The sequence below is a fragment of the Bufo bufo genome, chromosome 2 (assembly GCF_905171765.1).
Source record: "Bufo bufo chromosome 2, aBufBuf1.1, whole genome shotgun sequence".
Classification (NCBI taxonomy): domain Eukaryota; kingdom Metazoa; phylum Chordata; class Amphibia; order Anura; family Bufonidae; genus Bufo; species Bufo bufo.
Window position 1 is genome coordinate 675,261,484 of NC_053390.1, and position 288,358 is coordinate 675,549,841.

Sequence of the window (288,358 nt, forward strand, 5' to 3'; positions counted from 1 at the left end):
CATACCAAAAATAATTGTGCTCTAGGCCAGTGTTTCCCAACCAGTGTGCCTCCAGCTGTTGCAAAACTACAACTCCCAGCATGCTGGGAGTTGTAGTTTTGCAACAGCTGGAGGCACACTGGTTGGGAAACACTGCTCTAGGCAATAGTCAATACAATCAAGGATGAATAATTTTTGGTTATCCTCCAATGCGTTTTCCCATTCATAAAATGTTGCACCACTTCCAAACCTATTGTCTTAGGAATTATAGTATATAAAGATGTTACATCTACTGTTATTAGGTACATGTCATCCAAAAACCTGCGATGTTCATTCAGTACTTTCAAAACTTGTTCTGTGTCTTTCAGATAAGAAGGTTTGGTAGTCATGTATTTTTGAAGGAATATATCTACGTATTCGGAGACCCTACTTGTGATGGATTCCTCTCCCAGTTTTTTATTTTTTTTAATCTTCATGTATTTTCGGTAGAAAATAAATGACAGGTGTATTGGGATGTGCATTATTTAAATAATCAAATTGTTTCTTATCTAGGACCTCCTGTTTTAACCATCTAAGAGCTTTTTGAATAATTTTAGGAACCGCACACAAAACGCTTTGTTTAAAAGTGTACAGGTCTAAGTGTGTTGGTTTCTAGATACATACTAAGATGGACATATTTGATTTTAGGGAAAATATGCACCTTAATGTGGAAGAGGTTTTTAAAATAAGAACAGATGTTCAACAAGCTAATGATATAGATGGCATTTTTGAGGAGTTGGAACACCTGATGGCTAAAGAGATTAGGACGATCTGGGATGTGATTTCACTAGAGAAGTTTCTGGTGGGGGAGAAAATACCAGAAGGCTTAAGGTGGCGACTCCCTTTTAATTCTAATGATGAAGAGGATTTAAGTGACTGGGAAAAATTTGTAAACTCGTGGATTGAATGCAATGAGATTTATTATTGATAAAAGGAAATGCAAACTCAGGGTCTCCGAATACGTAGATATATTCCTTCAAAAATACGTGACCACCATACTTTTTTCTCTGAAAGACACGGGACAAGTTTTGAAAGTACTGAATGAACATTGCATGTGGATCACATGTACCTAGTAACAGTAGATGTAACATCTTTATATACTATAATTCCTAAGACAATAGGTTTGGAAGCGGTGCGACATTTTATGAATAAAGATAACGCATTGGAGGATAACCAGAGACGATTCATCCTTGATTGTATTGACTATTGCCTAGAGCACAATTATTTTTGGTATGGGGAAAGTTTTTATGCTCAGATGACGGGAACATCGATGGGCGCGAAATTTGCACCGAGTTTCAAGAATATTTTTATGGCGTACTGGGAGGATTTGTATATCCATCCCTTACTGAATAAAGAGAGGGAAGAAGGCAATTTAGTCATATGGAAGAGATAAAAATCGATGACTGCCTGTTTATTTGGAGGGGAGGGGAGACTTCTCTAAAAGAATATCACATATATTAATGATAATTCCTGGAACATTAAGTTTACTGAAAATATCAGCAAAAGGTCAGTGAATTTTCTGGATCTGGAAATTATGGCAATAGATGGTGTGATACACACCAAAATCTTTTTTAAGCCCACTGATCGAAAAGGCTATATAGATGTGAAACGTTGCCATTATAACCCCTGGATTAAAAACATACCAAAGGGGCAATTCCAGAGAATAAGGAAAAACTGTTCCTAAATAAAGGACTATGACGAACAGAGTGTCCTGGATAAGTTTAGAGAGAAGGATTATATGAAGAGGAAGAGTTAAAAGTAAAAGGGAACATATCCTGTGAAAGTGTGGGAGTCATTTATGTTTTGGAGTGCCCGTGCAAACTTCAATATGTGGGCAGAACACTGAGAAAATTAGGTAGGGTTCTGTATAGGGACCTATTAAAGAGAATATTGAATTAGGTTGTTAATTATGTCAAAGAACCTGGCCCCTGATACTGCGATCCTGGGCAGGTATGCCTTTCTGAGTGGTATTTATTTTCTCCCATAGTATATCTGAAGGTAGGATTTAGTAGAGCATATACGGCCATAATTATGGGTTTCCTCCTTCTTTTCAAATGTTCGCAATTTCGGGAGGAATGAGATACATACCGCGACGTATTCCTCCTATCCTCAGTATAATGGCCATCACAGTGAACATCTGACCGTATATACATGTCTATTCTGCACAAGGTAAGGACAAGTCCTGTGGGATCCCTGCCTGGTTTATTTTAATGAACGTGAGCATGTCCACATTGGCTGTGGACAGGCGGCTGCGCTTGTATGTGATAACGCCCCCATGCCGTGCTAAGCACACGTTCAGACAATACTCTGGCTGCAGGGCAGGCCAGCACCTCCAAGGCGTAAAGGGCAAGCTCAGGCCATGTGCCCAATTTGGAGACCCAGAAGTTGAATGGGGCAGACCCATCAGTCAGTACGTGTAGGCATGTGCACACATACTGCTCCACCATGTTGCTGAAATGCTGCCTCCTGCTAAGACGTTCCATACCAGCTGGTGGTGCTGGTTGTTGTGGCGTGCTGACAAAACTTTTCCATATTTCGGCCATGCTAACCCTGCCTTCTGAGGTGCTGGCGGTGCCCCAGCTGTGTTGGCGACCTCTTTCCCCTACTCAGCCTTTGCCTTGTGCTTCCACTGAGCCCCTGCTGTCAGGTGGGAATGCCATCAGCAGCGTGTCCGCCAGCGTGCGCTTGTAGTCGAGCATCTTCCGATCAGTAACAGACGTTTTTACAAAATTTAGTTCCCTGTCATCAATACAGAGCAGGGGTTTTTCACCGGCAAAAATGGGTTAATGTCAACCATCAATGTAACAGACGAATTTTAGAAATTTAGGTCCCTGTCACCTATGCAGAGCAGGGGTTTATTCATGGCAAAACTGGGTTCATGTCACCCACCAATGGAACAGACTATTTTACCAAATTTAGGTCCCTGTCACCTATGCAGAGCAGGGGTTTGTATACAGCAAAAATGGTAAAATGGCACCCGAAAATGTAACAGACGATTTTTAGAAATTTAGGTCCCTGTCACCTATGCAGAGCAGGGGTTTATTCATGGCAAAAATGGTAAAATGTCATCCAAGATTGTAACAGCCTCCGCTCGGTCACGTTCTTCGGCATACCGAGCCGATATGTATTTCTCTGCAGCCAGTAGCTGGCCAAAACTTCTGTTCCTTCTTAGTTTTTCGCACTAGCTTGTTGGAAGCGCCCCACTCTTGGGCCTCTTGTTCCAGCGGCTCTTTACTCTGTTCTGCTGCCGCATCAGCCGAAGGGGTACCACCCTTCTCCTTTAGACACTTTGTGGGATTTCCACCCAGGAACTCTTCAAGCCCATTGTCGATGTTGACTACAGACTTCCGTGTCTTTCTGGAGTCTTTCCTCTTCTCCGGGACACCAGGCAGTAGACCCTTCAATTCACTCATCTTTTCCAGGGTCTCTTCTTTTGACCCTTCTGCAGCCTTCTTCAATGTCTTTATGATGACAACTAGTCCCTTCTCTATCGTATCTAGGGACCGTGTGGAGAGAGAGAAATCATCTTCATGATTGCAGCTATACTGACAGGTCATGCAATAAAATGAAATAAAATGGAGTCACTAGGTTTCAACGGTACTTGCGCTGCTGGTCTCCTGAAATGAAGTGGGTTCTTCCCAAATGCAAAGTGTTAATATAGTGGGACCACGCTGCTCCTTGTTCACACAAGGCGTTTTTACAGGAATGCAGGTAATCACTTTCTCTGGCTCAAGACAGACACCCTTCAGTTGGATAGTGGTGTGCTTCAACCCAGATTGAAGCTCAGCAAATCTATGCTGGATCGTTAAAGGCTTTTAGAAGTAAAAAGGTTATTCAGCATATCAATATGATAGTATTCTTTCCTCACAGCCCGACCCGGGTTTCACATAAAGCTTCGTCAGGGGTGAGAATCTGATTCTCTAGTGAGGTACTCTCACTATTGTGTGATTTATGACATCTTGCAGAAAAGCTTTTAACGATCCAGCATAGATTTGCTGAGCTTCAATCTGGGTTGAAGCACACCACTATCCAACTGAAGGGTGTCTGTCTTGAGCCAGAGAAAGTGATTACCTGCATTCCTGGAACGCCTTGTGTGAACAAGGAGCAGCGCAGTCCCACTATACTGACAGGTCAGGTCATCTACCGCTGCCTGAATATGGGTCTCAGACACTAGGCTGGCATCTCCCCACTCAACTCTAGTCACGTCAGGTACAACTATCATCTGGTTGCTACCCGTAACTATGTCAATTTGGCAAGAACTTGACATGGCAGCCTCTCTCTCTGAGTTGCTATTGGCCACGGCACATGCGTCACTTATATTACTTGTGTCATCATTATCAGTTCTGACCTCTAGGGGCACCGATGCGCTAGTCCCCACATTGGACACTTCCCCAGCAACCAAAAAACCCAGTGGGTACTGCATATCCACCTCTGGTATGTGTGGTACACCCTCTGGGCTCACAACATTAGCCAGCATTTTTGTATCACATATATTTTTACCAGCAGGGGGCACTTCTCTCCTGATCACATCCTGAAAGGGAAAAGGCATGTCATCATCATATACTTCACATGACCTCACATTTTAATTAATTTTTTACTTCAACTACATCACTGTTTTCATTATGCATTTTGGCAAACATGGTACCATCACTTTGCACCTTATCAGCTCCACTGTTTCTAATGTTCACTTCATTTAATGGGCTAGGTACCAGTTCTGCGGGAGTTACGTGACCGACTGCAGAAGTGTTTCTACCCCACAAATCACGGAACAACCTTCTCTCATGTACGGGCGAATTTACGGCAGCAAGTCCATCAGTCCCAGCTGTCACTATAGCCTCACACTCAGTGAGAACTACCTGACAGTCCTCATTAACTGCATGTCTGTCCAGCATATTTATCACTTTATTTATCTCAGGTTTCCATATTGTGCTACCTCTTACCTGGGCCATCATAGGGTCTCTAATTTTCTCCACCCCATGCCTAGCCTTGGTCACGGGCATTTTGTGCAACACAACAACCTTCTCCCCCGCAAAGTCCTGCAAGGGAACAACCACAACAGGCTTACCCGCCTGTTCAGACCCTGCGTTTTCTCCAATGTCACACACTTCCGAGACAGTTCCTCGCCTTTATGATTTATCACGCACCGTCCCAGCAGGTATCCCCTGCCGCCAGCTCACTGTCACTGGGTCTGTCACATAATTAATAACAGGAGCGATCTTACCCAGCGATGTCACGGGTTCAGCAGTCCCAGAATGCAAGGATACTCCAGGATCCTCCATTACAGAATCACCTGCAACCTCCTGACTGCAGTGGTTGCTACGAGAAACGCTGTGACTCCATCCTCCTTCCAGATGTGGAGTCACACTCTCGGGAGACCTGTCCTTGGGATCTCGAGCCACAGAATATGAGCCACTTGCTCCGCTCCATAACTACTGGGCAGCCGCACGTTGTTGTGGTTGGTTGCCCTTAGCAACAGCCTTGCAGATCCTCAGCACATCCTCTCTAGGACTCTGTCTCCACTGGTAGGGAACATTCGACCTCCTGAGAGCTGAACCGCTCTCCCCTTCTTTATCTTCCCGACGGTTGCCCTTGACAACGGCATATCTTTGCTTTTCCCCCGATAGTCCCGGCACACCACCAACCTCTGAACTTTGTACAGGGTCCATACAGTGTTGAGAACCCATTTCTCAAGGCCAGCTTCAACTGTGCCTCCAAAGCCTCTCGCTCTGCATCAAATTTCGCCAATTCATTTTTAGTGTAGCCAATTGCTATGGCCATTTCTTTTGCCTGCTGTATGCGCCAGCGCCACCGGACGTACTCTTCGCTGAGACCCATGGTAGCAGGAAAAACTTTCAGCCACAAGTCCACTTTTGCTGGGCTACTGTCCCTTTAATTCACTGCAGTTTTACTTGCACCACAGCAAAATAGTCCACACTCTTAGGAGCACCTGCTCCACTGGACAAAAAAAAAAAGCTTACGGCCCTTTAACTCCACACACGGCAAAAAAAACAGCTTTTAGCAGCACCTGCAGTCTCAGCATTGCCCCTAGCAACCGACCGTTGCCCTTTTCTCATGGACAACTTGCCCGCATCCGACACCAATTGTAAGGGATCGTCTCTTTTCAGGGGGTCACACTCACAGATATCTTCACAGACACGATTATAATGTCCAAACTCTTGCTTTATTTCAGACACTTTAGCAAAGCACAGGTTAAGAAGTCGCAGCTTCAACTTATCACGTGTGACATCCACACAAAATAAACGCTTGCCCGGCTAGGCTCTAACTAAACACATAAGCGTGTCCTGACTTACCTAGAGAGCCCTGTTCACACATGGAACACAAATGCAGCTTTCCTCAGCCATTCAGTCCAGCAACCTCCAGGCTGTGACACTTCAATACCTTTTGGGGGATTGTGGCCAGTAGTCCTCCCGACTCTGGCCTCGTGATCCTTTCTTCACAGGCGTCACCGCATCTCCCAAAGTTCAGGCTATCGCCTCGCCTCGTGGCCCCTCAGCCCACCCGGCTGAGACCACTCACACAGAGCCTCACCAGGACTCTGCTTCACAAGACACTCCAGAGTGAGACACACCGAAGATCCAGTAGCAGGATTAAATAGGATCCCTGCACATGAGCATGCCTCAATCCTGGACTGGAACCTGGGGAAACAACACCTCAATGTTCACATTGCCACAGTACCCAATCCCCAATGAAAGTAAAAAGTGTGATGCCCCTGATGAAGCAGGTAACGAAACCCGGGTTGGGCAGAAATACTACTTTTATGTGCGATGCTAAAAGAACAGATTCTGTAAGTACAATAAAGCACTGAGAATCCTTTTACTTGCTTGTCTGCACTATGTTTGTTTCCATTTGAAGGGATAACAACTGTTTCTGCTACCAGTTGGCACAGAGATCGAGGGGCTGAAGGAAATGGCCTCTGGAAAAGGAATTGTGTGTGAACTAACCTCTACATAAAGCACCTTTAGCATGGACCCAAAGCTTATTTCTATGTGTTATTTAATATAGGGTGAACGGACCTACTCCCTGTTTCTGGGACTGCAGTTTTTGATTAATTTTAGGAACCACACACAAAACGCTTTGTTTAGAAGTTTTTCAGGAGATGTAGAGGAGGTAATGTCGCTGTCACCAGCGGCGAAAAAATTTGACTGAATGTCACAGATATTTAGGATGCGCAAATGTTATACAGGAGATGTAGCAGAGATTGTGTCACTGTCAGCGGCGGCCAAACAATTGCACGCAATTTAGCGCAGGTTGCGCTAATAATATATATTGCAGCCAGATAAAACAATAGTCCTTAAAGGGACTTTTGGGTCTCTAACACCTTTCAGCACTAAACAATTTCTGTCCCTACACTATCTGTTCCTTCTGCTGCAGCTCTCCCTGACTAAGACTGAGCCGAACCACGTGTCATGACTCGTTTCGGCCGGCCAATCACTGTAATGCCAGTTACCAACATGGCTACTGCATTAAAGTGAGGACCACTGGGCCAGTACTTCCCCACACGTTTATTGGCTGCGTAGTAGCCAACAAACGTGAGGGTAGGAGTCTCGAGCATCGCGCTGTGAAAATGGTGTTTGGCCGAGCATGCTCGTCCAACACTACTCCTTACCTTTCCTCTGTACTGCTATTACTGTGTTCAGTGTACAGTGATCCCTCAAGTTACAATAGCCTCAGGATACAATATTTTCAACATACAATGGTCTTTCCTGGCACATCGTAAGTTGAAACTAGCTTCAACATACAATGTCTCAGATCCAACCAATCAAGGCCACTTCTCTGGTAAAATAGCTGTAGTAGATGCTAATTAGCAGCTATTCCTGACTGTTATTGTCACGGTAGGTAAGATAAGGGAAGGAAACAGAATACGACAAGGCAAACAAATCAACTGACTAGGCCCCAAATGCTAGGGAACAAAGGGGTCACCTCCTAGCAATCCCTAAAACACTTTTCTTAAGCTGCTATGCCCATGTGCACATCTCAATAGTAGATGCCCACGTACCTAAGACTATAACACACTGAGCAAAACCCTCAGCTGTAGGGAAGAGGGAAAGAGACACCCAGCTCCTTCAACAACCGAAGGAGCTAGCGTCATCCTAGAGGCCTAGTAAAACAGACACAGAAGGGAAAAGGACTTATCTAGATATGTGTTGGAGCAGACCATCCACCAAACCTCCAGAGCTCACACAAGGCAGAACTATAACCCGCAAAGGCTATAGGGAAAGGGAGGAATAAATAGCCTCACCAATTACCTAAAGAACAACACCTGGGAGGAGGTGGGATTCAGTTCAAACCCACAACAAAACAAACTGTCAGATCGAGTCATGTGCAGCAACTCTGACAGATCTCCACAAAATACCCACAGAGCAGGGCGTGACAGTACCCCCCCCCCCCCTCTACGGGTGACCTCCGGACACCCAAGTCCAACTTTATCCGGGTGTGCCCTGTGAAAGGCATTGACAAGGCGGCTAGCATTAACATCAGTAGCCGGAAACCACATTCTTTCCTCGGGACCATATCCCCTCCAATGCACCAGGTACTGAGGGGAACCCCGAAGAACACATGATTTGAGAATTCTAGAGATCTGAAACTCCAGATTACCATCAACCAAAACAGGAGGAGGATGCAAAGGAGATGGTTCCGCAGGTTCCACATATTTCTTCAACAAGGACCTGTGAAACACATTATGGATCTTCCAGGCCTGCAGAAGTTCCAGACGAAACGCCACCGGACTGACAATGGCCGAGATTTTGTAAGGGCCAATAAATCTTGGACCCAATTTCCAAGAGGGCACCTTCAGCTTAATGTTTTTAGTGGACAACCACACCAAATTAGTGTTGATCACGAATATTAGAATTTCGAATTTTTATCGCGAATATAGGTACTTTGAAAATTCGCGAATATTTCGAATATAGTGATATATATTCATAATTTTTAATATTAGAATTTTTTTTTAATCAGTACACATGATCCCTCCCTGCTTCTAGCTTCTGGGCCAATGAGAAGGCTGCAGTATATTTGACTTTAGGAGTAGTGTTGTTTGCGAATTTTTGTAATGCGAATTTTTCAACTTACAACTATTAGACAAAGAAGATTATAGCACTATATTAGCTAAATTGCTCTATATTCATTTTTTTTCGAATATTCGAAAAAAAATACGAATATAGAGCAATTTAGCTAATATAGTGCTATAATCTTCTTTGTCTAATAGTTGTATTTTTTTTCTCATCTGAAGTTCAGATTGGAAAAAAATTACAACTATAAAAAAAAAGATTATAACACTATATTAGCTACCGTAAATTGCTCTATATTAGTTTTTTTTCGAATATTCGCTATATTGCTATATATTCTTGTTTTCGAATATTACGAATATTCGAAAAAACAAAGTTATAGCAAAATAGCGAATATTCGAAAAAACAAAACAAATATAGAGCAATTTAGCTAATATAGTGCTATAATCTTCTTTGTCTAATAGTTGTAATTTTTTTTCTCATCTGAAGTCCAGATTGGAAAAAAATTACAACAATAAAAAAAATGATTATAGCACTATATTAGCTAAATTGCTCTATATTCGTTTTTTTTCCGAATATTCGCTATATTGCTATATATTCTTGCTTTAGAATATTACAAATATTCGAAAAAACAAAGTTATAGCAATATAGCGAATATTCGAAAAAAAAAACGAATATAGAGCAATTTAGCTAATATAGTGCTATAATCTTCTTTGTCTAATAGTTGAAAAATTCACAATAAAAATTTGCATTACGAAAATTCGCATATTACACGATCATTACCTTGCTGATTTTTTGAGTAAAAAAATCGTAGAATATAACGAATATCGCGAATTCGAATATGACCCCTGCCGCTCATCACTACAATAAATCACCAACACACAGGTCCCGACCAGTTATACGTCTCTTGTCAGCCATCTGTTTATATCTTTCACCCATTTTTTTTTTCAAATTAACTTGAATCTTCCGCCAGATAGATGACAAAGAGGAAGAGAATCTCTTCCAGAAGATTCGGTCCCAGAAAAAGTACCAAACTGAGGGTGAAAACCATATGCGCCAAAAAATGGTGACTTATCAGTTGTTTCCTGCCTATGGTTATTCAAGGCAAACTCAGCTAAAGACAAGAACGAGGACCACTCATCCTGATTCTCAGCGACAAGACACCTCAAATAGGTCTCCAGGTTTTGGTTAGTGCGTTTGACCATTCGACTGAGGATGAAAAGCCGAAGAGAAAGACAACTGAATACCCAGACAAGAACAAAACGCCCTCCAAAACCTGGAAACATATTACATCCCCCTATCAGACACCACATCAGAGGGAATGTCATGTAATTTCACAATGTTATCAATAAAAACCTGAGCAAGAGTTTTTGCATTGGGCAAACCTGATAATGGTACAAAGTGAGCCATCTTGCTGAAGTGGTTCACTACCACGAAAATCACAGTTTTCCCAGAGGAACTCGGCAAATCAGAAATAAAGTCCATGGACAAATGCGTCCAAGGACGAGATGGGATGGACAAAGGAAGAAGAGATCCTGATGGTCGAGTGTGAGCCACTTTTGCGCGTGCACAGGTCTCACAAGCTGCTACATAACCCTCAACACTTTTACGCAACCCTGGCCTCCAGAATCTCTGGGAAATAAGATCTACAGTGGATCTACTTCCAGGATTTCCTGCAAGGACAGTATCATGATGTTCCTTGAACACCTTGTATCGCAGTTCAGAAACATAGAAACATAGAAACATAGAATGTGTCGGCAGATAAGAACCATTTGGCCCATCTAGTCTGCCCAATATACTGAATACTATGGATAGCCCCCGGCCCTTATCTTATATGAAGGATGGCCTTATGCCTATCCCATGCATGCTTAAACCCCTTCACTGTATTTGCAGCTACCACTTCTGCAGGAAGGCTATTCCATGCATCCACTACTCTCTCAGTAAAGTAATACTTCCTTATATTACTTTTAAACCTTTGCCCCTCTAATTTAAAACTGTGTCCTCTTGTGGTAGTTTTTCTTCTTTTAAATATGCTCTCCTCCTTTACCGAGTTGATTCCCTTTATGTATTTAAAAGTTTCTATCATATCCCCTCTGTCTCTTCTTTCTTCCAAGCTATACATATTAAGGTCCTTTAACCTTTCCTGGTAAGTTTTATCCTGCAATCCATGTACTAGTTTAGTAGCTCTTCTCTGAACTCTATCTAGAGTATCTATATCCTTCTGGAGATATGGCCTCCAGTACTGCGCACAATACTCCAAGTGAGGTCTCCCCAGTGTTCTGTACAGCGGCATAAGCACTTCACTCTTTCTACTGCTTATACCTCTCCCTATACATCCAAGCATTCTGCTGGCATTTCGTGCTGCTCTATTACATTGTCTTCCCACCTTTAAGTCTTCTGAAATAATTACTCCTAAATCCCTTTCCTCAGATACTGAGGTCAGGACTGTGTCAAATATTCTATATTCTGCCCTTGGGTTTTTACGCCCCAGGTGCATTATCTTGCACTTATCCACATTAAATTTCAGTTTCCAGAGTTCTGACCATTCTTCTAGTTTTCCTAAATCCTTTTCCATTTGGCGTTTCCCTCCAGGAACATCAACCCTGTTACATATCTTTGTGTCATCAGCAAAAAGACAAACCTTACCATCGAGGCCTTTTGCAATATCACTTATGAAGATATTAAACAAAATCGGTCCCAGTACAGATCCCTGTGGAACCCCACTGGTAACATGACCTTGTTTTGAATGTTCTCCATTGACTACAACCCTCTGTTGTCTGTCACTCAGCCACTGCCTAATCCACTCAACAATATGGGAGTCCATGCTCAATGACTGCAGTTTATTGATAAGTCTTCTATGTGGGACAGTGTCAAAAGCCTTACTAAAATCTAGATATGCGATGTCTACTGCACCTCCACCGTCTATTATTTTATTCACCCAGTCAAAAAAATCTATAGGATTTGTTTGACATGATCTCCCTGAAGTAAACCCATGTTGTTTTTCATCTTGCAATCCATGGGATTTTAGATGTTCCACAATCCTATCCTTTAATAGGGTTTCCATTAATTTGCCTACTATTGATGTCAGACTCACTGGTCTATAGTTGCTCGATTCCTCCCTACTACCTTTCTTGTGAATGGGCACAAACAACTTGCCTGGAGGACAAGAATCAGGTGCCTCCTCTTGAGCCCCCAACACTTCCGTCTCCAGCTCGGGGTAAAGAGCAGAAACCACCACCCCATCAGCCAAAATCGGAGAGGGGTCCTCGGAATCTCCCCCAGGAAAGCTACGTGACAACGCATCCGCTTTGATGTTTTTAATCCCAGGGCGATAGGTGATCACAAAATTGAACCTGGTAAAAAAAATTACCATCTAGCCTGCCTAGGATTTCAACGCTTTGCAGATTGCAGGTAAGCCAGATTCTTATGGTCAGTAAATACTGTAATCGGATGGGTAGCCCCTTCTAGCCAATGACGCCACTCTTCAAAGGCCAATTTGATGGCCAACAACTCTCTTTTCCCAACATTATAATTTCTTTCGGCGGCTGAGAGATTCTTGGAGAAAAAAGCACACGGGCACCATTTGCTAGGAGAGGGACCCTGCGACAAGACTGCTCCGACTCCCACTTCTGACGCGTCAACCTCCACAATGAAGGGTTGAGACACATCAGGTTGCATCAGAATGGGAGCAGAAGCAAAACAAATAAGAGAAAAAGCCTGTAATGCCTCATCCGACCAGACAGAGAAGTCAGCTCCCTTTCTAGTCATATCTGTCAAAGGTTTGACAAAGGTGGAATAATTCAGGATGAATTTTCTGTAATAATTAGTAAATCCTAAAAACCGCATCAGGGCTTTCTGATTCTCCGGCGGGTCCCATTCCAGTACCGCACGGACCTTTTCGGGATCCATGCGAAAACGGGAGGCAGAAAGCAAGTACCCCAGAAATGGCAGCTCCTGAACTGCAAACACACATTTTTCCAACTTAGCATACAATTTATTGATCAATAACACTTGTCTAAAATGATCCTAATGAGTCTTCATATCGGGTGAGTAAATTAGTATGTCATCGAGGTAAATAACAATGAACCTCCCCACCAAATGATGAAAAATGTCATTGATAAAGCGCTGAAAGACTGCTGGAGCATTAGTTAAACCAAAGGGCATGACTAGGTTCTCGAAGTGACCCTCGGGGGTATTGAAGGGCGTTTTCCATTCATCTCCTTCCCTGATTCTGATCAGATTATAAGCTCCTCTTTAATCCAACTTAGAAAACACCTTGGCACCAATAATCTGATCAAATAGATCCGGAATCAAGGGAATGGGATAAGTATCACAGACAGTAATGAGATTTAGTTCCCGGAAATCTAGGCAAGGTCTAAGGGATCCGTCCTTCTTCTTTATGAAAAGGAAGCCAGCGGCATTCGGAGACTTATATGGTCTAATATGTCCCTTTGCCAAACTCTCGGCAATATACTCCCGCATAGCTACTCTTTCGGGTTGAGAAAGATTATATAACCAAGATTTTGGCAATTTTGCTCCGGGGATAAGATTGACCGGACAATCATATTCTCGTGAGGGGGCAACTCCTGAGCTCCACCCTTCAAGAATACGTTCAAAAAATCGGAAAAACTGAGGCGACACCTTAGTGGACACCCCCAATAAAGAGGCACTAAGACAGTTGTTCATACAAAATTCACTCCAATTACTGATTTGTCTTGTTTGCCAGTCAATGGTAGGGTTATGTTTTATCAACCATGGTAAACCCAGAACCAGTGGAGCAGGCAAACCTTTCATAACAAAGCAAGAAATGAACTCAGCATGAGAATCACCCACCCTCAAATGAATATCCTGAACAATATGAGTTAGACATCTTTGCGAGAGGGGGGCGGAATCTATAGCAAAAACTGGTATCTCTTTGCTTAATGCGCTAGTTTTAAAACCATGACACTGAAGAAATTGAAAATCAATAAGATTAACCCCTGCGCCACTGTCAACAAATACCTTTAACTCAAAATTTCCAGTCTAGCGCCACCATGGCAGGCAGGAGGAATCGGGTACTGCAGGTAGGATACGAATATGCCTGCTTTGACTCCCCATTCACACTACCAAGAGTAAGGGAGTTTTTTTTCTTTGAAAGAATCCCCTATTTGTTTTTCATTACCACTTCGAGGTTTAATAAAAGGGCACACATTAACAAAATTACCTTCTTGACCACAGAAGTAACAGTCTAGTCAGCTTCCTAAAATTCCTATCACCAGAGCAAGAAGTAACCTGACCCAATTGCATAGGCTCCTCTCCAGCCCCTAATTCAAGTGTCATAGTACCACGAGGGACAGGAGGGACTGATTCTCCACCAGACAGCACCCCCTGCTGAGGGGAACCTTGCACCTTTTCCTAAGACATGGCCGGCTCCAAAGAATCAGGTTTTTCATGAAATGCAAGGGTGTCTTTTAATCTCTCAGATAGCCCCTGACAGAACTGAATATGTAGTGCAGGATCATTCCACTCCGAGTCAGTCGTCCATCTTCTAAATTCAGCACAATACGACTCAGCAATACGTTCTCTCTGGCACAAGCTGCGCAATTTAGATTCAGCCATAGAGACTCGGTCTGGGTCGTCATAAATCAGGCCCAGGGCTCCGAAAAATTCATCCACCGACCGGAGGGACTGTGAACCGGTCGGCAGAGAAAAATCCCAAGACTGAGCGTCACCTTTAGGCCTCATGCACACGACCGTTGTGTGCATCCGTGGCCGTTGTGCCATTTTCCGTTTTTTTTTCGCAGACCCATTGACTTTCAATGGGTCAGTGGAAAAAATGGAAAATGCACCGTTTTGCAGCCGCATCTGTGATCCGTGTTTCCTGTCTGTCAAAAAAATATGACCTGTCCTATTTTTTTGACGGACAACGGTTCACTGACCCTTTCAAGTCAATGGGTCCGTGAAAGAACATGGATGCAGACAAGATTGGCATCCGCGTCCGTGATCCGTGGCCGTAGGTTACTTTCATACAGACGGATCCGAAGATCCGTCTGCATAAAAGCTTTTTCAGAGATGAGTTTTCACTTTGTGAAACTCATATCCAACAGTATATTCTAACACAGAGGCGTTCCCATAGTGATGGGGACGCTTCTAGTTAGAATATACTACGAACTGTGTACATGACTGCCCCCTGCTGCCTGGCAGCACCCGATCTCTTACAGGGGGCTGTGATCTGCACAATTAACCCCTCAGGTGCTGCACCTGAGGGGTTAATTGTGCATATCATAGCCCCCTATAAGAGATCAGGGGCTGCCAGGCAGCAGGGGGCAGACCCCCCTCCCTCCCCAGTTTGAATATCATTGGTGGCCAGTGTGCGGCCTCCCCCGGCCCCCCCTCCCTCTATTGTAATATCATTGGTGGCCAGTGTGTGGCCCCCCCCTCCCTCTATTGTAATATCATTGGTGGCCAGTGTGCGCCCCCCCCCCCGGCCCCCTCTCTATTGTATTAATATCATTGGTGGCCAGTATGCGGCCTCCCCTCTCCCCCCCCTTGATCATTGGTGGCAGCGGAGAGTTCCGTTCGGAGTCCCAGTTTAATCGCTGGGGCTCCGATCGGTAACCATGGCAACCAGGATGCTACTGCAGGCCTGGTTTCCATGGTTACTTAGCAATATTACAATATTAGAAGCATCATACTTACCTGCTGCGCTGTCTGTGACTGGCCGGGAGCTCCTCCTACTGGTAAGTGACAGATCATTAAGCAATGCGCCGCACAGACCTGTCACTTACCAGTAGGAGGAGCTCCCAGCCGGTCACAGACAGCGCAGCAGGTAAGTATGATGCTTCTAATATTGTAATATTGCTAAGTAACCATGGCAACCAGGCCTGCAGTAGCGTCCTGGTTGCCATGATTACCGATCGGAGCCCCAGCGATTAAACTGGGACTCCGATCGGAACTCTCTGCTGCCACCAATGATCGGGCAGGAAGGGGGAGAGGGGAGGCCGCACACTGGCTACCAATAATATTACAATAGAGGGAGGGGGGGCCGGGGGAGGCCGCACACTGGCCAACAATGATATTACAATAAAGGGAGGGAGGTGGGCCGACGGAGGCCGCACACTGGCCACCAATGATATTACAATAGAGGGAGGGAGGGGGGCCGGGGGAGGCCGCACACTGGCCACCAATGATATTACAATAGAGGGAGGGAGGGGGGAGGCCGCACACTGGCCACCAATGATATTACAATAGAGGGAGGGAGGGGGGGCCGGGGGAGGCCGCACACTGGCCACCAATGATATTACAATAGAGGGAGGGAGGGGGGGGCCGGGGGAGGCCACACACTGGCCACCAATGATATTACAATAGAGGGAGGGAGGGGGGGCCGGGGGAGGCCGCACACTGGCCACCAATGATATTACAATAGAGGGAGGGAGGGGGGTCCAGGGGAGGCCACACACTGGCCACCAATGATATTACAATAGAGGGAGGGAAGAAGGGGGGCCGGGGGGGCCACACACTGGCCACCAATGATATTCAAATTGGGGAGGGAGGGGGGTCTGCCCCCTGCTGCCTGGCAGCCCCTGATCTCTTACAGGGGGCTATGATACGCACGATAAACCCCTTCAGGTGCGGCACCTGAAGGGTTAATTGTGCTGATCACAGCCCCCTGTAAAAGATCGGGTGCTGCCAGGCAGCAGGGGGCAGTCATGTACACAGTTCATAGTATATTCTAACTAGAAGCGTCCCCATCACTATGGGAACGCCTCTGTGTTAGAATATACTGTCGGATCTGAGTTTCACGATGTAACTCAAATCCGATGGTATATTCTAACATAGAGGCGTTCCCATGGTGATGGGGACGCTTCAAGTTAAAATATACCATCGGATTGGAGAAAACTCCGATCCTATGGTATATTAACTCCTGACTTTACATTGAAAGTCAATGGGGGACGGATCCGTTTGCAATTGCACCATATTGTGTCAACGTCAAACGGATCCGTCCACATTGACTTGCATTGTAAGTCAGGACGGATCCGTTTGGCTCCGCACGGCCAGGCGGACACCAAAACGACATTTTTTTCATATCCGTGGATCCTCCAAAAATCAAGGAAGACCCGCGGACGAAAAAAACGGTCACGGATCACGGAAAAACGGGACCCGTTTTTGCGGAACGCAAAAAAAAAAAACGTTGTGTGCATGAGGCCTAAAGCAGATAAATAATAATCACTACTCTTTGGTTTTCATTTCCAGATGAAAATACAATTCATAGGACTCCCTGAACCGAACAAAGTTATCACCTCCCCCGGAAAACCTATCAGGGAGAGTGACCTTAGGTTCCAGGCAGACCTTGTTTCCCCCGGCGGCGACAGACACCGTGCAACTGAATTGCGGAGGTCAGCTAACTCCAAAGACAATCCCGGCAAGCGATCAACCAAAGCATCAATAGTTTCCATTTTGCAAACAGCAAGGGAAAAAAATGACGGTAAGGCGGGTTATAATGTCACGGTAGGTAAGATAAGGGAAGGACAACTCCTACAAGGACTTCACTAATAGCCCCCAATAATTATGAAAAGTACTCGCATATAGAATGTAGCAAAAGTCTTTATTGACAATAAAAAATATATTAGACAAGGTGAAAACGGAAGGAAAGAGGTGGCCGGAGAGACCCCCTCACCCCAAGACCCCTGGTAGTAGAGACCACACTGGAGCAACTCAGGTTATCAGCCCAATAGAGTAATGGTATAAGTACCCACAAACAGTATATGTACATGTAGCCAATATAATACACAATTAAAACATGATGGAACAATTGTTATATATAGAGTCCGATCACCAAGATCCACGCAAATGCGTGATGGCAGGTTCGCACACCAAAGCATGTATGCATGAACTACAAGACACAACATATGGCTGAAAATGACAGAAATCAATTACCCATGATGGACTGTACAACCGAGGCTCTCAGTGTGCAATTATCCCAACGCGCATTTCGCCAACCCACTGGCTTTGTCTGCCAACCGAAGGAGCTAGCGTCACCCTAGAGGCCTAGTAAAACAGACACAGAAGGAAAAAGGGAAAAGGACTTATCTAGAGATGTGTTGGAGCAGACAATCCACCAAACTTCCAGAGCTCACACAAGGAAGAACTATAACCCGCAAAGGCTATAGGGAGAGGGAGGAATAAATTGCTTCACCAATAACCTAAAGAACAAAACCTGGGAGGAGGTGGGATTCAGTTCAAGCCCACAACAAAGCAAACTGTCAGATTAAGTCACGTGCAGCCACTCTGACAGATCTCCTCAGAACACCCACAAGGCAGGGGGTGACAGTTATATGTAAGGACTTTTTTAATCTGTCTTAGTTATCTGATTATTTTTCTCAAATTTTCTCTTATTTTGGATGACATTTTGGGGCTTTGGAACCAATTAATCAACTTACAATGGTTTCAACATACAATGGTCATCCTGGAACCAATTAATATTGTAACTTGAGGGACCACTGTATAAATGTGTCCTTCCTTACCTTTCCTCTATGCTCTCATTACTGTGTTCAGTGTATAGATGTGTCCTTCCTTACCTATTCTCTGTGCTGTCATTACTGTCATTATTGTGAACATCCTTACGTTTTCTCTTGGCTCCAAGTATCCTGTGATGTGTGGCATGATATGACCAGCTTTAAAAAAAAAACAAAAACATGATTTTGCAAATTTCTCCCACGAAATGTCAGTGCTGTACTTGTCTATGTGCAGCCACCCATTAGTTGTGATGTGCATTTAAAGGGAACCTGTCACCTCCAAAACACATTTTAAACCGACATCATTACCTTACAGTAGCCCCCAGTGTGTTCCTAATCATGTTTTTCATTCCTCCATTGGTTGTTGTATACTTTATAAAAACGCTGTTTTAATCTGTTTTCGCTAGCCTCCTTGCTTCAAGTCAAGCTAAGCCCGGCCCTTACCCGTCCTTCCTTCACTGTGATTGACATCCTGCTGTGAGGCTGGTATCGTGCAAGTCTTGAGCATAAGTGGTGCGCTCCTTGTCACTGCTCGATCCCGTCTCTGGCTCCCGCACTCAGCCAGCCGCTTTCCTCTCTCTGTGCATGCTAATCTACCTTGCTAACCCAGTGGTCCAGGGTTGGGGATTCTTCAGAACGCCAATATAGTGGGATCAGCAAGCCGTCTGCTGTTATTAGGAGAGAGAAAAGCATTCCTATGAGATTCAGCTTCCCTGGAAGACCAAGGCTTAAGAGCGCCATATCAGGTGAGCGAGGGTAGGACGTGTGACATATCTTGTTGCTTTATGCAAAGATAGTTTTCTCACCAGTCCAGTATTTTACTACAGGTCCACCATATGTGGAAAAAGGATCCCTTATGGGAGTGACATCTCCAACACAGATCGGGTACATTTTATCTGGGGTCTTATACCACCAGGAAAGCACCTTGGACCCGTTCTCTTGTACACGTACACATCTGGATAATTGTGAGGAGCAATCAGTAATTTTCATACTTTAGTGGGCGAAAATTGCCTGCCCAGGTCCTGTTTCCACAGACCCCTCACTGCCGGCTTCACATCAGGGAAAGGAACTTTCATGGTTTTGTACAGAAGGGAAATCGGCTTAAATGGGTAAGATTCACCAGCTATTAATTGCTCAAACCACGATAAGGCATGAGTAGCTGGTATTAGAGATGAGATTTCTCAAAAATTCGATTCGGCCGGTTCACGGAATTTCCTAAAAGTTTTGGTCCGATCCGAAAAAAAAAAAAAACGCCTATTCCCTGGCTGCAGAGAGCCATTATAGAACACTGTGCCTTGCAGTAACACGCATACAGAGTCTGCTGTGGTAGTGAAAAAATGAGTCAGTATGACATGCTAATGACAGCGTTGCTCTTAGAATCACTTCACACTTCACTCACTTGGGCAGTTATGGGGCCAAAACTGACCAAATAAAACAAGTGTGAACACAGCCTTACAGGTAAATGTTAGCTCCAGGTATAAAGAACCGTGCAGAGGCCCAAGATCTAACTATAGCGTGAAACAGCAAACTCTTACACCAATTCACTAATTCCACATAGATTTCTACAGAACCTGTTCTATTAAACACTTATACAAGTAGAGCCCCCTTAACAGAGTGGAGTGGGTGTCAGCAGTAAGTTTGTGTTGATGTCACTGATTATTTTGCCATTCCTCTAATCCGTCAGAACAATAACCCCCATGCTCTGTGGAGCATCCGCCTTCACTCGGTCAGCATTTGGTCAGTAATCCATCAGTATTGCTAAAGCCAAAAAAAACAGACGTTGATCCAAAACAGAGTTGACACGTGAATGGAATATTTGCACGTCTTCTGTGTTTTGTACCCACTCCTGCTTTTGGCTACCAAATCATATGCCAATTCTGATGCAAAATAGGGACCATGTCATCCAGGCCTTACAGCTGTAACATAGACAGGATCAAATAAATGGGTCAAATAAATGATGATGTCAGCCACGACGAAAGGCAAAATAGTGGCCCAGTGATGAAGTGGGGAGGGTGGGAATAGCATGAGAAGTCCACAGAGTAGCCCTATGACATAGCATCAGGAAGAGGCCACAGAGTTGCACAATGAATGACAGTGTGGAGGTGGCAGACGCATCAGGAGGCCACAGAGTGGCACAATGACAGAGTGAGGAGGTGGCGGCAGCAGCATCATCAGGAGGAGGCTACAGGGTGGCACAATGACAGAGTGTGGAGGTGGCGGCAGCAGCATCAGGAGACCTGAGTGGTGAGGTAGCAGCAGCATCAGGAGACCACAGAGTGACCCGTTGACAGAGTGTGGAGGTGGGTGGCAATACCAGTACCAGCTGAAGATGGTGGATGAAAGAAGGAGCACTTGGCATCAGATGTGTGGCATCAGGTGGGTGGCAGCATCAGATTAGTAGCCAGAAGAAACCGGTCTCTTTTGTCAAAGTGTTGGTGTGGCACCATGGAGGATTTAGTCAGATGCATCCAGCATTGGTGGGTGGCAGGGGCCACCCTTAGGACGGCAATACAATTGAATCTAATGCCCTGAAAAAGATGAAGGACCTGTGATGACATCGCATGTCATGTGACCACTTCTATATGCAGTAGCTGAAAAGGACCTGCAATGATGTCACCATCATGTGACCAGTGCATGATAGGATGGTTCAGCAGTGAACAGAAGTCCTGGGAAGATTCTGAGGTAAGGTCTGCTACATGAGCAGAGGTAAGTAAAGGGGTAGATTACTCAGTGTGAGAGACAGATCAATGTTGGGAGTTGTAGTTATTTCATTGGGACTGTATGTTAGGGCTGAAGGGAGGGAAGTTATTTACATGGGACTGAAAGTTGAGGGGGTGATGTTATTTACATGGGAATGCATGTTGGAGGTGGTTGGGGCAGGGTGATGTTATTTACATGGGACTATATGTTAAAGGTGGCTGTGGGAGGGAGTGATATTATTTACATGGGACTGAATGTTGAGGAGTAATGTTATTTACATGGGATTGCATGTTTGAGGTGACTGGGGAGGGGGTGATTTTATTTACATGGACTGTATGTTAAATGTGTCCAATGGGGGAGCAATGTTATTTACATGGGACTGAATATTGAGGGGGTGATATTTACATGGGACTGTATGTTGAAGGTGGCTGCGGAGGGGGTGATGTTCTTTACATGGGACTGTATATTGGAGGGGGCAGGAGAGATGGTGTGATGTTATTTACATGTGACTATCTTTTAGGGGGCTATAGATAGAGAGGGATGTTATTTACATGGGCTGTATATTGAAGGGGACTGGAGAGATGGTGTGATGGTATTTACATGGGACTCTATGGCGGAGGGAGGGAAATAATGTTATTTACATGGGACTGTATGGTGGAGGGCCTGAGGAATTATAATTCCTGAGGACACTAAACGGAGGAATATAACTACAGGGGGCACTGCAGGGGCCATAATAAATACTGGGAGCACTTCAGGGCGAACATTATAACAGTAGATGGCAATATAAATACTGGGGGCACTGTAGTACCATTATAACAGTAGGGGCGATATAAATACTGGGGCACTTCAGGGTGAGCATTGTAACAGTAGGGGGCATTATAAATACTGGGGACCCTGTGGGGGCATTTTAAATCCAGGGGACATTTAGGCGTTCTTATTTCTACTGGGGCCTCTATAGGAGGGACTTATAAATCCACATTATTTCTACTAACAGCATTATGGGGGGCCTTATTACTACTGAGGGGTCTGTAGAGATCTTTATTACTACTGGGGAAACAGTAGGGGCCTTATTACCACTGAGGGATCTGTAGAGAGCTTAATTACCACTGGGAGAACAATAGGGAGCCTTATTTCTACTGGGGGCTCTGTAAGGGCATTATTAATACTAGAGGGCTCTTCTACTAATGGAGGCACTCTTGGTAAGCATTATCACTGTTGGGGGCACTGTATGGGGCATTATTTCTAATGAGAGCATTCTAGAAGGGAATTACTATTGGTAGGACTATGAGGAGCACTATTATTGTATTGTAGGAATATCTGTATGGCACTTATTTTCCTTCAGGATAGTATTTGGGGGTATTGGGGGGCACAGCAAGCAGCAGGATAACACTGTTGGGACTCCAGGTTGGGGGATAATGATGAAAAAGTGAGGAAGCTAAGGTGTCTGTGTTTCACACTCTGCAGAGAAGAGAAGTTGTCTGGACTGACACCTGGGAGGCCCTGGATGTGAGCGGTACGTGCAGCTGTATAGATGTATAGAAAGTACAGTAAAATGTCTTCAGTGCTAGTGTTTGGAAGGAAGTGAGGGAGCGATTGGTTGACTTAGAGAATTGGGCGATATACATTGGGGCTTGGGCCCCGGATTTTTGAGACCAGCAACGCCCCTGGTGGGTAGAAATTCTGGCTAATCCACACCTGATTTATCTTGACAAATGTCACTCTCTCGACATTTTGGGTGGACAGGCGAGTTCTTCTTGCGGTAACTATGGCCCCCGTCACACTAAACACTTGCTCTGATGCCACACTACTGGCCGGGCAGGACAGCTTTTCCAGGGCAAATTCTGCCAGTTGCGGCCACAATTCCAGTTTGGCTGCCTAGTAGTCCAGCAAATCTTCAATTTTGGGTGGCAGGGTGCTGTCCAAGAACGCCATGACCTGCTCATCAGCGATTCTAGGCTCAAGTTGCTGCTGGTAGAGCTGGAACTGCTTCTACCCCCTCACCCTGCCACAGCATTCATGGCAGAGGAACGTGTACACAGAGGGCCCCCCCCGGTCAGACTTGCGTGAGGATGGACGATGGCGCAGATAGGCAGAGGGCAACTGACTACATAGGATGTCTCTATAGTAGTTCAGTTTGTCCTCTCTTTCAATGAGTGCAAAAAAGGCCCCCATTTTGGACCGGTAGCAAGGGTCCAACAAGGTGGAGAGCCAGAAGTCATTCCTCTGCCGTATGGTGACAATTTGACTGTCTGTAATGGGGTTCCGAAGGTGCACTCGGTCCCCCATTGCCCGCAGACCTGTTGCTTAGCTTTGGGAATGTGGATCTGTGTTTGACCTCATTCCCAGGGCGGCTTTACTGCTGGGTGGCTCCCTGCTCCTAAGTCTGCCTTGAGCGCCGAGCTGATCACTCGGTGCTCAACTGGTTGGTCTGTCGGTCATGTGACGCTGGCCACGTCACATGACCCTCACTCCCCACTATAAATACAGGCAGCCTGCTACTCACAGGTTGCCTGTTAATTTCTAGGCTCCTGGCTATTTGTTGGACTACTGATTACTCACCTGATTCCATTCCCTGACGATCCTTTGCCTGCTCCTCCTGTACTGCGCATTCGTCCTGGTATTGTGAACTCGGCTCCCACCTGACTACTCTCTTAGGACTCCTCTGGTACTTCTCTGCTCTCCTGGTATTTGACCCCAGCTTCTCCTGACCATTCTTTGCTTAACCCTTTGTACTGCGTAGCTCTCTTGGTTCTGACCTGGTCCGTTCATGTTCCATATTTTGTCTTGTCTGTCTTCCCTGCACATATCCTAAGTTAGGGACTGTCGTCCAGTTGTCCCCTGTCATCAGGACTCATGAGGCAAGTAGGTAGGGCCAGGGGTGAGGGTGGAGCGCAGTGGTCACTACCCTTCCCCCTGTGTGTGTGTGGACGTGACCGTTACACTGTCACTACGCAAGCAAGTGAGCATGCATCGGGCCATTTGTGCAAGTGACTCGGAGTCCCTGCCTCCATCTCCACTGCATACTGACACGGTGTGTCTGGGTCCTCTGCCTCGTCTTCCTCATCGCCCTGTAGCTCCTCTGGCTGCTACTGCTCCTCTGTCTTCTGTCATCTGTGTAAAAACAACCAATTTTGCTACACATTGCTTGTGCTCCAATGTCCTCCTCCTCTTCCTCCAGTTCAGCCCCCACAGGGCTTAGGTGGCCATGAGATCTAGGCGTCACGTCTTCAGTCCTCTGACCAGACAGATTTATCTGTTCCAGGACATGAAGCAGTGGAAGGACGTTGTTCCTCCCATAGTCCTGGCGACTGACAAATTACGTAGCCTCCTCAAAGGACCTGAGCAAACGGCAGGCGTCACGCATGAGCTGCCACTGGCTGACATAGAAGTTATACAGAGGAGTACTCCTGTCCGTTTGGAACATCAAGAAATCATTTATGGCCTTTCTCTGTTCATACAGATGGTCCAACATATGGAGGGTGGAATTCTAACGAGTAGAAACGTTGCATATCAGCCTATGTTGGGGAATGCCGTTCCACCGCTGCAGCTCAAGAAGGGTGTGCTTTGCGGTGTACGAGTGGCTGAAGTGCATGCAAAGTTTCCTAGTCATTTTTAGGATGTCTTGCAGATGGGTGGAAGACTTCAGGAACCGCTCGACAACCAGATTGAACACAAGTGCCATGCAGGGCACATGGCTTAGCCCTCCTTGACGCAGCGCTGATACCATGTTCTTCCCTTTGTCGGTCACCATGGTTACGATTTTCAGTTGTCGCAGAGTAAGCCAAGATTCGATTTATTCACGAAGGAAACAGAGTAATTCCTCCCCTGTGTGACTCAGTTCGCCCAGGGAAACGAGGTGCAGAATAGCGTGACACCGCCATGCCCTGCACATGTGGTATGCTGGAGGGGCACTGTGAATTGCCCTTGCAGTGGAGGCTGATGACACAGTGGAGGATGAGGAGGCAGAGGCAGACATTGTGGCAGGACCAACGGCGTGAGAACGTGGAGGCAGAAGCGGCGTCACCTGGCCAAGTTGCTGGTTTGGCTGTGCAGGAACCACATTCATCCAGTGGGCCGTAAAGGACATGTATTGTCCCTGACCGTAGTTACAGCTCCACACGTCAGCACTGCCGTTCACTTTGGCAGACACCGACAGGCTCAAGGACTGGCCCACCTTCTGTTCTACATACGTGTGCAGGGCTGGTACTGCCTTTTTGGCAAAGAAATGACAGCTTGGGAGTCTCTACCTTGTCTTGGCACAAGCCATCAGTTCTCTGAAAGGTGCAGAGTCCACCACTTGGAAAGGGAGGGACTGCAGCACCCGCAACTTGGACAGAAGCACATTCAGATTCTGCACCGTTAGATTAGTGCACGCATACTGTTGTCTCTTGGCATTTGCTTCGGTGATCAATTGCTGACGGAATGACTGACGAGGAGTAGGAGATGGAGCAGGAGCGTCAGGACCTGCAGATAATGGGAAGGACAGACAGCTCCCTTCGGCATAGGTGGTGGAGCCTTGACTGCCTGAAATCGGGTGCGTGCTACTGGGTGATGCAGCGGTTGCTGCGGCAGGCTGGACCACCACATCGGAGCCACAGTTCTCCCAGGCCACTTTATGGTGGCGCTGCTTATGTTGATTCAGGGCGGTGGTGCCAACATTGGCACTAGAGATGAGCGAATTCTCTGAAAATTCGATTTGCCGGTTTGCAGAAATTCTTTGGAAAAATTTGCTTTGATCCGAATAAAATACGTTAAAAAATGTCTATGTCCTGGCTGCAGAGAGCCTTTCTAGTGGTGTAGAGCACTGTGCCTTGCAGTAACATGCATAGGGAGTCTGATTTGGTAGTGAAATAATACTGTCCGTATGACATGCAGATGACAGGCGTCGCACTTAGAATCAATGCATACTTCACTTATTTGGGCAGTCATGGGGCCAAAACTGACTAAATAACTGAAGTATCAACTCAGCCTTACAGATCGATGTTAGCGTCAAGAAGAAGCGCAGTCCTTTTACACCCTCGTCAGCTGGTTCCACATGGATGTTTATAGAACCTGTTCTATTAAACTCTTATATAAGTAGAGCCTCTCTGACAGAGTGGAGAGCGTGTCAGCATTAAGTTTGTGTTGACGTCACTGATTATTTTGCCTTTTCTCTCTTCCGTCAGAACAATAACCCCAAAAAAACGGATCATGCCTGTGGAGCATATGCCTTTACTCGGTCAGCATTTGCTCAATAATCCATCAGTATTGCTAATGCCAAAAAAACAAGAGTGGATCCAAAACAGAGATGACATGTGAATAGAATATTTGTACGTCTTCTGTGTTTTGTACCCACTCCTGCTTTTGGCTACCAAATCATAAGCCAATTCTGATGGGACCATACAGGCCTTATAGCTGTTGCACAGACAGAATCCGTTGTGCGTCTCATTTTTCCTTTCTTCTGACAGCTCAGAAGAAAGGTCAAATAAATCATTATGTCAGCCAGGCCAAAAGGCAAAATAGTGGCCCAGTCATGAAGTGGGGAGGGTGGTAATAGCATGAGAAGTCAACAGAGTGGACCTATAACATATTGATGAGGTGGAAGCAGCATCAGGAGACCACAAACTGGCCCAATGACAGAGTGTGGAGGTGGCGACAGCAGCAGCATCAGGAGGATACCCCAGAGTGGCAAGGTGACATAGTGTGGAGATGGAAACAGCAGTATCAGGAGACCACAGAGTGGCAAGGTGACATAGTGTGGAGATAACAGTAGCAGCAGCATCAGGAGACCACAAAGTGACAAGGTGACATAGTGTGGAGATGGCAGCAGCAGGATACCACAGAGTGGCAAGGTAATATAGTGTGGAGATGGCAGCAGCAGCATCAGGAGACCACAGAGAGGCAAGGTGACAGTGTGGAGATGGCAGCAGCAGGAGGATATCACAGAGTGGCAAGGTGACATAGTGTGAATATGGCAGTAGCAGCAGGAGTATACCTCAGAGTTGCAAGGTGACATAGTGTGGAGATGGCAGCAGCAGCAGGAGGATGCCACAGAGTGGCAAGGTGACATAGTGTGGAGATGGCAGCAGCAGCATCAAGAGACCACAGAGTGGCAAGGTGACATAGAGTGGATATGGCAGCAGAGGCATCAGGAGACCACAGAGTGGCAAGGTGACATAGTTTGGAGATGGCAGCAGCAGCATCATTAAACCGCAGAGTGGCAAGGTGACATAGTGTAGAGATGGCAGAAGCATCAGGAGACCACAAAGTGGCAAGGTGACATAGTGTGGATATGGCAGCAGCAGCAAGAGGATACCACACAGTGGCATGATGGCATAGTGTGGAGATGACAGCAGCATCAGGAGACCTAGAGTGGCAAGGTGACATGATGTGGAGATGGCAGCAGCAGGAGGATACCACAGAGTGGCAAGATGACATAATGTGGATATGGCAGCAGCAGCAGGAGGATGCCACAGAGTAGCAGGAGGATGCCGCATAGTGTGGATATGGCAGCAGCAGGAGGAGGATGCCACAGAGTGACAAGGTTACATAGTGGGGAGATGGCAGCAGCATGAGGAGACAACAGAGTGGCAAGGTGACATAGTGTGGATATGGCAGCAGCAGTAGCATCAGGAGACCACAGAGTGACAAGGTGACATAATGTAGATATGGCAGCCGCAATAGCAGCAGCAGGATACCACAGAGTGGCAAGGTGACATAATGTGGAAATGGCAGCAGCAGAAGCAGGAGGATACCACAGAGTGGCAAGGTGACATAATGTGGATATGGCAGCAGCAGGAGGATACCACAGAGTGGCAAAGTGGCATAGTGTGGAGATTGCAGCAGCAGGATACCACAGAGTGGCAAGGTGACATAATGTGGAGATGGCAGAAGGAGGATACCACAGAGTGGCAAGGTGATATAACGTGAATATGGCAGCAGCAGCAGGATACCACCGAGTGGCAAGGTGACATAGTGTGGAGATGGCAGCAGCAGCATCAGGAGACCACAGAGTGGCAAGGTGACATAGTGTGGATATGGAAGCAGCAGCATCATGAGACCACAGAGTGGCAAGATGACATAGTTTGGAGATGGCAGCAGCAGCATCATCAGACCACAGAGTGGCAAGGTGACATAATGTGGATATGGCAGCCGCAGTAGCAGCAGGAGGACACCACAGAGTGGCAAGGTGACATAATGTAGATATGGCAGCAGGAGGATACCATAGAGTGGAAAGGTGCCATAATGTTGAGATGGCAGCAGCAGGTGGATACCACACAGTGGCACTGTGTCATAGTGCCCATATGGCAGCAGGAGGATACCTCAGAGTGGCAAGGTGGCATAGTGTGGAGATGGCTGTAGCAGCAGCAGCATCAGGAGACCACAGAATTGCAAGGTGGCATAATGTTGAGATGGCAGCAGCAGGTGGGTACCACAGAGTGGCAAGGTGACATAGTGTGGAGATGGCAGTAGCAGCAACAGCATCAGAAGACCACAGAGTGGCAAGGTGACATAGTGTGGAGATGGCAGCAACAGCTGCATCAGGAGACCACAAAGTGACCTGGTGACAGAGTGGGGCGGTGGGTGGCAATACCAGTACCAGCTGATGAAGGTGGCTGAAAAAAGGAGCACTTGGCATCAGATGTGTGGCATCAGGCGGATGGCAGCATCAGAGTAGTAGCTGAGGCAGATAGTCAGAAGAAACCAGACTCTTTTATCAAAGCGTTAGTGTGGCACCATGGATGATCTAGTCTGATGCACCAGGAATTGGTGGTTGGAAATTCTGGCTGATTCACGCCTGATTCATCTTTACAAAGGTCAGTCTCTCCACATTTTGGGTGGACAGGCGAGTTCTCCTTGGGGTAACTATGGCCCCCGCCGCACTAAACACCCGCTCTGATGCCACACTACTGGCCGGGCAGGACAGCTTTTCCAGGGCAAACTCTGCTAGTTGCGGCCACAAATGCAGTTTGGCTACCCAGTAGTTCAGCGGATCTTCAATGTGGGGTGGAAGGGTGCTGTCCAAGTATGACACCACCTGCTGGTTCAGGTCCTGCTCCAGGTCTACCTGCTGCTGCTGCTGCTGCTGCTGCTGGTGAGTAGTTTCCTGCCTATGCATGTGAAGAAAGCTACTCATCAGCGACTGTAGACTCAGGCTGCTGCTCCTGACATCCCACCCCTCCCCAGCAGCCATGGCAGTGTAACGTGAGCGCATAGAGCCCCCCACCCTTCCAGTCAGACCTGCGAGAGGATGGACGATGGTGCAGATAGGCAGCGGCCAACTGACTACATGTGATGTCTCTGTAGTAGTTCACTTTGTCCTCCCTCTCGGTGGGTGTAAAAAAAGCCCCCATTCTGGACCGGTAGCAAGAGTCCAGCAAGGTGGAAAGCCAGAAGTCATCCCTCTGCCGAATGGTGACAATTTGGCTGTCACTACGCAAGTAAGTGAGCATGCATCAGGCCATTTATGCAAGTGACTTGAAGGGACTCCCTGCCTCCATCTCCACTGCATACTGCCAAGGTGTGTTTACGGGTCCTCTGTCTCGTCTTCCTCATCGCCCTGTATCTCCTCTGGCTGCTACTGCTCCTCCTGTCCTGTCAGCTGAGTAGAAAAAACACCCATTTGGCTACACATTGCCTGTGCTCCAATGTCCTCCTCCCCCTCCTCCTCCTCTTCCAGTTCAGCCCCCACAGGGCACATGTGGCCGTGAGATCTAGGCTCCACATCCCCTTGTCCCCTGACCAGCCATTGTTACCAGAATTTGTTCCAGGACAAGAAGCATGGAATGACGTCATTCAACCCGTAGTCCTGGCTACTGACAAATAACGTGGTATCCTCAAAGGGCCTGAGCAAACTACAGGTGTCACGCATGAGCTGCCACTGGCTGACATCTAAGTTACACAGGGGAGTACTTCTATCCGCTTGCATCATTAAGAAATCATTGATGGCCTTTCTCTGTTCGTATAGTCGGTCCAACATATGGAGGGTGGAATTCCAATGAGTTGAAACATCGCATATCAGCCTATGTTGTGGGGATGCCGTTCTGCCTCTGCAGCTCAAAGAGGGTGTGCTTTGTGGTGTACGAGTAGCTGAAGTTTCCTGGCCATTTTTAGGATGTCTTGCAGATAGGTGGAAGACTTCAGGAACAACTTGACAACCAGACTGAACACGTGTACCATGCAAGGCGCATGGCTCAGCCTTCCTTGATGCAGCACCAACACTATGTTCTTCCCATTGTCGGTCACCACGGTTCTGATTTTCATTTGTCGTGGAGAAAGCCTGGATTTAATTTCTTGATGAATCACTTTGTTTGCCCAGGGAAACAAGGTGCAGAACAGAGTGACACCGCCGTGCCCTGCACATGTGGTATGCTGGAGGAGCACTGTGACTTGTCCCTGCAGTGGAGGCTGAGGACATGGTGAAGGATGAGGAGGCAGAGGCGGACAATGTCGCAGGACCAACAGCGTGACAATGTAGAGGCGGAAGCAGCGTCACCTGACCAAGTTGCTGGTGTGGCTGTGCAGGAACCACATTCACCCAGTGGGCCGTAAAGGACATCTATTGTCCCTGACCGTAGCTACAGCTCCACACGTCAGCGCTGCTGTTCACTTTGGCAGACACCGACAGGGTCAAGGACTGACCCACCTTCTACATGTTTGCAGGGCTGGTACTGCCTTTTTGGCAAAGAAATGACGGCTTGGGACTCTCCACCTCGGCTCGGCACAAGCCATCAGTTCTCTGAAAGGTGCAGAGTCCACCACTTGGAAAGGGAGTGACTGAAGCACCAGCAACTTGGACAGGAGCACGTTCAGCTGTTGTCTCTTGGCAATCCGAGGAGTAGGAGCAGAAGCATCTGGACCAGCAGAAGATGGGAATGACAAACAGCTCTGTTCAGCTGAGGTGGTGGAGCCTTGACTGGCTGAAACCGGGTGCATGCCACTGGGTGATGCAGCGGTAACTGCGGCAGGCTGGACCACCACATCGGAGCCACGGTTCTCGCCTTCTGCCCACATGTTGACCTCCTCCGGTGGCTCACTGGCTAACTGACCTCCTCCAACACTACTCACTGGCTAACTGCTACCTCCGCTGCTTCCGTGAACCCGTGCACTACTCCTTTCCGGGCAGTTAGGCTGCTGCAAAGTGGGTGGTCTACCCCGTGCCCGTTTGGCTCCTGACCTCCCACTGCTGCCACCCTGCTGATTCCTGGCCACGCTAGCGACTTGCTGGCTCAGCCGTTGCCTGATGGGCAAGCTGCCACTGTCTTCTTCTGATGATGACGAAGCCCCTTCTTCACCCGGCTCCCAAGTGCGATCTTCTTCATCATCATCAAGTAGTGTCCTAACGTCACTGATGTCCTCCTCAACGGTCTCTGGGTGAGGAGCCTGACCGCTTGCAACACAAGCTCCTGCGCCACTCTCCTCATCACTACTTGCCCGCCTAGCGGAGGAGGCGATGGATGTCTCCTCCAGATCTTTGCTGGGCAGTAGCTGCTGACTGTCCTCTAGTAGCTCTTCCTCACTGAAAAGTGGAGCTGAACCCACAGCATATAGTACTTCTCACGGTGAGGGAACAGAAAAGGACAGAGGCAGGTTGAGGGCAGGTGAGGGCACAAGGCCTACTCCCGGGCCATGCCAACTAAGGGTTGTGTCTGATGAACCCACCGACTCTTGGCTGGGGGTGTCTGATGTCACTTGGGACGAAGTGGGTGACCGAGTCAACCATTCAAAAACCGCTAGGTTTCTGCTCAAGACACAACCGCTAGATGACACTGGGAGCTCAGGCCTCTCGCTGCGACTCCTTCTGCCATGCCCCCTTACTCTGCTGCAGCCTGTGCCTGCACCAGAAACATTTATGTCTCTGCCACTCCTCTGTGCAGGGACTGGCACTTCTTTGTCTGACATACTGTTAGAATAAATAAAAAGGAAATTAAAACACCCCAAAAAAGTCTGTAATTTTCTCACTTTACCACACAATGGCTAATAAGCCCTTTATTTTCCACTATTACACGCCAAAGAAGGCTTTAGAAGCTATAACTTCACCGCTGAACGGCAAATAGGCCCTTACTTTTTTCCACTTATACATGCCACAAAAGTCTTTAGAACATATAACTGCACCACTGAATGGCAAATAATATACACTCACCTAAAGGATTATTAGGAACACCATACTAATACGGTGTTGGACCCCCTTTTGCCTTCAGAACTGCCTTAATTCTACATGGCATTGATTCAACAAGGTGCTGATAGCATTCTTTAGAAATGTTGGCCCATATTGATAGGATAGCATCTTGCAGTTGATGGAGATTTGAGGGATGCAAATCCAGGGCACGAAGCTCCCGTTCCACCACGTCCCAAAGATGCTCTATTGGGTTGAGATCTGGTGACTGTGGGGGCCATTTTAGTACAGTGAACTCATTGTCATGTTCAAGAAACCAATTTGAAATGATTCGAGCTTTGTGACATGGTGCATTATCCTGCTGGAAGTAGCCATCAGAGGATGGATACATGTTCTCATTCTGTTTACGCCAAATTCGGACTCTACCATTTGAATGTCTCAACAGAAATCGAGACTCATCAGACCAGGCAACATTTTTCCAGTCTTCAACAGTACAATTTGGTGAGCTCGTGCAAATTGTAGCCTCTTTTTCCTATTTGTAGTGGAGATGAGTGGTACCCGGTGGGGTCTTCTGCTGTTGTAGCCCATCCGCCTCAAGGTTGTGCGTGTTGTGGCTTCACAAATGCTTTGCTGCATACCTCGCTTGTAACGAGTGGTTATTTTAGTCAACGTTGCTCTTCTATCAGCTTGAATCAGTAGGCCCATTCTCCTCTGACCTCTAGCATCCACAAGGCATTTTTGCCCACAGGACTGCCGCATACTGGATGTTTTTCCCTTTTCACACCATTCTTTGTAAACCCTAGAAATGGTTGTGCGTGAAAATCCCAGTAACTGAGCAGATTGTGAAATACTCAGACCGGCCCGTCTGGCACCAACAACCATGCCACTCTCAAAATTGCTTAAATCACCTTTCTTTCCCATTCTGACATTCAGTTTGGAGCTCAGCAGATTGTCTTGACCAGGACCACACCTCTAAATGCATTGAAGCAACTGCCATGTGATTGGTTGACTAGATAATTGCATTAATGAGAAATAGAACAGGTGTTCCTAATAATTCTTTAGGTGAGTGTATATATTTGTTGCCATTAATACACGCCATAAAGAGCTTTAGAGCATATAATTGCACTGCTGAACGGCAAATATATATTTTTTGGCCACCAATACATGCTAAAAAGGGCTTTAGAACATATAAATGCAATGATAAACGGCAAATTAATATATTTTTTTACCACTAATACATGCCAAAAAGGGCTTTAGAACATATAACTTCACCACTGAACGGCAAATATATTTTTTTGCCGCTAATACACGCCAAAAAGGGTTGTAATTTTCTCACTTCACCACACAACGGAAAATACTTTTTTTGTGCCACTAATACACGCAAAAAAGTTCTTTAGAACATATAACTGCATCGCTGAATGGCAAATATATATTTTTTTGCCATTAGTACACACCAAAAAGGGCTGTAATTTTCTAATTTCACAACACTACGGAAATTTTTTTTTTGGGCCACTAATACACGCCAAAAAGGGCTTTAGAACATATAACTTCACCACTGAACGGCAAATAATATATATTTTTTGACACTGATACATGCCAAAAAGGGCTGTCATTTTCTTACTTCACCACACAACGGCTAATATGCCTTTTTTTCCCACTAATACAAGCCAAAAAATTATTTAGAACATATAGCACCGCACAGGGGGAAATAAGACGTAGAAATATTTCCTTGTAATAAACCCTGTTAATGGCTGTATCAAACAGCACTTGCACCCCAATAACAAGAACGGTTTGCTGGAATTACAGAGCTGTATAATGGCAATTTTGATCCCCAGTCAGTGCAGCAAGGTGTAATAGTATTGTTCCTATTACCCAGGCTGTAAACTCCCATACTGAACCATGTTCTGCTTCAATGCTGTGGAATTATTCCTCCCTATCCTTTCCCAGCAAAATAAAAGTTTAAATTTAAATGTAAAGTCTTTTTCACCACTGTCCCTAGCGCCTGCTGACGCCTCTCCCTGCACTAAGTACACTGGAAAATGGCTGAATCCAAGATGGCTGATGCTATTTATAGGGCTGTGACATCACAATGCTGGCTGGCTGCTGATTGGCTGCATGCATGGCATTGTGGGTGATCCCTCGTTCCCAGAGTTCCTTGCTCCATGTCCTAACATGTGCAGCGGCCATTTTAAATTTGGATTTGGTGCGAATCTAATTTTTCCTGAAATTCGGATCTAATTCCAATTCGTCAACTTCAATTCGCTCATCTTTAGCTGGTATGCATTTAGCTAGCAGTAACAGTGACAATACCGAAGCTTCAGGCAGGGTGAGCCTGCAGGAGAGGAACTGGTCCGTCAGCATACATCCTTTGTCATCGAAGAAGTCCAAAATAGATGTCTCCAAATTCCTTAGGGGCTATAACAATAATATCTCTGATTTGGAGCAGGGGTGAAGGGTGTGGAAGAGCCTTATGTGTAGCAGAGAACCTCTCCAATACCTTTAATGTCTGATGCATAATCGGATTGTGTAAAGCTGGAAAGGCCAGGAGCAGTCTGTCGGCCAGTAACAAGGCTCGAAGAGGTGTTGGAGACACAGCGTTTTCCATCTTAAGCCAAGACTTATGAGACAGTGACCTCAGCCAATCTATCGCTGTACAGAGGTGAATAGCTTTCATATATAGCTCAGGGTCAGGGAGACCAATTCCTCCAAAGAGCTTTGGTTTGGAGAGGGTGTGGAAAGCGATACAGCTCTTTTTCCCTTGCCAAATAAATCTGCGAATGCATCCATTCAAGGAGAGGAAGTATGACCTTGGGACAGGAATAGGAAGTGCCTACATAAGGTAAGTAACTCTGGGCATTACTAAGGACATGACCATATTCTTTCTACCAAAACAGGATAGATACGGTAAGTCCAGTGTCTCCAACTTAGAGATAATAGATTGAAGCAAAGGTTTGAAGTTGAGCGCAAATAAATCGTGTAGGCGAGGTGAAAGCTTAACGCCCAGGTAAATCAGTTGTTGGGTGGACTAGTTGAAAGGGGAATCTAATTGAAGTGCAGAAACAGCAGAAGATGAGAGGCCGAGATGAAGAATCTGGGATTTATGTGGGTTCACTTTAAAGTTAGATATGTAACCAAATGATTGCAGTAAATCAGTGACCAAAGGCATCACCTGTATGGGATTGGTCATCAGGATCAGGTCATCCGCAAAGGAGGCTAGCTTATGCTTCTGTCCTCTAACATGGATGCCTTAAATAGCTGATTCCTGTCTCATTGTTTGCATAAGAGTTTCCATCACCAAAACGAAGATCAAGGAGGATAGGGGACACACACCCCTGTCTTGTACCGTTTGAGTCTGTCATGGTTTTGCTGTCATGTTGCGATATTGGGGAACATTTGAAGTCAGTTTTGCTTCAGTCTGCATTTGCTTACTTTTTGCCACATTTAGCAAATGTCACAGGTTGTTTGATAAATTTGTCTTCTCCTTAAGGCTACATGCACACAACCATGGTGTGTTTTGCTGTCCGCAAATCGCGGATCCGCAAAACACGGATGTCGTCCGTGCGCGTTCCGCAATTTGCGGAACGGCACGGACAGCCTTTAATATAAATGCCTATTCTTGTCCACAAAGCACAGACAAGAATAGGACATGTTATATTTTTTGGGGGGGCCACGGAACGGAGCAACAGATGCAGACAGCACACAGAGTGCTGTACGCATCTTTTGTGGCCCTATTGAAGTAAATGGGTCCGCATACGATCCGCCAAAACTGCGGCTTGGATGCAGACCAAAACAACGGCCGTGTGCATGAGGCCTAAACCTAACACATTTTGCTAGAAAAGCTAGTCCAGTTCCTACTCCATCCTCCTACTGGAGTGAGACTTTGACTCTTTAAGAATGTATCAATGATAAATCTGGAGTGAAGCTCATTAACATAGCTAACCACGCTCACTTTCCTCCAACATTATAAAAATGGAGTGAGTGGTGTAAAAATGCAAAAGTCGCAAAATTTTTGCGCAAGCTTGTGCAAAATGTTGCAAAAGCCGTATTTTGCAATCTTTTGAAGACAGAATTTTGGAGTTAAGACTTGAAAAATCAGGGCCGTTGTATTGAATTTCTTTCATGATAAATTGTAGTCATCCTTGGGACCTTTTCTGCCGACACTCCCAGTATGGCTTGCCCTTGTATATTGTAAGCTCTTGCGGGCAGGGTCCTCTTCCCCTCTTGACCACTCTGCCAATAGTTTGTTTACTGTATTTGTATTTTTTATATTAAATATGTGTAACCCCCTCTTGATGTACAATCCAATGGAATTAATGGTGTTTTTAAATAAAATTATAATAATAATAGAAAATCATTCTTACCTGATCCTCGCAGCTGGTTTCCAGCTCCATTGCTCCCCCTGGGCACTGCAGGTCTCAGGTCACCCCGGGGTCACATGTGACTGGCTGCACTGGTGATGCATCACACATGAATGATGTCACTGTGTCAGGGATTTGTGACTTTAAAGTGTTATTTGCACAAACATTTTGAGAATTTTAGCATTTTTACACCACTCCAGTGATTGTTTAAACAGTGGGCTGGAATGTGAGTGTGGTTAGCTCTGTTAGTTTCACTCCAGATTTATTACTATGACTTTTATTTTTTTAAAAAGCTAAACAAAAAAAAAAGCTGCAAACTGTCAACATTAGGGGGTGGTGTAGAAAATTATAATTATTGATTTAATGCACTTTTATAGCGCTGACATATTCTGCAGCACTTTACAGACATTGTCAATGGTCCTATCGAACCTAGGACCCCAGCACTCAAGGCACCAGTGCTAACCACTGAGCCACCGTGCTGCCCACAAAAACTGGAGTAGCTCCAGTAACCAGGGTACCACGAGAGCAGAGCAGGTCAGACAAGTGCTGGTAGTGGGAGACTTAATTATTAGGGGTATAGATAGGGAAATCTGTCACAAAGACTGGGATCGTTGAACAGTGTGTTGTCTTCCTGGCGCTTGAGTTCAACACATCGCAGATTACTGGTTGGGGCTGGCAAATATCTAGCGTTGATGTTCCATGTTCCTCAATGAGGAAGGTGCAACTGTTTTGGGGGAGAAGATAGCTAGAAGGTTGGAGGAGTGTTTAAACTTGGGACTGGGGGAGAAGGTAATTACATTATAGGAGGGGAAGATATTGCAGATAGAGACCGGGGGTGAGGTAATAAAACTGGGGGAGGAGAGGAAGGAGGGACTAGAACAGTTCATAAGGAAAGGTGTAGGGTACAAAATATACAAATCTCTTAATTGCATGTATACTAATGCCAGAATCCTGACTAATAAAACTGGTGAACTGGAATTAGTGATGACTGAGGAGGACTATGACATAGTGAGAATAACTGAGACATGGCTGGATGATAGCTATGACTGGGCGGTTAACGTACAGGGTTACAGTCTGTTTCGAAAGGATCGTCAAAACCGGAGAGGGGAAGGGGTTTGGCTTTGTGTAAAGTCCTGTCTAAAGCCTACAGTCCAGAAAGATATGTGAGGAAAATGAACATGTGGAGTCACTGTGGGTACAAATACATAGAGGCAAAAATAATAATAAAATATGGATAGGAGCTTGTAATAAGCCACCTAACATACCAGAGTCTACAAAAAATCTACTACTAATGTCTCTTTCACACTACCGTATGGCTATTTCAGTGTTTTGCGGTCCGTTTTTCACGGATCCGTTGTTCCGTTTTTCCGTATGGCATATACAATATACAGTAATTACATAGAAAAAATTGGGCTGGGCATAACATTTTCAATAGATGGTTCCGCAAAAACGGAACGGATACGGAAGACATACGGATGCATTTCCGTATGTGTTTCATTTTTTTTGCAGACCCATTGACTTGAATGGAGCCACGGAACGTGATTTGTGGGCAATAATAGGACATGTTCTATCTTTCAATGGAACGGAAAAACGGAAATACAGAAACAGAATGCTTGTTCCGAGTACATTCCGATTTTTTTGCGGAACCATTGAAATGAATGGTTCCATATACGGACCATATGCTGAACGAAAAAAACGGCCGGCAAAACGGAAAAAAAAAACAACGGTAGTGGGAAAGAGGCCTAAGGGAGATTGATGCGGCAGCAAATCATAATGAGGTCGTTTTTATGGGGGATCAGCTACCCAGATATAGACGGGGAAACTGAAAGCTGTAGATCTCATCAAAGAAACAGATTCTTGGCATTAACCTCTCCCAACTAGTTCAGGACCCGACTAGAGGTACCAGGATACTGTACTTAGTACTAACCAATAGACCTGACAGAACAACAGATGTGCAGGTTGGGGGACACTTTCCAAATAGTGTCAAATTATCATTCAAAAATAACAAACTTCAAAAAAGCTAAATCTGACTAGCTAAGGGTACTTTCACACTTGCGTTGTGAGGATCCGGCAGGCAGTTCCGGCAACAGAACTGCCTGCCGAATCTGGAAATCCGTATGCAAACGGACATCATTTGTAGATGGATCTGGATGCGGATCCATCTGACAACTGCATTGAAATACCGGATCCGTCTCTCCGGTGTCATCCGTAAAAACTGATCCGGTATTTATTATTTTCACATTTTTGACGGATCCGTCAATGCGGCAATTATTAAAATTTTGGAAATGAATGCCGAATCCGGCATTCCGGCAAGTGTTCCGGAGTTTTGGCCGGAGAAAATACTGCAGCATGCTGCAGTATTTTCTACGGCCAAATACCGTAAGAGGGACTGAACTGATGCATCCGGATGCATCCTGAACGGAATGCTTTCCATTCAGAATGCATTAGGACAAAACTGAGAGTAAAACTCACCCTTAATGTTCTTTAATTATATAAATTATATAAATGCAAAAAAAGTATAAATCTGAAGGTGTCGGCCTTTTACAGAGTGATGGGGGGAGGGGGAGTTGCAGAGAGCAATTCTAAAATAATTAAGTAATGTAATAGCCAGACCCTTATTTCTGATATTTAAAGTATAACTGTCGTATTATTATTATTTTTTTGGAGTATTGGATTGTGGTGATTAATATTTTCTTGGTGGCCCTATTTCAACTTTTCACTTTTAATTACCCCTTAATTCCACAGTTTTGTTTCCTGTACTGCCTACTTTTACCTTTGCTTAAAATCAGGTTGCTATGCAGGGTCCTATGTGTTGAAGGACGGAGGACGCAGAAGCACGCAGCATGCAAGGTCAGATTAGAGACAGCCAGGGACTGTAAGTTAATGATGAAAGCCAGGTCCTCCCCAGCAGCTGATAACAGTGCCTGGGCTGTGTGCACTTCTCCCTGACCCTGCGCTTGGCAGACGCTCCCTCACTCAGCAGAGCTGGAGTATGCAGAGTTGAATCAGCGCAGACCAGGGAAGGGAGATCTGCCATCTGCTCAGTGTATAAATGAAAGCAACATGTGGTAAGAGGACCCCTTTGTGCTGCAGGAGATTAACCCTTTAGGGGGAGGGCTCTGGTTACTGACACTTTTGGTGGGCTATTGTTACTGGCTAGTGAGGGCAGACGGGATTAGCCTCAGGGTGAGGGCAGTGACGGCCATCTTAACTGAATAGTGAAATTGCAGTTTTATGCAGACTGGTTGCTAAGGGCTGAATCTTATTAAATATGGGGTAAGTCAGTCTAATAGTAACTGATTCTGGAATATCATGTTATTAGTAACTACATATATGAAAATTGAAATTAGGGTCTAAGTGTGACAGTTATCCTTTAAGGACAGGGAGTGTTCCACAGGATTGGCGCTTAGCAAGTGTGGTGCCAGTATTAAAAAAGGGGTCAAAAACAGAGCCGATAAACTATAGGCCGGTAAGTTTAACATCTGTTGTGGGTAAACTGTTTGAAGGTTTTCCAAGCGGTTTTCCAATTCACTACAAGAGTTCAAAAGGGGCCTGGATGTATTTCTGGAGTGTAATAATATTACAGGCTATAGCTACTAGAGAGGGGTTGCAGGGAGTTATTCTTGATTGGAGTCGAGAAGGAGTTTTTTTCTCCTAAAATGAGGAAAATTGGCTTCTACCTCACAGGTTTTTTTATTTTTTTGCCTTCCTCTGGATCAACTTGGAGGATACTAGGCTGAACTGGATGGACAGATGTCTTTTTTCAGCCTTACAAACTACGGGAATCAAACTATGGGCACCGCAATCTGCAACTTTTTCCCGCCCACGAAGGGACTAAAAAAGTGGTCATGTTGAGGGCAGGGAAGGGGATGGGCTGGCAGGCCCATCTCATTTACCATTTTCTACGCTTGTTTTAGGAGTAGAAAATGGTCTAAATGTAAGACAGCTAGGAAGCTGTCTTGAATTTAGAAGCGGCAGTGGATTCACTGAAGTTATGTAGAGGCCGGCGTCTCTACACAACTGTGGCGGATCTATCGCCAGTGCAGGGCTTTATTAAGACCTGCATCTAAAACGCTAGTCTTAACAAAAGTGTTAGGTTTAAAGATACACCAAATTTATCACATAAATCTGGTACAAAGGACGCCAATGCAGACTTAGATATGCTGCTCATAATATATCCCACTTGATAAGTATAGGCAAGATTATTATTATTATTATTATTTATTATATTACATTGTGTTTCATGACAGATGGAGCTGTTTGTAGTTCCATGGCAGGTGTATTAAATTTTTTTTTTTTTTTGCTTAGCAGCGACTTTTTTTTGTATAGAGCACTTCCAAACCACAATCCCTGTTACAGCTCAGTGAGCCCCCCCAATTGATTTTATCAGATGGATTAAATTGATGGCTACATAGTGTTATATCATAAGTAAATAGTAGGTACGGTATATAAGTAAAAACGGGAGCAAATAGGAAGCAGCCTGAAGTTTGGATTCACATACTTCTATTAAACTTTACACCTTTTAGGGATGAACAGTAAAAGGATTAGGTGGCATGTGAAATAACCAACAACTAGTCAGCATGGTCACTCACAGCAAAAAGCACCATATTGTTCTAGCCTAAGACAGACTGTTGAAAGCAGGCGTGTGATTGCCTTGCCTGTATTACTCCAAATGTCTCCTGCTTTCAATGTTAATAACACATATTCAACAAGGTTTAAGTCTAAGCAGCCCCTTATCTCTCCTTGTATCATTCCTCATTCTCAATTATTCTGCTTGCATGAAGAACAGCAGTAATCCTTTGATTCAAGATAATGGAAAATAATATTTGTCACACGTATAACCCTGTTCTGTATTAGTTATCAGAAGTAGATGAAAGCACATTCTAAGTTACAGTCTGTTAGATTAGAAATTAGGATCTACCTTTCCTTACAAAGATATTCATAAACATGAATTTCTCTGTATCTCTCTCTCTTTGATTGTTATCCATAAAAGCAGAATATTATACATACACTGATCATTGGGTTCTGCTGGATAGGGAGGGAGGCCATGCATATACTACATGCTCTACAAGCAAATTTGGGGATATTATGTGTGAAACAAAACTATTTTAATATAGAATGTTTTGTGGCACCCCAAAACAAATTTGTTTCACATTTCTAGTTTCTTCACCCATACCAGATTACACAGAAGATCTTTAGGCGTCCATGCTAAGATCATGTAGGTCTCATTGAAGTGTTGACTATATTTCACCACGTATATAATATCTCTAGAAGTTTGGCAGTTGCTGAAATATTTCTAAACTATGGTAGTCATCCTATTTTCTGGCAAATATAACTAGGAGGAGTTCAGTGCACAGATATGATTTATAGCTTTCATTGATATCAATGGTAACTGTATAAATTCCTATACACTGAGCTCCTAGTAGTGGCTGCAAGCTACCAGTTCATTATACGGTATACTGTGTGAAGGGAAGCAGGAGATTTAGCAGTGTATTTATACCAGTTGTCTGGTGTAAATACAGTCCTGATCAAAAGTGTAAGACCACTTGAAAAATGGCAAAAAAATCATATTTTTCATTGTTGGATCTTAACAAGGTTCCAAGTAGAGCTTCAACATGCAACAAGAAGAAATGAGAGTGAGACAAAACATTTTTTGAGCATTCAATTAATTGAAAATAACGATTAAACTGAAACAGGCTGTTTTTCAGCAGATCAAAATTTTAGGACCACATGCCTTTAAAAGGCCAAATCTGTGCAAAGATGTGGATTCATTGTCATTTTCTGTCAGGTAGTCACACGTTGTGATGGCAAAGGCAAAAAAGAGCAGGGTCTCTCACAGCGCGCCATCGCTGCTGAGGTGGGACGCAGTAAGACAGTCATTTGGAATTTCTTAAATGATCCTGAGGGTTATGGAACAAAAAAGTCAAGTGGAAGATCCAAAAAAATTTCACCAGCACAGAGCCGGATGATCCAATTGGCTGTCCGTCAAGACACTGGACGATCCTCGACCCAAATTAAGGCCCTTACTGGTGCTGACTGCAGCCCCATAACCGTCAGACGGCATCTGAGACTGAAGGGCTTCAAAAACAAAAAACGTCTTCAAAGACCTCGTCTCCTTGAACGCCACAGAACTGCTCGTTTGGACTTTACAAGAGAGCACCAAACATGGGACATTCAAAGGTGGAAGAAAGTTTTATTCTCTGATGAGAAAATATGTAACCTTGATGGTCCTGATGGTTTCCAACGTTTACTGGCATGACAAGCAGATCCCACCTGAGATGTTTTCTACGCGCCACAGTGGAGGGGGCGCCATAATGGTCTGGGGTGCTTTTTCCTTCAGTGGAACAATGGAGCTTTAGGAAGTGCAGGGGCGTCAAACGGCCGCTGGCTATGTCCAGATGTTGCAGTGAGCATTCCTCATGACTGAGGGCCCTCGTCTGTGTGGTAACGACTGGGATTTTCAACAGGACAACGCTTAACGCTACAGTACACAATGCCCGCAGGACAAGGGACTTCTTCCAGGAGAATAACATCACTCTTTTGGCCCATCCTGCGTGCTCCCCTGATCTAAATCCAATTGAGAACCTTTGGGGATGGATGGCAAGGGAAGTTTACAAAAATGGACAACAGTTCCAGACAGTAGATGGCCTTCGTGCGGCCGTCTTCACCACTTGGAGAAATGTTCCCACTCACCTCATGGAAACGCTTGTATCAAGCATGCCGAAACGAATTTTAGAAGTGATCAACAATAACGGCGGAGCTACTCATTACTGAGTTCATGTTTGGAAGTTGGATTTCTGTTTTGGGGGGGTTTAGTTTTTTTTGGAGGTGTGGTCCTAAACTTTTGATCAGCTGAAAAACTGTTTTGTTTTCATTAAATTGAATGCTCAAAAAATGTTTTGTCTCACTCCCATTTCTTCTTGTTGCATGTTGAAGCTCTACTTGGAACCTTGTTAATATCCAGCCATGCTTTTTTTAAACTTTTGATCAGGACTGTACTTTTTTCGGTTATGAAGGATGTGTTCCAGATTTTTTGACATAGAAAGCAAAGGGCTGACCGAAAAAAAGGTGAAAAAAATAAATGCTGGAGCCGTTTTGCTGAATGACACCGGAAAGACGGATCTGGCATTTCAGTGCATTTTTCTGACTGATCAGTATCCTAATCAGTCTTACAAATGCCATCAGTTGGCATAAGTTTTGCCGGATCGACGGAACTGCTTGCCGGATCACTCTGAAGCAAGCCTTACTTTGTTCCATAAGTAGAGGGAATAGTTTGTTGGCTGAGCACACCATCACATCCAGCACCTTATCAGGTAATTCTATGCATGCACCATATCATCGACTCCTCTCTACCTAATGGCACATCCTTTGTGAAAGTCACATAAACCAGCATAGGCTTCAGTGATGCACATTACCTAACTCTCAGAGAAGGGAGGCAGTATACAGACAGGGTGCCACTAGACGCTTTGAGAATGCTGGAGATGTGGCTGTATGAGGGTTGATAATGTGTTGGAAGAGGTACAATGTAATGAACATCAGTGGAAGCACCGTCTACTGCACCTTCGAGCTGAGAACCTTCCCTGTATACAGCTTGTTATGCCGGCAGAATCCTGTGATTTCTTTAGGCTACATGCACACGACAGTTCCGTTTTTTGCGGCTCACTGTACAAATGCCTATTCTTGTCCGCAAAACGGACAAGAATAGGACATGCTATATTTTTTTTTCGGGGCCACGGAACGGAGCAAAGGATGCAGACAGCACACGGAGTGCTGTCCGCATCTTCTGCGGCCCCATTGAAGTGAATGGGTCCGCACCCAAGCCGCAAAAACTGCGGCTCGGATGAAGACCCGAAAAACGGTCGTGTGCAGGAGGCCTTATGTTGTAAGACCTTGTCTCCATCATGAGCTACAAAAAAATTAAATACTGACTCCATCCTTTATAGAGTCCATGGTGAATGGTTATTGGTTGATCATTACTGCTTATTAACCTTTGTCTGTCTGGTTGTACCTTGGGGTCTTATACCCATTTTTGCTTGTGATGCCAGAGGGGTCCAGGAAATAAAACATATCCAGTATCATAAATCGTAAAATAGAGTAAATCAGTCATGTAATGCTGGTAGATAACCTCCAGATATGCTGCTAGCAAGTCACAAGTTATCAATATGAAAGTAGATATATGAAGAAAATGCATGCAAAAAGCAGCTGCTAGAATCAATAGATAATACAATGATATAACATAGATAGTACACATCAAGCACAAATGTCCCAAAGGCAATAGATGTTGTAAGAACAAACACTATCAATCAAGATAAAAATCTCCTATTTAGGGAACTGTAGAAAATCTGATGAGTAGAGAAAACATCCTGGGTCCATTTATCAAAGTCTTTGATATCCCCTATGCTGCCAGAGGATGCACTTAATTTCTAAGGAGGTGGCGCAGGCCTCATCATTAATTAAAGGGGTTAAAAGTAAACTGGCATAAATGATAGTGAATGTGCCGGGGGGCGATGGCCTCATCCACATTACTCCCCTACCCCACTCCACCATTCCTCCTTTTCAGAGACTGGTGAGGGTGGAATGGGCATGTACTGTAGGACTTTTTACCCAGTTTCTAGCATTGGGGTCATAAATGAATGTACAGTATCCATTAGTCAAAACAGAGCTTGATACCCTCACAAACACCAACAACACAACAATGGCACATGCACTGTGGTCAGGATGTTATAGTGTAGTATACAGGCAGGGATAAGGTAGGGCAAGCAGATATCCTCTAGTCTTCCATTTCCTTCTCTGGTCTCTCTTCGGGCTGAGGAACTGGCTTACTTATTTGGAGTAAAGCATTTAGCATTTGTTTTGTCGTCTCTCGTCATTTGAATAAAAGTTATATTTTTGAGTTTCTATATTTCATTAATATTGCTCTTTTTGACTTGCTCAATCTGACACTTGTTCTCACCTATTGATGCAGTTTTGAAATCCATGTGGCATCTAAGCATTTAAAAACGGTGCCAATGTGCAGTGTAACCAATAAAAACACACTGTGGCCCAGTTTTAATCAGCTGGACGTCCACTTTGTGTGACTGAACTCTAATCATTTCTTATATGTCCAGCAGATCATTTTATAGTAAGGGCACTGAATGGATATTTTGGATGGAATGCCTGGAACTATGAAGGAGTCATAAAAGTTAGAGGGCCTATTACCTTTAAAGATCTACTAGGCCAGAAAGTAAAATGTCTAAAACATCCTGTCTGTGTGTTGTGTGTGTTTGTATGTGCATACTACCTATGTATGCAGTGTGTGTGTGTTTATGTATATACTGTTCATGTTTATGCCTGTTCAATCATTCATCAGTTTTCTTATTCTGCCTCTTGAGGAGCTGTCATTCCTAAAGGGGTTGTCAACTTATTTCAAAAGCAACTCAAAAGCCTTTAATGTTCTAAAATAATAAAGATAGCATACTCACCACTTAATCCCCTTCTGTCTGTGGGTACAGGCTGCAGCAGTGACGTAGTCATATCCAAAAAGTGACGGCTAGAGCCAATTACTGTCCTCATCAGTCTTATGCTACTTACTGCTGAGGACAGTGATTGGCTGCAGAAGTCACAAGCCAAATATGGCTATCACTCAATGCTGCAGTTTTGTAAACATAGGGGTGAGAAGGGCAGCGAGCCCCCGAGAAGCTGGTGCAGAGGATGGAAGTGGTAGTGGCCCTGATGCAGTGTTGTATCAAAGTGTACTCCCTCAAGTCATTGCTCCTGGGGGATTATTGCAGTGGAAATGTAGTTTGAAGAAATGGACCACAAGTAAATGTATAAAAGTGCAGCATATAACTTTTGGTACATTCAATAGTAGTAGATTCCAAGTGCAATGTCAGGCATCAGTAAACAATATGGAGGCTGGTTGGATGACTGCAGTTTAGTTTGGATTTACTTGGTTGGATTTACTTTAGGATACTTGTTGGTTGTTCTCTTTGGAGAATCCTTCTTAGCAGCACAGCAGTGTGCTTCCTCTACCTTCTATCTCTGGACAGGAACTCCCCCTCCTGGCAGGAAGCAGGACCAGCACACTCCCACCAAAAGGGGAGGAACAGGGTAGTTAGCACTGTTCCTTACCAACCATTGCCATCCACTGCTTATGGAAATAATGGTTAAATAACAAAAATACCTAACAATATACAGTATATCATAACCATTTACAATTGTAGCACCCCAGTTCTATTGAAAGTGGGGGATTAAGTGGTAAGTACAATCATATATATATATATATATATATATATATATATATACAGTACAGACCAAAAGTTTGGACACACCTTCTCATTCAAAGAGTTTTCTTTATTTCCATGACTATGAAGGCATCAAAACTATGAAGTAACACATGTGGAATTATATACATAACAAACAAGTGGGAAACAACTTAAAATATGTCATATTCTAGGTTCTTCAAAGTAGCCACCTTTTGCTTTGATTACTGCTTTGCACACTCTTGGCATTCTCTTGATGAGCTTCAAGAGGTAGTCCCCTGAAATGGTCTTCCAACAGTCTTGAAGGAGTTCCCAGAGATGCTTAGCACTTGTTGGACCTTTTGCCTTCACTCTGCGGTCCAGCTCACCCCAAACCATCTCGATTGGGTTCAGGTCCGGTGACTGTGGAGGCCAGGTCATCTGGCGCAGCATCCCATCACTCTCCTTCATGATCAAATAGCCCTTACTTTCAAAGTGTTCCCGATTTTTTGGCTGACTGACTGACCTTAATTTCTTAAAGTAATGATGGCCACTCGTTTTTCTTTACTTAGCTGCTTTTTTCTTGCCATAATACAAATTCTAACAGTCTATTCAGTAGGACTATCAGCTGTGTATCCACCTGACTTCTCCTCAACGCAACTGATGGTCCCAACCCCATTTATAAGGCAAGAAATCCCACTTATTAAACCTGACAGGGCACACCTATGAAGTGAAAACCATTTCAGGGGACTACCTCTTGAAGCTCATCAAGAGAATGCCAAGAGTGTGCAAAGCCGTAATCAAAGCAAAAGGTGGCTACTTTGAAGAACCTAGAATATGACATATTTTCAGTTGTTTCACACTTGTTTGTTATGTATATAATTCCACATGTGTTAATTCATAGTTTTTATGCCTTCAGTGTGAATCTACAATTTTCATAGTCATGAAAATAAAGAAAACTCTTTGAATGAGAAGGTGTGTCCAAACTTTTGGTCTGTACTGATATATATATATATATATATATAGACGTAGAAAAAGGGCAGCACTCCAATAGATAAAATATCAAAAAACTTTATTTACCCATAAGGCTGTAGCGACGTTTCGGCTCTAACACAGGAGCCTTCCTCAAGCTTGAGGAAGGCTCCTGTGTTAGAGCCGAAACGTCGCTACAGCCTTATGGGTAAATAAAGTTTTTTGATATTTTATCTATTGGAGTGCTGCCCTTTTTCTACGTCTGCATCATTGGATTGGCTTGTATCCACATTGGGCTTTTTTGCACCCTTCATTCCCTTTTTTTCTGTGACGGTGCTGCCATCTTTTTTCTTTTTTTATATATATATATATATATATATATATATATCTCTTATATATATAAAAATGAGTTTCTGTCTGTCTGTCTGTCTGTCTATCTGTCTGTCTGTCTGTCTGTCTAGACGTTCTTTATGCGCGACCAAACGACTGAACCGATCTTCACCAAATTTGGCACACAGGTACATCAGGTGTCCGGGAAGGTTTTAGAACGGGTCTCAGCTCTCTAGGACGTACCGTTCCTGAGATATTCCCAAAAAATGAGCCCCCCTCCAAATACAAGCCTGCAATTCTTTCTCTTCAAATTGCAACTGCCATAAACACAGTTTTACTCCAGGTTTCTATAACAACCCAGCCATATTTCTTTACTGCTTAAAGGGGCGGTCACTGTGAAAGTCACAATTAAATGGGTGGTCACAGTGAAAGTCACAGTTAAAGAGGCGGTCACAGTGAAAGTCAGAGTTAAAGGGGCGGTCACAGTGAAAGTCACAGTTAAAGGGGCGGTCACTTTGAAAGTCACAGTTAAAGGGGCGGTCACTGTGAAAGTCACAGTTAATGGGGCAGTCACTGTGAAAGTCACAGTTAATGGGGCAGTCACTGTGAAAGTCACATTTAAAGGGGCGGTCACAGTGAAAGTCATGGTTAAAGGGACGGTGACAGTGAAATCACAGTTAAAGGGGCGGTCACTGTGAAAGTCACAGTTAAAGGGGCGGCCACTGTGAAAGTTACTGTTAAAGGGGCAGTCACTGTTAAAGGGGTAGTCACTGTGAAAGTCACAGTTAAAGGGGCGGTCACAGTGAAACTCACAGTTAAAGGGGCAGTCACAGTGAAAGTCACAGATAAAGGGGCGGGCACTGTAGAGGTCACTGTTATGGGGGAAACTGTTGATATTTTTTTATGACACACGGAAACATAAAATGAAATAGATGAAATATACCCGTGCGAAGCCGGGTCCTTCTGCTAGTCTCTTATATATATAAAAATGAGTTTCTGTCTGTCTGTCTGTCTAGACGTTCTTTATGCGCGACCAAACGACTGGCCCAATCTTCACCAAATTTGGCACACAGGTACATCAGGTGTCCGGGAAGGTTTTAGACTGGGTCTCAGCTCTCTAGGACATACAATTACTGAGATATTCCCCAAAAATTACACCCCCCCCCCAAATACAAGCCTGCAATTCTTTCTCTTCAAAGCCCAACTGCCATAAACCCAGTTTTAGGCTACTTTCACACTTGCGTTCAGAGAGGATCCGTCTGATGTCTGCACAGACGGATCCTCTCCTATAATGCAGACGTTTGTATCCATTCAGAACGGATCCGTCTGCATTATAGTTTAGAAAAAATTCTAAGTGTGAAAGTAGTTCAGACGGATCCGTCCAGACTTTACATTGAAAGTCAATGGGGACGGATCAGTTTGAAAATTGCACCATATTGTGTCATTTTCAAACGGATCCGTCCCCATTGACTTACATTGTAAGTCTGGACGGATCCGTTTGCCTCCACACGGCCAGACGGGTGTCCGCTTGCTGAGCGGAGCGGAGGCTGAACGCTGCCAGACTGATGCATTCTGAGCGGATCCGCATCCACTCAGAATGCATTGGGGCAGTACAGATACGTTCGGGGCCGCTTGTGAGCCCCTTCAAACGGAGCTCACAAGCGGAGCCCCGAACGCTAGTGTGAAAGTAGCCTTACTCCAGGTTTCCATAACAACCCAGCCATAGTTCTTTACTGCTTAAAGAAGCGGTCACAGTGAAAGTCACAGTTAAAGGGGCGGTCACAGTGAAAGTCACAGTTAAAGTGGCGGTCACAATGAAAGTCACAATTAAAGGGGTGGTCACAGTTAAAGGGGCGGTCACAGTGAAAGTCACAGTTAACCACCTCAGACCCCCTAGCTTAAACACCCTTAATGACCAGGCCACTTTTTACACTTCTGCACTACACTACTTTAACCGTTTATTGCTCGGTCATGCAACTTACCACCCAAATGAATTTTACCTCCTTTTCTTCTCACTAATAGAGCTTTCATTTGGTGGTATTTCATTGCTGCTGACATTTTTACTTTTTTTGTTATTAATCGAAATTTACCGATTTTTTTGCAAAAAAATGACATTTTTTACATTTGTAAATTATTTTTCTTTAAAAACGACATCCAAATATAAATTTTTCTCTAAATTCATTGTTCTACATGTCTTTGATAAAAAAAAAATGTTTGGGTAAAAGTTAGAGCGTTTACAAACTATGGTACAAAAATGTGAATATCTGCTTTTTGAAGCAGCTCTGACTTTCTGAGCACCTGTCATGTTTCCTAAGGTTCTACAATGCCCAGACAGTAGAAAACCCCCACAAATGACCCCATTTCGGAAAGTAGACACCCTAAGGTATTCGCTGATGGGCATAGTGAATTCATAGAACTTTTTATTTTTTGTCACAAGTTAGCGGAATATGATGATTTTATTTATTTATTTATTTTCCTTACAAAGTCTCATATTCCACTAACTTGTGACAAAAAATAAAAACTTCCATGAACTCACTATGCCCATTTCGAAATACCTTGGGGTGTCTTCTTTCCAAAATGGGGTCACTTGTGGGGTAGTTATACTGCCCTGCCATTCTAGGGGCCCTAATGTGTGGTAAGTAGTTTGAAATCAAAATGTGTAAAAATTGACCTGTGAAATCCTAAAGGTGTCTTTGGAATTTGGGCCCCTTTGCCCACCTAGGCTGCAAAAAAGTGTTACACATCTGGTATCGCCGTACTCAGGAGAAGTTGGGCAATGTGTTTTGGGGTGTCATTTTACATATACCCATGCTGGGAGAGAAAAATATCTCGGCCAAAGACAACTTTTCCCATTTTTTTATACAAAGTTGGCATTTGACCGAGATATTTCTCTCACCGAGCATGGGTATATGTAAAATGACACCCCAAAACACATTGCCCAACTTCTCCTGAGTACGGCGATACCAGATGTGTGACACTTTTTTGCAGCCTAGATGCGCAAAGGGGCCCACATTCCTTTTAGGAGGGCATTTTTAGACATTTGGATCCCAGACGTCTTCTCACGCTTTAGGGCCCCTAAAATGCCAGGGCAGTATAAATACCCCACATGTGACCCCATTTTAGAAAGAAGACACCCCAAGGTATTCAATGAGGGGCATGGCGAGTTCATCAAATTTTTTTTTTTTTGGCACAAGTTAGTGGAAATTGATTTATTTTATTTTTTTCTCACAAAGTCTCCCTTTCCGCTAACTTGGGACAAAAATTTCAATCTTTCATGGACTCAATATGCCCCTCACGGAATACCTTGGGGTGTCTTATTTATACAGCCCTGGCATTTTAGGGGCCCTAAAGCGTGAGAAGAAGTCTGCAATATAAATATCTAAAAAAAATTTACGCATTTGGATTCCGTGAGGGATATGGTGAGTTCATGTGAGATTTTATTTTTTGACACAAGTTAGTAGAATATGAGAAAAAATAAAAATAAAAAATTTCCGCTAACTTGGGCCAAAAAAATGTCTGAATGGAGCCTTACAGGGGGGTGATCAATGACAGGGGGGTGATCAGGGAGTGTATATGGGGTTGTCACCCCCCTGTCATTGATCACCCCCCTGTAAGGCTCCATTCAGACGTCCGTATGTGTTTTGCGGATCCGATCCATGTATCCGTGGATCTGTAAAAAACATACGGACGTATGAATGGAGCCTTACAGGGGGGTGATCAATGACAGAGGGGTGATCAATGACAGGGGGGGGATCAGGGAGTCTATATGGGGTGATCACCCCCCTGTAAGGCTCCATTCAGACGTCTGTATGTGTTTTGCGGATCCGATCCATGTATCCGTGGATCCGTAAAAAACATACGGACGTCTGAATGGAGCCTTACAGGGGGGTGATCAATGACAGGGGGGTGATCAGGGAGTCTATATGGGGTGATCACCCCCCTGTCATTGATCACCCCCTGTAAGGCTCCATTCAGACGTCCGTATGTGTTTTGCGGATCCGATCCATGTATCCGTGGATCCGTAAAAAACATACGGACGTCTGAATGGAGCCTTACAAGGGGGTGATCAATGACAGGGGGGTGATCAGGGAGTCTATATGTGGTGATCAGGAGTTAATAAGGGGTTAATAAGTGACAGGGGGGATGTAGTGTAGTGGTGTTTGGTGCTACTTATTACTGAGCTGCCTGTGTCCTCTGGTGGTCGATGCAAGCAAAAGGGACCACCAGAGGACCAGGTAGCAGGTAAATTAGACGCTGTTATCAAAACAGCGTCTAATATACCTGTTAGGGGTTAAAAAAAATCGCATCTACAGCCTGCCAGTGAACGATCGCCGCTGGCAGGCTGGAGATCCACTCGCTTACCTTCCAATTTTGTGAACACGCGCGCCTGTGTGCGCGCGTTCACGTGAAATCTCGCGTCTCGCGAGATGACGCATAGATGTGTGACTCTGCCTGGAGCTGCCGCCTCCGGAACGCGATCCTGCGTTAGGCAGTCCGGAGGCGGTTAAAGGGGCGGTCACTGTGAAAGTCACAGTTAAAGGGACGTTTACAGTGAAAGTCACAGTAAAATGGGCGGTCACCGTGAAAGTCACGGTTAAAGGGGCGGTCACCGTGAAAGTCACAGTTAAAGGGGCCTTCACAATGAAAGTCACAGTTAAAGGGGCGGTCACAATGAAAGTCACAGTTAAAGGGGCGGTCACAGTTAAAGGGGCGGTCATAGTGAAAGTCACAGTTAAAGGGGCGGTCACAGTGAAAGTCACAGTTAAAGGGGCGGTCACAGTGAAAGTCACAGTTAAAGGGGCGGTCACAATGAAAGTCACAGTTAAAGGGGCGGTCACAGTGAAAGTCACAGTTAAAGGGGCGGTCACAGTGAAAGTCACAGTTAAAAGGGCGGTCACCGTGAAAGTCACAGTTAAAGTGGCGGTCACCGTGAAAGTCACAGTTAAAAAGGCGGTCACAGTGAAAGTCACAGTTAAAGGGGAGGTCACAATTAAAGGGGCGGTCACAGTGAAAGTCACAGATAAAGTGGCGGGCACTGTAGAGGTCACTGTTATGGGGGAATCTGTTGATATTTTTTTACGACACACGGAAACATAAAATGAAATAGATGAAATATACCCGTGCGAAGTCGGGTCCTTCTGCTAGTCTCTTATATATATATAAAAATGAGTTTCTGTCTGTCTGTCTAGACGTTCTTTATGCGCGACCAAACAATGGACCGATCTTCACCAAATTTGGCACACAGGTACATCAGGTGTCCGGGAAGGTTTTAGTCTGGGTCTCAGCTCTCTAGGACATACCATTACTGAGATATTCCCCAAATATTACCCCCCCCCCCCCCCCAAATACAAGCCTGCAATTCTTTCTCTTCAAATTCCAACTGCCATAAACACAGTTTTAGGCTACTTTCACACTTGCGTTCAGAGAGGATCCGTCTGGTGTCTGCACAGACGGATCCTCTCCTATAATGCAGACGTTTGTATCCATTCAGAACGGATCCGTCTGCATTATAGTTTAGAAAAAATTCTAAGTGTGAAAGTAGTTCAGACGGATCCGTCCAGACTTTACATTGAAAGTCAATGGGCACGGATCCGTTTGAAAATTTATCCATATTGTGTCATCTTCAAACGGATCCGTCCCCATTGACTTACATTGTAAGTCTGGACGGATCCGTTTGCCTCCGCACGGCCAGGCGGACACCCGAACGCTGCAAGCAGCGTTCGGGTGTCCGCTTGCTTAGCGGAGCAGAGGCTGAACGCTGCCAGACTGATGCATTCTGAGCGGATCCGCATCCACTCAGAATGCATTAGGGCAGTACAGATGCGTTCGGGGCCGCTTGTGAGCCCCTTCAAACGGAGCTCACAAGCGGAGCACTGAACGCTAGTGTGAAAGTAGCCTTACTCCAGGTTTCCATAACAACCCAGCCATAGTTCTTCACTGCTTAAAGGGGCGGTCACAGTGAAAGTCACAGTTAAAGGGGCGGTCACAATGAAAGTCACATTTAAAGGGGCGGTCACAGTTAAAGAGGTGGTCACAGTAAAAGTCACAGTTAAAAAGGCGGTCACAATAAAAGTCACAGTTAAAGGGGCGGTCACAGTGAAAGTCACAGTTAACCACCTCAGCCCCCCTAGCTTAAACACCCTTAATGACCAGGCCACTTTTTACACTTCTGCACTACACTAGTTTCACCGTTTATTGCTCGGTCATGCGACTTACCACCCAAAATGTTATTAATCGAAATTTACCGATTTTTTTGCAAAAAAATTACATTTTTCACTTTCAGTTGTAAATTTTTTTTTAAAAAACGACATCCATATATAAATTTTTAGCAAAATTTATTGTTCTACATGTCTTTGATAAAAAAAAAAATGTTTGGGTAAAAAAAAAAATGGTTTGGGTAAAAGTTATAGCGTTTACAAACTATGGTACAAAAATGTAAATTTCTGCTTTTTGAAGCAGCTCTGACTTTCTGAGCACCTGTCATCTTTCCTGAGGTTCTACAATGCCCAGACAGTAGAAAAACCCCACAAATGACTCCATTTCGGAAATTAGACACCCTAAGGTATTCGCTGATGGGCATAGTGAGTTCATAGAACTTTTTTATTTTTTGTCACAAGTTAGCGGAAAATGATGATTTTTTTTTTTTCCTTACAAAGTCTCATATTCCACTAACTTGTGGCAAAAAATAAAAACTTCCATGAACTCACTATGCCCATCACGAAATACCTTGGGGTGTCTTCTTTTCAAAATGGGGTCACTTGTCGGGTAGTTATACTGCCCTGGCATTCTAGGGGCCCTAATGTGTGGTAAGTAGTTTGAAATCAAAATGTGTAAAAAATGACCTGTGAAATCCTAAAGGTGCTCTTTGGAATGTGGGCCCCTTTGCCCACCTAGGCTGCAAAAAAGTGTCACACATCTGGTATTGCCGTACTCAGGAGAAGTTGGCCAATGTGTTTTGGGGTGTCATTTTACATATACCCATGCTAGATGTGATAAATATCTCGGCAAAGACAACTTTTCCCATTTTTTTATACAAAGTTGGCATTTGACCGAGATATTTCTCTCACCGAGCACGGGTATATGTAAAATGACACCACAAAACACATTGCCCAACTTCTCCTGAGTACGGCGATACCAGATGTGTGACACTTTTTTGCAGCCTAGGTGGGCAAAGGGGCCCACATTCCTTTTAGGAGGGCATTTTTAGACCTTTGGATCCCAGACTTCTTCTCACGCTTTAGGGCCCCTAAAATGCCAGGGCAGTATAAATACCCCACATGTGACCCCATTTTGGAAAGAAGACACCCCATGGTATTCAATGAGGGGCATGGCGAGTTCATAGAATTTTTATTTTTTTTGGCACAAGTTAGTGGAAATTGATTTATTATTTTTTTTTCTCACAAAGTCTCCCTTTCCGCTAACTTGGGACAAAAATTTCAATCTTTCATGGACTCAATATGCCCCTCACGGAATACCTTGGGGTGTCTTCTTTCCGAAATGGGGTCACATGTGGGGTATTTATACTGCCCTGGCATTTTAGGGGCCCTAAATCGTGAGAAGAAGTCTGGAATATAAATGTCTAAAAAATTTTACGCATTTGGATTCCGTGAGGGGTATGGTGAGTTCATGTGAGATTTTATTTTTTGACACAAATTAGTGAAATATGAGACTTTGTAAGAAAAAAAAAAAAATAAAATTCCGCTAACTTGGGCCAAAGAAATGTCTGAATGGAGCCTTACAAGGGGGTGATCAATGACTGTCACGGAACCATGAACCAGACGTACAACAAGGGATAAGTGAAAATAAGAAGGCTTTATTGAAAATAAAGCTGTAAAGCAAAAGTCCAAACGGATGGCGAAACCGAAGCAGAGTCTTTGCGAAGCCAGAGGTCAGGAACCAGAAGGGTAGTCAGACGAAGCCAGGATCATGAACCAGCAGGGTAGTCAGACGAAGCCAGGATCAGGAACCAGCAGGGTAGTCGGACGAAACCAGGATCAGGAACCAGCAGGGTAGTCGGACGAAACCAGGATCAGGAACCAGAAGCAGCAGCAGTCTAGAAGCATGTGAACACAGGAGGACCAAGCAAGGAACTGAAGCCACAGACCTCCTATATATATGAGCTAGGCATCCAGCTCCTCCCAGTGGGAAGGAGGAGCCGCAGGGTGGGAGGCTACAAGAAACCCAGAAACCAAGATGGCCGCCAGCACATGTCAAACAAAGGAGAACAGCAAGAAGGTAAGACCATGACAGTACCTCCCCCTCAAGGGCCCCTCCTCCGCGGAGTAAAGAACGGTCTCTGAGGGAAGCGTGCGTGGAAGGCTCGGAGCAAGGCAGGAGCATGGACATCTGCGGAGGGAACCCAGGAACGCTCCTCTGGACCATAACCACGCCAATGGACCAAAAACTGCACCCGACCGCGGACCAGGCGTGAGTCCAGGATATTGCTCACCTCATACTCCTCACGATTACCCACTTGGACCGGACGAGGCCGAGGAACCGAGGAAGTGAAACGATTACACACCAGTGGCTTCAACAGGGAGACATGAAACACGTTGGAGATCCGCATGCCAGGAGGAAGCGCAAGGGCATAGGCTACCGGGTTTACCCTGCGAAGCACTCGGAAGGGACCAACAAAGCGAGGCGCCAGCTTGGGAGTGGGCACTCGAAGGTTGAGGTTGCGGGTGGACAACCATACACGGTCTCCGACCTGGTAGGAAGGAGCAGGCGCTCGTCTGCGATCAGCCTGGAGTCTCTGGCGCTGCGCAGAGACCTCAAGGGACTTCTGGATCAGTACCCAAGAAGCACGTAGGACGGAAAGGTGATCCTCCACAGCCGGAATATCCTGGGGAGAGAATACCTCCGGTAACACGGCAGGTTGGAACCCATAATTGGCCATGAAGGGAGACGTCCCAGAGGAAGAGTTCACCGCCGTGTTCCTGGCAAACTCAGCCCAAGGCAGGAGGTCAACCCAATTGTCTTGGTGATCGGAGACATAGCAACGAAGGAATTGCTCCAAGGCCTGATTGGATCGTTCTGCGGCCCCATTGGACTGAGGGTGGTAGGCCGAGGAGAAGGAGAGATGAATCCCCAACTGGGAGCAAAAGGCGCGCCAGAACCTGGACACAAACTGACTCCCCCGATCCGACACAATCTCCTTGGGCAAACCGTGCAACCGGAAGACCTCCCTGGCAAAAATCGTGGCCAACTCTTGTGCAGAGGGTAACTTCTTGAGAGGAACACAGTGGCACATTTTGGAAAACCGATCCACAATCATGAGAATGACCGTATGGCCTCGGGATGCAGGGAGGTCCACAATGAAATCCATCCCCAGGTGTGACCATGGGCGCTCCCCGGTGGCTATGGGTTGCAGAAGGCCCAACGGAAGGTGCCGCGGGGACTTACTCTGGGCACAAACGGAGCATGCCGCTACATATGCGGCGATGTCGGAACGTAGGGAAGGCCACCAGAACAGACGTGAAACAGCCCAGGACAGCTGATTCTTTCCAGGATGCCCCGCGGTCTTGGAGTTATGGTAGGTTCGCAACAACCGAGTGCGCAACTCCTCAGGCACAAAACATCTGCCGTTGGGTCTCCCAGAGGGAGCACCAGATTGAGCCGCCAAAATCTGCTCACCCAGGGGAGAGGTCAGGCTGGTGCGAATGGCGGCCAAGATCTGATTCGGAGGTATGACCGAAGTCGGAATCGACTCCTCCCTGGACAGCTCGGAGTACTGCCGTGATAAGGCATCCGCCCTGATGTTCTTGGAACCGGGTAGGTAGGAGACCACATAATTAAAACGTGACAAGAACAGAGCCCATCTGGCCTGACGTGGTGTCAATCTCTTGGCCTCAGAAAGGTAGGTCAGATTCTTGTGGTCCGTCAGGATGAGGACCGGAACCACCGAACCCTCGAGCAAGTGCCTCCATTCTTTAAGGGCCTGCACGATGGCCAATAACTCCCTGTCACCAATCTGATAGTTGCACTCCGCGGAAGACAGTTTCCGGGAGTAAAACCCACAAGGAAGCAGAGGACCCTCTGGTGTTCTACGCTGAGACAGAAGGGCGCCTACTGAAGGGCGCCTACTCCCGTCTCAGACGCGTCCACCTCGAGGACAAAGGGCAACCCAGGGTTGGGATGCAACAGAATCGGAGCCGACACAAAGGCAGACTTTAGAGCCTCAAAAGCTCGGATGGCCTCGAGCGGCCAGACCTGGGAATTACTGCCCTTCCTGGTCAGATCCGTGAGAGGCTTGGCTAGCATGGAAAAGTCCCTGATGAACTTCCGATAATAATTGGCGAAGCCCAAAAAGCGCTGCAGGGAACGAAGACCACTGGGCTGGGGCCACTGTAAGACAGCCGAAACCTTCTCAGGATCCATGGAGAACCCCTCAGCGGAAATTATGTAACCTAAGAAGGTTACCTGGGATCGGTGAAATTCGCATTTCTCAAGCTTACCGAACAGCTTGTTCTCTCGTAACCGTTGCAACACTCGTCTGACATCCAGAATGTGGGCCTCCATGGATTCAGAATATACCAAGATGTCATCCAAATAGACCACCACACACTGCTGCAACAGGTCACGGAAAACATCGTTGATGAATTCCTGAAAGACTGCGGGTGCATTGCACAACCCAAAGGGCATAACCAAGGATTCGTAATGACCGGTCCTGGTGTTAAACGCGGTCTTCCACTCATCGCCCGCCTTGATCCTTACCAGGTTATATGCCGCCCTCAGGTCGAATTTGGTAAAGACCGTGGCCCCTTTAAGGCGATCGAACAGCTCGGAAATCAAGGGTATCGGGTAAGCGTTCTTGATCGTGATGCGATTGAGACCCCTGTAATCGATGCAAGGCCTCAACTCACCGCCCTTCTTTTTCACAAAGAAAAATCCAGCCCCTGCCGGGGACGAGGATTTGCGAATGTGTCCGCGTGAAAGCGCCTCCCTCACGTACTCCTCCATGGCCTCATTCTCCGCTACCGACAGTGGATAGACTTTGCCACGAGGAGGAACGGCACCAGATTGTAACTCTATGGCACAATCGTATGGGCGGTGCGGAGGTAGGGCAACCGCGCGCACCTTATCGAATACATCCCGGTACTCCTCGTATTCAGGAGGCAACAGAGAGTCCGAGGAAGTACACAGCAACTTGACAGACCCATGGATGCAACTAGCCCCACACTGCGGTGACCACGAGAGGATCTCGGCCGATCTCCAATCGAAAGTCGGATTATGCTTCCGGAGCCAGGGGTACCCCAAGACCACCGAGTAGTGTGGGGACGAAATAACCTGGAGGCAGACCGACTCTCTGTGAACGGCACCAATGGCTATCCCCACTGGAAGGGTCTCATGAGTCACGTGTGGCGGCAGAAGGGGTCTGCCGTCTATCGCCTCAAGAGCCAGTGGGGAACCTCGAGCCTGCAGAGGAATGGAATTGGCGGCAGCGAACACATTATCAATGAACAAACCACCAGCACCAGAGTCCACCAACGCCTGGGTCGTCACCGAACCCCCGACCCAGGAGAGGACAACAGTGATCAGTGGTTTGTCAACACGGGAAACCGGGGACGAGGAGACTCCACACAAGATCTGCCCCCGACAGGATCTCAGGTGCGAGCGTTTCCCGGACGGTTCGGACATGCCAACCGAAAATGCCCACCGAGACCACAGTACATGCATCGGCCCTCGCGTCTCCGGAGTACCCTCTCCCCCTCGGACAGGCGAGCAAACCCCAGCTGCATGGGTTCACCCCCAGACAAGTCATCCCCAGGAGGCGTGGGAGGAGAGGGAGGCACGGGTGGGACAGCAAACGTAGGCGCCAATCTGTTAGAAAACCTCCGCAGGCTCTCCTTAAAGGAAGGTCTCTCCCTGAGTCTGGTGTCAATCAAAATCAGGAAAGAAATAAGAGACTCGAGCTCCACTGGTAGGTCCTTAGCTGCAACCTCATCCTTCAAGGCATCCGAGAGACCATGAGAGAAAGCAGCGACCAGAGCCTCATTATTCCAGCCCACCTCTGCTGCCAGGGTACGAAACTCAATGGCGTATTCAGCTACGGATCGTGAACCCTGTCTGATGGACATAAGGAGCTTCGCAGCAGAGGCAGCACGAGCCGGCACATCGAATACCTTCCGAAGAGAAGCAACAAAACCGGAAAACTCGGCAACCACCGGATTGTTGTTCTCCCATAAAGGGCTGGCCCAGGCCAAGGCCTTGTCCGAGAGCAGCGAGATCAAGAAGCCCACCTTTGATCTCTCAGTAGGAAAGGCATGTGGCAGCAACTCGAAATAAATGCCCACCTGGTTAAGGAAACCTCGGCACTGAGTTGGCTCTCCCCCAAAGCGCTGTGGAAGAGGGGCAGAACCGGTCATACCCCGAAACACCGCAGGTGCAACAACAGGTGTCGGGGTAGACTCTGGCGCAACAACCGGAGCGGCAGTAGGAGCGGGCCCAGGAGCGACAACCGACCCATCGGCAACGGGAGCGAAATGAGCCGTGCGTTCAAGCAGGGTTTGCAACGCCACAGCGAACCGACCCAACAGGTGATCCTGCTGATCAAGTCTGGCAACCAGCGTGGGTAGCGAGGATGGCCCTGTACCGTCAGAATTCATGGCTTGTTCCTAATGTCACGGAACCATGAACCAGACGTACAACAAGGGATAAGTGAAAATAAGAAGGCTTTATTGAAAATAAAGCTGTAAAGCAAAAGTCCAAACGGATGGCGAAACCGAAGCAGAGTCTTTGCGAAGCCAGAGGTCAGGAACCAGAAGGGTAGTCAGACGAAGCCAGGATCAGGAACCAGCAGGGTAGTCGGACGAAACCAGGATCAGGAACCAGCAGGGTAGTCGGACGAAACCAGGATCAGGAACCAGAAGCAGCAGCAGTCTAGAAGCATGTGAACACAGGAGGACCAAGCAAGGAACTGAAGCCACAGACCTCCTATATATATGAGCTAGGCATCCAGCTCCTCCCAGTGGGAAGGAGGAGCCGCAGGGTGGGAGGCTACAAGAAACCCAGAAACCAAGATGGCCGCCAGCACATGTCAAACGAAGGAGAACAGCAAGAAGGTAAGACCATGGCAATGACAGGGTGGTGATCAGGGAGTGTATATGGGGTTATCACCCCCCTGTCATTGATCACCCCCCTGTAAGGCTCCATTCAGACGTCCGTATGTGTTTTGCGGATGCGCGGTGTCCGTGTTTTGCGGATCCACGGATCCGCAAAACACATACGGACGTCTGAATGGAGCCTTACAGGGGGGTGATCAATGACAGGGGGGTGATCAGGGAGTCTATATGGGGTGATCACCCCCCTGTCATTGATCACCCCCCTGTAAGGCTCCATTCAGACGTCCGTATGTGTTTTGCAGATCCGATCCATGTATCCGTGGATCTGTAAAAAACATACGGACGTCTGAATGGAGCCTTACAGGGGGGTGATCAATGACAGAGGGGTGATCAATGACAGGGGGGTGATCAGGGAGTCTATATGGGGTGATCACCCCCCTGTCATTGATCACCCCCCTGTAAGGCTCCATTCAGACGTCCGTATGTGTTTTGCGGATCCGATCCATGTATCCGTGGATCCGTAAAAAACATACGGACGTCTGAATGGAGCCTTACAGGGGGTGATCAATGACAGGGGGGTGATCAATGACAGGGGCGTGATCAGGGAGTCTATATAGGGTGATCACCCCCTTGTCATTGATCACCCCCTGTAAGGCTCCATTCAGACGTCCGTATGTGTTTTGCGGATCCGATCCATGTATCCGTGGATCCGTAAAAAACATACGGACGTCTGAATGGAGCCTTACAGGGGGGTGATCAATGACAGGGGGGTGATCAGGGAGTCTATATGGGGTGATCACCCCCCTGTCATTGATCACCCCCCTGTAAGGCTCCATTCAGACATCCGTATGTGTTTTGCGGATCCGATCCATGTATCCGTGGATCCGTAAAAAACATACGGACGTCTGAATGGAGCCTTACAGGGGGTGATCAATGACAGGGCGGGGATCAGGGAGTCTATATGGGGTGATCACCCCCCTGTAAGGCTCCATTCAGACGTCTGTATGTGTTTTGCAGATCCGATCCATGTATCCGTGGATCTGTAAAAAACATACGGACGTCTGAATGGAGCCTTACAGGGGGGTGATCAATGACAGAGGGGTGATCAATGACAGGGGGGTGATCAGGGAGTCTATATGGGGTGATCACCCCCCTGTCATTGATCACCCCCCTGTAAGGCTCCATTCAGACGTCCGTATGTGTTTTGCGGATCCGATCCATGTATCCGTGGATCCGTAAAAAACATACGGACGTCTGAATGGAGCCTTACAGGGGGTGATCAATGACAGGGGGGTGATCAATGACAGGGGCGTGATCAGGGAGTCTATATAGGGTGATCACCCCCTTGTCATTGATCACCCCCTGTAAGGCTCCATTCAGACGTCCGTATGTGTTTTGCGGATCCGATCCATGTATCCGTGGATCCGTAAAAAACATACGGACGTCTGAATGGAGCCTTACAGGGGGGTGATCAATGACAGGGGGGTGATCAGGGAGTCTATATGGGGTGATCACCCCCCTGTCATTGATCACCCCCCTGTAAGGCTCCATTCAGACATCCGTATGTGTTTTGCGGATCCGATCCATGTATCCGTGGATCCGTAAAAAACATACGGACGTCTGAATGGAGCCTTACAGGGGGTGATCAATGACAGGGCGGGGATCAGGGAGTCTATATGGGGTGATCACCCCCCTGTAAGGCTCCATTCAGACGTCTGTATGTGTTTTGCGGATCCGATCCATGTATCCGTGGATCCGTAAAAAACATACGGACGTCTGAATGGAGCCTTACAAGGGGGTGATCAATGACAGGGGGGTGATCAGGGAGTCTATATGGGGTGATCAGGGGTTAATAAGGGGTTAATAAGTGACAGGGGGGATGTAGTGTAGTGGTGTTTGGTGCTACTTATTACTGAGCTGCCTGTGTCCTCTGGTGGTCGATGCAAGCAAAAGGGTCCACCAGAGGACCAGGTAGCAGGTAAATTAGACGCTGTTATCAAAACAGCGTCTAATATACCTGTTAGGGGTTAAAAAAAATCGCATCTACAGCCTGCCAGTGAACGATCGCCGCTGGCAGGCTGGAGATCCACTCGCTTACCTTCCAATTTTGTGAACACGCGCGCCTGTGTGCGCGCGTTCACGTGAAATCTCGCGTCTCGCGAGATGACGCATAGATGTGTGACTCTGCCTGGAGCTGCCGCCTCCGGAACGCGATCCTGCGTTAGGCAGTCCGGAGGCGGTTAAAGGGGCGGTCACTGTGAAAGTCACAGTTAAAGGGACGTTTACAGTGAAAGTCACAGTAAAATGGGCGGTCACCGTGAAAGTCACGGTTAAAGGGGCGGTCACCGTGAAAGTCACAGTTAAAAGGGGCGGTCACAATGAAAGTCACAGTTAAAAGGGCGGTCACAATGAAAGTCACAGTTAAAGGGGCGGTCACATTTAAAGGGGCGGTCATAGTGAAAGTCACAGTTAAAGGGGCGGTCACAGTGAAAGTCACAGTTAAAGGGGCGGTCACAGTGAAAGTCACAGTTAAAGGGGCGGTCACAATGAAAGTCACAGTTAAAGGGGCGGTCACAGTGAAAGTCACAGTTAAAGGGGCGGTCACAGTGAAAGTCACAGTTAAAGGGGTGGTCACAGTGAAAGTCACAGTTAAAGGGGCGGTCACAGTGAAAGTCACAGTTAAAGGGGTGGTCACAGTGAAAGTCACAGTTAAAGGGGCGGTCACAGTGAAAGTCACAGTTAAAGGGGCGGTCACAGTAAAAGTCACAGTCAAAGGGGCGATCACAGTGAAAGTCACAGTTAAAGGGGCGGTCACTGTGAAAGTCACAGTTAATGGGGCGGTCACAGTTAATGGGTCCGTCACAGTGAAAGTCACAGTTAAAGGGGCGGTCACAGTGAAAGTCACAGTTAAAGTCACAGTTAAAGAGGCGGTCACAGTTAATGGGTCCATCACAGTGAAAGTCACAGTTAAAGGTGCGGTCACAGTGAAAGTCACAGCAAAGGGGCGGTCACAGTGAAAGTCACAGTTAAAGGGGCGGTCACAGTGAAAGTCACAGTTAAAGGGGCGGTCACTGTGAAAGTCACATTTAAAGGGGCGGTCACATTGAAAGTCACAGTAAAAGGGGCGGTGAAAGTGAAAGTTAAAGGGGCGGTCACAGTTAAAGGGGCGGTCACAGTGAGTCACAGTTAAAGGGGTGGTCACAGTGAAAGTCACAGTTAAAGGGGTGGTCACAGTGAAAGTCACAGTTAAAGGGGCGGTCACAGTGAAAGTCACAGTTAAAAGGGCGGTCACTCTGAAAGTCACAGTTAAAGGGGCGGTCCCAGTGAAAGCCACAGTTAAATGGACGGTCACAGTGAAATTCGCAGTTAAAGGGGCGGTCACAGTGAAAGTCACAGTTAAAGAGGCAGTCACTGTGAAAGTCACAGTTAAAGGGGCGGTCACTGTGAAAGTCACTGTTAAAGGGGCGGTCACTGACAGTCACTGTAAAACATGCGGTCACTGTGAAAGTCACTGTTAAAGCGGCGGTCACTGTTAAAGGGGCGGTCTCTGTAAAAGTCACAGTTAAAGGGGCGGTCACAGTGAAAGTCACAGTTAAAGAGGCGGTCACAGTTAATGAGGCGGTCACAGTGAAAGTCACTGTTAAAGGGGCGGTCACAGTGAAAGTCACAGTTAAAAGGGCAGTCACAGTGAAAGTCAACGTTAAAGGGGCAGACACTGTAGAGGTCACTGTTATGGGGGAAACTGTTGATAATTTTTTACGACACACGGAAACATAAAATGAAATAGATGAAATATACCCGTGCGAAGCCGGGTCCTTCTGCTAGTATATATATTTAACACAATTTGGGATTTTGGAGATCCTTGATGAAATGAGCTATTGAACTCTTCAATTACTAGTTCTGCTAAAACATTATGGGCGAGGGCCACTTGCAGAGCTGACCATCTAAAAAAATTTGCGGGCAAGGGACTGCTGCCGAGCTGACCATCTAAATAATTTTGTGGGCGATGGCCTGCTTCCGAGCTGACCATCCTAAAAAAAATTGTGCTCTAAATCATTAGGAGTGAGGGCAGTCTAATAAGCATGTTGATATGATGGAGGAGGAAGATGAGAAAAGGGAGATTGAACCATATACCCTTTTTAGTGGTGGAAGGGGTGCATGGGGATACAATGTATTCAAAACACCATAAAAGACACATTTAGAGTTCCTTTATGTTCAGCCGCTTTCCTCTGGTGGAGTAGAGACGTCAGGGGCAATTCAGGCCTTGTTCATTTTTATAAGAGTCAACCGGTCAGCATTTTCAGTTGACAGGCGGATGCACTTATCAGTTATTATGCCCCCAGCAGCACTAAATACACGCTCTGACAAAACGCTGCCGGTGGGGCAGGCCAGCGCCTCCAAGGTGTAGAGTGGCAGTTCGTGCCATGTGTCCAGCTTGGACACTTAATAGTTGTAAGGTACACAGGGATCACTGATGATGCTGACACGGTCTGCTACGTACTCCTTCACCATCTACCAAAATTTTTCCCTCCTTGTGACACGAGGCCATGCATCAGTTTGAGGGTGCTGGCGGGGTGTCATAAAACTGTCCCAGGCCTTGGAGAGTGTTGCCCTGCCACTGTTGGAACTGCTGTGTGTTCCCCTAGTCTCCCCTCCTTGGTTAGCCAAGGAACTACGTACTCTGCAGACATTTTTATTATTTATTTATTTTACGCACTTATATATTCCGCAGCACTTTACAGACATTATCATCCAACTGTCCCCAATGGGGCTCACAATCTAAGGTCCTTATAAGTATGTCTTTGGAGTGTGGGAGGAAATAGGAGTACCTGGAGGAAACCCACGCAAACACAGGGGGAACATACAAACTCCATGCAGATGTTGTCCTTGGTCGGTTTCGAACCTAGGACCCCAGCGCTGCAAGGCACAACTGCTAACCACTGAGCCACCCTGCTGACCTTTTAGTATTGCACCATTTTGCTTGTCCTCTCCAGGACAGGAATGAGAGATGAGAAGTTCTCTTTGTAGCGGGGGTCGAGAAGAGTTAACAACCAGTAATCGGTGTTGGCTAAAATGCTTACAACGTGAGGATCATGGGAAAGGCAGCCTAACATAAAGTCAGCCATGTGTGCCAGAGTCCCAACAGACAAGACTTCGCTGTTCTCATCAGGAGAATGACTCTCAATCTCCTCATCCTCTTCCTCCTCTTTGATCCATTCACGCTAAACAGAGGCAACAGTCTCCTGCTCCTCCTCCTCATCATCATCCAATTTGTGCTGAGAAGATGAACTGAGGGTGGTCTGGCTTTCACCCTGTGTACTGCCTTCCCCCATTTCCACCTCTTCCACATGCAAAGCGTCCACCTTAATTGTGAGCAGCGAGCGTTTGAGTAGACACAGAAGTGGTCACCATCTGTGTTGATTCCTCAAACTTGTGTAAAACCTCATCAAGGTCAGACATCAATGCCCACTTGTCGCTTGTGGAGAGCGGAAGCTGACTGGAAAGGTGATGACCATGTTGCAGCTGGTATTCCACTACTGCCCTCTGCTGCTTACAAAGCCTGGCCAACATGTGGAACGTCGAGTTCCAGCGCGTGCTCACGTCGCACATCAGTCGGTGAGCTGGCAATTGCAAGCGCTGCTGCAGCGTTGCCAGACCGGCAGAAGCTGTCTATGATTTGCGGAAATGGGCACACATGCGGCGCACCTTCACCAGTAGCTCAGGCAAATTGGGGTAGGTTTTGAGAAACCGCTGAACCACTAGTTTGAACATGTGGGCTAGGCATGGGATGTGTCTGAGCTTCCCGAGCTCCAAAGCCGCCACCAAGTTACGGCCATTATCAGACACAACCATGCCTGGTTGTAGGTTGAGTGGCAAGAGCCACAGCTCGGTCTGGTCCCTTATCCCCTGCCACAGCTCTGCGACGGTGTGCTGTTTGTCACCTAAGCAGATCAGTTTAGGCACGGCCTATTGCCGCTCCCCCACTGCAGTGCTACACTGCATCCAGCTACCGACTGATGTCTGACTGGTGCTGCAAGATGATAATTCAGAGGTGGAAGTGGAGAAGGAGGTGGAGGAGGAGAAGGGGGAGTTGCAGCCACTAATGTAGGTGGTGGCGGAAACCCTGATGGAAGTAGGGCCCGCAATCCTTGAATTACACTGAATGTCACTGATATTTCGGAAGCGCTAAAGTTATACTAGAGATGTAGTGCAGGTAATGTCGCTGCCACCAGCAGCAAAAAAATTAGACTGAATGTCACTGATATTTCGGATATGCAAACGTTATACAGGAGATGTAGCGCAGGTAATGTATCTGTCCGCAGCGGACACCGTCTACAGAAAAAGTACACTGGATGTCACAGATATTTTTAGGCTGCACACACGTTAGACAGGAGATGTAGCGCAGATAATGTCGCTGTCTGCAGCGGGCAAACAATTGCAAGCTATTCAGGTTGCGCTAAAAATATATATTGCTGCCAGATTGTCACTACCAGAGCTTTGAGACGTTCTCACAGCTCTGTTTCTCCACCCCTGTGATGATGTCACTACTAGAGCTTGGAGGAGTTCTCACTGCTCTGTTTCTCCGCCCCTGTGATGAGCTCTTTACTTTCTGTTTCCTTCCTCCCAGCTGTTCCTCCTGCGTTTGATTTCCCTGCCTTTAAATCACCCCTCCTCCTTTTGTAGGCTGTGGATTATATTTCTCATTTGAGTTGTAGCTCTTGCTTGAGTATCTTCCCTTGTATGCTATCCTTTCACTGGACCTGTGTTCTGCTGCAGCAAGTACTCCGGATATTGCCAGCCTGTCTTTGGATCCGTCTTCACTGCGGCTGCAGCTCCTTCAGCTAAGTGTGCAGACATTGTAGTGTATCTGTGTGTTTTCTGACTGGATCCGAGGCGACCACGGTTCCCTCCATATACTGAGCAGGGCACCGGTGGCCGTGCCCCTTCCACTATTGTAGGGGTTACAGTGGTCATCAGTCTTAAGTACGCGGGCATGCCTCGTTCCACCATTTGGATCCGGGCATGGGCTTAGCAGCATAGGGAGAGCTTTGAGGGTCTGACAGGGGTCACCCTTTATCCTCCCTAGTTTGGGTTCGGTCAGTAGCTCTATTTTCTGTGCATGCTCTTGTTGCTCACATACAGCCGTGACATTATAATCCACCAAAACCGTCTTTTTTGACATGGATCCGCTTTCTGGCCTGGTTGACCACCTGCAGGGTCTTTCTTTGGAGATAGCGGATCTCCGTCAATCTATGACTCAGCTTCAAGCATTGGGCTCTGCTCCGGCCCATGGAGTCTGTTGCGAGCCAAAGGTCTCTCTTCCGGAAACGTTCTCCGGGGGCAGTGAGAGTTTTGTTCGCTTCAGAGAGGCATGCAAACTCCATTTTTGCTTGTGTCCCCATTCCTCTGGTAATCAGGAGCAGAGGGTGAGGATTGTCATCTCCCTGCTCAGGGGTAATGCTCAGACTTGGGCTTTTTCGCTGCCATCAGGGGATCCCTCCCTTCGATCCGTGGAAGGATATTTTGTGGCCCTGGGGCAGATATATGATGACCCGGATCGTGATGCTCTGGCCGAATCTAACTTACGTTTTTTATGCCAGAGCAAACTGTCTGCGGAGCTTTATTGTTCTGAATTTCGGAGATGGGCAGCTGATTCAGGTTGGAATGATGCTGCACTCCGGAGTCAGTTCTGTCATGGTCTCTCAGAGAGATTGAAAGATGCGTTTGCTTTCCATGAGAGACCAACGTCCTTAGAATCTGCCATGTCATTGGCGGTACGCCTTGACAGGCGTCTAAGAGAAAGAAACGAGACCTCTCTGTCCAGCCATTGTCAGTCTAGGGGCAGTGGTGCGGACTCATTCAGTGTGCAGGGGCCTCATCCTGTCTCAGTCCCCTCTGAGGAGGAGCCCATGCAGCTAGGTCGACTTGCCCCTGATAAAAGAGGATTTAGTCCTCAGAGTATGGTGTGTTTTTGTTGTGGGGGCATAGGTCATTTGGCAAATGTTTGTCCGTCTAGGAGATTCTTGAACTGTACTAAGAGCGATAATAAGAGAAAAACCTCAAAAGGTAAATCATCAAACTCTGCTTCATCTGCTACTTTGGGCAAAGTTGATGTAGGAATTGATGCTTTTCCTCTGACCTGCAGTTCCCGTTTTCTCCTGTCTGCCAGGGTGGCGCTAGAGAGCAAAGTCATTTCTTGTGAGATTTTTGTTGATAGTGGAGCGGCCGTCAATCTTATTGACACTCAATTTGTAGCCATGCATGGTTTTCAGGTTTGCACATTAGAAAAGGATATACCTGTTTTTGCTATTGACTCTGCTCCACTCTCACAGAGATCTCTGAAGGGCATTGTTCACAATATCCGGTTAGCTGTAGGTGACACTCATGTGGAGGATATATCTTGTTTTGTCCTTAACGGATTGCCTTCTCCTCTAGTTTTGGGGTTACCCTGGCTCACTAGACATAACCCCACTATTGATTGGCAAGGAAGGCAAATAAATGAGTGGAGTGACTTTTGTAGAGAGAATTGTCTCACAGCGACTTTTGCAGAGGTGTCTACTAAAACTGTGACATCATTTCTCTCTGATTTCTCGGACGTGTTTTCCGAGAGCGGTGTTCAGGAGCTACCTCCTCACCGGGAGTTTGACTGTCCCATTAACCTCATTCCCGGCGCCAAGCTGCCAAAAGCTCGCCTCTACAATCTCTCACAACCGGAAAGAATCGCAATGCAAACCTATATCTCCGAGAGTCTCGATAAGGGGCATATTCGTCCCTCAAAATCACCTGTTGCCACTGGTTTTTTTTTTTGTTAAAAAAAAAAGATGGCTCTCTGAGACCTTGCCTAGATTTTAGGGAGCTGAACCGTATCACGATTCGCGATCCCTATCCCCTTCCTCTGATCCCGGATCTCTTCAACCAAATTGTTGGGGCCAAGGTGGTTGGAAAACAGCCTTTAATACCCCTAACGGGCATTTCGAGAATCTCGTTATGCCTTTCGGCCTGATGAATGCTCCGGCCGTCTTTCAGCATTTTGTTAACAGTATTTTCTACCATTTAATGGGGAAATTTGTATTGGTGTATCTTGATGATATTTAGATTTTTTCCCCTGATGTTCAGACCCATCAGGATCATCTTTTTCAGGTTCTGCAGATTCTGCGGGAAAATAAATTGTACGCCAAGCTGGAGAAATGTCTTTTTATGGTATCGGAGATTCAATTTCTGGGTTTTCTCCTCTCTGCTTCTGGTTTTCGCATGGATCCGGAGAAGGTCCGTGCTGTACTTGAGTGGGAGCTTCCTGAGAATCAGAAGGCATTGATGCGCTTTCTGGGTTTTGCAAACTATTACAGAAAGTTCATTTTGAATTATTCCTCTGTTGTCAAACCCCTCATTGACATGAGAAAAAAGGGGGCGGATTTTTCCTCTTGGTCGGAGGAGGCGCTTGCCACTTTTTCTAAGATTAAAGAGAGTTTTGCATCTGCTCCCGTCTTGGTGCATCCCGATGTTTCCTTACCTTTTATTGTTGAGGTGGATGCTTCCGAGGTGGGTGTGGGTGCGGTTTTGTCCCAGGGCCCTTCTCCTGCCAAATGGCGACCCTGTGCCTTTTTCTCTAAAAAACTCTCCCCGGCAGAGAAAAACTATGATGCGGGAGATAGGGAGTTGTTGGCTTTCAAAGAATGGCGCCATTGGTTGGAGGGGGCCAGGCACCCTATCACCGTTTTTACCGACCATAAGATACTGGCATACTTGGAGTCGGCCAGGCGTATGAATCCGAGACAGGCCAGATGGTCTCTGTTCTTCTCCAGATTCAATTTTGTCGTTACATTCCGCCCTGGGATCAAAAATGTGAAGGCTGATGCTCTCTCTCGCTGTTTTCCGGGAGGAGGAAACTCCGAGGACCCGGGTCCCATTTTGGCGGAGGGGGTAGTTGTTTCTGCTCTATATTCTGATTTGGAGGCCGAGGTCCAGTCTGCCCAGACTGAGGCACCTGCCCGTTGTCCTTCTGGGAAGTTGTTTGTGCCTCCTGAGCTACGTCACAAACTCTTCAAGGAGCATCATGATACTGTTCTTGCTGGTCACCCCGGGAGTAGAGCCACGGTAGATCTCATTGCTCGGAGATTTTGGTGGCCGGCTCTTCGTAAGTCGGTGGAGGGTTTTGTGGCTGCTTTTGAGACGTGCGCTCGCGCTAAGGTCCCTCGTTCACGGCCTTCAGGTTCCCTTCCCCCGTTACCCATACCTTCCCGTCCTTGGACACACCTGTCCATGGACTTTATCACGGATCTTCCTCGTTCCTCAGGGAAGTCGGTGATTCTGGTGGTGGTGGACCGTTTTAGCAAGATGGCTCATTTCGTACCTTTCCCTGGTTTACCCAATGCTAAAACGTTGGCGCAAGCTTTTGTCGACCATATTGTTAAATTGCATGGCATTCCCTCTGATATTGTTTCCGATAGAGGCACACAGTTTGTGTCCAGATTCTGGAAGGCTTTCTGTTCTCGCCTGGGGGTTCGGCTGTCCTTCTCTTCTGCTTTTCACCCGCAGTCGAATGGTCAGACTGAGCGCCTCAATCAGAATCTGGAGACATATTTGCACTGTTTTGTGGCAGAGAACCAGGAGGATTGGTGCTCATTTCTCCCTCTTGCTGAGTTTGCTCTGAACAACCGTCGTCAGGAATCTTCTGATAAGTCACCATTCTTTGGTGCATATGGGTTCCATCCGCAGTTTGGGACATTCTCGGGAGGGGCTCTTTCTGGTTTACCTGAGGAGGAGAGATTTTCCTTGTCTTTGTCTACCATTTGGCAAAAGATTCAGAGTAATCTTAGAAAGATGAGTGAGAAGTATAAGCGTGTGGCTGATAAGAGACGTGTGCCTGGTCCGGACCTGAATGTGGGTGATCTGGTGTAGTTGTCTACAAGAAATATTAAACTGAAGGTTCCCTCCTGGAAATTGGGTCCCAAGTTTATTGGGCCTTATAAAATCTTGTCAGTCATCAATCCTGTTGCCTTCCGTCTTGATCTTCCACGGGTTTGGAAGATACATAATGTATTTCACAGATCTCTCTTAAAACCATATGTCCAGCCCACGGTACCCTCCTCTTTGCCTCCTCCTCCGATTTTGGTTGATGGCAATCTGGAGTTTGAGGTTTCCAGAATTGTGGACTCTCGCATTGTCCGCGGTTCTCTTCAGTACCTCGTTCATTGGAAGGGTTATGGTCCTGAGGAGAGGATGTGGGTTTCGGTGTCGGACATTAAAGCCACTCGCCTCATCAGGGCATTTCATAGGGCTCATCCTGAGAAGGTGGGTCCTGGGTGTCCGGAGTCCACCCGTAGAGGGGGGGGGGTACTGTCACTACCAGAGCTTTGAGACGTTCTCACAGCTCTGTTTCTCCACCCCTGTGATGATGTCACTACTAGAGCTTGGAGGAGTTCTCACTGCTCTGTTTCTCCGCCCCTGTGATGAGCTCTTTACTTTCTGTTTCCTTCCTCCCAGCTGTTCCTCCTGCGTTTGATTTCCCTGCCTTTAAATCACCCCTCCTCCTTTTGTAGGCTGTGGATTATATTTCTCATTTGAGTTGTAGCTCTTGCTTGAGTATCTTCCCTTGTATGCTATCCTTTCACTGGACCTGTGTTCTGCTGCAGCAAGTACTCCGGATATTGCCAGCCTGTCTTTGGATCCGTCTTCACTGCGGCTGCAGCTCCTTCAGCTAAGTGTGCAGACATTGTAGTGTATCTGTGTGTTTTCTGACTGGATCCGAGGCGACCACGGTTCCCTCCATATACTGAGCAGGGCACCGGTGGCCGTGCCCCTTCCACTATTGTAGGGGTTACAGTGGTCATCAGTCTTAGGTACGCGGGCATGCCTCGTTCCACCATTTGGATCCGGGCATGGGCTTAGCAGCATAGGGAGAGCTTTGAGGGTCTGACAAGGGTCACCCTTTATCCTCCCTAGTTTGGGTTCGGTCAGTAGCTCTATTTTATGTGCATGCTCTTGTTGCTCACATACAGCCGTGACACAGATACAACTATAGTCCTTGAAAGGACTTTTCGGTCTCTAACAAGTTTTAGCAATTTAGTGCAGGTTGCACAAAAAATATATATTGCTGCCACACACAACAATAGTCCTTAAAAGGACTTTTGGGTCTATAACAAGTATAAAAACTAAAATATTGTTATTTCACTCCCTACACTATCTCTCTCTTCTGCTCTCCAGCATTCCCTAAGACTGAGCTGAACACGTGTCATCAGGTGCTATATACGCTAGCCAATCACTGTAATGCCAGTAGCCAACATGGCTACGGATTACAGTGAATGGCAGTACTTACCTGCACGTTTATTGGCTGCGTAGCAGCCAACAATCGTGCGGGAAGGAGACTCGAGCATCGCGCTCGAGCACACAGGGTATTTGGCTGAACACCGCTATGTGCCGAGCATCGCGATGCTCAAGTAAAATTAGTGTTCGGCCGAGCATGCTCGCCCAACACTAGTAGCCACATTATACTGTATAAAGAACGCTCATTAGAAGAGGAAAGTGAGAGTTAATGGACTATGAGTGATACATATGATATGGTTACTGAATGTTCTTGTTGGCTGAGAATCTAATATATTTCACATTTACTCTAATGTATATTTTCATGACTAAATACAAGTCATTAAGGCTTCCATTTTATGGCATGTTTCTTGCTGACAGCGGTTTCTGAATTCTTACTTTAATTATGTTTAGAAAGCATATGGTTAGAACAGCTTCCTCATTACTACAGGCAAATTTGTGTGGGTGTTATGGCATAATCACTTTAAAAGTTAGTCAAATAAATATCTACCTGCGTGAGCTGCCGCGTGCACAATGATTGACTCGCTGGTGATGCCTCCAGTAAAAGTGTTAAATTACATTCTGAAACCTAGCAAATCAAAGCAATTAGATGAAAAGCAGAGATAATGGGAAACCACACGAGCTCTCGTTTTCACCGAAAACAGCATGTCCTCATGAAAGGAAAACAATATTTACACTTTACACAAGTCACAACATACAGTACAAAGTAGGCATATGGGCAGATTAAAAGAGACCTTCTAAATAAACCCATAGATTTAGTTTCAATATTTTCCCAAGGCCAATGCAACATTTCCATAAAATTTTTCTGCCTGCCAAATTGAGGAGGTTCTCCAAAAGAAAATGAAAATACTTAATTATTAATTTATTTTAAACATATTACCAAATACCATTCATTAGTTATAATTGCTCTTTTAGTCAGGGAGCAATCATTACGAGAAATGAAATGATCTCTGTCCTATTAGTAGACACAAAAGCTGTCCTAATCAAAATAGGAAGCCATGTGTTATCCATATCTGGTTATATTTACTGATTTGTTTTTCTTCTTTCCTTATGTTAAAAACCATTCTGAACAAAATATTTTAAAATGTTATTCAGATTTAAAGGGAACCTGTTATCAACTTTATGCTGACCTCACTGGTGGCAGCATAAAATAGTGACAGAAATGCTGAAAAGTAAGTGGTTGCCGATAACCAGCATCTTAATCATTGGAGCACAGGCCTTGAAAAGAGTTAAATCTACCTAAGATTCAATGCAGGATGGAAGTGCCTAAGGCTCAAGAAAATAGCGCACAATAGGGTAGTACGTCCTAATTCTTAGATAGGACAGAATGAATTACTTAGTGATTAGAGGCTCACCTTTTCAAGTTGTGCTAAGATAGGCACAACTCTACTGTAGTCGTATCAGATGAAGAAATAGTTGCCTTCGGGTGTGCGGCCGCAGGATGTGGTTCCAGTGTAGAAGGATGTCCAGTCCCACTTCACTGGCCGTAGCATAAATAATAGAATAAATTCTGCTATTTGGCACTCTAAAACCCGGTCAAGGCAAAATTGAGTTTCAAACTTCTTTTTATTCCAATAAAATAGGCTTGCAATAAAAACAACCCGTTTCGGGGAATTAAGATCCCCTTTCTCAGGTAAAAAAAAATCATACAAATTTTTTAACCTGAGGAAGGGGATCTTAATTCCCCGAAACGCGTTGTTTTTATTGCAAGCCTATTTTATTGGAATAAAAAGAAGTTTGAAACTCAATTTTGCCATGACCGGGTTTTGGAGCGCCAAATAGCAAAATTTCTTCTATTATTTAAATCTACCTAAGAGTCATGGGTTTTTATAATCTCCTGCACTCTCACCCATCTGCTGATGATTGGCAGTTCTCTTCTAGACAGAAAGGGAGAAAACTCTGTAGAAGCCTGTCAATCATCAGCAGGTGGGCATGGAGAGTAGTGATGGAAAAACATCGGCCGGGACATTTTGCAAATGCGAACATGAGTTCGCAATCAAATGTTTGCAAACGGCGCGTTCGCGGCAGGCCCCACTCACTTTAATGGCAGGCGAACCTGAAAAACCTTCAGGTCATATTTTCAGCCACCAAATACTTACTAGAAGAGCACATATAGTCCCACAACATGGACAGTGATATACCAGAGGGGGATCAATGGCAAAAATTCCCACATAAAATATGTATTTTAATCAGGGGCCATTTTTATGCGTCTTAAAGGGAAACTCTCAAAAATGTGCCCTGCTGGAGCCTAGAAAATGTTTATTTTAGGCCACGGGAGTACGGGACCCAAAAATTTGGCATTTACCTGACAGAAAAGAACAAGTGATTATGTGGCTGGAGGTATATTAGACGGTCAGTGGATAAAAATTTTACTGTAGGCCAGTACAGGCCCCAAAACTTAGGCATTCACCTGACTGAAAATAAAAAGTGATTATGTGGCTGGAGGTACATTAGGCATTCACTGAATAACAATTTTACTGTAGGCCAGTGGAGTATAGGCCCCAAAAATTAGGCATTCACCTGACAGAAAAGATCATGTAGCTGGAGGTATATTAGATGGCCACTGGATAACAATTTTACTGTAGGCCCCAAAAATTAGGCATTCACCTGACAGAAAAGAACAAATGATTATGTGGCTGGAGGTATATTAGGCGGTCACTGGATAACAATTTTACTGTAGGCCAGTGGAGTATAGGCCCCAAAAATTAGGCATTCACCTGACAGAGAAGAACTTGTGATTATGTGGCTGGAGGTACATTAGGCGGTCACTGGAAAACAATTTTACTGTAGGCTAGTACAGGCCCTAAAGATTAGGCATTCACCTGACAGAAAAGAACAAGTGATTATGTGGCTGGAGGTACATTAGGCGGTGACTGGATAACAATTGTACTGTAGACCACTGGAGTAGAGGCCCAAACAATTAGGCATTCACCTGACAGAAAAGGACTTTTATGCCGCTGTATACAGTCAGGTCCATAAATATTGGGACATCAACACAATTCTAACATTTGTGGCTCTATACACCACCACAATGGATTTGAAATTAAACGAACAAGATGTGCTTTAACTGCAGTCTGTCAGCTTTAATTTGAGGGTATTTATATCCAAATCAGGTGAACGGTGTAGGAATTACAACAGTTTGCTCATACCAGAGTGATGGGAAGCGAAGAGTATGGAGAAGGAAAGGAACTGCTCATGATCCTAAGCATACCACCTCATCAGTGAAGCCTGGTGGTGGTAGTGTCTTGGCGTGGGCATGTATGGCTGCCAATGGAACGTGTTCTCTTGTATTTATTGATGATGTGACTGCTGACAAAAGCAGCAGGATGAATTCTGAAGTGTTTCGGGCAATATTATCTGCTTATATTCAGCCAAATGCTTCAGAACTCATTGGACAGCGCTTCACAGTGCAGATGGACAATGACCCAAAGCATACTGCAAAAGCAACCAAAGAGTTTTTTAAGGGAAAGAAGTGGAATGTTATGCAATGGCCAAGTCAATCACCTGACCTGAATCCGATTGAGCATGCATTTCACTTGCTGAAGACAAAACTGAAGGGAAAATGCCCCAAGAACAAGCAGAAACTAAAGACAGTTGAAGTAGAGGCCTGACAGATCATCACCAGGGATGAAACCCAGCGTCTGGTGATGTCTATGCGTTCCAGACTTCAGGCTGTAATTGACTGCAAAGGATTTGCAACCAAGTATTAAAAAGTGAAAGTTTGATTTATGATTATTATTCTGTCCCATTACTTTTGGTCCCTTAACAAGTGGGAGGCACATATGCAAACTGTTGTAATTCCTACACTGTTCACCTTATTAGGATGTAAATACCCTCAAATTAAAGCTGACAGTCTTCAGTTAAATCACATCAATTCTTTTTATTTCAAATCCAGTGTGGTGGTGTATAGAGCCAAAAATGTTAGAATTGTGTTGATGTCCCAATATTTATGGACCTGACTGTATACATAAGACAAGGACATTCTTTGTTCTGGTTGGTGGTGTATATGTGTGGGCTGGCATGAGGAAATTCAATTACACGTGGTTGTCATAGGTGTTGAATTCCTCAGAGATCTATGCCTCATTCATTTTTATAAATGTGAGCTAGTCCACACTGTCTTGACATAGGCGAGAGCGCTTATTGGTCCCGATCCCCCCTGCTGCGCTGAACGTCCTTTTCAGACAGGACACTCGACGAGGGGCAAGCCAAGAGTTCCATGGCAAATTTTGCCAGCTCTGTGCACAGGTGAAGCCGGGACACCTAGTAGTCCAGGGGTTCCTTGCTTCTCAGAGCGTTCACATCGGCCATTAACTCAATGTAGTCTGACACCTGTCGGTCTAGGCGTTCACTGAGGCTGTATCCGGAGGGTGGCTGTTGATGGGTTGGCTGCAAGAATGATCTCATATCCGAAGTGACCAACACATCTTCAAACCACCCTCTTCTTGCAGCAGCAGAATGCAGCATCTCTTGCAGCAAGGCCTGGAAATGCTGCATTCTGACAGCCCTCTGTGAGGCTGGTAACATGTCCACCATTTTGTGTTTGTACCGGGGTCTAAGTACGATTCCACCTAGTACTGGTCATTGCCCTTTATGCTTTTTATACGGGGGTCGCTCTTCAAACACTGGAGCATGAAGGCCCCCATTTGCACTAAATTGCTCATCGCCCAGGAGAATGTTGTCCTCGGTCTCCTCCCCCCAGCCACGGACAACACCAAGGATCCCCAAAAAGTTTAAAGTCCTCCTTAAAGCCTGCTCTTCTTGCTCCTCCTCCCCCCAGCCACCATACTCATGTGACTCCTCTTCAGATTCCTGCTGATTTGTCTCAAATGGAGTAGCCCCCCCCTGGGAATTCATTCAGCATTGCGACTTCCTCATCTTCCAGCTCCTGCTCCTCGATGGCTTGATCAATGACACGACGCAATGCACGCTCCAGGAAGAAGGTGTAAGGTATGATGTCACGGATGGTGCCCTGGCTGCGACTGACCAGTTTGGTGATCTCATCAAATAGCCGCAGAAGTCTGCATGCTTCGTGCATGAGCAGCCACTGGCGAGGTGAAAAGAAACCAAGCTCTCCAGAACCTGTCCTGCTGCAGAGTTCATACAGGTAGTCGTTAACGGCACGTTTCTGCTGGAGCAGCCTATCAAACATAAATAAGGTGGAGTTCCAGCGTGTTGGGCTGTCACAAATCAGACGTCTGACGGGCAGGTGGTGTCGCCGCTGAACATCAGCAAGGCGAGCCATAGCCATGTAAGATCTTCAAAAATGGGCAGAGATTTTCCTAGCCTGCCGCAAGACATCCTGGACCCCGGGGTATTTGGCAACAAATCGCTGCACGACTAAGTTCAGGACGAGTGCCATGCACGGCACGTGTGTCATTTTGACCCTGTTTCAGCTCGCTCAGCAGATTGGCACCATTATCGCACACCACTGTCAAATTGAGTGGGATTAGCCACTAATCAGCCTGTGACCGCAGAGCTGAAAGGAGTGCAGGACCGGTGTGGCTCTTGGCTTCCAGGCACAACAGCCGCAGCACAGCAAGGCAACGTCTAACCTGGCACATCGAATAGGTTCTGGGGAGCTTGGGGGGGTTCAGCGGAAGAGCCAGTAGCAGTGGAAAAGGATGAGTCAGCCGAGGAGGAGACGGATAATGGAGTAGGAGGAGAAGAAGAGGAAGTCGTGCATGCAATCCGTGGCAGTAACACCAAATCCACACGGGTGCCACGGGTTACATGCTTGACGGCTGTCAGAAGGTTCACCCAGTGTGCAGTAAAAGTTATGTACCTTCCCTGCCCGTGTTTGCTAGACCACGTGTCTGTGGTCAGATGTATCTTTGCACCGACACTGTGTGCCAGAGATATACTCACTTGCCGCTGAACGTGGCCATTTAGCTCTGGGATGCCCTTCTGGGAGAAATATTTCCTTCCAGGGACTTTCCATTGCGGTGTGCTAATGGCCACAAATTTTTGAAAGGCCTCAGAGTCCACCAGTTTATATGGCAGTATTTGGCAAGCTAGCAGTTCCAACAAGCCAGCGGTCAGCCGTTGGGCAAGAGGGTTATCCAGCGTCATCAACCTACTAGGCTCGAACATTTGGGCCATGGAAGCCTGCCTTCTTCCAGATGAACGCGACAAAGGCATGGTGGAAGGTGGAGGACAAATGAGAGGAGAGGGAGAAGAGGCAGGACGTGGAGCACCATGGACGTGGAGTGTGGCTTTGTGGGTTCTGACGGTGTTGCTCCCACTGGGCTCGGTGATGGGAGGCCAGGTGCCTTCTTAAGGCAGTCGTCCCTAGGTGAGTGTTAGGCTTACCGCGACTTATTCGTTGACACCACATGCTGCAGATGGCAACACTATTGTCAGCAGCTGACACGATAAAAAAAGCCCACACTGCAGAGCCATGTGCCGGCGTCCTGGGAGCACAAGATGTGACCGTGCATGGTGGATAGCTCGCTTCAGATACATTTGCAGTCTGCTTTTTGCCTCCTGTGCACTGCGAGTTCTGCCTGCTTCTCCTCCTCCTCCCTATCTGCTGCTCCATCTCTCCCTCTGAACTCCCCTTCTCTTCCTCTCTTGTGGGCACGCACGTGACGTCCATCGACACGACATCATCGTCACCTTCACCAACACTGACATTAGATATATCGAGTAGGCAGCAACAGTGGGGACCACCCTCCTTTAGTTGATCTGGGTACTGTCGTCAGACCGCTGGATGGCGGCCGTTGATACCTCCTCTTCCTCATCCGATGCCAAGAATAGCTGTGCATCGGTAAGGTCTGGGAATAATTGGGAAAATAATTCCTCTGACTTGAGTGGAGGGGCTATTGTGGTGGTGGTGATGGTGGTGTCTTTGAGGGTTAACACAGCAGAGAGTGGGGAGAGTGCAGATACAAAGGATGAGGATGGTGCAGAAGCGGAAGTCTGAGTGAGCAACTCAACCAACTTTGGTGCGTCTTTTGACTTAATCGCATACCCCTTCTCCAACTTCCCACTTAGGCTACGGCCTGGTGCACCTGCCCGACCCCTACCACCCCTGCGGAATGGCCTGCCTCTTCCTCTGCCTGTCATTTTCAAAATGACCCTGTGCCAAAGTCCCTAGAGAAGAGCAGTATTTGTGGAAGCAGGTATATCGCATTTCTCAATCAGTTTTTGGTGGAAGCTGGTATATCAAACCCCTTAATCAATATTTTATGGAAGCAGGTGTATCGCAGGACTGAATCAATATTTGGTGGAAGCAGGTATATCAAACCCCTTAATCAGTAGTTTGTGGAAGCAGGTGTATCGCAGGCCTCAATCAATATTTTGTTGAAGCAGGTATATCAGTCCATTAATCTGTATTTTGTGGTAACAAGTATATCAATCCCCTTAATCAGTGGAAGCAGGTGCATCGTAGGCCTCAATCAGTATTTGGTGGAAGAAGGTATATCAAACCCCTTAATCAGTATTTTGTGGAAGTAGTTATACAGAACCCTTTAATCAATATTTGGTGGAAGCAGGTATATCGAACACCTCAATCAGTATTTTGTGGAAGCAGGTATATCAAAACCCTTCATCAGTATTTTTTGGAATCAGGTATATCGCAGGCCTCATTAAATATTTGGTGGAAGCAGGTATATCACACCTCTTAATCAGTATTTTGTGGAAGCAGGTGTATTGCAGGCCTCAATCAATATTTTGTGGAAGCAGGTATATCAATCACCTTAATCAGTATTTTGTGGAAGCAGGTACATAGAACCCTTAATCAATATTTGGTGGAAGTAGGTATATCGCAACCCTCAATCTGTATTTTGTTGAAGTAGGTATATCGCACCCCTCATTCAGTATTTTGCGGAAGCATTTATATCGCACCCCTCAATCAGTATTTTTTGGAAGCAGGTATTTCAAACCCCTTAATCAGTATTTTGTGGAAACAGGTATATCTCACCCCTCAATCAGAATTTTGTGGAATCAGGTATATAGAACCCCTTAATCAATATTTTGTGGAAGCAGGTATATCGCACCCCTCAATCAGTATTTTGTGGAAACAGGTATATAGAACCCCTTAATCAATATTTGGTGGAAGCAGGTATATTGCACCCCTCAATCAGTATTTTGTGGAAGCAGGCATATAAAAACCCCATAATCAGTATTTTGTGGAAGCAGGTATATCGCCTGTCCTGTCCCACCTGATGGATGTGTCATTGGTCAAAGTTCGGCACAATGCAAAATAATTTGGCGCCGGCGGATATCGCCATATGTTTGCCTGTTCGGCGAACCGCGAACAAGCAAAGTTCGCCATGAAACGACCGCCAGGAGAACCGCAAGGCCATCTCTATTTCCTAAGCCTACTAATGATTGTGGTTTAATAGAAAGAATGTAGTATATTAAGTTTATTCTCTTTTTATATTGTGGACAGACTATCACGTGACTCCTGAAAATGAACAGTAATTTTGAAACAAAAACACATGAATATTTAATAAAGGAATACTGCCATCTAGTGGCAAAGTCCATGAGTACATGTAGCAAATGTCTAGTACCCATCCAACAGTATTCTCCTGCCACACATCCTTATAGCTTAGTTAAAAAACATACTGGAGGAAGACTGATTACAAAGTGATCAAACAGTTGCCTTTGAGAGCAGTTTGGTCACAAGAAGCACTTTGATTGCAGCAGTGGCGTTGCAAGGGGGGGTGCGGCGGGCACGGGCAGTGACACCATTCTGGATGACACCAGTTACCAGTCAGATGGGGTGAGTGACGTCACCCGCCAGACCCAACACCACTAGCACCCCTCCTGGTAAGCGATCTGACTGCTAGCACACACCACCATTGGTGATCTGTCTGCTAGCACACCCAACCCCCCGTCGGCGATCTGTCTGTTTATCCCCCCCCACGTCAGCGGTCTGTTTACTATCCAAACCCCCCCGTCCCCGTCCCCACATTACCGCTTGGGTCGGTCGGCAGGCTCAGTGAAGGATGTAAAGGGACATCAGCGGCGGCAGGGCGGAGCTTGATGGACTTCCCCTACGTGACTCATCTGCACTTGTCAGAACACGATAACCACACAAAGAAGCGGTCACATGAAGAAATTGAACAGCATTTGGTGTCTCGGTCAGCCAGCCAGTGAAAGTGGGGTGCACCTGAGCTAGATGAGCTGCTGCCAGCAGGAGGGAAAGTGGGTGCTGGGGCTCTAAGCTTTGGGGGGTCTGCTGAGCTAACAGATGCCCCCCTATGGCAGGAGCACCCCCATCATCCACCAACAACACCCCCCCAGAATAGGTCCCAGTACAGATCCCTGAGGTCCCAACTGGTAAAGACCTTGCTCTGAATATACCCCATTGACTACAACCCTCTGTTGTCTGTCACTCACTCAGCCACTGCCTAATCCACTCAACAATATGGGAGTCCAAGCTCAAAGACTGCAGTTTATTGATAAGCCTTCTATGTGGACAGTGTCAGAAGCCTTACTAAAATATAGATAAGCAATGTCTACTGCACCTCTGCCATCTATTATTTTAGTCACCCAATCAAAAGAAAAAAATATATACAATGACCTTTCCAGTTTTAACACAACAAAATTTGCATGCTGATGCCACAAAGTTAACCCCTTAAGGACACAGCCTTTTTACACCTTAGGACCAGGCCATTTTTTGAAAATCTGACCAGAGTCCCTTTAAGTGCTGATAACTTTAAAACGCTTTGACTTATCCAGGCCGTTCTGAGATTGTTTTTTCGTCACATATTGTACTTCATGACACTGGTAAAATGGAGTCAAAAAAATAATTTTTTTTGCACCAAAAAATACCTAATTTAACAAAAAATTTGGAAAAATTTGCAAATTTAAAAGTTTCAGTTTCTCTACTTCTGTAATACATAGTAATACCCCCAAAAATTGTGATGACTTTACATTCCCCATATGTCTACTTCATGTTTGAATTGTTTTGGGAATGATATTTTATTTTTTGGGGATGTTATAAGGCTTAGAAGTTTAGAAGCAAATCTTGAAATTTTTCAGAAATTTACAAAAACTCAATTTTTAGGGACCAGTTCAGGTCTCAAGTCACTTTGCGAGGCTTACATTATAGAAACCACCCAAAAATGACCCCATCTAAGAAACTACACCCCTCAAGGTATTCAAAACTGATTTTGCATACGTTGTTAACCCTTTAGGTGTTGCACAAGAGTGTTTGGCAAATGGGGAGGAAATTTGAGAATTTCATTTTTTTGTCTAATTTTTCATTTTAACCCATTTTTTCCACTAACAAACCAAGGGTTAACAGCCAAACAAGACTGTATCTTTATTGCCCTGACTCTGCCGTTTACAGAAACACCCAATATGTGGCCATAAACTACTGTACGGCCACACAGCGGGGCGTAGAGGGAAAGGTGCGCCGTATGGTTTTTGGAAGGCTGATTTTTATGGACCGGTTTATTTACACCATGTCCCATTTGAAGCCCCCTGATGCACCCCTAGAGGAGAAACTCCCTAAAAGTGACCCCATCTAAGAAACTACACCCCTCAAGGTATTCAAAACTGATTTTACATACGTCGTTAACCCTTTAGGTGTTGCACAAGAGTTATTGGCAAATGGCGATGAAATTTGAGAATTTCATTTTTTTGCCTAATTTTCCATTTTAACCCATTTTTTCCACTAACAAAGCAAGGGTTAACAGCCAAACAAGACTGTATCTTTATTGCCCTGACTCTGATGTTTACAGAAACACCCAATATGTGGCCGTAAACTACTGTATGGGCACACAGCGGGGCGTAGAGTGAAAGGTGCGCCGTTTGGTTTTTGGAGGGCTGATTTTGCTGGACTGTTTTTTTGGCACCATGTCCCATTTGAAGCCCCCCTGATGCACCCCTAGATTATAAACTCCATAAAAGTGACCCCATCTAAGAAACTACACCCCTCAAGGTATTCAAAACTGATTTTACAAACTTTGTTAACCCTTTAGGTGTTGCACAAGATTTAATGGAAAATAGAGATACAATTTCAAAATTTCACATTTTTGGCAGATTTTCCATTTTAATATTTTTTTTCCAGTTACAAAGCAAGGGTTAACAGCCAAACAAAACTCATTATTTATGGCCCTAATTCTGTAGTTTACAGAAACACCCCATATGTGGTCGTAAACCGCTGTACGGGCACACGGCAGGGCGCAGAAGGAAAGGAACACCATATGGTTTTTGGAAGGCAGGTTTTGCTGGACTGTTTTTTTTTACACCATGTCCCATTTGAAGCCCCCCTGATGCACCCCTAGAGTAGAAACTCCAAAAAAGTGACCCCATTTTAGAAACTACGGGATAGGGTGGCAGTTTTGTTGGTACTAGTTTAGGGTACATATGATTTTTGGTTGCTCTATATTACACTTTTTGTGCGGCAAGGTAACAAGAAATAGCTTTTTTGGCACCGTTTTTTTTTTCTGTTATTTACAACATTCATCTGACAGGTTAGATCATGTGGTAATTTTATAGAGCAGGTTGTCACGGACGCGGCGATACCTAATATGTATACAATTTTTTTTATTTATGTAAGTTTTACACAATGATTTCATTTTTAAAACCAAAAAAATGTTTTAGTGTCTCCATAGTCTAAGAGCCATAGTTTTTTCAGTTTTTGGGCGATTATCTTAAGTAGGGTCTCATTTTTTGCGGGATGAGATGACGGTTTGATTGGCATCTATTTTGGGGTGCATATGACTTTTTGATTGCTTGCTATTACACTTTTTGTGACGTAAGATGACAAAAAATGGCTTTTTTTACACCGTTTTTATTTTTATTTTTTTACGGTGGTCATCTGAGGGGTTAGATCATGTGATATTTTTATAGAGCCGGGCGATACGGACGCGGCGATACCTAATATGTATACTTTTTTTTATTTATGTAAGTTTTACACAATGATTTCATTTTTGAAACAAAAAAAATGATGTTTTAGTGTCTCCATAGTCTAAGAGCCATAGTTTTTTCAGTTTTTGGGCGATTATCTTGGGTAGGGTATGATTTTTGCGGGATGAGATGACGGTTTGATTGTTACAATTTTGGCGTACATGCGACTTTTTTGATCACTTTTATTACCTTTTTTGGGAAGTAAGGTGGGCAAAATTTCAATTTCATCATAGTTTTTTATTTTTTATTTTTATGGTGTTCACCGTTCGGGTAAAGTAACATGACCGTTTTATAGATCAGGTCGTTACGGACGCGGCGATACCAAACATGTGTAGGGAATTTTATTTTTTTCATTTTTTATCAGTGATAAATGTGTTTTTTGATTTTTACTTTTTTTTCACTTTTATTCACTTTTTTTGGACCCAGACCCACTTGGTTCTTGAAGATCCAGTGGGTCTGATGTCTGTATAATACAGTACAGAACAATATATATTGTACTGCACTGTATTTTACTTACACTGAACAGATCTATGCCTTTCAGCACAGATCTGTTCAGCACCATGGACAGCAGGACGCCTGAGAGGCGTCCTGTTGCCATGGGAACCTTCCCCGTCTGCTCAGAACTTCGCAGACGGGGAAGGGTAAGGAGGGGATCTCTCGGGGGGCTGTCTGGGGGCTCTCTCCCTCTCCATCGGGGGGCTGCAAAGGCACAGCAGCCCCCCGATGGGAGAGGGAGGGAGCTCCCTACGCTGTTAACCTTTTCCATACAGCGGTCCGTACGGACTGCTGTATGGAAAGGGTTAAACGGCTGACATCGCATCGCAGATGTCAGCCGTTTATACCAGGGTGCCAGCAATGTGCTGGCACCCTGGTATACCCACTGAACACCAATGAATTTTCAAGGGGAGGCGGGCGGGGGATCGCGATCCCGCCTGCCGCACCGCCCGCCTCCCGCACCGCCCACACCGCCCGCAACCCTCCCCCTGCACCTCCCGCCACCATAAAAATCATTCGGGGGTGCAGGGGGGGGGTGAATAAAACTTTTTTTAGGCATATAAAGTTTCTGATCCCCGCGGTCAGGGACCGCGGGGACCAGAAACTGCAGAAATCGCAGCAAACCGCAGGTCTGAATTGACCTGCGGTTTGCCGCGATCGCCGACATGGGGGGGTCACGGGACCCCCCCGCGCATTTAGCCTAGGTGCCTGCTCAATGATTTGAGCAGGCACCGGGTTCCGATCACTGCCGGCCGGGCAGCAGTGATCGGAACAACACATGACGTACCGGTATGTCATGTGTCCTTAAGTACCAGGACATCATGACGTACCGGTACGTCATGTGTCCTTAAGAGGTTAAACCAAGGGACGGTATTATATGGTTTATTCATATTATATGGTTTATCCATACCAGATGATGGCCAAGGTTCATCAAAAAACACTGCGCAAATTGATCAAGTTGATTGTTCTGATGCTTTTGCTAGAAAGCTTTCTGCAGAGGAGCAAGAAGTGGAAATAGCAGAATCTGAAGAAGAGCAAGGAGGGGAAATATCATAGTCCTGATACTATGAAAGACATGAGTGCAGTTAAGGAGAAATATTTGCAAATTTTATCTGATGTGTCCTTCAGGGAGATACCGGTTCGAGATCATTTTCAGGTAGAAATTGTGAAAAGAGGAAGTGCTTCTTTCCAGAACCAAGATGGCCCTTTTAGTGTCACAAAAAGGCCCGATGCAAAAGCTGCAGCAAAGGGAGAAGTGCGTCAACTTTCAAAAGTGTGGTTTTACAAGGTCATGCCAAACGGAGAGAAAATTCTGAGGACATAGATGGTTTACCCACCTGTCAAGGGGAATTTATATTGCTTTTGTTGCCGACTCTTTGCCATCTGTACTACAGATACAACACCCAAATTTGTAACTGGATTTCAAAAGTGGTGGAAACTGAGCCCAAAAGTATATAATCATGAGACATCCGAAGAGCACTTATACTGTCTGGAAAAGTGGAAAACTTTGGCAGCAGAACTGAGGCTGCATGAAACCATTGATGCCCAAACTATTTCTAGGATGGAGACTGAGAAGAAAAAGTGGAGGGACATTTTGCACAGATTGTTGGATATCACATTGTTCCTTGCCAAGCAGAATCTGGTATTTCGTGGCCACAAGGAAGATGAGTCTTCTTTGAATAAAGAGAACTTTCTTGAGATGGTTGAGATGCTTTCCAAGTATGATCCAGTACTGAAGGAACACCTAATTAGGTTAAAGCGGCACACCTGTAAAGTTAAAATGTCTGTCTCCTATCTTTCTCCACAAACTCAGAATGAGTTTATAAGTGTCCTGGCAAATCATGTGAAGGAGAAGATTGTAATGGACATAAAGTCTGCAAAGTACTTTGGCATCATGTTTGACAGCACACCTGATGTATCGCATACTGATCAGATGTCTGAAGTCATCAGATATGTACACATCACCAACAGGAAAGTTGAGGTAAAATAAGTTTTTTTTAGGATTTTTCCCTTTAAAGGGGAAAAAAGCTGCTGACCTCAGTTCTGACATTCTTAAAAAACTAGAAAGTGATGGACTAGACATAATGATGTGCTGCTCTCAAGGCTATTATAATGATGCTACTATGGCTAGAATCCATGGAGGTGTACAATCCATTCTGAAGTAAAAAAAAAACAGGAAGGCTATTTTTAATGGATATGTGGACCATTCCCTTAACTTGTGTGGTCAGCACTCTTTTGCTGAAAATGCATCTTGCGTGAACTTTTTTGGAACTCTGCAGACAATGTTTTCTTTTTTTGCTGCTTCTACCCATCGATCGGATGTGTTAGTAAAAAGACTATCCACAACACGCTGGAGTGCTCATTATGCTGCAGTTAAGCCAGTAAAAGAAAAATGTTATATGTTTGTGTCGGCACTTGAAGCTCTTTGTGAACCTTGTGAAAATATGGACACAAGAGGATCAGCACAATGTCTTCTACCTGCTGTCTGTGACTTTACTTTTCTATGCTACCTGCACTTCTGGTACTGAGGGAAGTTGACTAAGGGCTTAAGTCTCGATAAAGTGGTGACAAAGCTTGAGACACTAAGGGCCAGATTTATCATTAGCTCAGGTCAGAATAATGGAGTGAAAAAGTCCCAAAAAAGTCCCAAACGCTAAAACTGCGCACAAATTTGCGACTTTTTTCTGCTCTGCACTATGCTCGCCAGTTTTCTGAAAGTGGGCGTGTTTTCTTATGTAAATGAATCTCTAGACAGATTTACTATTGGGACTATTTAAAAAAGTCGCAAAAAAGTCCCAATTTCACTCCAGTGAGGACCATGCTTATCTTATGAGACTTTTTAATAGAACATGCGACTTTTTCATAAAAACGTGCAACTTTTTCGTAAAGATGTGCGACTTTTATAAAGCTGCTTACTGACAAATAAACTGCTACCGTCAAACCACATTTATTACAGTCTTAAAGGGCCGATCATAAATCTGACTTGGCTAAAACTGACTTTAGCCATATGTGAAAGTGGAGTGAGCTGTCAGAGTAATGATAAATCTGGCCCTAAGACTTTTTCTGTGTGAGGACGCAGTCACCTTGTCGAAAATGTAATTCAGTAGGCACTTTTAAAAGCTGATGAATATGGAATTGCAGTAAAGAGAAGAGACAGGCTCAAGAAGAGGATGACAGGGGAACTGGCAAGCGATGCTGGAAGCACAAGTCTCCAAGAAGAAAATAGGAGGTCCATGCTTGAGTGCATTGATCGCTTTCATTTGGAACTCCAGACCAGATTAAGAGCCATCATGGAAGTAGCAGGCATGTTTGAGGCTGTTCAAGAAAGAGTCTCATATCTGCCACTGAAGGAGAATTAAAGATGTCCATTACAAAACTGACCAATTATCTACGATGAGGTATCCGAGAGTGAGCTGTTACTGGAGTTACCAAGGTTGATAAGACACCTAACAGCAGCAAAGTTGGACCTAGAAGAAGTCACAGATTGGGCAGCTTTACACGTTTTGACCTTCATAGCTGAATAGGATTTTATTGAATCTCTCCCACACCTTTAACTATGTCTGAAATTATTTCTCACAATATGCGTATCTGTGGATCAGTGCGAGAGGAGCTTTCAAAGCTTAAACTTATCAAAAATTATCTGCGATCTACAATGGGCTTTCCGATCTTGCACTGTTGTCAGTTGAAAGCAAATTAGTGCAAACCATTGATTGTGATGAAGTAATTAACAGTTTTGCAGCTTTGAATGCCAGGAAAGCAAAGTTCTGAATTGATTGAGATGTTCTTTAAGTGCACTTGTATTTGTTCCTATTCCATTTTGTGTTATTTCATTATTTATTTATTATTCGTTCCTGTTGAATTTTGTGTTATTTAATTATTTATAATTTTTTCCTGTTCAATTTAGTGTTGTAAAAATGTTATTTGTTCAGTAAAGGTTGAATTTAAAATGAACGTTATTTTTTTAAAAGCATTAACTTTGATTTCTTTCAACATATTTTTTGTTATACTGCTAAAAAATTATTGCTTCGGGGAGGGGGGATGACACCATTTTCTAACGCACCGGGTAACACCAGCCCTAGCAACGCCACTGGGAATAGAGTATTGTTCATTTAACATTTCTCTAGCAGTGGAGGAAGTACAGTACACAGGGCTATTATTTTTCCATCACTTGTAATCAAAAAATCAGAACACAGATAATACACAGAATTTGAATGCACACGTCATTAAAACCTTCATGACCAAGATAATTTTAGAAGCAACATATTTCGATTTTTCCTCATTGCCTTACAAAAGCCATAACTTTTTTAATTTTGTCTCTGACATAGACATATGATGGGTTGTTTTTTACTGTTTTGTATTGTTTTACTTTCTAACTATACAATGTAATTCTCCATGCAATGATATAAGAAACTGTGCCAAACAGTATCTGTGGGGTGAAATAGAAAATTCGCAGTACTGCAGTTTGGGCTTTGTCTTTACAGTGTTCACTGCTCAGTAATAATGACTTGACAACCTTATTCTGAAAGTCAGTATAATTATGGTGATACCAAAATTATATCGTTTTTATTATGTTCTGCTACTTTTAAATTGCTTTTTTTTGTCACATTTTGACAACCATAACTGTATAATATTTTTATCAACTGAGCTATGTAAGGGCTCATTTTTTGTGTGGTGTGTATTTTTTTTTTAATCATTTTGGGCTAGATGTAACTTTTTGATAATTTTTTCATTCAATTCTTTGGGGGAGGTAAGGTGACTAAGATCATGGTAATTGTGGCACCGATAATTATTTTCATGACCATGCATGATAATTAACATGATATTTCAACTGGACATTTTTGGACATGGCAAACCAATTATTAATTATTATTAAATGTTTGCAGACTTTTTTAAATATTATTTTTAGTTCTCTTGCTTGATCGCTTGTACCATAAACAGCAATACTTCTACTGCAGTGTTTGGTCATTTTTCCAGCATTCTATTATATCCTGCCAGATGCAAGGTATAATAGGAATCTTAACATGGACTAGAGCCTGAAAACTATTGGTTTAACACAAGGAACTATTGATGTCAGTTTCTGTCAATAGACAGAAAAGAAAAATGTAATAATCCAGGACCTATGGTTGAACTGAACTGCAGCAGTGGTGACATCTTACAGTTCAAACCAATTGACTTTGCCCTTCAATTTCATTTCATGGGCATATTCACAATGCAGAAATGTTTATGCTTCTATTTCACCACCCCTTGTTTTCAATGGGAATTCGCAGCATGGTTCGCATAGGATGGATTTTTCCTCCCACAGAAAAAAATAATTTACAGGTCATTTCTTAATGCAGAATCCACACAAATTACATGCAGAAAAGCAAATTCCAAATCCAAATTTCGAAGCAGATTGTCAGCACCAACATTAATTTAAATTAAAGCAAGAATAAATAGTGTATACCACTGCCTTGTGAGAACACTTAAAACTAAATAATAAATACTTTATTATTTCTTTGTACTATAAATGGAGGACCAAAATACCCAAACCCAAGGTGGGTCTAAAGGCAGAAAAAGTGAGAATATGCAACACATGCCATCCAGCTAAAACAATATTGTGGAAGTGTACGATGATGCGTCTCACCACGTTGGTGTTCCAGTTCCCAACCAACAAAGCAGAAAAAGGTTGCCCAAGCACCTGTCTCACCCAATCATGAAGGTGGGTACACCCTTATGGTAACACTCAAAAACTTGACTGATGTCCACTACAGATGAGTGAATTTCTCAGCCTTTATAGTGGAATAGAACACTGTGCCTTGCAGAAACATGCAAATGGAGTCTGCTGTGGCAGTGAAACAATACTGTGAGTCAGTATGACATGCAGATGACAGGCATTGCTCTTAGAATCACTGCACACTTCACTTATTTGGGCAGTTATGAGCCAAAACTGACCAAATAACTCAAGTGTGAACTCAGCCTTACAGGTCAATGTTAGCGCTAGGTATAAAGAACTGTGCAGAGGCCCAAGATCCTACTATAGCGTTAAAGAGTGCACTCCTGTTACACCGTCGTCAGCTGATTCAAGAACGGCTAATAGGACGTTTATTTCCTTTCAATACACCCCATAAATGGCTGTTGTACAATGTAACTGCACCGCAGAATGGCAATTAAGACATTTTCTTTTTCCAATTAATACACCCACCCAAAAAAAAATATAACAATCACAATTCACCGCAGAACGGCTAATAACACGTACGTTTATTTCCTTTCAATACACCCTGTAAATGGCTGTAGTACAATGTAAACTTCTCAGAAGAACGGCAATTATGACATATATTTGTTCCTTTTTTTTTCTATTAATACACCCCCCCCAAAAAAAAAAACAACTATCAAAATTCACTGCAGAACAGCTACTAGGACGGAGGTATATTTCCTATTAAAACACCCTATAAAAAACTGTAGTACAATGTAACTTCAACCCAGAACAGCAATTAAGACGTATTATTTTTACTATTAACCTCTTCAGAACCCTGTCATTTTTTTTACCTTAAGGACTGGGCCATTTTTTGCAAATCTGACATGTGTCACTTTATGTGGTGATAACTTTAAAACGCTTTTACTTATCCAAGCCATTCTGAGATTTTCTCATCTGTTTTCGCATCACATATTGTACTTCATGACAGTGGTATATTTGAGTCAAAATATTTTATTTTTATTTATAAAAAAATGACAAATTTACCAAAAATTTTGAAAAATTCACATTTTTAAACATTTCAATTTCTCTGCTTTTAAAACAGATAGTGATACCTCCTAAATAGTTATTACTTATTTCCCATATGTCTACTTCATGTTTGGATCATTTTATTTTATTTACGGTGTTTACTTGAGGGGTTAGGTCATGTGATATTTTTATACAGCAGGTTCTTACGGACGCGGCGATACCTAATATGCATAATTTTGTATTTAAGTTTTACACAATAATAGCATTTTTGAAACAAAAAAAATCATGCTTTAGTGTTTCCATAATCTGAGAGTCATAGTTTTTATTTTATTTTTTTATGCGATTGTCTTAGGTACGGTCTCATTTTTTGCGGGATGAGATGATGGTTTGATTGGTATGATTTTTGGGTGCGTATGACATTATCGCTTGGTACTATACTTTTTGTGATGTAAGGTGACAATAAAAAAAATTTACTTTATTTTGGGAAAAGGGCGCTTTTTTGTTACTTGAAACTTTTTTTTTTGTAAAACTTCATTTTTTAACTTCTTTTTTCACTTATTTTTGTCCCACTCTGGGACTTCAACTTTTGGGGGTCTGATTCCCTGTACAATCCATTACAATACTTCTGTATTGTAATGCATTGTCTGTAAGCGTATTACACAGTGTAATACACTTATTGCTACCTGCCTGTGAGATTCAGGGGGCTGGATCTCACAGGCTCACACAGAAGGCAGCCACGATGCCTAAGGAAGGCATCGGGCTGCCTTCCCTGCCATCGGTTCCCCGTCAGAGCAGCGTGGGGACCCAATGGCTACCCCACACCCAGCAGTATCCCACATGTGCCACGATCAGCGCTGACCACGGCAGTGCGAGGGTTAATTCGGGGTCTGGCTATCAGTGCAGCTGATAGGGCAGGCACAGCTCCTGCACTCGCCCGATCTGCATGACCTACATGTACGTCACTGGTCCTGAAGTCACGGCCAGATATGATGTACATGTCATTATGGGGTTAATAAACCCTCCAAAAAATATATAGCAATAGCTGTATTACACAAAACTTGCACCCCAATAACGAGCAAGGTTTGCTGTAATTACTGATGTATCATATAGTGCAAACAAACTAAAAGCAGCAGTGTAATAGCAATTTGGATCCCCAATTAGTGCAGCAAGGTGTAATAGTAATCACTCCTATTTTCAGGCTGTACACTCTCCTATTGCACCCTGTTCTCCTTTTATAGTATGGATGATGCCTCCCTATCCTTTCCCTACAACTTGAATAGTCTTTCTCTGAACTTCGATTTTTCAGCACAATAAACTCCTAGCACTGTCCCTAGCTCCTGCTGACATATCTCCCTGCACTAAGCACACTGGAAAATGGCTGAATCCAAGATAGCTGAGGCTATTTATAGGGCTGTGACATCACAGGGCTGGCTGGCTGCTGATTGGCTGCATGCATGGCATTGTGGGTGACCCCTTGTTCCCAGAGTTCTTTGCTCCATGTCCTAACATGTGCAGCAGCCATTTTAGGAAAAAAATTTATTCTTTACCACAAAGCGCGAGGAAATTCGGCTTTGGTGCGAATCAAATTTTTTCCTGAAATTCGGATCGAATTCCACTTTATCAACTTCGAAGGTGGGACGGGTGCTCGGGCAATCCTGTTTTGTTGAAGGTAACTGGAACACCAACGTGGTGAGACACATCACCGTACACCTCCACAGTATTGTTTTAGCTGGAAGGCATATGTTGCATATTCTCACCTTTTCTGCCTTTATACCCATCTTGGGTATGGGTACTTTGCTCCTCCATTTGTTACATAATTCCATTAAAATGCAAACCACTCATATCATATATTCACAGATCTTATCCAAAGAATGAATAGTGCAGAATAACCTTCTTTAAATATATAAGGAAAACAGATAACAATGGGTTATTATGTTGGAACAAAAGAACGAGATGAAAAATCCTTCTGGATAACTGCAGCCCACATTATTGGACTCCTTTGTCCATCAGTGAAACTATTTTTATTTAAAATAATGTACAGTAGATGTAGATGAGTTTTCTGGCAAAACTCTTGTTATTTCATTTAAAAGGGTATTTTGATCTCATAAAGAGAAGTCTAGGATATGCCATCACTGCATGATCATTGGGAGTCTAAACTGGGATGCTTCCACCAATCCTGGGTCCAGTTCTGAATTTTCTGCTGCACAGCAGCACTCCAGGCCACCCATCTGTAGAGTAAATTGCAGAGGGATGTGATGTAGATAAACTTGATGCAAAGGATCAGCGCTGTGATCCCTTCATTCTCAGGATTGATCATGGTCCTAGAGGTCAGACTCTCAACGATCATAAAGAGATGGCATATGTTACCACTTCACCAAATGGGAATAACCCTCATGCACATGACCGTTGTGTGCATCCGCGGGTCCGTTTTCCATTTTTTTTCGCGGCTCCATTGACTTTCAATGGGTCCGTGGAAAAATCGGAAAATGCACCGTTTGGCAGCCGCATCCGTGAGCCGTGTTTCCTGGCCGTGAAAAAAATACCTGTCCTATTTTTTCACGGTCAACGGTTCGCGGACCCATTCAAGTCAATGGGTCCGTGAAAAATCACGGATGCACACAAGATTGTCATCCGCGTCCGTGATCCGTGTCCGTGATCCGTGTCCGTTTTTTCCTATCATTTCAATGGCAAACTTGACTTAGATTTTTTTTTCATTTTTCATGTCCATGGATCCTCCAAAAATCAAGGAAGGCCCACAGACGAAAAAAACGGTCACGGATCACGGACCTATGGACCCTGTTTTTGCGGACCTTAAAAAAAAACGGTCGTGTGCATGAGGCCTTAACCACATGCCGATTTAGTGACAAATAAAGTTACCGTATGTCACTGTTGTTTACTAGTCACTAGTCTGCATAAATCCTGTTGGAACACTTAGGATCTACATTCATTTCAAAATGAAAAAATGTCTTATTGCCACATATCATATTAACACAAATGTATAGATAGTGATAGTGTGTGTGTGTGTGTGTGGTCTATGTCTTACATGTGACAGTTTAAAAGTGTGGACAGACATATACATTGATTTAAAAAAAATACTAACAAGTGCCTCCCAACCATCTCATTCAGGGTTGACAAATTAGAGGCATCCGTTTTTTTCACAGACACATGCAAAAAAAAAAGAAAAAAAGTCTGGTAATTTAGGGATTGTTGGCAACCATGGTCTTATTTTTCACGGGATTGTGGCAATTTAATATTTTTGAAGGGCATATGCATGTGGCTTAAAATGTCACTAGAATAAGAAATCAAATGTTGGGACATATGAAAAAGAGGTATAGAACCTTAAGGGGGTTGTCCATGATTTTAATATTAATGCCTATCCTCAGGACTGGACTGCAAAAAGAAAAAACCCTCCTAACATTAATGGCAGAGTGGTGGGATATAAAATACTTGAACAAATAGTCATTTTTGGTCCAGCAATCTGGACTGAGTGCAGAATAAGGGATTGGGATCAGTGTGTTAGCAAAAACCTGCATTCCAGTATGAATACGTGACATGATAATGCTCTTCAGTAGGACATGTTAGTAAGGCTGATTATTCAGCCTGCATTTGTGGGAGGGGCGGAGGCTCTTCATATACGAGCCACAGCCTCACTCTCAGGCGCACAGCTGCCGCTGGGTGTCATTAGCAAACTAGCTTCTCTGGTGGTAGGAGTCTTTCTTTGCAGCATGGAGCCAGAATAGAGCTTGTTATTTTGCTCTCTGCTACCGTAACATGCAAGCGCCATACTACGTAAGTAGGTTGGGCCGGGGCCGTCTCTCCTGGCTGGTTGGATCCGACTTTGCTAGCGAACGGGAGGCTTCGCCTCAGAATCTGCTACCTCAGGTTTGCTTGTTGGGGCTAAATACTTCTATTTCTTTTCAACTTTGTTTGTTGGTAATAGGAGTTAGTTCCTATAAATCTTACAAGTTTCACTTCGCTTTGTTTGTCTCGTATGAAAAGTTACTTCAGCCGGTTTGCTGTAAAGGAAGAGTTACCCGGGCTGCACGTGATGTCATGTTTGGAGATCGGACGCAGCGTTTATTGTTTAGGCCTCTTGCTGTAGTTGTTCCTTGCCACGTGTCTCCCCTCCCCCCCCCCCCCCCCCCCCCCACCACCATCCTTAGACTTCACGTATTTCACTGCTCTATGTACTTAAAAACCCTGCCGCACTTTCATGCTCTGCTGTTATCCTGAGCGGCATTTACACTTTTGGCTTTTATTTCATGTCTTTATGCTGCATCTTTACTGTCCAGCACTTTCCTACTCTTGGTTTGTATTCACTCAGATTGGTCTCACATTCAAGCTGCGATCACTTGTTGGCTGTTACATCTCATTCCGTCCCCAGCCGACAGCCGGATCCGTATTGCACACCTGTTATTACATGTTGTGTACTCGGCTCACAGCTGCTGCTGTTACTCCATTTTTATTCTCAGGATGCACCACCCTGGTGTTCACACCTTGCTCCACTCACAACCAGAGCTGCGTTCATGCATTGACTGATATACCATGTTTGCTATGCTCACTGTGAGAGCTGTGTTTACACATCCGCTGTCACAACATGTTCATACTAGGCTTTTTTCAGAGCTGCATTCACTTTCACTGTTACATCATGTTTATGCTCTACTCACATTTAGAGCTTCTGTTCTACCAATTTCATTCTCGGCCACACCCAGAGGTGCATTCACACTACGCTGTCAAATCATTTTTTAATTTTTTTTTTTTTGCACTCCACCCTCGACCAGAGTTGCATTCATCCGTCTATCGATATATCAGGTTTACTCTACTCGCACCCAGAGCTGCGTTCACACGTCCTATGCTACTACAGGTTCTTTCCATGTCTGCTGTCACATCAAGTTAATATTCCGTTCACATCCAAAGCTGCGTCTGCATGTCTGCTTTTACATCTTGTCCTATACTCCATTCCCATACTCAGAGCTGCGCCCATACCATGTTTTTTAGGTACCACTCACATCCAAAGCCCCATTTTTTGTTACATCATGTGTTGTACTCTGTTTCCATTCAAAGCTGCATTCTCCTGTTCATTGCTACATCATGGTTTTACTCAATAATCTCACCGGGGCAGTCTGCACCCACCGCTCTGGTACCTCTCTCCTGACAAACATAACTGCGTTCTTTTCAGGCTTACGTTCCTTTCCTCGGTGGTCTGTTACATTCCATAGGCCTACTTTTCTGTTCACCTCAGGGAGAATTTTTATTTATTTATTTTTATTTCTTTTGGTCTTCTTTAATCCTGGTTCATATTCACTCAGACTGGTCTCCTTTTAAAAAAAACAAAAACTTGCTTTCACTACTGCAGTCCGAGTCGTCCGCCGCTTGTACACCGCCTGTGCCTGCCGTCATCTGTACTGATATGTAGTGGTAGCAGGGCCGTTCTGTATGTGTATGTTCATTTATTCATATGCTATGTTTTTTCCTGTTTCCCACTGGATCGCCCAGGCTCGTACCTGCCTCTGTCTCCTGGATCGCCCAGGCTCGTACCTGCCTCTGTCTCCTGGATCGCCCAGGCTCGTACCTGCCTCTGTCTCCTGGATCGCCCAGGCTCGTACCTGCCTCTGTCTCCTGGATCGCCCAGGCTCGTACCTGCCTCTGTCTCCTGGATCGCCCAGGCTCGTACCTGCCTCTGTCTCCTGGATCGCCCAGGCTCGTACCTGCCTCTGTCTCCTGGATCGCCCAGGCTCGTACCTGCCTCTGTCTCCTGGATCGCCCAGGCTCGTACCTGCCTCTGTCTCCTGGATCGCCCAGGCTCGTACCTGCCTCTGTCTCCTGGATCGCCCAGGCTCGTACCTGCCTCTGTCTCCTGGATCGCCCAGGCTGTCATCTCCTCAGTTATTCCTCCTTCTGACCCGACTAGATTTTGTTCTCCTGGGAACGGGTGATGCCAAAACCAGGAAGCAGATCCCGCGGGGTCCCCTCTCCCAGCCTTCAATTCCTGGGTGATGGATTAGAGTCCCTCCTTTCTCACGCCAGGAACCTGGTACAACATTCCCTCTCCTCAAACACGGCCAGGAATTATCAAGCCGGCTATAAAATATACGAAGAATTCTCTGCCCCATGGCTTTGGGGGCCCGATGACTGCTTCGGCCCCATGGCTTTGGGGGCCCGATGACTGTTTTCAGTCCTGCTGGGCTGATTGCCTGGTTGGTTGTCCATCTGGGCTGATTTGGCCCGTATGTATCACATACATACCTGCTTCCCTAATTTCCTAATAATCCATGTTGATCGCTCACTTTATGTTTTGACCGCAAACTGGTCCGGTTATCCCTACAACATCATTGTCATGTCTTGCGCAGATATTTCGTCTTGGTTTAATTGTTCGTGCTTTCGTTCAGGTCCTGCCAGAGTAGGAACAAGTAGGGTAATTCCCTCTAGCATTTCAGTCTCTGATCGTAGTCGATCATATCTTTCCAACCAGGTCCCCACGCAAAGTCTTTGCCTTTTTTCCACGACCAGAAATTCATTTTCGCTGGTAGCTTCATTGCAATTGCATTCCCTCACTCATGGGAGGGCATAGACAGAATCTTGTATATTATGGCTTCGTAGCTTCTTACCGCACTAACCTCAGACTCCCTACAACCATGTTGAATCGGGTTTTGGACAAAGTTCAGCATTTCCTCATGGTAGAAGATTCAGATAGTAGGTCGGTCTTCTCGTCTCAAGCGTTAAAACAATTCTCAGGGGCACACTAGAACAACGCGCGGACTACGGCTAGCAGATGGCTGTTGTCTGGGGAACTATTTAAGGATTATCTTCCTATCCACATAGTTCTTTTTGGCCCTCATTCCTGCATAGTCTAGGCAGTTAGCTTTAGGTCCCACGATCTCCTGAGGCTAGGACATTGCCAGCACTCCGTAGAACTTTACAAGGTTCATTTGGTTTTCATGATCCATTTCACAACGTATTCCCGGTCCTCCATTCCGCTTTGGGGCAGAATCTGCAATATTGAGCATCATGTCTCTGGCCTTGTCATCCACAAGATGGGTTGTAGGTCTCCTTCTGGCCTTGCCTCATACACCCCAAATTTTTCGCTCTAGATCCCTGACACGTTGCAGTTGGCTTGGAGATTAGTTTGCACATGCCATTCGAGTTCCTTTTCTACCCTACTTGGCTTGGTTTTTGCCCACTTATAGGCCTACCCACGATCATGGCTTAGGGCACACAACAAGCCATTTAGTCAGGTTAGCTAGGACACGCCTAGCTGGGTTAGGTTGCTCCCGTTGTTTCTCTCCCCAGGGTTCTTTGGTTATCTCTTGGCCGTAGCCATGACCACAAGTTAGTAAGGCTGATTATTCAGCCTGCATTTGTGGGAGGGGCGGAGGCTCTTCATATACGAGCCACAGCCTCACTCTCAGGCGTGGGTTCTCAGGTGCCCCACCCTCCCTCCCTTATCTTCTCATTTCCACAGGGTATGCCCACTTATAGGCCTACCCACGATCATGGCTTAGGGCACACAACAAGCCATTTAGTCAGGTTAGCTAGGACACGCCTAGCTGGGTTAGGTTGCTCCCGTTGTTTCTCTCCCCAGGGTTCTTCGGTTATCTCTTGGCCGTAGCCATGACCACAAATGATACTCGCAATTCTCCCAGAAGCTGTGCTCTTCCTAGCTGAGGGTGGAAGAGTGCAGCTACTAGGAGAATCTATGTTCTCTTCCTCATACAGCCCTCCACTGCCACCAATGTGTGCTGGGACCCACATTAATTCTAGAGCACATTTAGCAAATTTGCATTCATTTTGGAATGCATAATTTTGCTAACACACTGACACCAATGACTTATTCTACATTATTACTAGGTCCACATGACTGGACCTCCAATAACTATTTGTTCCAGTTTGTTTTAGTCACACAGGTATGAGAATACAAGGTTAGACATGATGTGTCCAGCTCAGAGGGGTGTCACAAGAGCAATGCTCGGGTCCCCTGGTGCTCAAACCAGCTAATTTACATATTATGCAATACGTGCAACAGATTGCAAAACCGCAAATATCTCGACTATGATTTTACCTCCTGATATAACAAAGATACCTTTTTATCTGCATGATAAACCATACCAGGCAGTATGCCTGGTTTAATAGGGTTGATCATGCTGATAGATGCTCCCTATTTACAGTCTATCACTAGCTACCTAGCTCCTAGCACATGTGTAGCAATATTCATAGGCCAGCCCCTATGAATATTGGGTATTCCCAAAATTTTGAAAAATTGAATAAAAGTAAAAACTGCAATATCAGTATCAAATAAACGTCATTGCTCTAGGTATATTCTATCAATATATTTGCAGCATGATGGGCTGCGGGGGGAGCGCATTGTCTGTAGGAGAATGGGAGTGGTGATGGTGGCAATGAGAGTGGTTGTAGTTCTCATGGTGGCTAATCCCTCTCCCTTCAGCTCTCTCTAAACCGCTCGTGCAGTGATGGGAGGGCACACCCTTTCTTCTCTCTGGGCACATCCTGGACTTTTTGACCTGCTTGGTGATGGCTTAGGACCCTTGATGTTAGGTAGATGGGTGCAAAGCAAGAGAGCAGACAGAAGGGGCTATTGAATGGATGGTGGAGTCTGACCAACCCCCTTTGGTTGTAATAATTTCTCTTTTTTTACAGAGAAGATGATGGGAGTTGTAGTATAGACAGCAGCAATACATACTGTTCTGAGTTATGTTACAGAGTAGGCTTCTCCCTAACAATAATAGTAGTAATCCTCGCTTAGTCTCTCTATAGATACACTTTGCAGTCTTCCCAACTAACCACAGGAGTGCAATTATGTTCATTAACGTTTTCTGCAATGCTCAGTGTGCGGATTGGAGAACTTAGATCCTGATACCCAGTACATCTTAGAAGTGTGGTAGGTACCAGAGGCAATTAACCCTTTCTGCATGAAGTAAAGTCATTTGCCATAAACATATCGGTTACCTTACTGCCTTTCCAGCAAGGCCTGGAAAGTGGTTCTCAACCATCTATAAATGTCTATTCTCTTCCTCAGGGGTATTCTCTTACTCCAGTTGTTTTTTTGGAAGCTTTTAAGTCTCACGAATGAATGTTCCATTCACTATGCCTAGTTCTCAAGAGCTCATACATCTTTCCTCTAGGCCTGCTCAGCAAAGATGCTCTTACCGGGGGGGTTGCCCATCACTCCAGCAACCGCACTAAGACTGCCAGTTTTTACTATTTGCTGCCCATAGAAAACTATTTGGGATTTACAGTGTACAAGGAAAATTGCTTCAACCATGTTAAACGCTTTAGCAGTGATCCACTATGGTATTAACACTCTAACAGTGATCCGCTGGGTCACTGGACATTCTCAATACAACTCTTACTTTTAAGCTGCACTATTCCTGTGATTTAACTTCTTTCATCTGTGATTTTCTATTAATACATCAAAGATGAAAGTTACTGAAAACATCTAATTTTCCAACCGAGAGAAGGGAATTTGCATAAATTATGTAAATGAAAATACCTTAGTTGGAGCTTTAATTGTGACACCAATATTTTCGAACTACCAGAGCTACTGAGATGATAGTGATCAATTATTTTGTGAGTGCTCACACTGGATATTTAATCAGTAAAGGTATAACTCATGTATAGTCTGCCAGATTTGTATGGTTTCCTTCCACAGTTTGCTGGTGGGTAAATTAGCCACAGAGCGTATGGCTGAATTTAGATTGTGAAGTCCATTATGTAATAATGTTGTCACTGCCTCGGTGTGTGCCGTGTCATTTTCGCTGCGCATGCTGGTTGCCGGTGGCAACTTGTTTTTATGCATGTGTGTGCGCTTTCCCTTTTAGGATGTTTCCTTTCGCTGATTTGGTGTGCACGGGGTTAAGGTGTGCTTGGTAGGTGTGGTGGGTGTGACCTCAAGCCTCCTATATGTTGGTGTGGTGGAGCCTGAGTGTCAGCTTGGTGTGGAGCTCTGCTCCTGGGCTGAATGATACTGTCTGTGTGAGCTATCCTTATTTATTATGTCACGGCGGGGAGTGGGGAAAACCCCCCACCGTGCAAAGGCAGAGACTGCAATGCCAGATAGGAAAGAACAGGGAGCAGGTCACCACCTAGCACAACCCTGAACTCACCTTAGACTCCTACCGCATGAGCTGCCTCAGAAGGTAAGGGGGCTCATGCTCACCAACCTTTGACCCTACTATCCCTACAAAGCCCTAGGCCTAATGACAGGGCAGAGACCACCCATTCATCCAACACCACGGATGAATGGTGTCTCAAACGGCCCAGTGGCAAGCAGGATAGAAGGCCATGGGCTAAACAGTACGGCAGGTAAGTTACACAGTAACATAACTATGCAATCCTCACTTACCTGCCGTAGCCATGATGGAAGGTGGCTCCAAGCTGGAAAAGCCCTCAGGCGAGTCTTCGCTTAAACCCCTCCGGGAAAGCCCGCCCCTTTCGGAGCCTCATACAACAATCAAACCTCCAAGCAAACCTGCACAATAACTACATACACCAGGTGGGGGGAGGAATGACAGAAATACACTGGAGGGGACAACAGACAAAGCAAGAAATACAAAATAACAAATAAGGATAGCTCACACGGACAGTATCAGGCTACTTTCACACTAGCGTTCGGGGCTCCGCTTGTGAGTTCCGTTTGAAAGGGCTCACAAGCGGCCCCGAACGGATCCGTCCAGCCCTAATGCATTCTGAATGGATGCGGATCCGCTCAGAATGCATCAGTCTGGCTCCGTTTGTCCTCCGCTCCGCTCAGCAGGCGGACACCTGAACGCAGCTTGCAGCGTTCAGGTGTCCGCCTGGCCGTGCGGAGGCAAACGGATCCGTCCAGACTTACAATGTAAGTCAATGGGGACGGATCCGTTTGAAGTTGACACAGTATGGCTCAATTTTCAAACGGATGCGTCTCCCATTGACTTTCAATGTAAAGTCAAAACGGATCCGTTTGCATTATCATGAACAAAAAAAAAAAATTACATTTTTTTTTTTTTTTTGTTCATGGTAATGCAAACGGATCCGTTCTGAACGGATCTAAGCGTTTGCATTATAGGTGTGGATCCGTCTGGGCACATACCAGACGGATCCGACCTAAACGCAGGTGTGAAAGTAGCCTCATTCAGCCCAGGAGCAGAGCCCCACACCAAGCTGACAGACAACCAAACTGACACTCAGGCTCCACCACACCAACATATAGGAGACCTGAGGTCACACCCACCACACCTACCAAGCACACCTTAACCCCGTGCACACCAAAGCAGGGAAAGGAAACATCCTAAAAGGGAAAGCGCACACACATGCATAAAAACAAGTTGCCACCGGCAACCAGCATGCGTGGCAAAAATGTCGCGGCACACACCGAGGCCATGACAGATATTGTGCATCTTTGTACAGTGTTATATAAGCAACAGGAAATATATCATAAAGAAAACACCTTTGCAAACAATTGGTTTTAATAGGTCAAAAAAACAGTATATAGATGATAGAAATGAGAGCTAAAAGTGTTGTCTGGGTCAAGGGCACTGGGGACTAGGTGAGTGTGGATCTTTCGCTGGATCAGGCAGGCAGCCGGGCTTTACTGGGTTGAGGATATTCTGGAAAGCCCTTTTCAGGAATTGTCTCAGTTTAGGCTTTGGAGGCATATCACCATGATATGATATTGTGGCAGGCGCAGCACTATGAAGTGCCTTTTGCGCTGTGGCATTAGAAGAATATTCTCTGACTTTTAGTCTAACTAGACTGTCTATTTCTCTGTAATTCCTCTAGCACCATTCTATGGAAACAGAAGGTTTAAAGAGCACACCAAATGCTTGAAATAACTTATTTATTAACTTCAACTTTTCTTCATATAACACTGCCACCTCCGCAGTAGATAGTCCATGTACATAACACGTGTTGAAAAGGTATCACAAAATGGCGGTATGCATAAGATGGTGGTTCAACTGTTCAATCTTGTCATTCAACATACAAAATGGTGGATATATTTCTCTCTTGAGTATCCGTACTGTTACTTTAAATTATTTAAGCACTTTATGATCTCTCTGAAAGGTATATCTGAGGTCTAACTAATAGTTCACTTGCTGAATTTGGTCACAATTTGCAATATGCAGTTAGCAGTAACTATTTGCAGATTGGTTGAGTATGATCTGGTATGGTTGTATGCAATTTGGATTGCAATATGGAATTTAAATTTGGATTGTGAACTTTGTAGTTTGCAATTGGTGGAACTGTAAGTAAACACACATATAGCTGGTTCAGTATACAGTTCTAATAACTATATTAACAGTAGGAACATTATATAACTGTTTTCAAATACCAATTTTGGCCTCTCCATAAAACACAGCCCTTAGTGCAGCAGTGCAGCGTGTGTCTGTTCAGCTTCTCTCTCTGGGGAATAATCATTTCTAGCAGCTCCTGCTAGGGAATTTCCCACACAGGCTGTGTGTGAGGCTGGCTGTGATTGGCCAAGACTCCTGCTGTGTGTGAGGCTGGCTGTGATTGGTCTAGATTCCTGTGCATCAACAACAGTTTAACTCTATGCTTTCTGTTGTTTCTGCTGTGTCATTGAGCTTACCTCACATCCATATAATGAATCTTAAAGGCATATTATAGGCAATTTGCAAGACACCCCCAATAAAGAAGTGGTTCTGCAGGTGGTGATCACAGACCACTTCTCAGTTCCTATGCTTCCTGGCTGATGTTTTGGTCACTTTTGAATGCTGGTAGTGCTTTCACTCTAGTGGTAGCATGAGACGGAGTCTACAACCCACACAAGTGGCTCAGGTAGTGCAGCTTATCCAGGATGGCACATCAATGCGAGCTGTGGCAAGAAGGTTTGCTGTGTCTGTCAGTGTAGTGTCCAGAGCATGGAGGCGCTACCAGGAGACAGGCCAGTACATCAGGAGACGTGGAGGAGGCCGTAGGAGGGCAACAACCCAGCAGCAGGACCGCTACCTCCACCTTTGTGCAAGGAGGAGCACTGCCAGATGACCTCCAGCAGGCCACAAATGTGCATGTGTCTGCTCAAACAGTCAGAAACAGACTCTATGAGGGCCCGACATCCACAGGTGGGGGTTGAGCTTACAGCCCAACACCGTGCAGGACGTTTGGCATTTGCCAGAGAACACCAAGATTGGCAAATTCGCCACTGGCACCCTGTGCTCTTCACAGATGAAAGCAGGTTCACACTGAGCACATGTGACAGACGTGACAGAGTCTGGAGAACGTTCTGCTGCCTGCAACATCCTCCAGCATGACCGGTTTGGTATTGGGTCAGTAATAGTGTGGGGTGGCATTTCTTTGGAGGGCCACACAGTCCTCCATGTGCTCGCCAGAGGTAGCCTGACTGCCATTAGGTACCGAGATGAGATCCTCGGACCCCTTGTGAGACCATATGCTGGTGCGGTTGGCCCTGGGTTCCTCCTAATGCAAGACAATGCTAGTGTTGGGATTCGCCAATTTCGGCGAGGCCTGTCAGAATTAATAAAGGACGAACTCGCCAGAGTTGAGGCCCCGGACGATCTGGATGACTTCATTCAGTTATGCATCCGGATAGATCAAAGACTATCCGAGAGGAAGAAAGAAAGACTCTGGTCCTCGGACCACAGACCCACTTACTCCTTCTCTTCCACCGCCCAGCGCGACCCCCAGTCAGTAACTGAACCTATGCAGGTCAACGCTCTACGTAGGTCCCTATCCACAGCTGAGAAGGAGAGAAGGCTGGCCGAAAACCTCTGCCTCTACTGTGGGGAGCCGGGTCATTTTGCCATCAAATGTCCTCATAAGATCCGAAAGACTATTGCCGTCACGGAGCTAAAGAAGCAACCACAGACTCCAACCCCGCCAGCAGCCCCTGAAAATAACAACACGGCGGCTCATGGATCCCACTTCATCGTCCCTATCCTTATCGACATTGAGGGGCGACAACTCCCCTGTTCAGCGATGTTAGACTCCGGGGCGGGAGGCAACTTCATGGACCTAACCTTCGCCCGCGAAAAGAACATTCCACTGACAATAAAGGCAGCCCCCGTTGACCTGGAAACTGTCGACGGATCCCCACTCTCCTCGGGGCCGGCCACTCACGAGACCACCGAACTACAACTCCTCATAGAACCAGATCACCGTGAAAAGATCCACTTCTCTCTGATCGCCTCCCCGAAGTTCCCAGTGATCTTGGGCATCCCATGGTTGGCCACCCACAACCCCTCGGTGGACTGGGAAACCCGCTGCATACGATTCCCATCCGAGTTCTGCACGCTAAATTGCTCCCACAAACCCGTCCTTCCACCCGAAGACACTACCATCTCAAAACTATCCGTCAAGGATCTGCTACCCCCTCAATACCGCGAGTTCCAGGATGTCTGCGACAAGAAAAACGCAGACAAGCTGCCACCACACCGACCCTACGACTGCCCTATAGAACTGTTGCCCGGGGCCGAAATACCCTTTGGCAGTATCTACTCCCTCTCAGAGCCTGAACTCAAGGCTCTGAAAGAGTACCTGGATGAGGACCTGAGGAAGGGGTTCATCCGGCCCTCCACCTCCCCCGCGGGAGCCCCCTTTTTCTTCGTAGAGAAAAAAGACTCCTCCCTGCGTCCCTGCATAGACTACAGAAAGCTTAATGACATAACCGTAAAAAACCGGTACCCGCTCCCACTGATTTCCGAACTCCTTGAGAGACTCCGGGAAGCGAAGATCTTCACCAAACTCTACCTTCGAGGGGCCTACAACCTCGTCCGAATCCGCCCTGGGGATGAATGGAAGACCGCCTTCCGGACACGTTATGGTCATTTCGAGTACCTGGTCATGCCTTTCGGACTCTGCAATGCTCCTGCCACCTTCCAGCACTTCATTAACGACGTCCTCAGGGACATGCTGGATCTGTTTGTAGTCGTTTACCTGGACGACATCTTGATCTTCTCTGAAGACCTCGAGCAGCACCGCGAACACGTCCGCAGGGTACTGCAGAGACTCAGACAGAACTCTCTCTATATCAAGCTAGAGAAATGCGAGTTTGAGCGAACCACCACTCAGTTCCTCGGATACATCATCTCCCCAGAGGGCCTAAGTATGGACCCGGGGAAGGTCCAAGCTGTGATGAATTGGCCCATTCCGAAAAACGAGAAGGAGATACAAAGATTCATTTGCTTTGCCAACTTCTATCGGAAGTTTATCCGGAACTTCTCCAAGGTCATAGCACCAATCACCCAACTCACCAAGAAGGCAGTCCCCTTCTCCTGGACACCCGAGGCCCAGGAGGCCTTCACCAAGTTGAAACTCCTCTTCACTTCTGCCCCAATCCTAATCCACCCGAACCCCGAGCTCCCATTTACAGTCGAAGTGGATGCATCAGACTCTGCGGTGGGGGCAGTTTTGTCACAACGGACAGGGGAGAGGATGCTATTACACCCGTGCGCATATTTCTCCTGCCAGATGTCCCCCTCCAGGAAGAACTATGACATCGGGAACAAAGAACTACTGGCGATCAAGGATGCCTTCTCCGAGTGGAGACACCTGCTGGAGGGAGCCACCAACCCCATAATCGTACTAACTGACCACAAGAACCTCGAGTTCATCCGCAGCGCTAAGAGACTCTCAGCCAGACAGGCCAGATGGAGCCTATTCTTTTCCCGCTTCAACTATCTCATCACCTATCGCCCTGGATCAAAAAATGGCAAGGCTGACGCCCTCTCCAGAATGTTTTCCGAGCCCTCACAGAGTAACAAGGGCCAAAATAACATCTTACCCGAGAGAAGGGTCGTAGGGGCCACCTACTCTAAAGAACTCCTGGGCACAATCAAAGAAGGATACGAAAATGACCCCTTCCTCGCCCACCCCACAGGGAATGTCAGCCTTACGTTTAAGAACGGTCATTGGTTTCATCAGGACCTACAACTATATGTACCAGAAATCGCACGGCTCGAAGTGCTCAAACTCAACCATGACTCCAAGCTGGCCGGCCATTTTGGCACAAGAAAGACCCAGTAGCTTCTCTCCCGCTCCTTCTGGTGGCCAACATACAAGGAGGACATCAAGAGGTACATCTCCTCGTGCGCGGTCTGTGCCCGCAATAAGACTCCTCGTTCCTCCCCCGTGGGTCTGTTACAACCCCTCCCTATTCCCTCCCGCCCCTGGGGCTCGATCTCCATGGACTTTGTGGTAGACCTTCCTCCTTCAAAAGGGATGAACACTATCCTGGTCGTGGTCGACCGTCTCACCAAGATGGCCCATTTCATCCCCTACAAAGGCATACCCACCGCCAAACAGACGGCCGATCTAATTCTCAGAGAGGTCTTCAGGCTGCATGGGATCCCGGACGACGTGGTCTCCGACCGAGGCGTACAATTTGCCTCAAAGTTCTGGAAGAACTTCTGCCTGGCGCTCGGGGTTAAAGTGAACCTATCCTCAGCTTTCCACCCTCAGTCAAACGGGCAGACTGAGAGAACTAATCAGACCCTAGAGCAGTACCTACGCTGTTTTAGCTCCCACCTGCAGGATGACTGGCTTGACCATCTCCCCACGGCTGAGTTCGCCTACAACAATGCTGAGCATAGCTCAACCAAGCACAGCCCCTTCTTTGCTAACACAGGCTCGCACCCGGTGTTCATTCCCCACCTGCCCGTCGCCTCCACCCTCCCAGCAGTGGCCGAACGCCTAACAACCCTACAGGAGGCACAAAAGAACATTATAGACAACCTCCAGCTCGCCCAGAGGCATTTTAAACAGGGAGCAGACAGACGTCGCAAACCCACCCCGGGCTTCCATGTGGGAGACAAGGTGTGGCTGTCCACCAGGAACCTCAGATTGAAGGTCCCCTCCAAAAAGTTGGCCCAAAGATACATGGGTCCGTTTCGGATCACAGCACAAATCAACGAGGTCACGTTCCGGCTCGACCTTCCGGACTCCATTAGGGTGCACCCTGTCTTCCATTGCTCACTCCAAGCCATACGTGGAGAACACCTTCACAGGCCGCCACTCGCCCCCTCCACCACCCGTGAGGGTACAGGGTGAAGAAGAATACGTTGTCGCAAAGATCCTCGACTCCAGGATCCACCGGGGAAGACTACAATACCTAATTGGGTGGGAGGGTTACCCTCCCGAGGATAACTCCTGGGAGCCAGAAGAAAATGTCCACGCCCCCAGACTGGTAAAAGAGTTCCACCAACGGCACCCTGGTAAGCCTGCCCCTGCGGTGCCCAGAGGTCACCTTGGAAGGGGGGGAGTACTGTCGGGATTCGAACCCGTGACCAGCCACATCCCAGGCGGTAGCCCTGCTTACTAGGCTACCGTCCTCTCTGGACATTACTCCCTGAAACCTATTATGTAACCTCAGTCTTGCCAAGCCTTGCTCATCACCCTTGATTCCCCACACCTGGTACTTCCCTATATAAGTCCAGCCCCTTGCACTCTAGCTTGCTGATTATTGAGCTCCTGAGCCTTGATCAAGCTTCTCCTCATCTGCTGCTCCTGCTATTACTAAAAGTCCACTGCTGACCAGGAATTGCCTACCGACTACTCTTCTGCTTGTCCCTACCTACTGAACTGCTACCACCGTTGCCATCCGGATTGTCTGACCACGCTTACTGCCGCCTGCCCTGACCCACCGCCTGCCTACTGACTACGCCTCTGCCAGACTTCCTGCACCTACTACCTGCCTGCGGTCCTTGCCACTGGGCTCCACTCCTACCTCCAGCCAGCGGTCCTCTGACTCAGGTGAGCCTGTAGGATTGTTACAGCTAGACCTCATGTGGCTGGAGTGTGTCAGCAGTTCCTGCAAGACGAAGGCATTGATGCTATGGACTGGCCCGCCTGTTCCCCAGACTTGAATCCAATTGAGCACGTCTGGGACATCATGTCTCGCTCTATCCACCAACATCACGTTGCACTACAGACTGTCCAGGAGTTGGCAGATGCTTTAGTCCAGGTCTGGGAAGAGATCCCTCAGGAGACCGTCCGCCACCTCATCAGGAGCATGCACAGGCGTTGTAGGGAGGTCATACAGGCAAGTGGAGGCCACACACTACTGAGCCTCATTTTGACTTGTTTTAAGGACATTACATCAAAGTTGGATCAGCCTGTAGTGTGTTTTTCCACTTTAATTTTGAGTGTGACTCCAAATCCAGACCTCCATGGGTTGAAAAATTTGTTTTCCATTTTTAATTTTTGTGTGATTTTGTTGACAGCACATTCAACTATGTAAAGAACAAAGTATTTCAGAAGAATATTTAATTAATTCAGATCTAGGATGTGTTATTTTTGTGTTCCCTTTATTTTTTTGAGCAGTGCATTTAACAGTTATATGACATACAAACATGAAGTCACTGTAAATAACTCTGCTTTTGTCTTTAATACACAAACATAGGAACTGTATTAAGGTTATTGGCAGGTCTAGCTGTATAAACATATAAGCTGTATCAGCAACCTAGGACAGGTCTTAGCTGGCCAGCTACAGATATCAATGTCTGATGGGGCTAATCCTCATGTTTTCCAAACAAAATAATTAGCATGCTACTTATATCTGTGACTAGAGATGGCCTTGCGGTTCGCCCGGCGGTCGTTTCGAGGCGAACTTTGCGTGTTCGATTCGCCAAACATGCGAACATTTGGAGATATTCGCGTCCGCCATATTCTTTTACGTTGTGAAGAACTTTGACCCATGACACATCCATCAGGTGGTACAGGACAGCCAATTGAGACGTTTCAGCACATGGACATACCCCCTACCTTATAAATAAACCTGATCTGGCCGCCATTTTACATTCAGTGTTTTGCCAGTGTAGGGAGAGGTTGCTGTGTGAAGCAGGGACAGGCTGTTAGGGACACCAAACGCTAGCTAATAGGTCCACAAAAGTCTTTTTAAGGACTGGTATAGGTGTGCTATCGATAGGTGTGATACACAGAGGGGTGCAATATACTTATAATATACTTTTATGAGTCAAAAACACATAGATCTATATAGTGATCACCTGGAAGTCAGGGGCCTAGGGGCTTACTAGGGAAATTTCTATATAGGGTAAGGTTCTGGACGGGGTTGCTCTTATCAGGACGGGTGTTCTGTGGTTAGACTATAAAGGCCAGAATAGCACCCCCCTGTAGGGCAATATCAGGGACAGTTCTTTGCCCACCCTGTCCTTCAATACCACATCATCATCTAGCCCAGGGATAGATGTTTTTTGCTTTCCCTCCGGGATTCATGGATGTGCACTGGATCCCCTCGGATTGTGGTAGGACATATGGTTTCTGATTTGGTGCCGCCGAGCACTTGTTATTGACTACCACTTCTATGCTTTTTGCTTAACTTTAATAATTTAATTTATTTTCATTTTGAGGGATATCTTTTCCATTCACACGTCCGCAAAATCGGTCCGCATCCGTCCCGCAATTTTGCGGAACAGGTGCAGACCCATTCATTTTCAATGGGGCTGGAATGTGCTGTCCGCATCCGCATTTGCGGATCCACACTTGTCCGCAATTGCAGACAAGATTAGGCATTTTCTATTATAGTGCCGGCGATGTGCGGTCTGCAAATTGCGGAATGCACATTGCCGCTGTCCGTGTTTTGCGGATCCGCAAAACACTTTCAGATGTGTGAATGGACCCTCATAGTAACATTATTAAAAGTTACGTTTTATCTTTATGTATATTCTAATGGATTGCCTTCTTGTACAATGTTATAATATACTTTCTATGTTAGAAAGTATACTATAGTGTATTTGTATTGTGCGGCAGTTGTGTGCGCTTCTGCTGCAATACTGCAGGTATATAGAGGGACAAGCGTTATTGGAACAAATAATTTCTACTGGTGTGATATACCAGTCGTCCCCCCAAAAAAACTGATTGAAGTGGGGTGTTATATACCAATATACTTTCTTTATAGTGCATTTGGGTACTGTATAGTGCATTTGCGCATGCGCATACGCGAAAATTATATTGCCGATATTTCGCATTGAAAAAAATAATGAATGGAGATCGCAAATTCGAATAATACATCTGGTATGTCACTGTCCATGTTGTGGGGACTATTTGTGCACTTCTAGTAATAATTTCTTGGCTGCAAATATGAACTGAAGGTTTGTCAGGTTCGCCTGCCATTAAAATGAATGGGACCCGCCGCGAACTTGTGGTTCGCGACCATTTGATCGCGTTCACGCACCGTCCTGGCAGATGTTCGTCCATCACTATCTGTGACAGAATAAAATACTAGAACATTTCCTATGTGAAACCGTATTCACGTGAATGGGAAATGAATTGCACATATTTACATAATATCGTACTTCACAGTGCTGAAGTAGGCAGAGACTGAAGTTTACATAGGGCACCTGCTCTGTGCTCTTTCTCACACAGGCCGTCCCGCAGTGTCATTTGGGGGATGGATTATATATCAGCGGCCATTTTACCTCTTCCACTGACTGTCCCCTATACAAAATGAGCCATTATAAATAATTAAAGGCATTTTATTTATAATGACATGTTTTTCAGTATTTTCTTTTTTTACTTTCCTGCAGAACCCCTTTAATACGGTTGAAAAAAAAAAAAAAAGATAAGTCCGTCCATCAAGTAGGGCCGAGGGATTGGTGGGGATGTGAATTTAGAAAATGGGGAGTGAATCCCAGATTTCTACACATTTTCATAAAACATTAAAGCGAACCTTTCACCTCATTTTCACCTTATAAACTAGCAACAGTACCTTATAGATTATCTTGAGTGTGTTCTTATACATGTTAGTGCCGCTTTCCTGGGCTCTTTATACTTCAAAAAATCGTCTTATAAACTTCACATTCTGTGCTCCAACAGTCATGCAACCAGTCAAGGGGGTAGCCCTTCCATCTCCTCTGGCCGTACCGCCCCTGCCCTAACCCCTCCTCTATGCTCCTTAACTGACAGCCGGCTCAGTCGCCGGGACGGCGCTTCTGAAACCTGCGCATGCGCCGTCCTCCTGATTCGCCGCGCGATCCCGTGTTTCTTGCTGACAAAAGCGCGATCATGTAAGAGAATCGCGCATGCGCATTACGCAATGCCGGCCTGTCTGCTTTCCCTCCCTAATGTGCGCGCGCTCCACTATCTTCATGCTCAAAGTGCCCCACGTGATCACTGTAGACTTGCCGCACATTAGGGAGGGAGAGCAGACAGGAGAGCAGACAGGCCGGCATTGCGTAATGCGCATGCGCAATTCTCTTACATGATCGCGCTTTTGTCAGCAAGAAACACGGGATCGCGCGGCGAATCAGGAGGAAGGCGCATGCGCAGGTTTCAGAAGCGCCGTCCCGGCGACTGAGCCGGCTGTCAGTTAAGGAGCATAGAGGAGGGGTTAGGGCAGGGGCGGTACGGCCAGAGAAGATGGAAGGGCTACCCCCTTGACTGGTTGCATGACTGTTGGAGCACAGAATGTGAAGTTTATAAGACGATTTTTTGAAGTATAAAGAGCCCAGAAAAGCGGCACTAACATGGATAACAACACACTCAAGATAATCTATAAGGTACTGTTGCTAGTTTATAAGGTGAAAATGAGGTGAAAGGTTCGCTTTAATGTTATTTACTTTTAAGAATTCATCTTAGTCTTTTTTAAAACTAACCACTCTTCCTGTTGTGACAATGTGCTGAGTATTCCACAGATTCACAGTTCTTACAGTGAAGAAGCCTTCACACCCCTGGAGGCTAAACTTTTTCTTCTCCAGATGGAGGCAGTGCCCCTTTGACTTTTAAGGGGATTTTACATGAAACACCTTTTCACCATCTTTTTTGTATGGCCCATTTATATATTTGCATAGGTTAATCTTGTCCCCCTTAGAGATGTCTCTTCTGAAGACTAAATAAATGTAATTATTTTACTCTTTCCTCATAACTAAGACCCTCCATGCCCTTTATCAGTTTAGTTGCTCTTCTTTGTGCTTTTTCCAGATCCAGGGCATCTTTTCTATGGACTGGTGCCCAGAACTAAACTGCATATTCCAGATGAGGCAGCATCAAAGTAGTAGTTTTACATCCCTGTCCCGCAAGTCCCTGCCTTGTTTAATGCATTATACGATGCATCTAGATTATTATTACACAGGTGCACAACTTTACATTTATCCACATTGATCCTCATTTGCCAAGTTGATGCCCAATCACTCAGTGTTCAAGTAAGCTTGTAGTTTATCTTCCGTAGACTTCAAAATACTATATGGCTTATTGTCATCTGCAAAAATAGAAACAGTGCTACCGGTATTAATAACCATTCTCGGCATCATTAATAAATAAATTATATAATAAGGTGCTTAGCACTGAACCTTGGGGTGGGGAACACCACTTATAACCAGAGGCCACTTAGAAAAGAAATCATTGAGCACACTTCTCTGGACACAGTCCTTCATCCCTTTTTCAATCTAATTACAAAGTATACTTTCTAAGCCTATAGACCTTATCTTACCTATGAGGGACATTATCAAATGTCTTTGCAAAATCCTAGAACACTATATCCACAGCTTCCCCACTGGTCAGGCTTATACTCACCTCCTCATACAAACAAATCAGGTTAGTTACATACCTCCCAACCGTCCCAGATCCGGCGAGACAGTCTCGGATTGCAGTGGCGGTCCTGCTGTCCCGGTACGGGGGAGGTATATCTTGCTTTCTGGCAGCTGTCCCTGCATCCATAGGAAGCAGAGACAGTTGCCATAATGAAGCACACCTCTGGTCTATGCAAGGAGCGGGTTCGGCCAGCAGTTAGCCTGGGCTCTGACTCCTTCACAGACTAGAGCAGTCGATGTCCTGCTGCTGCTCGGAGCAAGTTAAGTATGTGGTGTTTATTTTTTTTACATTCTGTGAGGGGCACAATGTGGCCATATAACTGGAAGAAACAATGTGGGCATATTAGTAGGGGGCACAATGTTGGCATATTACTGGGGGCACAATGTGAGCATATTACTATGGGCGCAGCTGGGCATATTACTGTGGGTGCAGCTGTGCATATTACTGGGGGCACAGTGGGGCATATTACTGGTGGCACAATGTGGGCATATTACTGGGGACACAGCTGGGCATTTATTTATTCACTGACCTTTTAGAAAGGTAAATGATTTAATGTGTAGTAAATGTAATCTTCTCATCAGTGACTGTATTTGTGAGCTATCCCCAACTCTCTGATCGCCAACTGACACAGAACAGGAAGTCAGTTACTTCTCTATTCATTACTATGAGACTGACATTGAGGCTCCCATAGGAATACATAGAGAAACTGACTTCCTGTCCTCACATAAGATGCTGTGTCATTTGGAAAGTCTGATTGCTGGTCACATGACACAGCTGAGAAGCAGAAGGGAGGGGATAGCTCACAAATAGACACTGGTAAGTAGATTACCTTCACTACAGATTACATGTACCTTTCTGGCAGGTCGAAGAATATTTTTTTTTTGCAGGAGTTCTTCTTTAAGCCCTTTGTAAATTTCAAAGGCTACGGCTGACCACTCAGATTTTAATTTTTTGCCTGCGTTTTTGTCATTTATTGCCCTTTGTACAGTAGCTGTAAGGCATGGGGGGTTATTTTTAGCCATTTTTACTTGTTATCTACAAGAATACATTTTGCATTGCAATTACCCAATGTGAAGTTGGCCTTTTTAAAAGTCAGTGTTTTTCCCTCCCAGCCACAGTTTGCTTTTTATAGTTCAGGGGGAATATAATTATATTGTGATCACTATTACCAAGTGTCTGAACAGTAACATTTCCAACAAGCCCTGCATCGTTAGAAATTACCAATTACCAAATCCAGCAGAGCATTAGTGTTGAGCGCGAATATTCGAATAACGAATGTTTATCTCGAATATCGCAACTTCGAGATTTCGCGAATATTTTGAATATAGTTCTATATATTCGCGAAATCGAATATTCGTTTTTTGTTTTGTTTTTTTCATCTGAAAATATATGAATCCTCCCTGCTGCTTGCTTGTGGGTCAATGAGCCATTGTCCCACAAGCAACTTAATTGAAGCTGTAAGGAATCACGTTTTCAGATGGACCAAATATGCCGAATATTCGAAATAAAGAATATATTGCTGTATATTAGATTTTAGAATATTCATCCTATTCTAATCTAAACCAATAATCTCGGTTATAATATTCGAGTTCAAGAATATTACAACAGAAAAATCGTAATGGTTAATACGTGTGCCTGACCGCATGACAAAATCGTTATTTAATCAACTTCAGCATACACCTCCCCGACAAGCGTCCCCGTCACCATGGGAACACCGGTGGGTTAGAAAATACCATCGGATCTGAGTTTTCCCTGAGATCGTAAAAACTCAGATCCGATGGTATATTCTAACCCACAGGCGTTCCCATGGTTACGGGGACGCTTGTCGGGGAGCAGTATGCCAAAGTGGAATATTATTGCTCTAACTTTGTCTTTTAGAATATTCGTAATATTGCTCTAACTTCGTCTTAGAGCAATATTACGAATATTCTAAAAGACGAAGTTAGAGCAATATTAAGAATATTCGTAAAATACACATATAGATTGTAATTTAGCTAATATACGGCTATAGTAATTTTTTTAATAGTGTACATATTTTCCAAAACTGAAGTTCAGAAGAGGCAAAAAAAATTTGACAAAAAAAAAAGGATTATAGCACTATATTAGCTAAATTACAATCTATATGTGTATTTTACAAAAATTCGTAATATTGCTCTAACTTCGTCTTTTATAATATTATGAATATTCTAAAAGACGAAGTTAGAGCAATATTAAGAATATTCGTAAAATACACATATTAGCCTAGCCATAGTCAATTAGTCGAACGTTGCCTTATACTGTCAAAAGAACAATCGCAATACGCGATTAAATAAATCGCATATTATTCGCGATAAATGGAATAATGACAAATATTTGATTTCGACGAATATAAGACGAATATTCGCGAAATATCGCGAAATCGAATATGGCACCTCCCGCTCATCACTACAGAGCATCGTCCCTAGTAGTGTTGAGCACAAATGTTCGAATAGTGAATTTTTATCGCGAATATCGCCACTTTGAGAATTTGTGAATATTTAGAATATAGTGCTATATATTCGTTATATCCAATATTCAGCATTTTTTTCCATCTGAACACATGATCCCTCTCTGCTTCTTGTTTGTGGGCCAATGAGAAGGAAGCAATGTCAAGTTCACAACAATACTTAGAGCACCAATCAGTAATCTGTAGTCATAACTGCTAAAATGTGAAGTTGCACGTAGTGTGAAAAAATATTCTAATCACTGCCGATTAGCGCAATTGCGAAAATATTGGAGCACTTGACTCTATCTGCATATAAAGCTATTCTAATTTTCTGGCGTGCAAACTATTTTCTCCAGTCTCAGAAAACATATACCAGCTTGAAAAATTTAGCTAAAGTGACCTACGCCTGTATTTCGCGTTACGAATTTGCATTGCGCAATTTTTACGTTGCTGATTTTTCGGATTGATTAAAATAATCTCATTCTCGAAATTTGCGAATATATGACGAATATTCTTCAAAATATTTGTGAAATATCGCAAATTCGAATATAGCCACTGCCTCTCATCACTAGTCCCTAGTGGGAACTTGTACAAACTGTCATATAAAATGGTCCTATAGCAAGAGGAATTTTCTTCCCTTTGAGGCAGAATCATTGATCCAAGTTAAAATCTCGCATTATGACCACTGTACCAGCCTGTGCAGCCCACGCTATTTCATTATACAGCTGAAATTCATTCTCCTTCGTGATGTTAGGGGTCTATAGTATTATTTTTTCAGAGTTTATTTCCCTTTGTAATTCCACCCATAAGGTTTCAACATCCTTACTATCCACACCCACAACTGCCTCTTTTACACACCCCTTCGTATCGCTCCTCACATACAAGGCACGCGCTACCACCGTTTCTTTTTCTTTTTCAAATCTTTTATTGGATTTTGATATAACATGTACATTACAACAAAAATCTGATGTATGAGCATATATTCATATAGAGAGCAAATAAAATTGAGAAAATGAGGAGGTAGCACACTGTATAAACACGGGGTGCACGTCCGGCAAATGTGAACCCGCACCTAGGTCCAATAAGCTAGAAGTAAAGAATAGCCAGCAGCACTCCAAGAGATAAAGGCAAACGGTGGTTTATTGACCCAAAGTCAGACAAGCGACGTTTCGACAGCTTATTGCTGTCTTTGTCAAGCATAGTGCACATGTGACTCAAGCGTAGTATAAATAGGGGTGTCAATCCAAAACTTATTAACATCAATCATATATGTTATGGTATAAAAAAACATCTTACATTATGAAGGTGATTACAAAATATACATGTATTAAAGTGCCAATATCTGGCAGATATGGTGCATACATAATGATAAAATACAACTGTAGTGTGTCCTGTATAAAGTGAAGGAAAACATAATTAGGGCAGGTGGCAGTGTTGATTAACTGAATTAAAAAACTCACTGTCCGGTGGGGAACTGTATTGTGCATGGATCGTATGCAGTGGCGTCCCGGTTCTCACAGTGCGCATGCGCGAGAGCGGTAAATCTCGCGATAACCGCGGTGGTCAGAGGCCGGGAAACAGCCTATACCAAAATGGCCACAGCGGTCTCACATGAATGTGCGCATGTCCAGTGCGTATTTGGTACCACCCAGGTGAATGCTGGGTACCGCCCAGCGATCGCATGGAGATAATTAACACCAGCAGCAGATAAATAATAAACACTAACAGAGGATGAAGCGATCAGAGAGCGGAATCGGCGATACTGTCCACGGGTCCACCAGATAAAGTCAGTGAGATCACCGGGCAGGTGCCGACCTATACTGTGATCGCAAAATAGAAAAAAATGTGTCCTCCAATAGTGATGGATCATAGTGAGAGCCATCAGTATAGGAGGGAGAGATGAACGTCACCGGGAAATACCCACGGACTGTCATCTAACCCTCCTCAGGGGGCGCTACAATCTCTCAAAGGAAAAAATATATGATGAATATCACTTTTGTGAAAAATATGAATATATTAACTGGGTGGGTGGACTTCCAATACTCAATGGATAACAATATGTCTAGGTGCTATGTAGAGAATAGATTACATTATATATAACAAAAATAAGCGGAGCAGGCATGATCCACTGCAATGACGATACATGACGTGTCATACAGAACCCCAATCACGGCAGTGTAGTTGAAAAGAACCTAAAAACAAAAGAGAATATTTTAGTATATATCTCATAGAAAATAACTTGATTAAACATATGTATATATATGTACATGTGCATTAGACCCACAGTAGGAAAAAGGATTACAGCAATCACAAGAAAGAGACATTAATTGTGAACAGTAAAAAACCGTCACACCTTAAAGTCCACATTAAGCCCATTGGGTCTCAAAGTATTTAACGTGTAAATCCAATATAATTCTCGTTTTTTGAGGAGGGCTTGTCGGTCTCCCCCCCCGTCTCCCTAATTCAATTTGCTCCAAAATGCGGAACCTCAAATCATTCTGGGTATGTCCCGCTTCCTTAAAATGTTTGGACACGGGTAGATCTAATTTTTCTTTCCTGATGGAATAACGGTGTTGGTTTAGCCGTGTTTTTACATCCCACGTGGTCTCCCCAACATACCACTTACCACAAGGGCAGGTAAGCTGGTAGACCACGTAGGATGAATCACAGGTCAAAAATTGCGTGATTTTCATCATCCCATTAGAAGCCGGATTAAAAAATGTGTCGCCCTTAAGCATCAATTTACAGTTTATACAATGGTAACAGGGGTAGCAACCAGTTCGAGTGGAGCCACACATTGTCCTCACACTGGCCCTGGTGCTACCCACATCTGCCTTCACCAACCTATCCTTCAAATTCTTCCCTCTCCTGTAGGAGAATAAAGGGGGAGTCTGAAATTCAGCGACAGAGGGAAAACTATTCCCAATCAATTTCCAGTGTCTCCGAATGACGCCCGCTATTTGTGAGCTGTCAGTTGAAAAGCTGGAAATGAAAGGGATGCGAGGAATTGGAGGCTCACTCTGGGGTTTATTGATGGTAGATTGAGTTTCAACTTTTTTGATGCTATCCCTAATCAGTTTCTTAGGGTATCCACGTATGGCAAATTTATTGCCCAGTTCCTCAAATCTGGTGTGTCTCACCTGCTTGTCCTTAACTATCCGTTGTACTCGCAGGAACTGGCTGAATGGTAGAGACCGGATCATGGAACGGGGATGATGGCTATCATACCGTAGCAAAGTATTCCTATCGGTAGGTTTCACAAATAAATCTGTGCTTAAACCTCGTCCCATGATCCGGACCTCCGTATCAAGGAACTGCAGTTTATCATTGGACTGGACCATGGTGAATTTCACAGTGGGGTCAATCTGATTAAGGAATGCGTGGAACGCGACGAGGTCCAACGTGTCGCCCGTCCACACCAAGAAGATGTCATCAATATAGCGCCACCACCCCAGAACTTGTCTGAAGTGGTGGCTGCCATAAACGAATGACTCCTCAAGGTGGGCCATATAGATGTTTGCATAGGTGGGAGGTTCCACGCATCTGGACAAAAAAATCATCCTGGAAAAGAAAATAGTTCTTGGTTAGAACAAATCTTAATAGTACGAGAAGGAAAGTGCGGCATCCCAGGGAGTATTCTGAGCTGGCAAGGCATTCCCCGACAGCTTGTAGGCCGCGCTCGTGGTCGATCGACGTGTACAAACTGCACACGTCGAACGAAACCAGGACCGCGCCCCCAGGGATTTCAAGGTTATCTATCTTAGATAAAAAAATCACCCGTGTCTCTGATGAACGATTTAGTGGAAGAAGCAAAACGACTCAACATTTTGTCCAAAAATATAGCAACGTTGTAAAAGAGGGACTCTCTACCGGAAACAATTGGGCGGCCCGGCGGGGGCGACACCCCCTTGTGGATTTTGGGCAAAGTGTATAATAAAGGCGTGCAGGGTTTATCACGGTACAGATAGCAAAACAATTTATCATCAATAATGTCTGCCTCACGGGCCTGATTTAAAATATCACGTAGTTCCCTTTAGTAAACAGAATTTAGGATCCTGTGCCACACGCTTATATACATCTGAATCATCCAACTGGCCCTGGATCTCCCGGATGTATTCGCTGGTGTCCATGACCACAACCCCACCACCCTTATCCGCAGATTTGATGGTGAGGCTGCGGTCGGAGGCCAGAGAGCGCATCGCGGCGATCTCACTGCCAGTGATGTTAGCAAATCTGAGATCATTATTATCAGAGGCACGTTTTATTTCATTGAGGTCCCTCCGTATAGCCAAAGAAAAAGCTTCAATGGCAGGGTGATCTATAACAGGGTTGAAATTACTTTTAACATACAGCCCTGTATTGCTCAATGATAGCTCAGTGGGTCTGTCTCCTTCACACCTTGCAACCTGGTTCTGTGCGGAGAACCAAATTTTTAGTCTGATACTCCGCAAAAACCTATGTATGTCAAGCTCAATGTTAAACCAATCAGTCTTGGACACAGGGCAGAAAGATAGACCCCTGTCCAAGACGGATTGCTGTGCATCGTTCAATGTCAAAGAAGAAAGGTTTACCACTATGTCCGTTTTTTGTTCTTGTCCTCGCCATTTTCTATGGCGTTTCCCGCCCCTCCTGGTTCTATGGGATCCATGCCCAGTCCTAAAAAAGGCTTTGATGGTGTTTGTAGACTGGATTCTCCCCGTTCATAACTTTTAGTGCGAGATTGAGGTTGAGAACGTGTATATCTTTTATCCGCGGAGTGATTGTCTCCTATCGCCTCCTCTAGAGCTCCTCGGATCACGTTGCCATGTATATACAAAACCTCGTGTATAGTCCTCCATGTCACGTGACCATTTTTGACGTTTTTTATCCTGCAATTCACTTCTTAGTTTGTCAAAGTGTGGTGAGCAAGACGCAATATATGCAGCATAATCTTCAGCTGACATTAATGCCTTCAATGCCACTAACTTTTTGTAAAGAATCTTGTATAGATACAATCTCCTTCTGCAGGAATTCAATATTGAGTAGTATCATGTCAAACGCAAATTTGTTGCATATATGGGAAAATCTAGTACAGAATTCGGCATCATTTGGAAATAAATCCGGTCGCAACTGTGACCTCATACCTCGTGGTATCCTGTGACTTTGGTGATATTCACACAGTGTTATCATATGGAGCTCCAAATTGATGAGACGTTTGGAATCGTATTCAAAGCGTTTCTTGGTATCCAATAAGGAGGGCGTGAACAGGAAGGTCGTGTCTCTCTCTGTGCGCTGTAAAATCCTCAGTTCGTCCTCCTTGCTGTAGGTGAAGACATCCGGGTCACGGTTTTCAATAGGTGTAGCCATAGTAGGTGCAAAGCGTCCTCTGGTGCAGAAATCCAATTGAGAAAATGAGGAGGTAGCACACATATAGAGAGCATATATTAATATAAAGAGAGAAAAGTAGGTGTTTTAATTCAGTAAAGATAATGAGCAGTCGAGGGAATTCTGACAGACAGGCTATTGTTTTAATTTGTAAGGAGGAAAGCCTTGTTGACACTAGAAACTGTACACTACTTTTTCTATTGGTCCTGTGTTTCCTAAACAGTGTAAAACCCTGAATATTAATAGCCCAGTCATGTAAAGAGTCCAGCCATACTTCAGCTACACTAACTACAGTTGTGTTCAAAATAATAGCAGTCAGACATCACTAACCTGATCAATCACAGTTTTTGGTAGAAATGATATATATAATTTACTAGCAGGTGTAGTAGAGTAATATAAATCTAACAAACCCAACAGTCATATGACATGCATGCTGCTGATTCTGTGTAATTGAATCACTAATTGAAAGGGGCATGTTCAAAATAATAGCAGTGTGGAGTTCAATTAGTGAGGTCATTCATTCTTTGAAAAACAGGTGGCAATTATTGCCCTTATTTAAAGGGACACTGACAGGGCCAAAAAGCATATTTAGGTATATATATGACATTACAGGTCTTATAAAGTGTATTAGAATCATTTAAGTATCCCCCCTGTCCACCTTATAAATACAGAAAACTAAAGTTTTATAACCTGCTTGTCTCGTCTCCAATCTGCCCAAGGGGCGGCGTTTCATCTCAAAATGCGCCCAGCCAGCCTCGCCACAACTTCCGTTTGAAGTGCCGCCCAGCTCATCAATATTCACTTCGCTGGGCGGCTACTAGTGTCCCCGACGATGAGCCGGAGGCCGATGCCCTGTTATAGGATTGTACTGAGCATGCGCCGGATCTTGCGTCGGGGACACTAGTAGCCGCCCAGCGAAGTGAATATTGATGAGCTGGGCGGCGCTTCAAACGGCAGTTGGGGCGAGGCTGGCTGGGCGCAAGTTGAGATGAAACGCCGCCCCTTGGGCAGATTGAAGACGATTCAAGCAGGTTATAAAACTTCATTTTGCTGTATTTATAAGGTGGACAGGGGGGATACTTAGATGATTCTAATACACTTTATAAGACCTGTAATGTCATATATATATATATATATATATATATATATACCTAAATATGCTTTTTGGCCCTGTGAGTGTCCCTTGAAGGAAGGCAGCAAATGTTGTACATGCTGGTTACAGTGCATTTCTTTCTGAAATTCTGAGGAAAATGGGTCGTTCCAGACATTGTTCAGAAAAACAGTGTACCTTGATTAAAAAGGTGATTGGAGAGAGGAAAAGACATAAAGAAGTGCAGAAAATGATAGGCTGCTCAGCTAAAATGATCGCAAATGCTTTAACATGGCAACCAAAACCTGAAAGACGTGGAAGAAAGCGAAAAACTACCATTCGAATGGATAGAAGAATAGCCAAAATGGCAAGGACTCAGCCAACAATCAGCTCCAGGAAGATCAAAGAAGGTCTAAAGTTATCTGTGAGTATTGTTACAATTAGAAGACACCTATGTGAAGCCAAGCTATCTGCAAGAAGCCCCCGCAAAGTCCCACTGTTGAAAAAAAGACATGTGCTGAAGAGGTTACAATTTGCCAAAGAGCACATTGACTGGCCTAAAGAGACATTTTGTGGACTGATGAAAGTAAGATTGTTCTTTTTGGGTCTATTGGCCGGAGACAGTTTGTCAGATGACCTCCCCAAACACTGATTTCAAGCCACAGTACACTGTGAAGACAGTGAAGCATGGTGGAGCAAGCATCATGATATGGGGATGTTTCTTATACTTAGGTGTTGGACCTATTTATCTCATACCAGGGATCATAGATCAGTTTGAATACATCAGAATACTTGAAGAGGTTATGCTGCCTTATGCTGAAGAGGAAATGCCCTGGAAGTGGGTGTTCCAACAAGACAACGACCCCAAACACACCAGTAAACGTGCAATATCTTGGTTCCAGACCAAGAAGATTGACGTTATGGAGTGGCCAGCCCAATCCCCGGATCTTAATCCAATAGAAATCTTGTGGGGTGACATTAAAAATGCAGTTTCTGAGGGAAAACCAATAAATAAAGAACTGTGGAATGTAGTCCAATCATCCTGGGCTGGAATACCTGTTTAGTGATGAGCGGGAGGTGCCATATATTCGATTTCGCTATATTTCATGAATATTCGATTGAATATTCGTCTTATATTCGTCAAAATCGAATATTCGTCATTCTATTTATCGCGAATAATATGCGATTTAATTATTCGCGTATTGCGATTTTCTTTTTTTTTTTTGTAATATCTTTTTATTAAGTTTCATGAGACTCATACAATGTCAAAGAAATAGCATGTCATAAAGCAATTAGGAAGTGTTACATTTTCTTCCATTCAGCATTGCATTAAATCAGATAAAGCAAAGAAAGCAAATCACACATAACAATTGGAATCTCAATTTTCATTTTTCGTCCCCCCTCCCCCCATCCCCAACTGATGCTATTAGCTATCAAACAATATTTCCAGAGAATCATAGTTTCACAACTTAAGGACTTCTGCTAGGCATCACCCGGATATTTTGAAAGGCCCTAAATCTCCCTTCAGGTCTTCTTTTAGGTACCAAGCTGTCAACTTGAATGGGTTCATAATTTTTGTATATTCTGGACATGGAACATATGACAATGCAAACATTTTCCAAGTTTGAAAGAAACGCTGTCCTAACACTTCCTTGCAGTTTAACGCTTCTAGCCATTCTAGATGAAATAGATTACGCATTTGTGCTACTACCATATCTCTAGTGGGGGTCTCAGTTGATAACCACAGCTTAAGAATGCATCTTTTGGCGACCATGATCAATTTGTGACCTATCAATGGCACATTAGATAAGTCCTCTCCCTTTTCTCCTGAACCTTGCTTAGCCGTTTGGTTTACCGCATCACAGTGCAGTATTGCCAGCGATGGTGTTATTTCAGCACGCACCCTGCTAATCTTGTTAAGCATCTGGCTGATCTCATCCCAATACACCTTCAGTTTAAGACAAGTCCATAAACCATGATATAAATCAGTTCTGGGAATGTCACATTTGGGGCACGCTGTTATTCTCTCTGGATAGTTTGGAGAATTGGGTATGTCAAATCCGTATATAGCATGATGCAAAATTTTTGTATGAGTTTCCCTCCAAGTTTCATTAATTATGGCCTTACGCAGTGCTGCGATACCTGACCATACTGTCTCATGGATCTCTGTCACCCCCAATTCCCGGGCCCATTTCTTAAATATTCCCTTATGGTCTAAAGCTCTCCACCTGTCTCTCAATACCTGATGTAACATTGAAAGTGATCTCTTCGTCGAGGTCTTAAGGAATGAATCAAAGTCATTTTGCTTCCATTCCTTTGATATATCACTAGATAAGTTCCTACAATAATTTCTTATTTGAGAGTACTGCAAAAACGATGATCTTCCTAGTGAAAATTTGCCCTCCAGTTCGCTCAAAGTCACCCACCTCCCTTCAGATTCGTGGAACAGGTCTCCTATCTTGCTTACCCCCTTAAGGGCCCAGTCCTTGAAGAACACACTATCCATGCCAGATTTAAAGGTAGGGTTTCCTCTCAAGGGGAGGTGCTTGGAAATCTGGTATGGAAGGTGGAAATGGGTTCTAAGTTTTTTCCATACAACTGTCGTGTCCCTAACTACCAGGGAGGACTTGATGTGTGCTGGTAGAGTGGGTCTTTTAGCATGTAGCAGGGCCACCAGATCCCAAGGTAGTACCAATTCCCTTTCTAGAGTCAGGTTTGAGTAGTGAGTCGTCCCATTAACCCAATCTAAGATGTGCCTGCTTATGCACGTTAGATTGTAACCCCTAAGATCTGGGAAGTTTAGGCCTCCTTCCTCCTTTCTAAGTTTTAGTTTGTCCAGCGATATTCTGGGCCTTTTACCCTGCCATATGAAACGAATGAACCTACTTTCCAGTAACTGGATATCCGCATGTTGAAGTAAAAGTGGAATGGTCTGGAGTGGATAAAGGAGCTTGGACATACTCATCATTTTGATGAGATGGCACCTTCCTACCAGATTTAGAGGCAATCCTTGCCATCTATCTAGTTCTTGCACAATCTTGGCAATAAGAGGAGGGTAATTTAGTGAATATAATGAGTGCGGGTCTCTGCCTATTTTTATGCCCAAATAATTGACACTCCCTTTGGCTTTTGTTACCTTTAAGTGCTTAGGTATCAGACAACCTCCTAAATCTTTCAGGGACAAGGCTAGCAATTCACATTTTGAGGCATTTAATCTATACCCTGAATAAGATCCGAAGTGGTTAAGTGCCAGGAAAATCCGTTCCGCATGCATTTTTGGATTGGCTAAAAATAATATTATATCGTCTGCGAACAACGCAGCCTTTATTTGCCTAGTGCCTATCCCTATCCCCTCATATAGATCTGAGTGACATAAGAACCTGGCTAATGGCTCTATTGACAAGTTAAACAAGAGTGGTGATAAAGGGCAACCCTGGCGTGTCCCCTTTTGGAGGTAAAATGGCTTGGATAGGAAACCTGGGGTATATATCCGAGCTCTAGGGAGTCTGTATAATTTTGAGAGGAAAACCCTAAAAGTCCCAATAATACCCATCCTATCTAAAACTGCCTCCAGCCATGCCCACCTTACATTATCAAATGCTTTCTCCGCATCCAAGGTGAGCATGGCTGGAGCCTCGCTAGGCCTTGGCTGGTGACAGACTCTATCTAACACCGTTAATACCGTGCGTATATTGGTAATCGCTGACCGGCCTTGCACAAATCCCACCTGCTCTTTGCCGATGATTGATGGTAAAATGGTGGCCAAACGATCTGCAATGATCTTTGAAAGTATTTTAGTATCAACATTGATAAGTGAGATTGGTTTGTAAGACCCTGGTAATAAGGGGTCCTTACCGGGTTTGGGAAGTTTAATATAAGAGACATTTTCCTTGTCTGGGGACGCTGTGCCATTTAATACTTCATTATACCATTTCACTAGGACCGGGGACACCTGACTTAACAATGTCTTAAAATACTCCCCCGTATATCCGTCTGGGCCAGGCGCCTTTGCATTCCCTTGCTTTTTAATAACGGACTGTAGTTCTTCCAAACTAACCTCCCCATTAAGATAATGTAATTGTTCCGTAGTTAGGCACGGTAATTTGACCTTATCCAGTAAAGAGTCGGTAAGGTCGGGCTTAGTATCGTCCTGATACAATGCCTCATAATAATCTCCTAGCATTGAGTTAATTTGGCACGGGTCGGTAGTGACCTGTCCTTTTCCTTCCTTAAGCCCAGTTATGAACTGAGGGCTCGTCTGCCTTTTGCAAGGTTTGCCAGCAGGCGTCCTGATTTATTTCCGAATTTGTGTAGCGTTGCTGAAAGGTTTGCGTTATTTAGCAGCTCCCTATCCTTCTCATTGGCCTCAAAAGCACTCCTAGCATCTATCCATTTCTGCCTATTCGCTGCGGTAGGAATCCTCCTGTACTCCTGGCATGCAATCCGCACTAGCCTACTAGTTTGCTCGAATCGTGCTTGAGCTTGTTTCCGCTTACCGAAAACATAACTTATGATCCTACCCCGAATGACCACTTTAGAAGCGTTCCATAGCAGATCTGGTGAGTCAACGTGTTCCTGGTTATCTCCCATATATTCCTCCCACCAGGCAATCAATTTGTTAACAAAATCCTCGTTTTTTATTAAATGTGAGGGAAATCTCCATAAATAGTCGTGACCCTTAGGGTATGTATCCCTAAACTGAATCCAGATTGGGGAGTGGTCTGATATCACCAAGTCACCAATTTCAGCCAATTCCACCCTCCTCATCAAATTAGAACTGGTCAGTATATAATCAATACGGGACCAGGATTCCTGTGGGTGAGAATAGAAGGAATAGGAACTATCATCAGGATGCAACTGGCGCCATGGATCCACCAAAGACACTCCCTCCATCAACCTCCCTAATGCTTTGTCATGTTTATTGGTCATTACCTTTAAGGGTATATTTCGCTGCCTATCTTCTTCCCCTTTCACCACAGCATTGAAGTCTCCCCCTACAATTTTGTTCTCACATGGGTCAGATAGCAGTCTGGATTCTAGATCTTTAAAAAAAACTCTCATTATTTTTGTTAGGACCATAAACATTGTAAATACTATAATGGACATCTTGGACTACAATATGGATATGGGTCAAACAACCCCCTTCATCAGATGATGTTTCCTGAACCAGACAGTTCAGATCTTTATTTATAAGGATCAACACTCCGGCCTTCTTGGCTACTGAGGCTGACCCATACACTTTGCCTACCCACAATTTATTCATTCTTGTAAAATCACCCATTGATAGGTGTGTCTCTTGAAGTAACGCCACATCTGGTTTGGCCCTCTTCAAGTGACGCAATATCATCCACCTCTTTTGGGGTGATCTTAGGCCTCTCACATTCCAAGAAATGACCTTCATGCTCCTGTTACCTTAGGTGATGCGTAATATAATACCAAAGAGCTTTGTGTCCCTACCCTACTATTATTAAACTATGTCTCCCTGGAAAATCAGACAGCAAATCCCTAGCAATTCTGTGGAATTCCCTCCCCTCTTTTACCAATCGGACGATAAGCGTCAACAGCAACTTTCAAGTAATCCCTACTCTTCAACCTTGTTATTTCTGTTATTAGGACTTCCTTTTTTCTGAGCTGCAAGGAACTCCCAATCCCTGACCTACTTTGCCCAGCCATACTATTACGTCATAGTACGTCACGTTATCAAAAAATGCAAAATAACTGAAACATATTAAAACATGTTGGCGCCCATGTTATCGCCCATAATAAAGACTATACCCTTATCTTCCCATGTAAGTTTACTGTATTCCACCATAACAAGTGCTAGTTAGTCCTTAACTGACAGGAGGCATCCGACCTCTTCCTGGGGGCTGCTCTCTGCTTCTGCGGTCACGATCTTTGAGGAAGGTGTTTCCCATCCAGGCCATTTGTGCTCTCCCTCTCCCTCCACTGGGAATTAAAGTCATCTCGGCCCGCCGAATCCCTCACGTCCTCGGCGGTCAGTAAGTCCTGAAGCGATTCTGTCGCAGCAGAGGGGTCATTAAAAGTAGCAGTAGAACCATCTAACATGGCCACTCTCAGAGTGGCTGGATACTGCAACTGAAATTTAACTTGTCGGCGGAACAAGGCAGAGCATAGACTACTGAACTCCCTCCTTTGTTTAGCAACTTATGCCGAGTAATCCGCGAATAATAATATGGTCTGTCCTCTAATCTTCAATGGGCCTCTCCTGGTTCTATAGGCCTTGAGAATCGCCTCCTTGTCGCAATAGTCCAAAAACTTCATGATGACTGGACGGGGTCTCTGTGAGAGGCTATGGACGCTCCAGCGCGTCCTCTCGCGAGACGCGAGATTTCCTGTGGGCGTTCACAGGAACCGGAGGTAAACTAGCTGATCTACAGCCTGCCAGCGGCGATCGTTCGCTTGCAGGCTGTAGATGCGATTTTTTTAACCCCTAAAAGGTATATTAGACGCTGTTTTGATAACAGCGTCTAATATACAGTACAGACCAAAAGTTTGGACACACCTCATTCAAAGAGTTTTCTTTATTTTCAGGACTATGAAAATTGTAGATTCACACTGAAGGCATCAAAACTATGAATTAACACATGTGGAATTATATACATAACAAACAAGTGGGAAACAACTGAAAATATGTCATATTCTAGGTTCTTCAAAATAGCCACCTTTTGCTTTGATTACTGATTTGCACACTCTTGGCATTCTCTTGATGAGCTTCAAGAGGTAGTCCCCTGAAATGGTTTTCACTTCACAGGTGTGCCCTGTCAGGTTTAATAAGAGGGATTTCTTGCCTTATAAATGGGGTTGGGACCATCAGTTGCGTTGAGGAGAAGTCAGGTGGATACACAGCTGATAGTCCTACTGAATAGACTGTTAGAATTTGTATTATGGCAAGAAAAAAGCAGCTAAGTAAAGAAAAACGAGTGGCCATCATTACTTTAAGAAATGAAAGTCAGTCAGCCGAAAAATTGGGAAAACTTTGAAAGTAAGGGCTATTCGACCATGAAGGAGAGTGATGGGGTGCTGCGCCAGATGACCTGGCCTCCACAGTCACCGGACCTGAACCCAATCGAGATGGTTTGGGGTGAGCTGGACCGCAGAGTGAATGCAAAAGGGCCAACAAGTGCTAAGCATCTCTGGGAACTCCTTCAAGACTGTTGGAAGACCATTTCAGGGGACTACCTCTTGAAGCTCATCAAGAGAATGCCAAGAGTGTGCAAAGCAGTAATCAAAGCAAAAGGTGGCTACTTTGAAGAACCTAGAATATGACATATTTTCAGTTGTTTCACACTTGTTTGTTATGTATATAATTCCACATGTGTTAATTCATAGTTTTGATGCCTTCATAGTTATGAAAATAAAGAAAACTCTTTGAATGAGAAGGTGTGTCCAAACTTTTGGTCTGTACTGTACCTGCTACCTGGTGGTCCCTTTTGCTTGGATCGACCACCAGAGGACACAGGCAGCTTTGTAATAAGTAGCACCAAACACCACTACACTATACCCCCCCTGTCACTTATTAACCCCTTATTAACCCCTGATCACCCCATATTAGACTCCCTGATCACCCCCCTGTCATTGATCACGCCCCTGTCATTGATCACGTCTGTATGTGTTTTGCGGATCCGATCCATGGATCCGCGGATCCGCAAAACACATACGGATGTCTGAATGGAGCCTTACAGGGGGGTGATCAATGACATATAGCCCATATAGACTCCCTGATCACCCCCCTGTCATTGATCACCCCCCTGTAAGGCTGTCTCCATTCAGAGGTCCGTATGTGTTTTGCGGATCCACGGATCCATGGATCGGATCCGCAAAACACATACGGATGTCTGAATGGAGCCTTACAGGGGGGTGATCAATGACAGGGGGGTGATCACCCCATATAGACTCCCTGATCACCCCCCTGTCATTGATCACCCCCCTGTAAGGCTCCATTCAGACGTCCGTATGAGTTTTGCGGATCCGATCCATGGATCCGTGGATCCGCAAAACACATACGGACCTCTGAATGGAGTCTTACAGGGGGGTGATCAATGACAGGGTGGTGATCACCCCATATATACTCCCTGATCAGTCCCCTGTCATTGATCACCCCCCTGTAAGGCTCTATTCAGAAATTTTTTGGGCACAAGTTAGCGGAAATTGATTTTTTCTTTTTTTCTTTTTATTTCTTACAAAGTCTCATATTCCACTAACTTGTGACAAAAAATTTTATCTCACATGAACTCACCATACCGCTCAAGGAATCCAAATGCGTAAAATTTTTTAGACATTTAGATTCCAGACTTCTTCTCACGCTTTAAAGCCCCTAAAATGCCAGGGCAGTATAAATACCCCACATGTGACCCCATTTTGGAAAGAAGACACCCCAAGGTATTTTGTGAGGAGCATGGCGAGTTTATGTAAAATTAGATTTTTTTTGTCACAAGTTAGCGGAAAGGGAGACTTTGTGAGAAAAAATAAATAAAAATCAATTTCCGCTGCCAAAAAAAACAAACTTCTATGAACTCGCCATGCCCCTCACGGAATACCTTGGGGTGTCTTCTTTCCAAAATGTGGTCACATGTGGGGTATTTATACTGCCCTGGCATTTTAGGGGCCCTAAAGCGTGAGAAGAAGTCTGGAATCCAAATGCCCTCCTAAAAGATACTCATTGGAATTTGGGCCCCTTTGCACACCTAGGCTGCGAAAAAGTGTCACACGTGGTATCGCCGTACTCAGGAGAAGTTGGGCAATGTGTTTTGGGGTGTCTTTTTACATATACCCATGCTGGGTGAGAGAAATATCTCTCTATAATGACAACTTTGTATAAAAAAATGGAAAAAGTTGACTTTTAGGCCTCATGCACACGACCGTTGTGTGCATCCGCGGCCGTTGTTCTCTTTTCCGTTTTTTTTTTTTCGTGGACCCATTGACTTTCAATGGGTCCGTGGAAAAATCAGAAAATGCACCGTTCGGCTTCCGCGTCCATGATCCGTTTTTCCAGTCCGTGAAAAAAATAGGACCCATTCAAATCATGGATGCACACAAGATAGTCATCCGCGTCCGTGATCCGTGTCCGTTTTTCCTATCATTTTCAATGGAAACTTGACTTAGTTTTTTTTTTCACTTTTCATGTCCGTGGATCCTCCAAAAATCAAGGAAGACCCACGGAAGAAAAAAACGGTCACGGATCACGAAACAACGGAAATCCGTTTTGCGGACTGCAAAAAAAAACGGTCGTGTGCATGAGGCCTTAGAGAGATATTTCTCTCGCCCAGCATGGGTATATGTAAAAATACACCCCAAAACACATTGCCCTACTTCTCCTGAGTACGGCGATACCACATGTGTGACACTTTTTTGCAGCCTAGGTGGGCAAAGGGGCCCAAATTCCAATGAGTACTTTTAGGATTTTACAGGGCATTTTTTACACATTTGGATTCCAGACTTCTTCTCACGCATTAGGGCCCCTAAAATGCCAGGGCAGTATAACTACCCCACAAGTGACCCCATTTTGGAAAGAAGACACCCCAAGGTATTTCGTGATGGGCATAGTAAGTTCATGGAAGTTTTTATTTTTTGTCACAAGTTAGTGGAATATGAGACCTTTGTAAGGAAAAAAAAAAATTTAATCATTATTTTCCGCTAACTTGTGACAAAAAATAAAAAGTTCTATGAACTCACTATTCCCATCAGTGAATACCTTAGGGTGTCTACTTTCCGAAATGGTGTCATTTGTGGGGTGTTTGTACTGTCTGGCCATTGTAGAACCTCAGGAAACATGACAGGTGCTCAGAAAGTCAGAGCTGCTTCAAAATGCGGAAATTCCCATTTTTGTACCATAGTTTGTAAACGCTATAACTTTTACCCAAACCATTTTTTTTTTACCCAAACATTTTTTTTTATCAAAGACATGTAGAACAATGAATTTAGAGAAAAATTTATATAGAAATGTATTTTTTTTGGAAACATTTTACAACTGAAAGTGAAAAATGTCTTTTTTGAAAAAATTTCGGTAAATTTTGATTAATAACAAAAAAAGTAAAAATGTCAGCAGCAATGAAATACCACCAAATGAAAGCTCTATTAGTGAGAAGAAAAGGAGGTAAAATTCATTTGGGTGGTAAGTTGTATGACCGAGCAATAAACCGTGAAAGTAGTGTAGTGCAGAATTGTAAAAAGTGGTCTGATCATTAAGGGTGTTTAAGCTAGGGGGGCTGAGGTGTTTAAACACACTGCTATTATTTTGAACACAACTGTATATCTGTGTGTTCAAAGCCATAAACTCCAGCATACATTTCAGGCTACTATTTAATTTTCCACAGTTTTCAGAATGTGATTATTTGAGATCTTTGGGGTACCTTGTTTTAAATTGTTGGTTTATATTGTGACAGATTATTAAATTTTACCAAACACTTGCATGCACTATGCTGGCAATAAATATGGAAAATGTCATAACTTTGTAAACTAGAATGATGTAATACTGTGACTATAACACAGGATCTGTGTAATGACTTTCTGTTGTGTTACTCACACAAGTTGTTTGCAGAGTGATCACCTTCACCATGTTCCTTATCATTATTTAGGGCAGTAATAAAGTCTTGTGACACGTCACAAAAGCCAGAGCGACTGAACCTTGAGCTCTGTTGACACAGGACATAGTAAGCTTCCTCACCTTTCTATATGAAGAAATGGTTAACACATGCTGATCTCACAGAACAAATTCGTCCTGTGCTTCAACATAAATATACCCTCATTCCAGAAACATTTAAATACTTTATGAATTGCTAACATGCTCAGGTCATGGTGATGGGCTTAGTTATCTTTAATGGATATAGTAAAAGGAATCAGAGTTTTATGAAGATTGTAAGTATGCCATTTTTTATTTTTATTAGCATGACATTCTCCAATAGAATATGCATGATGGCAAATTGCCAATGTGTTATCTTTCAGTCTTCCCTAAAAGAGAAATACAGTATAGTTTGTGTTTTTGCTAAACAATAACATGGCACAGTTGGCATGGTATAGTCCACGCTGTCTTATTTGATCTGTGTATGTGCTGTGCTTGCTACTGTTTAGCAAAGCCAGGGGGATACATAGGTTTTAACTCCTTCCTGATACAGATATTTTCCATTTGTTCGTTTTCGTTTTTTACTCCCTGCTTTGCTCATGCATTTTTTTTTTTTTTCATTCTCATAGCTGTGTGAGAGCTTGGTTTTTGAATTACAAGTTGTACTTTCAAGTGTCACCATTTAATATTTCACATGATGCAGCGGAATGCTAGGAAAAGATTCTAAATGGGCTGGAATTAGAATTAAAATACACAGTTCTGCCATTATTTTATGGCTTTAATTGTTATGTTCACTATATAATAAAAATGCAATGTTTCCTTTATTTTGTGGGTGAGTATGATTATAGACATAGTATACCAATTTATATAATATTTCTTATGTTTTAATATTTAAAAAAAATAAAAAAGGTTGAAAACCATTTTTAAATATTTTTATCATTGGAGCTGTTTATGGGCTCTTTTTTTGCATGGCAATCTGTACATTTTATTTATATCATTCGGAAATATGTATGACTTTTTGATCACTTTTTATTCCGTTTTTTCATGGGTGACGCTAGAGAGACTTGTTCCCATCACGGCCTGCTATTAGCCATCCCCCCACCCCGATGCCGGATATTTTTAATCGTGCGATAGGGAGATGCAGCAGCACGGGCATATGGGGGGCATTATCGGGCTTGGATAACCCCTTTAAATGCATCTATACATACAACATGGACTTGGATAATTGGGTCTAGGTATGATATTTTATGGGTAGCAAAGATGATCAAATTGATATCATTAATTAGGAACTCGTGCTGAATTTTTTGAAAAAATTCTGAACCAGAGAAACCCACATTTCTTGAGAATCATTTTGGATGAATAGGAGAGACAGTGAAAGAATGAGAGAGGCCAGTCAACACATTCCCCATGGAAAAATATGTGCAAATCATTTTTTTCTGACTGTCTTACACCACCAGGTAATGTAATGTAGCTATTCAGAGTCAATGCCTAGCTTCTTAAACAGGCCATAAAGCATAACTTAGATAAAAGCCGATCTTTTCTGTACATAGCCCTTTCCAGGTGATTACTTTTTTATCAGAACAGAACAGAGAAAATTGGCTTAGCTAGCTGAGAAGCCTTTGTTGGGGGTCTGGGCAGTACTCTTTCTTATTATGAAAAGCATCTAGTATGCATGTGAAGTATTGTAGGCCAGAAAATGCTACTCTGGAAAAAAAAAGCAAATCCTTTCTCCTTCCAAAAATAACCAGAAATTGAGCATCTTACACCACCAGGTGAAAGGTAGCTGTCCAAAGTCAAAACTCAGTCTTTTTTAAATAGGCCTTAAAGAACAACTTCAATAATAGCTAAGCCAGCACCTCATCTGCTCACAGCCCTTTCCGAGTGATAACCCTTGTCGGGGTCTGGGGGGTTGTCTTTCTCATTATGAAGAGTCTTTTGGAATAAAAGATAGTTTGAGTAACTTTCCAAGAAACCCAAAGATATGCAAATTAGCTTTCATTCGAAAAAAAGAGAAGAAATTTTTGCCTGTCTGATGTCACCAGGTGCAAAGTATGATAATTTGCATATAATAATTCATAAATTAATTTTCTGGACTCAAATATGCATACTATTGGAATCATTTATCAAACTGGTGTAAAGTAGAACTAGCTTAGTTGCTTACAGCAACCAATAAGATTCCACCTTTCATTTTTGAACACTCCTTTGGAAAATGAAATGTAGAATCTGATTAGGTTGCCTTGGGCAACTAAGCCAGTTGTATTTTACACCAGTTTGATAAATGACCCCATATGTGCTCTCCATAATGAAAAAGAGTACTCCCAACAAAGGCCTCTCAGCTAACTAAGCCAATTTTCTCTGCTTTGCTGAAGGGTAATAACACAGAAGGAGCTGTGAGCAGATGTGATGCTGACTTAACTATTTTCAAAGCTGTGCTTTAAGTCCTGTTTAAAAGGGGTATTGACTTTACATAACTATCTTACGCCTTGTGCTACAGGACACAGTTTTCCTTTCTGTTTGGAAGTACTGTACAACTGATTTGAATGTCTATTTCTATGAAAATGTTATACATTGGCTCGTGTCTCTCATCAAATTTAAAAAATAAATTAATTTGGTGAATCGGACATAAATTTCAAGAAATATGCTCAATTCTAATGGGTAACCAAATATGTTATAGTTATTTAAAGAGGACCTGTCCCCTCTTCTGACATGCCTGTTTTAATAGCTTCATGCATTCCCCATGTAGTAACAATTCTGGAACATTCTTTTCTTATGGCTCTATGTTGTGCCGTTCCTTTATTATTACTACTAAAAGTTATTAAAGAATTACTAGCAGTCTGCAGTAAGGGTAAAGAGGGGTGGTAACCAGTTGGGGGGGGTGTACCTGCACAGACTCACTCTATCCATTCAGTGCTGCCATTTTCAGACTGTGCAGGGACACCCCCCCACCACCACCACCCCACCCCTCTGTACCCTTACTGCAAACTGCTAGCAATTCATTCCTAAATTCTAGTAGAAATAATAAAGGAATTACACAACGTAGAGTCCTAAGAATAGATGCTCGAGAATTGTTATAACATGGGGAATGCATTAAGCTATTAAAACTTGCATGTCAGGAGCGGTGAAAGGTCCTCTTTAAGTCATTTGGAGACAAATATACTGCATAGTAGCTAATAAAGCTCAAGCCCAAGCTGTCCATCTTGATGAAAAGATGAATAGTTATCACATGAAAAGAGAGAGAAAGAGAATGTAATGACATGAAATACCAAATAATATACTGGATAATGACCTTGGGATACAATATTTCCAGCACACAATGGTGTGACCTAGGTCATTTTAACTTGAAACCACATTTACCATACAATACTGCAGTCGTTTGCCAATCTGCAGCTTTCGACTAGAAGACCCAACACTGATTGGCTGCCTAGTATCACATCTCTAGGGAGTAATACGGTACTACATGTTCTGTACTGCTCTCTACCTGTACTAGGATGATAAGCCACTGCTTTGGACACCAGGTAAGGATGGCATAATTTTATATTACAGTATATTGTGTGTACCGTACAGGACCCTGGAGAAGCTCCCATCCACACAAAAAGTGATTTACAGATTTAGGGAGCATTCACACGACCGGGCTGTGTTTTGCGGTCTGGTGTGTGTGTCCGGAATTTGCAAAATGGAATGGGCAGCACATTATAAAAATGCCTATTCTTGTCTGCAATTGCAGACAAGAATAGGATATGTTCTATTTTATTTGCAGGCCACGGAACGGAGCAACAGATGCTGACAGCATACAGTGTGCTGTCCGCATCTTTTACGGCCCCATTGAAATGAATGGGTCCGCGCCCATTCCGCAAAATTGCGGAAAAGATGCAGACTCATTAATACGGTCGTGTGACTGGACCCTAAAACAGCTATTTCTGACATTGGAATCTTGACTTATCTGCAAATCAGCCTAGTTTTCTGTGATATCAATTTCTTAATTTAGGATGACATTTTGGAGGTTTTGAAACCAAATACTAGTTTTCCATAGAGTTATGCTCTCAATGTTATCACCTGACAATGGTCAACCCAGAGCCAATTAATATTGTAACTCCTGGGACCACTGAATGGACATCGCCTACCACTCTGGTAACATTTGTTGTGTAGCCAAATGTTAAGTGGGCCACACAGTCTGCACTATCACAGGTAATTCTGAATATGCAACCTCACTTTTTGTACACATCAAAAATGGATGCTATATATGCTATATAAAAGGACGTGAAGAAAAGGACATGGGCTAGGTGCTGCTGTTATTATGAGAAGTACATGATTTTAGATAAGGGACTCTTAAAGTACCTTTACATGGCTGATGCATAGGCAGTGATCAGGAATAAACTGTTTACAAGCAGCAATCTTCTCCTCTGTATGGGGATGATCGATCACTACTGCAAATGCTGCCAAAGGATTTGTTGTGCCACATAAAAGAAGTCAACACAACAAACAGTAGTTTTTCTCATTTGTTTGGTGATTGATGGCACATTTAAAAGTGACAATTATCAGAAACAAGCAAAAAAGCTATAAGGCTGGCCACATACTTCAGTCAGCCGATAGCTCTCAGTCTCAAACCCTTCACATGCTTACTCAGCTGTGAGAGGAGAAGACACCGCTGGTGGTGCCTTTTCTCCCCCCACCTTGAGAACAAAAAGATTGGCATGTTGAAATCCAACAGCCCCATCCTTCTTTCCCCCCACATGTACCATCTGGGGAAATTTTGTACACATCAACACACATTATTAGATGGCTGTCCTAATTAAAGGGCTTCTGTCACCCCACTAAACATTTATTTTTTTTTTGGTTACTTATAATCCCTATACTGCGATTTATGCATACATACTGTAATTAATCATTTTGGTTCAGCAGATTTTGTTAAAAACATACTTTTAAAATATGCAAATTACCTTGCTACCAGCAAGTAGGGCGGCTACTTGCTGGTAGCAGCCGCATCCTCCTATCCTAAAGACGCCCCCTCCGCATGTTGATTGACAGGGCCAGTGGACGGGATCTTTCTCTGCTGGCCCTGTTTGCATTCAAAATCTGGCGCCTGCGCCATACCTGTCTTGAGTAGCCGCAGGCGCACTGAGAGGAGGACGCTCGCTCGGCCGCTCCTTCCTCAATGCGCCCGCGCCGGGTGTAGATGTGACGTCATCGGCGCAGGCGCATTGAGGATGGAGCGGCCGAGCGAGCGTCCGCCTCTCAGTGCGCCTGCGCCGACTGAATACCGTTACGGCGCAGGCGCGAGATCTTAATAGCAAACAGGGCCAGCAGAGAAAGATCCCGTCCACTGGCCCTGTCAATCAACATGCGGAGGGGGCGTCTTTAGGATAGGAGGATGCGGCTGCTACCAGCAAGTAGCCGCCCTACTTGCTGGTAGCAAGGTAATTTGCATATTTTAAAAGTACGTTTTTAACAAACTCTGCTGAACCAAAATGATTAATTACAGTATGTATGCATAAATCGCAGTATAGGGATCATAAGTAACCAAAAAAATAAATAAATGTTTAGTGGGGTGACAGAAGCCCTTTAAATTGTCCGATATTAATGTGTATGGCCAGCTCAAAATGCCTAAAGAATAACAGAATAGAAAGACTTTCCTTTTATATTATATTCCACTTGCATAGATCCCAAGTTCACAAGGATGACATCATCTGACGTCTTCCAATGACAATAGTTTTTTTGGGGTGGGGATTTTTCCCCACAGTGAAATACTGGACAACCCCATTAAAAGGTATCTTTCTCCTAATAAATATATAGAACGAAGGCTCTGTCGCCTTATATTATTATTTTTTTCAAAGTGGAATTGTACCAGTTGGGACTAGAGATGGCCTTGCGGTTCGCCCAGCGGTCGTTTCGCGGCAAACTTTGCTCGTTCGCGATTCGCCAAACATGCAAACATATGGAGATGTTTGCATGCGCTATATTCTTTTGCATTGCGCAAAAATTTGACCCATGAAATATCCATCAGGTGGGACAGGACAGCCAATTGAGACGTTTCAGCACATGGACACACCCCCACCCTGTGTTTTGCCAGTGTAGGGAGAAGTTGCTACGTGGAGCAAGCACAGACTGTTAGGGACACCAAACGCTAGCTAATAGGGCTACAAAAGTCCTTTAAAGGACTGGTATAGGTGTGCTATCGATAAGTGTGATATACTGAGGTGTGTGATATACTTATAATATATTTTCTAACATAGAAAGTATATTATAGTGCAATTGCATTGTGTAGTAGTTGTGTGCGGTTCTGCTGCGATACCGCAGCTATATAGAGGGACAAATGCTATTGGAATAACTAATTGCAACTTGTGTGATATACCATTTGCCCAAAAAAAAACTGATTCAGGGGTGCGATATACCTGCTTCCACAAAATACTGAATAAGGGGTGCGATATACCTGCTTCCACCAAATAATGATTCAGGGGTTCTATATACCGGTTTCCACAAAATTCAGATTAAAGGGTGCGATATACCTGCTTCTACAAAATACTGATTAAGGTGTTCTATATACCTGCTTCCACAAAATTCCAATTGAGGGGTGCGATATACCTGCTTCCACCAAATATTGATTCAGATGTTCTATATACCTGTTTCCGCAAAATACTGATTATGGGGTGCGATATACCTGCTTCTACAAAATACTGATTAAGGGGTTTTATATACCTGCTTCCACAAAATACTGATTGAGGGGTGCGATATACCTGCTTCTACAAAATACTGATTGAGGGGTGCGATATACCTGCTTCTACAAAATACTGATTAAGGGGTTTTATATACCTGCTTCCACATAATACTGATTGAGGGGTGCGATATATCTGCTTCCACAAAATACTGATTGAGGGGTGCAATATACCTGCTTCCACAAAATACTGATTAACGGGTTTGATATACCTGCTTCCTCAAAATACTGATTAAGAGGTGCAATATACCTGCTTTCACAAAATAATGATTAAGGGGTTCTATATACCTGCTTCCACAAAATAATGATTAAGGGGTTTGATATACGTGCTTCCACCAAATATTGATTCAGGTGTTCTATATACCGGTTTCCACAAAATACTGATTGAGGGGTGCGATATACCTGCTTCTACAAAATACTTATTAAGGGGTTCTATATACCTGCTTCCAAAAAATGCTGATTGAGGAGTGCGAAATACGGGCTTCCACCAAATACTGATTGAGGCCTGCGATATACCTGCTTCCACAAATAATGCTCTTCTCTAGGGAATTTGGTACAGGGTCATTTTGAAAATGACAGGCAGAGGAAGAGGCAGGCCGTTCCGCAGGGCTGGTAGGGGTCAGGCAGGTGCACCAGGCCGGAGCCTAAGTGGGAAATTGGAGAAGGTGTGTGCGATTACTGCAAAGGACGCACGGCTCACTCAGCCTTCCGCTTCTGCATCCTCCTCATCCTCTGTTTATGCACCCTCCTCACTCTCTGCTGTGTGCACCCCCAAAGACACCACCACCTCCATAGCCCCTCCACTCGAGTCAGAGGAATTATTTTCCCATCCATTCCCAGACCTTACCGATGCACAGCCATTCTTGTTATAGGATGAAGAAGAGGAGGCAGCAATGGCTGCCACCCAGCGGTCTGACAACAGTACCCAGATCAGCCCAAGGAGGGTAGTCCCCGCTTTTGCTGCCTACTCCAAGATCTCTAATGTCAGTGGTGGTAAAGGTGACGATAATGACGTGTTGATAGACGTCATGTGGGTGCCCACAAAATAGGAAGAGGAGGGGAGTTCAGAGGGAGAGATGGAGCAGCAGATAGGGAGGAGAAGGAGGAGAAGCAGGCAGAACTTGCAGTGCACAGGAGGCAAAAAGCAGACTGCAAATGTATCTGGAGCGAGCCATCCACCATGCACGGTCACATCTTGCGCTCCCTGGACACCGGCACATGGCTCCACAGTGTGGGCTTTTTTTAACGTGTCAGCTGCTGACAATAGTGTTGCCATCTGCAGCCTATGCTGTCAACGCATAAGTCGCGGTAAGCCCAACTCACACCTAGGGACGATCTTCTTAAGAAGGCACCTGGCCTCCCATCACCGAGCCCATTGGGAGCAACTCCTTCAGAACCCACAAAGCCACACTCTCGGTGCTCCACATCCTGCCTCTTATCCTTCTCCTCTCTCCACCCATTTGTCCTCCACTCCACCTTCCACCGTGCCATCCTTGCGTTCATCTGGCAAAAGGCAGGTTTCCGTGGCCCAAATGTTCGAGTCTAAAAAGTTGATTGTGCCGGATAACCCTCTTGCCCAACAGCTGACCGCTGGCTTGTCGGAACTGCTAGCCCGCCAACTACTGCCATATGAACTGGTGGACTCGGAGGTCTTTAGAAAATTTGTGGCCATTGGCACACTGCAATGGAAGGTCCCCGGAAGGAAATATTTCTCCCAGAAGGGCATCCCAAAGCTATATGGACACGTTCAGCGGCAATTGAATATATCTCTGGCACACAGTGTCGGTGCCAAGATACACCTGACCACAGACATGTGGTCTAGCAAACACGGGCAGGTAAGGTACATAACTTTTACTGCCCACTGGGGGAACCTTCTGACGGCCATCAAACATGTAACCCGTGGCACCCGTGTGGATTTGGTGTTACCACCACGGATTGCATGCAGGCCTGCCTCTTCTTCTCCTCCTCCGTCTCCTCCTCGGCTGACTCCTCCTTTTCCACTGCTACCGCCTCTTCCACTGCACTCCCAAGCTTCCCAGAACCTATTTGACGTGGCAGGTGAGACGTTGCCATGCTGTACTGCGGCTGTTGTGCCTGGAAGGCAAGAGCCACACCGATCCTGCACTGCTTTCAGCTCTGCGGTCACAGGCCGATCAGTGGCTAACCCTGTTCAATTTGATAGTTGGTAAAGTGGTGTGCAACAACGGTGCCAATCTGCTGAGTGTGCTCAAACAGGGCAAAATGACACACGTGCCCTGCATGGCATTTTAGAAGATCTTACACGGCCATGGCTCGCCTTGCTGATGTTCAGCGGCGACACCACCTGCCCGTCAGACATCTGATTTGTGACAGCCCGACGCGCTGGAACCCCACCTTGTATATGCTTGATAGGCTGCTCCAGCAGAAACGTGCCGTTAACGACTACCTGTACAAACTCTGCAGCAAGACAGGTTCTGGGGAGCTTGGTTTCTTTTCACTGCGCCAGTAGCTGCTTATGCGTGACATATGCACACTTCTGCGGCCATTTGATGAGATCACCAAGCTGGTCAGTCGCAGCCAGTGCACCATCAGTGACATCGTACCTTACGCCTTCTTTCTGGAGCATGCATTGTGTCATGTCATTGATCAAGCCGTCGAGGAGCAGGAGCTAGAAGATGAGGAAGTAGCAATCCTGAATGAATTCCCAGTGGGGGCAATTCCATCTGAGACAAGTCAGCAGGAGTCTTAAGAGCAGTCAGAGGAGGATGGTGCCTGGGGGGAGGAGGAGAAGCAAGAAGAGCAGGTTTTGAGGGGGACTTCAAACTTTTCGGGATCTCTGGTGTTGTCCGTGGCTGGGGGGAGGAGACCGAGGATGACATTCTCCTGGGCGATGAGCAGGAGCAAGGTGCTCCACCGCTTCCAATTTAGTGCAAATGGTGGCCTTCATGCTCCAGTGTTTGAAGAGGGACCCCCGTATAAAAAAACATAAAGGGCAAGGACCAGTACTGGGTGGCAACATACTTAGACCCCCGGTACAAGCACAAAATGGCGGACATGTTACCAGCATCACAGAGGGCTGTCAGAATGCTGAATTTCTAGGCCTTGCTGCAAGAGACGCTGCATTCTGCTGTTGCAGGCGCTTGCAGAGGAATTTCCACCCACAGTGAAACAGGTGCGGGTACCAATCCTATTGCGCCTGCAAGAAGAGGGCGGTTTGAAGATGTGTTGGTGACTTCGGATATGAGATCATTCTTGCAACCAACCCATCGAGAGCCGCTCTCCAGATACAGCCTCGGGGAATGCCTAGACCGACAGGTGTCCGACTACATCGGGTTAATGGCCGATGTGGACGCTCTAAGAAGCGAGGAACCCCTGGACTACTGGGTGTGCAGGCTTGACCTGTGGCCAGAGCTGGCACGATTTGTCATGGAACTGTTGGCTTGCCCCTCATCGAGTGTTCTGTCCGAAAGGACGTTCAGCGCAGCAGGGGGGATCCCGCCTAGCTCACGACAGCGTGAACCTACTCACATTTCTAAAAATGAATGAGGCATGGATCTCGGAGGAATTCATTATATTCGCCTGAGACGACCACGTGTAATTGAATTTCCTCATGCCATCCCCCACATATCCGCCACCACACAGAACAAAGAATGGTCGTTGTCTTATGTATATACAGTGGCATAAAAGGCCTTTTCTGTCAGCTAAATGCCTAATTTTTTGTGCCTTTTCTCCAATGGCCTACAGTAAAATTTTTATCCAGTGATCACCTAATGTACCTCCAGCCATATCATCACAAGTTCTTTTCTGTCAGGTGATTTCCAAATTTTTGGGGCCTCTACTCCAGTGGCCTACAGGAAAATTGTTATCCACTGACCACCTAATATACCACCAGCCACATAATCACTTGTTCTTTTCTGTCAGGTGAATGAATAATATTTGGGGCCTGTATTCCACTGGCCTGCAGTAAAATTGTTATCCACTGACCGCCAAATATACCACCAGCCACATAATCACTTGTTCTTTTCTGTCAGGTGAATGAATAATTTTTCAAGCCTGTACTCCACTGGCCTACAGTAAAACTGTTATCCACTGACCACCTAATATGCCCCTAGCCACATAATCACTTGTTCTTTTCTGTCAGGTGAATGCATAATTTTTGGGGCCTGTACTCCACTGGCCTACAGTAAAATTGTTATGCACTGACCGTCTAATATACCTCCAGCCACATAATAACTTGTTCTTTTCTGTCAAGTGAATGCATAATATTTTTACCTCCAGCCACATAATCTCTTTTATAGTGATGATCGAACACCAAAGTGCTTGGGTGCTCTGGCCAAACACATCGATCATAATAGAAGGCAATGGGAGAACCCGGGCATTAAACCTGCTCTTAAGAGGGGAGGGTGCCTGGTTCATAGGAAAAGGTCAGAAATTGATGGAAACACCACCATGGTTTGGGAACAGCATGGGGAGGATGTCTGGATGCATCTTGGACTCCCAGGTCGCTGCTGGGAACCATGTTGTCCGAGTAGTACGCCACTTTTACAGACTGACAATAATACGCACAAATCCGAAAAAAAAAAAAAATTTTAGAGGAAAAATTGTTAAGAAACATTCTTTCCTGTATATTTACTTGTATATAAAGTGCAAGTGCTGCCGGAAATTACAAGGAAGAGGTACTCTGATACAACCTGCATATCACATAATGGAGGGCCTCATTTAGATTGTGGTACAATAGTTCATGTAGTGGGACTCTTACACCCATAAAGCCTATGCATAAGTGAAAGGGCTGCCAAAAATGACAAGGAACCGGCACTCGAAAACACCCTTTGTTACACATAAAGGAGGGCATCATACACACCCTCGAAAAATTATGATTGATGGCCTGCTGGTGACCCTCAAAAACATTTGGAGCAAGGGCCTGCTGATCTCACCATCTAAAACCTTAGGGGCGAGGGCCTGCTGCCACATTGGTGACTCTAGATAACCTCTGGGCGATTGCACGTCCCCGTGACGGCGACAATACATTTGGATGTCTGCCCTATCAACTTTCGATGTTCTTTTCTGTGCCTACCATGGTGATCACGAATAACGGGGAATCAGGGTTCGATGCTGGAGAGGGAGCCTGAGAAAGGGCTACCACATCCAAGGAAAGGTCAATGGCTGAAATCTGATTGGCTGTTGTTGCCTTACCCCTTTTTTTTCCTAATTGTGAACCACCCAGAGAGGGTGGGACAAGTTATTAAAGCACAAGCGTCCAAGGAAGGCCGCAGGCGTGCGGCAATTACCCACCCCCGACTCGGGGAGGTAGTGACGATAAATAACAATACAGCACTCCTAAGCGGCCCTGTTATTGGAATGAGTACACTTTCCGTTAACGAGGATCTATTGGAGGGCAAGTCTGGTGCCAGCAGCCAACTTGCTCCCAGCCTCCACAACGTTCACCCAGTGTGCCATCATGGTGAGGATTGTGTTGACCGGACTCTTGACTACTGAGACTGGACTTTGTGGAAGACAGGGTGGTGCTTAACCGACTGGAAGCATTATCTGCTGCAATCCAACTGGCCACCTGGTCGTACTGGTCTGACTTCAAGAGTTTTGTCCTGCGACGCCCTGCAAACTGGGACATGAAGCTAGGTATCGTGGATGATTGTTTTTCTTGTGCTCTGGCAGCAGGCACAGTTTCAAAGCGCCCAGGGCCACGGCTTCTGCATAAACCATAAACATCACGGCCGCTTCCCCATCCCTTATTGCTCGCCTTGCGCATATTAAATGTTATATGCACGCTTGACACACAAGATGTGGCACGGATGTCACAGTTCACAGAAAGCACAGTATATGGAAAAAGTACGCAAAGGTATGGAAAAGGAAAATAGATTTCAGCTATATTTCTCCAATCTCTGGCCCTGACACACAGAAGGTATTTGACAGATGTCACTAGTCACTGCAGACACCCTCTATAGAAAAAGTATTGAAAATTAATGAAAAAATATAGTACAACATGGCTACTGGCATTACAGTGAGGGCAGTACTTTCCTGCACGTTTATTAGCTGCATAGGAGCCGCAAAATGTGCGGGAAGGAGACTCGAGCATGGCGCTCAAGCACATGCGCTACTCCGCCGAGTACCTCTATGTGCCGAGCATAGCAATGCTCGAGCCGAACAGCAGTTTGGCCAAGCATGCTCACTCAACACCCCTCTTGTTCTTTTCTGCCAGGTGAATGCCTAATGTTTGGGGCCCATACTCCCGTGGCCTAAAATAAAATTGTTCTAGGCTCCAGCAGGGCACATTTTTGAGAGTTTCCCTTGAAGACGCATGCAAATGGCCCCTGGTTAGAATACATTTTTTTGTGGGAATTTTTGCCATTGATTCCCCTCTGGTATGTCACTGTCCATGTTGTGAGACTATTTGTGCACTTCTAGTAAGTATTTGGTGGCTGCAAATATGACCTGACGGTTTTTCAGGTTCGCCTGCCATTATAGTGAATGGGGCCTGCCGCGAACACGCGGTTCGCAAAACGTCCCGGCGTATGTTCGTCCATCACTAGTTGAGACCTCCTGTAGTGTAGGCTGCCTTACAAATTGGGTCCCTACATATTAGTTAGGTGTATAATACATACAGGTCTCTATATACTTAGAGTATGCCAATGTCTGGCATTGCCTCTGTATATCATTTGTATATGACTTGACAAATATTATTTGGTGCATGATTTATTTGAGTGTTTTTTTTATTCTGGAGTGTGCAATAGACACTATGGCACTATAAAATAGAAGTTTTAGAAATCTGAAAAGCAAACTGCAATAAAACTGCAAAGTGTGAAAATGCAAAGCGTGTTAACGCAAATGCAAAGGATAATGTTAGTCAGGGCCGTCTTTAACAAGGGGCAAAAGGGGCAGCTGCCCCGGGCCCAGTTGCTCCTGGGGGGCCAAAGGCAGCTGCCTTTAGAGCCCTGCTAGCCACTGCCCCGGGTGTCAGGCTGTCAGCTACACAGGGGGTGCTGCCATGCCATGCCTGCTAGCACTCCAGGCAGCGTACTGTGAGAGCTGTGATTCTCTAGGACCGTAGATGACACCATCACCATGTGACCAGTAACCTAGCAATATTACTGGTCATATGGCTATAAGGTCATCAAGGTCCTTTCTACCAGGAGTGTTGCTGTAGAAGTTTGCCTTAACTGTGGAGCTTTTTTTGTGAAGATTACATCAGAAAAAGGTGACAGGGGCTGTTATGCTAATATACTGTAAACTATTGTATAGTGGGGTGCTGTATAGTGTGGGGGCCTGTATATTGTGGGGGGCTGTATAGTGTGGGGGCCTGTATACTGGGGGGGCTGTATACTGTATATTGTGGGTGCTGTATATTGTGGAGTGCTATACTTCTGTACTGTATACTGTGGGGGGCTGTATACTGTATACTGTGGGTGCTGTTTATTGTGGAGTGCTATACTGCTGTACTGTATAGTGTGGAGGGCTGTATAGTGTGGGGTGCTGTATAGTGTATAGTTTGGGGTGCTGTATATGGTGAGGTGCTATACTGCTCTACTGTATACTGTGAGGTGTTGTATACTGTGGGGTGCTGTATACTGTGGGCTGCTATACTGCTCTACTATATACTGTGGGGTACTGTATAGTGTGGGGTGCTATACTGCATACTGTGTGGTGCTGTATACTATAGGGTGCTATACTGCATACTGTGGGGTGCTGGGGTGCACTGTAACACTAGAGTGAGCCGAGCCCTGGTCTCCTTCCTGCAGAGCGGTGCCCACTTCCAGCTTGAGCCCAGCTGCCCAGAGCACTGATCCTGAGCCGCTGGTGTCTTCAGAACTGGAAGTATTTACAGTCATTCACTGTACTCTACCAGATGTGTGGATTTTTTTTGTGTGTGTTGTGGTGGAGGGTGTGATTGCCTGCTAAGGTGTGGGAAGGCGAGATCCAGGGGGCCCAAGTAAATTTTTGCCCAGGGTCCAATCAATATTAAAGAAAGCCCTGATGCTAGTAATAATAATGGTACATTTAACAACTCATGTATTGCTTTAAGACCTTGTTCGTACCTTTTTTGTTATTTATTCAATGCATATAAAAATGAGAGAAAAAAACCTGAATAAAATAGACAAATAGACGGCCCGCTCTAAAAAATGTGGATATTGATATAAATGCTGGGTTTTCTAGGCCTGCCTGGTGCCCACAGACAATAAAAATAAGACAAAAAAATATACCATGGTAATTTACATAAGGCATCAATTTGGGATTATTTATTAGTCAACCTGTACTTAGAGTAAAGTAAATTGAAATACCCTGCTAACCAAGAAACTGTATTGGTATATGTGTATATTGTGAAGGACAAAATAGAGAGTTTAAGTATCTAACCTCCCTCTCCAGTGGGGTTTTTATTTGGCATTTATACCGGGAGAAGTGTTATTTGTACTCATAAATTAATTTACTGGCTTTTTCAATGATGGATCCGTTACTACTTTTACTCATCTAGCTGGCAGCTGATCATATTTTGTATTTTAGATTACTGTTTTCTCCCATTTTGTTGTGTGATCTTTATATATTTACATAGTAACATAGTACAGTCGTGGCCAAAAGTTTTGAGAATTACATAAATATTGGAAATTGGAAAAGTTGCTGCTTAAGTTTTTATAATAGCAATTTGCATATACTCCAGAATGTTATGAAGAGTAATCAGATGAATTGCATAGTCCTTCTTTGCCATGAAAATTAACTTAATCCCAAAAAAAAACTTTCCACTGCATTTCATTGCTGTCATTAAAGGACCTGCTGAGATCATTTCAGTAATCGTCTTGTTAACTCAGGTGAGAATGTTGACGAGCACAAGGCTGGAGATCATTATGTCAGGCTGATTGGGTTAAAATGGCAGACTTGACATGTTAAAAGGAGGGTGATTCTTGAAATCATTGTTCTTCCATTGTTAACCATGGTGACCTGCAAAGAAACGCATGCAGCCATCATTGCGTTGCATAAAAATGGTTTCACAGGCAAGGATATTGTGGCTACTAAGATTGCACCTCAATCAACAATTTATAGGATCATCAAGAACTTCAAGGAAAGAGGTTCAATTCTTGTTAAGAAGGCTTCAGGGCGTCCAAGAAAGTCCAGCAAGCGCCAGGATCGTCTCCTAAAGAGGATTCAGCTGCGGGATCGGAGTGCCACCAGTGCAGAGCTTGCTCAGGAATGGCAGCAGGCAGGTGTGAGCGCATCTGCACGCACAGTGAGGCGAAGACTTTTGGAAGATGGCCTGGTGTCAAGAAGGGCAGCAAAGAAGCCACTTCTCTCCAAAAAAAACATCAGGGACAGATTGATCTTCTGCAGAAAGTATGGTGAATGGACTGCTGAGGACTGGGGCAAACTCATATTCTCCGATGAAGCCTCTTTCCGATTGTTTGGGGCATCTGGAAAAAGGCTTGTCCGGAGAAGAAAAGGTGAGCGCTACCATCAGTCCTGTGTCATGCCAACAGTAAAGCATCCTGACCATTCATGTGTGGGGTTGCTTCTCATCCAAGGGAGTGGGCTCACTCACAATTTTGCCCAAAAACACAGCCATGAATAAAGAATGGTACCAAAACACCCTCCAACAGCAACTTCTTCCAACAATCCAACAACAGTTTGGTGAAGAACAATGCATTTTCCAGCACGATGGAGCACCGTGCCACAAGGCAAAAGTGATAACTAAGTGGCTCGGGGACCAAAACGTTGAAATTTTGGGTCCATGGCCTGGAAACTCCCCAGATCTTAATCCCATTGAGAACTTGTGGTCAATCCTCAAGAGGCGGGTGGATAAACAAAAACCCACTAATTCTGACAAACTCCAAGAAGTGATTATGAAAGAATGGGTTGCTATCAGTCAGGAATTGGCCCAGAAGTTGATTGAGAGCATGCCCAGTCGAATTGCAGAGATCCTGAAAAAGAAGGGCCAACACTGCAAACACTGACTCTTTGCATAAATGTCATGTAATTGTCGATAAAAGCATTTGAAACGTATGAAGTGTGTGTAATTATATTTCACTACATCACAGAAACAACTGAAACAAAGATCTAAAAGCAGTTTAGCAGCAAACTTTGTGAAAACTAATATTTTTGTCATTCTCAAAACTTTTGGCCACGACTGTACATAAGGCCGAATAAAGACATTTGACCATCCAGTTCGGCATGTCATCCTGCAAGTTGATCCAGAGGATCCTCACTTTAGGGGAATAAAAAATTCCTCCCCGACTCCAATCAAGCAATCAGAATAACTCCCTGGATCAACGCCCCCTTTCTAGTAGCTATAGCCTGTAATATTATTACAATTCCTTTATTGTACTCACCATCACCACCTCCTCAGGCAGAGAGTTCTCACTGCTCTTACCGTAATTAATCCTCTTCTATGTTTGTGTACAAACCTTCTTTCCTCCAGATGCAGAGGATGTCCCCTCGTCACAGTCACAGTCCTGGGGATAAATAGATGATGGGAGAGATCTCTGTACTGTCCCCTGATATATTTATACATAGCAATTAGAGCTCCCCTCAGTCGCCTTTTTTCTAAAGTGAATAACCCTAATGTTGATAATCTTTCAGGGTACTATAGTTGCCCCATTCCAGTTATTACTTTAGTTGCCCTCCTCTGGACCCTCTCCAGCTCTGCTATGTCTGCCTTGTTCACAGGAGCCCAGAACTGCACACAGTACTCCATGTTTGGTCTGACTAATGATTTGTAAAGTGGTAGAACTATGTTTTCATCATGGGCATCTATGCCCCTTTTGATGCAACCCATTATCTTATTGCCCTTGGCAGCAGCTGCCTGACACTGGTTTTTGCAGCTTAGTTTGCTGTTTATTAAAATTCCTAGGTCCTTTTCCATGTCAGTGTTACCCAGTGTTTTACCATTTAGTATGTACAGGTGCCATTATCATTATTAGCTATTTTAGTTTACTTTATTCTAAGTACATGTGGTCTTAATAAATAATCCCAAGTTTATGCCTTGAGTACCTGATCATTTTATATTTTTCAGAGAGAAAAAGCCTATCTGAACAATGGCAAAGTTGGTGTCCACTGCATCACTTTGGCCATCCATAGTACCATTGACTTCAACGTAAAAATGATGACTGGAAGAAATTAGCCTTGTTCACCATTGAAGTCAAAGGGGACAATGTCATTGTTATGTCCATTTTGTACATTGAAATAATTGAGATGATAGAAAGAAATTTTATCCATTGGTCCTGTCCATTTAATAACTTTTACATAATAAATAAACGCATATGGAAGAAAGAATGTAATTTTCAAAAGACTCCAAAATGTATGCTGCCTGTCCAGTCATGATAGATTCCCATTGTGACATAATTCTGTGCAGTAACAAATACATTGAAATGAATGGGAACAATTCTTTTAATCAAGACTGACCCTAATGTGAAAATTCGCTTGAGCTTGTAGGAATCTAGAACACTAGAACATGTTACAGTTTACACCTCCTATTCTTTCTTTTATATATCCTGTTAAAACGGATCTGTATATCCTGGATCGCTGACCAGTCTGTAGTAATAAGATAATAAGATAGATTTAGTACCGGTTTTGCAGCATTCCATTCATGAGGGTGTTACCAATTTCTGATGACTACTGCTTACTATGACAAAGCTTGCCAGGATCTAGTTCTACCACATAGATGAAACAGAGTCTACTCCGACACTGTATATTCTGCTGTCACTGACATGACTTGCAGTTTAAAGGTAGATTTTGTGTTTTGTTCTGTTTTTATACATATGAATTTAAAGTGTAAAATGTTTATGAAATATAAGGTCAATTTACAATGTACTAAATGTTAATATAACAAATAACAAAAGTAAAACTATAGGCAGTATGATCTGACAATTACTGTGTTATTCATAGAGGACTACTCTCCTTCTTGATTCAGATACAACACTGCAAGTAGTTCATGGAGCTGCCATTCAGCCAACTAGAAATAGCTTTCATTTTATTGGCGTTCATCATATTCTCTCTCTTCTCCCTGGCATCTATCTACAGTGAACCCGACCAAGGCAATGAAGGTGAGCTAACAAACAAAGAGGGGGTTTACTTGTCATTATTTTCTATTATTTCAGAAATAAGCTATAAGTGATTACAGGGCCAGACACAGACAGCAGAGGGATCCTGTTCAAAGAATGTGCCTGGGCCTCCTCAAGCCAAATTCTCAACCTAACCTATTCCGTCCTAATATTACATAGAGCAATACAAAACATACAAAACATATAGGGTAAGGCAACTTTCACACCTGCGGCACTACGATCCGGCCACCTAATCCGGCAGAAAATGCAAGGAATAGTCCGGACACAAACCACAGCATGCAGCGGTTTGTGTCCTGCTGATTCTTTGCATTTTTGCCAGAATGTGGCTGGATCTCTGCTGGACCCTATTATAGTTAACTAGACATTAAGCCCGTTATAATAACGGGCGCTAGAACAGTAGTGTATAAACATTAGTAGAAACAGTCTATATTAAATAGTAAGATAATTTAACCACATTGTATTTCTTGTTTTATTTTCTTTTGTCAAAAATATTTTGGAAAGAAGTCAAAAGTAAATTAATAATACAAATAAAATGGAAACGTACTGTATATATCACGATACAGTAAGTATAGTTTGTAACAATCTGCAATATACAATACCTGAATCAGATATTCAGGAAAAAGGTATTTTTTAACCTCTTGAAATTTTTCTATAAAATTTCTTTATACACAACATTTCTTGTAAATATTCTGTCTGAATTTGGCAACAGTTTGCCTTGTTCAGGACCATCTACAACCTTTACAACCACATCGAAAAAGTTCTAACTCTAGATAATGCAACATATAACTGACCGTGGCAGAATACTGGTTCTGGCAAGTAAATGCCAACTTTTTCTAAGGTTTGCCCCTGAGCTTTATTAATTGTCATGGCAAAGGCTAATGCAACTGGAAATTGTCGTCTTCTTAAGGTAAATGGCAAATTAGTAGAGGATGGAGCTAAATCAATACGTGGAATAAAGACCATGTCCCCTTCCGCTGAACCTGTTATTACTTGAGCAATAATGAGGTTTCTTTTCAAGTCTTTAACAAAGAGGCGGGTTCCATTGCACAATCCTCTTTTAGTGTTTATATTTCTGAGGAGCATAATTATTGCTCCCTTTTTAATGTTCAGTTTATGCCTCAGCATTCCTGTTGGAGTTAACTCATTAAGAAACTCAATAGGATAGTTCTGCATATCTTCCTCAGTTGAGTCATCAATTGAGTTTGAGCTAAGGAATGTCACAGTATCTCCTTCCAAAATGTTTAGCACCTCTTCATTTACAATTTTTTTGTTATCTTTGAGACATCAGCAACTAAAATTCTTTCTCCAAAAAAGTTGTTGACAATATTTTCTGTACATAAAATTTTTGAAGGGATTTTAATTATGTCTTCAGGCAAACCGTCAATGTGTGGTGTATCACCATTGCCAACTTGGATCAACCAATTGCTGAATTCAGTATCAACTGAACGGATATTGTTTGTAAGGCTAAGTATTTGGAAGTTTTGCCACAGTTTATTATACTTTATACATGCTTCAACAATTTTTGTCCAGTCACCATGAGGAACCACTGGAAGTGTTTGCCAAAAATCTCCACCAAGTAATAAAACTTTTCCTCCAAAGGGTTTCTGGTTATCCATTATTTCTTTTAGCAGTTTGTCAACCACTGTAATAGCAATAGATGGGGCCATTGTACACTCATCCCAAATGAGCACTGTAGATGATCTAAAATTTTCAGCATCAGCAGAATTGAGACGCATATTTGATATTGAGTTCTCAACTATCGGAACAGGTAATTTGAACTGAGAGTGGTATGTTCTTCCACCCTCAAGAAGATTGGCTGCTATACCTGTTGAGGCTACAGGGAGTGCAATGTTACCTTCTCCACGAACTGTGCTGAGAAGGGTTTTGTAAAGATACGTTTTACCACTACCTCCTGGACCATCCAGGAAAAAACAACGGTTGCAAAGGTTGTCATTTTTGCTTGCAGACAATATTTTTTCTGAAGCTCTTTTTTGTTCTCTGTTTAATGTTTTCTCCATTTCTTCAGCTCTGTATTTTTGTAATTTCTTATCATACATATTCCAAAGTTGATAAGTATTTGGCATTGTGGAAGGCAATCCAAAATCTTCACAGTTTTTGCCATGTAGTACCAGAATGTTGGCTATTTCTTTAAGTGCGATCTTACGACAAATTGAACAATCATCATTGTGTTGTTTATGTTTGTGAACTAAATCTTCAATGAGATATTGCTCATATTTTAGAAAAAGTGCATTCATATTTTGTAATGATGCAAAAACGCAGACATATGCAAATAATTCCCTAAGTTGTTTAGGCATTGTAAAGTGGACAGCATCTTCCAGAGTGTTCTCCCACACATCGTCATCATTAATAAGTCCTTTTGCTTTTGCAGCCTCTTGGAAAGTGGGATAGACATTACCATGTACTGTCCTCAGATCTTCAGAGGATACTGCACCAGCCACATGCAGCAATAGTAGACGCAGACAGTAACGCTCTGCATCTGATATTAAGTTGACAGAATACATTCGTCCAATAATTTTTTCTGCACCACGTTGACGCAATTTCCAACAACAATTTTGAGAGTCAAACACATAATGCAAAGGAATGTCCGAATATAATATATTCTTTGCTTCCTCTTTTTGTTGATTCAATTTGAACCAAGCTGTCAATTGAGTATCACGGTTTAAAGCTCTCTGTACCGCTGTGGTAATGTAATTTGGGTTGAAAAAAACTGATTGTTCTTCAGGCAGATGCACTGCTAATCTATGGATGGTATGGGATTGATAATGCATTTCAAACCCATGCAAACGCCATGCTGCTTCTGGAGCACTGACATACCTAGAATGAATAAAGGTGTTTATTTCATCATGATTCAAAGTACCTTGTTTTTGAATGACAACATTTTCACAATCATGACCTTTGTACACATTTAAAAAGGTATTTGACACTTTTCACTGATGCACAAACTTCCACATTAATGTGGCAATTGTACTTCAACGCTAAGTAAGGATTATATGGTACAACCCAAGAATTATCAATATTCTTTCCGTTAAGAATTATAGTTTGGCCTGTATTTCTTCTCTTGTACTTTGGATAGCCATTGCTATTAGCAATAGTTTTTTGTTGAAATTCCTTCGGAAAATCCTTACAGCATTTGTCATTTGTCATACATGGAGAATTAGGATTGAGTGCTCCGCATGGTCCATGAATCATATGCTTTGTTACAATTGCATGTAAGCGAGGAGTGATTTCTATGTTAGGGATTTCAGCAGAGACAATTTTATCTATCAGTTCTTCATTTTTTGGTTTACAGCTTTCTTTAAGAATGAGAAGTATGTGAGCATGTGGTAAACCTCTCTTTTAAAATTCACCTAGACCATTGCTTTCGGGACTCCAAAAATATGTTTTTTACTGATGTCATCAATTAGAGCTTTGAGTTTTAGGTGAAATACTCTTGCAACTAAATGTGGTTGTCCATCAACAGTTTGTCCATATTGTAGGTTATGTACAATCTCTTCCCAATTGGGATTGCATGTCATTGTAATAAAAAGATCTGGTTTTCCATATTTGCTGACAATTGCCATAGCATCTTGATAATTTTGTTGCATGTTTCTGGGGCTCCCTGCAAATGAAGAAGGCAAAATATACATTTTTCCAGGACTCAGGCCTGCTTCATTGGCTTCATTAAACAAATGATCTATTAATCCAGAGTATTTTTCAACACGCAATTTAGGCTGATTTTGACGTATATAATTAAGTCTGTTTGCTCCTGTTTTTACATATGCATCAACTATATATTGCTGTGTAAGGCGTCTGTCACCGCCAGTTCTGTGAGAAGGTCTGTTAGACGTTCTTCTCTACCTCTTGCATGAGGTTCTTTGTTTTGGTTTCACTTTGTCATCTCCTTTCCTTCTCCTATTTACACTAATTGTCTCCCTTTATATTCCCTCCCATACTGCCTCACTTTGCGGTTTATACTTCTTCCTGGATGAGTTGCTCACTGCTGGAGGCTGCTACTGCTCATTCCTCAGATAAATCCTTTTCCTTTATTTGTGTTTCCTTGCTGGCTTGATTCTAGGTGACCCTGCCGTATTAAGTGCAGGGAGCCGGTGGTCGTGTCCCCTCACTATTATAGGGTTTTCAGGTGTCACACAGTATAAGGTACGTGGGCATGCAATCGTCTACCATAAAGACCTTTGCATGGGCATAGCAGTCAGGGAGAGCTCTACGGGTTTTATAGGGCTCACCCATATGCTCCTTGGTTTGTGATCAAGCCAGTCGGATGTTTATTTATAAGTTTCAGCTTTCTGCAACACCATCCGTGACATTATAAACCGCCATAACCGTCTTAAGCATGGATCCGGTTTCAGCCTTGATTGACCGCATGCAAGGTCTTTCGCTGGAGGTAGCAGATATCCGTAAAACTGTGTCTCAGTTTCAGGTGAACGGTTCTGCTGGCGTTCATGGAGTTTGTTCTGAGCCTAAGATCTCGCTTCTGGATACGTTCTCAGGGGGTAGTGAGAATTCTGTTCGCTTTAGAGAGGCTTGCAAACTCCATTTTTTCCTACTTCCCCATTTCTCTGGTGATGAGGAGCAGAGGGTGGGGATCATCATCTCGCTGCTCAGGGATAACGCTCAGTCTTGGGCCTTTTCGCTGCCGGTGGGGGCACGGCCCCTCCGATCTGTGGATGAATTTTTTGTAGCCCTGGGGCAGATATATGATGACCCGGATTGTATTGCTCTGGCTGAATCTAAACTGCGTCTTTTATGCCAGGGTAAACAGTCCGCAGAGATATATTGTTCAGAATTTCGGAGATGGGCAGCTGATACTGGCTGGAATGATGCTGCACTCCGAAGTCAATTTTGCCATGGTCTTTCGGAAAGATTGAAAGATGCATTTGCTTTTCATGAGAGATCAGCCTCGTTAGAATCTGTGATGTCTCTAGTTGTTTGTATTGACAGGCGTCTTAGAGAGAGAGAGGAGACTACCCCTTTCTGTCATATTCAGTCCAAGGACAGTGGGGCTGTCTCATTCAGTGTGCATGGGTCTCAGTCTCTCTCAATCCCCTCTGAGGAGGAGGCCATGCAGCTGGGTTTGCTTGCCTCTGATAGTAGAGGATTCAGCTCTCAGAGGAAGGTTTTTTTCTGTTGTGGGGGTATAAATCATTTGGCTAATGTTTGCCCCTCTAGGAGATTCATGGAGTTTTCTGAAGGTAATAAAAGAAAAACAAAAAAGAAAAAAACCCTGTAAAAACTTTCCATTTGCTACTGCAGCTGTCAATCTCATTGATAATCAATTTGCAATAACGCATGGTTTCCAGGTATGCACTTTGGAAAAGGATATACCTGTTTTTGCTATCGATTCCGCTCCACTTTCTCAAAGATCGTTAAAGGGCATAGTTCACAATTTGACTGTGGGTGACGCTCATGTTGAGGATATGTCATGTTTTGTCTTAAGCGGATTATTTACTCCTCTAGTGTTGGGGCTACCCTGGCTCACTAAACATAACCCCACCATTGATTGGCAAGCAAGGCAAATAAATGGTTGGAGTGAGTTTTGCAGAGAGAATTGCCTCATGGCGTCTCTTTCAGAGGTTTCTAGCAAGACTGTGCCATCTTTTCTCTCTGAATTTTCAGATGTGTTTTCCAAGAGTGGTGTCCAGGAGTTGCCCCCGCACCGGGAGTACGACTGCCCTATTAATCTCATCCCAGGCGCCAAACTGCCAAAATCACGTTTATACAATCTCTCCCAACCTGAAAGAGTCGCTATGCGTACTTATATCTCTGAGAGCCTGAGAAAGGGACACATCCGACCCTCGAAGTCACCTGTTGCCGCTGGGTTTTTTTTTGTTAAGAAAAAAAGATGGTTCTTTAAGACCTTGTCTGGATTTCAGGGAGCTGAACCGGATCACGATTCGTGACCCATATCCGCTTCCTCTGATCCCGGACCTGTTTAACCAGATTGTTGGGGCTAAGGTTTTTTCTAAATTGGATTTAAGAGGGGCATACAACCTAGTCAGGGTCAGGGAAGGGGACGAATGGAAGACGGCCTTCAATACCCCTGCGGGTCATTTCGAGAATTTGGTTATGCCCTTTGGTTTGATGAATGCTCCGGCCGTCTTCCAACATTTTGTGAACAGCATTTTTTATCATTTAATGGGGAAATTTATACTGGTGTATCTAGATGACATTTAGATTTTTTTTCTCCTGATTTCAAGACTCATCGAGACCACCTACGTCAGGTCTTGCTGATTCTGCGGGATAATAAATTGTATGCTAAACTGGAAAAATGTGTGTTTGCGGTTCCAGAGATTCAATTTCTTGGTTTTCTTCTCTCCGCTTCTGGTTTTCGCATGGACCCTGAGAAGGTCAGCGGTGTGCTTGTTTGGGAGCTTCCTAAGAATCAGAAGGCGCTGATGCGGTTTTTGGGTTTTGCCAATTATTACAGAAAGTTCATTTTGAATTATTCCTCTGTTGTTAAGCCACTCACTGATATGACTAAAAAGGGGGTATATTTTTCTTCGTGGTCGGTAGATGCGCTTAAAGCCTTTTCTACTATCAAAGAGAGTTTTGCTTCCGCTCCCATTTTGGTACAATCTGATGTCTCTCTACTTTTTATTGTTGAGGTGGACGCTTCTGAGGTGGGTGTGGGTGTGGTCTTATCTCAGGGTCCCTCTCCTGCCAAATGGCGACCGTGTGCCTTTTTCTCAAGGAAACTCTCCTCTGCAGAGAGAAATTACGATGTGGGAGATAGGGAGTTGTTGGCCATCAAATTAGCTTTTGAGGAATGGCGCCATTGGTTAGAGGGAGCCAGACACCCTATTACCGTGTTTACAGACCATAAGAATCTGGCCTACTTGGAATCGGCCAAGCGTCTGAACCCGAGACAAGCCAGATGGTCTTTGTTCTTTTCTAGGTTTAATTTTGTTGTTACGTTCCGCCCTGGGGTTAAAAATGTGAAGGCGGATGCCCTGTCACGTTGTTTTCCGGGAGGGGGGAACTTTGAAGACCCGGGTCCCATTTTGGCTGAAGGGGTGGTCGTCTCTGCTCTTTATCCTGATTTGGAGTAGAGATGTCGCGAACATAAAATTTTCAGTTCGCGAACGGCGAACATGAATTTCCTCAAATGTTCGCGAACGGGCGAACCGGGCGAACCGCCATAGACTTCAATAGGCAGGCAAATTTTAAAACCCAATGGGACTTTTTCTAGCCACAGTAGTGATGGAAAAGTTGTTTCAAGGGGACTAACACCTGGACTGTGGCATGCCGGAGGGGGATCCATGGCAAAACTCCCATGGAAAATTACATAGTTGACGCAGAGTTGGGTTTTAATCCATAAAGGGCATAAATCACCTAACAATCCTAAATTTTTTTGAACAACGTGGTTTAAAACATCTAGTGTGTGTATACGATCAGGTATGATGTTGTATCGATCAGGTAGTGTAAGGGTTACGCCCGCTTCAGACATTGACAGACCAAACTCCCCTTTTAATGCACCGCAAACAACCGCAAACAGTCCATTTGCCCAACCGCAAACTCCCCATTTGCACAAGGTTGGATACCAAGCTAGCCATGTCCCGTTAATGTCATTGAAGGTTTCTTCCTCCACCCAGCCATGTACAACACCAAGGGTCCCCGAAAGGTGAATTGAATTGATTTTTCGAACGGGGAGATGGTTAAAAAAACGCTGGCTCCCTCCCCTTTGTTTGAATTCACGGTCACTGCGTCTGTGCCGTGCAATTTACTCTTACACCCGATATGAGTGGTATTTTCTGTAGTTCTCTTCTCATCAGTTTAATCCCTGTTACGTCCCCAATCTGGGGTCCATTTATTAAATTTATTTTTCGAACGGGGAGCTGGTTAAAAAAACGCTGGCTCCCTCCCCTTTGTTTTAATCCACGGTCACTGCGTCTGTGCCGTGCAATTTACTGTCACACCCGATATGAGTGGTATTTTCTGTAGTACTATTCTCATCAGTTTAATCCCTGTTAGGTCCCCCTATCAGGACGTGTATTGAATGGATTTTAGACAACCGCAAACAGTTGTCAAAAGTTGACAAACTCCTTGCAGAAATGTGATTTATCTGTGTGCGTCCTTCTTGTTACTTCCAATTTGGGGCACAGCGCGTGCGCCGTGCAATGTACTCTGCCACACGGTATGAGTGGTGTGTTAACTATTCTTATCAGTTTAATCCCTGTTATGTTCACTATCCGGGGACTTGTGTTGAATTGATTTTAGGAATCGGGAGATGGAAAAAGCAGCTTGGTCGGTCCTCTTACTCCCAAGTTGGGGCACTGCGCGTGCACGGAGCAATGTGCTGTGACACCCTATATGAGTGGTGTCTTAACTAGTACTATTCCTATCAGTTTAATCCCTGTTACGTCCCCTATCCGGGGACGTGTGTCCAATTGATTAACCATTGTCGAATTAACGAACCATTACGACATCCTGAAATAATTTAGTTCGGAGCTCTGTACTTGCTTTGTATTGGAATTGATGGGAATTTTTTAAATTGTCTGCATTATTTCTAATAAACTATTAAGACACTTTATTATGATCTTTTTATTTTATGTATTAAAAACCCATACAACTTAAAAAAAAAAAAAGAAAATTAATGTTTTTTCTATGAAAAATTATCCAGCCGATCGCTTTTGGTCGGATCATAATGAAGCAACGGCCTTATCATCTAGGGTGTGGCAACATTGCCAACACACTCATAGAGGTAATGATCGCTTCATTGTGATACGCAAGCCCCTTCACCACAACAAGGTAACGATCACGAAGGGGAATTGACACTTGTATGTAGCAGCGGCCGGAAAAATTTACGTTTTCCAGGCAGAAAGGTGACTAAAACATTGCGGCTTGAACCCTAGTTGGTGGTGGAGAATTCACGAAAGTCATCCGGTATGCAGACATTAAATAGAGCAGCGTGGGGACCATTTTGAGGCCAAGGCATGTCATCAGGCCTTTTGTTAGTCAAACGTATCCCCCACTGTCAGTCCCTTCGGGTTCCATGCCTCATTCATCTTAATGAAGGTGAGGTAATCAACACTTTTTTGACCGAGGCGACTTCTCTTGTCAGTGACAATGCCTCCTGCTGCACTGAAGGTCCTTTCTGACAGGACACTTGAAGCGGGGCAGGCCAGAAGTTCTATCGCAAACTGGGATAGCTCAGGCCACAGGTCAAGCCTGCACACCCAGTAGTCAAGGGGTTCATCGTTCCTCAGAGTGTCGATATCTGCAGTTAGGGCGAGGTAGTCTGCTACCTGTCGGTCGAGTCGTTCTCTAAGGCTGGATCCTGAAGAGCTGTGGCGATGTGTAGGACTGAAAAAGCTCTGCATGTCCTCCATCAACAACACATCTGTAAAGCGTCCTGTCCTTGCCGCCGTGGTCGTGGTAGGAGGAGGATTACTTTCACCTCTTCCGCAGTTAGATTCCCGTTGTGCTGGGACATCCCCCTTATAAGCTGTGTAAAGCATATTTTTTAGTTTGGTTTTGAACTGCTGCATCCTTTCCGACTTTCGGTAATTTGGTAACATTTCCGCCACTTTCTGCTTATACCGGGGGTCTAGTAGCGTGGCCACCCAGTACAGGTCGTTGTCCTTCATCCTTTTTATACGAGGGTCCCTCAGCAGACATGGCAGCATGAAGAGACCCCATTTGCACAACACCACGGGTCCCAGATAGGTGACAACAACGAGCACCCTGAGATGCATGCTGTAGTTGGTCTTCCTCCTCCTCAAAGCCACATTCCTCCTCTGACTCATCTTCCTCATGCTCCTCTTCCAGCGTTGCCGCAGGTCCGGCAACTGATGATGACAAGGCTGTTTCTGGTGGTGATGGTGACCACAACTCTTCCTCTTCCTCTTCGCGCTCATCTACAGCCTGATCCAGCACTCTTCGCAGGGCACGCTCCGGGAAGAAAACAAATGGGATGAGGTCGCTGATGGTGCCTTCGGTGCGACTGACTAGGTTTGTCACCTCCTCAAAAGGACGCATGAGCCTACAGGCATTGCGCATGAGCGTCCAGTAACGTGGCAAAAAAATTCCCAGCTCCGCAGAGGCTGTCCTAGCACCCCGGTCATACAAATACTGACAGCTTTTTCTTGTTGGAGCAGGCTGTCGAACATTAGGAGTGTTGAATTCCAACGTGTCGGGCTGTCGCAAATCAAGCGCCTCACTGGCATGTTGTTTCGCCGCTGAATATCGGAAAAGTGCGCCATGGCCGTGTAGGAACACCTGAAATGGCCACACACCTTCCTGGCCTGCTGGAGGATGTCCTGTAAGCCTGGGTACTTAGACACAAAGTGTTGTACAATGAGATTCAACACATGTGACATGCACGGCACATGTGACAACTTGCCCAAATTCAATGCCGCCAACAAATTGCTTCCATTGTCACACACCACTTTGCCGATCTCCAGTTGGTGCGGGGTCAGCCACTGATCCACCTGTGTGTTCAGGGCGGACAGGAGTGCTGGTCCGGTGTGGCTCTCTGCTTTCAGGCAAGTCAACCCCAAGACAGCGTGACACTGTCGTATCCGGGATGTGGAATAGCCCCTGGGGAGCTGGGGGGATTCAGTTGATGTGCAGCCAGACGCCGCAGCAGAAGAGGACTCAACCGAGGAGGTTATCGAAGAGGATGGAGTAGGAGGAGTAGAGGAGGTGGCAGTAGGCCTGCCTGCAAGTCGTGCAGTGTCACCAACTCCGCTGCAGAGACACGCATTCCATGCTTGTCAGCCGTCAGCAGGTTGACCCAATGCGCAGGGTACGCGATATACCTGCCTTGACCGTGCTTTGCAGACCAGGTATCAGTGGTCAGATGGACCCTTGCCCCAACACTGTATTCCAGAGATGCCATGACTTCCTTTTCAATAACAGAGTAGAGGTTTGGGATTGTCTTTTTTGAAAAAAAAATTTGTCCGGGTACCTTCCACTGTGGTGTCCCAATAGCGACAAATTTTTTGAAGGCCTCAGGCTCCACCAGCTGGTATGGTGAAAGCTGGCGGGCTAAGAGTTCCGTCAAGCCAGCTGTCAGACGCTGGGCAAGGGGGTGACTCTGTGACATTGGCTTCTTACACTCAAACATTTCCTTGACAGACACCTGACTGTGGGCAGATAAGATGGAACTGCTGAAGGTGAGAGGCGGAGTGGCGGGTGGTTGAGAGGGGGCAAGGAGGACAGCAGTGGTTGACGTGGCTGAAGATGCTGGACCAGGAGGAGGATGGTGGCTTTGAGTTTGTGTACTGCTTGAACTCATGTGTTGATCCCATTGGCGTTTGTGATGTGAGATCATGTGCCTTCGCAAAGCAGTTGTACCGAGGTGGGTGTTGGACTTCCCACGACTCAGTTTCTTTTGGCACAGGTTGCAAATGGCATTGCTGTTATCAGAGGCAGACACACAAAAAAAATGCCACACTGCTGAGCTTTGCTATGACGGCATTCTGGTGGTGGCAACAGCATGCGTTGATTGGCGTGCTGTCTGGCTGACCCCGGGTGCCGATGCATGCTGTCTGACTGTGCCACTAGCTCCTTGCGACGACCTCCCCCTGCTTCCAACTTGTCTCCTCCTTCTCTCTGTCTCCCCTTCTGAACTTTCCCCCTCTTCTTCTCTTCGAGCAGGCACCCACGTGGCATCCACGGACACATCGTCATCATTAACCACTTCACTTGTATCTGACACCTCAGCAAAGGAAGCAGAAGCGGGTTAACATCATCATCATCATCATCATCACACTGTACGTCCATGTGTGTAATCCTGCCTGACTGAGACATATCCCTGTTACCTACATCCTCTGGCAATAATGGTTGTGCATCACTAATTTCATCCAACTGATGTGTAAATAACTCCTCTGATGGATCAAGTGAAGCGGCTGTGGTGGCTGTGGTGGTAGTGGTGGTGGTGGCGGTGGGCGGGAGAGTGGTAACTTGAGAGCAGGTGACAGAAGCTGAGCTGGAGGAGGATGGTGCGTCAAGGTTCTTAGCGGATGCTGTTGAAGATTGGGTGTCCTGTGTAAGCCAGTCAACTATGTCCTCAGAATTTTTCGGGTTCAGGGTACGTGGCCTCTGAACACTGGGCATTATTCCAGGGCCAGTGGAAATCACAGCACCACTACCACGACGGCCCCTGCGGGGTGGCCTGCCTCTGCCTGTCATTTTTTTTTTTAGATAAGTGGTACTATGCATGCAAGGTACTGTGCCACCCTATATAAGTGGTGGGCAGTGGGCACAGTACAGTCTGTGTGGGCCAGACACTCACTGGCTTGCAACTGCGATTTATATTTATTACAGAGAAAAAATAAATTGACTTTAGTTTTATCTGCAAGGTATTGTGACACCATGTAACGGTATGAGTGGTGGCCTGGCCAGTGGCTACAGTACAGTCTGTGGGCCAGACACTCACTGGCTTGCAACTGCGATTATATTTATTACAGAGAAAAAATAAATTAACTTTAGTTTTATCTGCAAGGTATTGTGACACCCTGTAACGGTATGAGTGGTGGCCTGGCCAGTGGCCACAGTACAGTCTGTGGGCCAGACACTCACTGGCTTGCAACTGCGGTTATATTTATTTCAGAGAAAAAATAAATTGACTTTAGTTTTATCTGCAAGGTATTGTGACACCCTGTAACAGTATGAGTGGTGGCCTGGCCAGTGGCCACAGTACAGTCTGTGGGCCAGACACTCACTGGCTTGCAACTGCGATTATATTTATTACAGAGAAAAAATTAATTGACTTTAGTTTTATCTGCAAGGTATTGTGACACCCTGTATGAATGGTGTGCACACAGTACAGTCTGTGAGCCTGCAGCCTCTCACTGTCTGGCAACTGCGATTATATAAAAAAAAAAAAAAATTGACTTTTTTTTATCTGCAAGGTACTGTGACACCCTATATGAGTGGTGTGCACAAAGTACAGTCTGTGGGCCTGCAGCCTCTCAAACACGGTAGGCAACTGCAATATACACTGCGTACAGAATTATTAGGCAAATGAGTATTTTGACCACATCATCCTCTTTATGCATGTTGTCTTACTCCAAGCTGTATAGGCTCGAAAGCCTACTACCAATTAAGCATATTAGGTGATGTGCATCTCTGTAATGAGAAGGGGTGTGGTCTAATGACATCAACACCCTATATTAGGTGTGCATAATTATTAGGCAACTTCCTTTCCTTTGGCAAAATGGGTCAAAAGAAGGACTTGACAGGCTCAGAAAAGTCAAAAATAGTGAGATATCTTGCAGAGGGATGCAGCACTCTTAAAATCGCAAAGCTTCTGAAGCGTGATCATCGAACAATCAAGCGTTTCATTCAAAATAGTCAACAGGGTCGCAAGAAGCGTGTGGAAAAACCAAGGCGCAAAATAACTGCCCATGAACTGAGAAAAGTCAAGCGTGCAGCTGCCAAGATGCCACTTGCCACCAGTTTGGCCATATTTCAGAGCTGCAACATCACTGGAGTGCCCAAAAGCACAAGGTGTGCAATACTCAGAGACATGGCCAAGGTAAGAAAGGCTGAAAGACGACCACCACTGAACAAGACACACAAGCTGAAACGTCAAGACTGGGCCAAGAAATATCTCAAGACTGATTTTTCTAAGGTTTTATGGACTGATGAAATGAGAGTGAGTCTTGATGGGCCAGATGGATGGGCCCGTGGCTGGATTGGTAAAGGGCAGAGAGCTCCAGTCCGACTCAGACGCTAGCAAGGTGGAGGTGGAGTACTGGTTTGGGCTGGTATCATCAAAGATGAGCTTGTGGGGCCTTTTCGGGTTGAGGATGGAGTCAAGCTCAACTCCCAGTCCTACTGCCAGTTTCTGGAAGACACCTTCTTCAAGCAGTGGTACAGGAAGAAGTCTGCATCCTTCAAGAAAAACATAATTTTCATGCAGGACAATGCTCCATCACACGCGTCCAAGTACTCCACAGCGTGGCTGGCAAGAAAGGGTATAAAAGAAGAAAATCTAATGACATGGCCTCCTTGTTCACCTGATCTGAACCCCATTGAGAACCTGTGGTCCATCATCAAATGTGAGATTTACAAGGAGGGAAAACAGTACACCTCTCTGAACAGTGTCTGGGAGGCTGTGGTTGCTGCTGCACGCAATGTTGATGGTGAACAGATCAAAACACTGACAGAATCCATGGATGGCAGGCTTTTGAGTGTCCTTGGAAAGAAAGGTGGCTATATTGGTCACTGATTTGTTTTTGTTTTGTTTTTGAATGTCAGAAATGTATATTTGTCAATGTTGAGATGTTATATTGGTTTCACTGGTAAAAATAAATAATTGAAATGGGTATATATTTGTTTTTTGTTAAGTTGCCTAATAATTATGCACAGTAATAGTCACCTGCACACACAGATATCCCCCTAAAATAGCTAAAACTAAAAACAAACTAAAAACTACTTCCAAAAATATTCAGCTTTGATATTAATGAGTTTTTTGGGTTCATTGAGAACATGGTTGTTGTTCAATAATAAAATTAATCCTCAAAAATACAACTTGCCTAATAATTCTGCACTCCCTGTATATATATATATATATATATATAAATATAAAAAAAAGCAGACTGATGTACCAGCCCTAAAAAGGGCTTTTTGGGGTGCTGTCAGGACGCTGTCCTTACAGCAGATGAGTCTGTGGACACAGAACACTGCCCTAGCTAACGCTTTCCCTATTAAATCAGCAGCAGCACTGTCCCTCCTCTCACTAAGAATGCAGCTTCCGAATGAATCTAAAATGGATGCTGTCCAGGAGGTGGGAGGGTCTGGGAGGGAGGGTCTGCTGGCTGGAATGTGTCTGCTAACTGTGAGGTACAGGGTCAAAGTTTGCTCAATGATGATGTATAGGGGGCGGACCGAACATCGCATATGTTCGCCCGCCGCAGCGAACAAGCTATGTTCGCCGGCGAATAGTTCGGGACATCACTAATTTGGAGGCAGAGGTTCAGGCAGCCAAGGCAGAGGCTCCTGATCTTTGTCCCCCTGGGAGGTTGTTTGTGCCTCTCGCTTTACGACGCAAGGTTTTTAAGGAGCACCACGATACTGTCCTTGCTGGGCACCCGGGGAGTAGAGCCACAGTGGATCTAGTTGCTTGGAGATTCTGGTGGACGGCTCTTCGTAAGACGGTTGAGGGTTTTGTGGCAGCCTGCGAGACCTGCTCTCGTGCCAAGGTCCCTCATTCACGGCCATCGGGTTCTCTCCTCCCGTTACCCATTCCTTCCCGTCTTTGGACGCATCTGTCCATGGACTTCATTACGGACCTGCCTCGTTCCTCATGGACGACTGTGATTCTGGTAGTAGTGGACCGTTTTAGCAAAATGGCGCATTTCATTCCCTTTCCTGGGTTACCCAATTCTAAGACGCTGGCGCAAGCGTTTGTTGATCACATTGTTAAATTGCATTGCATTCCTTCATACATCATTTCTGATAGGGGAACGCAATTTGTTTCCAGATTCTGGAAGGCCTTCTGTTCTCACTTGGGGGTTCGGTTGTCGTTCTCTTCTGCTTTTCACCCGCAGTCGAATGGTCAGACCGAACGCGTCAATCAGAATCTGGAGACATATCTGTGCTGTTTTGTGGCGGAGAATCAGGAGGATTGGTGTTCTTTTTTGTCCCTTGCTGAGTTTGCTTTAAATAACCGTCACCAGGAGTCCTCTGATAAGTCACCATTTTTTGGTGCATATGGGTTTCAGGTCTCTAGGATTGTGGATTCTCGCATTATCCGCGGTTCTCTCCAGTACCTTGTTCTTTGGGAGGGTTATGGTCCTGAGGAGAGGATGTGAGTCCCAGTGGCGGACATTAAGGCCACTCATCTCATCAGGGCTTTCCATAGGTCTCATCCTGAGAAGGTGGGCTCTGAGTGTCCGGAGTCCACCCGTAGAGGGTGGACTGTCACAGCCAGTTCTGTGAGAAGGTCTGTTAGACGTTCTTCTCTACCTCTTGCATGAGGTTCTTTGTTTTGGTTTCACTTTGTCATCTCCTTTCCTTCTCCCAGCTGTCACCTATTTACACTAATTGTCTCCCTTTATATTCCCTCCCATACTGCCTCACTTTGCGGTTTATACTTCTTCCTGGATGAGTTGCGCACTGCTGGAGGCTGCTACTGCTGATTCCTCAGATAAGTCCTTTTCCTTTATTTGTGTTTCCTTGCTGGCTTGATTCTAGGTGACCCTGACTCCGTCCGTATTAAGTGCAGGGAGCCGGTGGTTGTGTCCCCTCACTATTATTGGGTTTTAAGGTGTCACACAGTATAAGGTACGTGGGCATGCAATCGTCTACCATAAAGACCTTTGCATGGGCATAGCAGTCAGGGAGATCTCTAGGGGTTTTATAGGGCTCACCCATATGCTCCTTAGTTTGTGATCAAGCCAGTCAGATGTTTATTTATAAGTTCCAGCTTTCTGCAACACCATCCGTGACAGCGGCCTGCATTTAAAAAGGGATTAAAATTCTCTCTAATGGAAAGACGGTAACCGTAGTATTGCATTTGAGTGACTCTAACTCTAGGATTGTGTGACTGGTTTGGTAAATTTAATAAAGCTTGTGGTCTGTTTTGCAATGGAATGTCAATTCCCCAGCTTTGATCCCCATAGGGGAATAACAATGGATAAACCATGGGTTCAAAATTAGGATCAAGGACACTAATTCTTTGTGTTTTATTTTTATTTGTATAATCTTCACTTGGTTTGCAGTGTATAAGAAGATCTCTTTCAAGTGGTGGTGGTACTCCATCATCATTTTGAAAAATAAAAGCAACCTCATATTTTGGTGCGTTATAGCGCCTTTGGTCATTTTTGCGATCTTGTACTATTATCATGGACACTTCCTTAATAACATTGTCATTTTTGGCGGCATTCTCTTCATATTCTTTTTCAACTTGGTACAACATTTTGCAGGCCTCGGCAAAAGGATTGAATTGTGCCATAAATGTACTTAATGTTTGCATAAGCTCTGTATTTATTCCTGAGTTGGCAGAAATTTTCATTCTTTGTTCTGCAGCTTCAGAGGGATCTAAAATGTATAATTGTGCAAACTGTCTGTTTTCACCCAGCGATTAAACTGGGACTCCGATCGGAAATGCCGCTCCGCTGCCACCAATGATGGGGGGAGGGGGGTTGTTAGCCTGTGGCCACTGCCACCAATGCTTTTAATACTGGGGAGGGAGGGAGGGGGGCCGCATTGGCCACCAATGTTTTTAATACTGGGGAGAGAGGGGGGTCTGAGATCCGCACAATTAACCCCTTAGGTGCGGCACCTGAGGGGTTAATTGTGCGGATCACGCACCTGAGGGGTTAATTGTGCGGATCACAGCCCCCTGTAAGAGATCGGGTGCTGCCAGGCAGCAGGGGGCAGTTATGTACACAGTTCTTAGTATATTCTAACTTGAAGCGTCCCCATCACCATGGGAACGCCTCTGTGTTAGAATATACTGTCGGATCTGAGTTTTCACGATCTAACTCAAATCCGATGGTATTTTCTAACATAGAGGCATTCCCATGGTGATGGGGACGCTTCAAGTTAAAATATACCATTGGATTGGAGAAAACTCTGATCCGATGGAGTGTGTGCTGATTGGTTTGTGCACCGCGCATGCACACTTCACTAATCGGCACACACACATGGACAACAGCCCTGAGCACGTACACAGGGCTTTTATTAGTATAGATGGGGCTGGCTGGCATTCTGTCTGCATCCAGCAGTGCCGGAGCTGGTGAATTCCAGCAGGTTGTTCTTTGCTGGACCAGCCTGCCAGAATCACTAACTTAGATGTGAAAGTAGCCTAATACAGCACCACATACCTCTTACATCCAGTGACGTCTCCTTTGATGTAGATGTTCTCTGTCCTCATCTTCTCTTTTCAGACCAGACCGCCATGATGGTTTTTTCCAGCCATCTCTTCTCTCTGCAGACAGACATCTTAGTTTCCTACTTTTCTATCATCTTCCCACCTTCTTGAACACCCCATCCTGCCACCCCCAATACTGTGCTTGCTGTACTCTCCAAAACTATACTGCAGAAAAAGTCCACCTGAAAATGCTAGTTACATGCTGATAGTACCACCTTCAATAATTATTGACACATAGTTCCCCAAAAAATAACTGCGCCCAGCAAATAGTGCCCCAGACACTAATAGTGTAAACATAATGTTTCCCAAAAATAACTGTGCTAAGCTGATACTGTTCCAGGGTGACCCCACAGTAACAGTGCTCCCCAAAGTCCCACCAATAGAAATAATTATCTGCCAGAGTGCACATAGTAGTAATAGTGCCCCCACAGTAAAAATGTCCCCACTGTTCCCCAGAAGTTATAATGCTCCCATAGTGCTCATACTAGTATCCATGTTCCTCATAGTCCCTCAACTGTAATAAAGACCACCATAATGCCCCTGGTAGTAATAATTCTATTTATAATGTGTAACAGTGGAAAAATGCCCCCTTATAATGCACGCCAGAACATAAAAATTTCCTGTTGTGTGGTAGTTTCAAAAATACCTCCTCTTAGTGCCCCCTGTAGAGCCAATGTCCCCATATTGCCCTCATAATGTGTGCCAATGCCCCCTACAGTGTGCCCATAAAACCCTTGTATTCCTCCAAGTTGAGCTAAGGTCCCCATAGTGCCCTATAATTTGTGACAGTATAAAATACTCCTATATAGTGCCCCCATAGTGATCCTCCCCTTGTCCCCCATGGAGCCTGACATAATGTGCCAGTATAAAATGGCCCCATAATGTGTGCCAGTATATAAAATAAGGCCCCCAATAGATGCCCTATAGTGCTCCTCTGCCCCTTTCTCTATAGTGCCCCCCATGTGTGCCAGTATATAAGCTAGGGCCTCCATAGTTCCCCCCCTCCATAGTGCCCTCCATGTGTGCCAGTAAAAAAGAAATGGCTCCCATAGTGCTCCTTCCCCTCCATAGTGCCCCCCATGTGTGGCAGTATATAAGATAGGGCACCCATAGTGCTCCCCTCCATAGTGCCCCACATGTGAGCCGGTACATACGATAGGGCCCCAGTAGATGCCCTCATAGTGCTCCCCCCTTGTGTGCCAGTATTTAAGATAGGGCCCCCATAGTGCTCCTCCCTCCATGGTGCCCGCCATGAGTGCCAGTACATAAGCATAGGGTAAATGAAAAAATTAAACACATATACTTACCTCCATGCCACCATCAGTAATTCGATGCAGGCCTTTTCCGGCCTGTGTCCCACACTGTACGGCTCAGTCGGCGTGATGATGTTGTTGCGTCATCTGGGCCGGCCTTTGATAGGCTATAGGCACTAGGCTTGCAGCCTATCAGAGGGCTGGGAAGGAAGACGCCTCTCCCCTGCTCTGACGGCGATACAGATTAATATAGAGATGAGCGCTTCCACAATGGAAGTGCTCATCTCCCCCTGCGACCAGTAAGATGGGGCCCCCTCCCGCACTGGTCCCCTGTGCAGCTGAACCGGCAACACAGGCGGTATGTCCACCCCTGAGTGATTATTTAACTGCCAAATGTACTTGCTCTGTATCGCAGAAGAGTGGGCCATCGGTAAAATTTCCTTTGCACAAGCTCAGACCTAAACTAGCAATTCATAAAGTCTATCAGAATTGAAATGAGACTGTGGCTCAGTGTGAATGGCTTTATTTACAAGTTTGCCGTCATTTATCTTTCTTCTTGTAACCACAACATGACACATCATATCATGAATATAGTTAAAGGCTTATGAGTCCTGGTGCAAGACTGCATCTTGACCTTTTACCACCGCATCCCACTCAACATCTGCAACTTCTCTTCACAATTACCACCAGTATGCCCATAACTTTCCATTGTTTTGCTGGCAATCCAAAAAAAATGTATTTTTTATCCTTGGTAGCAGGGCCGGACTGGGGAGAAAAACCAGCCCTGGAAAAAGTTGCATACCAGCCCCACAGCATTGCGTCATTATTTACTTGTTTATAAAAGGGGAAAGCATTAATTTTAAAACACGTGTGTAAACATGAATATGAACTTTGCCCCACAATAGCTCTTTTGTAGAACCCCATTGTTCATATTACCGTTTTACAGGCTAGGGCAGCACTAAATCCCGGCCATTAGTGACGGTGACGTCACTGGGCTTCCTGGCAGCCCCATGGAGAGCCCCGGTACGTCACCAGATCTTCAAAAAATGCCTTTGCCCTGCGCGATTTAGCGCAGGGCAAAGGAGAGCATCGGAGCATGAACTGCTCCGATGCTCAAGTCAGAGGGGCTGCCTGGGTGAAAATGGAGGTATGTCCGGGTTCAGCTCTGAATCCGAACAACCCCTTTAATTTATACTCCGATATAGTCCTCCTGTAAGTACCTGGCCTTCCCCCTCTTCCTCACCCCCCTTCCCCTTCTGTCCCCATTGAATGTATGTCAGCAGCAGCACCAGGAGAAGGACTGGAGTTGCAGGCTGCACAGGGACAAGTGAGTGACTGGCAACCCCTTTCCTGCTGTCACAGAGTTGCTGGATTCTCCTGGAAAAGTTGTTGAAGTGCAGCTGCCTGGAGGTGGTGGGCTCCAAGCTTCTCACAGCCACTCTGACCATCATGCATGGAGTTTCAGCTGCCTGGAAGTGACCTCCAGGCTTCTATGTATGAAGGCACAGTAGACTGCTGGGAGCTGCCTGTGTGGAGGCTGAGCAGCCTGCTGGATGCAGAGAGCTGTGTGATCACTGTCCCCTCCTGTACAGAGAGCAGCAAGGGACTCTCCAGGAGTGACATCAGCTGGGCAGATCAGCTTCTGGATCTGGGCTCCATGGGCCCTCTGTAGCCCTCACATGCTTCTTTATGCATCACAGCAAGGAGATGATTGGGGCAGTTGACAGCAGGGCTCTGGCTGGAGGTAGCACTTTGTGAAAGGTTGTCACACAGGTTGTCAGGGGCTGGGAGTGGAGAACATCTTGGTGTGTAACCTGGTGTCACTGTGCTGTACAAAGGATCTGCTGGGCATGGTGCCTCCACAGTGGGCAGGGAATCAGATTGACTGAGGAGGGCTTGTACTTTGGAGAAGAATATGTGGCTTCATGTGACAGAGCAGAGGAATCACACAGAAGAGTGTGTGGATGAGGATACGTCGTGTCTCCAGGAGCTCTGCCGCTGACATCTCCAAGTGACAGACACTGTTGGACCCCCCTGGCACCCTGCACACAGAGCCTTCCTGTATGTATGGCTGGTGCCAACTTGTGATCAGATCTGACAGTCTGAAGCCAGGAAGTGCTGCCACCCTGTCCCCAGGTCTGCTCTGTACATGCACCCGGAGCCCTCTGTGCCCACGCCGGTGATGCCATGTCCTGCAACCATAGTGGAGGTGATGTGGGAGGCTCTGGGCAAAAAGCAGCTCTGGAGGTAATGGCAGGGGCAGGGACCGTTACTACGGCATGAAAGATGTGGAGTCGGGTCGGGGCAACAGGGTGCTGTTGAACTCCAGTAGAGGGGACGGGCTGCTTCTCCTGGGCACCAGTGACACTGGCAGGGGCAGCGGTGTGGGACCGGGAGGGGGCTTGCAGGAGAGCCGCCGGGGGAAGCAGGGAGCTTGCATGAGCTTGTTGGGGAAGCCGCTGTCGTATAACAGCAGCCAGAGCTGCCGGAGGAACGTGAAGTACCGGAGGCTGCATAACTACCTGTGCAACGTGCTGGAGAGACCCCGGGGCTGGGCATTTGTCTACCACGTCTTTGTGTGAGTACCGGACACCGTGCTGCTGTGTATAATGTGTAGTGGCCTCACGGACTAAGCGTAGGCACTACACGAGGGTCAATTGGGGTGTGCGTGACTTCCCCTCACTCGGGACAGGGATGGTATCTCTAACTGTGCATTTTATGTAATTTGCAATGTATTGTATTTATGCCATGTTTCCCTGTATACACATTAACAGGCCTTCCCCCTGTAATTGGTCGTCCTAGACACTAGAGGGAGCTAGGGAACCCCTAGTATAAAGGTTCAGACCCAGACAGGGAGAGAGAGTTGTTGCATCCAGGGTCAGGAGTCTGCTGAGACAAGCCAGAAAGGCTCAAGTCAGAACCTTCTCCTGACATGCAGCTTGACAGCCCAGGCTGTTATCTGTTACCAGGGGGCTAGTAGAGGGATCCTAGCCTACCTATGAATCAAGAGAGCCTTAGTTAGCTCTGAAGATGCCCCAGTTGCAGGTGCACCTCCTGGGAGAGATCAGCGGTTACCCTCCAGTCAAGTCAGGACAATACCGAGTCAGATAAGTACCTTGATGGACAGAGGTTATATAGAATGCAGCAAGTGCCGATATTGGAAAAAGAACCGATTTACCAAGGATAAAAGCCAGTTTTTAGGCATCCGGGCCTTGGCATCCAGCCAGCTAGAATAGCTGAAGGGGATAGAGCAGTGTTTCACTGTAAAGCAGTCGTCACTAGGTTCCTCCAAGTATCTTGCCTGTTTATTTCCTGCTGTCATCTGAAATCTACCTGTTGGTGAAGGATTGTCTGAGGGACTGCATTTCAATCATTTTGTCAACTGTAACTACCTGTATAAAGTTGGGACTGTATCAACCAAGTAAAGGAACGTTTTGGTTTACCCACTGAATCCTCAATTTATTCAACCTGACACTACACGGTGTGCCACCGTCTAAATTGGCACTGGCGTCACGTACATCAAAGGGACCTTGCCCCAGGCACATAAAACACCTGCAACACCCAGGGCACCTCAACCACCACCAGGCCTGGTCCCTAAACACAGAGTGTGCCCCAGAGGACTTTTGTGCCAGCCTCTCCTTCACTGCAGTATGCTTGCCCAGGGTTTCCTGATAAAACTGTGAGTGACCCTCGCTTGCCATTAACCGTGACCTCACAATCGCAATACCCTGCAGGTCTGGCGTACCGCAAATGCACCTCCACTCGCCACATGTGGGCATGGCCCTGGCATCCAATACATATCAGGGAAAGCTATACTGTGCATTTATAATGTGTGCAGGGTGCCAGGGGGGTCCAGCAGTGTCTGTCACTTGGAGATGTCAGTGGCAGAGCTCCTGGAGACACGACGTATCCTCATCCACACACTCTTCTGTGCGATTCATCTGCTCTGTCACATGAAGCCACATATTCTTCTCCAAAGTACAAGCCCTCCTCAGTCAATCTGATTCCCTGCCCTCTGTGGAGGCACCATGCCCAGCAGATCCTTTGTACAGCACAGTGACACCAGGTTACACACCAAGATTTTCTCCACTCCCAGCCCCTGACAACCTGTGTGACAACCTTTCACAAAGTGCTAGCTCCAGCCAGAGCCCTGCTGTCAACTGCCCCAATCTCCTTGCTGTGATGCATAAAGAAGCATGTGAGGGCCACAGAGGGCCCATGGAGCCCAGATCCTAGAAGCGGATCTGCCCAGCCGATGTCACTCCTGGAGATTCCTGTAAACTGGAGACTGTATGTAAACTAATATACACTACATAACCCTGACAGCCTGCACAGTCACATGTGGGCACAGCCCTGGCATCCAATACATGTCACAGAGAGCTATACTGTGCAGTATAGCTTATAATTCACAGTATAGCTCTCTGTGATATGTATTGGATGCCAGGGCTGTGCCCACATGTGACTGTGCAGGCTATCAGGGTTATGTAGTGTATATTAGTGTACATACAGTCTTATAATTTATAAGACTGTATGTAAATAATATACACTACATAACCCTGACAGCCTGCACAGTCACATGTGGGCACAGCCTGGCCCCTTCTTACCCCCAGGGCTGTGTACATTGGTGACGGCGGCATACACAGGGGTCGGGCTCTGCTTCCGGTCTGTGGCCTGGGCCCGGCATATTGAATCTGAATCTGGTGAGGCGGCGGTAGCCTGAGGCCACTTGCAGGAAGAGAGGGGCGGCCACACACAGGACAGCCAGCCAGGCGGGCCAGGAGGATCACGGGCTGCCGCTCACAGCGACACCAGGTGGTCGGAGGGAGCAGTGCCGCTCCCACGGAGGCCGGCCGGCCTGCTCAGCTCCACCCACCGGCCACCACTACAGATTCAGAGGCTAGCTTTCGGATTCGGCCCGCCGGCCGCCGAAAAAGTGCAGGCACATCTTAAAGCGGCCCCAGGGCCGGCGGCCTACCCGGAAATTTCCCGGTATCCCGGTAGGCCAGTCCGGCCCTGCCTGGTAGTCTAGGACAATGAGGTGGTTGTTGTCAGAATCACTTGTTTTCTATGGCTGTAAGGGGTTTACTGTCAATATACGTGAACCACCAAATATAGCAATCCAAGGGGACTGCAATATGTGCGGAAATGTATAGCAAAACACCAATTCAAAAGCGCACATATGATATTACACAAAAATGTATTAGTAGAACAAATCATACAACAAACAACATATCACAAAATAAAATAAATAGCAGCAATACATGAAGGTACTATGACAGTATTAGTTTACCCTGGTCATTCAAGGCCGCATTGTCACATCTACATAGGGTATGCTGTGCCAGTAATTATTATACACATATCATTTAAAATCTTTTAAAGTGCACCTACAGTGCTGTCCATAATTATTCAGACCCCTGACAAATTTTGACTTAAAGTAACTTTTATTCAACCAGAAAGAAATTTTTTGACGGGAAATGACATAGGTGTCTCCCAAAAGATAATAAGACGATGTACAAGAGGCATTATTGTGGGGGAAAAAAAAAAACATTTCTCAGCTTTTATTTACATTTGAGCAAAAAGTGTCCAGACTAAAATTATTCATACCCTTCACAAACTGTCACAGTCTGTGGGAAAATCTAAAGTTCTATACCATTCCAAATAGTCCAAGCTGTTCTAAAGCATCCTAATTACCCTGATTAATTGGGAACAGCAGTTTTAATCAACTCAACAGGTGAAAAACAGCAGCTCTCTGCAGTTGGTTTGTGGACAGTCATGGCTAAGGGCTCTTTTACACCTGCGTTATTGTCTTCCGGCATAGAGTTCCGTCGTCGGGACTCTATGCCGGAAGAATACTGATCAGGATTATCCTAATGCATTCTGAATGGAGAGAAATCCGTTCAGGATGCATCAGGATGTCTTCAGTTCCGGTATGGAACGTTTTTTGGCCGGAGAAAATACCGCAGCATGCTGCGCTTTTTGCTCCGGCCAAAAATCCTGAAGACTTGCCGCAAGGCCGGATCCGGGATCAATGCCCATTGAAAGGCATTGATCCGGACCCGGCCTTAAGCTAAACGTCGTTTCGGCGCATTGCCGGACCCGACATTTAGCTTTTTCAGAGTGGTTACCATGGCTGCCGGGACGCTAAAGTCCTGACAGCCATGGTAAGTGTAGCGGGGAGCGGGGGAGCAGCATACTTACCGTCCGTGCGGCTCCCCGGGCGCTCCAGAGTGACGTCAGGGCGCCCCAAGCGCATGGATCACGTGATCACATGGATCACGTCATCCATGCGCATGGGGCTCTCTGACGTCATTCTGGAGCGCCCGGGGAGCCGCACGGACTGTAAGTATACCGCTCCCCCGCTCCCCGCTCCTACTATGGCAACCAGGACTTTAATAGCGTCCTGGGTGCCATAGTAACACTGAAAGCATTTGGAAGACGGTTCCGTCTTCAAATGCTTTCAGTACACTTGCGTTGTTACGGATCCGGCGGGCACTTCCGGCAACGGAAGTGCATGCCGGATCCCAACAACGCAAGTGTGAAAGAGGCCTAAGACAAAGGAGATCAGTGAGGACCTGCGGCTGCGTATTGTGGCTGCTTACAAGTCAGGAAAGGGCTACAAGGCCATTTAAAAATGTTTTCAAGTTCCAGTGGCTACAGTGCAAAGTATTATTAAAAAATACAAGATGTTCTGCACTGTGGAAAATCTCAGAGGACGTGGTCGGAAGCCAAAAGTGACACCTGTGCTGGCCAGGAGGATAGTTAGAGAGGTGAAAAAAAATCCAAAGGATTATCACCAAGGCCATCCTGGTAAATCTGGGCTCTGCTGGTGGCAATGTCTCAAGGCAGACAATCCAACAGACACTGCACACTGCTGGGTTCCACGTATGCAGACCAAGGAGGACGCCACTTCTCCAGGTAGGGCACACAAAAGCTTGCTTGGCCTTTGCAAAAGCTCACCTGGACAAAGAAGAAGACTTCTGGTCTTCTGTGTTATGGTCAGATGAAACAAAAATTGAATTTTTTGGTCACAATGATGTTTCCTTCATTTGGCGTAAAAAAGGAGAAGCCTTCAACCCAAAGAACACGATCCCCACTGTCAAACATGGTGGTGGGAACCTAATGATTTGTGGGTGTTTTTTAGCCAATGGACCAGGGAACCTAATCACAGTAAACGGCACCATGAAAAAAGAGCAATACATGAGGATTCTCAACGACAACATCAGGCAGTCTGCAGAGAAACTTGGCCTTGGGCACCAGTGGACATTTCAGCATGACAATGACCCAAAACACACAGCAAAAGTGGTGATGAAATGGTTAGCAGACAACAACAACAGCCAGAGTCCAGACTTGAATCCAATTGAGAATCTGTGGAGGGAGCTAAAGATCAGGGTGATGGCAAGAAGACCCTCCAACCTGAAAGATTTGGAGCTCATTGCTAAAGATGAATGGGCAAAAATACCTGTGGAGACATGCAAAAAGCTGGTCTGCAATTATAGGAAGCGTTTGATTGCTGTAATAGCCAATAAAGGCTTTTCTATTGATTATTGAGAAGGGTATGAATAGTTTTGGACTGGACACTTTTTGCTCAAATGTAAATAAAAGCTGAGAAATGTTTTTTTTTCCACAATAATGCCTCTTGTACATCGTCTTATTATCTTTTGGGAGACACCTATGTCATTTCCCGTCAAAAAATTACTTGCTGGTTGAATAAAAGTAACTTTAAATCAAAATTTGCCAGGGGTATGAATAATTATGGCCAGCACTGTATGTACCCATCTAGCTACAAATAATATTGCACAAGTCCCATAAGTAGCCATACCAGTAGCTACTGTAACCTTGCAGAGAGAAATCCCAACAGGAATTAACCTGATAAGTTGGAATACTATCCCGCATACCCTGGTAAGTACAAAACCATCATCAAATGAAAAATAAGTGCAAAAAGTAGCATAAGAGAGCAATACAGACCAGAGGCCAGGAGTGGACAAACCAACCCTGACGCGCGTTTCGCCTTGCTTCCTCTAGGGAGCGTCACTTTAAAAGATTTTAAGTGATATGTGTATAATAATTTCTGGCACAGCATACCCTATGTAGATGTGACAATGTGCGCCTTGAATGACCAGGGTGAACTAATACTGTCATAGTACCTTCATGTATTGCTGCTATTTATTTTATTTTGTGATATGTTTGTTGTATGATTTGTTCTACTAATACATTTTTGTGTAATATCATATGTGCACTTTTGAATTGGTGTTTTGTTAATATACGTGGTGTTAAAGGCACGTGAGGGGCATTCCAGTATCCATGGTGGTCTTGGGCAATGAAGGGGTTAATAGTAGTGTTCCTGGTGATGTAGTGCAACAAACAGGTTAGTGTCAATATACTGGGTAATATAGTGCAGTGAAAAGTGGTCGAAATCAGTGAGAGGGTTAAATTCAGTATACCTGGTGGTCTAGGGCAGTGAGACAGTTATTGTTGTTACTCCTGGTGGTCTAGAGCAGTAAGAGAGCTAATTTCAGTATAACAGGGGGTCTGTCGCAGTGAGAGGGTTGCTCCCAGTATCCCTGATGGTGTAGGGAAGTGTAGGGTTTGATAAAAGAATCTGTGGTGGTCTAGGGCAGAGAATGAGCAAATGTGAGTATTCCTGGTGGTGGGCAATGGAGGAGTTAATGCTGTCTACCTGGCATCTAGTGGTTACTCACCTCTCCAGGACTCCAGGATTGCCCTGGCTGTAACTTCCAGTTTCCTCCCTGCACTGATTATACAAATGAGTGTGAAGGGAGTACATACTGCAGCTGTGCAAGTGTAACTGTGTGGCTTCACATTTCTCTCTATAGTTGGGCAGAGAGATTCAGGGGTTCTCTGATGGTCATTAAGGGGAAGTCAGCATGTGGTGAGGTTGGTGTGTGGCCCCCTGACTTAGGTACCGAGTCACAACTGCTATGACCCTTATAGCTAGGCTTGAGCGAATCGAGTTTCATATCATAGAACTTTGATGTTAATGCTGTTTCCTTACAGCATTAAAATGTATTGCTCCATGGAGGCAAACATTGTTCCGCCAAAAGTTGCTTCAGACTTTAGTGAAATACAACTGTATTCATATCTGCGGATTTAAAGACATTTTAAAATAGGAATCCAAAGTGGGCTTTGGTACTGGCTGGTACCTCGCTACCAAAGTCCACTTCAGATTCCTATTTTCAAATGTTTTTAAATACACAGATATGAATACAGTAGTGCGACTACATTTTTATGCTGTATGGAAACAGCATTAAAATCTAATTTTTTGAATGAAGCGGATCTATGATCCGAAGGCCGATTTGCTCAAGCCTACTTATAGCTTTAGCACTGCATCACATGTAACCTAAGTGACAGTTGGACACTATAAATAATTTTTTATATAACATGCAAATAGCTTCCCTTGAAGCCATTCTCAATGTTAGTGTTGGACATGGGTGAAAATTACATATACTATAAATAGTTTTGTACTTTAAATACCCGCGCTGGTAAGAAAGTGGCTAGAATACACTGGCTACATAGTCCACATAGGTGAAAGTTGTCATTATTAATGCAATAATTCTACCTGCCCAGAAGATAGAGGATCAGCGGGATTGGTCTTTGGATCTTCTCCGCTGGGTTGGTAAAAGATTTTTCTGGAGCGCTTCTGGCTCAACTTCCTATGAGCGCTCTGGCCGGTAGCTAACACGCGCGTGAAGGAGCCGGCAGGTGAAAGGTTTGGGAGCGTGTCGTGTGACCTCACAGCAGTCCTATGGATGCTTCCAAGGCGTAAGAATCGGCCAACGCATTTCAGAACCAACGGGCTCCTTCGTCAGGGATGGTGTGGATTTCTTGACCTGTGGATTAAATAGGCATCCGTTTCCCATGGCAACACCTGCATGATTCACCATAGTTTTCACCAATACTCCTCCATCTTTAGATGCCATTTATACTCCAGTCAGTGTATTCCAGTCCGTATATAGAGTACCCACTGATATGTGATATATAGTGTGATTTCTTTATATAGATGTCTGTTATTGAAAAGCAAATAGCTCAATCTCTTGATTCAAACCTTTTGGTGCAAGACTATTTAGTCTAAATATCCACTTACTCTCACAACGAGACATTTGTTTGATAAAGTTCCCACCCCTTGTATTCATTTTAACCAAATCAATGCCACCAAATAAAGAGCTAGCAAATTTACCTGCATGATGTTCTGCGTAGTGGCGTGATAATGGGTGTCCATCAAATTTTTTATGTATGTTTTTTGTAAGTTCCCCGATTCTGGTTTTTATTATTCGTTTGGTCTTACCTACATATATCTTCTGGCAGGGACATTTGATGTAATATATTACTCCTTTCGTGTTGCAGGTAATGTGATGGTCAATTTTATACACATGTGAATCATCCCTTATTTCAAGGATGGGGTTTTTAATCTGCTGGTTAGTAAGCCTACAATTCTTGCACATTTTGCAGGGAAAGAAGCCTTTCTTTATTTTATTTATATTAGTAGACTTTTTATTCTGAACAGATTTTTATCGAAGGAGCTATTAAATTAGCTAGATTTGATGCTCTCCTGAATGTAAAGATTGGGCGTGCGGGGATTTTATCTCCTAACACTTTATTCTGTTTTAGAATGTCCCAGTGACGTCTGACAATACTTTTAAAGGCTCGCTCTCCTTCACTATACAGTTGCAAGAAAAAGTATGTGAACCCTTTGGAATGATATGGATTTCTGCACAAATTGGTCATAAAATGTGATCTGATTATCTAAGTCACACCAATAGACAATCACAGTCTGCTTAAACTAATAACACACAAAGAATTAAATGTTACCATGTTTTTATTGAACACACCATGTAAACATTCACAGTGCAGGTGGAAAAAGTATGTGAACCCTTGGATTTAATAACTGGTTGAACCTCCTTTGGCAGCAATAACTTCAGCCAAACATTTCCTGTAGTTGCAGATCAGACGTGCACAACGTTCAGGAGTAATTCTTGACCATTCCTCTTTACAGAACTGTTTCAGTTCAGCAATATTCTTGGGATGTCTGGTGTGAATCAATCGGGTTGAGGTCAGGACTCTGACTGGGCCACTCCAGAAGGCGTATTTTCTTATGTTTAAGCCATTCTGTTGTTGATTTACTTCTATGCTTTGGGTCGTTGTCCCGTTGCAACATCCATCTTCTGTAAAGCTTCAGCTGGTGGACAGACGATCTTAAGTTCTCCTCAAAATGTCTTGATAAACTTGGGAATTTATTTTTCCTTCGATGATAGCAATCCGTCCAGGCCCTGACGCAGCAAAGCAGCCGCAAACCATGATGCCCCCACCACCATACTTCACAGTTGGGATGAGGTTTTGATGTTGGTGTGCTGTGCCTCTTTTTCTCCACACATAGTGTTGTGTGTTCCTTCCAAACAACTCAACTTTGGTTTCATCTGTCCACAGAATATTTTGCCAGTACTGCTGTGGAACATCCAGGTGCTCTTGTTCAAACTGTAAACGTGCAGCAATGGTTTTTTTGGACAGCAGTGGCTTCCTCTGTGGTATCCTCCCATGAAATCCATTCTTGTTTAGTGTTTTACGTTTTGTAGATTCGCTAACAGGGATGTTGGCATATGCCAGAGACTTTTGTAAGTCTTTAGCTGACACTCTAGGATTCTTCTTCACCTCATTGAGCAGTCTGCGCTGTGCTCTTGCAGTCATTTTACAGGACGGCCACTCCTAGGGAGAGTAGCAGCAGTGCTGAACTTTCTCTATTTATAGACAATTTGTCTTACCGTGGACTGATGAACAGCAAGGCTTTTGAAGATACCGTTATAACCCTTTCCAGCTTTATGCAAGTGAACAATTCTTAATCATAAGTCTTCTGAGAGCTCTTTTGTGCAAGGCATCATTCACATCAGGCAATGCTTCTTGTGAAAAGCAAACCCAGAACTGGTGTGTGTTTTTTCTAGGTCAGGGCAGCTGTAACCAACACCTCCAATCTCATCTCATTGATTGGACTCCAGTTGGCTGACACCTCAATCCAATTAGTTCTTGGAGACGTTATTAGTCTAGGGGTTCACATACTTTTTCCACCTGCACTGTGAATGTTTACATGGTGTGTTCAATAAAAACATGGTAACATTTAATTCTTTGCGTGTTATTAGTTTAATCAGACTGTGATTGTCTATTGTTGTGACTTAGATGAAAATCAGATCACATTTTATGACCAATTTGTGCAGAAATCCATATCATTCCAAAGGGTTCACATACTTTTTCTTGCAAATGTATCTTGTTTTTATAGGGACCTTCATTCAGTTTACTTTATTACTTCCCTCACCATTTACCTCTATTGATGTTTCTTTTATTGCTTTCTCCTGTAATAATTCATTGTGGTTTAGCTCTCTCACTTGTTTTATAATGGGTTCTAGATTGTTCATTTTATACCCTTTTTCAGTGAATTTTCTATTAAGTTCATCAGTTTCTTCTTTAAAATGCACAAGACTAGTGCAATTCCTGCGGACCCTGGTATACTGGCTACAAGGAATATTTGTAAGCCAGGTTGATAAGTGGCAACTGTCAAGAGGTATAAAACTTTTACTATCAGTGGGATTATGATATGTCCTAGTCTGTATTTGACCATTTTCAATAAAAATGGTCAGGTCCAGGAAGTTAATTTGTTTCCGACTCCAATGGGGTGTGAAGTGCAAGTAAAAGTCATTTTTATTAAGATCATTTAAAAATGGATTTAATAATAGTTCTCATTTCCAAATAAAAACAATATCATCTATGAACCGCTTCCAGAGGACCAGATTCGCACCAACCACGCAGTGGGGGCAGACGGCGAGATCTTAATCTATATATGGGTAGATGGGAGGATCTCGCCGTCTGCCCCCACGGCGTGCTTGGTGCAAATCTGGTCCTCTGGAAGCGGTTCATAGATGATATTGTTTTTATTTGGAAAGGAGAACTATTATTAAATCCATTTTTAAATGATCTTAATAAAAATGACTTTTACTTGCACTTGACACCCCATTGGAGTTGGCAACAAATTAACTTCCTGGACCTGACCATTTTTATTGAAAATTGTCAAATACAGACCAGGACATATCATAAGCCCACTGATAGTAAAAGTTTTATACCTCTTGACAGTTGCCACTTATCAACCTGGCTTGCAAATATTCCTCGTAGCCAGTATATCAGGGTACGCAGGAATTGCACTAATCTTGTGCATTTTAAAGAAGAAACTGAAGAACTTAATAGAAAAGTCACTGAAAAAGGGTATAAAATGAACAATCTAGAACCCATTATAAAACAAGTGAGAGAGCTAGACCGCAATGAATTATTACAGGAGAAAGCAATAAAAGAAACATCAATGGAGGTAAACGGTGAGGGAAGTAATAAAGTAAACTGCATGAAGGTCCCTATAATAACAAGATATAGTGAAGGAGAGCGAGCTTTTAAAAGGATTGTAAGACGTCACTGGGACATTCTAAAACAGGATAAAGTGTTAGGAGATAAAATCCCCCCACGCCCAATCTTTACATTCTGGAGAGCATCAAATCTAGCTAATTTAATAGCTCCTTCGATAAAATCTGTTCAGAATAAAGAGTCTACTAATATAAATAAAAATAAAGAAAGGCTTCTTTCCCTGCAAAATGTGCAGGAATTGTAGGCTTACTAACCAGCAGATTAAAAACCCCATCCTTGAAATAAGGGATGATTCACATGTGTATAAAATTGACCATCACATTACCTGCAACACGAAAGGAGTAATATATTACATCAAATGTCCCTGCCAGAAGATATATGTAGGTAGGACCAAACGAATAATGAAAATCAGAATCGGGGAACATATAAAAAACATAAATAAAAAATTTGATGGACACCCATTATCACACCACTACACAGAACATCATGCAGGTAAATTCACTGGCTCTTTATTTGGTGGCATTGATAGGGTTAAAATGAATACAAGGGGTGGGAACTTTATCAAACAAATGTCTCATTGTGAGAGTAAGTGGATATTTAGACTAAATAGTCTAGCGCCAAAAGGTTTTGAGATTGAGCTATTTGCTTTTCAATAACAGACATCTATATATCACATATCAGTGGGTACTCTATATAGGAACTGGAATACACTGACTGGAGTATAAATGGCATCTAAAGATGGAGGAGTATTGGTAAAAACTATGGTGAATCATGCAGGTGTTGCTATGGGAACAGGACGCCTATTTAATCCACAGGTCAAGAAATCCACACCATCCCTGACGAAGGAGCCAGTTGGTTCTGAAACGCGTTGCATGATTTTTGCACCTTGGAAGCATCCGTCGGGCTGCTGTGACGTCACACGATATGCTCCCAAACCTTTCACCTGCCAGCTCCTTCACGCGCGCACCAGCTACCGGCCAGAGCGGCGCGCGCATAGGAAGTTGAGCCAAAAGCGCTCCAGAAAAAACTTCACCAACCCAGCGGAGAAGATCCAAAGACCAATCCCGCTGATCCTCTATCTTCTGGGCAGGTAGAATTATTGCTTTAATAATGACAACTTTCTCCTATGTAACCTATGTAGCCAGTGAATTCTTGCCACGTCCTTCACCAATCTCCTTACCAGCGTGGGTATTCAAAGTACAATACTATTTATACATATGTTTTATTGAGTCAGGGCAGCGAACTCTGTAGAAAATACCCCAGCGGCGGCTCCCCCGATCTGAGCTCTGGGGAGTAGGAGATTGACATAGCGCAGGTGCTTTAATTTATTTATTTAAGTACATATACTAGTCTAAAAGTTATGCAGCTTGGAAAGCTATGTTGCTGTATATCCTAGTTTGTGAATGATGCATGAACATAACAGCTCACGGTTAGCACATTAAAAGTGGCTTTGGTGGATGTGTGTAAGATACAGGGGGATGGGAGACAAGTTTTAATATGGTTCACAATAATCAGGATCATATAATGTTCGAACAGTTTCTGCAACTCAACATTAACTTTTGATTCGTCACAACTCCAGAATGATATTGTGCTTTGTCTATGCATACACCCAATGTGCTTTGAAACAAGACTGCAGAACTAAACTTCATCTACAGCAGTCACCTTACCCAAGCCGTAATTAGGGCTCCTGGTATTCAGATACAATCAGGACTTGAGTAGGGCAAAATTATGTAGCAACCAGATGGTCACCAAAAATGATATACAGTTGTGTTCAAAATAATAGCAGTAACATCACTAACTGATCAATCACTGTTTTTGTTAGAAATTATATTTGTCACGGGGTTCCGAAGGTGCACTCGGTCCCCCATTGCCCGCAGACCTGTTGCTTAGCTTTGGGAATGAGGATTTGTGCTTGACCTCATTCCCAGGGCGGCTTTGCTGGCTGGGTGGCTCCCTGCTCCTAGTCTGCCTTGAGCGCCGAGCTGATCACTCGGTGCTCGACTGGTTGGCCTGTCGGTCATGTGACGCTGGCCACGTCACATGACCCTCACTCCCCACTATAAATACAGGCAGCCTGCTGGCCACAGGTTGCCTGTTAATTTCTAGGTTCCTGGCTATTTGTTGGACTACTGAATACTTACCTGATCCTGTTCCCTGACGATCCTCTGCCTGCTCCTCCTGTACTGCGCATCCATCCTGGTATTGTGACCTCGGCTCCCATCTGACTACTCTCTTAGGACTCCTCTTGTACTTCGCTACTCTCCTGGTATTTGACCCCAGCTTCTTTGCTTAATCCGTTGTACTGCGTAGCTCTCTTGGTTCTGACCCGGTCCGTTAATGTTCCGTATTTTGTCTTGTCTGTCTTCCCTGCACATATCCTAAGTTAGGGACTGCCGTCCAGTTGTCCCCTGTCATCAGGACTCGTGAGGCAAGTAGGCAGGGCCAGGGGTGAGGGTGGAGCGCAGTGGTCACTACCCTTCCCCCTGTGTGTGTGTGGACGTGACCGTTACAATATTTCTACATGGCAAATAATTTACTAGGAAGTGTAGTAGAGTAATAGAAACCCAACAGACCCAACAGTCATGACATGCATGCTGCTGATTCTGTGTAATTCAATCACTTATTGAAAGGGGCATGTTCAAAATAATAGCAGTGTGGAGTTCAATCAGTGAGGTCATTCATTCTTAGAAAGACAGGTGGCAATTATTGCCCTTAATTAAGGAAGAAAGGCAGCAAATGTTGTACATGCTGGTTACAGTGCATTTTTCTCTGAAATTCTGAGGAAAATGGGTCGTTCCAAACAGTGTGCCTTGATTAAAAAGTTGATTGGAGAGGGGAAAACATATAAATAAGTGCAGAAAATGATAGGCTGCTCAGCTAAAATGATCGCAAATGCTTTAAAATGGCAACCAAAACCTGAAAGATGTGGAAGAAAGCGAAAAACTACCATTCGAATGGATAGAAGAATAGCCAAAATGGCAATGGCCAACAATCAGCTCCAGGAAGATCAAAGAAGGTCTAAAGTTACCTGTGCGTACTGTTACAATTAGAAGACTCGTATGTGAAGCCAAGCTATCTGCAAGAAGTCCCACTGTGAGAAAAAGACATGTGCTGAAGAGGTTACAATTTGCCAAAGAACACATTGACTGACCTAAAGAGACATTTTGTGGACTGATGAAAGTAAGATTGTTCTTTTTGGGTCTAGTGGCCGGAGACATTTTGTCAGACGACCCCCAAACACTGAATTAAAGCCACAGTACACTGTGAAGACAGTGAAGTATGGTGGCACAAGCATCATGATATGGGGATGTTTCTCATACTACGGTGTTGGGCCTATTTATCACATACCAGGGATCAGTTTGAATACATCAGAATACTTGAGGAGGTCATGCTGCCTTATGCTGAAGAGGAAATGCCCTTGAAATGGGTGTTCCAACAAGACGACGACCCCAAACACACCAGTAAACGTGCAACATCTTGGTTCCAGACCAACAAGATTGACGTTATGGAGTGGCCAGTCCAATCCCCGGATCTTAATCCAAGAGAAAACTTGTGGGGTGACATCAAAAATGCAGTTTCTGAGGCAAAACCAAGACATAGAGAAGAACTGTGGAATGTAGTCCAATCATCCGGGGCTGGAATACCTGAAGTGCCAGAAGTTGGGTGACTCCATGCAACACAGATGTACAGCAGTTCTCAGAAACAGTGGTTATACAACTAAATATTAGTTAAGCCAGTGTTTCCCAGCCTTTGGCTGTGCGGGCATGCTGGGAGTTGTAGTTTTGCAACAGCTGGAGGCACACCGGTTGGGAAACACTGAGTTAAGCGATTCAAAGGATAGCAAACATTTTTCAGTTTATATAGTGAATGTTTGAGTTTGTAAAGAAGATTACAAACACTGCTATTTTTTTTTGAACAGTCACTATTCACTTTTCTTTAAAAAAAAAAAAATTTTGGATCAACACAAATTTGATATATTTTTCTTCATGTTTTGATTTGGAATAGAATGTGTAGTGTTCCCAATGCATTTGTGTGTATGGAAATAAAAGCTATTAGAAGGTTTTTGAGCCTTATTCACTTTTTTAAACACACTGGTATCTTTTTGAACACAACTGTATGAAGCATATATTTGGTTGACAGAAGAATAAACTTACCCCAACAGATGACAGAAAATATGGATGGAAAAGGATAAGGAAGATCACGTCCAGCAATAGAACAGATGGTAAGTGGCAATGGCATACAGATGGAGAGCGATGAATGTAAATAATAAAATCTAGCAGAAACAACTGCTAAATACAACAAAACATATAAAAAAAAAAACCTCAAGCCTCAAACAGCAAACAGAAAGCTGAGCCCACAACAATAACAACTACAATAAAGACCACAGAACCAAAATATCATAATCCACTCAAACAAAACCAATGGACTAGAATGATCTAAGACTCTGAAAACAGACTGCACAGAGCTTTTGCTATACCCGGCAAAGAGGAATAAAAACTAAAGGCATTTAAAGGCATAACAATATGCCTCCACCCCCACCCCAGCACTCACTACACTAAGCAGGTGGATGATAAAACAAGTTTGAGGTGTAAGGCAGCTGCATAGCAATCGTCTTAAACAAAGTTAGTGAGAAACAGACAAGAGATCCCAGTTGCTCGTAACATGCTTTTTGGGAGATGTCTGCCCCAGGTATGAAACTTGCCCATAATCTCCAGCACTGCTGTGGCTTGTACAGTCCTGGGTACCTTTAGGCCCCTTTCACACGGGCGAGTATTCCGCGCGGATGCGATGCGTGAGTTGAACGCATTGCACCCGCACTAAATACCGACACATTCATTTCTATGGGGCTGTTCACATGAGCGGTGATTTTCACGCATCACTTGTGCGTTGCGTGAAAATCGCAGCATGCTCTATATTCACGCAACGCAGGCCCCATAGAAGTGAATGGGGTTGCTTGAAAATCGCAAGCATCCGCAAGCAAGTGCGGATGCGGTGCGATTTTCACGCACGGTTGCTAGGATAACATGGTTATAAGGGAAAATAATAGCATTCTGAATACAGAATGCATAGTAAACTATCGCTGGAGGGGTTAAAAAAATAAATAAATTTTAACTCACCTTAGTCCACTTGATCGCGTAGCCCGGCTTCTCTTCTGTCTCCTTTGCTGAACAGGACCTGTGGTGAGCATTAATTACAGGTAAAGGACCTTTGGTGACGTCACTCCGGTCATCACATGATCTTTTACCATGGTGATGGATCATGTGATGACCGGAGTGACGTCACCACAGGTCCTTTACCTGTAATGAATGCTCACCACAGGTCCTGTTCAGCAAAGGAGACAGAAGGAGAAGCCGGGCAGCGCGATCAAGTGGACTAAGGTGAGTTAAAAAATTTTTAAATTTTTTTTAACCCCTCCAGCGCTAGTTTATTATGCATTCTGTATTCAGAATGCTATTATTTTCCCTTATAACCATGTTATAAGGGGAAATAATACAATCTACAGAACACCGATCCCAAGCCCGAACTTCTGTGAAGAAGTTCGGGTTTTGGTACCAAACATGCGCGATTTTTCTCACGCGAGTGCAAAACGCATTACAATGTTTTGCACTCGCGCGGAAAAATCGCGGGTGTTCCCGCAACGCACCCGCACATTTTCCCGCAACGCCAGTGTGAACCCAGCCTTAATCTTCACATTCTGCAAGCTGCTGGTTCTGACACTCTGCTGTCAATACTTCTTCTTTCGTGGCTTCAGTTGCCCACTCTCACACTACTCTGGTATCCAGGGCCGTCTTTAATATTGATTGGACCCTGGGCAAGAATTTACTTGTGCCCCCTGGATCCCGCCTTCCCACACCCTAGCATGCAATCACGCCCTCCACCACAACGCACACACACAAAAAAATCCACACACCTCGTAGAGTAGTAAACTTTAATAATGATGAGTGGCCACTAGAGATGTTCCTTGGCAGTAATGTAAATACTGCCTTTTTTCTGAAAAGGCAGTGTTTGCATTAAAAAGCTTCCAGAGACATGCTATAGACACCAGAACTACTACATTTAGCTGTTGTGGTTCTGGTGACTATAGTGTCCCTTAAAGGAGTTGTCCAAGTTATATTTATTGATTACCTATGCTCAGGATAGGTCATCAATATCAGATCGGCGGGGGTCCGACTCCCGGCACCCCCGCCGATCAGCTGTTTGAAGAGGAGGCACGCGCCTTCATGTTTTCCTTCTCGACGTTGCATCTGCAGTGGTGAGCAGGTGTAATTTCACCCAAGCCGTCCCACTCATTTCAATGGGACGTCTTGGGTGTAATTACACCTGCTCACCACTGCAGATGCAGCGGCAAGAAGGTAAACAGTGAAGAGGAGGCAGCACTGGCACGGCGCGTGCCTCCTCTTCAAACAGCTGATCGGCGGGGGTACCGGGTGCTGGACCCCCGCCAATCTGATATTGATTACCTCTCCTGAGGATAGGTCATTAATAAATATAACTTGGACAACCCCTTTAATATAGAGAAAAAAAAAGAATCAGCACAAAAGTATCAAATAAAATGGCTTTATCATTATTCTAAAAATTAAAAATGCACAACTTCTGACACAAATATATCGTATTTTGCAGATTACTTTTTTTTTTACAATGTGCGGATAGTACTGTACTACTAACCCCTGCATCCACCCCTACATACAGGGTAATACAGCGCCACATACCTCTTACATCCAGTGACATCTCTTTGATGTAGATGTTCTTTCCTCATCTTCTCCTTTCAGACCTTCAGACCACACCACCATTTTTCAGCCATTTCTCATCTCTGCAGTTTGTCAAACAAAATCTTATTTTACTACTTTTGAATCATCCTCCCATCTTCTGGACAAATCATCCTACCACCCCAAATACTGTGTCGCTGTGCTCCCCAATACTATACTGCAGAAACAGATAAACCCCCTGATAATACTAGTACCATGCAGATAGTGCCCTTCAATAATTATTGGCACACACTGCCCTAAAATAACTGCGCCCAGCAAATAGTGACCCTGACACTAATAGTGTAAACATAACGTCCCCCAAATATTATTGTGGTAAGCTGATACTGTGCCAAGGTGCCCCCACAGTAATAGTGCTCCCAAAAGTCCCACCAATAGTAATATTCTCTGCTAGAGCACACATGGTAGTAATAGTGCTCCTACAATGCCCCCAACATGTCCCCATTGTGCCCCAGAAGTAATAATGCTCCCATAGTGCCTATACTTGTAATCATGTTCCCCATAGACCCCCAGTAGTAATAAAGCCCATCATAATGCCCCCAGTAGTAATAATTCTCCTTATAATGTGCCAGTGCATAAAATACTTTTAATGACCCCAATTTAGCTAATGTTCCCATAGTGCCCCATAATGTGCCAGTATAAAATACCCCTATATAGTTCACCCAGTAAATGCCTCCATAGTGCTCCTCTCCCCCCTTCCTCCTAGTGCCCCCCACAATGTACCAGTATAAAATGCCCCATATATAGTGCCCCAGTTGATGCCCTCAGTGTCCCCAAAAATTTGCAAGTATAAAATACCCCGTCTTAGTGCCCCCCATAGATGAGCCCATAGTACTCCTCTCTCCCCTTCCCCATAGTACCCACCATAATGTGCCCCAGTATAAAATGCCCCTATACAGAGCCCCCCATATAAAAGAGCCCCCATATAAAAGTGCCCCCATAGATGCCCCCCCAATCATGTGCCAGTAAATAGTACCATATAAAAAAATAAACACTTATACTTACCTCCATCAGGCTGGCAGTGATGCGATGCAGGCCTCTTCCGGCCCACGCTGTACATCTCAGGCGGCGCAATGACGTCATTGCACCGCCTGCACCGGCCTAGTGCCCGCAACCTATCAGAGGAAAGGAGAAGGGAGACACCTCTCCCTCCGCTGCCCCGCCGCAGCACATCTATCTGTATCCACAATAGAAGCGCTCATCTCTCTGTGTCCTGCCGCCACCCCCACTTATCACCAGGGCCACAGCGGGGCTCAAGAGGCAGCTGCCTTGGGCCCCCCAGGAGCAACTGGGCCCAGTTCAGCTGCCCCTTATACCCCGCGTTAAAGACGGCCCTGCTGGTACCAATTCTTGCTGTAAAAGGTACCAACCTTTTACAGATTCCCACCTAATGCATACAATAAGGTTCAAGATGGAGGTGTATAGACATAAATGTAAAGCTCTAACCAATGGTTTTGGCTTCCAAAACTGCATTCAGAAACATGACATTCTGGCTGTACCCTAGCAACATTTTTCACATGCCTACCAAATGTAGGCAATGTGTACAAGACGGAGGTGGATTGACATAATAGTGTATGCAGAGGCCCTAAACATTTGCCCATGTGGATCCTAGATATTTCAGATATCAGTCCTAGAGCTGCACTATCCTCACACAACATTCACTATAATGTTTTTGCTACAGGGAGCCCTGTAGAGGCTCACAGAACCACAGGAAAATCAGGATAGAGCCACCTGGACCCAAATTCTCATCCTACACAGCTACACAGGTTGTTTGTATGGTTTATGGAACCTTGAATGATACCAGAATACTAGAAATGATAAATCAGCATTTATTCCAGTATGTTGTTAGCTAACTGCAAGCTACAAGGGTAATTTATTTTTTGCATTTCATTCTGTGCCAGAAAAGGATGAGGATTTGAGAGAATCATAATCACATTTAGGCTACGTCCACGTGTCGTAGAATTATAGAACACAGGGTTCCCCAACTCCGGTCCTCGGAACCCACCTACCAGTCATGATTTGAGAATATCCCACAGAATGAATACCTGCGGTAAGCCCTGATGCACTGAAACTAATTATATCACCTGCTGAATACTAAGGAAATCCTGAAAACCTGACCGGCAGGTGGGCCCTGAGGACTGGAGTTGAGGAACACTGATATAACACACATCCACAGCATCTAACAATAGCTAGATTAACAAATCTCATCCATGCTCAAGAAATCTGGGCAATTTCACAGTGGATTTTAACCTATGCAACGTATTGTTTGAGTTCCATGGCAAATTCACAAAGAAATGGCAGAAAAATCCTCATGTGAAACATGGATATTTTGCTGAGGATTCACCTAAAAAAAAACTGCAACTGGTTTTCTTCCATCTTCTTGCTATCCTAGCTGGAGTATTAGCTTTTGTAAAATGTGTTTCTTGCTAGAACACTAAAGTCTCCAATTTAAAAAAGGAACAATTTGACCAGGATTCAGCCTGTGAACTAGTCAGGAATCATTAGCAGAGTAAGGCCTCCTGCATTTCCGGATCCGCAATACATGGGCGCCGTTCCGTGGGCATTCTGCATCACGGATGCGGACCCATTCACTTCAATGGGTCCGCAAATCCGGAGATGCGGAATGGTGCAGAACGGAAGCATGGAACGGAACCCTGCGGAAGCTTCCGTGGGATTTCGTCCCGTACTTCCGTTCGGCAAAAAGATAGAACATGTCCTATCTTTTTGCGGAACGCCCGGATCGAGATCCGCTACGGCTGCCCACGGTCGGTGTTTGTGCACACAGCAAGGCCACGGCGCGCACACGTTCGTGTGCAGGAGGCCTAATACATTACACCAGGGTTATTGTAGGCTACATCTCTTACATGCCATTCTAGTGGGATTTTTCACATTACTTTAGCAGCCTTGTAGAAATAATAACATTCAGCCCCCAGTTAACTCCAGGAAGCCTTGGAATATTCCACTTAGCTCTATTTAGCGCTAATGTATTTTTATGTTTTGGTTTCTCAAAATGTTCTGGGTAATTGCAATTTTCCTGCTGTGCTAAGCTTGTATAAAATTAACATATTTCTGAATTTAACATGATATTCATTTCAGTTGATAGTAAAAACTACAACATGCAAGAATTTATTTTTGTAATCTTAGATCAAAATCTGTATATTAGTAAAAGAAAAAAACTGATTAATAGTTTTTATTGGAAAAGAATTAATATCAACAGAAAGTGACATTTTAATAATTTCGTTGCTGTATCTGTCTTTGTAACTAAAATGAATTCTAAAATATTGCAGTTTTCACACTGGTCACTAGGGGTCAGTACAATGGAATTAAAAAATGTCCTTTTGCAGATTGTGAGTTTGAATGCAATCGCCTCTTTACAATCAGTGGACGATTAATGCATAAGACCCCTATATACATAGAAAATCGCAACATATGTTACAATTTGCTCGCTTCTAGAAGCTCGTACTGATGAATCTAAAGGAACAAAAATATCAATGTTAAATAGTAAATCATTTGTGAAGTTGATAACAAAGTAGCAAAAATAGCTTTAGGACCTGTCACCTCTCCTGACATGTCTGTTTTAGTAATTACTTGCATTCCCCGTGTAATAACAATTCTGGAGAATCTATTCCTATCACACTATGTTGTGCCGTTCCTCTATTATTCCTGTTAGAGGTTAAGAAAGAATAACTACCAGTTTGCAGTGAAGGTCCTTCCGTGTTACCAGTTGTAGGTGTGTTCCTGCACAGTCTGACATTATTCAGTCACTGCTGCCAGTGTCAGACTGTGCAAGGAAACACCAAATGGCAATTGCCAGATGGACCTTCATTGCAAACTGCTAGAAATTCATTCATAACTTCTACAAGAACTAATAAAGGAAGAATCCTAGGAATAGATGCATGGGGAATGTAATGTAGTAGTGGTGACAGGTCTTCTTTAACATTTACAATACATATGTAAATAATTGCACCAATAGATATGTCTATCAAATACTCAGTAGGATGTTTCAATATAGTTTGTTGGTGGTTTGGCATTCCACATATGCACTATGAAGGGCTCAGAATCTACGATGGGACTGGTGTGTGACGGTATACCTTTATTATCTGTACTGATAGTACTAGATGGGGTATACTGTATTTTTTATTTTTTTTGCAATGTGATTATACAGTTGCATATCTAACACTATTCTTGGTGGCACACTTGAACTAAACCTATGTCTCATGTGAACAGAGTCTAAAATTAACAAATATACAACTTTTGCATAGACAGTTGCAAAGGGAAGAGTCAATGACAGAGATAGGACTATTCAAAGACAGCTGGTGATGTCAGTGACCATCTTCACTGGCAGAGTCTTTTGACTCTGATTTAAAGCTTACACCCTTGTGCTGTATAGAGAGGGTGGGGAGCAGTTCTATTAAAGGTCTTTTTAATATTGATGGCCTATTCTCAGGATTCAATGGTGGTGCATCTTCCGGCACCCATAGATCAGCTGTTTGAAGAGGCTGCAGTGCTACATTTATAGTGGCTCTGCTTGGTATTGCAGCCCAGGCCTCAGCTGCACATAGGCCATGTGGCCAATCAGGGGTGCACCTAGCCTTTCTGCTGTCTGAGTCGAAAACTGAAATGGCGCCCCATCCCCCCAATGCCAATTTCTTAACCTAACCCCTTTTCCACAATGGAAGCGCTCATGGCCAATGGCCATTCCGCTCCCCCCCCCCCCCCCCCCCCTTGCTCCTACCTGGTGCTGCCTCGCCTCAACTGGCCTCATTGGTGGTGCACCCCTGTGGCCAATGAACATGACGTTACTGGCCTAGGAAGTGCTGTGGCCTGTTCACACAGCTGATCGGATGGGGTGCCGGGAGATGGACCCCTACCGATCAGATACTGATGATCTATCATGAGGATAGGTCATCAATACTGAACTCCTAGAAAAATCCAGTTAAAGGCTACCACCAAGAAGGAAAACAGAAATAAAAAAAATATAATCAAAGAAAATAATGAACAAATAACACCCTAGTAATACTTAAATCTTTCCTAGTAATACTTAAAGCTTTGTAAATGTGACCAAAGATCTCTCCATGAAAATCCATTCTTTCTGACAGCTATTATAAATGGAGCCCGGTCACAATGCTGTTCTATGTATTTATCTTTACAGTCATAAAGGTAAAGTGATTAATGCAATACATAGCTGCAGAACTGGATAGAAGACAATATCTACTTCTATTTCCTCGGTGTACAAATACCAGGACAGGAAACACATTGCAGAAAAAAAAACACATGCCGAAAATTAACACATTAACTGGATGATAAACAGGGCTGAGTACATTCACCCAGCGTAGGGGCAAAAGTCATGGGAAGATTGAATCAGAGCAAAAGCAACCTAATTTATTGGATTCCTGTCAACGTCTGCTTAGACATACACACTTCTGAAAACCCCATGTAAGTGTAGTGCCATGGAGCAGAAAGCTATTTCCGAAGAGCAATTTATCCAGCAAGCGATCCTGCAGCGGCTGAACAGGAATGGACAATCACTTGATTGAATTCTGCCATCATTTTGACACAATGGCAGTTTTTTCTCCACCTAAACAACCCAAATTTATAGACACACCAAGGTATAGTATGAACATTTCTATTCTCAGTGAGAAATGAGTGATAAAGCTGAAGACCATGCAAGACATTGTGGGTAGCATGGTGGCTCAGTGGTTAGCACTGGTGGCTTGCAACGCAAATCTGACCAAGGACAACAATCTGCATGGAGTTTGTATATTCTCCCATATTTATTGTTCCTCTAATAAAATAATCAGAGTCTCCATCAAATAAAAAATAAACTGTTAAATGACAAGATAGAATAATTTCAGTGGTTTTGAGACTTTTAAACTGGTTGTCCGGAAATAAAAAGTTTTTTACTTAATGCAGATAGCATGCCTCAGTAAAACAGAAGATCAATATTTACCTGCTCCCCGCCACTCCGATCCTCTATGATGGCTCCGGAGTGTCCATCTTCCGGTGCTTGGCTTGTTTTCGGTGCAACATGGGCATGGTCAAATGTTTCACCACAGCCAGTGACTGTCTTCAGCAATGACGTGTCTACAAGTGACAAGGTATACTGGCCATACACATTAGCTCTTTGTCTGCCAGACCTGCTAATTTAGGCGCCTCTTGACATCCGTAAGGATGGGATATGTTGGATTTCAACTGCCCGATCATTTTGTTCTCTGGGAGAAACGTCGTATATCTGCCAGAGGTGTTTAGAGGGGACAATGGTGTCTGCCAGAGGCTTTCTCCCCTTTACCCATTCATACATATGGTTGAAGTGTGCTTGCTTATGTTTGGGAGGAATGAGGACTTATCTGTTAGCCAATTGGGCAATGCAGTCAAGCGGTATCTCGTGTATGTCCAAGAAGGTCTTGATTCAGAGCATCTCCTCCAAACAGATATCATGAACTGGTGTATTTATTCACTCATATACTGGTGACATTTCAGCTCCTTCTTATAGCTTTTTTGAGAAGCTTCTTTGAAACCTCCACCTAGCACAAGAAATCTGTCTGGATAGAAGGATGCTCTTCTCAAAGAGGTAGTCTTTAGAGTAGTTTTACGGTATACAGTATATCACATGTAATGTGCTATGTTCACATCATCTGGTGCACTATTATGCTACGATAGAGAAATGTTAAAGGGTTAAATAGCTTTATGTCTGCCCTCACAAACCTTTAGTCAGGGACCATCAGGGGGTTGTGGAGAAGACATGAGGAGACCAATGACCTCAACAGAGCAGAAGGGCAGAGGATATATCACCACTGGTGCTACAGATAAATCATTACACTGAAAGAACATCTCTCTGTTGGTGTAAGAAAGGAACTCATAGGGCAGCTGCAATGAACACTTGAAAATCATTGGTGATTTGTAAGTCTACTGGCTGCCCTAACAGCAGTGGTGGCAGGGTGGAGTCAGGCTTCAGAAGCAGCCAACCTCCTGGGGAGCAGGCGCAGTGCGTGTATTCCCCAGCTGCCATTTTTGAACTGTTTTGTGCCCATAGGAGGTAGACAGAGTTAAAACCCCCAGGGGGGCCTGCTGTCAAGTGGGCCTGGTGCATGTGCACCACTTGCCATACAGTGAAAGTGGCCCTGACCCCAAGAGGTAGTAATGGCAATCCTCTGCGTCTGGAGGAAAGAAGGTTTGTACACAAACATAGAAGAGGATTCTTTACGGTAAGAGCAGTGAGACTATGGAACTCTCTGCCTGAGGAGGTGGTGATGGTGAGTACAATAAAGGAATTCAAGAGGGGCCTGGATATATTTCTGGAGCGTAATAATATTACAGGCTATAGCTACTAGAGAGGGGTCGTTGATCCAGGGAGTTATTCTGACTGCATGATTGGAGTCGGGAAGGAATTTTTTATTCCCCTAAAGTGGAGAAAATTGGCTTCTACCTCACAGGGTTTTTGCCTTCCCCTGGATCAACTTGCAGGATAACAGGCCGAAGTGGATGGACAAATGTATTTTTTCGGCCTTATGTACTATGTTACTATGTTACTATGTATTATATCAGCATTGAAAAAAAGGGTTGAATACTTAAAAAAGCAATTGGCATTGAGAGTTATAATGAATCCAATAATAAACGTAATTAATTGATCTGAGAAAGGTTAAAATGGACCTGTGTCTTTTGAAACCTATAAAACTAAGACTTTGGAGAGTCAATATTAATAATACAGAAGTTTCTCCATAGTATAAAATAGCCTTGCCCCCTGATCCATTATTTATATCTATTAGGGCTCATTTACACGACTGTATACATCTTTGTGGACCGCAGATCGGAACGTCCTTCCCTATGATAGAAATGTCTATTCTTGTCTGCAAAAACAGCTGCGGAACAGGAGTGTGGATACAGACGGCACACGGTGTGCTGCCCGCATCTTTTGCAGCCCTATTGAAAGGAATGGGTCCGCATCCGATCCGCAAAATTGCAGAACGGATGCGGACAGAAAAATGCGGTCCTGTGAATGGGCCCTTATTCACACATTTTTGTAATGTAAATATTTGATCACATACCATTATAGTACAGATCCACAGAACAACCCTTTATTTGCTGGGTATAGCATTACATCATTTTAGTTCATGCTGCCTGTCATACTAGAATTGTATTCATGCGAAGTGACTGCATATAATACCAGTACAGGACACATTTAATGCAACAATTATTGCTTCAAATAGTGACTATATTGAAAGTGTCCACAATAAATACACATAAACAGCATCTTATGAAACTTCTTGGTCCATAAATGAGAATTATTATTTGCTGAATTGTAACATTTAATAATCACTTACTATTACACATTCAGTCAGATGCCTCAATTAGATAGTACCTAGTACATGTCACAAATGTCATGGTGTACGTGTCCACCTTATGTTGTCTATCACTAATCAGTGATGGGGAAAAAACGGATCCGTATATATATCTTTAGTGTATGATGTTGCTGATTAGAGATGTACTATGTACTAGTGTAATGTTTTCAGTTGCCAGTAGAGGGCAGATTAACCCTCTATTAAAGTGACAGAACACTGCTGCCTTCAAGGACCTAGTGATCCCTAATACAGAGCTGAGAATATTAGAAAATCCCTTATAAGCCTGTTCGTTTTTGGTAGATCTTTTTTTGTACTCAGCCGGGAGGAGTCCAAGCACCACTACTTGGATAGTTAGGGCGGGGGGCTATTCCCACTTTGTACCGCCATCGCCTGGAATATACTGCCCCAGAAGAGCTTAATAACTGGGCAGTCCCACAGCATATGTACTAACCCTGCGGCTACCAGGGAGCATTTCAAGCAACTGAATTCTTGTCCCTTGTTACTATACATTTTAGATAAGAGACTCGGGGTAACATATAAACGGTGTATTATTTTGAATTGTGTCATCCGGTGTTCTTTTGAAGGCGAAGCCTTCTTGATATTTTGATATATTTCCCGCCATTGTGAAGAGTTACATTCCCCTATATCCACCTTCCATTTATCTACACTTTTAAATTTAGTGACCGTACTTAGTTCCTCAATAAATCTCCTATATATTAGTGAAATCTTAACTTTATTCCCAACTATATTGTAACAAAATAATAAAAACCTCTGAGTGGCTGCTATAGAGGGTATTTTTTTAAGCGTGCATGCTAATGCGTGTTGTACTTGAAAATATCTGTATTGTTCTAATGCAGTTATTGGTGTCTGTTGAAACAGTTCCCCTATTAATTTAATTTTCCCTTTCGTGTATATATGTGAAAATAACGTGATACCTCTTCGAGTCCAATAATCATTTTCGTTGAGTATCAGAAATTCTGTTAACGCAGGGTTATCCCATAGCGGGGAGAAATCCAGAATTTGGGGGGCCTGGATAAGTACCTTGACTTTATTCCAGGTCTTCTGTAGCGCGGCCCCTATGGGGGAACAAATATCTGCACGCTCCAGAAGCCCGGATTCCAGTATACTGAATATATTATATGTATGCTGTTGACGTTGCCCCAAAATATGGGATAATAATACTCCATCCCCGGTATTGACGCACCACTGTAGTTGTGAGCACAAGTAGTAGATTTGAAAATGGGGCAGGCCTAAGCCGCCTTCATTTGCAGCCATTCGCAAATATTGTAGCTTAATACGGACCCTTTTTCTGCCCCATATCAAGTCATTTATCAATCGATCAATCAAATTAAAAACACTATCCTCAATCCAGGCAGGGCAGGAACTAACCGTGTACAGTATCCAAGGCAACAGAACCATTTTAATCAAAGCGATCCTATTAATCTGTGAAAGTGGAAGTTTCTGCCATACCCTTATTTTTTCCCTTATTTTCCCGACTAGAGGGGTGAGATTTAATATATTATAGTCCCTGATGGTATTACTAATTTTTATCCCTAAATAGTCTAAGTGGTCTGTTGGAGCAATAATTCTAACCCTAAGATCATTCAAGGGAGGCACCCGATTCAGGGGGAAGAGAACAGATTTTGTCCAGTTTATCTCATATCCAGCAATTCTACCGAATTCCTCTGCTATCCGCATAACATCTGGGACACTTCTCCATCCGTCATTCAGATAAAGCAACACGTCGTCTGCATATAGACAGATCTTATCATCCGTCCCTCTCCCCCCCAAACCCCACTATACAAGGTTCAGCCCGTATCCTGCAGGCGAAGGGTTCCATAAAAATTGAAAAGAGGAGTGGAGAGAGGGGGCATCCCTGCCGTGTCCCCCGTTTTAGGGAGACGGCTGGGGTGAGCACCCCATTAACCTTAATTCTGGCTGTTGCTTCTCTATATAGCAATTTGACCCATCCGATGAATTCCTGACCCAGATTCATCTTGTACATGACGCGCCAGAGGAAGGACCACTCCACCCGATCGAACGCCTTGGCGGCGTCCAGTGACAGGATGGAGCGGTCCTCCCCCCCTCCAATCTGAATGTTAAGAATGGTCCGGCGTATATTGGTCTGGATCTGTCGCCCAGGGATAACCCAGGCTTATTGGCTGAAGGGATTGTTATTGGCCAAGGTAATAATCATGAGACAATGGGTGAAAGACAGGTCGCCATCAATAAATGAATGGCAAAGCTTAATGACACGAATAACAGATTTTGAGGGCATGAAACGGCGCGGGGTGAGCTACGCCACAGAAATGGCGTATAGATAGGGGAAATGGCGAGAATGGAATACCCTGACTGGAACTGATGATCACCCACTCGCTGTGGCTGTGTCCCAATACCAAACAAATAAATTGTCGTGCATTCTTAAATAATGAATACCAACATAACATTCCATACTACATAGGATCTGATATTATGAAGGTTTGAAAAATACCCAATAGAGGGGCATGAGCGCCCTAACGCCCCTCGTGGCGGCTGTACCAGGCCAGGTACGCTGGGTGGGGGGATGCACGGGGGGTTTTTGGAATTCAGGGGCAGGGATGGGTTTTGGTTTTGTTACATGTGACAGAGAAGTGATATTAATTGAGGGTACTTCGGGACTTAGATGCCTTTATATGTATATACGCTGTTTAGCATCGAAGCGATGCATTGCTTTAAATGTACCTGTTATATGTACCCATCCGCTGTGACCAGATAACCTTTTTTACATTGGTTTTATTAAGAAAAACAATAAAGATATTCAAAAAAAAAAAAAAAAAAAAATCCATTATAAGTGCTTATTCCTCTGCAAACAAATAAAACTGATCGCTGATATACAGGATGACATGAAGACATCACTATACAATGCAATTAACCAATTTAACTTTTATAATGTAGAGCAAGCATGTGTATAGGGGGTTCAGGAGTGATGGCTGTTGACTGAATGAGTGTTCTGCTGTTAGCTATCTTAAAGGGGTTGTTCACCCCAGGGGGCTTTTATGGCAGACCCCACATCAAGGCAGAACCTGTGGATGGAATCACACTTACCTGATCCCTGATGCTAGATTCCAGCTCCTTCTCTTCTGCAGATCACCTGCAAAGGTGGCGTGGAAGCGTAAAAGCCAGAACCCAGCTGTGGGAATCAGGTGATTCCCTCTACAGGTCCAGCCACACTGGGGGCTCTGCCAAAAAGGCCACCGTGGTGACTGACCACAAGTAGTGATGCGTCCTTCATGCTTCATGTGATTCAGTAATATGATGCATGGGGGACACATTACCACTGCAGCCAGTCATTGACTGCAGAGGCCACATGACCCATGTCAAACTGGATGTCTAAAGGTGACCATACACAATCAATAGCTGCTGGCCAAACTCTATTCAATAGCTGTCGGTTATCTCTCCTGACTTCCTCAAACACATCCACATTGGGTTTTGCCAAATATGTATGTGTATTCATTAGGGAGAGAGGAGAAAGCTTCTGCCGGATTTCTCTGGTGGTGGCTTTTCTCCAGGGAGAACAAAAGAATAGGGCAGAAACATTCACTTTGTCCATCCTTCTCTCCCCCAACATCATCTGTTGGGGTTGAGTCGACAGCTCCACATACATATTAGACTGTCAGTCTGTAGGTCGAACCCACCATTCTCAATGAGTTTGGCAGACAATACACTAATGTGTAGATGGCCTAAAAGGTGACCAAAGAAATTAGTCTAAAGTTGATCAAAACGGACGATCTCAACCAAAAAAATGATTTGTCGGGTGAAATTTAACTGGCGAGCATTTCAGCTGACAGACAGACCCTCATTGTCTGAAAAGAAGTTGTCCATGTTTGAAATACTTTCTTTATTGTTGAAAGAAAGATCTTTTGCTGAAAGAAAGATTATTAATGAACGAAAGATCTATTTTTTTTTTTTAAAGAATGCTCCAAGAAAGATCTTTCATTAAATGTGTATGGTCAGTTTTGACAACTGTAACAGCCAATATGAACTAAAATGTGCATGGCCGTGTTTATAAAATGATTGTTCACCAGATGATTGTTTGCTCAACTGCTGTTCAACCATCAACCCACTTCTATCTATTGTATATGTCCAGTTTTAGACTCTCTATGCATCTGTCACTCCCAAGTTTCAGGAGAAAGGGATGTACTTTTAGAGAGCCAGAGAAGGTAGGACCATGTATCTCCAATATGGCTGTCCAATGGGAGTTTTAAAAAATGAAATAAATCAAAACAAGTCCTTCAAGTCCTTGAAGTTTTGTACGAGGGCCATTAGCTGTACTCTGGCAAAGAGATGAGATAGGAACATGTCATCAGAATTTCTCTGTACCAAAGCTTCGGGTGTCCAGCCTGTAACCTCAGATGGTTATATCTCAGCATGAAGTAAAGTATCAAACAACAGTGTTATCATTAGTAATGTACATTAAGGGTTGGGGGTAATTTTGTATTGTTAATTATATGGTCTGTTTCTAATTACAGAGAGAAGTTTTCACTTGCAGACAGAGGAGAACAAGATGAAAAAATTGGCCAAGAAAAAGAAGAAAAGGAAAAGCTCTAGCAGTGTTGGGGTAGTCAAGATTGTATAGAGTGATGGTGTAGAAAGGAGACTGGACCAATCTGGTAATTACAGTGGATATGGGAAATGGCTGCCTGGAGTCAGGTAGATGAAGGATAAGCAGGACTGAATACTTACCACTGATGGGTCAAGCATCAACCAGACATGACTATAATAAGAGATGACAGACTACATCCCAGACAAGTGGCTCTGGCACCTTCTATTCCTTCTCTTCGTGACCTTCAAACAAAGTGTTGCCTAATCTCAGTCACACAAGTAGCGAAAAGATATGTTTACTCAGTCACTCATGTAGGAAATATTTTCTAATTTAAGTATTTTCATATATTTATTATGCTGAACACATTTGCAATCAATGTAGGAATAGTCTTTATTCTTTGCAACCGTCAATACATTTATACTTATCACATTCTGTAAATTAATAAATGTTTAATAATCGAGTTATGTTGCTTTGCTTCCATTTTATACTCTGTGAAAGAATGGATTTAATTATTTAGCAATTTATTCTGTATGTAAGGCTAGTTTCACACTGGCGTTTTGGTTTCCGTTTGTGAGATCCGTTCAGGGCTCTCACAAGCGGTCCAAAACGGATCAGTTTTGCCCTTAATGTATTCTGAATAGATAAGTATACGCTCAGAATGCATCAGTTTGGCTGTGTTTTGGTGTCCGTCTGACAAAACTGAGCCAAACGTCCTGACACACAATGTAAGTCAATGGGGAAGGATCCATTTTTTATGACACAATAGAAAACGGATCTGTCCTCCATTGACTTTCAATTGTGTTCAAGACGGATCCGTCTTGGCTATGTTAAAGATAATACAAACGGATCCGTTCTGAACGGATGCAGACGTTTGTATTATCTGAACGGATACATCTGTGAAGCTCAATGACGGATCGGCACCAAACGCGAGTGTGAAAGTAGCCTTACTAGCAAGGAGGACAATGCTAACAAATAATGCTGAGTCAATTAAATATCATATATTATTTTTATTTTTTTTACATATTTGTAATATTTTTATCATTTATATGGTGGTAACAAATACCACACTACTGTAGAGAGAATGAATTTTTTACACAAATCCTTTCCCCTGGTGAAACTTACACTACAAATGCAAATTTTGCACATTTTGACCAGATAGTCTACCTGCATGATTTTGGCATATGAGAAGAAAAGTAAAGCCATGGCAAAGACTGTTATCCTCTACAGTATAGCTCCATGCAAATTATCTTCAGTCGGATTGATGACATGCCGATCAGGATAGGTTCACATCTGCAGCAGGTAAATCTGGTAGTCTGTTCTGGCAGAGGAGCAGACTTCTGGAGTTACTGTATCCACCATAGCCGGACACCTCCGCACACCGCTGGATCCCCATTGACATTATAAAAGGATTCAGCAGGTTTCCAGCATAAAAGCCAGCATTCTGCTGGAAACAAGCCGGATCCCTGTCAGATCCCATCACAGTGAATAGGGATCCAGCGGTGTGTGGTGGTGTCTGGTTATGCCAGGAGCAGATGTAAGCCTAGCCTTAGTTTTCATTATCAGGTGATATTCTATACATTGTCATAGGGACACTATGTCACTGCTCCCTTCTTACTAGGGTGCCATGGATCCAAGCCAATCCATGTAGCTCATAGTCTATTGTAGCGACCCAAATGTTCCTGAAATTGAGCGGTCATTCTGTGGTTGCTTGCTTATTTTACTTAAAGGGGTATCCCATTATCATCTGTCCACAGGATAGAGGATAACTATAAGATTGGTGGGGGTCCTACCACTGGCTGTAGCACTGCACTCGGCTATCTCCAGTGCTCCCATAGAAATGAATAGAGTGGCAGCGTGCTTTTCTGTCCATCCACTTCAGGGGGGCTCCACAGGGTATGGAACCCCCATTCTTGTGATTAGTGGGGATTTCAGCGGTTCATCTATTGAAAAAATGGCTTGGTGTGGACCAAGCCTTGCCATGACCCAAGAAAGTGGGTTGACTTTATACGTTATTTCCCCTTATCCAGCAATTAAAGCAATTTTTTTTTAGTCAAAGGTAACACACAAGAAAAGGTCAGTGGCCATTAGCTTTATAAGTGAAATACATTGACATCTAATAGCATCTATGCAAATGTATAGACCTTTGAAATACTGAATCCTTTCTAGTTTTGCTATTTTACTTTATCCTCACATGCACACACACAGACTCAAAAATCCGTTAACTTGAAAGATACTTGAGAAAACAGAAAGACTCAGATGCAATCCATTATTTACCAGTACACCGTGTACCTTCTGATTTGAACTTACCATGTTGAAAATTTTCTTCCATCTCTCATTGGCAAGGGACGTGTTCAGTCATGAATGGAGTAAATAAAACTCCTGGGGAAACAATTGATAGGATATATTTTGTAACTTCAGGCTTAGTCCAAAGCAATCAGTGTGAATTACTAGGCTGGTAATACATTTACTTGGGTTTCAAGCTACAATCTATTAGGCCATATTCACATATTTCCTTAAGAACTAACCTACGAATAAACCATAACTGAGCTAAATCCATAAATGCTGCTTGGAAGCCAGCCTTTACTGTACATTCAAACTGAATGAACATTTTTAATTCAAGAAGAGAAGATTTTAGTAACATCCAAAGTTTCCAAGCAGTAAATCGACTCCAGATCCTTATGGTCTCCCTGCTGAATGCTGCCTGAATATTCTGTCTACTTTGCTCCTTATAGGTGCCCATACACCTTTAATAGCTGTTGGCTAGATGTCTATGTGTATTTAATGGGAAGAGAGGAGAAGGCTGCTGCCAGGCACCTCTAGCAGTGACTTATTTCAGCATTGAAATTCTCCCTGACATAAACTGCCAGAAGAGCATCAGGAGCTCCCCATACACATCAGATTGTCGGGTAGTCTTGGGGCATGCCCTGCAGCCGAGCGGTGGGGACGACTATCCCTGCTGCTTTCATCGGCTAGATCGTATCCCTCAGAATCTGCCCTCTTTCCACAGCAAAGTTTATCCAGACTACCCTTGCCTGGGTTCCCCACACCATCCGCCCCAAACTGAGCCCCATTAGGAGCTTCTAGACCCATCGGTGTCCGAGATACTGGTGCGGCCTAGCTGGACAGAAAAATCCCCAGGCTCGATTTCCAGCATCATCGCCTCCTGGGGAGCAGCGCACTTCCACTCCAGAAAACCAGAGCGCAACCTGACGGGAAGACAAGACACAAAGGGGATCCCCACACGGCTCCTTACCATACAGGTCAGCACTTACATATAATATAGGCACCCCGCTTGAGTAACCAACATAGTCCCAGAGGCCTGGCCGCCATCTGCTGTGGTCACCATTCGCCCCGGGGAATGGTGACCACAGCAGTTCATGGAGCCATGTGCTTCCCCTGGACATTTCCGCCCTGCGGTCCACAGTCTGTCCCACTCCGGGAAGTGACTGGCACATCCCCCACCGGCCGCGTTTCCCTTCTACCACCACCTCCGCTCTCGCACCTCCAGAACAATACACATCCCCATCCCACCCTGTCAGGGGCCCAAAATATGCTGCATTAAACTCTCGCTGCCCAGCAAACTGGGGAAACTTGCTAAAAGGAGTTTCAGCATCCGTGAACCTACTGACAACTGATCACACATCAAGATCGGATACCATCCAACAGTTTTGGTGAAAATTGGTCCCCATAAATCCAGGAACACCACATCTCATCAAATAGGCTCCTTGGACTCTTACGTACAGAAGAGTCAATCAACCACTCTGGCTAAACCCTCTCAGATGCACAAAGTTTCCCCTTGTAGAAGTATAGGAAGAGAACCCTCACCCAATCTGCAAGAAATGGATAGTGACGGTGATGATACACAAGAGGACAGGAGTCTTCCTATCTCAAGATCCTTTCTTGGTAAAGCTAAAGTCGAGCAACTGGAATCTACTCAATCACAGCTAATCTCCTATACTGAAGCGGCTTCCTCAGCATTCAGCTCATGCCAAACACATATGAATAAAATGGTGAACTGGCTAGAGGACAAGGAAACAGAGCACACCGTAATAACCTGCGTCTAAAGGGGGTCCCTGAATCAATCCAAGCTGAAGTTTTATTTCAATACTGGGGGACTCATACCCATTTAAGATTGCCGCCAAAAGGGGTACATAGATCCCTGAGAGTAAAACCTGCACCCACCGACCCTCCCAGGGATGTAATCTGCAGACTATTCCACTCTAAAGTCAGAGATGACATCTTACACTTAGCCAGAAGCAATCCTCTTACTCCTGTCGAGGGGTCAACAGTCTCAATCTATCAGGATATGGCTAGAGTTAAACTTTCCAAAAGAAGTATCCTCAAGCCACTGAAGTTCTTAGACACAGGGACATACTCTTCCCCTTCGGACTCTCCTTTACAACGGACAGGAAAAAGTTCATCCTGAAAAACTACTCAGAACTACCGAAGATCTTGCAACTCCTGAAGATCACCGATTTGGACATACCAGGCTGGTCTCTGATACAAGATCTCACAGCTCTTCCCACCGTCCCACCTCCAACACCTTGGGAGATAGTGGGCATGGAGAAGCGCAGCAAGAATCAGAAGCGTTAAGGTAAGCTTACTCCCAGAAGGATCGACATTGACCCCGCCTGACCTACCCCACGATCAACGGGATAAGTGCTTTCACCCATACTGATGGGAGTTATGTTTTAAACCATATCATTCTGTTTTGTTTAGCAATATAGTAATATGTGTTGAAAATAGTGGGTCGGGCCAACACATGAGTGGCCCCCGCTGCCGTGGTGGATAGGCAACTGTCCACATGGCTGCAGTCCAGTATGAGGCATGATACAGAGGATCTGTAGTTCTCCCTTATGATTGAGGGAGACTCCAGGAAAGCCGACCCAGACTCGCCTTCATATGGTTGCCAGTGGACACGGACTAACCCTCGCGCCACTGTTGGCGGGTCCAGGGTTGACCGTTTCTCTCTTCTTCCTACTCCACAGTTCCATGTAACAATGAGAATTGGCCCCAATGTTGGCCTGTTGACTAGGAAGCTTTGATGTTACTTTTTCTAAATTGCTGGCAAATAACATTCTTTGCCTACTGTGTCTCTAAATGTTATTGTTCTGTACACACACACCCTCTTCCCTCCCACCTCTCACACCTAGGGCATCACGGACGACATACTCCACAGGCAGAGCTCCCCACCTCATCCAACTGGGTGTTTTGGGCGGACCACCTCACTATAACGCCATGGCCACCATTAACCGCCTCCGGACCGCCTAACGCAGGATTGCGTTCCGGAGGCGGTCGATTTGTTATTCCTTGATGCGCTGGCGCGTCATCTCGCGAGACGCGAGATTTCCTGTGAACGCGCGCACACAGGAGCGCGCGTTCACAGGATCGGGAGGTAAACGAGTGGATCTCCAGCCTGCCAGCGGCGATCATTCACTGGCCGTCTGTAAATGCGATTTTTTTTTAAACCTAAAAAGGTATATTAGACGCTGTTTTGTTAACAGCGTCTAATATACCTGCTACCTGGTCCTCTGGTGGTCCCTTTTGCTTGGATCGACCACCAGAGGACACAGGCAGCTCTGTAAGTAGCACCAAACACCACTACACTACACCCCCCCCTGTCACTTATTAACCCCTTATTAACAACTGATCACCCCATATAGACACCCTGATCACCCCCCTGTCATTGATGTCTGTAAGGCTCCATTCAGACATCCGGATGTGTTTTGCGGATCCGCGGATCCGCAAAACACATACGGATATCTGAATGGAGCCTTGCAGGGGGATGATCACCCCATATAGACTCCCTGATCACCCCCCCTGTCATTGATCACCCCCCTGTAAGGCTCCATTCAGAGTCCGTATGTGTTTTGCGGATCCGCGGAAAGTGGAATATGAGACTTTGTAAGTCTTAAATCTAAAACACATTGCCCTACTTCTCCTGAGTACGGCGATACCACATGTGTGACACTTTTTTGCAGCCTAGGTGTGCAAAGGGGCCCACATTCCAATGAGAATCTTTACGATTTCACAGGGCATTTTTACGCATTTGGATTCCAAACTACTTCTCACGCTTTAGGTCCCCTAAAATGCCAGGGCAGTATAAATACCCCACAAGTGACCCCATTTTGGAAAGAAGACACCCCAAGGTATTCAGTGAGGGGCATGGCGAGTTCCTAGAATATTTTTTTTTTTGGCATAAGTTAGCGGAAATTTCTTTATTTATTTTTTTCTCTTACAAAGTCTCATATTTTCAGTAGTATGATTAAGTGGTGAAAATTATTAGTCCCCCCCCCCCATTTTTGACTGTGGTATCTTATGTGCCCCCCTATATATTGTTCCTAGAGTCGCCACTGAAAAGGAACGAAAAGCCTTGCAAACCCAATACTCTTTTCAATGGCCCTCATCTCACATCACCTATTTGGGGCTCAAAATTAGTCCTTGTTGGAAGGACTTATACACCCTAAACTGCTCCTATCCCCAGGTCATTTCAATGTACCCTAGAGTCATCGTCATACCGTTCCTCTCCTGGATGGGCTGAAAGAATCTTTGCTGTTACCAAAACTCCTATATTTGTTCCAGACCCTTCCCATCCCTCTCCCGCTCTTTCTTCTCCACGATTAGGAAACTAACAAAATTCCTGTGGCAAGACAAAAGACCACGCCTAAGTCATGCCCTTCTCACCAAACCTAAAATACGCAGCAGAATGGCCCTCCCAGACTGCAGGCTTTATTATGAGGCAGTACACCTTACTAGATTGATACAATGGGCTAGAGCAGATGTCAGTAAACTATGGGTACCCCTAGAGGAAAATCAAGCAGATATGCCATCGCACTCCCTTATCTGGTGTACAGATAACTCACAACCTATTCAACATAAGCAAAATGTTGTTACTAAATCCACAATCAAGATCTGGAACCCTTAAAATATTATATTAACAGTTTGAGCGAGCTCACCAGCTGGTGTGGAGCCCAGTCTACCTTTCACCCCCCAATACCAAATACAGGAGATGTGTTAAGAGCCAGTCATATTAGTGAATTATTTGTAAGATCTGGAACCCGCTCAAAGATACTCAGCCAAGCCCCTTCCCCACTTATGTCAGTAGTAGATCTCCCCGACTTGTACCTTCCCAAATATGCAGAAATACACTTAAAGGCGACGATTGTTATGCGAACCTATCTTTGTACCAATGTCTGTTTAACAATAACGAGAAAATTAATAAAAAAGATACTTGAAAAGAAAAACTGAGACATGTCCCAATCTCCTCCTGTCTAGATGCAGGGGAAAACAAAGATCCACTAGCCTCCACCCCATTACACTCTCTCCAAAAAGCTCATATCAGACTATTGCTTGCCTCCTATCACACAATCTCTGATTCTAGGAGAGACCTTACACAGTTTGACAAACTGATGGCTTCCAAGCTTCCCCCAAAACACCTGTTATCCCAGGTATACAACATTCTCCAACAGCTGAAACATCCCCACAACAGAGGCTACATAGCTGAATGGAGTAAAGATTTTGACACAACATGGACAGAGTCAGAAATAAAACAATTTCACTCTAGTCTGTCTCGAACAAATGAACTACCTAAGTTCAGACACATGATGGAAATGTGCCCAATCTCAAGGCACATACCTTCATATGTGGTGGTCCTGCTCAGTGTTACAGACCTTCTGGACTCAGACCCTAGAGTAGATCAGGAAAATATGCTGTCTGACTAAGCCCCCATCCACTATCTCTGCATTATTAAACATTAGATTACAAGACATCCCACACACAAAACAGAGACTTTTTCAATACCTGACCTCCGCTGCAAAATCCCTGATACCACAACATTGGAACCAACTGACTTCACCCACACTATCACAATGGCTGCATAAGGTGGATCATATCTATCATATGGAGGAGCTGTCAGCCTGGGAATCCAGGTCACACGCTAACTTTTTATGGATCTGGGCCGACTGGATATGCTAACGGAATACCAGTCCCTTTCTAAAGACATTCTCAGAAGCCAATCTAATTACGTGATGCTCACAACACTCTGAAGCCTACCCTACTATTTGCCCTACCTCTATACCCCCCCCCCACCTTGTTCTAGTATTTTTCTTTTTACTGTCACTTCAGTAGATATTATCACCGCACAAAAACAAAATGCGTCAATTCAATTTTCTCTGTCAGATCGCACCTAACCACTTTTTCTATCTTGGAGCAGTCTGACAGAACGGTTTGTTTTTGTTAGAAGTATGCCGACGATTGTTATGCAAACCTATCTTTGTACCAATGTCTGTTTAACAATAACGAGAAAATTTATAAAAAGATACTTGAAAAGAAAAAAAGTTTGTCGGCTAGCCTTAAAGTGGTTGTCTCCTTAAAGTGGTTGTCTCACTTAAGCAAATAGCATTTATAATGTAGCAAATGCTGGCCACATGGCTCAAGAAAACCCCAAGAAAATGCACATCCACTAAATATAAAAGCAATATAAAAGTTTTATTAAGCTACAAAAAACACACAAACATGATTAAAAATTAGATAAAGGGTTGCTACAGTGGCGCTCAGTGGATGCTATATGTAGAAGCAGCGGTATCGTGGCAGAACCACAAAAAATCTGCCGCACAGGGGAGACAATGTAATATATTATAATACTGCGCTTAAGGACATATTATGATAAGTATTGGTGTACAGGTATTGCAAATCTATGGTGACTGGCACACTAAGGTATATCAATATGCAGGTACTTAGCTGGTTTTAAACAGTGTACCTGAAGTGAAGGCTAATAAGAACAATATAAAAACTCCAGAGACTGAAATTAATGCAAAAATACCACCCATCATCACACCATATAGTGATCAGGTACCAATTTTCACAAAAATAATAAAAAACCACTGGGATATCCTTAAGGAGGATAAAATAATAGGAGAAATTATCCCCAAAGACCCGAAATTTGTGTTCCGAAGGGCACAAAATGTAGGCAATATAATCGCATCTACAGGTAGATGTACAGGAATAAATAGAGGAAAAAAATCAAAAACAAAAAGAAGGGGGAAAAGGCGGTTTCCATCCGTGTAAAATGTGTAGAGGATGCAAAATATTCAAAAACAAGAAAACAATAACACAAATAAGTAATACGGAGGGAACCTATAAACAAACTATAAAACACTTCATCACCTGTAACAGTAAAGGAGTTATTTATACTCTAACATGCCCCTGCAATAAGATTTATGTGGGTCGCACCAAGAGAACCCTAAAGAAAAGAATAGGAGAACACATATACAACATAAACAGAAAATATGAAGGTCATCCATTATCGCGCCACTACAATGTAAAGCATGGGGGCAACTTTGCTGGGTCACATTTCTGTGGGGTTGAAACAATACAACCAAACAAGAGGGGAGGGGACTACATTAAGGAAATGTCCAAAAAAGAATCAAAATGGATATTCAACATGGACACCCTGATACCCAATGGTCTAAATGCGGACATAGAACTGTTTGCTTTTGAATAAATGACTGTTGATGAGTTCATGCAGGATCGGCAGGGAAGGGGTTAAAGCTCTGGAGAAGCGCATATAAAGAGGGAGCGTTAGCAGCCAGGTAACACTCTCTGAGGAAGAACAGCGTCTGTTCGAAACGCGTCGGAGAAAGAGATACCTGGTACTGGTGGTCATTGATGACCGCTGTAAGTGACGTCACTCACAAGCTCCAAGTGAGCGCTAACCACTCCTCTGCATACACCTCCACTTGCGGCAGCAGCGCGCCACCGGCCGGGGCACGAGGCAGCACGCCAAACCATACTACATCTGAATTGTTCCTGATTCCTAGCATCAAGAAAAATCGAGTACAGAAACAAAAGTAACATAGTAACATAGTAACATAGTACATAAGGCCGAAAAAAGACATTTGTCCATCCAGTTCGGCCTGTCATCCTGCAAGTTGATCCAAAGGAAGGCAAAAAAAAACCCTGTGAGGTAGAAGCCAATTTTCCTCACTTTAGGGGAATAGAAAATTCCTTCCCGACTCCAATCAGGCAATCAGAATAACTCCCTGGATCAACGACCCCTCTCTAGTAGCTATAGCCTGTAATATTATTACGCTCTAGAAACACATCCAGGCCCCTCTTGAATTCCTTTATTGTACTCACCATCACCACCTCCTCAGGCAGAGAGTTCCATAGTCTCACTGCTCTTACCGTAAAGAACCCTTTTCTATGTTTGTGTACAAACCTTCTTTCCTCCAGACGCAGAGGATGTCCCCTCGTCACAGTCACAGTCCTGGGGATAAATAGATGATGGGATAGATCTCTGTACTGACCCCTGATATATTTATACATAGTAATTAGATCTCCCCTCAGTCTTTTTTCTAACGTGAATAACCCTAATTTTGATAATCTTTCAGGGTACTGTAGTTGCCCCATTCCAGTTATTACTTTAGTTGCCCTCCTCTGGACCCTCTCCAGCTCTGCTATGTCTGCCTTGTTCACAGGAGCCCAGAACTGTACACAGTACTCCATGTGTGGTCTGACCAGTGATTTGTAAAGTAGTAGGAATATGTTCTCATCACGGGCATCTATGCCCCTTTTGATGCAACCCATTATCTTATTGGCCTTGGCAGCAGCTGCCTGACACTGTTTTTTGCAACTTAGTTTGCTGTTTATTAAAATTCCTAGATCCTTTTCCATGTCAGTGTTACCAAGTGTTTTACCATTTAGTATGTATGGGTGACTTGCATTATTCCTTCCCATGTGCATAACTTTACATTTGTCAGTGTTAAACCTCATCTGCCACTTATCTGCCCAAGCTTCCAGTCTATCCAGATCCCTCTGTAGTAGTATACTGTCCTCTTCAGTGTTAATTACCTTACACAGTTTAGTGTCATCTGCGAAAATTGATATTTTACTATGCAAGCCTTCTACAAGATCATTAATAAATATATTGAAGAGAATAGGGCCCAATACTGACCCCTGAGGTACTCCACTAGTGACAGTGACCCAATCTGAGTATGTACCGTTAATAACCACCCTCTGTTTTCTATCATTGAGCCAGTTACTTACCCACTTACAGACGTTTTCTCCGAGTCCGAGCATTCTCATTTTATATACTAACCTTTTATGTGGTACAGTGTCAAATGCTTTGGAGAAGTCCAGATACACGACATCCATTGATTCGCCGCTGTCAAGGCTAGAACTTACCTCCTCATAGAAACAGATTAAATTAGTTTGACATGACCGATCTCTCACGAAGCCATGCTGATATGGCGTTATTTGCTTATTTCCGTTAAGATGCTCTAACATAGCATCTCTCAGAAAACCTTCAAACAGTTTACCCACAACAGATGTTAAACTTACCGGCCTATAGTTTCCAGGCTCTGTTTTTGGACCCTTTTTGAATATTGGCACCACATTTGCCATGCGCCAATCCTGTGGGACATTCCCTGTCAGTAAAGAGTCTGCAAATATCAGAAATAAGGGTCTGGCTATGACATTACTTAATTCCCTTAGGATACGGGGGTGTATGCCATCCGGTCCTGGCGATTTGTCTATTTTGATCTTTTTAAGTCGCTGTTGTACTTCTTCCTGGGTCAGAAAGGACACTTTTAATGGCGAATTTATTTCAACAATAAGCATTTCATCTGACAGTTTATTTGCCTCAGTGAATACATTGGAGAAAAAAATATTTAACAGCTTTGCTTTCTCCTCGTCGCTCTCTGCGACTCCCCCCTCATTACTCTTTAAAGGGCCGACACCTTCAGATTTATACTTTTTAACATTTATATAATTGAAGAACATTTTAGGGTTAGTTTTACTCTCTTTGGCAATTAATCTCTCGGTCTCTAGTTTGGCCGCTTTTATTTGTTTTTTACATGTTCTGTTTTTTTCCTTATAGTTTTTCAGTGCTTCCGTGCTACCCTCCTGTTTTAGTGTTTTATATGCTTTCTTTTTGTCATTTATTGCTTTCTTTACAGTTCTGTTTATCCACATTGGTTTCTTTTTGTTCCTTAACCTTTTATTCCCATACGGTATGTACCTCTCACAATGAGATTTTAGGATGTTTTTAAAGATATCCCATTTTGTGGCTGTATTTTTTATTTTTGAGGACTTTGTCCCAGTTAGTTAGGCCTATGGCCTCTCTTAGTTGGCTAAATTTAGCTTTTTTGAAGTTTGGTATTTTTGTTCCTCCCTGTAGAAACGCTCTTTTGAATGATAATTGGAAGGTTATTACTTTATGGTCACTATTTCCCAGGTGTCCCCCAACCTGCACGTCTGTTGTTCTGTCAGGTCTATTGGTTAATATTAAGTCCAGTATGGCCGTCCCTCTAGTCGGGTCCTGAACCAGTTGGGAGAGGTAATTGTCTTTGGTTATTGCCAAGAATCTGTTTCCTTTATGAGATATACAAGTTTCAGTTTCCCCGTCTATATCTGGGCAGTTGAAGTCCCCCATAATAAGCACCTCATTATGATTTGCCGCCTTGTCTATCTCGTTTAGTAGTAGATTTTCTGTGGACTCTGGTATATTAGGTGGTTTATAGTAGACTCCTATTAGTAATTTATTGTTGTTTTTAGCTCCATGTATCTCTACCCACAGTGACTCCACATGTTCATGTCCCTCACTTATATCTTCACGGAGTGTGGGCTTTAGACAAGACTTTACATAAAGGCAGACCCCGACCCCTCTCCGGTTTTTACGATCCTTTCTAAACAGATTGTAACCTTGTACATTAACTGCCCAGTCATAGCTATCATCCAGCCATGTCTCAGTTATTCCCACTATGTCATAGTCCTCCTCACACATCACTAATTCCAGTTCACCAGTTTTATTAGTAAAGCTTCTGGCATTAGTATACATACATTTGAGAGGTTTATGTATATTTTCTACCCTACACCTTTCCTTCTGAACTGTTCTAGTCCCTCCTTCCATTCCTCCCCCAGTCCCACTACCTTGCCCCTGGTCTCTATCTTCACTATCTTCCCCTTCTATAGTGTAATTACCCTCCCCCCCAGTCCCTAGTTTAAACACTCCTCCAACCTTCTAGCCATCTTCTTCCCCAGCACAGCTGCCCCTTCCCCATTGAGGTGCAGCCCGTCCCTACGATAGAGCCTGTAGCCGACAGAGAAGTCGGCCCAGTTCTCCAGGAACCCAAACCCTTCCATCCTACACCAGTTCTTGAGCCACTTGTTAATTTCCCTAATCTCCCGCTGCCTTTCTTGTGTGGCCCGTGGTACAGGTAGTATTTCGGAAAATACTACCTTTGAGGTCCTTGCCTTGAGGGGGAGGTACTGTCATGGTCTTACCTGCTTGCTGCTCTCCTTCGTTTGACATGTGCTGGCGGCCATCTTGGTTTCTGGGTTTCTTGTAGCCTTCCACCCTGCGGCTCCTCCTTCCCCTGGGAGGAGCTGGATGCCTAGCTCATATATATATGCTTTTGACCTAAATCCCTGAAATCATTTTTAACCCTTTCATGACCAAAGGTCATTGATGCCCCAGTGTCCAGGTCAAAATTTACAAATCTGACATGCGTCACTTTAAGTGGTAATAGCTTTGGAACACTTTTACTTATCCACGCCATTCTGAGATTGTTTTCTCGTGACACATTGTACTTCATGACAGTCATAAATTTGAGTCAATATATATCACCTTTATTTATGAAAAAATCCCAAATTTACCAAAAATAAATAAAAATTAGCAATTTTCTAAATTTCAATTTCTCTGCTTCTAAAACAGAAAGTGATACCTCATAAAATATTTATTACATAACATTCCCCATATGTCTACTTTATGTTGGCATCATTTTGGAAATGTTATTTTATTTTTTTAGGACGTTACAAGGCTTAGAAGTTTAGAAGCAATTCTTAAAATTTTTAAGAAAATTTCCAAAACCCACTTTTTAAGGACTAGTTCAGGTCTGAAGTCACTTTGTGGGGCCTATATAGTAGATACCCCCATAAATGACCCCATTGTAGAAACTAGACCCCTCAAGTTACTTAAAACCAATTTTACAAATGTTATTAACCCTTTAGGTGTTCCACAAGAATTAAAGGAAAATGGAGAGGAAATTTCTAAATTTCACTTTTTTAGCAGATTTTCTATTTTATTACATTTTTTTCTTTAACACATTAAGAATTAACAGCCAAACAAAACTCAATATTTATTACTCTGATTCTGCGGTTTACAGAAACACCCAACATGTGGTCGTAAACTGATGTAAGGGCGCACGGCAGGGCGCAGAAGGAAAGGAACACCGTATGGTTTTTGGAAGGCAGATTTTGCTGGATTGGTTTTCTGAACGCCATATGTTTTTTATTTTTCTACCGATCGTCTTGTGCAGGGGCTCATTTTTTGAAGAAAGAGTTGAGGTTTTTATTGGTACCATTTTTGGGTACATAGGATTTTTTGATCATTCATTATTACACTTTATGGGACAAGGTGGCCAAAAAATTGGCTGTTTTGGAACCTTTTTTTTTTTTTTTACAGCGTTCATCTGAGGGGTTAGGTCATGTGACAGTTTTATAGAGCAGATCGTTACGGACGTGGCAATACCTAATATGTATACTTTTTCTTATTTATTTAAGTTTTACACAATAATAGCATTTCTGAAACCAAAAAAATGATGTTTTAGTGTCTCTATAGTCTGAGAGCCATAGCTTTTTTATTTTTTGGGCGATTGTCTTAAATATGGGCTTTTTTTGCGGGATGAGGTAACGGTTTGATTGGTACTATTTTGGGGTATATACGCCTTTTTTGATCGCTTGCTGTTGCACTTTTTGTGATGTAAGGTGACAAAAATGGCTTATTTTTTTACACCGTTTTTTTTTTTTATGGTGTTTATTGGACGGGGTTGATGATGTGATATATTTATAGAGATGGTCGCTACGGACGCGGTGACACCTAATATGTGTGGTTTTTGTTAGTTTTTTTGTTTTTTTTTATAGGAAAAGGATTTTTTTTTTTACATTTTTATTTATTTATTTTTACTTTTATTATTTTCAATTTTTTTTTTATCAGTTCCCTCTTGGATCTTGAAGATCCAGTGGGGCTGATGGTTGTACTATACTTTGCAATGCTTTTGCATTGCAAAGTATAATACAATCAGATGCCTGTAGGTGGCAGCACCGGACGCCTATGCAAAGCGTCCGGTTGCCATGGCAACCATCGGGCGCTGCGATCGCAGCAGCCCTGATGGTTGAGAGAGAGGGAGCCCCCTCCCTCTATTAACCCCATGGATGCCGCTACTGCGGCATCTATGCGGTTACAGCAGTGTCAGCATAGAGCTGACACACGCTGCTGATGGCGGCGGCTCAGGAATGGAGACGCCGCCATCACTCACAGAAGGGGGGACCGCATCGGGGGCAGCATTTTACTTATAACAGATCGGGGCAGGAGGGGGCGGACGCATCGGGGGCAGGGGGCAGCATTTTACTTATTACAGATGGCGGCAGGAGGGGGCGGACGCATCGGGGGCAGGGCGCAGCATTTTATTTATTACAGATCGGGGCAGGAGGGGGCGGACCGCATCGGGGGCAGGGTAAGAAGAAGGACAAGAAGGGGGCACAGATCGGGGGCTTCAGGACACATTACCGATTTCAGGCTGTGATCTGCAGAGCGCAGATCAGAGCCTGAAACCGGCATTTTAACACTGCCGCGATCCGATTGGTTAGTCTGCACAGACTAACCAATCGGATCGATTGCCGGCAAGGGGCCACTCTGATTGGCCCCTTGCTGGCATTACTAGACTGTATGCTGTCCGTGACAGCAGCAGGGCTCGGGCAGAAGCTTTAATCCAAGCGCTTTGCAGCGCTTGGATTAAAGAGCTGGCTTGACGTCTATACACGTGATAGCTGCACGGGGTATGTGCAGCTATCACGTATATATACAGATTGCGGTCGTGAAGAGGTTAAGGACTCTCCACCTACCCCTAACTTTGTCATTGGTTCCGATACGGACCATGACCGCTGGATCTTCTCCAGCCCCTCCCAGTAATCTGTCAACCCGATCCGCGATGTGTCGAACTCTAGCGCCAGGAAGACAGCACACTGTTCGGCGATCACGGTCTTTGTGACAGATTTCCCTATCTGTTCCCCTAATAATTGAGTCTCCTACTACCAGCACCTGTCTGGCCTGCCCTGCTCTCCTGGTCCCCTGCTTACCGGAGCTGACATTCCCCTGACTGGCAGAGGAAGTGTCCGGCTGCGGCAGTGCCGTCCCTGGACTGATATCCCCCTCATCTGCCAAACGTGCAAACTTGTTGGGGTGTGTCAGATCAGGGCTAGCCTCCCTGGCACTCTTCCCTCTACCCCGCTTTCTAACTGTTACCCAGCTAGCTACCTCACTTTCCTCAGCCTCCTCTCTGTCACCCTCCCCCTCATCTACCCCAAAGAGTGCTTGCTCGGTGAGAAGCAAACTTTTTTGTTATATATCTCCTTATATAAATATAAATGCAGCTCACTGCACCAGCCTGGTTTGTTTCCCCTCTGGAATCAAAAAGGCTGTGCTGCTCTTACTGCTGAGTTTTTATAGTCTTCTAATTAGACAGCCACACCCTAATTGCTCACCTGTGCAACCCCTGGAGAAGGAAAAAAAAAAGTGTTATCACAGCACACAATACAGTCAAACACAGCCACTCATCAATGTCCACAAATAATTTAGCTCTCAGATACTCCCTCACTTAATCTTAAGTCACACACTTACGCAACCACACTTAATAAACCACGCATCGCTGTCAAACTCGCGTTATATATCTCCTTATATAAATATAAATGCAGCTCACTGCACCAGCCTGGTTTGTTTCCCCTCTGGAATCAAAAAGTAAAGAAGAAAATACCTCTACATCAAGTACGGGGACGCGGACAGAAGCACGCAAATAGAAGCCCTCATTTCAGGTACACTGTTTAAAACCAGCTAAGTACCTGCATATTGATATACCTTCGTGTGCCAGTCACCATAGATTTGCAATACCTGTACACCAATACTTATCATAATATGTCCTTAAGCGCAGTATTATAATATATTACATGATTAAAAATTATATACAATGTGTTATAGCAGATGCTGGTACAAAATGAGACCAGGTATCTACCCAGATCCCACCAAAAACTCCAAATATGGGCAAAATGTATGTGGTCGCTTCATTTTCTACAAAAAATTATATAAAAAGTTATCAAAGAGTCATACACACCCCAGAATGGTATCAATAAAAAGTTCAGATTGCCCCTCGAAAAATGAGCCCCCATACATCTCTGTACACATAATTACAAAAAAGTTATAGGGGTCAAAATATGGCAACAAAAAAATAAAACTGATTTTTTCCCACTTTATTTTTTTTATCACTATTAAAACGCAAGAAAAACTATACATATAAGTCATCGCCGGATTCATACTGATCTGTAGAATAAAAGTAACTGGTCAGTTTTATCGTACATCAACATCGTAATAAAAAAAAAAAACGTAAAACTGTGGTAGAATCGCTTTTTTGTTTGCAATTTCACCCCATTTGGAATTTTTTTTACAGCTTCCCACTACATCATATGCAATATTAAATGGTGGCGTTGGAAAGTACAACTTGTCCCGCAAAAAAACAAGCCTCATACGGCTATGTGAACAGACAAATAAAAAAGTTACGGCTCTGGGAAGGCAAAACAATAACGCAAAAAAAAAAACTCTGGTCCTGAACGGGTTAAACAGAGCATCTTAGACCAAGTTTTCTTTCCCATGAAGGCCTGTCCCTTGCCATTAAGCCCCACCACTTTTTTCACCAAATTGTGAAGATTTGCAACACTTTTGAGTCATATTGTAGGTGCAGACACATTAGTATATCTGAGATATTGACTTTAATAGTTTGCATGGTCAAACATGTGCATACTATTAGTGTGGAGAAGAGAATGGGCTGAGGCCAACAGTATCTTACCATCTGTTGGGCACATTGAAACTTAACTTGTCCAAACCTTCGCCTCTCAATATTTGCCACTGGGAGGGATTCTTGTACCCTCATACACATTAGATAGTCAGGCAATCCCACCAATATTGGTAGATTCAGTCAACTTTCAATTTGGTACAATTTGTAGATTTATTAATCAAAATGCTCCGGAATTCTGCCTTGCACCACATTTATTAAGACAAATTCACTTTGCCAGATAGGTGGGCATGACTTGGCAGGAAAGGGGGATTGGCATGCCAGTAAGGGGCACAGCTTAATATGCAACAATATCCACCAACATTTTAGTGTAAAAAAGTAAGCTAATAGGTTGTATAAATTTGGGCTGAGTTCACATCTGCCAGAGGAACAGAAAAAATGTTTTAAAAATCCATTTCATTTGTTCAGTTTTGTGCAGTTTGCATCATTTGTGTCAGGTTTCAGTTATTTTTAGATGGTGAAAAAAATTGCTACAGACGAAACATTCTCTCCCATCAAAAATAACTGCAACCTGACAGAATTGACACAAACTGAGGCAAACCGATGCTTAAACTATTCCATTCAAATAAATGGGGATTAAATTGATAAGAAATATGGAAAACACATGCTAATGTGAACTTAGCCTTAGACTACACAGTCTAAAGCTGCACCAAATGTACCACCTGGAATCGTCCACTGCGATTAATCCAGCAGATCTTTACAATGCCTAGTCCAGTTATGGCTAACCTCTGGCACTCCAGCTGTGGTGAAACCAGGCATGGGATTCAGCCAGTTCCCTCCAGTTCTCCAGATCCGGTTGTCAAAAATACAACTGGATCGGAGAACCGTGTTACCGATCCGGTGCTTTGGCGGTGGCAGAGCAGCTGGAGATGTTCGCTTCCATTGCTTTGCGCGCCGCTGATAGTTTAGCTCCTTAGTTGGCCGGTATGTGTGTGTAGTGTATATATGATGTATGTGTACCATGTATATGGTGTATGTATGTGTATGTGTGTTACATATATATGGTGTATGTATATGTAAACATGTAGTAATAGGAAAATGAGCGAGCACTCATACACTTGGCAACCAAATTGACATATGCAGAAAATATTTATTAAATCCCCATAAAATACAAATTAATATAAATTTATAAGAACAATGGAGCAATAATATACAACATTACAATCACATATATTATGGTAGATATAATCGATAATATAATCGATAAAAATATATACGATAATTTGAATGGTAGAAAATTCAATGTTAAAATATTCGATAGAATATTCGATACCACTCAATAGTGTTGATAAATTCAATAATATATATCACTGACCACTGAGGAAGGGAGAGTGAATCTACCCGAAACGCGTATGGTGAAACAAGTGATGTACCTGCATTGAAAAGCCTCCGATAATACTGTATGGCCATACAGAAGAAAATCTCTACAGTAAAGGATTAACTATTCTTATCGTTGAAAGCTGCACCAAAGGAAATTGCAGAACAGAGTGGCAACTCCCGCGATCTTTGGAACTCCCGCGAAATTCAAACCAGCTTGTTGTATGGAGCGACTGAATAAGCCGGCAAACATTTAAAGCTTCATTGAAGCAATAGGGAGACAACAGACGCTAGACAGTAAGCCAAATATCGATTTAAAGTTTTCTTCGATTTAAAGCTTATATCGACCTCAAAAGGATATGCTATAAGAGACTTTTCACATTATCAGGATTCCTGTGGACACTTTATGAACATATTGCGCTCCCAGTGAATACACTTACAACATTTTCAGTGACATTCAGTTTCTCAAATTGGGATAGAGTCACAAAAAGTCTCAGGTATACTTCAGTTCTCTGGTAACATACAAACTTACAGAACCTTTATGATAAAGATGATTAGGCTTTAGATAGGAAAATCTATGGGTTTTCGGAAAAAAACTAAACAAGCGCAACCTAGACAGACACTGCAAAAAAATGAGAACAAAAAGTTTACACTGTCTAAATTTTAGACAGTATTAGTAAATCTGCCTCAATGAGTCATCTAGAGGAGAAGCCTACCCCGACAATTCTGATATTAAAGAGGACCTTTCACAGTTTTTTTGTTGTTGTGGTGTTTGTTAAACTAAGAACCTTTACAAACGGGCTATCAGCTCAGTTTCTCCGTGGCTGTGACGCTCTCCGCTCCGATCGGAATGCACCACAGCCAGGGAGAAGGAGACTGAGAAGTGCTGGCATATCTTCCTCCCTGTACAGATGCTATCTATTAGAATACTGGGCTCGAAAACAGAATGGGGACACAGCCGGGCAGCCGAGGGGCGTTTGAAAAAAAGAAAAGTTATAGCAGCATCAGCAGAGCATACCCCGCTTGTAAAGGTACTTAATTTAACAAACAAATTTGTGCAAGGTCCTCTTTAAGGTACTCTAACCACATCTTCTTCTACTCATACATGTAAAGCACAACACAGAGCAGTGGCCTAGATTCAGGTTTTATTTTCATGCTAGTCAGTGTGAACCTTTATTCCAGACATCTAGAAGACATTTAAACACTATTTTCCTAAATTGTCTCTTTTATGCAGCATGCTCACAATATGTACAAGACAAATCTATCATCAGCCTGTTCATGTGACATTATCATAGATTAGTTTATGATCACAATGCATATAAGAGATGTCTCAGATGAAGGTGATTTTTTCGGGAATATATTTCTGTGAACTCAGAATCTGATTCATCATACACACAGTCATCCTTCATCGAGAGTATGAGTTTGCATTTGTCAGCTAGGTTTTCTTGCTGGGATCATGACATTTCTCACAGCATCCTCATTGTTCCAGATATGACGAGAGCAGATAGAAGGAAGACATCTGCCTAAAGAAAGTCTGTTTGTTTAAACGTTCAGGACTAAATCTATTGATCAGATGGTTTGATGCTTGGAAAAGTGGAAAATGTGTCATTTCGTCATTAATCATCACTGTGGAGAGAACTGGCAGCTCACGCAGGGTAATAGATCACTCAGAGCTTTTTATAAAGGAACGTACTCATTTACACTATTCCAGCTCATTTTAATGCAAGATATCTATGTATTATTTGTCTTACTGTACAGTTTTAATAGAAGAGTTGCCATTTTTAGGGGTTTTCTGAGAACTGAAAAAATTGGGTCGGGGCAGGGGGAAAGACATAAAATAATACTTTTATTTCACCTGATAAATCTCGAATATCCACATGACAAGTGCAGCCAATCACTTGGATTTATCAGGTGAGTATTGGCTTTTTTGGTATTTTCTGGCATTTACAATGCTTTGCACAATTTTCTTTTTGCTCTAGGAATCCAGGCTATGAGCTGAGCGCTGCGATTGGCCAGCGCTACAGCCTGGGAGAAGGAGACGCCGGCAGGCTCCTCCCAGTTGAGCCGAAAATCTGAAGATACTGGAGCCTATACCAGGAGAACGGAGCGGCACCCAGGGATAATAGTAAGTGCAGGGAGATCCCTGGGCGCCGCTCTCCATGTCTGTATGCTTAGTTTAGACTTTTTATTGTAATGAAAGGTCCTCTTTAATCCCTTATCTCACTGCTGCAAATAAGTGGTTAGTGAACAGTGTCGTACATGTGCTCAGGAGCTGTACTTGTGCCATTATTTGCAGTTGTCAGTAGTACTATATACAGTCAGGTCCATAAATATTGGGACATCGACACAATTCTAACATTTTTGGCTCTGTATACCACCACCATGGATTTGAAATGAAACGGACAAGATGTGCGTTAACTGCAGACTGTCAGCTTTAATTTGAGGGTATTTAGATTCCAATCAGGTGAACGGTGTAGGAATTACAACAGTTTGCATATGTGCCTCCCATTTGTTAGGGAACCAAAAGTAATGGGACAATTGGCTTCTCAGCTGTTCCATGGCCAGGTGTGTGTTATTCCCTCATTATTCCAATTGCAATGAGCAGATAAAAGGTCCAGAGTTCATTTCAAGTGTGCTATTTGCATTTGGAATTTGTTGCTGTCAACTCTCAAGATGAGATACAAAGAGCTGTCACTATCAGTGAAGCAAGCCATCATTAGGCTGAAAAAACAAAACAAACCCATCAGAGAGATAGCAAAAACATTAGGTGTGGCCAAAACAACTGTTTGAAACATTCTTAAAAAGAAGGAACGCACTGGTGAGCTCAGCAACACCAAAAGACCTGGAAGACCACGGAAAACAACTGTGGTGGATGACCGAAGAATTCTTTCCCTGGGGAAGAAAACACCCTTCCTAACAGTTGGCCAGATCAAGAACATTCTCCAGGAAGTAGGTGTATGTGTGTCAAAGTCAACAATCAAGAGAAGACTTCACCAAAGTGAATACAGAGGGTTCACCACAAGATGTAAACCATTGGTGAGCCTCAAAAACAGGAAGGCCATATTAGAGTTTGTCAAACAACATCTAAAAAAGCCTTCACAGTTCTGGAACAACATCCTATGGACAGATGAGACCCAGATCAACTTGTACCAGAGTGATGGGAAGAGAAGAGTATGGAGAAGGAAAGGAACTGCTCATAATCCTAAGCATACCTCCTCATCAGTGAAGCATGGTGGTGGTAGTGTCATGGCGTGGGCATGTATGGCTGCCAATGGATCTGGTTCTCTTGTATTTATTGATGATGTGACTGCTGACAAAAGCAGCAGGATGAATTCTGAAGTGTTTCGGGCAATATTATCTGCTCATATTCAGCCAAATGCATTGGACGGTGCTTCACAGTGCAGATGGACAATGACCCAAAGCATACTGCAAAAGCAACCAAAGAGTTTTTTAAGGGAAAGAAGTGGAATGTTATGCAATGGCCAAGTCAATCACCTGACCTGAATCCGATTGAGCATGCATTTCACTTGCTGAAGACAAAACTGAAGGGAAAATGCTCCAAGAACAAGCAGGAACTGAAGACAGTTGCAGTAGAGGCCTGGCAGAGCATCACCAGGGATGAAACCCAGCGTCTGGTGATGTATAAGCGCTCCAGATTTCAGGCTGTAATTGCCTGCAAAGGATTTGCAACCAAGTATTAAAAAGGTAAAGTTTGATTTATGATTATTATTCTGTCCCATTACTTTTGGTTCCTTAACAAGTGGGATGCACATATGCAAACTATTGTAATTCCTACACCGTTCACCTGATTTGGATGTAAATACCCTCAAATTAAAGCTGACAGTCTGCAGTTAAAGCACATGTTCGTTTCATTTCAAATCCATTGTGGTTGTGTATAAAGCCAAAAATGTTAGAATTGTGTCGATGTCCAAATATATATGGACCTGACTGTAAGTTCTACATCGCCATTACTGTCGGGATGTGACTTTTTGCTGATGACACAAAGATTTGTAACAGGGTTGATGTTCCTGGAGGGATACACCAAATGGAAAAGGACTTAGGAAAACTAGAGGAATGGTCAAAAATATGGCAACTAAAATTTAATGTTGATAAGTGCAAGATAATGCACCTGGGCCGTAAAAACCCAAGAGCAGAATATAAAATCAGTGATACAGTCCTAACCTCAGTATCTGAGGAAAGGGATTTAGGGGTCATTATTTCAGAAGACTTAAAGGCAGGCAGACAATGTCATAGAGCAGCAGGAAATGCTAGCAGAATGCTTGGGTGTATAGGGAGAGGCATTACTAGTAGAAAGAGGGAGGTGCTCATGCCGCTCTACAGAGCACTAGTGAGACCTCATTTGGAGTATTGTGCTCAGTACTGGAGACCATATCTCCAGAAGGATATTGATACTTTGGAGAGAGTTCAGAGAAGAGCTACTAAACTGGTACATGGATTGCAGGATAAAACTTACCAGGAAAGATTAAAGGAACTTAACATGTATAGCTTGGAAGAAAGACGAGACAGAGGGGATATGATAGAAACTTTTAAATACATAAAGGGAATCAACAAAGTAAAAGAGGAGAGAATATTTAAAAGAAGAAAAACTGCTACAAGAGGACATAGTTTTAAATTAGAGGGGCAAAGGTTTAAAAGTAATATCAGGAAGTATTACTTTACTGAGAGAGTAGTGGATGCATGGAATAGCCTTCCTGCAGAAGTGGTAGCTGCAAATACAGTGGAGGAGTTTAAGCATGCATGGGATAGGCATAAGGCCATCCTTCATATAAGATAGGGCCAGGGGCTATCCATAGTATTTAGTATATTGGGCAGACTGGATGGGCCAAATGGTTCTTATCTGCCGACACATTCTATGTTTCTATGTTTCTATGTTTCTATGGGATCGGAGGTAACTCTGATCCAGGTAATTTAACCCCTTAAAGGCCACTGCCAATGCTGACCTTGTTGTTAGAAAGAGGGAGGGGGCTCCGACTTTATCCCATCGCTCCCCCATCCGCAATGTGATCGCAGGGTTAAGAGGAGTTGCCATGGCAGCCAGGGGCCTATCAATGGTCCCTAGGCCTGCGATGTATGGATATATTTGGCCCTGCCTTTGGCAGAGTTAAGTATGCATTAGGGAGACTTGCTAATCAAAATTGTGCAATAAATCTGGGACAATATCTACCAAAAAAGCTGTTGTACATGCTTGCAACTTATTTATTAAGCATTTTAGACACTTTCAGACTCTTTTTGCCATACCCTCTGCACTTTTATTGACTTTTGGAGAAGTCTGGGCAAGACGTGGACACATTTACACTGACTGTCCCTGTCAATCAAAGTGCAAAGGCGCAGCAGTTGCAGAGAAAGCAGAGCTTCTAGGTGTAACGGCAACACCCCCTTTGCTCTTAAAACATCAATATATTAAAACATAATTTTTCTCAGCAATGACGGCAACAGGGACCAAGACAGATGCCTTCAGCTGCCAAGCGCACACACAACATTTCAACCAGTCTCATAGGCACAAATCTTCTGACAGATGCCTTTTAAATGTAAAAATCAGGATACGTTTAACGGATGGAAAAGTAATTCTTTATGTTTCCATCCATTTCCCAAAGACTACAATGTTAAAAAACTGTATACATCACATACATTTTTTTTTGCAGGACAGAACAACATGGTATTCAGCACTAGTCTGTCCTTCAGAAAAAGTATAGAAATGTAAGCAATGTGGGGACTCGCTCTGGTGGACAGGATCAGCGGACGCAGTATAGAGGCAACAGCAAGTTCTTTGGATCAAAACATTTCAGTGTTTTATTCACACTTTAGGCGACAAAACAGTCATATTCAAGCAAAAAGTCACCTTGCGGTGTTGGTGGTAATTCACACCATGCGGCAATTCTGCCTCAAAGAGTCCTTGCTGACAGCAGCACCAACCTGTTTTCACGCCAAACAGGTAGCAAGCCTTCGTCCAGACACAAGGCTCCCAGATCCCAGCACAGAGACCTGGCTTCTGAACCCAGCTGCCTATTTAAGGACAGCCAGGTTCTGCCAAAACCCGGATCGGCATTTAAAATCCGGTCCAGTATTTGACCTCACCTGGCTGTAAATCAGCCCAGCAGCACATGCTGGGAGAAAAATACCTGTTTTCCTAGACCAAACCTCTCTCTGTGTCACAGCAAGGACAAACATAGTCAAAAGTACGCAATGTTGAATTACACTTTCCAAATCATAGTATATGGGTGTGTCAAGCAATATATTTCAACAGGATTTTACTGCATTCAAGCATATGCGTTCAACATGAAGCAAAAACAATATGTGAACAGTTTAGACTGTCTACTTTTACACTGTCTTACTTTTAGGCCGAATGCACACGGCCGTGTTCTGCGGCCGAGAGCACTCCGTGGTATGCCGGGCTGGATTCCTGTTTAGAGCAGGAGCGCACGGCGTCATTGGTTGCTATGACGCCGTGCGCTTCATGCCGCCGCTGCTGTACAGTAATACACTCGTATAGATCATACGAGTGTATTACTGTAGTGCAGCGGCGGCATGAAGCGCACGGCGTCATAGCAACCAATGACGCCGTGCGCTCCTGCTCTGAACAGGAATCCAGCCCGGCATACCACGGATCGCTCTCGGCCGCGGAACACGGCCGTGTGCATTCGGGCTTAGACAGTATTAGTTAATGCAGGCCATTATGTTATTACAGTCACTGAAATGAAGGATTCCAGTGTGTTAAGGTCCCTTTACACGGGACGATATTAGATATAGATTGTCGAGAAGCGTTCCTCGTCCTCCAGAGTATGGGGAGGAGCGATCACTATGCCATCGCTCTTCCGTTGTTTGTCGGCAGGAGATCCTGTTTACATGGCACAATCTGCTGCAGATAAACGGTCACTTTTGTGTGCGTACAAACGACCGGATTAGGCTACTTTCACACTGGCGTTTTGGTTTTCCGTTTGTGAGATCCGTTCAGGGCTCTCACAAGCGGTCCAAAACGGATCAGTTTTGCCCTAATCCATTCTGAATGGAAAAGGATCTGCTCAGAATGCATAAGTTTGCCTCAGTTTCCCTCCGTTCCATCTCCATTCCGCTTTGGAGGCGGACAACAAAACTCTGCTTGTAGTGTTTGGTGTCCATTTGGCGAAACTGAGCCAAACGGATCCGTTCTGACACACAATATAAGGCTACTTTCACATTCACGTTTGGTGCGGATCCGTCATGGATCTGCACAGACTGATCCGTTCAGATAATACAACTGTATGCATCCGTTCAGAACGGATTCGTTTGTATTATCTTTAACATAGCCAAGACGGATCCGTCTTAAACACCATTGAAAGTCAATGGAGGACGGATCTGTTTTCTATTGTGCCAGATTGTGTCATATAAAACAGATCCATCCGCGTTGACTTACATTGTGTGTCAGGACGGATCCGTTTGGCTCAGTTTTGTCAGACAGACACCAAAACGCTGCAAGCAGGGTTTTGGTGTCCGCATCCAAAGCGGAATGGAGAAGGAACGGAGGCAAACTGATGCATTCTGAGCGGATCCTTTTTCATTCAGAATGCATTAGGGTAAAACTGATCCGTTTTGGACTGCTTGTGAGAGCGCTGAACGAATCTCACAAACGGAAAGCCAAAAACGCCAGTGTGAAAGTAGCCTAAGTCAATGGGGACGGATCCGTTTTCTATGACACAATAGAAACAGATCCGTCCCCATTGACTGTCAATGGTGTTCAAGACGGATCCGTCTTGGCTATGTTAAAGATAATACAAACTGATCGGTTCTGAACGGATGCATGCGGTTGTATTATCGGTGCTGATCCGTCTGTGCAGATCCATGACGGATCCGCACCAAACGCGAGTGTGAAAGTAGCCTTACCCAATGAATGCTCGTTAGCAATAATCTGTGCTATTCTTGCCATTTACAGGAGCGATCAGAAGCAATCTGGTGGCTGATCTCCTAAGAGAACAAAAGGTCCAGACGTTGAAATTCTACATGCCCAATCTTTCTCTCCATGACATCATCTCTCAAAGGAGAGTCAGGAACTCCCCAAACAAATTAGATTATTGGCAAGGGCAAACTGGCCATAGACCATACAGGGAATTTTCCTGGTGGGCTGATGCCGATAGGGCCACCCAAGCCCTCCTCACTGCCACTGGCCGGGTACACACTACTAGGGGAAGTATTAGGGTCATTATCAGAAGAAGTCCATAAAGCATGCTGCAGTCCAGGCAGCATGCTGAAGGTAGATGTGGCTTTGTGTTGTGGCCCTAAGCTCACCACTCCATATCCATATTAGAGACAATTGGAAGAGGAGGACAGAACATGGTAGCTATTGATGGCCACCACAGAGGGACAGCTTCTGTCCAGTATACAGTACAGTATTTTGTGCCATACTGTGGTATTTGGTTCTGGGAGATGGTATTCTCTGCTGCACTATGGTATTACTAGCCCTGCCAACCTATATTGGCCCCATCTACTTGTGTTGCCTAGCCTTCTGTCAATTTGAACCCACCTACAAACTTGGGGCCACTTTTAGTGTTTTTTCCAGGACCACATTAAGTTCCTAGTCCACCACTGGTTATTGGCCATTTCTGCCACTGTAACCAGAGGGAATGAGCAGCATTAGCCATAATTCTCAAACTAAATATAATGACCAAAATATATAACCAACCATTTTCACAAGCCAAATATTCACTGGTCCCTAACTGCAGTCCCTGACTGCTTTCCTTATATGCCATTTCTATCTAGACTGGAACCTTCTAGTGGGAGAGATGGAGGGAAGAAACACAGCAGAAACAGATACAATGTTACACTTTCCATCTCCCATTGACTTACATTAGAGCTTCAATGATACTCAATAACAATGACACAGCAGTTTTTCCAGAAAAAAACTAGCTTCCAGACATGACAACAAAGCTAAACCAGAAAAATAGAAGGTCAGTCTGTCTGGGGAGATACAGTATTTTGTGCGTCACTGTGGTATTTGGTTCTGTGAGATTCTGTGCTGCACTATGGTATTACTAGCCCTACCAACCTGTATTGGCCCCATTTACTTGTGTTTCCTAGCCTTCTGTCAATTTGAACCCACCTACAACCTTTGGGACACTTTTAGTTTTTTTTCCCAGGACAACATTAAGTTCCTAGTCCACCCCTGGTTATTGGCCATTTCTGCCACTGTAACCAGAGGGAATGACCAACCTTTTTCACAAGCCAAATATTCAGATGGAGTAAAGAAACTCAGCAGAAACAGATACAATGTTACACTTTTTGTGTCACGAGTTGGAGGTCCCAGGAGAGACCACCGCGTCGTCAAGCAATAAACAAACGGAAATCAGGTACAGACACACAAGAGTTTATTGCACAAACAAAAACCAGGGAAGGCAGCACTGACAAAACATGAGCTCTATGTACCGTCAGCACAGTGGGAGAAAACCCCCACTGCGCCACTGTCTAGTAATACTCCAGAGGGGCATGACTAAGCAACGCCTGGTATTCACTAGGGCCCCAGATGGTAGGGTTAGGCTTTGCAGCAGGAAGTTGCCAGGGTCTACTCTGGAGCGTGAACTAGACAGTGACAGCAGGAACGAATGGACAACAGGTACCAGAAGGTACCGACGGCACATAGGCATACATAACATAGACAGGCAAATACAAACAGGGCAACTAATAACACAAGCAGGAGTACATAGCAAGGAAACAGGAGTGACAATGAGCAGAGAAGGACTTGCTCCACCAGTAGTAAACTGCATGGCCTTACCCATGGCACTCTGCTGCAAAGAAAGGTGCAGCAAGGGCTTGCTGAACAGAGACATGAATACACACAAGGTAACTAAAACATAACTGGCAGAACAGATAACAGAAACACAGGAAAGAGGACATCAAAGAGGACGTCAATGAACAAGTAGGAAACCCACAGAGCACAGACAGACAGACACGGATCCCATGGGTCAGCAGCAAGGGAGAGTGAGTACAAACAAGGAGCAGGACAAGACAACACACACCAGAAGAGCTGACACAGAACTGAGGAAACCTCAGCCTAATATACAGGTTCCATGGGTGCAGCAGAGAGGCCACACCCATGGAGCAGACAGAGAGGATTAACTCCTGATAGAAAGACAGGGGAGTTAACCCATAAAGAATCAAAGAACACACAGAAACAGAGCTGCAGCGAGAGCATAGACAGAAGGTCACAGCCAGAGGTAACGACTGTGACATTTTGTCTCCCATTGACTTACATTAGAACTTCAATGATACTCAATGGCAATGACATAGCAGTTTTTTCCAGAAAAAAACAAGTTTCCAGACATAACAATAACGTTAAACCAGACAGACGGAAGGTCAGTCTGTCTGGTTTTGGTGGTAAACAAGTCTGGCTTTTTCCCTCCAAAACAGGCTCTTCTTTAAACCCTATGGCAGCTGTGGAAAATTACCAGCTTATTCAAGTCCCAAAAGTATCTCAGTATTCATTTACCCTTTCCACAGAGCCTTGCAAATACAGTGCAAATGAACAGGATATATATTACAACATACATATAAAATGCAGTTAACAGTATTAAACAGTGCAAGTTAACCCTTTCAGGTGAAATAAAATAAGAAGTTTATAACTTTCTTTTACATGTGAATAAATGGCACATTATTGATGTTTGGGCAAATATTATACAGTTGCAAAATTAATCTAACTGGACTTCCCCATGAAATCTACTGTATTTATCAACTAGCCAGGATAAGGGATATATGTATAATCTCTAGGAATCCCATACTGGGACCCCTAAGGATCACTAGAATGGGTGTCCCAATTCTGCCTTCCACCTGACCTCACTTGTGAGTTTCAGCGATGGTCCTTCCTGCTGAAAACAGTGGGTTCAGATGACAATAGCTTAATATATATAGGGACCTCAATATGTACTCTTCTGTCATTACTGATATGTGTGTTTATTGATGAGTGATTTTAATGAGAACAAGAAGGTCAACACTAAACTTGTAGAGGCTTCATAACATTTCCTCTCACCTATTCACTTAAGAATCCATGTACTCACTTTGTCACTTCCTTGGTTTTCCTGTTCCCTGCTTCTTCCTTTCATGTATACCCCTTTCACCAAGAATGAAATCAGCTGCCCCTGCTGAGTGCTCTTCATTTAAGCATAGCGAAGCACCTAGGCAAACACAAGATCTCAAAGCACTTACAAATCGCCTTTGACCATTAAGCAGGACCTGTCAGCACAAAATGCAATGCAATCTGAAAGCACCACATTATGTAGCAGGAGGAGCTGAGTAGATTGATATATATTTTGCTGGAAAAGATTCAGTAAAACCTGTAATTTATACATTTATATTTTTCCTTTGTCCACCTCCTATGAAGAGCTATCGGTACGGGAGGGGTTATCAGTGATTGATAGCATTGTGTGTAGAAGTGTGCATAAGACATAGCCATCAGTCCCTGATAACACCTCCCCCTGTACCAATAGGTATTCACAGGGATGCAAAAAAGCAAAGATATGAAAGTATAAATTACATTTTTTATTGAATCTTTTCCCACCAAAATAGATCAATCCAGTGCTCGACAACATGGTACATTCAGATTGCATTACATTTTGTGGTGACGCGTCTCTTTAAGTCTACATAGCCCCCATAGGCTGAATATATTTATAGATGGATAATTAAAACTCTAAAGATTGGCAGCACTCCAGAGGCTTGTGATAAGAAAAGCTGGAACCTTATTTGCCTAAGGCCTCATGCACACGACCGTTGTGTGTTTTGCAGTCCGCAAATCGCGGATTCGCAAAACACGGATGGCATCCGTGTGCGTTACGCAGTTTGCGGAACGGCATGGACAGCCATTGATATAACTGCCTATTCTTGTCTGCAAAACGGACAAGAATAGGACAGGTTATATTTTTTTTGCGGACCATTGAACGGAGCAACTCAGTGTGCTGTCCGCATCTTTTGCGGCCCCATTGAAGTGAATATTAAAATCCTGGAAACCTCCAAAGCTACTACTTCAAGTGGTTACCGTCTCCTCTTCATGGTGGTGCTGGTTTGATACTCAGGAAATAGCAGGAGATGACACATTTTAGACAGCGATTAGCTGAGCAGGCATGTCCCTGCATTTCCTGCATGTTCAGTAGCAACCAGAAAGTAGAGATCAGCAAGGACCCCGTGAGTGTTTGTACTGCAGCCCATTCTGCGCTTTATATAAAAGAGAGAACAATAGACAATCAAAACAAAGCTGTTATTATATTTACATTTATCAGAAAGCAAGTATAACAGGCATAGTAGTGCACATTGCAAACAGGACCTATATATCTATTTGGAATACATATCACCAACATAAATCACAACTCGTGTAATAATAAATCCCAATTTTATTCAAACAGTATTATATACGCACAGAGGGTCATTTATCAAACTAGTGTAAAGTAGAACTGGCTTAGTTGCCCATAGCAACCAATCAGATTCCTCCTTTCATTTTCCAAAGAAGCTGTCCAAAATGAAAGGTGGAATCTGATTGGTTGCTTTGGGCAACTAAGCCAGTTCTACTTTACACCAGTTTGATAAATGCCCCCCCCCCCCCCCCCCCACACACACACACACAATATATATTCTAACTCATCTCATCTCATCCCATAAATGTAAAAATTTGTTACAGGCTGTAAATCTATACCAGTTTTTAGATCTGCCACCAAAACATTGAAACATATATAAAGACAAGTGTGATATAATAAATAAAGCCACAGTGGAATATATGTCAAGTACACCATTACCAGCCAGATTGAAACATAATCAGCAGTATCCAGGTACACCTCAGAGCCCTACGCTTTTCACCCCGTATCTTCCTCAGGGGTGGGGTGGGGGAATCAGATTACCTCATAGGATACAGCCAGAGGGATGTACAGATTAGTAATATAATATAAAATAACTAGACATTAGGCATGTTACAATAACGGGCGCTAGAACAGTAGTGCATAAGCATTGGTAGGAACAGTCTATATTAAATAGCAAGGGAATTTTTGTCAAAAATATTTTGGCAAGAAGTCAAAAGTAAGATAATAATATACATCACAATACAGTAAGTATAATTATTATTGCCTTAGTGTAAAACTTTGTAACAATCTGCAATATACAATATCTGAAGCAGATATTCAGGAAAAATGTATTTTTTCACCTCTTGAAAGTTTTCTTTATAGACAACATTTCTTGTAAATATTCTATCTGAATTTGGCAACAGTTTGCCTTGTTCAGGACCATCTACAACCTTTACAACCACATCTGAAAAAATCTAACTCTTGATAATGCAACATATAACTGACCGTGGCTGAATATTGGTTCTGACAAGTAAATGCCAACTTTTTCTAAGGTTTGGCCCTGAGCTTTATTAATTGTCATGGATAGTGGCCCAGACTGTTGGCTGTGGCTAAGACTGCTGGCACTGTGACTGGTGGCTGTGGCTGGTGGCACTGACTGATGGCTCAGATGGCTGGCACTGACTGGTGGCTGAGACTGCTGGCACTGTGACTAGTGGCTGAGATGGCTGGCACTGACTGGTGGTGCTGAAACTACGGCTGAGACTGCTGACTGCGGCTGGTGGCTGAGACTGCTGACACTGACTGGTGGCTGTGGCTGAGACTGCTGACACTGAGTGCTGGCTGCAGATAAGAATGCTGGCACTGACTGGTGGTTGAGACTGTGGCTGTGGCTGGTGGCCGAGACTGGTGGCTATGGCTGAGACTGCTGGCACTGACTGGTGGCTGTAGCTGAGACTGCTGGCACTGACTGGTGGCTGAGACTGGTGGCTGTGGCTGGTTGCCAAGACTGTTGGCTGTGGCTGAGACTGCTGGCACTGTGACTGGTGGCTGTGGCTGGTGGCACTAACTGATGGCTGAAACGCCTTGCACTTACTGGTGGCTGAGACCACTGGCACTGTGGATGGTGGCACTTACTGATGGCTGAGACCACTGGCACTGACTGGTGGCTGAGACTGCTGGCATTGTGACTGGTGACTGAGACTGCTGACACTGACTGGTGGCTGTGGCTGAGACTGCTGACACTGAGTGCTGACTGCAGATAAGAATGCTGGCACTGACTGGTGGTTGAGACTGTGGCTGTGACTGGTGGCCGAGACTGGTGGCTATGGCTGAGACTGCTGGCACTGACTGGTGGCTGTAGCTGAGACTGCTGGCACAGACTGGTGGCTGAGACTGGTGGCTGAGGCTGGTGGCCAAGACTGTTGGCTGTGGCTGAGACTGCTGGCACTGTGACTGGTGGCTGTGGCTGGTGGCACTGACTGATGGCTGAAATGGCTGGCACTCACTGGTGGCTGAGACCACTGGCACTGTGGCTGGTGGCACTTACTGATGGCTGAGACGACTGGCACTGACTGGTAGCTGAAACTGCTGGCATTGTGACTGGTGGCTTAGATGGCTGGCACTGACTGGTGGTGCTGAGCTGAGACTGTGGCTGAAACTGCTGACTGTGGCTGGTGGCTGAGACTGCTGGCTCTGACTGGTGGCTGTTGGTGAGACTTCTGGCTGCGGCTTGTGGCTGAGACTGCTGACACTGAGTGCTGGCTGCAGCTGAGAATGCTGGCACTGACTGGTGGCTGAGACTGGTGGCTGTGGCTGGTGGCCGAGACTGTTGGCTGTGGCTGAGACTGCTGGCACTGTGACTGGTGGCTGAGATGGCTGGCACTGACTGGTGTTGCTGAAACTGCGGCTGTGGCTGAGACTACTGATTGTAGCTGGTGGCTGAGACTGCTGGCACTGACTGTTCACTGTGCTTGAGACTGCTGGCAGCGGCTTGTGGCTGAGACTGCTGATACTGAGTGCTGTCTGCAGCTGAAAATGCTGGCACTAACTGGTGGCTGTAGCTGAGACTGCTGGCACAGACTGGTGGCTGAGACTGGTGGCTGTGGCTGGTGGCCAAGACTTTTGTCTGTGGCTGAGACTGCTGGCACTGTGAATGGTGGCTGTGGCTGGTGGCACTGACTGATGGCTGAAATGGCTGGCACTTACTGGTGGCTGAGACCACTGGCACTGTGGCTGGTGGCACTTACTGATGGCTGAGACGACTGGCACTGACTGGTGGCTGAAACTGCTGGCATTGTGACTGGTGGCTGAGATGGCTGGCAGTGACTGGTGGTGCTGAGCTGAGACTGTGGCTGAGACTGCTGACTGTGGCTGGTGGCTGAGACTGCTGGCTCTGACTGGTGGCTGTTGGTGAGACTTCTGGCTGCAGCTTGTGGCTGAGACTGCTGACACTGAGTGCTGGCTGCAGCTGAGAATGCTGGCACTGACTGGTGGCTGAGACTGGTGGCTGTGGCTGGTGGCCGAGACTGTTGGCTGTGGCTGAGACTGCTGGCACTGTGACTGGTGGCTGAGACGGCTGGCACTGACTGGTGTTGCTGAAACTGTGGCTGTGGCTGAGACTACTGACTGTAGCTGGTGGCTGAGACTGCTGGCACTGACTGTTCACTGTGCTTGAGACTGCTGGCAGCGGCTTGTGGCTGAGAATGCTGATACTGAGTGCTGGCTGCAGCTGAAAATGCTGGCACTAACTGGTGGCTGAGACTGGTGGCTGTGGCTGGTGGCCGAGACTGTTGTCTGTGGCTGAGACGGCTGGCACTGTGACTGGTGACTGTGGCTGGTGGCACTGACTGATGGCTGAGATGGCTGGCACTGACCGCTGGCACTGACTGGTGGTGCTGAGATCACTGGCAGCAATTGGTGGCTAATACTGCTGGCAGCAGCTGCTGTGTGTGTCTGACAGTATTGGAATTTGTGCGACTCTGTGATAGATTTAATGGCGGCACTCCGACCGAGAAAGCACACCATAGGATACGGTGATTGGCCGGCGTGCAGGTGTGGGCGGTACGGTTGGCGTGTGGGGCGGCTGTGATAGGACGGCGCGCTGGTGTGGGCAGTGCGGGTGGCGTGTGGTGGGCCGTGTGTTGATTTGCCGGCGCGCCGCTTATGCACACTTGAATAATCGGCACACATGCACGGACACCAGCCCTGAGCACGCACACAGGGATTTTATTAGTATAGATACCCATGCTCATGATACCCATACCACAACCTCAGTTACGGCAGCTATCTCTTTTTAATGTTTCACATTTCTGAGAAGCAAACAGACTGAAATGTGGATTTACATAACATTTGGGCCTACAATATGCTGCTGTCACTACCAGAGCTTTGGGACGTTCTCACAGCTCTGTTTCTCCACCCCTGTGATGATGTCACTACTAGAGCTGGGAGGAGTTCTCACTGCTCTGTTTACTTTTGGTTTCCTTCCTCCCAGCTGTTCCTCATGCGTTTGATTTCCCTCTCTTTATATCACCCCTCCTCCTATTGTAGGGCGTGGATTATAGTTCTCATTTCAGTTGTAGCTCTTGCTTTAGTATCTTCACTTGTAGATATCAGTTCACTGGACCTGTGTTCTGCTGCAGCAAGCACTCCGGATATTGCCAGCTGTCCTTGGATCCGTCTTCTCTGCGGCTGCAACACCTTCAGCTAAGTGTACAGACATTGTTGTGTACCTGATTATTTTCTGACTGGATCTGAGGTGGCCACGGTTCCCTCCATATACTGAGTAGGGCACCGGTGGCCGTGCCCCTTCCACTATTGTAGGGGTTACAGTGGTCATCAGTCTTAGGCACGTGGGCATGCCTCGTTCCGCCATTTGGATCCGGGCATGTGCTTTAGCAGAATAGGGAGAGCTTTGAGGGCCTGACAGGGGTCACCCTTTATCCTCCCTAGTTTGGGTCCGGTCAGTAGCTCTTTTACTGTGTATACTATTGTTGCTCACATACAGCCGTGACAGCTGCTTATGGAAGGAACAAAAGGACCACATTACATTATGGACCGCATTACATTATGGCCTCCATTTCATAATTTCAGCTAAATTGCCATTCAACTGTTGTGGCCAGAAGTTTTGAGGCTGACACAAATTTTGGATTTCACAAAGTTTGCTGTTTCTGTTTTTATGGTGGCAATTTGCATTAACTCAAGATTGCAATTAATTACAAAGTTCCTATTTCCACTGCATTTCATCCATGCCACAAAATGACTTACTAACATCATTTCAGTGATCTTCTCGTTAGCTCAGGAGAAAGTGTTAATGAGGACAAAGCAGCTAATCACTCTGTCATGCTGATTAAATTACAAGAACAGACTGGTTGCTTTAAGGGGGGGTTACGTAATAATTGTCTTCTTCTGTTAACCATGGTTACCTCAAAGGAAACATGCAGTCATCATTGCTTTGCAATAAAATGGCTTCACAGGCAAGGATATTTCTGCCTGTAAGATTGTGCAGTAGTCAAGAATAGGGTACTAGCAAAATTCTTGATTGATATTTAATGTCATATTTTGATGTGTTGTATTGTACCCTCATAGTCTTGTATGGATCAGTCTGGGATAACAATCTGAACTTTAACCTTGTAGGAGGGTAGGAGATTGACCTAGGTACAGCTCTTGTTCAGTCAAGTGTTAGCTGAGGAAGTGAATCGAGCTACTTGTGCACACTCCTCAGAAGCACAGCACAAAGTTATAAGGAAAAATGATTATTTTAGGGGAAATATAATGTGTTAATTAAACCAAATATATCCGGAGTGGTGACATGTCCTCTTGATGCCATATATAGCCAAATCTTATTTAAAAAGGCTCTGTCATCCATATCTATCCTTCCAGGCTGGTAGGGCTAATTCAGCTGCGTAAAATGATACCTTTCTTATGTCTGTCGGTACTACGGTTCCAGGGAATATGAACTTTTAAAGTTATACCCATGCCTGATAGGGTAACAGAGCATCTTTAAAGGGGCCAGATTTAGTAACATGATTATAAGGGCAACCTAAGGGTACTTTCACACTTGCGGCAGGACGGATCCGACAGGCTGTTCACCATGTCGGATCCGTCTTTCCGCTATTTCGCCATGCCACCGGACCGCCGCTCCGTCCCCATTGACTATAATGGGGACGGGGGCGGAGCTCCGGCGCAGCTCCGACTTTTTAGTCCAGCGGCTTTCGCCGTGCACCGCCGTGCTGCGCAATAGATCCGCCCCCGTCCCCATTATAGTCAATGGGGACGGAGCGGCGGTCCGGCGGCACGGCGAAATAGCGGAAGGACGGATCCGACATGGTGAACAGCCTGTCAGATCCGTCCTGCCGCAAGTGTGAAAGTACCCTTAGCTTGATTTGTGTTATTGGAAGGTTAGAAAAACCTTAATTACAAATAATAACTCTGTATGCTGTGACTCACTAACCTTATTGTCGGTATGCTAGTTTGCTAATGAATATGTTAACTTAGGAGCATATTGTAACAGTCATTCACAAAAGGCGAAGGGAAAAGTTCCCAAGTACTTGTATTATTCCATATAGAACCTATTGTAATACACTTCGACAGTAAAAGCTGAATTTTTTTTATTGATTCTCCCTATAGTCGCTCTTGAAGCAGCACCACCTTCATTTAATTCACCTTTTCTGTATTGAATTTGTAATTTTTGAGATATTGCTTTATCTTAAGGCCAAAAACAAAGTAAACAATAACCAAAAACACGTAGTAACTAGTAATATAGTTCTGTTCATTAGTGTAACCCTCCATTTCAAGAAAAAAATCACATTAACTGTGGAACAAACACAACACTTACCTTGCGCCTTCCTTTTCCTCTTCTTAGCTGCAGATCCATACATTCCCAGGCTGTCATTCAAGATGGTTGCACCGCCTCTCAGACTATCTGATGCATACTCTGCATTTGGTAGCCTAAAACACTTAGTGCTGCCCTCGGATCAGCCAGCACTGCTAACGACAACAGTGTTAGACAAGTAGAAAGTTTCTTGGGCTACGGATGAACAGTGGGCATCAGATGGTACAAGAAGTGGTACAGCCATCCGTCGAGAATTGGTAGATCTGAAACTAAAAAGATTTTTTTTAAAAGGAGGTCATCTGTTAAGTGATTTTTATTTTCTTGAACTGGAGAGTCACTCATTCTTGCAGAAATGATAGAAATAGTAATTTTTCATCTGAATATGTGTGATCACTCAACTTTTTTGGATCATTTCATCATGAACATTGTTCACTTGTCAATTGTAATCCTATTAGGCAATCATTATATAGACCGCTTCAGAAAATTAATGTTCATAAGTGCTTCTCAGAACCCCTTTGGCTGTCATCAACTTTGCTAGGATTTTCAAGTATGTGGATTACTGGTCAACAGAGAGCATGTCGGTTTCATACATGACAACCTAGAAAAGCTGAGCAGAGCCGGTGAAAGTCAAAGAAGCAGAGCTCTCTGAATGTGATTCTGCACTTTCATTTTGTCAGACAAGTTTTAGTTACCCTTTAAAGAGGGGCTGTCACCACAATATGCAATGCAGTCTGCAGGCAGCATGTTATAAAGCAGGAGGAGCTGAGCAGATTAATTTATTGAGTTCTTGGAAAAGATTCAGTAAAACCTGTACATTTAGATCTTTACTTTTCATACTTAAGACCACCCTATAAACAGCCACCTATGTATACAAACTTATACAGAGAATACTATCAGTGACTGACATCTATCTATGTATACATATTTACACAGAGAATACTTTCAGTCAATGATAACACCTTCCATGTGTACAGCTATCAGTGACTGACTGCTCTATGTATACACAACTACACAGAGAATACTATCAATCCCTGATAACACCTCCTCTATGTACAGCTATCAGTGACTGACAGCTATCTATATATACACACTTAAGCAGAGTATACTATCAATCACTAATAATACCTCCCCATGTACAACTATCAGTGACTGACAGCTACTTCTGTATATACACTTACACAGAGAATACTATAAGTCACTGATAACACCTCCCTTGTGCACAGCTATCAGTGACTGACAGCTATCTACACTCACCTAAAGAATGTGGATGCTAGAGGTCAGAGGAGAATGGGCTGACTGATTCAAGCTGATAGAAGAGCAACGTTGACTGAAATAACCACTCGTTACAACCGAGGTATGCAGCAAAGCATTTGTGAAGCCACAACACGCACAACCTTGAGGCAGATGGGCTACAACAGCAGAAGACCCCACCGGGTACCACTCATCTCCACTACAAATAGGAAAAAGAGGCTACAATTTGCACGAGCTCACCAAAATTGGACTGTTAAAGACTGGAAAAATGTTGCCTGGTCTGATGAGTCTCGATTTTTGTTGAGACATTCAAATGGTAGAGTCCGAATTTGGCGTAAACAGAATGAGAACATGTATCCATCCTCTGATGGCTACTTCCAGCAGGATAATGCACCATGTCACAAAGCTCGAATCATTTCAAATTGGTTTCTTGAACATGACAATGAGTTCACTGTACTAAAATGGCCCCCACAGTCACCAGATCTCAACCCAATAGAGCATCTTTGGGATGTGGTGGAACGGGAGCTTCGTGCCCTGGATGTGCATCCCTCAAATCTCCATCAACTGCAAGATGCTATCCTATCAATATGGGCCAACATTTCTAAAGAATGCTATCAGCACCTTGTTGAATCAATGCCACGTAGAATTAAGGCAGTTCTGAAGGCAAAAGGGGGTCCAACACCGTATTAGTATGGTGTTCCTAATAATTCTTTAGGTGAGTGTATATATACACACTTACACAGAGAATGCTATCAATCACTGATAACACCTCGCCTGTGTACAGCTATCAGTGACTGACAGCTACCTCTGTATACACACTTAGGCTACTTTCACACTAGCGTTCGGGTGTCCGCTCATGCGCACCGTTTGAAGGGGCTCACGAGCGGCCCCGAATGCATCCGTCTGGCCCCAATGCATTCTCAGTGGAGGCGGATCCACTGAGAATGCATCCGCCTGCCAGCGTTCAGCCTCCGCTCCGCTCGGTGAGCGGACACCTGAACGCTGCTTGCAGCGTTCGGGTGTCCGCCTGGCCGTGCGGAGGCGAGCGGATCCGTCCAGACTTATAATGGAAGTCAATGGGGACGGATCCGCTTGAAGATGACACAATATGGCTCAATCTTCAAGCGGATCCGTTCCCCATTGATTTTCAATGTAAAGTCTGAACGGATCCGCTCAGACAACTTTCACACTTAGAAAATTTTCTAAGTTTTAATGCAGACGCATCCGTTCTGAACGGATGCGAACGTCTGCATTATCGGAGCGGATCCGTCTGATGAAACATCAGACGGATCCGCTCCGAACGCTAGTGTGAAAATAGCCTTACACAGATAATTCTACCTGTCATTGATAACACCTCCCCTGTGTACAGGTATCAGTGATTGACAGCTATATATTGTGGGGATGTGCTCGTAGTAGGCTACGGTAGCGGCGGCAGTATTGAGGAAATCACAGACAGTCTTTGTGATACACCGTGACTTTATTCACACCAAAGGCATAACAGGCAATGTGCAGACCACACAGGTGCATATCCACATAGTGCATAGAACAAAAGTCCTTCCATAGAAAATAAACAGCAGGTTTGAGTCACCTTGTTTCTGGACAGACCACACCATTCCTGCAGGCTTCTAGTCTACCTGCCTTTGTCTCTCTCAGGCCAGAGCCCCTTCGGCTAGTAGCACCACAGGTCCAAGGGCTATCCTTTAACCACTTCAGCCCCCAGTGCTTAAACACCCTGAAAGACCAGGCCACTTTTTACACTTCTGACCTACACTACTTTCACCGTTTATTGCTCGGTCATGCAACTTACCACCCAAATGAATTTTACCTCCTTTTCTTCTCACTAATAGAGCTTTCATTTGGTGGTATTTCATTGCTGCTGACATTTTTACTTTTTTTGTTATTAATCGAAATTTAACGTTTTTTTTGCAAAAAAATGACATTTTTCACTTTCAGTTGTAAAATTTTGCAAAAAAAAACGACATCCATATAGAAATTTTGCTCTAAATTTATAGTTCTACATGTCTTTGATAAAAAAAAAATGTTTGGGTAAAAAAAAATGGTTTGGGTAAAAGTTATAGCGTTTACAAACTATAGTACAAAAATGTGAATTTCCGCTTTTTGAAGCAGCTCTGACTTTCTGAGCACCTGTCATGTTTCCTGAGGTTCTACAATGCCCAGACAGTACAAACACCCCACAAATGACCCCATTTCTGAAAGTACACACCCTAAGGTATTCGCTGATGGGCATAGTGAGTTCATAGAACTTTTTATTTTTTGTCACAAGTTAGCGGAAAATTATGATTTATTTATTTATTTATTTTTTTCTTACAAAGTCTCATATTCCACTAACTTGTGACAAAAAATAAAAAGTTCTATGAACTCACTATGCCCATCAGCGAATACCTTGGGGTCTCTTCTTTCCAAAATGGGGTCACTTGTGGGGTAGTTATACTGCCCTGGCATTCTAGGGGCCCAAATGTGTGGTAAGGAGTTTGAAATCAAATTCTGTAAAAAATGACCTGTGAAATCCGAAAGGTGCTCTTTGGAATATGGGCCCCTTTGCCCACCTAGGCTGCAAAAAAGTGTCACACATCTGGTATCTCCGTACTCAGGAGAAGGTGGGGAATGTGTTTTGGGGTGTCATTTTATATATACCCATGCTGGGTGAGAGAAATATCTTGGCAAAAGACAACTTTTCCCATTTTTTTATACAAAGTTGTCATTTGACCAAGATATTTATCTCACCCAGCATGGGTATATGTAAAAAGACACCCCAAAACACATTCCTCAACTTCTCCTGAGTACGGGGATACCAGATGTGTGACACTTTTTTGCAGCCTAGGTGGGCAAAGGGGCCCATATTCCAAAGAGCACCTTTCGGATTTCACTCCTCATTTTTTCCTGAATTTGATTTCAAACTCCTTACCACACATTTGGGCCCCTAGAATACCAGGGCAGTATAACTACCCCACAAGTGACCCCATTTTGGAAAGAAGACACCCCAAGGTATTCCGTGAGGGGCATGGCGAGTTCCTAGAATTTTTTATTTTTTGTCACAAGTTAGTGGAAAATGATGATTTTTTTTTTTTTTTTTTTTTTCATACAAAGTCTCATATTCCACAAACTTGTGACAAAAAATAAAAACTTCCATGAACTCACTATGCCCATCAGCGAATACCTTGGGGTCTCTTCTTTCCAAAATGGGGTCACTTGTGGGGTAGTTATACTGCCCTGGCATTCTAGGGGCCCAAATGTGTGGTAAGTAGGTAAATGACCTGTGAAATCCGAAAGGTGCTCTTTGGAATGTGGGCCCCTTTGCCCACCTAGGCTGCAAAAAAGTGTCACACATCTGGTATCTCTGTATTCAGGAGAAGTTGAGGAATGTGTTTTGGGGTGTCATTTTACATATACCCATGCTGGGTGAGATAAATATCTTGGTCAAATGCCAACTTTGTATAAAAAAATGGGAAAAGTTGTCTTTTGCCAAGATATTTCTCTCACCCAGCATGGGTATATGTAAAATGACACCCCAAAACACATTCCCCAACTTCTCCCGATTACGGAGATACCAGATGTGTGACACTTTTTTGCAGCCTAGGTGGGCAAAGGGGCCCATATTCAAAAGAGCACCTTTCAGATTTCACAGGTCATTTTTTACAGAATTTGATTTCAAACTCCTTACCACACATTTGGGCCCCTAGAATGCCAGGGCAGTATAACTACCCCACAAGTGACCCCATTTTGGAAAGAAGAGACCCCAAGGTATTCGCTGATGGGCATAGTGAGTTCATGGAACTTTTTATTTTTTGTCACAAGTTAGTGGAATATGAGACTTTGTATGAAAAAAAAAAAAAATAAGCATTTTCCACTAACTTGTGACAAAAAATAAAAAATTCTAGGAACTCGCCATGCCCCTCACGGAATACCTTGGGGTGTCTTCTTTCCAAAATGGGGTCACTTGTGGGGTAGTTATACTGCCCTGGCATTTTCCAGGGGCCCTAATGTGTGGTAAGTAGGTAAATGACCTGTGAAATCCTAAAGGTGCTCTTTGGAATATGGGCCTCTTTGCCCACCTAGGCTGCAAAAAAGTGTCACACATGTGGTATCGCCGTATTCAGGAGAAGTTGGGGAATGTGTTTTGGGGTGTCATTTTACATATACCCATGCTGGGTGAGAGAAATATCTTGGCAAAAGACAACTTTCCCATTTTTTTATACAAAGTTGGCATTTGACCAAGATATTTCTCTCACCCAGCATGGGTATATGTAAAATGACACCCCAAAACACATTCCCCAACTTCTCCTGAGTACGGCGATACCAGATGTGTGACACTTTTTTGCAGCCTAGATGCGCAAAGGTGCCCAAATTCCTTTTAGGAGGGCATTTTTAGACATTTGGATACCAGACTTCTTCTCACGCTTTGGGGCCCCTAGAATGCCAGGGCAGTATAAATACCCCACATGTGACCCCATTTTGGAAAGAAGACACCCCAAGGTATTCAATGAGGGGCATGGCGAGTTCATAGAAATTTTTTTTTTTTGGCACAAGTTAGCGGAAATTGATATTTTTAATTTTTTTCTCACAAAGTCTCCCGTTCCGCTAACTTGGGACAAAAATTTCAATCTTTCATGGACTCAATATGCCCCTCACGGAATACCTGGGGGTGTCTTCTTTCCGAAATGGGGTCACATGTGGGGTATTTATACTGCCCTGGCATTCTAGGGGCCCTAAAGCGTGAGAAGAAGTCTGGAATATAAATGTCTAAAAAATTTTACGCATTTGGATTCCGTGAGGGGTATGGTGAGTTCATGTGAGATTTTATTTTTTGACACAAGTTAGTGGAATATGAGACTTTGTAAGAAAAAAAAAAAAAAATTCCGCTAACTTGGGCCAAAAAAATATCTGAATGGAGCCTTACAGAGGGGTGATCAATGACAGGGGGGTGATCAATGACAGGGGGGTTGATCAATGACAGGGGGGTGATCAGGGAGTCTATATGGGGTGATCACCACAGTCATTGATCACGCCCCTGTAAGGCTTCATTCAGACGTCCGGATGCGTTTTGCGGATCGGATCCATCTATCAGTGCATCCGTAAAAATCATGCGGACATCTGAATGGAGCTTTACAGGGGGGTGATCAGGGAGTCTATATGGGGTGATCACCACAGTCATTGATCATGCCCCTGTAAGGCTTCATTCAGACGTCCGGATGCGTTTTGCGGATCGGATCCATCTATCAGTGCATCCGTAAAAATCATGCAGACATCTGAATGGAGCTTTACAGGGGGGTGATCAGGGAGTCTATATGGGGTGATCACCACAGTCATTGATCATGCCCCTGTAAGGCTTCATTCAGACGTCCGGATGCGTTTTGCGGATCGGATCCATCTATCAGTGCATCCGTAAAAATCATGCGGACATCTGAATGGAGCTTTACAGGGGGGTGATCAGGGAGTCTATATGGGGTGATCACTACAGTCATTGATCATGCCCCTGTAAGGCTTCATTCAGACGTCCGGATGCGTTTTGCGGATCGGATCCATCTATCAGTGCATCCGTAAAAATCATGCGGACATCTGAATGGAGCTTTACAGGGGGGTGATCAGGGAGTCTATATGGGGTGATCACCACAGTCATTGATCACGCCCCTGTAAGGCTTCATTCAGACGTCCGGATGCGTTTTGCGGATCCGATCCATCTATCAATGGATCCGTAAAAATCATGCGGACATCTGAATGGAGCTTTACAGGGGGGTAATCAATGACAGGGGGGTGATCAATGACAGGGGGGTGATCAGGGAGTCTATATGGGGTGATCAGGGGCTAATAAGGGGTTAATAAGTGACGGGGGGGGGGGGGTGTAGTGTAGTGTAGTGGTGCTTGGTGGGACTTTACTGAGCTACCTGTGTCCTCTGGTGGTAGATCCAAACAAATGGGACCACCAGAGGACCGGGTAGCAGGTATATTAGACGCTGTTATCAAAACAGCGTCTAATATACCTGTTAGGGGTTAAAAAAAACACATCTCCAGCCTGCCAGCGAACGATCGCCGCTGGCAGGCTGGAGATCAACTCTCTTACCTTCCGTTCCTGTGAGCGCGCGCGCCTGTGTGCGCGCGTTCACAGGAAATCTCGGCCATCGCGAGATGACGCATATATGCGTGACTCTGCGCAGGGCTGCCACCTCCGGAACGCGATCCTGCGTTAGGCGGTCCGGAGGTGGTTAATGTGTGCTGCGCCCAGACTCTCCTTCACCAGCACTGACTCTGTCTGTGGAAATCTCCAGCAGAGCAAGACACACCCCACCCCCCATCTTCAGCAGGCTGGGTTCTTCAAAGGCCCAGCTCCACCAAAAACCTGGGCTGGCCGTGGGGAACAGGCACCCATCCTGCTCTTTACCTGTTCCCAGTAAGAACCGGCCCGGACACGCTGCGCCATCAGCATTCTGTCGGTTCTTACTCCACCGAGGCCAGGACCTCTGGTGGCACGTATCGTCCGTCCATTATTATCCCGGGGACTCTCCTACAATATGTATACACACTTACACAGGGAATGATATCAATTACTGATAACATCTCTTTGAGTACAACTATCAGTGACTGACAGATATTTATGTATACGCACTTACACAGAGCATACTATCAATCACTGTTAACATCTCCCCTGTGTACATCTATCAGTGACTGACAGATATATATGTATACACACTTACACAGGAATGCTATCAATCACTGATAACACTGGTATAATGACAATACAAATTTAATCAAATGGAATATGTGAGCACTTCTCTCACCTCATTTCTAGTGAACAGCAGATGTCTCAGCACTCAAACCGTCACCGATAAAAGAAAATGATATGTCGCTATGACATGTATTAAGGCAATTTGCCTGGATTTGTGGGAGGGGCTGAGGTCCGCCTCCAGCCTATTTAGGGCACTCCCCTTACCTGGCTCCTGCATCATTTGAGGTCTGAGCTTTGAGAGAGGAGGTTGCTTGTGGAGTTCCTGGAGAGTTACCTGCGAGTCACTGGATTTCTGGGAGTTTTTTCGTTGCCATCCGTTCTGGATTTGGAGCATTTCGGTTCTATTTTTCCGGCTTCACTCGGTTCACTGTGGGTCACGTTTGCCCGTTAAACTGCGAGTCATCCATACGGTACAGCCGGGGCCTCACGCTGCACCAATGTCACTGTTTTCTCGTACAAGTCACCAGTATTTCATTTCTGTCACGCCTTGTTCATGCACAAATTTGTCTACACCGTACCACTATTCCGGTCGGCACCCCTGCGGCAAGCATGCAGTCGTTTTCCTGGGCAATCCCCCATTTCATTTCATTTCACCAAACGCTGCACTAATGACACGGCTTTCTCGCACAAGTCACCAGCATTTCATTTCTGTCATGTCTTGTTCATGCATAAATTATCTACCCCATACCACCACTCCGGTCAACACCCCAGCGGCATGCAGGCAGTGGTTTTCTGAGTCATCCATACGGTACAGCCGGGCCCTCACGGTTGCCCCTGTATCGGTTCATTTGATTTCACCAAACTTTGCACTCATGTCACGGGTTTCTCGTTACAAGTCACTATCATTTCATGTCGGTCATGCTTTTGTTCATGAAGAAGAATTGGTCACACCATACCACTACTCCGGTCAACACCCCTGCAGCGCAGGCAGGTTGTTTCCTGGGCTCATTCCCCATTTCTGCTCATTTCCTTTTCCCCACATTCATTCACAATCATGCCTCCCCCTTGTTTCATGTTAGAAAATCGACATGTCCAATAGTACACACTTGCTCACATAGGCTTCCACATCGGTGCACAGCACACACCCTCCCTCCATGTCCGGCGTCACGGGCACGCCGCTGTTCAGGCACCCCCCACTACCTCCGGTCTGTTCCGCCGCTCCTCCTGCCGCGCGGCCGATGGCGGCCGGCCGCGTCTTGGCGCCTGGTCTGCGCACGGTTCCATTCATCCTGCTTCACCTAGTTCACTGTGGGTCGCGTTTTGCCCGTCAAACTGTGAGTCATCCACACGGTACAGCACGGGGCCTCTCGGTTTTGTCCCCTGTACCATTCCATTTCACAATCATTGCACTCATGTCACGGTTTCTCGCTCACAAGTCACTTGCCATTTCATGTCTGTCATGCCTTTTATGATGCACAAGGGATACGACCACACAGCAGCCCTACTCCAGTCACCACCCTGCAGCAAGCCAGCCCCCCCCCCCCCCCGTTTTTATGTCACAGCAGGACCAAAAAGTTACACACTTGCTCACATGACCTTGCGCAGCTGAAAGGGCCACACCGCCCGGGCACGCACGCTGCTTCAAGGCGACACCCCCCCCCCCACGCTGCCTCCGGTCCCGTTCCGCCGCTCCTCCTGCCGTGCTGCCGATGGCGGCCGGCCGCGTCTCTGCGTCTTGTCTGCGCACGCGCGGCCGGGGTACTGCGCATGAGCGGCGGTGCCATCGTTGCGGCTGGTGCGGGTGCCGCCCCGGGTCTGTCCGACCTCCTGACTGGCCGGCGGAGCTCCAGGCCAGTAGTTCAGCTTCATGCCCCCACCCACACATGCTGCACAGTCCAGGGGGCATCCAGCTGTTTTGCCTTGCACGCAAACCCTCCTTATTAAAACACCCCACCGCCATTAGGTCAAACAGCCCCCACACATAAACATAAACCCACCAATTTGCCCCAGGGTCAAAAAAAAAGGAAACCCGCCATATAGTCCATGGCCACACGTTCCACCATGAAAAAAAAAAAAACTTCATAAAAACGGAAAATCCATACAGTCCGCACGATCACACGCTCCGCCACGTAATAAATCACAGGCCTCATTTCGCACATCACCCGCACAGGCGCTGCATTATTGCATATTCACGTTATGATCCTCTCGGGTCATGCTAATGTTTATACCACAGTCCACTCTCGTCATACTACTTTCTGTCTACCCCCCCTTTTTTTTAGGCGGTCAAACTTAAGCTTATTTGCGTCGCACGTGTGTCCAGAATTTAATTTTATTTTTTCTTGCTACCAGGTACGTACACCTGCTCTTAAACGATTTTCTCCTTACATTTCGGATGGTCCCGTTAGGGTCAGCGTGCTGGTTTTAGGGGCACTATAATCCCACTAGGTTACCCCCTTCTTGGCTTCGCCATCAGTTAGTGGTCCCGCGAGGCCGACACCCCGCCTCAAACGTGCAGAGGCAACCGCCCACCGCGCCAACTCGTTAGTAAGCCGCCTCGCGTGTTGCATAGAGAGGGCCTCACCTGTCACTCCCTTCCCCTAGTCCTGTCTTACAGTCACCGAGAGGCCAACGCTCCTGCCACTACCACAAGTGGCCTCATTAACCCCTCGCGCCAAATCATAGGTAGAGCCTCTCAAGCCGCTTGGCAAATTAGCAGGGCCTCATCTGTCACCATGCAAGCATAATTTTTTCGCCGTCCGGCCTAGCTAGCTTGCCAGCACGATCCTGTGTTTCCCCAAGCTAATCAACTGTTTTGTTTTACTATGTCTCTGGAAGGGATAGAGAACTTCTCCCTACCTGGCAGCCCTGCTAGATCCGTCACTGCTACCCAGGGAGACGATCTAGCCAGTCCAGCATCCATCAGATCCTGGACAATCCCGCGCATAACGACGGAGTTAAGGTGACGGCATGTTCCCTTCCCCGCCACGGCGAGGAAAGCAGAGCTTTTCCGGCTGCTGCGCACGCCAACCGATAACAGGGAGGCAGGTGAAGGACCTAGCCAGTCCAGCACAGGGGATATACATGCCATGCTGTCCTCTCTAATGACATCCATGTCTAAAGTCAACGCCAGGTTGGAGAGGCTGGAATCGGTCACCACGACCCTCTCCTTGGCAGGGCCACCACCGGCCGGATTGCCAGTGATCACGCCGACCGTTAGCCTGGAGGACCAAGAAGTCAGCCTGGCGCACATAATACCGGAGGAGGAACCTGGGGTACCCATCGCCACCAAGAAGACAGAAGGGCCAGACACGGTCATCACCTTTCCTGGGTACCCAGTTGGATTCAGCCTCAATGCAAGCCAGTTTGCCATCCGGGAAGATCCAGGACATTCTCGCCCACATAGACAACTACCTTCAACTCGGCACCGGCAACCGCAAAGAACTACAGTCCCTGCTGGGCTCCCTGAACTTTGCCATGCGCATCATACCTCAGGGTCGCTCATTTATATCACGGCTCCTGCACCTCTCCCCTTTTTCCTACACGACTCGCACAGGTTGTCCCTGGATGCCCACGCTGCGGCAGATCTGGGCATGTGGGGGAGATTTCTGTCCACCTGGAATGGCGGGAGCTTGTTTCTCCCTCAGCTGTCGGACTCTTCCCCCTCTATCTGGTCAGATGCGGCATCTACCACAGGCTTCGCAGCCATTTTTGGGAACGATTGGCTGGGGGGCAGCTGGCCTCCTGCGGTCCGGGGTTTGGAAGGATTCTCCACTGCCTCAGCGCTTTTCCAGATCTACCCCATCGTGGCGGCTGCTGTGGCGTGGGGTCATTCATGGGCAAACATGTCGGTCCGGTGCTATTCAGACAACCAGGCGACCTGCCAGATCATCAACAAAGATCGTTCCAAATCCCTCACAATCGTGAGGTTTCTGCGGAGACTTACTTGGTTGGCCGCTTGCAATAATTTCTTCTTACATTGTTCCCATGTCCCGGGGGTGTGCAATACGGCAGCTGACAATCTGTCTCGCTTCAAATTTCAGGCATTTCATCAAGCTCTCCCATCAGCGTCACCCACGGCCTCCATCACTCCATCATTTCAACAGCTCATTCTGGATTAGAAGGCATCATGCGGCATAGCCAGTCTTTGTCCCGCTTAGCACTGTCAGACAATACACATAGAACATACGACAGAGCGTTCACACTATTCAACAGGTTCCTTTTGGAACACAACATCACGCACCCTTTTGTTATGACGTCTCTTCCGAGGTTTGCTTCTTTTTGCCACCTCAAACTCAAAATGTCATACAACACCATCAAACTATATCTCACTGGCATCCAACATCATATGCTAATCATACACCCCAATAACATCAGCTTCATGTCCTCGCACCAGATCAAAACCATACTCAGAGGTATTCAGAAAACGGAACCCGCACGTCCAGCCCAGAGGCTACCCATAAACAATCATATCTTCAAAGCATTATCCGACTTGCTGGACGCCACGCCTCTTGAAACAGATACCAACTCCATCATCAAAACGGCAATTTACTTGGCCTTCTACGGATTCCTGAGACCCGGGAAATTCACTACAACCTCCATGACCCAAACCTCACCTTGTCTTCTTGTCTCCCACTTGTCGAAACACATGGATCACTACATCCTGTCCTTACCTCACTCCAAGAATAGTCAGCACTTACCCGTCAACATTTCATATTACCCCACGCACAACAGATGGTGTCCAGTCAGGGTTCTGGATGCTTACAATCAGCGTCACAAGTTTCTACCCTCTCAACCGCTACTTCAACTACATGGTTCGGTACTCACCACCACCACCTTCATGACCCATGTCAGGTCATCCCTCACACAACTAGGCCTCAACGCAGCCAACTACTCAGGGCACTCCTTTCGCATTGGAGCCACGTCCACGGCCTCCAGTGCCAACATCCTCACTCATGTCATCATAAAATGGGGGCGCTGGAAGTCATCCGCTTACGCGCAATACATTCCCAATCCAACACAAGAGTTAAGAGTGGCTTTCCAAAACATGTCGGGTTGAGCTATTGATATATCAATTGGCTACAATAAACTGGCTTATTTCCATTTTTGCCCTCTTCTTTCTCAGGCCTACCTCATCCTCGGTTTCGGCACACCACAACCGACTGCACTCATTCCCTGCTTTCCCAGGGCTCTTCACTGTACTACCATAAGCCCCTTACACAAATGAAACGTTTTCACAAAGTACAACTCCAGTTTAATTTTCTGAAGTTTCGTTGTGCCGGAGTATTAAAAGGCGATCTAATATATCACCGTCTGCATCTTGTTGAACTGCTGACACATTTACAGTTAATCTCTGGGGACTTTCTTCTTGTGTTACTCCAGGAATGCCTCATGCCTCCTCTTTTATCAGTTCATTGGATCCAACTGCCGGTCACCTGCTGCACCATGAGGTACTCTTCATATGTAGTTTCAGGTTGCAAGGGTTAAAGGTAAATATAACTTTAATTATTAGTTTAACGTGTATATATTGTTCAACTATTGGCCTAATGTGGCCCCTTTATGTCATTCTCATACAAAGAGGCATTTTCAGGAGATTGCAGGTCACAACAGCAATAATTTGTGCCAGGCACCTAACCAGCCAAACCCCATACCAGCAACAGCCCCTGTTTGGCTAACATATTACATGGCAGCTACTAGTTTTGAGGCTCCTGTTCCTTATGGCAATAATCCCGTGGCCATGTTTGATCCACCCACCATGGTCAGCCCATCTGGTTTTAGCCCTAATACATTTTTAAAACAAAATACCATCCGGTTCATAGTATATATATTTATAGTTTTCAATTTTACACTTCGATTTATTTATTTTTAAAGAGATTCATGTCTATAGTGTTAAAAATTATTTCTGTTCTCTCAGTAGTTTTCCATTTGACAGAAAAGAGCCATTTACAATTTTAATGTGTCATTTTTTATATTTATTCTCAGTCCGTTTTCGAAAGTTCTTCATTGTTTATATTCTTTATATTACGGGGCCCTTTTTTGTTTTTGTATTTTCCTTTTTTCCTCCCAAACATTCCAATAGCCATAACCTTTTATTTTTTCTATTCATATAGCCATATGAGGGCTTATTTTATGGGGGATAAGTTGTACTATTTAATAGCACCATTCAATTTACCATGTCTGTTATTAGAAAATGGGAAAAAATTATTTGTGGGGTTAAATTGAAAAAAATTATAAAGTTTTATTTTTTTTACTTTTACTTTGACAGCGACAACTGCACAGTTAAATCCATGGCGATAAATTATACCTGACACTAACATTGACCTGTAATACTGACTCAGAGTGGTTCTACAGCTAACAGAAGGGATTAAAAAGCATGTGTTTGGCCTACCACAACATGCATAAAAAAAATATATAATTCTCCACTACTTTATTGGCAAAGCCTCTTTCTTTATTTTGTTCCACTAAGGAGCCATTTTTCGACGCAGCTCCTGCAGGGACGTGCACCTTTTTTTAAACGTTTTTGTTTATGTTTAACAGAAGAGATTAGCTATGAATCTTGTTGCACACTGTTACTGCCGCTGACGACTGCACAGTTAAGTCCACTGCAATGAATGAGACCTGATGCTTTTATTGACCTGTAATACTGACGCACAGTAATTCGACAGCTAACAGAAGGTATTAGCTATGAATCTTGGTGCCTTGCACAGTGATGTAGACGGTGATAAATTACACATACCTGTAATACTGACAGCACAGAACCTACAGAACGGATTAACTATGAATGTGGTTGTGCTAGAACATAATGGACGTGGCCATACCTTCTCCCTGCACTCTCCCTGCACTGACCCTGCAAGTTAATTTCCAATCCTTCACACTGTGATTGGACCACCAATGGGTGAATATGATTAGGCAGAGGGGCCTGGGTATACCAGATTAGTCGCGTTTCATTACGAATTTATTCAGAACGAATTGAGTTTCTTGATGAAGTTCAGCCAATCGTCTGTATCGAAACTTTAAAAACTTTGATCATCTCTAATACGCCCTATGTAATATGGTGCTGTATAAAAAATGGAAATAAATAATGGCATTGGTGTAATTACCATGACCTGTTGGGGAGTTCAATCTTGATCTGTGGATACTACATACATTTATACACACATACATATTAATGTATTAAAAAGGTAGTGCAATTTGCATTTAATGTGCTGAGCTTTAATGTAATGGATTCCAATGAACATCAACACTGATTTAGAAACAAAAGACTTCTTGCAGGAAAGTATTCTGTAAAATACATTATGCCTGCTAATAAATGTGCACTCTTACGTTGCAATAATCAGCTATCTTCATAAATTGTACTTATTTTTCTATTCCTGTAAAATCTATAATCTTCGATGCCTTGGAGAGAATATGAAATCACATTAAGTAACATTCTTTCTTGATGAAAGTGTTGTAAATGAGATAGCAAGATTGCTGCATAGATAGTTCTTACTGAACTCATCTATAAGGAAAATGCATTCAGTTACACATTAATTCGCCCCGGGCACTCCTATACCAAGGCTTTACGCTAAAAAATCATGATATCAAGCCCTGGAATGGTAGAATCATTCAAGAAAAAAAAAATATATAATATATATATATATATACACTGCTCAAAAAAATAAAGGGAACACTTAAACAACACAATGTAACTCCAAGTCAATCACACTTCTGTGAAATCAAACTGTCCACTTAGGAAGCAACATTGAGTGACAATCAATTTCACATGCTGTTGTGCAAATGGGATAGACAACAGCTGGAAATTATAGGCAATTAGCAAGACACCCCCAATAAAGGAGTGGTTCTGCAGGTGGTGACCACAGATCACTTTTCAGTTCCTATGCTTCCTGGCTGATGTTTTGGTCACTTTTGAATGCTGCGGTGCTTTCACTCTAGTGGTAGCATGAGACGGAGTCTACAACCCACACAAGTGGCTCAGGTAGTGCAGCTTATCCAGGATGCACATCAATGCGAGCTGTGGCAAGAAGGTTTGCTGTGTCTGTCAGCGTAGTGTCCAGAGCATGGAGGCGCTACCAGGAGACAGGCCAGTACATCAGGAGACGTGGAGGAGGCCGTAGGAGGGCAACAACCCAGCAGCAGGACCGCTACCTCCGCCTTTGTGCAAGGAGGAACAGGAGGAGCACTGCCAGAGCCCTGCAAAATGACCTCCAGCAAGCCACAAATGTGCATGTGTCTGCTCAAACGGTCAGAAACAGACTCCATGAGGGTGATATGAGGGCCCGACGTCCACAGGTGGGGGTTGTGCTTACAGCCCAACACCGTGCAGGACGTTTGGCATTTGCCAGAGAACACCAAGATTGGCAAATTCGCCACTGGCACCCTGTGCTCTTCACAGATGAAAGCAGGTTCACACTGAGCACATGTGACAGTCGTGACAGAGTCTTGAGACGCCATGGAGAACGTTCTGCTGCCTGCAACATCCTCCAGCATGACCGGTTTGGCATTGGGTCGGTAATGGTGTAGGGTGGCATTTCTTTGGAGGGCCGCACAGCCCTCCATGAGCTCGCCAGAGGTAGCCTGACTGCCATTAAGTACCGAGATGATATCCTCAGACCCCTTGTGAGACCATATGCTGGTGCGGTTGGCCCTGGGTTCCTCCTAATGCAAGACAATGCTAGACCTCATGTGGCTGGAGTGTGTCAGCAGTTCCTGCAAGACGAAGGCATTGATGCTATGGACTGGCCCGCCCTTTCCCCAGACCTGAATCCAATTGAGCACATCTGGGACATCATGTCTCGCTCTATCCACCAATGTCACGTTGCACCACAGACTGTCCAGGAGTTGGCAGATGCTTTAGTCCAGGTCTGGGAGGAGATCCCTCAGGAGACCGTCCGCCACCTCATCAGGAGCATGCACAGGCGTTGTAGGGAGGTCATACAGGCACAGGGAGGCCACACACACTACTGAGCCTCATTTTGACTTGTTTTAAGGACATTACATCAAAGTTGGATCAGCCTGTAGTGTGTTTTTCCACTTTAATTTTGAGTGTGACTCCAAATCCAGACCTCCATGGGTTGAAAAATTTGATTTCCATTTTTTTATTTTTGTGTGATTTTGTTGTCAGCACATTCAACTATGTAAAGAACAATATATTTCAGAAGAATATTTAATTAATTCAGATCTAGGATGTTATTTTTGTGTTCCCTTTAATTTTTTGAGCAGTGCATATATATATATATATATATTTTTTTTATTCTATCTTTTCAACATGATAACGACCCCAAACACAACTCCAAGATGACCACTGCCTTGCTCAAGAAACTGAGGCTAAAGGTGCTGGACTGGCCTAGCATGTCTCCAGACCTAAACCCTATTGAGCATCTGTGGGCATCCTCAAATGGAAGGTGGAGCTCCGTGATGTCATCATGGAGGAGTGGAAGAGGATTCCAGTGGCAACCTGTTAAGCTCTAGTGAAATCCATGCCAAAAAGAGTTAAGGCAGACACTTTGGACACGATTTGGCTATTTTCATTTAAGCATGTACTTACTTTTGTTGACAGCGGTTTAGACAATAATGGTTGTGTTGAGTTATTTTGAGGGAACACCAAAAGATATAATAATGTGTCTACAAAATGAGGGGTGTACTCACTTATGTGAGATACTATATATATATATATATATATACTTTTTCTTATTTTTCTTTCAGTACAGTTTGCATCCCCGCCCAAAAAAAAATAGAACATGTCCTAATCATGTCCGTTTTGCAGACAAGGATAGGCTAGTTCTATAGAGGGCAGGACCTTCCATTCCGCAAAATGACAGTATCCGTGTTTTGTGGATCCGCAATATGCGGATCGCAAGAATGCCAATGGACGTGTGCATGAGGCCTTAGACAGGTGTGAAAAATGCTGCAAAATAAGAATGCTTTCCAAAATAGACTAAATGAACAAAATGACAACACGCTGTCACGACAGGTGGGTAAGTGGGGAAATAACCAAACACGGGAAAACAAACAGAACAAACGACTAGGCCCAAAAGCTAGGGAGAAAATGGTCACCTCCTAGCGATCCCTAAAAGCTTTCCCTAAACTGCTGTGCCCATGTGCAAACCCTAAGGGTGGATATGCACATGCCCTCGTGCCTAAAACCTAAACACCCTGGGCAAACCCTAAGCAGCAGGGAAAAGGGAAGAGGCTACCTGCTTCTTCAAACCAGGAGGAAGCAAGCGTCTCCCTAGAGGCCTAGATAAAACACACAAAGGGAAATGAAGGATAGAACTTATCTTGAGCAGAGCTGGATCAGACGATCCACCACAAATCAAGAGCTCCCAGGAAAGAACTATAACCTGCACAGGCCACTGGGGGAAGGAGGGATAAATAGCCTCCCTAACAATGAAACCCAGTACACCTGAGGGAAGGTGGATCCAGCTCAAACCCAAATCAAAACAAAACAAGAAGTCAGACATGTGCAGCCAGTCTGACAGATCTCTGCACATTCACAGGGCAAGGCGTGACACACGCATAGTGAGCGAATAGAAGAGAAATTTAAATAAAACCAATATTTGGTGTGACCAGCTTTTGCCTTCAAAATGCAATCAATTCTTCTAGGTCAACTTGCATACAGATTTTGAAGGCACTCTGCAGGGAGGTTGTTTCTAACATATTGGAGAACTAACCACAGATCTTCTGTAGATGTAGGCTTGTTAAAATCCTTTTAAATCTTCATGTAATCCCAGACAAACTCAATGATTTTGAAAGCAGGGCTCTGGGGACCACATTATCACTTCCAGAACGCATTGTTTTTCTACATTGGCTATATGTTTTGATTCATTTTCCTGCTGAAGAATACATTTTGAGCCAATAAGATGCCTCCATGATGGTACTACATCATTGATAAGTATCTGCATATATTTCTCAGCATTGAGAATACTATTAATCCTTACCAAATCCCCAACTCCATTTGCTGAAAACTTAGTGCAGCAGATGAAAGGCACATTGGGGAGATTTATCAAACTGGTGTAAAGTAGAACTGGCTTATTTGCCCATAGCAATCAATCAGATTCCACCTACAATTTTTCAGAGCACCTTTGGAAAATGAAAGATGGAATCGTATTGGTTGCTATGGGCAACAAATCCAGTTCTACTTTACACCAGTTTGATAAAACTCCCCCATTATGTTTCTTTCCCTTCTAAACTGGAATATGTCCTACAGTGCCATCAGCTCAGAACTGGTAGAAACCAGTGAGACCCAGGTACACCCATCTACTGTTTGGGGAAGTCTGGCCAGAAGTGGTCTTCATGGTAGATTTGCAGCCAAACAAGGCCAAGGGACTCAACTATGCACAAAAACAGAGGAAGTGGGGTGTGGAAAAGAGGCAGCATGTGCTCTGGACTAATGAGAGAAATTTTCAAATATCTAAATGTGACATATGGATGTTTGTTTGTCAAAGGACTAGACAGTGGTATTATAAAAAGAAATCTGCAGACAACAGTAAAGCATGTTGGAGGTTCATTTCAAGTTCGGCCTTGAATTACAGCAAATGGAGTTGGGGATTTGGTTAGGATTAATGGTATCCTCAATGCTGAGAAATACAGCCATGCCATCCTGCAGCAGGACAATGACCTCAAACATATGGCCAATGTCATTAAGAACTAACTTTACCATGAAGAAGAACAAGAAGTCCTCCAAGTGATGATATGAACCCCACAGATTTCTGATCTCAACATCATCAAGTTTGTCTGGGTTTGCATGAAAAGACTGAAAGATTTGAGCATGCCTATGTCCACAGAAGATCTGTGGTTAGTTCTCCAGGATGTTTGAAACTATATATATATATATATATATATATATATATATATATTGTGGGGGGTTAGCTCTTCTCCGGGGGTGATTCACACAAATATCGTCGCCAGACACCAAGTTTCTGGTCCAAACATCACTTTATTTGGCTCCTCAGCAATCCAAACATAAATGGTACAAAATAAACACCTGCCCGGCTGGGCTCTAACTAAACATATAATATCCTGACTCACCTAAAGTCACAGTTCACACCCTGTGAACACATGCGGCTTTGTCAGCCAATGTCTCACAGCCTCCTGGCTGTACAGAGCACAGTACGCCCACTGTCCACAGTTCAGTGTCTCTTGTGGGGGATTGGGGCTCAGTAGTCTGCCTGACTATGGCCCTGCGACCCTCCCAGGCATCGCTGCGTCCCCCAACTCCAGGCTATCTCCCAGCCTTGTGGTCCCTCAGCCTTGCCCAGCTGAGACCACACAGACAGAGCCTCCAGGCCTCTGTCCACAGGTAACACACTACCCCCTTTCTGACACTCTGGGAGGTGCCTTATGCCAGGCTGATTACCTCCAGCTTGTCTCACCTGAGGTGGAACAGGGGTGTGGACCGCACTATCCACCCCTTCCATGCCTCTAACCTGAGTGAGACCTGTCACTGTCTCACATATCCCCCCCCTTTGTTCAAGCCCGTGAGGGTGAACACCTGCATAACCACGGGAGGCTGGTGAGAGGGTATCGACCTGGCCTGGACGTGGGGAACAGCCACCCACCCTGCTCTTTGGCTGCTCCCAATAAGAACCGGCCCAGATTGGCTTTACAGCCATACTAAGTAACCCAGTGTCAGCGAGCACTAGCTGCCGCTGACACAGAAAATTACCGGTTCTTATTTCACCGAGGCCAGGAACCTCGGTGACACGTACCTTCCCTTTGTTCTGCCAGACCCATGCCAGCAGAGCTTGGTTTATCACCAAAACCAACATCTTGCCTAACCGAAACTGCCTAAAGGCCTTATGTGCCCATCTCATGGCCAGATATTCTTTTCCTACTCTTTCCCGAGTGATAATGATGTGCTGTCGTATATTTTGATCTCTCTCTCTTTTTAGATCCTCTGGCTCCTGTACATGCACCTCACGTCCTTTCTTGGACTGCTGCAGCTCTTGCCTGAACTGTTCCGAGTCATGGTCATATCCCGACACTTTCTCCTTTGCTTTGCAGGGCTCCTTCAGCAGAGCATGCTTGCCCCTACTCGCTTTTACGTGCATCTGGGTCACTTCTTCCTTCTTTCCAACAGTAGTTACTCCAGCTACTATGACAGTTTTAGAGACCTCTGCTTCTTTAGCGGCTTTTTCCACTTCGGCCGCGGCTCCCTTTGGCTTAACTTTGGTCTCTGTAGAACCTGGGGACTTCATGTCAACCAACATATCGGCCTTAACTTTTTCAGTCTTTGCCTTCTTGAAGTCTCCAGTCTCTTTGACCGCCTTCTCATCCTTCTCGGACATGGCACCAAACACTTGCCCTGTTAACCCCTCCCCCTCATCGAGGCAGGAGGCACCAGGGTCTTCAGCAGACTCCTCGTCTTCTGTCATTTTCTCCAGAGGCTCACCCAGGACCCTGTTCTCATTTTGTGGAGGATTCAGGAGATACAGCCCATTGTAATAGCCCGGATCCGTAAACTGATCGTTCACCTCCTCGTACTTCTTCCCCAGCAGGCTGCTGGCTATTTGGAAGGCCTTGTATGCAGAGGGGACGTCTTCCAGGCCTAGGCTACACGCTACCACGGGTCTGTGGTCTTTGGCATCCACATCAGCCCCATCATCTGGTTTAGCAGAAGCATCTTCCATCTTCTCTGCCACAGCCAGCACCACAGTGCCACCCTCTCCAGTCCCATTTTTAACAGGCTCTGGCTTCTTGACATCTTCCAGAGAACTCTCCTCTTCAGGTTTCTCACCTTCCACCTGCTGTTTGAGAGCACACTTAGATTTCTCCAACTCATCTTTTAAGCTCATGAGATTTTCATTCTCTGCTCTGAGTTGCTTGTTCAGCCTCTCCAATTCAGCATGCTCCTCAAGCGCTTCTTCCAGGGCTTTAGCCAAGGAGAGGGCCTTGTTCTCCTTTTCCCAAGCATCAGTCTCTGTTTGGTCACGTTTTTCACCATATCGAGCCGAGATGTATTTCTCTTCAGCTAGGAGCCAGTCACACTTCTCCTGTTTCTTCGCTGGATTAGACAGAACTTGCTTCTGGTGGTCCAGGTCCATCATCAGATCATCCAATCCTCGCTGAAGTTTGTTCTTAGTTTTCTCCCCCTTTTTGTATGTCACACCCTGTTTCTCCAGGCGCTGAACCACCAACTCCATGTTTTTCAGCAGTTTCTTTTCAGCTTTTTGCACAAGCTTGTGGGAAGTGCCCCGCTTTTTGGCCTCCGGTTCCAGCTGCTCCTTGCTTGGCTCTGCTGCAGCAGATGTAGGAGGATCACCATTCTCTTTCTGGCTCTCCTTCTTTGCCCTTTCTGAAGCCTTCTTCAGTTGCTCTGTGAAGACAGCTAGTCCCATCTCTAACGTTTCTAGGGAGCGTGAGGAGAGAGAGAGATCATCCTCCTGTTTGCAGCTGTACTGTCGTGTCAGGTCACCTACAACTGTCTGGATATGGGCTTCAGACCCTAGGATGATGTCACCCGACTTAATTCCCATCTCGTCAGATAGAACTGCCTGGTCGCTACTAGTAACCACCTTTGTTTCACAGGACCTTGACATGGTAGCTTCACTCTCTGGGTTGCTATCGGTCACAGCACATACGTCACCTATACCGCTCGTGTCATTATTAATTCTGACCTCTAGGGGCACCGATGAGCTAATCCCCACCTGGGACACTTCCTTAGTAACCAACCAACATTGTGGGGACTGCATTTCCCCCTCTGGTACGTGCGGTACACCCTCTAGCCCTATCATATTTTCCTGCACCTTCAAACACTGAGCTGGAGCTGGGCTTTGCTCCACACTACTTATATGCATGTCTTCAAACCTTTTGATTACGTCATATCGCGCTTCATGAAACATAGCAGATGCAGAAAATAAAGCTTCATCATCATTTACATTTTTACCACCAGGGGGCGCTTCTCCCCTGACCACAACCTGCAACGGAAAAGTTATATCACTGTCACCACATATTTCATATGACATCACATTTTCCTTATGCATTTCCGCACATTTGTCACCATCACTTTGCACTTGACCAGCACCATTGTTTCCAATGGTCAATATTCTTTCCCCATGCAGGTCAAAGTGCAGCTCCCTTAGATCCTCACTTAAAGGGACAGGTACAGGTTCTGCAGGAGTTTCGTCACTATCTGCAGAAGTGTCTACCTTACCCCACAGCAACAAACCGATATCACGGCCCAACACTCCCTCATGCATGAGCGTATCTGTAACATCAAGTTCATCAGTCTCTGTTCTCATTGGAGTCTCACGCTCAGTGAAAATCAGCGGATAGTCCTTATCTGCACGACTGTCCAGCACCTTTAATATTTTACCAGTCTCAGGTTTCAATATTGTGCTATCTCTTACCCGGGCTAGCATGGGATCCCGGATCCTTGTCATCCCAAAACTAGCTTTGGTCATGGGCAACTGAGGTAACACAGAAACCTTCTCCCCTGTAGATTTCTGCGAGGGAGCGATCACAGCAGGCTGATCCGCCTGTCCAGACACAGACTTATTACCTACCGGCCCAGCAGGTATCCCCTGCCGCCGGCTCACTGTCACTGGGTCTGCCACATAGTTAATAACAGGAACAGTCTTACCCTTTGTAATCAACCATTCTGGTAAAGCAGTGACATTCTCTCCCGCAGACTCATCAAGGTTGTGGTTGCTCCTAGCAACAGCTTTACTCCACCTCCGCACTCCCTCTCTAGGACTCCGGACACAGTCGCAGGGAAGATATGCACTCCTGAGAACCGCGCCGCTCTCCACCTCTTTGTCTTCCCGACGGTTGCCCTTGGCAACGGCATATCTTTGCCTTTTATCAGGAACTCCGCTCCACAACTGCCCAAACAATGGAAAGTCCTTGCCCAGTACAAATTCCACTTCCAGTGTCTCACATTTTAACAGCTCCCATTGCACAGAGCCATAGTCCGTCACAAAGGTCAGTGACACCGTAGTTTTTGTCTCTGGCCCCCTTGTTACAAAGTCCAGAATATTAGGCAGGACCCGAGACACTTGCTGGCGGGAGTCTAGACTGACCCCCAGCGGGATTCCGCCGATCACTAATTCGCAGGATTTCTCCCACGGGCTATACCATTTTGCAGCCATTTCCACTGCTCAGTCTCTTGTACTGGGCTTCTGGCCCTTTAAATCCTGCACGGTTTGCACCACAGAAAAAAAAAAGTCCAGTTTAACACCAGCAGTCTCTGCTCTGCAAACTAGCAGGCTTCCAGCACTTTTACTTATCAGCAGGGACACCTGCCCGCATCCGACACCAATTGTGGGGGGTTAGCTCTTCTCCGGGGGTGATTCACACAAATATCGTCGCCAGACACCAAGTTTCTGGTCCAAACATCACTTTATTTGGCTCCTCAGCAATCCAAACATAAATGGTACAAAATAAACACCTGCCCGGCTGGGCTCTAACTAAACATATAATATCCTGACTCACCTAAAGTCACAGTTCACACCCTGTGAACACATGCGGCTTTGTCAGCCAATGTCTCACAGCCTCCTGGCTGTACAGAGCACAGTACGCCCACTGTCCACAGTTCAGTGTCTCTTGTGGGGGATTGGGGCTCAGTAGTCTGCCTGACTATGGCCCTGCGACCCTCCCAGGCATCGCTGCGTCCCCCAACTCCAGGCTATCTCCCAGCCTTGTGGTCCCTCAGCCTTGCCCAGCTGAGACCACACAGACAGAGCCTCCAGGCCTCTGTCCACAGGTAACACACTACCCCCTTTCTGACACTCTGGGAGGTGCCTTATGCCAGGCTGATTACCTCCAGCTTGTCTCACCTGAGGTGGAACAGGGGTGTGGACCGCACTATCCACCCCTTCCATGCCTCTAACCTGAGTGAGACCTGTCACTGTCTCACAATATATATAGTTGCGATGTGAACAGTAAAATTCATGGGGAAGTCCCGGAAGGGGGGTATATCTCTCCCAGGTTCTTCAACTGGCTGAGGTGGGTGAAATCCAGAATGGTGCTGGCTTCAGTAAATATAGTCGCTGAAGTTGCTACAGTCAGGTCCATAAATATTGGGACATCGACACAATTCTAACATTTTTGGCTCTATACACCACCACAATGGATTTGAAATGAAACGAACAAGATGTCCTTTAACTGCAGACTGACAGCTTTAATTTGAGGGTATTTACATCCAAATCAGGTGAACGGTGTAGGAATTACAACAGTTTACATATGTGCCTCCCACTTGTTAAGGGACCAAAAGTAATGGGACAATTGGCTTCTCAGCTGTTCCATGGCCAGGTGAGCAGATAAAGGGTCCAGAGTTCATTTTTAAGTGTGCTATTTGCATTTGGAATCTGTTGCTGTCAACTCTCAAGATGAGATCCAAAGAGCTGTCACTATCAGTGAAGCAAGCCATTAGTAGGCTGAAAAGACACAACAAACCCATCAGAGAGATAGCAAAAACATTAGGCGTGGCCAAAACAACTGTGTGGAACATTCTTAAAAAGAAAGAATGCACTGGTGAGCTCAGCAACACCAAAAGACCTGGAAGACCACGGAAAACAACTGTGGTGGATGACCGAAGAATTCTTTCCCTGGGGAAGAAAACACTATTCACAACAGTTGGCCAGATCAAAAGCACTCTCCAGGAGGTAGGTGTATGTGTGTCAAAGTCAACAATCAAGAGAAGACTTCACCAGAGTGAATACAGAGGGTTCACCACAAGATGTAAACCATTAGTGAGCCTCAAAAACAGGAAGGCCAGATTAGAGTTTGCCAAACGACATCTAAAAAAGCCTTCACAGCTCTGGAACAACATCCCATGGACAGATGAGACCAAGATCAACTTGTACCAGAGTGATGGGAAGAGAAGAGTATGGAAAAGGAAAGGAACTGCTCATGATCCTAAGCATACCACCTCATCAGTAAAGCATGGTGGTGGTAGTGTCATGGCATGGGCATGTATGGCTTCCAATGGAACTGGTTCTCTTGCATTTATTGATGATATGACTGCTGACAAAAGCAGCAGGATGAATTCTGAAGTATTTCAGGCAATATTATCTGCTCATATTCAGCCAATTGCTTCAGAACTCATAGGACGGCGCTTCACAGTGCAGATGGACAATGACCCAAAGCATACTGCAAAAGCAACCAAAGAGTTTTTTAAGGGAAAGAAGTGGAATGTTATGCAATGGCCAAGTCAATCACCTGACCTGAATCCGATTGAGCATGCATTTCACTGAAGGGAAAATGCCCCAAGAACAAACAGGAACTGAAGACAGTTGCATTAGAGGCCTGGCAGAGCATCACCAGGAATGAAACCCAGTGTCTGGTGATGTCTATGCGTTCCAGACTTCAGGCTGTAATTGACTGCAAAGGATTTGCAACCAAGTATTAAAAAGGGAAAGTTTGATTTATGATTATTATTCTGTCCCATTACTTTTGATCCCTTAACAAGTGGGAGGCACATATGCAAACTGTTGTAATTCCTACACCGTTCTTCTGATTTGGATGTAAATACCCTCAAATTAAAGCTGACAGTCTGCAGTTAAAGCACATCTAGTTTGTTTCATTTCAAATCCATTGTGGTGGTATATAGAGCCAAACATTTTAGAATTGTGTCGATGTCCCAATATTTATGGACCTGACTGTATTTTCTTTACTTATTCAGGGCTGGATTTTATTCAGAATGGGATGGAAGGTTTGGTAGTGGGACCTCCCAATCCCCCCCTATTCCAGTGCAGGATTTTCCCTAGTAGGAAGGGATCCCCAGGTGAAGCCTGCTCTCTATCAGGCTGGGATAAAACACCTCCTAGAATGTCAGTCAGGGAGAGAATGATTTGGAACAGAGACATGCAGAAGCTCTGTGTGTGTGGTCTCAGCCAGGCTAGGCTGAGGGTCCACAAGGCTGGGAGATAGCCCAAAGTTTGGGGGATCCAGCAACGCCTGCTCGAGCGAGAGTTGCACGGCCAGAGTCGGGAGTACTACTGGGCCACACTCCCCCATAAAGGTACTGGACTTGTTACAGCCTGGCGGCTGCGGGACTTTTAGGGTGAGAAAGCCGCATGTGATTACCGTGTGTGAACAGTGCTTTAGGTGAGTCAGGGATATGATTCTGTTTAGGCAGGGCCCAGACGGGCGAGCTGTTTATTTTGAATTTGTTTGTTTGTTTTGCTGACGTGCCACAATAAAGCGCAGTTTGGCCCCTAAATCCTGGAGTCCTGATAATAAGTATGTGGTTGTGACCCCCTGAAAGAAAGGCGAATACTTACTATATATATATATATATATATATATATATATATATGTATATATATATAATGATTTGGTCATCATTGTTAGGTTGTGCATATACTGGAAGAGTATATAATGCAGGATGGATAACAATCTAACCACTCAAAATAAGCATTCCCTCTAGGATGTAACATGTCAGATTGCAGTAAAAATTACTATGGGTAAACCAAGCCTGACATCTAGACTGCAATATATTTATTTATGGTGTGGCTAAATGTTCTTTCTTTGAAAGAGCATGTAATGAAAGCAGCTATTAGTGGCCAATCACCTTATTGAATTACATTTTCATAGTAATTAGTAGCCATAATGTTTGGGTCACTCTTGGAGCACTTCATGCCATGGAGCAGAAGACATTAGTGGGGTTGTCCAACGTATTTATATTGAGTAAAATGAGGATCATTGTGTTGGATTTCAACATATTCAATAATTTTAATCACAGAGTAAAAGCCATTGCCATATTACCCTCTTCCCCATTTTTTTTTATAGGAACAGCTATACTGTCATCTGATTGTTGCAACATGAACAGCTTAAAATTCTGAACCTCACAGTCTTCTTACATTTAGATTATTTTTCCTACTTCGAAAACCTTTTTCCTCTCCTCTAAATATCATGTACATGTTCATATATTTTAGATTCATTACACACAACTGAAGTAGTTCAAGCCTTTTCTTGTTTTAATATTGATGATTTTGGCATACAGCTCATGAAAACCCAAAATTCCTATCTCTAAAAATTAGCATATCATGAAAAGGTTCTCTAAACGAGCTATTAACCTAATCATCTGAATCAACTAATTAACTCTAAACACCTGCAAAAGATTCCTGAGGCTTTTAAAAACTCCCAGCCTGGTTCATTACTCAAAACCGCAATCATGGGTAAGACTGCCGACCTGACTGCTGTCCAGAAGGCCATCATTGACACCCTCAAGCAAGAGGGTAAGACACAGAAAGAAATTTCTGAACGAATAGGCTGTTCCCAGAGTGCTGTATCAAGGCACCTCAGTGGGAAGTCTGTGGGAAGGAAAAAGTGTGTCAGAAAACGCTGCACAACGAGAAGAGGTGACCGGACCCTGAGGAAGATTGTGGAGAAGGACCGATTCCAGACCTTGGGGGACCTGCGGAAGCAGTGGACTGAGTCTGGAGTAGAAACATCCAGAGCCACCGTGTACAGGCATGTGCAGGAAATGGGCTACAGGTGCCGCATTCCCCAGGTCAAGCCACTTTTGAACCAGAAACAGCGGCAGAAGCGCCTGACCTGGGCTACAGAGAAGCAGCACTGGACTGTTGCTCAGTGGTCCAAAGTACTTTTTTCGGATGAAAGCAAATTTTGCATGTCATTCGGAAATCAAGGTGCCAGAGTCTGGAGGAAGACTGGGGAGAGGGAAATGCCAAAATGCCTGAAGTCCAGTGTCAAGTACCCACAGTCAGTGATGGTCTGGGGTGCCATGTCAGCTGCTGGTGTTGGTCCACTGTGTTTTATCAAGGGCAGGGTCAATGCAGCTAGCTATCAGGAGATTTTGGAGCACTTCATGCTTCCATCTGCTGAAAAGCTTTATGGAGATGAAGATTTCATTTTTTTAGCACGACCTGGCACCTGCTCACAGTGCCAAAACCACTGGTAAATGGTTTACTGACCATGGTATTACTGTGCTCAATTGGACTGCCAACTCTCCTGACCTGAACCCCATAGAGAATCTGTGGGATATTGGGAAGAGAAAGTTGAGAGACGCAAGACCCAACACTCTGGATGAGCTTAAGGCCGCTATCGAAGCATCCTGGGCCTCCATAACACCTCAGCAGTGCCACAGGCTGATTGCCTCCATGCCACGCCGCATTGAAGCAGTCATTTCTTCAAAAGGATTCCAGACCAAGTATTGAGTGCATAACTGAACTTAATTATTTGAAGGTTGACTTTTTTTGTATTAAAAACACTTTTCTTTTATTGGTCGGATGAAATATGCTAATTTTTTGAGATAGGAATTTTGGGTTTTCATGAGCTGTATGCCAAAATCATCAATATTAAAACAAGAAAAGGCTTGAACTACTTCAGTTGTGTGTAATGAATCTAAAATATATGAAAGTCTAATGTTTATCAGTACATTACAGAAAATAATGAACTTTATCACAATATGCTAATTTTTTGAGAAGAACCTGTATACTTGTGTTTTGATCACAGTGCAATGGTATGTGATTTCTCTTATCCTCCCAAATGATAATCTACCTACTCATGTTTATACAGATAATCAGGCATGCAGTTGTCCACTTATGAACCATTTTCCATGCACTCAATTATGGGCATGCTCCCACGCACTGATTTATCTTAATCCACTCATGTCCACTCTCATGCACAAGGACCTTTCTCTCATGCTCTCATTCGAACATACATATTATTCCATGGGCTAACATTTCATGTCCACCAAAGGCAACTCATTTTTATTGTTTGAGGAGAGAAGGTCCACCAATAAGGTCATCTTTTAACTCTCTGTTGGATCAGTCTTCCTCATAGCAGTTCCCATTTTTTATTTCAATACAGCTATCTTTTCATCTTTATTGTTGCCATATCATTCTAGATTAAGCCAATGGAAATACCACTGCTAAGTAGGGCATAGAAATAAGCCTATATATATAAAAATAAAACAAGAAGAAAGAAACTAGAACACATTTTTAACTAACACATAGAAAGTTCATCAATCAAACGCTCATCCATTCTTTTCATGTATTCCAGTCAAAGCCCTTTTGAGCTTTACATATCACCATGGCCGGCATGAACACCATTAATGTCTTTCAATCCTGAGATAATGCTAGTGATGAACAACACATTTCTAAATGTTGAGCGGGCATCTCAGGCCATGTACAGGTCTAATAAGCTAGGCATGTAACAAAGTACAAGTACAAAAATGCCTGTGCTAAACCCGCAGACACAAATCAACAATAAAAAGCATTAAGCAATGAACCTGAAACATAATTATGATGTAAAATAAACTATGCCCAATTTGAAATTGCTTGGAAATGCAATATTCGGTTACTTCTTGCAATAACAATCACAAGATTTATTGTGGGGCCCTTCTTAATAATGCAAACATCTACAGGTCTATCTTGATTCTCTGTGGAAAGAGATAAAAATGACACAAATTATGTTCTTGTTCAGAAAACACATTTTATCACCAAATAAACAATGTTAGGTCAACCCATTATCCCTGCATAAATCCTTACCGATGTCTATTTTAGTACTAAATTGCCTGTTAAGAAAATAAAATCTATTGAATGATAGTAATTACCTTTCACTGCTTCACCCTGACACTGGGAGGTTAAGTAATAAAAGTGTAAAATTAAGAATAACAAATAACTAGTATGGTAGTTTCTTGTCACCTTACTGAACTCACTGACACTCACATTATTATATAGGTTGGGCCAAGTTTTGGCTTAAACAGCACTAATCAAAAATTGTCATTTGAAAATGGCTACAATTTGTGGTTTAAAATCTAAGTCTGCTCATAGCATGTGTGGGGAAACTAATTAAAGGGGTTTCTGTTTTTTTGATATAATGTCTAGAATCCAACTAGCATTTTTGACCGCTTCTCCCTATACTACTGTGGCAGCTTCAGAATTAAATGTGAGCCCATAAAATTCTGGAGGTTCCTATATAATTAGGAGAAAAACAAGGATCTTTTATCCCTGAGGAAGAAAAACTTGACTATTCTCTGAAATGCATTGGATTAAGTTTGATCCTTTGGAGATTCTGTAGCTCAAGTAATGTAATTCTGTGTAAATTATTATTTTATTTACATTTTATACTTATTTTTTTCATAAGTACGAAAAGGTTACATAAGCCATCTGATCATAACAGTACACAATTTTGTAGCATAGACAATATCGATCTACAATGTAAATCATAACGAACAGCAATCAGTTAATTGGGAAGGGAGTAGGGTAGGAGGGGTGGGGGGGAAAGCATTGTTACTAATCAATAACGCTCTGTCACAAACTAAAAAAGTGTAAGACAAAATCTGACTTAGCTTGCTCATACAAGTGAATAACTTGTTGGAAGAAGCTAATTACTCGTGAGCCTAAAACTATCTAGGTACATTATAACGATCATCTGTTTTAATCTAAGCAGAGAAGATATCTGATTTATCCGCATCTAGCCATCTTCTCCAAATCTTCTCAAACTTGTCTGGTCTGTTTGCCGTAAGCCATCTTTTTCGTTCAAAATCGCATACTTTATACAGTTCAGTGAACCAGTCGTTCAAAGTCGGTGGGTCTTTCTGAAGCCATCTCCTTGGAATAAGTATCTTGGCAATGTTTAGAAAAAAGTTGCAAAGATCTGATTTTGCGACATGCTGATGTGTGTTATACAAGTTAAACAAAACTAGGTTAACAGATAGAGTAATATCCGTGCCAAAAATCTTATTGATCACACTGCATATATCCTTCCAGAAGGTGGTGAGAGAAGGACATGAGAACCATATATGCTCATAATTTCCGATACCCTGTCCGCATCTCCAGCACACATTAGAAACTTCAGGGTTATACCTACTTAGTAGCAGTGGAGTTCTATGCCATCTAGTGGTGATCTTATATTGGAGTTCTTGGTAATTGTATGCTGGAGAATTGGAGAGCGCACCGGTCAGTATCGCTAATTTCTGAGTTTCAGATAGTGGGTGTTGAAGTTCTTTGGACCAGCTTTCTAGAAAACCTGGTTCGCTTGAGGGAGTGTTAATCAGTCCATAGCGTTTCGAAAAAATGTGTGGAATGGGGGTTTTGGTGGTCAAGTAATGTAATTCTGTCCTCTGTACAGGGCACACGCTTTAAGGAGGAGAAGCGTGCTTCCAGCCAGGGCACACTTCAAGCATTATCCAGAATTGCAACTGACATGCCAGTGACGGGGATTTTTGCCTATACAAGAGGACACCCAGGACTCTCCAGTGCCACCAATCCTGGTGGGTAATTTTCAGCGAATCGAAGCATCTGAAGTGGAATTTGATCCGAAGTTATAAAAAAATTTGATTCGCAACTAATCCGAGTTTCCTTGCGTTTTGTGGTAACAAATCTTTTTTTTTTCCTAAAATGGAGGCTACATGTGTTAGAAAGTGAAAGTAAGAAACCCGGGTATGCAATATGACCTATAATGCTATGCAGCCAGCCAATCAGCTGTCACAGCCCTTTAAAAGCCTCATCCCGCTTGGTCTCTACAATTTCACTGTGATCTGAGCATAGGGAAAGAAGTGACAAGCACTAGGGACAGTGTTCAAGAAGCCTTTAGTTGTGGAATATTGGATAGGAAGACTGCAGGGATAGTGCAGGGACAGTGTAGGGAGAGTTTTTACACACTGTAGGGAGAGCATAGGAAGACTGCAGGGACAGTGCAGGCTATGTAATCTGAAGCTGAAGGGATCCATAGGAGACAGCCCATTTTGCATTAAACCCTGTGTAGGGCACAGAGCTATCTAATTGAACATGTTTAATAGATAAGCAATTCCATTAGGTCTTGATTCTCAAACTGGGGTGAATAAGCTATATAATTTTACTGTTATTGGGGTGCCCACCTGCCTGCCACAATAACAGTTTCACTACCAGAAAGGAAAAGCTATGCATGTTGCTGCAATGCTCAGTGATATACACCAAGATACACCCTCCCTGCAGGCTGGGATATAGCTGAATTAATGTGCTTTGTGATTAATTAATTCAGAACAAAGCAAATTATTTAGAAAATTCTGCAAAGTGTCCAAATCGAATTTTTGAAAACTTCACTCATTTCCACTGGTAGGTGCCTGATTGGTTTGGTTACATGGGAAAAATCCTATGTGTATTGTGAAGAACTGTGCATATTCCTGTGTTTACAACACACATTAGTATAGGGAGCAGCGGTTGGGCATGCCAATTGGAATCTGGAAATGGATAGAGCAGTCACAACATACACTTTAACCTTGTTAAATGCTATTGAGCCGGCCAGCTGTACTGGTATCTTTTGTGATTGCGCCAGTGAACTTACTAGTAAATTGGTTTTCTGATATCGATGACCTATCCTCAGGTCATCAAAATCAGATAGTTAGGGGACCAACTCCCAGCACACCCACCAATCAGCTGATTGAAGGGGCTGCAATGCTCGCATTCAAGTGAATGGGACTAAAAAGCTCTAATTTCACGAGTTGCCAAAAGCCTTGTGACCCCATCCATCTGGAACTTTGCAGGATGGGGACCAGAAGACTGCAGAATTAGGGACCCAGGGAGTCGGAACAGAATGGCAGAGAGCAGGTATGGTTGTTTCAACAGATAAAGTAGACTAATGTTCAAATTTAGAAAAAAGGCACCAAAGCTTGGCCTTTAAGACCCTTTTTCATGGGCTGCATGACCAGTTGTAAGAATACTGGTCCCCTATCACAGCTCAGTGTAAACCTGCCCACCGATCAGCCGACTGCATGTTTTATGCAGGCATAGAAAAGACTATTTGCCAACTCTCAGCTGTATATCTCCTTATCTAAGCAGGGGGCGCTCTACAAATGTAAGCTGAATTGGAATGAATAACTACCTAATCGATCATTCATCCCTATCGACTTTGCATTCTAACAATGACAAGTATAGGTCACCGTACAGGAACTCTGCCCATGTCAAAGGACCCTTAGACTGATGTAAGATAGCTAGTCTTAGCCAATGTGGGCCACTGTAGTTTTTAGAGTTAGCCACTCAGAGACAGAGAATCTCTAATTGGGATGGCAGAACAGAAGTGTCCAAAGCTGACCGATGTGACAACTTCCGAGAAAATTATCAGTTCTTTTTCTGACCACACACATAACATAATAGTTCATTCTGATGTCTGTCACAATGATTATCATGATCAGGGCTCATCACTAGAGTTGAGCGGACACCTGGATGTTCGGGTTCGACGGGTTCGGCCGAACTTGAGAAAAAAGTTTGAGTTCGGGACCCGAACGTGACCCCGAACCCGAACCCCATTGAAGTCAATGGGGACCCGAACTTTTGAGCACTAAAATGGCTGTAAAAATGTCATGGAAAGGGCTAGAGGGCTGCAAATGGCATCAAATGTGGTTAAGAGCATGGCAAGTGCTCTGCAAACAAATGTGGATAGGGAAATGACTTTAAAAAACATGAAATATGTAAAAATAAAAAATAATAATCTTGATCTAGGAGGGCGAGGTCCATATAGAGTAGGAGGTTGAGGAGGCGGTGTAGGTGGAAGCGGCGGTGGAGGAGGAGGTAGCCTACACTGGTTTTAAATTTTATTTTTAAAATTAGGGTACACCCCAAAACATTGGGAAATATAACCTGTGATAACTCCCTCCAGTCATGCTAAACACACGTTCAGACAATACACTGGCTGCAGGGCAGGCCAGCACCTCCAAGGGGTAAAGGGAAAGCTCAGGCCATCTGCCCAATTTGGAGACCCAGAGGTTGCAGGGGCTGACCCCTGTCAGTCAGTTCGTGTAGGCGTGTGCACACTTACTGCCCCACCATGTCGCACATCCCCGTGATGTTCACGATCCAATTTGATATCTGCTCTATCAACTTTCTTTTATGCGCCTACCATGGTGATCACGGGTGGCGGGGAATCAGGGTTCCACACCAGAGAGGGAGCATGAGAAAGAGAGACCACATCCAAGGGAGGATTAATTTTTTCAAATTTTAAATTATAGAGTTGAAATATGGGAGAAATTATTAAAGCATAAAAGTGTGACAACTTTTCAAAGTTTAAGCATTGAATAAAAGGATGTGGCACGCATTAATTACTGAATAATTTATTACATTTTAGTCCCTGTCACCTATGCATAGCAGGTGTTTATTCACGTCTAAAATTGTATAATGTCAACCCAAGAATGTAACAGAAAAATTATTCAAATTTATTAAGCTGTCAACTGACAATTTTTTTTTTTTTAACGGTCTACTAGGTATAGCAGTGGTACTATACACACAAAAATTGGTGAATTTCACCCTGAAAATGTAAATGACAATTTTTTTTTTTAACCTGTCTACTAGGTATAGCAGTGGTACTATACACCCAAAAATGTGTTCATTTCACCAGAAAATGTAACTGACAATTTTTATTTAATTTTTTTACCGGTCTACTAGGTATAGCAGTAGTACTATACACACCAAAATTTGTGAATTTCACCCGAAAATGTAAATGACAATTGTTTTTTAACCGGCCTACTAGGTATAGCACTGGTACTATACACCCAAAAATGTGTTAATTTCACCACAAAATGTAACTGACAACTTTTTTTTTTTTTAACCGGCCTACTAGGTATAGCAGTGGTACTATACACCCAAAAATTTGTGAATTTCACCCAAAAATGTAAATGACAATTTTTTTTATTTTTTAAACCTGTCTACTTGGTATAGCAGTGGTACTATACACCCAAAATTGCTGAATTTCACCAGAAAATGTAACTGACAAAGTAGTGAAATGATATAAAATAAAATACGTACAAATAAAATGAAAAAAATTGATTTATGAGGTGGAGTTCCATATAGAGTAGGAGTTTGAGGAGGCGGTGGATGTAGCGGTGTAGCTGGAAGCGGCGGTGGAGGAGGACGAGGTAGCCAACACAGGTTTTTGGTTTAATTTTTTATTTTTTTTATTAGGGTACACTCTGAAAGAGTGTGAAATATCCAAAATACAAGAATGAGCAATTGCGCTGCAGTATAACAATGGCTGGTTAGTTCTGGTATACATGTCTATTCTGCACAAGGTACGGACAAGTCCTGAGGGATCCATGCCTGGTTCAATTTAATGAATGTGAGCTTGTCTACATTGGCTGTGGACAGGCGGCTGCGCTTGTCTGTGATGACGCCCCCTGCCGTGCTAAACAAACGTTCAGATAATACACTGGCTGCAGGGCAGGCCAGCACCTCCAAGGCGTAAAGGGCAAGCTCAGGCCATGTGCCCAATTTGGAGACCCAGAAGTTGAAGAGGGCAGACCTGTCATTCAGTACGTGTAGGCGTCTGCACACATACTGCTTCACAATGTTGGTGAAATGCTGCCTCCTGCTAAGACGTTCCATATCAGCTGGTGGTGCTGGTTGTTGTGGCGTGCTGACAAAGCTTTTCCACATTTCGGCCATGCTAACCCTGCCTTCTGAGGTGCTGGTGGTGCCCCAGCTGCGTTGGTGACCTCTTCCTCATCCTCTGCCTTCGTCTTGTGCTTCCACTGTGCCCCCGCTGTCAGGTGGGAATGCCACCAGCAGCGTGTCTACCAGCGTGCACTTGTACTCGCGCATCTTACGATCGCGCTCCAGAGATGGAATTACGGACGGTACGTTGTCCTTGTAACGGGGATCCAGAAGTGTGGCCACCCAGTAATCAGCACAAGTTACAATGTGGGCAACTCGGCGGTCGTTGCGGAGAAACTTCAGCATGTAATCGCTCATGTGTGCCAGGCTGCCCAGAGGCAACGAAAAGCTGTCCTCTGTGGGAGGTGTATCGTCTGTGTCCTCTGTATCCCCCCATCCACGCACCAATGATGGCCATGAGCTGGTCTGGGTGCCACCCTGCTGTGAACATGGTTCCTCCTCCTCCATCTCCTCCTCCTCATCCTCCACCTCATTATCCTCCAGAACTGTGCCCTGGCTGGACAATTGTGTACCTTGGGTTTGTGGGTGCAGGAACCCACCCTCGGAGCCACTTGGGAATGACTGGCCGGAAACCCTCCGAAATTATCCCTCTTCCTCCTCCTGTGCCACATCCTCTTTCATCATCGCCAGGAGCATTTTTTCAAGGAGGCATAGAAGTGGGATAGTAACGCTGAGAACGGCGTTATCGGCACTGGCCATGTTGGTGGAGTACTCGAAACAGCGCAACAAGGAACACAGGTCTCGCATGGAGGCCCAGTCATTGGTGGTGAAGTGGTGCTGTTCCGCAGAGCGAACTCACCCGTGCGTGCTGCAGCTGAAACTCCACTATCACCTGCTGCTGCTCGCACAGTCTGGCCAGCATGTGCAAGGTGGAGTTCCACCTTGTGGGCACGTTGCATATGAGGCGGTGACCGGGAAGGCCGAAGTTACGCTGCAGCGCTGACAGGCGAGCAGCAGCAGGGTGAGAACGCCGAAAGCTCGCACAGACGGCCCGCACTTTTTTGCAGCAGCTCTGACATATCGGGGGAATTTTTAAGGAATCTCTGCACCACCAAATTTCACCCATTATCGCACACCAGCAGGCCGGGCTTGAAGCTGACTGGCACAAACCACTCATCGGTCTGTTGTTCAAGATCCCGTCCACAGCTCCTGTGCGGTGTGGGGTTTGTCCCCCAAACAGATACGTTTTAAAACTGCCTGCTGTCATTTTCCCCTGATTGTGCTGAAGTTGGTGGTGAAGGTGTTACGCTGACCGGATGAGGAGCTGGTAGAGGATGAGGAAGCAGAGTAGGAGGAGGAAGCAGCAGGAGGCAAACTGAAGCGCCCTGCAATCCTCGGTGGTGGAAGGACATGCGCCAAACTGCTATCCACCTCAGGCCCAGCCGCCACTGCATTTACCCAGTGTGCTGTTATGGAAATATAACGGCTCTGATCGTGCTTACTGGTCCACGTATCCGTAGTCAGGGGCACCTTGCCACAGTGCACACCTGATTTTGTCCCCTACTTGGTTGTGCAGGGAAGGGATGGTTCGCCTGGCAAAGTAGTGGTGGCTGGGCACAACGTACTGTGGGACAGCCACCGCCATAAGGCCTTTAAAACTATCCGTCTCCACCAGACGGAATGACAGCATTTCAAAGGCCAGTAATTTAGAAATGCTGGCATTCATGGCTAGGGATCGCGGATGGGTAGGGGGATACTTCCTCTTCCCCTCCAGCGCTTGGGAGATGCGAGATGGAGAGCTGAACGCTTCCGTGGGACACTGTGGAGATGCTTGGTGTTGCTGGCAGATCCTCTGTTTGCGGGGTGGCAGGTGGCACCGTCACTCCAGAGGTGGATGAAGAGGCCGAGACTGCAGCAGAAGAGGAAGCAGGAGGAGCCAGAGGCCTTTCTTGGTTTTTGAGGTGTCTACTCCACTGCAGCTCGTGCTTTGCACTTAAATGCCTGGTCATGCAGGTTGTGCTCAGGTTGAGAACATTTATGCCTCGCTTCAGGCTCTGATTGCACAGGTTGCAAACCACTCGTGTCTTGTCGTCAGCACATTGTCTGATGAACTCCCACGCCAGGGAACTCCTTGGAGCTGGCTTTGGTGTGCTCGGTCCCTTGCTGCGGTGGGCAGTAGGCGTACTGTCTAGAGGAAGGCCGCTCTTCTTTTGCACCCTGCTCCCTCTTCTGCTGTGCTGGTGGCTCTGTGCGACCACCGCCTCTTCCTCCGAACTACATAGGTCACTCGCATGACCTTGATTCCATGTGGGGTCGAGGACCTCATCGTACTCCACATCATCTTCCACCAAGTCTTCACCCCTGCCTTCCTTGTCGCTCTGCACACTTTCGAAAGCTCCAGCAGTTGGCACCTGTGTTTCGTCATCATCTGAGACGTGCTGCGTAGGTCCTCCCATGTACTCATCTTGAAAGATAAGTGGTTGGGCATCGGTGCACTCAATCTCTTCCACTTCTGGGGCAGGGCTTGGTGGATGGCCCTGGGAAACCCTGCTAACAGAGTCATCAAAAAGCAGAAGAGACTGCTGCATGACTTGGGGCTCAGACTGCTTGGCTGATTTGCAAGGGGGTGAGGTGAAAGACTGATGGACATCGGCTGCAGGTGCCAACTGTGGTCTTTCAGCAGGAGACTGGGTGGGAGACAATGTGAAGGAACTGGATCCACTGTCAGCAACCCAATCTACTATCGCCTGTACTTGTTCAGGCCTCACCATTCGTAGAGCCGCATTAGGCCCGACCAAATACTGCTGCAGGTTCTGTCGCCTACTCGCACCTGAGGAAGGGGTTTCACTTGTGCATGTAGCTGGCACAGATCGACCACGTCTTCTCCCTGAAACAGGAGCTCCACCAACAGCACCCCGACCTGGGCCACGTCCTTATTTGATGCTCTCCTCATATTTCTTGAATTTAGGATCTTGCCCTAAATGGGTGTTTAATTAATAGTAGAATAGAACGGCAGTATGTAAAGGGTGTTTCTCACACGGCCTGAACCAGACTAGGCCTGAATTAAAGATTTCTTTGGCCAAAATGGCTGTATTTCAAATGCCTGAATCAAACCCCTGTATGTAAAGGGTGTATCTCACACGGCCTGAACCAGTGTAGGCCTGAATTAAAGATTTATTTGCCCAAAATGGCTGTATTTCAAATGCCTGAATCAAACACCTGTATGTAAAGGGTGTATCTCACACGGCCTGAACCACACTAGGCCTGAATTAAAGATTTCTTTGCCAAAAATGGCTGTATTTCAAATGCCTGAATCAAACCCCTGTATGTAAAGGGTGTATCTCACACATCCTGAACCAGTGTAGGCCTGAATTGAAGATTTCTTTGCCCAAAATGGCTGTATTTCAAATGCCTTAATCAAACCCCTGTATGTAAAGGGTGTATCTCACACGGCCTGACCCACTGTAGGCCTGAATTAAAGATTTCTTTGCCCAAAATTGCTGTATTTCAAATGCTTGAATCAAACCCCCGTATGTAAAGGTTGTATCTCACACGGCCTGAACCACTGTAGGCCTGAATTAAATATTGGTGCACCAAATGGCGGTATTTCAAATCTCTGAATCTAACCCAAATGTATTAAGGGTGCATCTCACAATGACATATGCAGCAAAGGCTGCCAAATAAACTTTTTTTGCCCAAACGGTTGTTTGTTTAACCTCTTCAGGACACGTGACGTACCGGTACGGCATGTTGTCCTGGTACTTAACGAAACATGACGTACCGGTACGTCATGTATAGTTCTGATCACCGCCGCCCGGCGGGCGATGATCGGAACCCGGTGCCTGCTCAAATCATTGAGCAGGCACCTTGGCTAAATGCGCCAGGGGGTCCTGTGACCCCCCCATGTCAGCGATCACAGCAAACCGCAGGTCAATTCAGACCTCTGGGGACGCGATAACCCGGAACAGGATGGTGATCGGTGGTGTGATAATACACCACCAATCACCATCCTGCGATCCTGAGAGGTGATGGTGACATCGCCTTTCAGGATCGGCTCTGATTGGTAGGTAGGCGGGTGGCGGGAGGTTCAAATCATAGCAGCACTCCTCTCCTCCTCCTTTTGTGTCCGGGAGCCGAGGAGAGAGGAGCGCTGCTGCACATGGATCTAGAGCTGCACCGATCTCCAGCCAGCACCCCAGCACCCACATCTGTGCCCCAGCACCCCCAAGGTATTTAGGGAAAGGTTGGGTTAGGCAGGGATTTTCAGGGAAAGTTAGTGTGAAAAAAAAAATTATAATTTTTGTTGCATCAACCTAAATCGGGTGTCTGGGGTCCACAGCACAGCTGTAGGGAAGCATCAGCCAAGATGGTGGTTGAGGTGCCCTTGATGTTAGGGGTGCTTAGGGTGCTTGTTATGGCTGAGTCCCTTGATGGTATTTGTCAAGACGCCAGTACCGTTAATGGTGGTACAACCAATAGTAGTAATAATGAGGTAGACAGTGGTCAGATACAACTCACAACTTTTAATTATGTTGGTTCCAGTTGCAGTAGGAACATCAATCAAAATGCAGCTTTTGGTTAGCAGTAGAGTTATTCTGCGAATCCACTGTTTATAGGCTTTCTTAGGCTTTGGTTTGAGCTGTGGTTATGGAGTACCTTATTCCTCTTGGTATGCTCAGTCCTATACCTTGTCCTTTCCCTCCAAGCTGAATATTGGGACAGGTAGCTAGTCTGTTTCCCAGAGTTATGGTGTGGCGGCCAGAAGCCCTAAAGTCCTCCACCATGCGCAAAGGTGTCTGTGGCCCTAAATAATGGCTATTATCACTGATGAATCTTTATGATGCTTGGGTCTGTTTCAGGGAGGCAAACTCTCTCCTACTGGTCGGGGATGCAAGTGTATAGTCCGGCCACAGAAGGAAAACGCTCTTCTGTGCCTCACACCTTCGTACTACCTCATAGCGAAGTTGGCTCCACTCACTAATCTGTGGTGTGAAGTCTTCACTCTGCATTCTCTCTCCCACTAATCCACTAATCTCCACTCACACTGACTTTCTCCTCACTAACTAGGCCTCACCTAGGTATTTATATGACCTAAGTTTTATCTCCATCTAGTGGTGGGATGTATAAATTACACCTAATCTGCCTAGTAACAGGGATTTTGCAGATGAGTTAGTACAAAATTGCATAACATAGCATAATAAAATTTTTAGGGAAAAAAGTGCTTTTAAGCAGTGCCCACACACATGTAGTGGGACGCTGCAGTTTATGAGAGTACCTCAGGGTACACTTACAAGTTTCGTGTGTACGAGGGGTGAAATTCCCGTATTTAACCCCCAGAATGTCGCCCCACTCTGGGTGTTAGCGGGAAACTTGTGTGGGACCTTATGCACCCACTGCTAGATAAGGGTTACCACCTGTACGTGGATAACTTTTATACTAATATCCCCTTGTACCAGTCCCTTGCCGCCAGATCCACATCCGCTTGTGGGACCGTGCGGAAAAATCAACGCGGCCTCCCTGCCCACCCCCTCCAGGTACCTATCCCCAGGGGTGAGACCCGTGCCCTTACCAGTGGAAACCTGTTGCTGGTCAGATATAAGGACAAGAGGGATGTCCTTGTACTGTCCACAATTCATGATAACGGCATCACCCCTGTCCCTGTGCGAGGTACCGTGGCAACGGTCCTCAAGCCCGATTGTATTGTCGACTACAATCGGTATATTAGAGGAGTTGATCTCTCTGATCAAGTCCTCAAGCCATATAACGCCATGCGCAAAACCCGGGCATGGTACAAAAAAGTTGCGGTCTACTTGGTACAGGTTGCCTTGTACAACTCTTTTGTGCTGTCCCGGAGCGCTGGCAACACAGGGACATTCCTTCAGTTCTATGAGGCAGTCCTCAAGGCCCGGATCTTTTCTGACAGGGAAAGAGCAGGCCGGAGTACCTCGGGAACTGGATGCACCCGGATCGTCCCTTGCCAACACTTACCAGGTGTGGTCTCCCATACTGGAAAGAAGGAACGGACCCCAAAAAGGTGTAGAGTGTGTCACAGGAGGGGGATACGGAAGGACACTACTACTCAATGTGACACGTGCCCCGATCATCCGGGCCTCTGCATTATTGGTTGCTTGAGGGAGTACCACACTTCCATGGAGTACTAAATTTATATCCCAATTTAGCCACTGACAATCGGATAAAAAACTGGTTCTCAGACTTGAGACACTAAAACAAAACAAAAAAAATTCAAAAATATTATTTAGTAAAACTAAAATAAAATAAAAAAAGTAGACATATTAGGTATTGCCGCGTCCGTAAGAATCTGCCCTATAAAAATACCCCCCCCCCCAACTCCTCAGATGAACACGGTCAAAAAAATAAAATAAAAACGGTGCAAAAAAACTTTTGTTTTGTCACTTTACATCACAAAAATTGTAATAGCAAGCAATCAAAAAGTCATATGCCCCCCAAATTAGTGCCAATAAAACCGTCCTCTTATCCCGCTAAAAATGATCCCCTACATAAGATAATTGGCTAAAAAAATAAAAATAAATGACTCTTAGACTATGGAGATACTAAAATGTTTTTTTTTTCTTTATAAAAAGATAATATAGTGTAAAACATAAATAAAAAGTAGACATATTAGGTATCGCCGCATCCGTAAGAATATAAAAATACCCCCACTAACCCCTCAGATGAACACGATAAAAAATAAAAAATAAAAACTTTTGGCAAATTTCCCATGTTAATCCGTTTTTTTCCAATAACAAAGCAAGGGTTAACAGCCAAACAAAACTTAATATTTATTATCCTCATACTGTAGTTTACAGAAACACCCCATATGTGGTCATAAACTGCTGTATGACCAAACGGCAGGGCGCAGAAGGAAAACAGGAAAATACTGTTTTTTGGGCAAAAAAGTGTGTTTTTAACCACCTCCGGACCGCCTAACGCACGGACACGTCCGGAAGGTGGTTGATTCATTCCTCCTTGACGCGCCGGCGCGTCATCTCGCGAGACGCGAGATTTCCTGTGAACGCGCGCACACAGGAGCGCGCGTTCACAGGAACGGAAGGTAAGCGAGTGGATCTCCAGCCTGCCAGCGGCGATCATTCGCTGGCAGGCTGGAGATGTGATTTTTTTTAACCCCTAACAGGTATATTAGACGCTGTTATGATAACAGCGTCTAATATACCTGTTACCTGGTCCTCTGGTGGTCCCTTTTGTTTGGATCGACCACAAGAGGACACAGGTAGCTCAGTAAAGTAGCACCAAACACCACTACACTACACTACACCCCCCCTTGTCACTTTTTAACCCCTTATGAACCACTGATCACCCCTGATCACCCCATATAGACTCCCTGATCACCCCCCTGTCATTGATCACCCCCCTGTCATTGATTACCCCCCTGTAAGGCTCCATTCAGAGGTCTGTATGAATTTTACGGATCCACTGATAGATGGATCGGATCCGCAAAACACATACGGACGTCTGAATGGAGCCTTACAGGGGAGTGAACAATGACGTAGGTGATCACCCCATATAGACTCCCTGATGACCCCCCTGTCATTGATCACCCCCCTGTCATTGATCACCCCCCTGTAAGGCTCCATTCAGACGTCCATATGAATTTTACGGATCCACTGATAGATGGATCGGATCTGCAAAACACATACGGACGTCTGAATAGAGCCTTACAGGGGAGTGATCAATGACGGAGGTGATCACCCCATATAGACTCCCTGATCACCCCCCTGTCATTGATCACCCCCCTGTAAGGCTGCATTCAGATGTCCGTATGATTTTTACGGATCCACTGATACATGGATCGGATCCGCAAAACACATACGGACATCTGAATGGAGCCTTACAGGGGGGTGATCACCCCATATAGACTCCCTGATCACCCCCCTGTCATTGATCACCCCCCTGTCATTGATCACCCCCCTGTAAGGCTGCATTCAGATGTCCGTATGATTTTTACGGATCCACTGATACATGGATCGGATCCGCAAAACACATACGGACATCTGAATGGAGCCTTACAGGGGGGTGATCACCCCATATAGACTCCCTGATCACCCCCCTGTCATTGATCACCCCCCTGTCATTGATCACCCCCCTGTAAGGCTGCATTCAGATGTCCGTATGATTTTTACGGATCCACTGATACATGGATCGGATCCGCAAAACACATACGGACATCTGAATGGAGCCTTACAGGGGGGTGATCACCCCATATAGACTCCCTGATCACCCCCCTGTCATTGATCACCCCCCTGTAAGGCTGCATTCAGATGTCCGAATGATTTTTACGGATCCACTGATACATGGATCAGATCCGCAAAACACATACGGACATCTGAATGAAGCCTTACAGGGGGGTGATCACCCCATATAGACTCCCTGATCACCCCCCTGTCATTGATCACCCCCCTGTCATTGATCACCCCCCTGTAAGGCTGCATTCAGATGTCCGTATGATTTTTACGGATCCACTTACGGATTTTTACAGACATCTGAATGGAGCCTTATAGGGGGGTGATCAATGACAGGGGGGTGATCACCCCATATAGACTCCCTGATCACCCCCCTGTCATTGATCACCCCCCCTGTCATTGATCACCCCCCTGTCATTGATCACCCCCCTGTCATTGATCACCCCCCTGTAAGGCTCAATTCAGACATTTTTTT

General features: G+C 44.6%; 1 pseudogene; it reads left to right on the top strand.

Moving 5' to 3' along the window:
- Positions 1-87,030: 87,030 nt before the first annotated feature.
- On the top strand, positions 87,031-88,120 carry LOC120991004 (annotated as a pseudogene).
- The last annotated feature ends 200,238 nt before the right edge of the window (positions 88,121-288,358 follow it).